At 39.1% G+C, this 288,358-nt stretch overlaps 1 long non-coding RNA gene and 1 other non-coding gene across 6 annotated transcripts; one reads left to right on the forward strand and one right to left on the reverse strand.

Moving 5' to 3' along the window:
* The first annotated feature begins 44,128 nt into the window (after positions 1-44,128).
* Positions 44,129-232,046, forward strand: LOC148133198 (uncharacterized). Of its 5 annotated transcripts, none has more exons than XR_015746578.1 (6): positions 44,129-44,208; positions 56,007-56,136; positions 103,387-103,448; positions 103,534-103,593; positions 142,113-142,218; positions 231,907-232,046. It is a non-coding gene; the product is annotated as an uncharacterized LOC148133198 (long non-coding RNA). The 5 variants fall into 5 exon arrangements; XR_015746575.1 differs by lacking the exon at positions 231,907-232,046 and adding an exon at positions 150,573-150,730 and having other exon boundaries at positions 142,113-142,222; XR_015746574.1 differs by lacking the exon at positions 231,907-232,046 and adding an exon at positions 150,573-150,730.
* On the reverse strand, positions 93,148-93,266 carry LOC148133199 (5S ribosomal RNA). Its single transcript, XR_015747013.1, has one exon. It is a non-coding gene; the product is annotated as a 5S ribosomal RNA (ribosomal RNA).
* Positions 232,047-288,358: the final 56,312 nt, after the last annotated feature.

The raw sequence follows: 288,358 nt of genomic DNA on the forward strand, positions 1-288,358 counted from the left end.
TGTTACATCAGACATATCAAGGGCCATGAAGAAAGATAGGTGACTCAAGGATAAGAATTGACTTTTTCTGAAAGGTGTGTGTGTGTGTGTGTGTGTGTGTGTGTGTGTGTGTTACAAGGATACCTTTATATGTAGAAGTAAAGAAACAACTTAAAAAAAACTATGCTAAATAAAATTTTACACACCTAAGAAAGACTAATCATGCTTTTTTTTTTAAAAAAAAAGAGCAAGGATGATGTTTCTTAAAAACTTACATATCCCTCTTCTGAAATATCAGGAGACAATGCCAACAAGTGAGAATGAAATGAGATGATGATAGGAGAAAACAAATAAGATTTTATTGGCTAACCAAATTCAAACAGATTGGCATTTGTTTATTTGTTTTCAGTCAGTGTGGTCCTAAGATCTCACTTTTCAAGGTCAAAGACAAAGTACCAACCTCAGAAATTGAAATCCAATCCTATCCTCCTTCTGGGAGAAATCTGACATTATGCATTTAAAATCCCCCTGCAGCCTCCCTTATTTCTTTCCAACATCAGAAAACATCGATGTTAGAAAGGCCTAAAGGCAGAAATGGTGGGAATAGGCCATTGCTGGATTCTGCCATAGTCTCCAGTTCATTAAAATGTAGTCTAGTTTTTCAACTAGACTAAAAATACATTTTTAAATGTATTTCCTCTCATCGTTTGTACTAGGAAGGATTTTTCTTAACAACAATCACCAGCCAAAATATCACGAAGCATACACAATGTGACCCCTCCTAAGGGGTACATACAATAACATACAATACCTAACATACAATACATGGGAGGGCTAATGCTGCTGGCATGTGAGCTGGATAGCTGCTGCATGAATACAAAACTGACTAAGATGTTTTAGGAACTGGCCATCTGCCTTGTTTACCAAAGAGATCAATGAAAGGATTGCATTGAATGCACTGAGTCAATCAATACATTCAAAATGAGATGCATTAAAAGACATATCATCTTTAAAGGGAACCAGGTAAAAGTAACCACTATTTTCAAGAAATAAAGAACACAACATCTCCCTCTCTCCCTCCCTCTCTCTCTAGCTATCATCTCTCTCTCTCTCATCTAATAATCTAATCTAATCTAATCTAATCCAGTATTCTGACAATGATTTATAGGAAGCATCCTCAGCTCTGATATGAGCATTACATCCTGCAACTGTCCCACCAGAATGAGCATTTTCCTTTTTGGGGAGAGGGGGGTTGGTGGAGAAAGTGATTATGGATGTTTCAATTTAAAGCTGGAAGCACTCTGAAAACCTGTCAATCTGGTTTGACTAGAAGCTATAATGGAACAGACGAACACAATACACAAGCCTTATGATGGCAGATGAAATTCTGCCGAAACGTCATACAACTTTAAAAGCACAACTATAATGACGTGGGCAAATACCCAAACAAAGCTGAATACCATACATATAAATACCCGCGAAAACTTAAGAAAACAAACATACACACACACACACACACACACACACACACATGCACACACTGTTGGCAATGAATGCTCTTCAGTGCTGCCTCCAGGTTTTTAGACAAAAAAATGTCTATAATGTGGGGAGGTGATAATTCTGCCAATAGCAGCGTATTAGAGCTGATGGAGGAATTGCAATTCCCAAATACAGTTCTGAGTGACACTGGTGCAATGGAAAGGCATGGTTGAACAAGTCCCTGCAGGTTTTTTAAAGCAAGGTTTTCAGGACTGAGAATGAGTGGATGGCCCAAGGTCACTACTGTAGCTCAAGGTCAACCAGCTGGCTTTGTGCCTAAGGTAGGACTAGAATTCACAAGCTTCCTGATTTCTAACCTAATGCTTTACCATTGCACCAAACTGTCTCTCAGTTGGAAAGGTAGTCTGGCCTAGAAGGCCTTAAAACCAGGGGTGGGATTCTACCAGTTCGCACCTATTCACTAGAACTGGTTGTTAACATTCTAAGCAGTTCAGAGAACCAGTTGTTAGAAGAAATTACTGGCCTAATCCTGTAAGGAAGGCAGGAAGGAAACATTCTGGTGTTGCTTACAGAAACTGCCTCTCCATTAACCCTTATTACATTATTGGCAGGACTAGACTTCCTGTCTCAGGAAATTCTCTGGAGTTTTTTCCCCCTCCTTTGCTGGTACTTTGCTTGTGTGGAGTAACCATTTAAAGTTACAATGGCACTGAAAAAAGTGACTTATGACCATTTTTCACACTTACGACTGTTGTAGCATCCCCACAGTCATGAGAGGCCAGGCGAGGAGATGCGTGCCTCGATGTGAGTGATATTGAGCTGGCCACACCCAGCCAATAATATGACCACCAAGCTATATCCACCCAGTCACATGACCATCAAGCCATGCCCGCCACCTAAGTCACGCCCACAGAACCGGTTGTTACAAAATTGAATCCTACCCCTGCTTAAAACCTATGTTAAATATTCCCCTCACAAATACGTGCTAGTTGTTTCCGGCTCTAGGGGGAGGTGCTCATTTCTGCTACAAAGCTGAAGAGCCAGCACTGTCCAAAGACATCTCCATGATCATGTGGCCAGCATGACTAAATGCTGAAGGCACATGGAACGCTGTTACCTTCCCACCAAAGTGGTCCCTATTTTTCTACTTGCATTTTTAACATGCTTTCGAACTGCTAGGTTGGCAGAAGCTGGGACAAATAACGGGAGCTCACTCTGTTACCCAGCGCTAGGGATTCAAACTGCCGAACTGCCAACCTTTCTGATCGACAACCTCAGTGTCTTAGCCACTGAGCCACCACGTCCCATATAGCATTATACAAACTCAAATAGACCATATACTATAGCTGCACCAGCTAGTCTGAGCAGAAGATTGGAACTGCGTGAGAGAAAAGAGGTTTCCTTGTTCTCCCAGCCATCCAGTATAAAAACCTCTTAGAATCTTGATCTGTAAGGATCAGAATTGCATGTGGAGCTGATAGGATTGCAATGGTTTCCCACTTTGCCTGCCAGTGTGTGGAGGGCTGAGTACCTGAGATATACTGGAGGGCATGGGCCTCCAACAACATCCCACTTATTCCTGCCATGTCTTGATAGGAGCTGCAGCTCTCTTACATTCATTCCTAGATTTTATCTGGCATAAATCAAATGTTGGAAGTTTCTATTTGTCTGGAACTTCAAACCCAGGATTTTGTGTGTGAATGGAATCTGCAGCAGTGATTAACATAACCTTCATTTATTTTGGGGTGGAAAAAATATTTTCAGATCGTAAAACCCTCCTTAAATATGTGAGGAAAAACAAATCCATGAATTAGATAACTTAATCCTTGCACAGACACACATTATCTCCCAAATATTCAGAATTTGGACATAATTTTAAAAGTCTCTATTGTATCCATTAAACCTATTAACGCTTGATGGGGGGGAAGCATTATATTTTATTGTGCTAATGTATCCCCCCCCCCACAAATGCCTGGAACAAAGCAAGAATGTGTTGCATGATACAAGGGTTCCCTTTTCAATAAAGCAGCATGACTAGGACTTTTGTCTGTGTTTGTTGCAATCATCATGGTCAGGGCTAGGGGGCATCCAGATTCACATCTGCTGTAGCTGGAAATCAGTTCACATCCTGCCTCACACAATCTCCTCCTCCTCCTCCTCCTCCTCCTCCTCCTCCTCCTCCTCCTCCTCGCATTCTGCTATAGATCTAAGCAAGTACAGCAAACGGTGATGACAGCAACAGTGTCTGTGCTACTCAAGGGTCCCTCAGGAAATACTGACTACTGATGAAGGACTTCGGTCAATGGATTAATTTCTCAGGTAGCTGGCCAAGAGTGCTGACATTCCCTAAGATCAAATGCATTGTTATAATAAAAAGTAGATAACCTCAACGACAATTCAAAACAAACAAACAATTGGGTTATGATTTTGTTTCTTATTTTCTCCTATCACTGTTCCTCTACCCTTTTAGAAGCATGTTTCTCAAAGTTTCTGCAATCATGGATCACTAAATAAACAATTGGAAAAATGTTAGGAGGCGTGCATAAGCGCACCAACGTGCCCACCGTCCCTGTCCTATTGTTTCTTATATATATATTTCGTATATGTATTTATATATATTTCGTATATGTATGTATTATATATATATTTCGTATATGTATCCATGTATTCATAACTATGTTTTTACTTATACCTATTATCTTGTAAGCAATTGACAAATAAAAATAAATAAATAAAATAAAGTAAGGACCATCCAGTTTCAAACAAATGCTCCAATCCCTAAGTTTCTATCTTTAAATAAATGCATGTGAGTTCACATTTTTTGGCAAATAAGATAATGACTAGGGTTGCATCTGTGTATGGCTTCCTCTCCCCTCGATTTTGAAAAGGCCTTTTAAAACTAATTTTTGTACAAAATTTTAAAATCCCAAATTAAGTGCTTATTTACCACTTCAATCATTTTATATACCCCATGCTATAAGAACAAGCTCTCTTAGCACAAACCTGATGATCGAGATGTTTGCCAGTAGAAATCTCTCGAGTATCAAGGGCAAGTAGTCCTTCAGCCTAATTAAAAAAAATGTTTCTTAGGTACTTGTCATTGTATTTCTTATTCACTCATTTCATTTGGAGTTGCTTGAGCAAGATCCCGGTGCTACTTAGCACAGCACATGTAGTCTTCCTATTAATTACTTGCACTTGAGCTGGTTCACTGTGACCAGTCTTTTGAATTTATTTTCCCCATTGCTACCTGCATTATCGTTAGTGTGCTTCAGTGAAACAATTTTGAGTTACCGCTATGAATTAGCTTTTAGTGTGCAAGGGTGTGGTGGAGCTGAGGAGGGAATGAGCTAAGCCCTGTGAACATGGGAAGACGGAGACCAGTGTCTGCAGGCCACACTTTGAAATCCATCACCTTGGAACAGAAGATGGAAAAATATGGCCACAATATCCATGTAAGATCTGCTTATCACTTTCCTCTTTGCCAGGGAAAGTTTCTGAGAGTAAAATCATGGGTAAAATTAAACTGTGTATATCTAAGTTGCTTTATTCCACAACAAATCATTTGTCAGCCCAATACTACGCAGCCAAATATTGTATGTATATCATGCATATATCACGCATATAATTTGCTGCCTCTCTGTAACACTTTGGGGCCTCCAACGTGGCCCGCACCAAGTGCCAAAGCCATCATTCACCAAATATTCTTCCTCTGTTCTAATTTTGCTGGTTCCTTATTACTTATTGCTAGGTTGGGAGGGAGTATGTTTTCTTCTTGACCTAGTATAGAAGTTTAGTGTTCTGACTGATTTGAATGGTTGTGGGGCTTCCACAGAGAGAAAGGGGTCAAGCTATTTTCTAAAGCACCTGTAGGCCAGATAAGTAATAATAATGGATGGAAATTGAACAAGAAGAGATTTAACCTGCAAATAAGGAGAAGCTTTCTGACAGTGAGAACAATCAACCAATGGAACAGCTTGCCCTCGGAAGTTGTGGGAGCGCCATCGCTTGAGACTTTCAAGAAAAGATTGGACTGCCATTTGTCAGAAATGGTGTAGGGTCTCCCGCTTGGGCGGGGTGGTGGTGGACTAGATGACCTACAAGGTCCCTTCCAACTCTGATTATCTATTATCTGTTTTCTGTTATCTGAATGCCTAGGAGACAGCAAATGAATTTGAAAGAGATGGAGAAGTAACAGAGAGGTCCCGCAAATTTCAAATTTCTCTTTTATCTGGCATCTTTGTAGATCTGGTGCTTAGATCTCCAGTTTATGGGTTCCCCAACCAATTTCCCACTGGTCTCCTGTGCTTTAGATAGAAGTCAAGCCTAAAGGTAGAGCCTAGGGCTGTCTCAATGCAAAACAAGTGGCCTTTGCTATTGACTTTGTCTCCTCTCTGAAAATGCATGCAGTATATCTAAGGACTAGCAAATGATAGGTGGCTGTTTTCAGACAGGAGTTAAATATGAACACTCCTGCATCTGAATCCAGCTTTCAAGTCAAGACAATCTGGAAGAGTCTCTCCAGTCTTTTATAAACCAGTCCCATTCTTCTGGTAAACTTTGGATATTTTTCCATGTGATTAGAACTGCCATATGGTGTCCACAGTTTCTTGGGCACCATATAAATTTAATAAATAACAAATAAAAGGGGAAGGGAAATAACTCATTCTATTTTAATGCATTCAAATATGTAAAAGGTGACCTGGGAGGAGTTTAAATTTAATAAATAAATTAATAAATACTTCTCCCTTTTTGGATCAACCAATAGCTGTGTAGCATAGAGTTAAATTAGTAACTGAGAAGGTCAAAATAAACAATGAATATCCAAGAACACATTAGAAAACACTGGCATCATGCAGTGAAAACACCAAGGGACATAAAAAACACAAAACCTACTACAAAAATAAAGCAGTGCAAAAATGTGAAAGCATTCTAAACAGGTTTTTTTTTTAAAAAAAAATCATAATCTTGGTGCTGAAAGAGTCAGGATGTAGATGTTGAGCAAGAGTTGTACAATGGAAAAAAAGCTGTCTTCACCACATTTGATACTTACCCAAAAAAAGAAGAGATATATATATATAAAATAAGGGTTTTAAGTTTCAGGAAGGTAAAAATGGGAATAAGCGCATCTTCGGGTCACCTTCAGATCACACTGGGCTTTAGACTTTAAAGTCAATTCATGGGACTGAATCCAGAAATGGATTGGTAGTCAGTGCAAATGTCAACAACTTGACACAGTGGTTGCATTATAATTGGTGTGATCCAGGAAAACACGGGGCTGTGATTCACAGCTTGCCAAACAACAACTCTCCTCCTTTTGACTATAATACCAGGAAATACATTGTATGTAACTGTGTGGGCTGCTGAGTTGATCTTCATGGGTCACAGGCTCCAATGTGATGAAGTGATTAGCATGATATATTAAGACTGAAGAAAAAGCAAGTTTGACTTTGCACTAAGCCATAAAAATAATAATTTGATTTATTTATTTAACAATTTATATAGCCACCCATCTAACCAGTGGAATTCTGGGTGGCACACAGAGATAAAAACATGATACCATTTAAGAGAAAAACAAATATTTTATCTTAGAGGGAACTTATGTGCAAAAAAAAATCCGTGCGGTAACTTCCCCATTAGATTGTTAGAAGGAAGATATACCTATAACAGGTAAATTATGCTTACAAGATATGTAGGCCTGGCCAGTTACACTGATTAAAATCTCAACATGACATTGTTCAGTCAGTCACGTACAAAAACACAAAGGCTTTTATCTTCCAAGATACAACATACTCAATTTGGTTTGCTCTAATCTTGGCTAGTGTGTATTTTAACATAAAGGGTGGATCCAGCCTGTTAGTTTATTGTTAGACCTAGCATGGAACCAGAAAATTCTGTAACTAGGTTATATTTATTGTGCCAACAGACTTGACCTTGTTCAGGCCAACCATCCCATCTCTTAGACAATTAATTCACTTATATTGTATCAATCGATCACCCCAGGTGATTAGATCAGCCATAGAGGTTAATAGTCTTCCCAGCTGTTAGAAAGGAGGCTGGGAGACTATAATTTTTCCCCAGCATCCTATTCTCTCCCACGTCCCAGTTTCCTATACCCTCCCACCTACCGGGGGAGGGGGGGATGTAAACAATATATAGCAAGGGTCTTCAAACTTGGCAAGTTTAAGACTTGTCATCTTCAACTCCTAGAATTCCTGAGCTAATATGATTGGAGGAGGAATTCTGGGAGTTGAAGTCCACAAGTCTTAAAGCTGTCAAGTTTGAAGATCCCTGATCTATAGTAATCTGATAAGAAAGCTACAGCTACAGGCATGATGGGTGGGACAGAATACATATCCATATTTATTACATTATCATCCCACTTCTATTATTGGTCAGTTCCAGGGTCCGTACATGACAAATCTTCCTGCCTCCTATTTTCCTCCATACCAACAAGCCCTGAGGTGGGTTGGGCTGAAAGAAAGTGACTGGCCCCAAATTGCCCAGCCAGCTAGTTCTCTCCTAAGGGAGAACTAGAACTCTCAGATTCCTGATTTCTAGCCCATCATAATCATCAGTAGCCTAAACTGACTGGCTTTTTCTGCCCCACTGTTTTTTTTTTTTACTGCCCACAAAGACATATGTGTGGCCGCTCTAGGATTTCATCTCGCTCCTGGACCTTGAAAGAGACTATTTATTTGTCAACAAGTCATTTGCACAGCACAGGAGGAATTAATTTAATTCACAAACAAGCTCATGGCTGTTTGGACTAAGTCTATTTAATTCTGGGTTAATTAGCTTGCCCTTTTTTAGAAATGCAAGATGTACTTACAGTACTGTGTTTCCCGTTTCCTCCCCCAACCCATTTCAGTGTGTTGTGTGAACAGGACCATAGAGTGGGGAAATTGTCCTCTTCATCCTCCTCCTCATCTCACTTTTTCATTTGAAACTGCTCCCTTTGTCACCCGAAAAAGAAATGCAGCTTGGTTTTCAGCTGGAAGGTAGGGAGGGGAACGGAAGAAAGGGGTTGTTGTCTCCATCTGCTGAAGCCACAGAAATCGGCCTCTTGCTTATCATTTATTCTCCAAAAGGTGAGAGAACACAAACTGGGATTGAAACTGGCTAGGAAAAAGGGAAAGGACTAGCACCTGAAGAGCAGACAACAGCTGCATCTCATAAAAACAAGTGAAAACCGCTGTCAGCAAACAGCAAAGGATATTGATTTTTTTTAAAGGAAGTATAAATCCAGCTTGGTCTTCTCAAAAGACAAAGACAGATGCTTTAACTTCATGAGTTCTCCAAACACTGTGTAAATAATTTCTTTTACCATGCTTGGGACTTAGTAAGGCCATTGCTAGGAAGCGGCTCGATCTTCCTTCCAGGTCTAAAAGAGGGTGTGAAAAGAAACTAGAGAAACAGAGAAAGTAGGTGAATGGGCCTTTTAAGGCACCTCTAGGAAATGAATGGAGTATTCCTGGATAGATTCTTCTTTATTGTTTAATTCTGTCCATATGCATTGAAGTTTACAGAAACATATAGTCTGGTTTTGCTATAAGCTTTTTTTTTAAACAAATGTATTTATATTTGCCTCCCCAGATTGCAGCACCTAGCTGCCCTTGGGTAATTTAGGAAGTTAATCAGGGTCAACCCTGGTAAATATTTGAAAGGGGATTCACCTGGAAATCTCAGTTGAAACCATCCTATTAGAAGGTGACAACAAACAACTTCCCTATTATGCAAAGCAACTGCATGAATGCATGGATGTAAGTCACCAGGAAGGGGGAGGGCATGATGGCTCTATGGTTAAAGACACTGAGCTTATCAACTGGAAAGCTGACAGCTTGAGTTCGAGAGCCAAGCACTGCATGATGGGGTGAGCTCCCATTACTTGCCCCAGGTCCTGCCCACCTAACAATTTGAAGGCAAGCCGATGAAAGTAGATAAATAGGTACCACTTTGGTGGGAAGCAGAGGTGGTATTCAGCAGGTTCTGACCAGTTCTGGAGAACTGGTAGTGGAAATTTTGAGTAGTTCAGAGAACTGGCAAATACCACCTCTGACTGGCTCTGCCCCCATCTATTCCCTGCCTTCCGAGTCCCACCTGATAGGCTGGGTCTTCTTTTGTTGCCCTGCACAGGAGAACAGAGCTGGAAAGCAGGTTAGTGGGGTGGGGAGGGAATGGAGATTTTGCAATATCCTTCCCCTGCCACACCACCAAGCCATGCCATGCCCACCAAGCCATGCCCACAGAACCGGTAGTAAAAATTTTTGAATCCCACTACTGGTGGGAAATTTACAATGTTCTGTGCACCTAACCATGGAGGTGTCTTTGGACAATGCTGGCTCCCTCAGCTAAGAAACAGAGATGAGCACCACCCCCTAGAATTGGATGTGACTAGACAGGGGGAGTATTTATCTTTACCTTTAAGTCACCGGGAGCCAAGCCCAGCTTGAAGACAACTTGACTTTTCATTTTTACTATTTTTTTTATATGGCATGCTTTTTGATTTATCTCCATGTGGCCCATCACAACCCACTATTTGAATACTTCAAAATTGCAGCAAGTAAGCAGATGCTTCTGTTCCACTCTCAATAGCGTTTTAGAAGTGGAGGGAGACAAGAAAATGAGTGGAGGAAAGAGAGAAACCTGAGAGATGAGCGTGTCTTTCCTTGACTTTGGGCTTTGTTTCATTTGACGATGAGAACTAAATCACCAGAAAAGAAAGATCTCTTCAGGTCAGTCTGCTCTCCAGGAAGCCAGAACAGGTCATTCTTTCTTTATGAGTTGGTGTGTGGAAAGAAGAAACATTGGAGAGTTATGTTGCAGAATGCTTGGATTTGTCTACTCACACAGTGTTTTCTTGCTGAAAACTGACAGAAATAAATATGCTGCCTCTCATGACAAGGTCCCAGCATTAAGAGGAGAGCCAAAAATCTTTCCAGGCATTCAAAAATGAATGTAAGGAAAGAGGTAGCCCTACTCTCCCCCTCCCCCCCCCATTTCTCATATTACGTCCTCCAAAGGTTACAGTGCCCCACATTTATAGCTTGTGTATGACAAGCAACATCTGCTGTTAAGTATGCCCTCTTCTATACATTTAAGAAATGGTGCCAAAGCACTAATCTTGCATGTATGCGACCCGGCCTTCTTACACAGAGCTGTCCAAACTGCAAAACTGAACGGCTGCCCCAAATTGTATTGATGCAGGAGGCACATCAGCTGAGTCAATGTACAATATTCACACTCCTGTTTTATTTTCAACACTTGGAAAGGATAGGATCTTGAACTGCTGGAAACTTCGAGGTAGCTTAGCTGCGGTAGGACTCGTTAAAAACCAACAAAAACCAACCGTTTGCTGCCTGTTCCACTCCACCTAATGGCAGGACCAGCCTACGTCAACCCTTCAAGGTTATTCAAGCTCCACAAGAAGACCCAGAACTAAGCTTTATTGAAATAGGCTACATTAACAGAAGCTTGCAAGTCTGATCGTGTCCCGCACACCAACCCCCTATTTTATTCCCCATTGAATCAGACTGAATCTCTTCCTAATATTGCCTTCTTTTTGAGGATTCAAAGAATGCTTCTGCCCTTTTTTGTTTTTGCAACAGCTCTGGATGTTTTCTCTTTCTTGCCCATCCATTCTTTCCTCCTGATTCTCACCCATCCTTTGGCTTGTACATCTTTTCTTACAGATAGTCCTCGACTTACAAGCATTCATTTAGTGACTGTTTGAAGTTACAATGACACTGAAAAAAGTGACTCACAACCATTTTTTCACACATACGACTGTTGCAGTATCCCCATGGTCACATGATCAAAATTCGGGCACTTGGCAACTGGCATCTATTTATGATGTGTCCAGAGGTGGGTATTCAGCAGGTTCTGACCAGTTCTGGAGAACTGGTAGTGGAAATTTTGAGCAGTTTGGAGAACTGGCAAATACTACCTCTGACTGGAGATTTTACAGTATCCTTCCCCTGCCATGCCCACCAAACCACGCCCACAGAACTGGTAGTTAATTTTTTTTTGAATTCCACCACTGGATGTGTCCTGCGATCATGGGATCATCATTTGTAACCTTCCCAGCCAACTTCCAACAAGCAAAGTCAATGGAAGAAGAAGATTTGCTTAATGATCGCATGATTCATTTAACACAACTGCAATGATTAGCTTAACAACTGTGGCAAAGGGTCATAAAACAGGACAAAACTCATTTAACAACTGCCTCACTTAGCAACAGACATTTTTGACTCAAGTTTGGTTGTAAGTTAAGGACTACCTATATTTGGAATACTGTTTAAATTTCCTAAGTGCTCTCATAATTATGATATGGTGCTATTCATCACACTTGTCATCGATCTGGACTGACATGAGACATAATGTAAGAGGCCACTCCTTGATATCCCTTATGATCTTTCTATCACCCTACATTTTTATTCCTATCTCCATTTTCTTTCTCTTAATATTCCTTACTGTACACTTATTTTATTAAAGTGCCTTGCTCTCCATTGGAGAAACATCAGAAGGTTGAACTTTATACTGGATTTTCCCCCTCAAAAATAAATGAAGGAATTGACTACTGCATGGTTTTTTGAACAATCTAAAACTTCCATTTTTTTCCTTTTAACAACCCTGTAATCCTGTCATGCCCCTGTTAGAACCTGACTCCGAGGGAGAGGAGAAACAGCTGACAGGGAATGGGAGTGTGGCTCCGGAGGGAAGGGCACAGGCTGGCTGGGCATTCAGAGGAAGACCCAGGCCCATCCACTCTTCATCCTAGGGAACGCAGGGAGGAGCGGATAAAGGAGAAACATGAATGGCATGGTCTATGGGGGAGGAAAGGGCCTTGATCCCCTTCATGGGCTGCAGCTGTGAGGACTGTTTAAAAGGACAAACTGTGCATAGCCCAGTGCTGGAAGCAAAGCGTGAAAATATTTCTAGTCTGTCAGTTCTTATCTGCGTTCTGGCATCCTCCCCAGTGTGTGTATTTCAATATCTGTGGATGTCTTCAAGCCCTTGTCCTGCCTTGTCTCATTAATTGCTTCAGTGTGGTTTGTGTTGTTTTTCTTTTCTATTTATAATTTATATGTATTTTGAGCGAAGTTCTTCCTTTTCACAACTGTTTGTGGGGGAGTTTTTTCTCCAATCAATGATAATTGGACCTTTAAAGCCATGTTGAAGGAATTAAAGGGACTTCACCTGTTTTGTGTGGCTTTGTTGCTTTTGTGTCCTGTTAAGTTTGGAGAGTAATGGAGACCAGACATCTGACCAGTGACTTCAACTCTTTATTAACAGTAAATAGAACAGAACAGAGCAAGGCTATGGGCAGCAGTAACCCTTTTATAGGGTTGGCTGCTATCCTATTAACCAATAATAAGTGCATAAGGTCCAAACCAATAACCAATAGGAAGTGTCCTAAGTTTGGCCAATCAGGGGCTTTTATGAACCAATCCTTGTTTGCTGTTCAAGGACCAATCAAATGTGCAGGCTTCCAAAACCTACTTTGCATTTGGGCTTATTTACTTTATTCATTCACAACACCCCTCCCCTTGGGTTCCGTTTGAGGGGAGCTGTAACAAAATCTTCAAGATAGACAGGCCGTTTGGTCTGTCTGGATGATTTCGTGGCTCCACCGGGCTTGTTCTCAAGTCCGGTTCGGTGGAGCATTTGGATGATCTTTATTAAGTTCCGTTTCGCTGCACGGTGATTCCGTGCTGCTTCCGTTGTTGTTGTCTCTGCCAATCAGTGTTTCTTCGAGGTTTCGCAGTTCGGTTTCCCGTGTTCAAGTCCCATGGCAAAGTCAACTCCTCCCGCTTCAATCCCGGTACTTCGCTGGGCCGTAGGTTTTCCGTTGGCCTGCTATCCGTCGTATCAAGTCAATTTCCTCGATATTTCCTCCCCTCAGTTGGTGAACCCGGGAGTCATGGGCGCTGGGTAGTAATCTCGAACGGAGTTGGTCTATGTGGCGTTTCCACACCCTCCCATCGTCTGTTAGGAGGCGGTAAGATTTAGGCCCAGTGAGGTGGGTAACGGTTGCGGGTATCCATAAAGGGTCGCCGGAGAAGTTTTTGGCAAAGATTAAATTGCCTACCTTAAATTCCCGGCATTTGCTGCTGGAGCCGAAAGGCTTTTCGGGTGCGTATGCGGGGGAGGAGCCGTCGAGGTGCGATCGTAGTTTCCGCCCCATAAGAAGTTCGGGGGCGTTTTGTTGGTAACGCTGTGGGGCGTGATGTGCTGCAGCAATAAAATCCGATTGATTTTCTCATCGATGTTTCCGAATTCCATTTTGTGGAGGGGCTTTTTACAAACTGTACCATGCGCTCTGCACGCCCGTTCGCCGCAGGGTGCGCGGGCGAGGTCAGTGCATGGCGGATGCCCCGGTCAGCAAGATATTGTTCAAATGGTAATGCTGTGAACTGTGGGCCGTTATCCGAGACAAGGACGCCTTGAAAACCATGTGTGGCAAATAGCCTGTTTAATTTGTTGATAACTGAGTCCGTTGTAGTTGTGCTCATTCGATGAATCTCGAGCCAATTCGAACAGGCATCGACTGTAATAAGGAAAGTGTGCCCTTTGTAGGCCCCGCAAAGTCAATATGGATACGGGACCATGGTCCTCTCGGAGTTTCCCATTCGGTTGGGCTTGCTTTAGGTGGGGCGTTGCTGACGTCTTGGCAACGTTGACAAGTAGCGACCCAGGCCTCGATTCGCTTGTCGATTCCCGGCCACCCAGGGAATGGAGCAGGTGTTGCACTACCGGCACTGGATACGCATTTTGCTGAAGTGCGTGGTTTAGGGTGGCCCGATAGTCTCCGCAAATTCTCAGTGACCCATCAGGCTTGATAGGTGTCACTATTGGGGTTCCCATCGGGCGTGGTCGGTGGGTTCCAGCATGCCCTGTTCTATTAGCTTATCGAGTTGTTCATCGATTTTAGGTTTCAGGGCGAACGGCACCCGACGCGGCTTAAGGCGGATGGGTGCTACCTCGGGGTTCAAGTTAAATGAGATCGGGTCCCCTTGTACTTGCCTAGTCCGTTAGCAAAACGTCTTGGAATTCTTGCACGAGGGCTTCCTCCCAATCGTTGCTCTCGGCACGGTGGACTCCGGCTACAGTGATTCCAAGCGGTCTGAACCATTGAAGGCCTAAAAGACTAGGCTGGTCACGGTCCACGACAGTCAGTGGTAGTGCGATGGTGTGGTCCTTGAAAGAGACCTGGAATCGGCGGGACCCGACAACGGGAATTCGGTTACCCTGGTAATCTTTGAGGATAACCCTTTGAGGGTTTAGGTCTTGGAGGCGAATCGTCGGAATGAGCTGTTGAAGCGTCTTCCAGGACACCATCGAGAGGGATGATCCTGAGTCCACCTCCATTACACAAGGTTTGTTTTCTATAGCGACCTCTACTCAGATTTTCCCGGCATCAAGGGATGTAGCGTGGCCTATGGTAATTGTTTGGTGGGTCTCTTCCCACCTGGTTTCTTCACGCCTGGTGGAAGTGGTGGGCGGTTTGTTTCTGTAGGAGTGGCTTCTCCATTGGTGATTCAGTTTGTCTCGGGGTGTGCCGAAGAATCCTGAAGACTGGTATTCGGCCTGTCGGGTTTTGGAGTTTTGTTTGCTTCTGCAAACCTTTGCGATGTGACCTCTTTTCCATAAAACGCGGCAGAGTGCGTCGAGGAATTTGCAGCTGGATCGGGGTGATTCGCCCACATCCTGCACAAGGTCGAGATGAGGGTTGTGTGAACTGGTCTCGTTCCGTTCGAGTCGGTTGACCTCTTCCTCATCGCTTTCTGATGGGGATTCTAGGTCTTCGTGGTGAGTCGAGTTAGAAATATAGCTCTTTTTTTGCTGGTTGTAGCGTCTTTCAAATTGTTGGTCTCCAGAAACATCTGGAACCTATCCATGTCGACTCCCAGTCTTCGGTTTCTGGGTTGAATGGAGCGGGTGGTACGGCACCGCTGGCCATGTTGCCGTTGATGGTGCGTGTTCGACCACGTGCTCTGTGTGTTGCTCTGTAGATCAGTCAGCTCTTCGGTCTCCGTATCCCATCCTCGTCGCCAGTGTTAAGTTTGGAGAGTAATGGAGACCAGACATCTGACCAGTGACTTCAACTCTTTATTAACAGTAAATAGAACAGAACAGAGCAAGGCTATGGGCAGCAGTAACCCTTTTATAGGGTTGGCTGCTATCCTATTAACCAATAATAAGTGCATAAGGTCCAAACCAATAACCAATAGGAAGTGTCCTAAGTTTGGCCAATCAGGGGCTTTTATGAACCAATCCTTGTTTGCTGTTCAAGGACCAATCAAATGTGCAGGCTTCCAAAACCTACTTTGCATTTGGGCTTATTTACTTTATTCATTCACAACATGTCCCACCCTGGGTTATCACAAATCCCTTGCATTGGGGTGGAGTTGGGGCAACTGAAGGGCTTCACCTCTAGGTCACCATGCTGCTTACAATCTAAAACTTCCATGAAACTTGTATTTTAATCAATTAATTAAAAGATGCTTCTTTTTCCAATCAGTTGTGAAGCACTGGCTTGGTACAGAGACTTCAGTCTCAGGTCAGCCCTTTTATGCACAACCTTCTTCCACCAAAGCGTTTTCTGTATGGCTGGGAATTCTGGGATGCGTAGGTCCAAATAAAGTTCTAGGAAGCATCACTTTAAGGAAGGTTGATCACAACTTTACACAATTAGCCTGGATTGAGTTGGCAGTGGAGCAATAGGCAGCTACAAGAGGCATAGAAAACATTAACTTGTAAAACATTTTGAGACATACTGATGGCATAGCTGAGATGTGCAACCTGATACTTTGCATATTTACTTAGAAGTAAATCCCAATATTTGACAACACATTGTCTCCGTTGTGTGGGCAAAGATTCACAGCTACAGGGTGCTTCCAGATGGTGCTATCCATCAAAAGATGTTGTGAAGGTTTTCTGCCTTCCCCTCGTAACATATTTTTCTCATGGAAAATGATGAGAAAATACGGTAGGCTCCCAAGTAGAAAACCATGCTACCTGAATCATACATGCATTCATAAAAAAGCTGCCATTGTAGCAAGATGACAGCACAACAAATCAGTGCCTGGAAATACCCTGAAAGGAAATTCAGATTTCCATACCGATCCCCCTAGTGAAAAGTCCAGTCACCAAATACATCTTGTATCAAAGGAAACAGCTCATTTATTTAGGAATTGCTTGCTGAATCAGGGGTTCAGTGGGGAAATATTGGGAAACGAACATAGTTTTGCCTGCTAACTTTTCTCCTGGAGTCCTTGTTCATGGCGCCTGGAGCCTCATATCTTTACATACTGTGCACCTCGTGGTAAGAGGGAGCTGCAAGCATGGCCCTCTCTTGCTTGTCTTCATAAAGGTCAGTTAGTGGATGAGTCTTTTTTCTTTCTTTCAAGGCATTTGGTCCCATGAGTTTTAACGCTGACTCCCTTGAAAATGGAAGTCAGGAAATAGATTCATACATCCTACTAGACAAAATGCTGCTTGTTTGGTTCCGATCGAGTTAGCATGGGATTTGAACCTAGCCCTTGTGGTTTGTAAGCCATAGTTTACAAATTAGCACATAGTACAAACCCAGACAGTTGTGGATTATTTCATAAATCATGGCTGAACAAACAAAGACTTAGCGCAATGTGCAGAATAAGACAATATGCCCCATTTCCTATCAAACTGTCATGGCCAGCGTATGTCCCCTATTCCCATGGCAGTAATGTGAGCCAGCAATTTGGAAGATCCACAAGGTGCTTGCAGATTTACAGAATGAAGAGGACCTGTGTGGTCATATGGTAAGTTCAAAGGTCCTTGATTCTGTTGGGCTTCTGAGGTTTGGGATTGGCTTGGCTTCGTGGAATCATAACAGCCTTCGAGACACTAGGCAGAGAGCCAGATGCCTGTAATGTCAACCTGTCATAAAACTGTTTATAGCTACAATCTTTCTTTACTGTAAACCTGCCATGAAGGCTCAGCAATTTGGCAGGGTAACAAGTGTAGAGGCAGATGTGAAACATCTGGAGCTGCATGCAAGAGCATAATGTATATGTCTGGTGTTCTGCACTTGCTGAGGAATTTGGGGAGCTGACTTCTGGATGGACACATATACAAGTAAATGGAGAGAGATGACGATGGAAACAGAGAAAAGGCCTGGATTAAAGGAAATCTGAGCAGAGATGGCATTTAGAGTTTAGGTCAGAGGTGAACAACTCCCCCAGTGTTTTTATTACTATTATTATTATTATTATTATTATTATTATTATTATTATTATTATTATTATTATTATTATTATTTTGCAGCCAGCAGAAATGGTGAATTCATAAATGAAATTCTGGGCACAGCTGCCATGGAATGGACACATGGCTTGTTACATAGAAGAAGAAGAAGGAGAAGGAGAAGGAGAAGGAGAAGGAGGAGGAGGAGGAGGAGGAGGAGGAGAAGGAGAAGAAGAAGAAGAAGAAGAAGAAGAAGAAGAAGAAGAAGAAGAAGAAGAAGAAGAAGAAGAAGAAGAAGAAGAAGAAGAAGAAGAAGAAGAACTTTATTGTCATTGTACAAGTACAATGAAACTGTGGATGCACCCCAGCAACTGTTTGCAATACAATAAAACAAATGCACTTAAAGATGAAAATAATAAAAATAGAGTACCCGCATCTCCATTTGCAATTAGAGAGTACAATATCTACGAATAGAGAGAAATATAAGGAAACTTATAAGGAAATATAAGGAAAGGAAAAGAAAAGACATATTAACAACTGGCCTATTTAACAACTCTCTTATACTGCTATAAATGACTAAAACAAGGTAGAGACAGCTTGCAGAGCGTCTGGGTCACATGAGCAGAAGGAGGAAGGAGGGGGCTTTAAAGTGGAGTAGCTGGCATCATTCCAAGCAATTGCCCATCTGCAGCTTCCAAAGCTATGGTTGATGGGGGAGTGTTTTCTGCATCCCCCACCCACTCTGCAGCCCTGGGTATGATCCAGCCTGTTTTCCAACCTGATCTTTCTTTAGCTAGCTTCTCCCTGCAACACCAAGTTTGGTCCTGTTCTATTCTGTTTTCAGAGACTTATCCTGCTGACAGACAAAGAGCTGAGCGCCTTTACATAATTTCTTTCTAACATTCCATGAGATTGGAAAAAACTGCTAAAAAGTACCTAGGGTAGTCATTTTTATTTAGGATGCACTTCTAAACCTAAGTGTTGCACAGTACCAGAAAGCCAGTGTCTGTAATAAAGCAATATAATAGTGTCAGTACTATAGCACCTTTCCTAAAGCACACCAACACAACCACAGTATAAAGTGATATGGAATAACAACGAAAGAAGCTACCATGCCCCCCTGATATCCTATTGCTGCTCTGCCTGCTGTAGACTTGGAGATTATTATTATTTTTTAAAAAAACATGCTGAACCAACTCTTGACTGCAAAATGATTAGCTACTGTTGGTTTATTGGAATATTGAAGGAAAGGCAAATGAAATTGCTGATATCCAGTGGCGGGAAAAGAAGAGGGAGTATCCTAACCAGGTATTACCCCTCAAACATTTTTTTAAATTAAGTTATCAAGTGTTATAAAATACAAAATACAAAAGTAAATAAAAGAGCAATGAGGAAGAAGGGAAAGGGGAAAGAGAAGTGAGGAAAGGTAGGGAAAAGAAAAATTGACTTCCAACTCTCTCTCTGCAGTAAAATAAGGCATTGGCATCAAATCACAGCTTCTTGTTTTTCCATAATAATATGAACAAGTCATTTCTATAAAGATCTATCAATCTAATCTATAAAACCTAAAGTCAAAATTATATTCTTTTCCACATGAAATTCAGAAGCGGGTTCCATGTGGAAACAAAAATACCTATGTTATTTTCTTTAATCAGAGTGGTCGGTTTTGCCATTTCAGCCAACTTGATCAACTTCTGCAACCACTGTTCTGTGGTAGGTATCAAAATGTCTGTCCATTTTTGCGCATACAAAAGTCTTGCTGCTGTCAACATGTATAGTAACAAAGTTCCAGGTATTACCAATGTTCTCTGAATGTCTTTTTTCCATCCTTATCACCCATCCCCTCCCACTTGTGACTGTATGACTATAACTTTGTCGCTTGTATCCTTACGATTTATATTGACTGTTTCCTAGTATGATTTGATTGCTTATTGTACCCTATGACTATCATTAAGTGTTGTACTTTATGATTCTTGACTCTTGATGAATGTATCTTTTCTTTTATGTACACTGAGAGCATTTGCACCAAGACAAATTCCTTGTGTGTCCAATCACACTTGGCCAATAAAGAATTCTATTCTATTCTGCTAAAGTGAAACCTTTCCTCTTTTTCAGGTTTATGGTGTCTCTCCAGCCTACTATGTCTCCTGTAGGATGTACCGAGGTGGGAAAGACAGGACTACATTAAAATACAGTCACCAATGGAGTTGAACTGTTTAGCATTAAAGGTAGCCTTTGCTTACCAACCACTTATTCAGTGGCTGTTTAGAGTTACAACAGTGGCGGACGAGGAGACTTACAGCAGGTCCTCAAAGGTGTGCATCCCCACAGCCACACGATCACAATTCGAGCACTTGGCAATGGGCATGCAGCTATGTAATCACCATTTGCAACCTTCCTTAGTGGCTTAGTGACAGAATTCCCATTCTTAATTATGGTCATTAACTGAGGACCATCTGGCTTGTGCTTTTGCAATAATGCTGCCAGCAAACCATATCCTGTGGAAAGTGCAGGCCAGCTACTAAAAATATGTATTGCATTCCAAATGAAAGAGAATAGAAGTCACGGACTGAAAAATTCTAAGAAAGATACAAGGAAGAAAAAAAGCAATCCATGCTAAGCAGAGGGCCAGTGTACCATTAAATGTATAACAGTCTCTCTAGTTCCAAAACACTCAGCACATATCAAAGAACTGAGGTCTCAACCCCTGCTACCCACATTACATAGTCCTATATGTAAAAACATATTCCTAAGATTTTTGAATTCTGAAGTTGTAATTTCTTGGGTGAACTAATAATTGCTAACACTGAAAGAATCAACAAAGGAGAATATTTGTAGCTCAGGTTTGACATGAGGGGTCCTTGGTGCTCTCTGAGCTTGCTTGTTTTCTTGCAGATGTTTCATTACTCAAACTAGTGTAGGTAACATCATCAGTGCTAGTAAGGAGTGGTGTTTGCTATCAGTTTATATTCTGGTGTCTTGCCTGTCTGTATGGGTGGGGGCGGTCTTAGAGATTCTTTAGTTGGGCTGTTTACTAATAATGGTTCTTTAGCAATTTCTTGATTGGGGTATTGCTTACTTGATTGTTGGTCTGAAGTTAACAGACAGGCAAGACATCAGAATATAAACTGATGTTATCTAGTTAGGGTAATGAAACGTTTGCAAGAAAACAAGCAAGCTCAGAGAGCACCAAGGATCCCTCACAGAAAGAATCAGATCAGAACAGAACATGTAGAATCAACAGTAATGTGTAGGCAAAATCTCTATGCAAAAGCAACCTCTTTCTATATGTTTGTATAAGAAAGTCCTGCAACTGTGACTTTCTTTCTTTTTTTCTTTCTTTCTTTCTTTCTTTCTTTCTTTCTTTCTTTCTTTCTTTCTTTCTTTCTTTCTTTCTTTCTTTCTTTCTTTCTTTCTTTCTTTCTTTCTTTCTTTCTTTCTTTCTTTCTTAAGCGACTGCAGGGTAATTTTGCTACCAGGAGCAGCAGTCACAAAGCTTTAGAAAAGTGGATGTGTTGGAACGTGCCTCACAGCAGACTATTTACTAGCTGTGCTTAAATCTCAGTTTTCCTCCAGGGGCTCATTGGTTTCCCTCGACTATATATTATCCTTACAACCCTGGAAGGTAAGTTAACCCCAGAGATAGTGGCTGCCCCAAAGTCACCAGGTGAGTTTCACATCTGAGGGGAGGGGAGAATTTAAATACGGTTCTTTCCGGCTTTAGTTCAACACTCCAACCACTACATCACACTGGACAATTTTCTGCTGGTGTGCTTTGCATTAACTGCAGGGGAAACAGCTTGCCATGTAATGAAGTTATAATGTCCAGATGCTGAAAAGAATGGAAAGGAAGGGGAAGGGGGGCATCAGTATGACAGAAGAGGGAGCCTCCAAGGTGCACCGAAAATGTGTACTTTATTAGGCTCCGTAGATTTGGAGTACAGAATTTTTGTCCAGGATACCACATTTTATAGTCTTACAATGACTTTGCAACTAAGGGTGCCTTGACAAGGAATCTTCCTTCAAACCACTCATTTTCAGTGCCCCCCCCACCTTGGGGACCTTTGTTGCAGATGCAACACACCTGTAAAACCATCCCTGCAGAAGAGGGAAGTTAGGCTAATGTAACTAATGTCTACTATTGACCTCACCCCTTTCCTTGTCTACTATTGACCTCACCCCTTTCCTAAGAGGTCTGTAGGGGGCGTGCATAAGCGCACCATCGTGCCTACCGTCCCTGTCCTATTGTTTCTCTTATTCTTCTTTTATTTTTCTTATATGTACCCATTTCATGTATTCACAACTATGTATACACTTATACTTATTATCTTGTAAACAATTGGCAAATCAAATAAATAAATAAATAAAATAAATAAACTTACAGTACAGGAGAATGCTGCTACTTAGATAAACAAAAACAAGACACCAGCTCTTTTCTACATAAGGGAGTCTTATGGGCAGGATTGGCAAAAATTGAACCTGTGGCATTACTAAAGGTATAGGGGTGTTTTCTTGTATGTCTGGTTATTGATTTATTTTTATTTGTTGGCTCTCCTTAAGTAATCCACTTGCCTTTTTGTTCTATATTAACATACTCCAAACCCTGAATCCTGATTGGTCCACACGGACCGCAACCTGATTGGACAACTAAACGGCCGTGATTGGCGTGCTAAGAATCAACTGCGATTGGCCGAGCCGATCGCGGGAGATTCAAAGCCCTGTCATTGGCCGCCGAGCCGCGAGCAATCCCTATATGAAGGGTTCGCCGCGGATCGCAGGTCCTATACAGAACTGTATACTGAATAAAGAGCTGAATGATCACTTTTGGTCTCGCGTCTCTGTGGGGACCGATCTACCCGATCTAACACTTTTAATCAGGCTTAATGAAAAGGCTAAGTAGATTTGTTTTAAATATAAGCCCAGCAGTTGACTATTAGATGGCCTTTGGCTAAATGTAAAGTATATCCTTTTTCAGATTTCTTGCATCTTTGATGGCAGTTATATCTTTATTGTATGATGAGACATCAGCTGCCACATTCCCATTTATAACAAATGATTTTTTTTAAAAAAAGGAAGGGGGAACTAGCCAACAATGAGAAGTACAATATCAGCCCATTCATACAACTAGTTCACCCCAAATGATAGATTCAATGCATGCTACAGCTGAACAAATACACAAAAAGCCTCTATAATCTTGTGTCCCAAAAGATTGCCAAAAAGGCTTGCTTTCTGAGGCTTTGTGTCCCTCTGAAAAAGAAAGTTCTGTTTGATATTTATTCTCGGGCTACTTGAGAATCTTTTTCCATTTTTCTTGGTGGTGTGATTCTCTCATGTCCATTTTAAAACCAGTCTGCAGCAGAGGTGGTATTCAGCAGGTTCTGACCAGTTCTAGAGAACCGGTAGTGGAAATTTTGAGTAGTTTGGAGAACTGGCAAATACCACCTCTCATTGGCCCTGCCCTCATCTATTCTCTGCCTCCCGAGTTCCAGCTGATCGGCTGGGTCTTCTTTAGTTGCCCTGCACAGGAGAACGGAGGTTAGTGGGGTGGGGAGGGAATGGGATTTTGCACCAACCTTCCTCCAGGAGTGGGGAGGGAATGAAGAGTTTACAGTATCTTTCCCCTGCCACGCCCACCAGGCCATGCCATCAAGCCATGCCCACCAAGCCATGCCCACAGAACCGGTAGTAAAAAAATTTGAATTCCATCACTGGTCTGCAGCTTCCTTGGCTGTTTCCCTTTTCCAAACCTTGGGTTTTCACTGGAGTGGGGGAAGCCAGAGAGGCAGCAGAGGACATGATTGTATAATGATAATGCAATGAAAAGCAGAACGATCACATGTCCCCATGGCCCTTTTGTTGCTAAATTAGTACAGAGACATTCCATTCTACCCATGAGAGCCTCACCAAAGTTCCCTTTTCTTCTAAAAGAAAATTCAAAATTATTTTTCATGACATTGAATGGAAATTGAAAGAAAAAAAAAGGACACAATTTTTCTGCAGAACATTAATTCCTGCACTCGGATTGCTGCTTTTTGATACGTGATGAGATGATGTGATGTGTTCAAAAGAAGACCAAGCTAAGACTGAGCTAACTAAAAAATGGAGATGCAAAATCCAATCTGGCTCAGTCACTGGGATCAGAGGTTTAATCTTCTGAATTTTCAGACTCATACTGGAGCCAATCCTCAGGGAATTTCTCTACCGGAATGTGTGTTTTGGGATATTCTATGCTTCATATTTATGTGGTGCCTTCCTATTGATTGATTGGTATGTTGATGGCCAGCAATTGGCTGTTGTTTTCTTGTGCTGCCATTCCTTGGCTTATGCAATCATTTTGTTAGAGTCACATGCCATGGTTGCATTGTACTGAAAGCTTCATATATGAGATGTGATTCAGCCTTGACAGTATAACATTGAGGTTGGCAAACTCAGGGTGGGGTTAAGGAGAGGGGAAAGAAAGACTTTCTGTGCCTGGGGGGAGAAAGAACAATATAAGATGTTTGTCACAATGGATTAGTAATGAAGAAAAATTTATGTGCTGAAACTGGTATCATGCCTTTGCTTTATGATACATCATGCACATAGAGATCATGGCATAAGACTCTCCCAAATTAATGAAATATGTTGAATCCGTTGAATGCTTCCATGGTGTGCACTTCATATTTTGGGATCACTGTCATAGTTGCACTTCTTTTTGGCATTCTTCCCCCCCCCCCAAAGGATTGGTGACACAATACAATGAGTCCCATCAAAATGAAAAACACATGAGGAATTAAGAAAAGAATGTAGGTGTATTTCTTCCCGCCAGAGGATAGATTAACAAGATTAAGGTGATGGAACCAAGGATGAATTCTTTCTGATGTTAAAAACAAACTACTACATATAATATGGCAGAGTTTAAGAGACAAGGGACAGGGTTGCCACTAATTGAACAGAAGACAATTTTGTCCTACACCTCAAACCCAGAAATTTCCTTCAGGGTTTCTTTTCCTGGCATAGAGTTAAGGTTTTACCAGATAGAACATTATTAAGACCAGACAGTGTGAACAATGACATGATGTATTTATTTTAATGAAAAGCATGAACAGAAATGGGGTAATCCGGACCAGGACTGCAACATTAACTCTTTGGCCTGTTCACAGTTCTCCTATAAACTGGCATATTTCACACTTGTGATGCTAGGGCTATGCCTCTATCCACCCACATACAAAGTCAAATGAGGATGCTTGAAAAAAATGACATAGACTTTGTTCATAATTTTCGAAGAGTAGCCACTATCAGGAAAGTAACAAACAGTGAATTTTTGGAATGTTTCATTTTACCCCCTTTGATTTCATTGTTTACTATCTACCTGCCTCTTAGCCATGTATATAATTATGCTCCTATTTTGGGGTGGTAATTCTGCATCTGATGAAATGACAAAATGTGTTCATTGTTAACAGAAATGTTTGTTTGGTTTTATGTAAGAGGGGACATATCCTAATGCCAAGGCTCCCATTCTCTTTTCTTGGTATATTGCATGCAGTGATAATACTGTATATACCAGCCAGTAGTGGGATTCAATTTTTTTTAGTACCGGTTATGTGGGCGTGGCTTGGTGGACGTAGCAGGGGAAGGATACTGTAAAATCTCCAGTCAGAGGTGGTATTTGCTGGTTCTCTGAATGTTTCAAAATTTCCACTACTGGTTCTCCAGAACTGGTCAGAACCTGCTGAATATCACCTCTGATACCAGCATATTAAAGTGGAGAATGGTGCTGTTGCTGAGATAGCACTGTTGTCTCAGAAGCTGCATGTCTTCCTTCTTCACAGGATAAGTCAGAAACAAAGAAATTGGGCTTTTCTTTCTTTCTTTCTTTCTTTCTTTCTTTCTTTCTTTCTTTCTTTCTTTCTTTCTTTCTTCTTCTTCTTCTTCTTCTTCTTCTTCTTCTTCTTCTTCTTCTTCTTCTTCTTCTTCTCCTCCTCCTCCTCCTCCTCCTCCTCCTCCTCCTCCTCCTCCTCCTCCTCCTCCTCCTCCTCCTCCTCCTCCTCCTCCTCCTCCTCCTCCTCCTCCTCCTCCTCCTCCTCCTCCTCCTCCTTCTCCTTCTCCCCCCTCCCCCTCCAAAGATAATACTACCTTGACAAATTTCTCTGACTATGTGGCATTATGAGTTCACTATAGTTATTATGACATCCCTGAATGGGATTGTACACTACACAAAAAAGAAGACCTTTTTAAAAAGATACCAAAGCAGAGCATCTTGCATTAAAAAACAGACATACAAAGTAAAAAATTATACAGGGAAGACAGTTTTATCTCCCCAAAGATCAGGTTTTACCTTAAATTGTACTTTGAGAATTTGGTATAGAGCTGATAAATATTTGCAACACCGGTAGTATAGTTTCACTTGTAAAAATGTTCAAAGAAAAACCAGGTCTTGCATAAGAATTGTTGCTCCTAAATCTTTTATCTTAGGTGATTGAGTGGTGAACCTGTGAAGTGGTTTTGATCTTCCTGGGGACTGATGCAAGAGCAGCAAAAAATAAAAATAAAAATGGAATAACCAGATTCCACCCTTTGATGATGACTTTAACTATATTCCAAAGTAGTACTATAGGGAAGGAGAAAGGAGTGCAAATGGGAATGGATACTGGAGTCCCAGTGTATGATTACTTGAATATGAGCCAGCAGTGTATGGCAGTAGCCAAAAAAAGCTAATACAATTCAGAAATCATGGGCACTTTATCACTGGAGGTTTTAAAGAAGAAACTGGACAGCCACTTGTCTGAAATGGTATAGGGTCTCCTGCTTGAGCAGGGGGCTGGACTAGAAGACCTCCAAGGTCCCTTCCAGCTCTATTCTATTCTATTCTATTCTATTCTTCTATTCTATTCTACTCTACTCTACTCTACTCTACTCTACTCTACTCTACTCTACTCTACTCTACTCTATTCTATTCTATTCTATTCTATTCTATTCTATTCTATTCTATTCTATTCTATTCTATTCTGATGGAAGATATTAATAAGCCAACCACTCTCTTTAGTACAGGAATCCAAATTAAAGCAACTCTAGTAATTTGCCAGCCAGAATTTGCTTGTGTAAATCCAAGAAAGAGGAGCCGATGACATCTTTTAACAACTGGCTCTAATAATGAATTGGTCTTACTGTTAAGAAACTTTTTTAAACGTTTAATTAGAATGTCCCTTCTTGTGCTTTTAGTCTCTGAACTGGAGTCTAGAGTGATAGAGAACAAGTCTTGATATCCTTTCGAGAATTTCAAGAGTGCTGTTATAGCTTCCCTGATTTCTGTCCCCAAGGTTAAATATACCCAGCTCCTACAATCTCTCTTCATAGTTTCTGGTCTCCTCTGTGTTCTTATTACTCTTCTCTAAATCTGTTCCAGTTTGTTTAAATCTGTCATTAAAATGTGATGTATGGAATTGGACACAATATCCTAGATAAGCTTGACTAATGCAGAATAAAGTGGACTGCTTACATTCTGTGATTTGAAAACTGTATTTCTGTTGATGCAGGCTCCAACCAAATCTATCTTTTTTGCATCCATATCACAATATCACCTGATGTTCAGTTTGTAAATAACCATTCTTCCAAGATTGTTTTCACAAATGCTATTGTTTAGAATTCTGCATTTATTTTTAAAATGTCATTACAGAATGTTTTTCTCAATCTTTTCCCCCCTTAATTCTAATAAGATCATTTTGGATTATTTCTGACTTTTAATATTGACCAGTTTTCAGCCAATTTGTTGTTATACATATTTGATAAGCATCCCTTCCACCTCCTGAGTTATTGGCAATCTTGAACAATCCGTATTAGTACATCTGTTGTTTCCAGGGCTATTTAGAGATGAGGGAGGGAAAATCCCTCATCTTGTGCAATATCAACAGCCTCATTCAGAATGGCTGCTCTTGCCACAGCACACATAACTATTAAATCACCAGAGGGGAAAGTCATGCATTCATTGAATCCAGATCTCCAGCACATATAATTTGCTACATATCCAATTTGCTCTGTAATTCATCATTTGATTCAGTTGGACTATCATTGCGTGTGTATGTGAATGTGAAGTAAGCTCTGGGTAAGAATGTGGTTTTGATGGAGAGCTTAATAGATGAGGTTGTTCAAAACCATTAGACAAAAGGCCTGAGTCAACACAGAGACATGAATACCTTAAGGTATGCTAACAAAAAAAAAGGCCACTTGATTTTCCAGTGACTTGTTTTAGCCTGCTCTTGTATGCTGTTCCCTTTTCACTGATTTTGGAATTGCTTTTAATCACATATTTATTATATGGATATGTTTTAGCAAAGTTATATGTTGGGCAGTATATCTACAGAAAAGTGGATGAGAAATGGTTGAATGAGTTAGCATGGCAAAAATAATTCAGCCTTGTAGGTTTGCTTTCTTTTATAGGGTAGGATGGGTTAGTTAGTGTACTTATAATCTTGCAGCATAGGAGTTGCATTATTGCACAATTTGAAGATAAGAAATCCTCTTTTCTTGGCCAGACTGACCTGTCCATTTTGCTTAGCTTTCCTTTTGCAGGGATTTAGAACAGGTGGAAAATCTCTCCCACTGACTTTTAAAACTAGAGTCAGCAATGATGGAGCTTGAGCCATTCTTCCATGCAACCAGTCCTTTTTTCTGTGAGATTCCCCTCTGGAGCCAAATGATACGTTTGGGAGAGCCAAAACATCTCATATCAACGTATAATAAAAACGAGCTGTGCAAAACTGCTGTGAACTGCCCTGGAAGGCGAGATGACCTCTATGCCTCATTAGTTTTAACTATTATAGTGCATACCCATGTGAAAGAAACTTTTACCTAAAGACATGGAATTTTGAGGGTTTTTTAAAATCTACTTTTCACCACCACTTTCCCATTTGAGAGATGAAAATGACATCCCCAAAAGCAAAAGTAACTTCTCCAGCACCCCTCCCCTCCCTTCTCAGTGAGCGTTTTGGTTCACAGAGTTCAAGACATCAGCTCACTCCTCAGAGTTAAGGCAGTTTCAGATAAGTTCATTGCCATCTGCTCGGCTCCATAGAGTGGCTTTAAATATTTCTAATGATATGGGGTGCCAGACTCACTGGAGCCAGTTTTTCCAGAAAAATCTTGTTGCATACAGGCTGCATGAACTATATAATTTGCTACTAGCCTTTTAAAATCTGAAGTCAATATCTATAAAGGCAGTGGTGGCGTGGGGAGGGGTAGGGAGAAACCCCCTTTGGAGTCAGGGTGATATGATCACATTCCCTCTGCAAGGAACAGATTTCCAAAGAACGAGAAAAGGGGAAATAGCACTGATGTTCAGAATGACCCTGGCTTCCGATCTCTGGATCATTTTATGGCAGTTGGATGGCTTTTAAAGTGGGTATATTTATGTGGGTTTCATTTATGCTGCTTTTTTCCCTCCTCCTGGATACTTAGACTTCTTTTTTTAAAAAAATCAGGAAAATAGTCAGGCAGTTGCAAAACCAGTGCTATGTTGGCTCCAAAAGTGTGCTGGATCCATACAGTCCTAGAAGAACCACAGAAATTGACTTGAAACCATGACTCTTGGGGAAATGCATGGCATCGTTCCAGAGTGTTGTCCTTCTAGATTATAGCACTTGAAATAGCCACCTTAACACAGTATGGCTCATGTGCCAAAGAAAAGGTTCCTGACTTACATTCAAAGTAAAGCAAAAGGCAGACTTTTTGTTTTAAATAGCCACATACTAAGACAGGCTTTTCTTGTAACTGGGGCAGGAAAGATTTGAATGAAACATGGGCTCGGTCTTTCCATTAAATACTGCTTTACAGTTTCTTAGACGTGCTCTTCCTTTGTGAAGGAGGCTTCTATTTATCCCTTCTTAAGGTGCTTTGGAATTTCTGTCAGCTTTTCTTGTGTATTTTCAAGCTTGTCGGAGACAACAATGAGCACAACTGTTGCTGGTTTTTATTATACATTTTCTCCTCATTCTGAAGCTTCTTTGACTTTCCACAATTCCTTCTGAAAATGTCCCATGGGGGAATTTTCTTATGGTTTTTTTTTAGCATTTAATTAGTGTGGGCAGCCAGTAAGGCTTCAAATCATTAGAGTGATGGATATATAATGGGAGATGCTTCACATACCTACTTCATAATATATGTTCTGTGCTGAAATTTCAATCAAATCCAATTTTCTTTGGAAAAAAAAGTCAAAAGCATTACAAATCCAGGGTAGTTGTTATCCCCATCGTACACGTGTCTGGAGGAAGCGAGACCGATGAGATGGCCAACATCGCACCGCCCGCACCCTTTAACCCAGCTACTGAGGATTGGGAATCGTACACCGACTGATTCCTGATGTTCCTCAAAGTAGCAATCTAAAGGATGCAACCGGGCAGAAGAAAAGAGCGGTTTCCTCACCGCACTGCGGCCCGCAGTGTTTAAAATGGCGAAGGCCCTCGCGAAACCAGAGGACATGAAAACAATGGACTGGGCGATCTCGAGCCAATGCTCCGGAACCACTATGCCTCCGGCGTGCCCACCCTTATCTGGTGGCACGACTTCTACAAGCGAGACCAGCGGCGGGCGAGAGCATCGGCGATTTTGTGGCGATCTGCAGAATCTCGGGCGTGTGTGGCTTCACGGACATGGACGAGCACTCGAGACCCGTCGTCCTGGGACTCAGGGACCCAGTCCTCCAGAGCGATTGATGGCAAAAGCGACATCGCCCTCGCCCGACGTCCTCGCACCCAGCACCCGGCGACCCCCTCAGCATGAGACTCTGCCGATCTACCCAACGTCAGACGTGCCGGGAACTAAAAGAAAGCGTCGGTGGCGGGTATTGCTTGGGTAGAGGGGTGAAAGGAGGCGAAAACTTCAGAACTTCGAACCGCAAACAGAACTGTCATTAGGTTGTTTACTTTGGGGGCGGGTTGTTTTCGGAAGATCGAAGGTTTGGAATTTGGCGGCCCCAGCTTGCAAGCTGGCCGAAGTTGCAGCTGGTGGCCGGGATGCGTCGAGGCCTGGGTGCGGCGTGCACATCCGAAACCAGACCGCCCTCGCCCCCCACCTGAGGACGGTGCCTTGGCGCCCAAAGAAAAAGCGCTGCTTTCTTTTGGACGAGCGATCTGAGATCTAATAGAGCTGAACCAAGTCCTGGCTCGGTCTCTTCTTGGCTTATGATAGCCTTATTTTACATGCTTTCAAGCATCTGCAGAAGAAGATCTAAGAATCAGGAGATTTCTATGTGACTAGTGAGTATATACCACAAAGCCAACAATGAGGATTTGCAAAGATGGGGACTAAGTACAGGCACTGATACAGCTCTGGTTTTGAGCAAATAAGAACCTAAAATGATTTGCGATGAATAAAATTGCTTCAGCTTCACTCATAGAACACTTTTGCAGATGATGTGTACAGTTGGTTTAAAATTTAAAATGTATTTTTTTTGGGGGGTGGTGGTGGTTCCAGTCATGCATGTATAGCCAAGCATTTCCCAAATCAAACTACTGTTCCAAACTACTGAATTCAATGAATAAATCAACAATATGAACTGACAGTAAATTTGAACTGCACACCACTATTTTTTCAAGGTTCCTACGGCAACAAGAACTGAAATGGTAGTCTGCCCTATGTCTTTATATGCATTTCTCAGGCTTTCCTGTTGAAGAGGGGATAGCAAATGCAGAGGAATCAGGGCTGATGTATATTTCAAAATGCTTGAATGATGCTATCGACATATATGTTTTCAGAGCTTTGTCCTATTCTGCTCATGATCTTTTAAGATCTTGGTGATTCCCCGATCTTCAGTGCAAATAACAGTTTAAAAGGAGAGAAGGAAGTCTGCCTTTTTGATAAAGATACCAGAGACTTAAGAGTTAAAAACCTGTGGATTACAACTCCAGTTCTCCTGTGCATATGCCGTTACATCATTTCTCATTCCAACCTGGAAATGACCTCTAATCAAAACAACTTTAGTTTATTTCTTTCTATTATGAGCAAGGCAAATCTTTATTTTGAACTGGTTAATTATGAGTTTTGTCAACATGGCTAGTCCAAATACAGATTTACATTTATCTCAATATGGTATATAGCAGGTCCCTTATATTTGTTCCTTTCTTGCTGAATTAGGTGAGTCTTTATCACAAGCAGATAACAAAAACATTATTAAAAAAAATAATTTGGACTGCTTTCTTCAAACTGCAAAGCCATCTAATTCCATTACTGGGGCTTTCTAGAAAAAAGAAAAGCCAAAACAAAAAAATAAAGAGCTCTTGCTCCCTTATTCATTATATCAATGAAGTCTTTAGCAAAGTATCCCTTTCAGACTTCTCTGTTATCAGTCTCATATAAAGAAAATATTTATAAAATGTTCTATCGCTGGCACCTCCCAGCAGCAAGACTTGCTAGGACGTTCCCTAATATGTCACTCAAATGTTGGAAATGCAACTTTAGCCAGGGAACGTATTTTCACATGTGATGGACATGTCCTAAAGCCCAAAAGTACTGGTCTAAGATACAGACATGGTTAGAAGAGATGACAAAACTAAAGATTAAATTCAATCCAGAGACTTTTCTACTTGGAATGACAGAACCGACATGGAGCAAAAAACACCAGCATCTGATATCACATATCATTACAGCAGCAAGGAAAATTTTTGCTCAAAACTGGAAATCAACAATGACACCCACAGACCTGGCAATAACGAATAAAATCCACCAATGTGCAGAAATGATTCATGTTATTAAAAAATAAGGAGGAGGGGGAGTTTTTTACAACTTGGAATATATGGTACAAATAGTTGTATTAAAAGGAAGTAAAGATGTTTAGTGAAACCGATTAAACAAACAACAAAGGAAAATGGAAATAAGGATAAATATATATATAGCTATGTACATATGTAAAGTAATTTAATTAAATAAATATTGTATTATAATTGTAATAATAACCAAAAAAAACGTAAGGATCTAGGAAACAAATTATAGATTTACTTGTAACAAATGACTTTAATTGACACTTAGAAATGTACACTGCTATGAAAACATTCAAAAAATGTGACATGTTTCTTTTTTAAAAAAAATATATTCTTTTTTTGAAACTTTCAATAAACATATTAAAAAAAAAGACTGTTTCCCAAAAGAAGACAACATGACTGCTTCCTTCACTGACAAGCTGAAGCAAACTGCTTCTGTTCACCTGCTCTGACACCCAACTTCCTCACTGCATGCCGCCTTCAACACCCATTGCACGTACCTACACTGAAAACAGCTGCACACCTAGGGATACAAGCACATATACAAATTCCTGTAGAGGCATGTGGACAATCTCTCCCAAATGTCATATGCAACATATATTTGTGTTTTTTGATTTGGATATCACTTCTGGATTTTGTGCTTGTGATGAGAAAAAAAAACTTTGGTTTTGCTGATTAGAGTTGTTGTTATAGAAATGGCTAGTTATATAGTAATGTGTAAAAGTACAAAGTTGAGGTTTTAATGTTGTTATTGTGTACTGTGCTAAAAAGAATCGGAAGTCAATGCCTTTTTCTTTCTTCCCTTGTCCCTCATATTTTCTTTCCCCCTTTCTCCCCCTCCTTAATTTCCTATTTTTATATTTCTTTGTGTTTTATACATCAATAAAACAATAAAAGTTGTAGAGTCTACAGCCGCGATGGCAAACCTATGGCACGTTTGCCACAAGTGGCACGCAGAGCCCTTCGTGCTGGCATGTGAGCTGCAGGCAAACTTACCTCACTTTTTTTTGGTTGGTTTGAGGCCTTTTTCGGCCTCCCAGAGGCTTGGAAAAAGCTTCTGCAAATCTTCTCAGGCCAAATTATAGGCCCGTTTCGTCACTTCCTGTAATACCAGAAGTGACGAAACGAGCCTATAATTCGGCCCGAGAAGCCTTGCAGAAGCTTTTTCCAAGCCTCTGGGAGGCTGAAAAAGGCCTCAAACCAGCCAAAAAGTCAGCTGTGAGGTGCAGTGCAGGTAAGGGAGTGGGGGTGGGGATTGCGAGAGCATGCGCAGGGGGCGTGGGGAGGGGGGGGGCATGCATTTCATTCTGGGTTCTGGCATGTGAGTACGGGCGTGCTGCAGTGGTGGGATTCAATTTTTTTTACTACCGGTTCTGTGGCTTGGTGGGCGTGGCAGGGGAAGGATACTGTAAAATCTGCAGTCAGAGGTGGTATTTGCTGGTTCTCTGAACTACTCAAAATTTCTGCTACCGGTTCTCCAGAACCGGTCAGAACCTGCTGAATACCACATCTGGCGTGCTGGCATGCTCGCAGTTTTTGGCACAGGAGCCCAAAAAGTTTAGTCACCACTGGTCTACAGCCTTCTCCTGTGACATAGATCTGCATGTGCATTCACCTAGAACATAGAGGCACAATGATTTTGAGCCACTTTCCTGGGAAAAAGTGATAACCTGTAAGATTTATTCTTTTTCTTCCAGGTGGCAGATGAAAAGAAACTGGCATCAGGGCTGCCTGCAGACTTGTCTCTGGAGGGGAAAGTGCATTTGGTGAAGTTTCCCTTTGGCAACCCCTTGGCAGCCAGTAAAATGATCTGCGTGTAGAGGTCTGGCAAGCATAGAGCAGTATTGCCCAGCCAGCTTTTCTTATATTTTTACATTGCCACAGTGCGGGTGGACACATGGGCTTTAGTTGTAAAGACACCCATTGCCTCTCAGACAACCACAGGGGATCTTTACTAGAACTGCATTTCAAGGAACTTTATCCTGATTCTTCTCCAAGTTTTTCCTCCAGCATTTTTCTCCAATGCTCCAAGTTACAACCTGCAAAAAAAGTGCTTTAAATCTATGAAATCATTCCAAGAATTTGAATTTATTTTCAGAAAGATAATCAGGAAATAATTTTGCCATGATAAGATCCTGGCCTCTTTTACACATAAATGGGTGGAAAAAAGTTGATGGTGAATGGTTCAAATGAAATAAATTCCTCTCCACTGCCCTAACTGAGCTGAGGCAGCTCCTATTTTCAAAACTCAGTTCCAGTCATCATGCTATGTGATATAACTTAATATTTAGCTGGGGCAGCAGCCTTGTTTGGGCCATTTGTAAGCTAATTTTGCAGAGTGGGAATATAAATACTTTAGCTAGAGCAACACCAAAATTAGAACAAGCTACCTAAGACTTATATCCTCTGTCACTGTTGCTGGTGTAGGCTGTCTATTTGTTAATAATATTGATGTTGGCATGAACAGAGAAGACGCCCTTGTTGAAAAAAAAATGATGTGGCTGGAGTTTTGCACCTGGGACGAGAAGATGTCGTCACAGTTAGATAACCTTGTGCTTTCAAAACCCAGCCTTCTGAAAGCCAACTAAACACATCCTCTGGGCAATTTAAATGTTCCTGGAAAGTTCTCCCAATAACAATCACATCATCGAGATAAACCCAACATGTGGCCTGCTGAATATCTGCCAAAATCAAAGCCATTAGTCTTTGAAAAGTGCAGGGGGAATAGCAGAGACTGAAAGGCGTCATGCTGAACTGGCGGAATGAGATGAGGAATCTTCGGACAATGCTTTGGATGCTGTTCCGGTTTTCCAGAAAGCCAACAAATATGTTGGAGGTAAAATAGCTGTTTGGCTATAGAGGAGAGCTTGTTAGGTCTGTTAGCAGAGGCTAAGATTTTTTGATATGTGCCAAGGCTGTAAGGAAATGGCTCCTGCATTGAGGATCTGTATGTATTTGCCCTGCTTTTTGCAAGGCATTGTTTAATAGTCCCCCTCTCTGATATATATCTATATCTACATCTCTCTCTCTATCTGTCTATCGCAACCCCTTTAAAATAAGACCTACCCAAAATAAGCCCTAGCCTGAATTTTTAGCATGCTCCTAATATAAGCCCTATCCCCAAAACAAGTTCTAGTTAAGGTCATCAGTGGTGTGTGTGGCCAGCTCCGGAGGCAGCAAGAATGCGGGAACTGATGGTGTCTGGCACAAGCTACAGCCTGTGTAGCACAGGAGAGTTGATTACCTATCCACAGCAGGCAGAGGCAGAGACAGAGGCAAGGGGAGGCACGTGATCTGGACGCAATGTGTGGGATGCAGGAAAGCCGAAAGTTGGTGGGCCAGACCAAGCGGGCTGCCATGAGGGGGGGGGGCTTGTCTTCACATGGCAGCACTGGCAGCAGATAGAGGCAGAGATGCAGGGGGGAAGGCATGTGATCTCAATGTGCCATGTGGGCTGCGGGAAAGCCAAGAGACATAAAGACGAGCCTTGTATGCCCACTCACCCACTCACTCTGTCCCACCATCTCTCGGCTTGCCTGCTCTGTTGCAGCTGCAAGCAAGCAGAAGAATTGGGCTGGATGGGGCTGCTGGAGTCACTGCCATGAGGCGAGGCAGATCTCAGGACGTGGATGGCCTGGCTGCTACTGGAGTCTGGTAAAAGTAATTATCATAGCAAAAACCACTGCCTGTTTTGCATCCCCATTCCACGCTTTCCCAAATGAGAATTTATCATGAATTTAAATTTTCAGTGAAGCTATTAATCTTATTCCACTTTCTCACATGTAGGAAAGTATTAGATGGAAAAGGCATGTCTTATGATTTTAGATGGGAATGTCTGGAGTACCCATGGTGGCTGTTAGATGATGCAACCCAAACTCAGGAAGGAGAGCAGTACAGCTGCCTGATCTTGCTTCCTTCTTTAAACATTACTTTTCAAAGGAATCTTCAGCACAAACAGAGGCTGTCAATCATGTGAGTGACTCATGCATGACCAAACAAATCTTGCCCACTATATCCCAGGGCTGGGCGTTTTTCCTCAGTCCAAGTTTTGTAGCTAGAATTCCAAGCATTGATTGGCTATGATAAGCACCGCCTCTCCTTTCCTATGAGGCAAATAGATGGGCTGTAAGGAAGCAACTCATTGCTAGCAGAGCAGGAGGCCTATTTTCTGGTTATAGCTGGAGAAGAACAAGAGGCACCTGAGTTTCTCCTCAATTTCAATCTCTGGCTTGTTTGTTTGTTGATTTATTTAATAAGACCAATACCTCACATCTCCAATATTTTTAAAACAAACCCAGATCAGATTTTATGCCTTGTCTGCCAGATTTTATGGTTGAAATATGGAGACCATTTTCCTAATGTTAAATCCACCATGTTACAGTTCCTCACCTGGTATTATTGAAATTAATATCACAAGAGAGAAGTAGATATTAAGTTGCATCAAGTTTCATTTTAGACACAAGTGAGGAATAATATATTGTCAAGTAATTTTCCCCCTTCTTTTTATTATATAAATGTGAGATGGAAAGGTAATGCAATTCCCATATTGTTAGGTGATAAACCTAGCAATGGTTTTCTGTGAAACCAAGCAAATGCAGCCTATCTATTTTGTGAGTCTATTTGAGGAACAGGTTTGGTGCTGAAATGAATTCTTCACAATCTTATCGGTGTATCACAGAACCGCATTACTTCCTTCTACCAAACTTGGAATATGTTTTCCCTGAAGTAAGATATAAATGTGGAGAAGGACTGTGGTGCTTACTTAGGGGTAAGAGATACTTTGCACATAATTAGGACCAGAACTGGGAATCAGTAGAGAACAATCTTTTTATGGAAATTGATCTTGAACTATCGCATCATTAATTCAAACCCAAGGCGGCAGAGATGATTTCAGCAATACCCTTTGGGTTTACTGTTCTTCCTACTTTCCTCTCACAATAGCTCAAACTTAATTTATACCCAATTGGGTATAATTGGGCTTTTAAACACCTGATTACACAAAGCTGAGTCAAGTTGGATGACCTGTAAGGCATTGGGTTGAGGTTATTCAACAGCATATGAAAGTAGCACACAGTTCCCTTGGACTTCAGCTACATTTCAACCCCACACAAGTTATTAAAAAAGACACTGGGAGGGTCCTAACCTTTTAAGGGGGAGATTGCAGTCATGAAAGGTTACATAATGGAAGACATAACCCAATAAAAGTCCTCTCTTGTCATCTTGCCTTTTTGTAGCAATAATTTGAACGCTTTCACTTTTTTTTTTGCAGTAGATCCCGGAAACAATCACGCACACACGTACACACACCAAAAGACCCAAATATAGATACACACCTGACAGTTCTCTGAAATAACTTACCTGATAAAAATCTCTTTCTGCCGCCAGTTTGTCAGGCTTTCAAACTCTATGGAATGTTGGCAGAACTAAAAATGGATGACATGTCATTTCTCCCAGCAGGCTCCCTCTTTCCCTCCCTCCCTTCCACATCATTTCTAACACCTGCCAATGCAAGGAAGCTGGTTTAGGAGAAAATTAAGCACTCCTCTTTGCCAGTCACTGACAGAGCCATGATTAAACATGGGCAAGGAAATTTTTGACAGCAGCCTCAAAACTGGTTCCAACGCAGATTGCATATGGTTGTTTCAGGTTTCAAGGCAAGAGAGGGACATTCTGTTCAGTACACCCGAGGCTTGATCTGGGTGGGGAGCTCTCATCATACCTTGAGAGAGTTTCACATCTTAAATGTATTTATTTTTTTGCAGTTTTGTCTTTATCAGCAAGGACACCACTGTATCTTTAGATACCCATTCAGTTTAACGTTCAGCTCCTCCATCTATTGTGGTCCTCAAATTCAACAAGATTTAAATTTAAGTTTTTCATTTCTTTCACAAGATTATTAAAGTAATGAATGTGTGTTAAAATTACATTAAAACTAAATTCACTAAACTAAGCTTAAATTTATCTGGAGATGTAACACTGAGGAAAGCTAGTTCCATAAACCAATAGATAGATGCTTATTCCTTTCCTGCATTTTCCCTCTTTTCTTACATTAAAATGGCTCCCAGTGCAGAAATGCATAGATTGCTGTTCTCATATTCTGCAAAGTTATGACAGATTTATGATATGACTTTGCAGATTATTATAGGAGAAAATAGTGAATGTCTAGCATGATGCCATATAACATTAGAAAATTATATATCAAGAAATAGACATAAATGCATGACAGTAGTGTGTACATATTCTTCACAGGCATCAACTCCATTGCTACGAAGGTTGTATAATGAACTCTTAATTATCTTTTTATATCAAACAAGCCAAAGTACTATTCTGTTACTTGTTGGCCCTTTTGGTGAAATTTTTGAAGGATCTACTGTCTAGCACCCAGTAGTTCAATTATGTCTGAAATTGATATTTTCTGCATTGGCTTTGAGTTAGCCTATATGTTTTGTATAAATGTGAGAGAAACACAAACAACTGCCTCAAGAAAAAAGGTAATTCTACAACTGAGAATGGGGCATGACTAATGAATGGTGAATGATAGGTCTGATGAAATTGATTAGAAGAAACCAGATGGAATCTGAGCCCAGGAAATTGCAACTTTTCTCCTGTCCTATGATCATTACTCTAGCAATGTTAATGCTACAAAGTCTATCATGACTTTGGATGAGAAGACACTGAAGCTCTTCATAGATATATTAAAAGGCTGTCCTCCTGTCCTTGAGTCAGCACAAATCATGTTGGCATGAGTTGCACTGTCCCAATAGCTGAACCCTATTTTTTTCAGTAACTAGACCAGCAAGCAATGGTATCCATGATGGTGCTATGTTTGCATGAATAATGTCACAGAATTATCTGATATATCCAGATAGGATCAGAAAGTCCACATATGTGGATAGCTATAGGTAGTCTTTGATTTACAACCATGATTGGGCCCAGACTTTGGGTCATAAATCAGGGGAGTTGTTAAGTGTGTCACCATATAATCTGACTCAATTTTATGACCATCTTTATGATAGTCATAAAGGGAATCACCATGGCTAAGTGAACCATGTGTTTGTTGAATTCAGCATATCCAATGGGCTATCAAAAATTGTGGCCATGTGACTATGGGATGCTGCCCTGGTCATAAATGTAAGTTGGTTGCTACACACTTGAAATGCAGTGGCACAACAAGCTGCAAAGCATCCTTTCCAAGGCTGTTGCATTGTTAATTTGTCATTAAGCAGCGAGTTGTTAAGAGAGGACTACTTGTATTGTCAGCTAGATGAATCAGGCATACAATTTGGAACCAAACAAATTAATCTCAAACAGATAAATAAATCTGCAGAGAATCTGGCAGAGATGAATTCATCAGAATGACCTTAAGATGAGAATCATAGTGAATATGAAGCTCTTAATTTGGCAACTTAATTTGTTTCTTATCTTTGGAACTTCAGAGTTTTCCATCTCTGCTACTCATATCCTAATGGAAGCATAGTTCATATAATACACAAGATAGCCAATGGTTTAGTTGACTGGATAATCATCAACCAAATGAGTGGAAGTGAGGAGCACTTGCGGGAAGCTGTTGAGATATGGATTGGGAGTTTTGCCAATCTATGCACCATGGAGTCCTTGGTGTTCTCTGGGCTTGGTTGTTTGTGTGAACTCCATAATTCAACCCTTACCTACAGATATCCTCTCTCATTGGAATCTAGCCACCGTCACACATTCTTTGCTTCTTCTTCCTATACAATCTGGATTGTTGTAGCGGTTGGAGGTATAAGGCTTCATTTTGTTTCAATGCATTTCTAAGTGACTCAGTATGTGGCTTTGCCAGAAAACGCCTGTGGCATGATGAGATGTTGCAAATAAGCCCTTTCAAGTGTGTGAGTTATTCACATTCTTCCTTCTTTTAAAAACCCAGGAGAGAATATCCACAATTCATTCCAGCAGCCAAGAATTATGGCTTAGGCCTTTCACACTTAAAGTATGTGCCTGCTTCCTTAATCTAGATTAATATTACATAATATGCCCCCTCCAAAGGCTATGCTAAATGAGAAGTTTTTAAAATGTTCCCAATTTGTTTTATCTTCATGTAATGTGTCAGCTGATCATGATCACATTTCAAATATCTGCTCTGAAAGGAAGACACTTAGGGTATTCTATATGGGTAATAACACCAGGGAAGTTGGAAGGCCGTAATCCTTTCACCCTTCATTTTTCTATCTGATTTGTCATTCTTTTTAGCACCATATTAAAACATCAGCATGATATCAATGGGGCAGCTTCCAGAGAATATTTAACAGTTAATTATGTTGTACTTGAACATACCATAATTTGATATGGTTGGTTCTACTACATTTTTGTAAATGTGAAACAGAAACAGAAGAAGAGGAAAATATAATATATCTATATAAGCATTTCCTACCCCGTTGCCCTCCAGATGTGATAATTCTCCAACTTTCCAACTTCCCATGCTAGTCAGTCTTGGCCATGCTGACTAGCAATTCTAAAAGTTCCCCTCCCAATACATCTCATGACTCAGATTTTAGGAGTCTATGAAACAATACTTGAGCCATAAAGTGAACTGTATACGGTAGACCAGGGCAGGGGTGGGCTGCTGGGGGTTCGAAGGGGTTTGGGAGAGCCCCTAGCTAAGATTATGTGCAGTTTGAAGAACCCCAAATCCCACTCCTGGCTGGCCCTGCCCACCCCACCCCACCCCTCCAAGGAGTCCCCATGTGGCTCATTTTGGATGCAGGTAAGTGCAGGGCGCACGCAGAGGCTCCGGGAGGGCAAAAATGGGTCTCCCAGAAGTTCAGGAAGACTGGAAATGGGCCTGTTTCTGGCTTCCAGACAACCTCTGGAGCTTGGGGAGGCTGTTTCTGCCCTCCCGGAGGCTCAAGGAAAGCCTCTGGAACCCGGGGAGAACAAAAATGCTCCCCCCCCCCCCATGGTGCAGGAGGCTGACTAGGCCATGCCCACCATGGCCACGCCCACCCAGCAACTGGGCAGAGAACCCTTTGCTAAAATTTTTGAAACTCACCCCTGAACCAGGAGTGTCAAACTTGCAGCCCATGGGTTGGATGTGTCATGTGCTGGCCATGCCCACCTCTATTTTAGCAAAGGGAAAAAAGTCATAATACATCACGTGATGTCACCGGGACGATGCGAGTTTGACACTCCTGCATTTTAACAGACAGGGTGAGCTGGAAAGGAAGGATCAGGGCCAGTGGTGGGATTCAAATAATTTAACAACCAGTTTTCTGCTCTAATGATTTCTTCCAACAACCAGTTCACCAAACTGCTCAGAAAGTTAACAACCGGTTCTTCCGAAGTGATTCGAACTGGCTGAATCCCACCACTGATCAGGGCAATTATATTATCTCTACTACTGGTTTTTGGATATCCTGTTTTTAGTCTGTATTAACTTGAGGAACAAATTTCCAATTCTTTGAATAGCAGTTTCTATTACTGTACATATTTTAAACGTGTAGTTTTCTTTCTTAAAGTAAGCATCTTTGTTTTATACCGTGGATCTATTGTCATACTGAAATTATTGCTGCTTTGTTTATATTTGAATATCACAAGAGGAAATTAGTGCATGAAGTCTTATGCTGTAAACGGTTTGTTTTTAATCCCATCCAACTTGGAGTGTATGAGAAACCCATAGTTCCAAGCCCACAAAAACCAAATTCCATTATTAAGATTATTTATAGATGTACTGTATATCTCAACATGCTTATAAACATTTCCAATGATTTAAACATTTTATTAGGTTATAAGATAAAATACAAAATACAAAAGTAAATAGGAAGACACAGTGGTGGGAAATGGGGAAAGAAAGGTGAGGAGGGACTGGGGAAAAGAAAAGAAGAAATGTTGACTTCTGACTCCCTCTGTTGCAGTAAAATAAAGCATCGACATCAAACCACATAACCATAACATAAACTAGCCATTTCTATAAAAATATATAACTCTAATCAGTAAAACCCAAAGTCAAGGTTTCATTTTTTTCCACTTCAAGCACAAAGTTCAGAAGCACTCTCCATGTGGAAATGAAGGTACTTATATACTTTTCTTTAACCAAAAGTCGTTTTAGCCATTTCTGCCAACTCCATCAGCTTCTGTATCCATTCGTCCATAGTGGGAATCAAAATGTCCTTCCATTTTTGTTCATACAACAGTCTTGTTTCTGTCAGCATATATAAGATCAAAGTTCCAATTTTTTTCTCCAAGCCTTTTTCCATTAAAATGCTTATAAACATTTAAATAGCAACAATTTCACATACTGTATAGGAAATATATTCCCCCCAAGGCCAGACTTTCACCTCCATCAAGCACTCTACTGACACTTCAGGTACCACTCAGAAATATCTCAGCAGCTTGATGGAGGTGAAAGTCTGGCCTTGGTGGGATTATATTTCCTATATACAGTATGTTAAATTGTTGGTATTTAAGGTAGATTTGATCTGTCTGCCCAATGATTGGAAAGACTCTATTGCCAGATAAATGAAAGCAAACTACAGACAGTGTTAGAAGATGTAAAACTGTATGTCAGTTTGATCTCATTCTTTTTCCAGATTTCCTGTAACCTTGACATGAAAATAAGTTCTGTAGAAATCTTTCTTCCTCCCTTTGTTCATCCCTCCCTCCCTCCCTCCCTTCCTTCCGACACAAGAAATTGGCACATAATGTTTTCAAATTATGTAGTCAATATCTCTGACTGACTGAGACCACGCATATTTATTTGGATATCCATAACATTTACTTTCACATAAATGCTGCCACGGATCAAATTATTAAAGTAGATCACAATATTTGGAATGTAGATGCATCCATCCAACTGGCGAAGGCCTGAGATAACTTTCCAGGCATTCCCAAAGCTCCTCCCCTCTTCCGCTCTTATGGCGTCTATAGACTTATGGATTTTTACATGGCTCATTAAGAATATGTTAGCTTTTGGAAACCTATTGTGATGATTGGGGAGAATGTTGGCTTTTCAGCAGGAGAATCAAATGGAAAATAAGGGTGTATTACAATTTTACAAGTCTCTTGGAAATTTCATCTAAAAAGATCAAGGGAAGCTGAAATTGCTTTTTTTTTTCTTACGGAAAAGGCTAAAACCATTTCAGTTTTCTCTTACTTTAGAAGAAAAACAAAATAAACTCAAGATGGACACAGGGTAAAGGTAACTGGAAGTATCAGCAGCATGACAAGTTAGGGAGCAATAAAATGATTTGGTGCATGCTAGTCTAAAATTCATTGTCATTTTATAGGTGTATTGCCACCTATATGGATCCACACTTGCCACTTATATCTGTGTAACACAAACCCATGCTCCTAACAGCTTGTTTACAAATACAGAAAGCACAGGTGCCAGACCAAGGATGTATATGGCTTTTCTATCCAATTACTTTTTCTTCTAATAGGATAATGATTGGGTAGGAAAAACAAATGCAGGGCTAGCCCCATAGAACCTCTAACTTTGCTTCGAATAGCAGTGGTTTTATAGGCATCCTTAAAGGACCATCAGAGATCTACTCAAGTATCTTGTATATTTCAATGCATGCCAGGGTATTCTTTAGTCAGGCATTGTGCATTTTCCAAGAATGATGCTCCAACTTCCCCTTTGACATTTAAAGGGACCTTGAGTTGAACTTCTCAAATTGCATTGCACAACTGTTTGGAGCAATGAGATGCCAATAGCTAGTCCTGGACAGATCAGTTCCCACTCAGTTGGTAATGGAATTCACACACTAGTATTGTAGCCCTGTAGGATCAAATCATGGAGGTAAGTATCAATATTTTCAGTGTTTTTAAAGAAAGGGGGAAAGAATGGATAATGATAACCACCTATGACTTTGTATTCAGATTTCTGAAGTGCAAATTTTGGTTAACAAAAGCAACAGATTCTTGGCAAATAACTGGATGAAAAAATATAAGAGGACTATTCTATCTTGCTACCCAGTTTATTGTTCTTGAAATCTAATTTATGGGTTACATGAACCTTTGGATCAGTGTGTCCAACCTTGGCAACTTTAAGACATACCTGGCTGAGGAATTCTGGGAATTGAAGTCCACCAATCTTAAAGTTGCCAAGGTTAGACAGCCTTGCATTAAATGTAATCCAAAGTTCCTTATGTTACAAAGTTATCTTCTTTCTAGAGAATTTCACCACTCAAACAGAAATAATGTGTAAGTGGCCTTTTTCTCAGTGGAACTGAGACTATAACTCAGCTTTCCTAACATTATCCAGATATATGGTCACTGGTTACCAACATCCCAATCATTATGTTGCCCAGGCTTATACCTTTCTGATTTAACATATCTCGAAGGCACCAACCTGGGGAGAGCTGTTGTAATATATTTCTTTCAAGCCTCTGTTTTGTGAACCAGGGACATGACTCTTGGGTAGCCACCTAGAAAGAACCAAGGGTGTGGAGGAAAAGAAAGAGCAATGCTTGTTCAATAGAAAATAACTCAAAATAAAAGAAAAACAAGGAGATGGAATGTAAAGAGAGCTGACTGAATAGGCTCAAACTGACATCATGGATTCCTTTGTTCCAATGCTTTGTTCCCAATGGATACATTAATTACAAAGACTTTACTCCACTGGTGTTATGTCCTAATTAAAATTAGGCTGTGTATGTCATTGTTTCTGAGAGTCTTTGGCCTCATGGCTGGAATAAAGCTCCAAATGTTTGCAATACAATGGAAAGAAGTGAGGTGGTCAGATTTTGGCAGGCAAGAAAAGAGAAAGAGGGAGGGAAAAAGGGACATTGTAACCTGCTGAGAGTTTGGAGCTCAGTTTTGGGATATATAAAAATCCTCCAGCCAGTATGTTGTCAACATAGACAATTCATGGTATGTGACAACTGATGCTTAACTCAGTCAAGCTCCATATTTATTTGTTTCGGGAAAGGAGAGTAGAAGGTTCTGTTTTTTTTTTTTTATGCTTTCCTGATTTTGGCTCATCAGTTTTTATATTCTCCTTCTCATTGCTGTCTATGGCACCTGTCTCTGTAATAAATTAAGTGTCCAACCGCCTTTAATGAATCCTAGGGGAAGGAGCTGGAAAGTTATTGCAGGATGACATGTCCTTTTGACAACAGATATGCCAGGAAACACACACTCATTCAAATCTGTTAGTGTTATGATAGGAGGTGATCCATGTCTCAGCCAGTGGGTTTTAAAATATTTGCATTTAACAAACACAGACACACTTAATAGGTGGGGATGATTAACTCTGACATCACAGGAGCAAGTTGCTAAAATATGTGCTTGGATGAATTGGAGGGAAAAGATTACTTTACATTTCTGTGAATTTTTCTCTGGGTGCTACCTTAAGAGGAGTTTCGTTAGCTATTGTTCTAACGGAACAAGGAGTCACTCAACCAGACTTCAGTGGTGCCCTTTGGGACCAATCCCATGCTGTGGTTGCGCCATGCCATTTTACAAAATGAAAATCTTTTGGTAAATAAATACTGGGTGTAGGTTTTGACCATAGAATATCCTCTTTTGCAGAACCCTGCAAACCCCAAACCACATTTCATGTTTCTGTTTTTGAAAGGTGGAACTTCCCAGGAGTTTTGGGGCGTGAGGCACAAAGAAGCTGGGAAGAGAAGAGATAAAAGGAACATATAGTTCGGCTCGGTCTTCATGGTTTTGCATGGAAACAATTCCTGCACGTTTGCAACTTTTTTGTTCTCAGAAAGCCACACTTTGCCTGTTTCTATTAATCCTGGTAATTCTGAGAAATGTGTGCAGTTCGTTCCAATCTTGCCCATAATGACAAAATGGCTGAAAGCAAGACGAGATGTTTCCCTCCCCCCTCTTCTTTTGTAACCTTTCTCTCTTTTTACTGGACCCATTCTCAGTGTGGTTTAAACTTTACACTCGCTTCCCTGTTGTTCTGGAGTGTTTGCATGAACTCCATGAACCTCATCACGTGTGCTGGTATTTATGTTGACACAGGCAGCTTTGCAAGCCTTCTGTTTGTCTTGCCACCACATCTATATGGTTTGGCAGGAGCCCACAGCTTGGTTTCGACTGCTTATAAATCAGCCTCCCCCCGCCACTCCCCATCCCCATGCATACACTTTAGCACCAAACTTTTTTTTTTTTAATGTATCCAAGGCTGGGCTTCTTTCCCTGCCATGGCTCAAATGGACCTGCATTTGCAGTTTTGCTGGGAGTCTGTTCTGCAGGTAGTTGGCTTAGTAAATTGCTCCCCCCACCCCAAATAATCTCCCAGTTCTGCATCTTCCAACATGCTCCTTGTTATTTCAGTTAGGGAACAATTCTTCATCTCTGCCATGCCCTATTTTTCTGGGGTCAGGTTACTGTGGTTTCATGCACAGTCCTTTGCTCTTTTTTAGATACATTGGGACCTGGTATATACTTTCCCCCATTGACTGTGTGCAATACTTTCTGCATTATCTGAAAGCACCACAAATCCTTTTTAAAGCCTCTAGCATTTGATTCTTTTGACTGAGGAACAGCAAAAGGTGAATTTTGCATAACAGTCTGTGGATCTGAGGAAAATAGTTGTTTCCACCCAGAGGCATCTGAGGAAGTTGTTGTGAATCAATAAAAGTTACTAACATAAATGCAAATCAGGGTTTGGAAACCTGCACACCTGATTGGCCCTTATACAACAACTAGGGATTGGTCCATAAGTAGTCCCTGATTGGCCACTATTTGGACACTTCTCATTGGTTATAAGTTTGAACTTATGGCACATGTCATTGGTTAATAAGGTAGCAGATAACCCTATAAAAGGGTTGCTGTTGCCCATAACCTTGCTCTGTTCTGTTCTATTTACGATTATTAAAGAGTTGAAGTCACTGGTCAGATGTCTGGTCTCCATTATTTCCCAAACTTAACACTGGCGACGAGGGTGGGATACGGAGACCGAAGAGCTGACTGAGTTACAGAGCAACCAACAGAGCACGTGGTCGAACACGCACCATCAACGGCAACATGGCCAGCGGTGCCGTACCACCCGCTCCATTCAACCCAGAAACCGAAGACTGGGAGGCATACATGGACCGGTTCCAGATGTTTCTGGAGACCAACAATTTGAAAGATGCAACAACCAGCAAAAAAAGAGCTATCTTTCTAACTCACTGCGGGCCTACCGTGTTTAAAATGGCAAAATCACTTGCCAAGCCAGCAGAGGTAAAAGAGATGGACTGGGACGTCCTCGAGCCCTTACTCTACGGGCTCACTATGCGCCCACCGTGCCAACCTTAGTCAGAAGACACGAATATTACCAGAGGGACCAACGGAAGGCGAAAGCCTTGCCAATTACATCGCGGACCTCCGCAACCTTGGAGGCCTCTGCGGATTCGCCGACTTAGAAGAAGCCCTCCGGGACCGCCTGGTTCTGGGCCTAGAAGACGGCACGATCCAGAGCAAAATTATGGCTAAGGGGACATCAGCCTCAACGATGCCCTTAAAGAAGCCTCGGCAGCGGAGGCGACCAAGAAGTCGGCAGCCCGAATGCGCCGCACCAACGCACCGCTACGTAAACTCGCCAAAGATACCTCGCCTCGCTCAGAGAGACACCCGGTATCGACTCACCACGAAGACCTAGAATCCCCATCAGAAAGCGATGAGGAAGAGGTCAACCGACTCCGAGGAACGAGACCAGTTCACACAACCCTCATTCCGACCGTGTGCAGGATGTGGGCGAATCACCCACGATCCAACTGCAAATTCCTCGACGCACTCTGCCGAAATTGCGGAGACGAGGTCACATCGCAAAGGTTTGCAGAAGCAAACAAAACTCCAAACCCGACAGGCGAATGCCAATCTTCAGGATTCTTCAGCACACACGAAAAACTGAACCACCAATGGGGAAACCACTCCTACAGAAACAAGCCGTCCACCACTTCCATCAGGCGTGAAGAAACCAGGCGGAAGAGACCCACCAAACAATCACCATTGGCCACGCTACATCCCTTGATGCCGGGAAAATCCGGTAAAAGGTCGCCATCGAAAACAAACCTTGCGTGATGGAGGTAGACTCGGGATCTTCCTCTCGATGGTGTCGTGAAACGCTCCAACAGCTCATTCCAACGATTCGCCGCCAAGACCTTAACCCTCAAAGGGTTATACTCAAAGACTATCAGAACAACCGAATTCCCGTCGTCGGGTCCCGCAGATTCAGATCTCTTTCAAGGACCGTACCGTCGCTCTGCCACTGACTGTCATGGACGCGACAGGCCTAGTCTTTTAGGCCTTCAATGGTTCAGGCCGCTCGGAATTACTGTGGCCGGAGTCCACCGAGCGAGAGCAATGATTGGGAGGAAGCACTGTGCAAGAATTCCAAGACGTTTTGCGAACAGACTAGGCAAGTACAAGGGGACCCCGATCTCGTTTAACTTGAACCCTGAGATAGCACCCATCCGCCTTAAGCCACGTCGGGTGCCATTCGCCTTGAAGCCTAAAATCGACGAACAACTCGATAAGCTAATAGCGCAGGGCGTGCTGGAACCCACCGACCACGCCCGCTGGGAGACCCCTATAGTAACGCCTATCAAGCCTGATGGGTCACTGAGAATTTGCGGAGACTACCAGGCCACCTTAAACCATGCACTACAGCAAAGTGCATATCCAGTGCCGGTAGTGCAACACTTGCTCCATTCCCTGGGTGGCGGAAAGTTTTCGCTAAACTAGATCTAGCCCAGGCGTATCAGCAATTGCCTGTAGATCCTACCACGGCAGAAGCGCAAAACTATCGTAGCATAGGGCGCATTTAAATGCAACCGGCTCCAGTTCGGGGTAAGCGTTGCCCCGGAATCTTTCAGAGTTTAATGGAAAGGTTGTTACAAGGGATCAGAGGGGTCGTACCATATTTCGACGATGTACTCATCGCCGCCCAACAAAGACATCCTAGAAAAGCGACTCAGAGAGGTTTTGAAGATTCCAAAACGCAGGCCTCAGAGTTAAAAAGATAAATGCCAGTTATGTACCGAAAAAGTAGAATTTTTGGGATACCTCCTGGACAGCCAAGGAATCCATCCCACCGAAGACAAAGTAAGGGCGATTAAAAGGCCCCCACTCCAAGGAACAAGGCAGACCTACAGGCGTTCCTTGGACTTATCAATTTCTATAATGTCTTTTTACCCCACAAAGCAACGGTAGCAGAACCATTGCATAGACTATTAGACAAAAAAGCAACGTGGGTTTGGGGACAACGGGAACAATGTGCTTTCCAACAAGTAAAGAAATTGCTAACTTCTGATTCTGTACTTATGCAGTACAACGAGACTCTTCCGCTCACTATCACGTGTGACGCATCACCTTTTGGGGTTGGGGCAATTCTGGCCCACGTATTACCAAATGGAGCGGAAGCCCCATCGCATTTTTTTGAACCCTAGCTAAAGCTGAAAGAAATTATAGTCAGCTGGACAAGGAAGCTTTAGCTATTGTGGCTGCAGTTAAAAGATTCCATGAATATGTTTATGGCGTGCGTTTGCGATAATTACTGATCATAAACCGCTACTGGGGATCATTGCGGGTAATAAACCAACCCCGTATATATTGTCCCCAGAATGACCCGTTGGTCTGAATTCTTGGCGGCCTACAACTACACCTTGCAACATCGCCGGGAAATCAATTCTCCACGCTGATGCATTGAGCAGAACACCGCTCCCAGACTCTGTTGTAGATCCAGCCCCAACCATCTCAACACTACAGATCGAAGCTCTACATGCGCCACCATTGACGGCTAGAGACATTGCCTTTGAAACGAAACGCGACCCAGTTCTGCAACACATCCTGCGCTGGGTTGAACGGGGGTGGCCGACGGACCAAATAGCACCGGAATGGGCGCCTTTCAAAGCCCGCCAAACCGAACTGTTTTCCCAAAAGGCTGTATCTTGTGGGGCGATCGAGTCGTAATCCCTGGCAAATTGCAACAAACTGTTTTGGCGGTATTGCATGAGGGACATCCGGGTATCGTGCGGATGAAAGCACTCGCACGCAGCTACGCTTGGTGGCTGGGAATCGACAAAAGAATCGAGGCCTGGGTCGCTACTTGTCAACGTTGCCAGGACGTCAGCAACGCCCACCTAAAGCAAGCCCAACCGAATGGGAAACTCCGAGGGGACCTTGGTCCCGTATTCATATTGACTTTGTGGGGCCTACTAAAGGACACACTTTCCTTATTACTGTCGACGCCTATTCAAACTGGCTCAGATTCATCGAATGAATACAACTACAACGGACTCAGTCATCAATAAATTAAACAGACTATTTGCCACACACGGGTTTCCGGACGTGTTGGTCTCGGACAACGCCCACAGTTTACTGCATTACCCTTTGAACAATTTCTTGCTGATCGAGGCATCCGCCATGCGCTAACCTCGCCCGCGCACCCTGCGGCGAATGGACGTGCAGAACACATGGTACAATTTGTAAAAAGACCCTTCACAAAATGGAATTTGGCAACATCGACGAGAAAATCAATCGAATTCTCTTGTTGCAGCACATCACACCCACAGCGTGACCAACAAAACGCCCGCTGAACTTCTTATGGGGCGAAACTACGATCGCACCTTGATGGCTCCACCCGCATTCGCACCGGAAAAGCCCTTCGGCTCCAGCAGCAAATGCCGGGAATTTGAGGTAGGCGATTTAATCTTTGCCAAAAACTTTTCCGCGACCCGTTATGGATACCGCAACCGTTACCCACCTTACCGGGCCTAGATCTTACCGCCTGCTAACGGACGATGGGAGGGTGTGAAACGCCACATAGACCAACTCCGATCGAGATTACCACCCAGCACCCATGACTCCCGGGTTCACCAACTCAAGGGGAGGAAATATCGAGAAATTGACTTTGATATGACAAATAGCGGGCCAACGGAAACCCTACGGCCCAGCGGAACACCGAACTTGAAGCGGGAGGAGTTGAATTTTCAGGGAACTTTAATACGGGGAAACCGAACTGCAAAACCCGAAGAAACACGGAGTAGCAGAGACAACCACAGTGGAAGTAGCACGGAATCACCGTGCAGCGGAACTGAATTTAATAAAGATCACCCAAACGCTCCACCGAACCGGACCTTAGACCAAAACCGGTGGAGCCACGGAAATCATCCAGACAGACCAAACGGCCTGTCTATCTTGAGGATTTTATTACAGCTCCCCTCAAACGGAACCCAAGGGGAGGGTGTTGTGAATCAATAAAAGTTACTAACATAAATGCAAATCAGGGTTTGGAAACCTGCACACCTGATTGGCCCTTATACAACAACTAGGGATTGGTCCATAAGTAGTCCCTGATTGGCCACTATTTGGACACTTCTCATTGGTTATAAGTTTGAACTTATGGCACATGTCATTGGTTAATAAGGTAGCAGATAACCCTATAAAAGGGTTGCTGTTGCCCATAACCTTGCTCTGTTCTGTTCTATTTACGATTATTAAAGAGTTGAAGTCACTGGTCAGATGTCTGGTCTCCATTATTTCCCAAACTTAACAGAAGTAGTCAAGCAAATCCAGCATTGGGAGGATCATAGATGGAGCATTGCATTGCAAGACATATTATCTTTGAACATGGAAATGACATCGATGCATGTACAAAGGAGGCGGAGTTTGCAATATCACGCTCCATCTGCCATCATGCTGATTGTGATCTCTCTCTATTTGTGGCCCATAGAAGCCACTGGGTACTACCTGTAGGCCAGAGGTGGTATTCAGCCAGTTCTGACAGGTTCTGAAGTACTGGTAGTGGAAATTTTGAATAGTTCAGAGAACCAGTAAATACCACCTCTGACTGGCCCCTGCCCCCATCTATTCGCTGCCTCCCAAGTCTCAGCAGATCAGCTGGGTCTTCTTTTGTTGCCCTGCAAAGGAAAACGCAGCTGGAAATCAGGTTAGTGGGATGGCGAGGGAATGGGGATTTTACAGTATCCTTCCCCTGGAGTGGGGTGGAAACAGGGATTTTACAGTATCCTTCCGCTGCCACGCCCACCAAGCCATGCCCACCAAGCCACGCCCACCAAGCCACACCACACCCACCAAGCTATACCACGCCCACCAAGCCACGCCCACAGAACCGGTAGTTAAAAAAATTGAAAACCACCACTGCTGTAGTCTAGGGCTGTCAAATTCCCGGACCACGGACCGGATATGTTATGCACTGGCCATGCCCACACCCGGTTTAGCAAAGGGGAAAAAAGTTCCGTTACATCACATGTTGCTGCCGTGATGATATGAGTTTGACACCCATGCTCTAGCCCTTTCGCCTTTATACTTTATGCACACCTGGACTGACTTATAATGGCAAAATGTTCTTTGGTTAAACATTTCAAATTACAAACAGCATCTCTGTGTCTCTGGAGGAGCTTGGTGCTGGCATCAGAATGATGAAAGCATCACACCACAAATGCCACCACTTTTTGACATCCCATTGCACGTACAAACGAGGTGGCCCCTTTTCTCAGGATGCATTCATGATTGTATCTTCCTTTCCCCCTTTACAGTCACCACTGTCTTTGCCCCCTTTCCCAGTGCTATAAATGCATTTGTGTGACTGCAGCATTTTATTGCTTGCATAACAATGGCTGCCATTAAACCTCATTCTCGTTTCATCCTTTCTCTGTGATATAGTTTACTGAGAACAGACTAGACACCAGATCTGTTGAACTGAGCGCCTTTTGTCTAATGTGCAGTGGAATCTTACAGAACTTCTCTCAGCTGAAGACATTTTGTCCATTTGTCAAGTAAATGATAAATTTATGTTAATTTGGGTCAACAGAACTTTCTTTCTCCTTAATACAATTAGAGGTTGCTGTAGAATTAAAACAGATGCCATTGAAGACCCAAGTGCAATTCATTACTCTTATCTATCTTCTTTCTGGCCTATTTTTATACTGGCTGATATGACTCACTACTTTTGGAATGCATTGTAGCAGGTTTTCTCTCTCCTTTTCTTGGGACAATCAGTTTGCAAATTACCATAATCTTTTGCATTTCTCTCCCCCCCCACCTCCCCTCACCAGCAAACACATTTTTGTCTACATCTTGCTCTTCTGGGCCATGCAGATTACACCTTTCCTTCCTCTTCCATTTTCTGCTGCATGTATCACAGTTTGTTAACGTCTAAGCAATTAATTCAAAATAAAAACGAATAGCAAATATTAGCTGTTCAAATAAACCTGCAATATTCTTTATATGAGTTACATGAAGATTTAGACTTTCTCCCCTTCTCTTCCAGATGGTTATTGAATAGCTTTTGAAAATACCCATCTTAAAGCCTGGATATTTTCTCATAGAAGTCTGAGAGGTTTTTTTCAAAAGCCTTTGGCTCAGATTTACATTCTTTAAAATACACAATAGCAGAGTCACCACCAAGCAAATCACCTCAGCTCTTCTACCATTTGCAATGTCCCTGGCTCTTTTCTTCTATGGGTTTCTCCTATCCAGCATGAAGGCAATTCCCTGAAACTTTAGGAACACTAAATGATCAGAGGGAGAATTCTGGTCCTTCCTGCTGCTCCATGAGTGAATATTCCCTGATTCCATTTTTGAAACTTGTCTGCTTTCATTTCTATTGTTTCCTTGAGCTGCTCAGTAGACTCACAATTTCTCTATTCCACAACAAAATTCATTGCACACATACTACAGCTATTGTAGCCCATAATTATATAGGTCATTGACATGTTCTCTCTCTCTGTGTTAATGTTTCTGAGAGCGAGAATTTAATGAGAGCAAGGATTAGTGAAGCAGATTTTATAACAATAAAATCTTCCAATTAGGATTCAGGCCTGGTTATGGGACAGAAATGGCATTGGTCATACATGTTGATGATCTTTGGCAAGAGAGTGATGGGGATAGTGTATCCATCCTCACTCTTCTTGACTTCTTAGTGGCCTTCAACAATGTATGCAGGACCATGGTATCCTTTTGGGCTGGCTATGAGGGCTGTGGCTGGTGGCTTAGTCTCAGGCTGGTTCACCTCCTTTCTCCAAGACTAATTCCAACTGGTGTTAATAGGGAGTAAGAGGTTCAGCTTGGCTACTATCTTGTGCCATGCTATAGGGTTCAGTATTCTCTCCACACCTCACTCCTTTTTAAATTCAAGGTGAGGCCCCTGGGTGAGATCATCTGTCACCATGGGTTGAGGTATCAGCAGTATGCTGATGATAGTCAGCTTTACATCTCCATCCCTGGTGATCCAAGTGATGCTGTGGCTGCCCTTTTGCAGTACCTGGAGGTTGGGAAAGGGGAGGGGCTGGATAAGAACAGCAGGCTTTGACTGAACCCTGACGAGACCGAATGGCTTTGGGTAGATGGGCCACCGAGATTTGAGACTTTGTTATCTTTAATTCTGGATGGAGTTGCACTACCTCATATGGATCCAGTTAACAATTTGGGGGTTCCCGGGGGGGGGGGAGGTTCCCTGAACTCAAAGAGCAGGTGGGTCTAGTGGCTAGGAAAGCCTTTGTGCAGTTTTGGGTTGTGTGCCAATTGTGGCCATTCCTGGATTGGGAGTCTCTGTGTTCAGTCATTCAGGCCCAAGTCATCTCACGACTGAACTACTACATGGGGCTACCCTTGAAGAACATTCAGATGCTACAGCTGTTGCAAAGCACAGCAGCACAGGCAGTTCCTGCGGTCTCAAGAATGGCTCATGTAACACCACTGGTCCACGAGCTGCATGGGTTGCTGGGCTGCTTCCGGGTACATTTCAAGGTGATGGTCATCATTTTTAAAGCCCTTCATGGCATAGGTTCAGTTTACTTGAGGGATTGTCTAATTCCATTGGGATTGGGCTGACCCACCTGTGCTGGTAAAAGAGGCATGTTGCCAGCCTCATCAGCCCAATTATTCCAGCTGGTGGGATCCAGAAGGGACTTCTCTGCCTTTGCTCCTGCCCTGTGGAACATCTTGCCCTTCAGTGTGAGATCAGCCCTGACCCTCCTAATTTTTCTGGAAGAGACTAAAATCCTGGTTCTGCCAGTTAGCTTGGGGCTCTAATGGGGGGAGTATCACAGTGGAAGTGATTGATCCATTAACAACGTATCCCACCTCTCCCCCATCCTGCTTCCCTCTCCCATCTTTTAACTGGGCCATGAATTTCTGGATTTTATACTAACTTGTTTATGCTCTTAGTTTACATAGTTTTTATTTTTAAATTATTGTAAGCCACCCAGAGTTACCTTGAGGTAAGATGGGCGGCCTATAAAATGTTATAAATAAATAAATAATAGAAAGGGGATTTGTTCACAGGAAATCCATTACAGAGAAAAACAAAGCTTGACACCTAACTGACCACATCCTACTAGAAAGAGAATCACAGCATGTTATGCAAGGTTGCCTGTGAAGAAAGGCAAATGTAAGTGATTTCAAAGTAGCAATCTTGTAAAAAAGGAGGCAGACAGAGTAACAGACAAAACAGGGTTACAGAATATATAATTAATGTTCTATGCACACCCTGATATTCCCTTATGGTCAGTGGGTCCAGAGATGCTGAAGAATCCATGTCATTGAATTCATATCTCCCAAAGAACGAAGATCAAGTAGAATAACCATGTAAAGGTCTGATTATAACTCAATATGATTTTCCATTAGTGCGAACAGTACGTGGCAATAACAAATTGTACAGATGAATTTATGTAGCTGTCAAGAAACTGCTAAGACGTGACAAACTTTCTCTCTGGAACCAAAATGATGAAAGATTGCAAAGCAAACATTGTAAGAGGTAAGTTTTCCATTTTAATGTCTGTTTTTACTACATACTTCATTAGGCAGTTGTATTCCATGCTGATTCCACTCACTTGAAGTTCAAGATTTGAAAGCTTTGGAAAGAAAAAAAATAAAGCGTTGTGCATTTGTTTGACCTTGCTCCCCAGTGAGCCTGAAATATTCCCAAGAGGGAGAATTACCCATCTTCACAGGTTCCATAAAGCTTCCTTCTGATTCTTAGAAACTCGGGCCAAGTGTGTGTCTTCATGCATTTCTGCTGGTGCATTTATATGATTATTACTCACATTCACTTTTTTTAAAAAAGAAAAAACAATACTTTTCTCATTTTGCTGGGGGGAAAAAAAAAGCAGAAACACATTTCATAAAGCCAGTGAAGCAAAGTATCAACCAATCTGAAGTCAGAGTACAGTACCTATAAAATGATTGCAATGAAGAAGTTTATAGATGTTTGATAAGAATTGACAGAAGTGGTGGGGATTTTCAATAGGATGAGAACTGAGAGGTTAGTCCCCCCTCCCTTTTTTTCCTGCCATGGTAGAGAAGTTGTGAACTCAGAGACTGAAGAATGACTAAACTCTCCTCCTGTCAAATTCCTAGGAAGGGTGGGAGACGTTTTTGCTGCTGTTACCTGCTTTCTCATTTCCTTCAGCTATCTGACTTCATGATGTCTTGAAGCCACTTGACTGTTCTCACAGGGGGTGCCAGAGAAGGATTTGGTGAACCACAAAAAAGCAAACTGGTAAAGGTCAAATAAATCATGAGAATGCAGGATAAAGTTTTGCTTACTTTTTTGGAGGCTATATTTGGAGGGAAATAGGATCTGCTTATGTGAATGCACATCTATTAAATGTCTGGGAACTTTTTGATGGCTCTCAAATAAAAACTTGGAGAGGAAAGAAATACCAGTGTTGGAATGAGCCAGCAAGTATACAGTTTAGCATATTAGGAAAAGGAATTTTGAAGGAGCTTATGCAGGAATTTCCAACCCTTCTCTTGCCATCTATATCTTCAGGCCTATTCAGTATTATTCACGATTGATTTCTGACATTCCCTGAGGAGCTGGTGCCTTCCCAGTTTATCATCACAGCAACTTTGGAAGGTAGATCAGACTGGGAGATGGTTCTGCATCTGTGGAAATCCAGCAAGCTCCGTGGCTGACTGAGGATCTGAATTCAACATTATCCAGGCTTGCTGTGTTATTCTAATAGAATGAGACTCCTTGTGCTGTAGAGAAAGTGATTTTCTGGTGTGTCCTTCAGGAGAGATTGAGAGAATAGGATACCTTGGGGAAAAATAACTGGAGAGCTCTCTTCAAAAATCATATGAATCTGTTCATTATCATCCCTAAATATAGACCATACAGTAGATTGGGTTTAAATTACAAGAAGGCAAATTCCAGTTGAATATTAGTAAAAACTTTCTTACAGCAAAGCAATTTGATATTGGAACTGGTTACCCATTGTAGAGCAGTGATATGCTTCCTATTGCTAGACACGTTCAACAGAAGCTGGATGGTCATCTTTTGGGAGTGATTTAATTTGGATTTATCCACTGAGCAGATTAATGGACTTAGTAGCCTGCATAGCTCATGCCATGGCATTTATTGCTTTTACAAATATGCATATTAAGTGGCATAAAGGAAGGGAAGTTGAGAGGAAAAAGTTTGTTTTCCTCTTTAAATCATAAACAGCATACTCTAAATTTCTAGGTGTTGTATGAAAGAAAACACTGTCACAGTCTTGAAATTATAGCTGCACTAAGGTTTTTTTCTTTTGGATTTTAACATCATTCTCATGAAATCTATTAGAAAAGAAGTTGTTTCTGATCTTTCACTGTGTAAGTATCAGTTTCATCATATAGTGAAGTCTGCAGCAAGTTTCTTTGGTTGAATAATCTTTGATTCAATCTGGAAAAAAAAAGGATAATGGAATCATGGAAGGGCCATTGGAGATCTTCTAGTCCAATCTCCCCACCCAGGACAGGAATCTTCAGAAGTTCCCAAACAGCTGTTCAACCTTTGCTCAGTAATGAAGTGCCCACAACTTTGAGAGAGAGGCTGTTCCACTGGTTAACAACCCTTAAGTTAGAAAATTCCTCCTTATTTTGAATTTGGATTTTCTTTTGGAAAACTTCCATTGATTTGTTCATGTCCTACTCTTAGGAGCTATGATGAATAAATCCATCTCTTCTTCTCTGTGACAGCCTTTAAGGGTTAGAAGAATGCTATCATGTCTTTCCTTAGTTTTCTCTTATTTATGCTAAATGTCTCCACTTCCTTTAACAGTTCTTTTTTGGTGTTAAAACCCCCCCTCCTTTTCCCTCCCCCTCTTTTTTCCCCCCCCCACCCCCCCTTTTTTTTCTGTGTCCAGAACTAGACATAGTATTCCAGATGTGGTCAAACCAGCAGAGCACAGAGAGGAACTATCAGTTCCCATGCTATTCCACTGTTGACAGCTCACAATTTCATTAATTCTTTTGGCAGCTGAGCATCCTGCTAGCTTATGCTTGATCTGTGGTCTAGCAGAACACCCAGAACCTTCTCACATGTAGTACTGCTGAGCCAGATACCACCTATCTGGTACTCAAGTTTCTGGGTTGTTGTTTTTTTAAAAAAAACCTCTACATTTCTTGCCATTGAACTGCTGGCAAGTTTGTTGAATGGGGCCCAATATTTGTCAATCAAATTCCTTTTGAACCTTGAGCCTCTTTTCTAATACCTCAGAAAATCATCCCTGCTCAAAGTATTCTTTTTGTTTGGTGTCTCAGTAATTGACAGGCTCCACAGACCTGTTGAATGGTCCCCTTTTTCAGTGATTCATTCTTACCTCACTCTAATCTTCCACCTCTAGCCTTGCCATTTCTCAAGTCAGCCATTTCTCTCTTGCCTCTCCCCATTTTACCACAGAGTTTCAGCATCCAGTTTCTGGAGGTTGAACCTTGAATTTTTGTTTTCCAACACTCTTCCAGCTGCCCTAGCAACATATAATCTGGGTTAAAGGGATTAGGAAAAAGTACAGAAAAAAAAGATGCTGAGACTCTAGAAAGGATGAAGAGAAGAGCAACAAAGATGATTACGGGGCTGGAGGTTAAAACATGTGAAGAATAGTTCCAGGACTTTGGTATGCCTAGTCTAATGAAGAGAAGGAGTAGGGTGACCAGCAGTCATCCCCTATTTGAGAGGCTGTCACAAGGAAGAAGGGGACAACCTATTCTCCAAAGCACCTGTGGGTAGGACAAGAAGTAATGGATGGAAGCTTATCAAGGAGAGATCCAACTTAGCTCTGAGGAGACATTTCCTGACAATGAGAACAATTACCTTGTTTAATAGCTTGCCTCGTCTAGAAGTTATGAGTGCTCCATCACTGGAGATTTTAAAGAAAAGATTGGACCAAAGATTGTCCAGAATGGCATAGGGTCTTCTGCTAGAGCAGGGAATTGGACTAGAAGACCTCCTTACAATTCTGTTATTCTGTATTCTATTATGTATATTTGTGCCCAAATTGCCATTTCCCATCACATTATCTTTACAATTTACAGGGGCTTTTAAATGCAATAGAGGAATAGTGGCAAGCAGTCTGGAGAGCCTTAATGCTTTTGTTTATTTTACTTTTTTCTAACCATCAACATTGCCTCACATAGCTTACCATCATCACCACTTCTCAGCATTTTTTTTTTTCCTTCTGAGCCACCAGACAAATGCACATAAATACGTTGAGGGATTGGGAAGGGAGAAGATTTCCTGAGATTAAGACAATGCTTTATTTCTGCTATGGGAAAAAATGCATAAAATGCAGAGATGCTAGAATCCTCAAAGAAGAGATGAAGAGTAGAAAGCCAGGGATTTGGATTGGGCAGAGGAATTTGTGGGCAAGGGGGAAGAACAATTTGAATCTATTTATAGCTTGAGACCTCTTCCCCAACCAATTAAGTGGCCATGCATTTGCTTATAGTGAAATGTCCTCAGTCATATTGTGTGATTTCCTTAGAAGAAGAAACTATTGAATTCCAGAACTGGTGAGTCTGAAAGGTAGATTTGGTGTGTGTGTGTGTGTGAGAGAGATATATAAGAGAGAGGATTTTTGTTCGTGCAAGATTGGTGGCATTTCAGAGGGCATGGCAGGGATTATTTTATGCATTTTGCACTCTTTTTCTGGTTACCTGGAAGCTGCACGTGGATCAGCTCATAATGTTTCTTGTGCGTTCCTTGACTTTCAGAATCAGGAGAAGGGAAAACTATCACAGGCAAATTTCACATTGTTTTATGGAGTAAAAATACTCTTGGTACACTGCCTTTAGAAATGCATACAGCTTTGTATAACTTTGGTTGCATAACAGAAAAAATAAATAGGGATTATGAATGATGGTAGGAGTACTAGTGCATAACAATTTTTAATGTTCCCCCAGGATTTCAAACTGTGAAGAATAGTTATTATACATTATATTTGAAATCTTCACTACTGTCTAATTACGTAGTCCAACTGATGCAGAAAGGCTGTGTTCCCTGAAACTTTTCTGGTCCTGGAATAATATATTTCTGGAGATATATAGAAATTTATAAAAATAAGGAATAAACAATGCAGATAAATTATTAACTGGGAAGGAGGAAGGTTAAAAAAAAACAAAGTTGAAGCTTGGGTTGAGTAAGCAAGAGACAACAAGTAGACAAAATAAGGAAATAAACCTTAGTTAGCCAACAGCTGACAATAAAGAATAGACAAAGTCATTAACCTGAAGTTAATGTGGTATTCTGCTTGGGGCAAGTTGAATTATTGTTAAAAATAGAAGTAAAAACAAACCAACCAACAAAGAAAAATAGAATCATCTGAAAAACCCAGCTGGCTGCTATATCTTCAGAAAAAAGCTATCCATGTGGCTATAAGTGTGAAGGAGGGGAAAAGAAAGAGAGAAAGGGTTTCTTTTGATATAAGAGATGATAATAAATTCACCAAATGTATATTGGTGTATAGTTTTGTGGTGCTATTCCAGGAGGGGTGTTGGTGTTGGCCATTGGACCTCGGAGATACACTTTTCCCAGGGGGGGTTCCACAATTTTGGCCACTAAGGTAATTGCTGCAATAAAAACATTACCCATTTATCTAACATACATATAGAAATAACCTCAAAGAAATAATGAAGTATATTTCCTGTTTCTGATCGATTTTTTTCCAACATACTAACCCATTTACTCTTTTCACAAAATAAAAATAAATGATGAATCATTTTTTAAAGAGACACACACACACAAAAATCACCAAATGTAACTCTAGTTTTAATACTGCTAAAATGTTGGCTGTTCCCATTATTATTGGGTGTATAATCAATCAATCTAGTAAGCAAATCAATTTCCCCCCAAAATGGCATATAGATAAATTAAACATCGAAAACTTCACCACTGAGTCCAGTAAAATTATGCTTAGTGTAAAAATACAATGCAGAAAGGTTTCTTTTCTTTTCTTCTATTCTGTTTCATCCAGTGAAGGTTGGTAGAACTTTTAAAACATAAAAAGGATTTCTTCATAGTTTCCTTGGTTATACTCTGGAATTGTCCATTACAAAAGACAGGAAGCAATTGGATGACTTTTAACAAGACCAGACAAATTCATGAAGGGTGTGGCTATCCATAGTGGTGGTTATTTTCTATCTCTGATGTCTAAGGGGAAATCTTCAAATGCATATTTCTAGGAAGCGCGAGAGTGCTGTTGCCTGTTTGTGGGCTTCCTACAAACATTTGATGGAAAATACACTGCTGGCCTAATTTGCACACTTCTTATGTTTTACACCTGTTCTATAAAACCACTGAAGTTTGCAAGTCAGAGGCCTTGCAATCTATCAGAGTGAGGAGTCCCACAGGGTCCAAATACTTTGCACGCCCAAGTTTTGTGCATGAGTTTCCATGTGTCACTTGCTCATGGTCCACACAGTTGAAAACTTATTAAATGCCTGAGGGCTGGAAGGACACAAAGAAAACATATACACTACTCAAGATTTCACCTAAATGTCTAATAGAATTTGAATGGAAAGATGCACATATGCATTAAAGAGAGTGGCTAAAAATCACTATTGGGCCAGTGATGTTAATCAATCCTGAAATTGGAAAGCATTGAATGTGTTTGGAAATGGGTACAACTTATAGCTTGGTTGGTTTACTACAATCATCTTGATTATGCATGGATATTTTACACAAATGAGGTCCCTGCGATAGGATATTTATTTAGTAAGCAAACCCAATTTGTTTGCCACTGTGTGCTTCAGGATTCTTGGAGGGCACTGCTGATAGCAAGTATTGAATGTTGTTAATATGGCAGGAATTTAGATGCCAGGGAAAGGGGAAGGCTCCTACCTCTCCTACATATGATATCCAGTAGGGAATGAGAGAAGTGACTTGGGATAATTTGGAATGGTGCATAGGAGGCAGAATTAAGCTATCCATACCTGGAAATTGGTAGCTTCCTTGTCAAGTAACAAATTTTATTAACAGACATAAACTTTCATGAAAAGGTGCTACTGGACTCCTCATTTTCTGCCACTGAAGACACTACCTTCTATGCTATCGATATCTGTGATATATGTTTCCCTGCCCTTCTGTAATTATTCCATTTTTCATCCCTGCTCTAGGCTGATTTCTCAATATTGGCCAAAAAAAATTTATTAGCATTTTGGAATGGGACAAACTGTTGGACCATTTCTAGGAAGCATGATTCTGTTACTGCCTCTTTGTGGGCTTCCTACAAATGTCTGATGGGAAATAGACTCCTGGCCTAGGTAGGCTGTAATGTCCAGATATCTTACAATCTGTTCTGCAAACAGCTGAAACTGTTAGTCTACCAGGGCACAAGTTCATTGATGTCTGCAGCAAGCTATCATGACATTACAATTATAATACATTCATTGTGATGCATGTCATAATGTAAATGCCTTGATGATATTCTTGCTTCCTGACATCTGGCCCAAACACATAAGTCCCAACACTGGCAGAATGATGTCACCATATTCATTTTTTTCCCATTTGTCCCCACAGCCATGATTCACTGAAGTTCTGCAAGTAGAACATTATGCCACATTTTTCTCTCTATACATACTTTTGTGAGATTTTAACATCTTTGTTGAAAACTTACAAGACTGTTGTGTTGCCATTTGAAATCTCGTGAGATGCTCACCATTTTTCATATGTGCTTATTTTATTTTCTCCTTTATATAATTGCGGAATCCCACGGTTGTAGGATCTCATTAACTGTAGGGGTTCCATCAGGGGCAGGATTCTCCTAGTGTAACAACCGGTTCTCTAATCTCACGGTTCACGCGTGCACAGCTGTCACAATTACTTACCTTCAATGTTACTTTGGGGAAGTAACGCAGCTGAGGCGCGGCAATCTGCCCTGCCGCGTGAATCAGCTGAGCAGATATAGGTGAGTACAGTGCAGGGCAGGCAGTTCATCGGATCGAACCAGTTCAGAGCCAGCTGATCATCACAGCTAGGGGTTCACCCAGACTAGAGGTGGTATTCAGCAGGTTCTGACCAGTTCTGGAGAACCGGTAGCGGAAATTTTGAGTAGTTCGGAGAACCAGCAAATACCACCTCTGACTGGAGATTTTGCAGTATCCTTCCCCTGCCACGCCCACCAAGCCACGCCCACAAAACCAATAGTAAAAGAATTTGAATCCCACCACTGGCCTGAACTAGTCCAAACCAGGAGAGTCCCACCTCCTGGGTTCCATGGACCATAATGCCTACTGGTGTTACTGTATATTACTACCCCACAACTTAAATTGAGATCCACAAAAAATCTTTTGAATGACAATGTATTCAAAGACATTTAGGAATGAATGTTATAGGGGAAAAATGATAATAAAGAATTGGAAACCAAAGGGAACTACCTAACCAGTGTGGGATTTACATGCAAATTAGTAACAACAGGGAGAAAATCATGAGAACAACTGTCTTAAGCTTCAGACCTTCTGCCCTCCAAGTCTGCCTTCCACTTGGGAGCTGCACAAAATCTGAAGCAGATCTTTCCTCCATATCACATGCCAAGGACTGGATAGGTCCATTAAAGATAAATGTTTCGGTTATTTTGACTGGCTCATACTAAATATCCATTACTGAAAAGCTTCATATCCCATTACAGATTCCCAGAATCATTTTGTCACCCTGCGTCACTGCAAGTTATTTTTTTAAACATCAACTGTACTAATAGCTATAGTCTGTATTTTGGTACACCAGCTGCTAAATGTTAGTGCTGCTTGTATTGCATTCTCATTGTCTTATAACCTTATTAACTAAGCAACCAGGTTGATGTGGCTGCAGGGAACCCAGCACTGGGAGACCTCTATAACATTCCATAGAGGAAAAACATCTCCAGAATCCCATTCTACTCTTTATGACTTCTCTCCCCAGCAGTGCCACCCCACCCTCAGGACCTGGCTGTATCCCCAGACCACAGCAGGGTTGGCAGCTGCTTGGCAGCTTGAGAGGTGAATCCAATCCGGCATGGCTTTGATAGCCTTCTGTCTACGTCTACATTATTTCCCAAACACATAGCAGAGTCCAGAATCTCAGGCTGTTGCAATGCAGTGGAAATGTTGTCCTGTCTGGGAAATGCTAACGTTAAATGGAGACCAGAATTCAATCATTTCAATGTCCAGAAAATAATTCTTTTAAAGAAGATTTATTTCACTATGTTGGGCATGAGATACTCTTCTCTAACCTGTTATCTTCCATATGTATTGGACTGGGGAAGTTGCAATTTTACACATTGGGAAAACAGGAATTGGAGAAGCTGATATACATCTTGTAAAGTGAGGCGGGCTACATTGTTGGCAAGAGCTTCCTGTAACAGTCCAAAGAGCTAAGGTCTACAATGCTGTGGAACACTAGTAGTCTGTGAAACAAAGCTTGAGAACTAATGCTCTACAACATGAACATTTGTGTTTTATATAAACAATCGACTCAATGATTAACTTAGCTTTAGGCAAGTCCATGCTCCACACAAATGTGAAATAATGAAGCAAGGACATGTCCAGGGTGCATAGCTATGATGCAAACAAATCACCTGGCTATGTGTCCAATGCATCATTTAGTCATGTGTTAATTAAGTGGCTTCAGATAACCCACTCTTCTCTAGGCTTTTGGCTGTTACACAGAAAGATACACATGCACACATATACCCACACCCACACATTATAGGGCTAGTCAAACAATGGAGACAAGTGAGCTGAGTATTTTACATGTCTCACCTAAGATGTTTGTGAAAAGATTAATGCAATTTTTAAAAAATAGGAAACCTTCAAACCCCAAAAGTTACAATCCGAGTAGAGAATCTGTTCTGACCAAGACTTATTGAGACACTAACAAACACACGTTAGTCCCCAAAACCTTTTTTCTTTATTTCAACGGCTGTGAATTTTATTCATTCACAGCCCATAATGAGTCTCAGTTTGTAAATAGTCCCATGGAAGTCTTCCAAAATTCTTCAGGATAAGTCTGATAAGCACGCACCTTTATCTTCCTTGAAATGATGCCAACGACTAAATTTTCAATTAGTTATACAAGGTCAAAACAGAGCACAAATTTAACACAGAGCTTCAGATTTCAAACTGACCAGTATGAACAAAGTTACTTCCTGTAAAATGTCCTTTTGCTCCTCCTTTATGTCTTATGGGAGGGCCAATCACCTCCCAGCCTTACTCCCGAGCTGACCCTTTTGTCTTAACTGTTCTTGCCTTCTGGCAGCTCTGCGCATGCACATGCTGGGAACAGGCTACCCTTGTTTCTCTGCCTCGCTGCTGTCAGATTCTCGAGGCTCTATAGTCAGCACATAACTCCCAGATGGCCCTGGCCCCATCTCTGTATAAGAAGCAGGACCCTCGTCTGAGTCCTTCTGGACTGGCCCATGTTCCTCCCCACTGTCCGACTCTGCTGCTGTCTTTGTAGGCTGCTGGTGGACCACAACAGAATCATGGTATTCTTGAAGTTGTTTTCCCCTGTCATTAGAGAAACTAATTTGGAAAGAGCAGAAAGTCTACAGAGTTGCAAGGACTTTACATGTTTGCCTTGGAACATGTGATAACTCTTAACTTTAGGTATCCCTTCCTTCCTTCCTTCCTTCCTTCCTCACCCAGTCATAAGTGCACGGATTGGTTGTAATCCACTTTTTTCAGTGTCACTGTAACTTCAAATGGTTGCTAAATGAATAAGTTGAGAACTGCCTGTATACGTTAAGTTGGAGATGTTTCAATTGTAAACCCTGAAAGCTGGTTGGAACTTCTGCCTTCCTAGTGGCAGAAATTACAGATTCTGGGGAAAGATAACTGGGAGTTGCTATTCCATCTCATTCTGCCTTAGAGAGCCTTCAGAGACATCTATGTGGTAGCTTTTGGATAAGATGGTCCTGCATACAACTTCTTTGGTTAACCTGTGTGTGTTGTAACTAAGAAGACAAGTGTAGACTTTCCACTTGGTATAATCCAGAAATACAGCTTTTTATTGTTAAACTAAACCCCATATCAAACAATTTATATGATAGAGTTATCTGAAGTACTTCAAATGTATTTTTCAGGCCATGTCTTCCAAAGCCTTATGCAACCAAGAACATGGTAAAGTACAAGATGAAATAACCACGGTAGCAAGCTTGCAGAGTGTGCTGCATAGTTGCTTTGATTGCATGTGAACCGATTACAAATTTGGCTGATGGTCATTAAAATGGTATTCCACCCCCCCGCGCTGCCAAATTCATTTTGAACATTGGAAAATGGTATATTCAGAATATTTTGGTCCATGCATTTTTTATAATTGGGTTTAAGTATTAATATTTCAATTGGAATGTGAATGGATATTTTTGCACGTGAATGTCATATCTGTTGTTTTACCTCATGTACCAACTTAGCTGACTATAATGTTTGTAGGCTCTGAAATAGGATATCAAATTCCCAAAGAGCTATGTCTACATGAATTGTGTACATGAATCAAATCTTCATATACATTATATACAGGGAAGTGGATAGCTCCTGGCATGAAAGACCTAATATGACGCTTTATTTATGATTCAGTGAAGGATCATCACCATGGGGGCATAGTGCAAACAACACATGTAAAATGTCCCAAGTGCTCTAATTTTATCTGGTGAAAAGAAGCAAAGGACTTGAAGTGCTTCTGCTAGTGAGCCATTATTTGTTTATTTATTTTTGTTTATTTATTTTATTCATTTATTTTTGTCAATTACTTACAAGATAATAGGCATAAGTAAAAACATAGTTATGGATATATGGATACATATAAGAAAAATAAAAAAAATAAAAGAAACAATAGGACAGGGATGTTAGGCGCTTTGGTGCGCTTATGCACGCCCCCTACAGACCTCTTGGGAAAGGGGTGAGGTCAATAGTAGACAGTCTAAGGTTAAAGTTTTTGGGGTTTGAGGAAGAAACCACAGAGTCAGGTAGAGTATTCCAGACATTGACCACTCTGTTGCTGAAGTCATATTTCCTGCAATCAAGTTTGGTGCGGTTAACCTGGAGTTTGTATCTATTGTTTGCTCTTGTCTTGTTATGGTTGAAGCTGAAGTATTCATTGACAGGTAAGACATTGCAATGTATGATTTTATATACTATACTTAGATCGGACCGAAGGCAGAGAAGTTCTAGTTTTCTAGGTCTAGAATTTTGAGTCTGGTGGCATAAGGTATTCTGCAACGAGTAGAGGAGTGGAGAACTCTCCTTGTGAAATATTTCTGGACTTTCTCAACTGTGTTAATATCAGATATGTAATGTGGGTTCCAGAAGCTGTATTGGAGTATTGGTCTAGCAAATGTTTTGTACAATCTAGTTATTAGTGTAATATTACCAGAGAAAAAGCTCCATAAGTTTAGGTTAACAACTCTTAACACCTTTTTGGCCATGTAGTTACAGTGGGCTCTAGCACTTAGATAATTAGAGATGAATACTCCAAGATCCTTGACAGAGTTTGGATCATCAACAAGGTCTTGACTATTCAGTCTGTATTTTATTTTCTGATTTTTTTTTGCCAATATGTAGGACAGAACATTTATTTGTTGATATTTGAAGTTGCCATTTGTTTGTCCATTCTGATACGAAGTCAAGGTCTTTTTGAAGGGTAGCAGTATTGTCTGTGGTGTTGAATAGCTTTACATCATCAGTGAAGAGAACACAGTTGCTCTTGATATGATCACAGAGGTCATTTATGTAGAGTATGAAAAGAGTTGGTCCTAGAACACTGCCTTGGGGGACACCACTATTGACTGGTACAGAATTTGATAGGACGCTCCCAATTTTGACCATTTGTTGTCTGTTTCACAGGAATGCTTCTATCCAAGTTATGCAGGTGTCCAGAGATACTGTAAGATTTTAGTTTTAGGAGTAGTTTGTCGTGTACCACTGAATCAAAGGCTTTACAGAAGTCTATGTAGATTGTGTCTATTACTTTGCCCTGATCAAGTTGTGTAGTCCATATGTTTTTGCAGTGTAAGAGTTGCAGATTACATAATAGTTTTTTCCTGAAACCAAATTGTTTATTAGAGAGTAGGTTGTTTGTTTCTAAGTGGAGGATGATGGATTGGTTAATATTTGATTCCATGACTTTACAGGTGATGCAGCATCAAGAGATTGGTCTGTAATTTTCAACTAGGCTGGGGTCTCCCTTTTTGAAGATGGGGATGACCGTGGCTTGTGACCATAGTTTTGGCAAGGAGCTGGTCCTGAAAGATTTTTCAAAGATTATGCTTAGAGGTTCGGCTATGGCAGTGGATAGCTTTTTTAAGAAGTATGCATATATTTTGTCCGGTCCAATAGATAGAGATGGTTTTAGATTGTGCAATGCCTTTTCAACATTGTCTTCTGTAAAATCAATATGTATTAGATCATTGTAGTTGTCTGTGGTTCGACTAGGAAATACTGGGCATGATCCATTGCTGTTTACAAATACTGAGCCAAAGAATGTGTCAAAGAGGTTGGCCTTAATAGTGTCGTAGTTGTAGTCTTTACCATTAGGTCCTTTCATGGGTGGGATGGGCCTTGAGTCTTTTAGTTTGTTGTTTACAAAATTGTAGAAAACACAGGTGGAATTGGTGCGTAGAAGGTTTTCTTCTTGTTTAATGTGATAATTGGTGCATTCAGTCTTTATCTGGTGGCATAAATTTTTGTATCGGCTTTTGAAGTTGGCAACGTGACCAGATTTGTTTTTCCACCAAAGTGATTTCTTTTTGGATTGAAGCTTCCTTATTGTTTTAGGTAATTTGTTTTTTCTGGTTTTGGGAGTTGTTAATGGTACATATAGTTTGATGTCTCTTTTGACTTCAAGTAAAAATATGTTGTAATGGTATTCTACAGTATTGCATCCAGAGAATAGAAATTGCCAATCAAGGGATGAGAGATCGTTCTCTATAAGATCATAGTTACCTTTTTTGAAGTTATAATTGGGGATTCCATTGTTGTGATGATTTTTGTGTGGATGTATGTTGAGACAAAAGTCAATCATGTTGTGGTCACTGTTGGAAAAGGGTTCTTTAATTTGTATTCCATAAATTGAATTCAAACTATTGCAGGAGATGAGATCGAGGCAGTTGTTAGTCTAGTGTTCTTGGTTACTAGTTGTTCTAGTCCCAGATTTGTTACTGCATTGTAGAAGGTTGCATGTGTGGGTTCAGTTGTACATTCATTAAGGGTCCAGTTAATATGAGGTAAATTGAAGTCACCAAGAAAGATAAAAGCGTGTGGGCAGGATGCTGCCCATGTTAGTAGTGTGTTTAGCTTGTTTGCATGTTCGATTACTATTTAAAGTAGACAACTTTAAGCTAAAAGCCCAAATATGTTCACCTGGCATCAATCAAATTTCTATATTCATCCTGGGCAAAAAATATATCCTGTTTTATGCTTCCCCAAACTATTCTTAAAACCAGTTTCCTCAAAGGAAAGGTTGGAAGTATTTTTTCCCAGAAAGGGTTGGGATGAAGCTCCTTAAAGTATGCTATCAGGACTCTTTTTAACTGAATAACAGGGTTGGGAGGAACCTTGGAGCTCTTATTGTCTAACTCCCTGCTCAAGCAGGAGACCCTATACTATTCCAGACAACTGTCTTTTTTTTTAATTTAAAAAACCCCTCTGGTGATGGAGAACTCACAACTTCTGAAGGCAAGCCATTCCACTGGTTAATTGTTCTCACTGATAGGATATTTCTCCTTGATTAGTGTTCATCCATTGTTTCTTGTCTTGTTTTTCTAGGGCTTTGGAAAATAGGTTGATCCCCTGCTCTTTGTAGGAACACTGTTGGAACACTGCTGGTCATGTCACCCCAAGTCCTTCTTTTCACTGGACTGGACCAACTCAATTCCTGCAACTGTTCTCCATATGTTTTAGCCTCCAGCTCCCAATCATCTTTTTGCTTCTTTGGTCTTCTCAAGCTTGCATGCCCACAAGTGGCTAAGTACTGCAATCCTTTGCTGGCATTTTCATCTAGTTTCAGATTTCCAGCCAATAGCATCTGGTGTATCACATTATCCCAGTGGATGTACTTGCCAAACAATAGGAAACCAAAAGAGCCAACTCTGCTGTTTCATTTAATGTGCTCACAGGGTGAGAGGAATAAGAAGAAGAGAGGATGGGTGATCAGAAAGTAGTGAAAATAAATGCTGCCCACTTTACTGGGAGAAAGATACAATCCCAACAATATTTGATTGGGAACTTAAACTTGGAGAATATGCAGCAATGGCAAAACTAATATTCACAGAAGTTTAACCAGATTTAAGCAAACATGATCCCCATTCATACAATGCATCATGCAGTATCGGCATGCATTATCACAGGCTGGCTTCTAAGAGGACCCAAATGTCTACTAAATCAGCAGATGTATAAAAACATGGAAATTAGAATGCTGACATCCTAAATTGTATTCAATATTGATAGACTACTTCTTCACTGCTTTATATCCAATAGTCTATCCAAACAATACAGTGTCAATCTTCAATTCATACCATCATTGTATTAAAAAACACAATACATTAAGGTTTACAAAAACATAATAATAAAAAGGGGGGAATCAAGTGTTCACCATTTTTATTTGGCATTCAGAGCAGAAAGTTTCTTATATATGTCCCCAGTAAACTTGAAATCCAACAGAAAGCATAGCATCAACTTAGTCTGTTTGGCTGAGAATAGTTCAAAATAGGTTATTATGGGGTTCCTTTTTTTATAACCATGTAAGTAGTCCCTTCTCCATTCCCAGCTGGTACAGTTTTCATGCAAGGGATGATAGAAACCATCAAATCTGTTGTTATTTTTTGATATGATAGCATTTAAATCCCATTCCCAACCTTGAAACATATAGTAAACAGCTTTGGACCATGAAAAAAGGATCTATAGAGACCAATTTGGTCATATCCCTCACCTGCCTGTTGCCTTTTAAATTGTTCTTGCTCAAAGGATTTATACTGAGAGGAAGTGGTGATATTTGGGAGCCCAATTCTGGGTGCCCAAAGGAACAAAGATATGGTTTAGTGTAATAGTTAAGGCATCAGAATAGAGTCTAAGAGACTAAATTCTAGTCCTCACCTTTGGCATGAAGCCTGCTGGATATTTTATTTATTTATTTATTTATTTGATTTGCCAATTGTTTACAAGATAATAAGTATAAGTGTATACATAGTTGTGAATACATGAAATGGGTACATATAAGAAAAATAAAAGAAGAATAAGAGAAACAATAGGACAGGGACGGTAGGCACGTTGGTGCGCTTATGCACGCCCCCTACAGACCTCTTAGGAAAGGGGTGAGGTCAATAGTAGACAGTCTAAGGTTAAAGTTTTTGGGGTTTGGGGAAGAAACTACAGAGTCGGGTAGAGTATTCCAGACATTGACCACTCTATTGCTGAAGTCGTATTTCCTGCAATCAAGTTTGGTGCGGTTAACTTTGAGTTTGTATCTATTGTGTGCTCTTGTGTTGTTATGGTTGAAGCTGAAGTATTCATTGACAGGTAGGACATTGCAATGTATGATTTTATATACCATGCTTAAATCAGACCAAAGATGGCGTAATTCAAGGTTTTCTAGTTCTAGAATTTCAAGTCTGGTGGCATAAGGTATTCTACAACGAGTAGAGGAGTGGAGAACTCTTCTTGTGAAATATTTCTGGACTTTCTCAATTGTGCTAATATCAGATATGTAATGTGGGTTCCAGACTGATGAACTGTATTCGAATATTGGTCTAGCAAATGTTTTGTATGCTCTGGTTAGTAGTGTGATATTACCAGAGAAAAAGCTACGTAGGATTAGGTTAACTACTCTTAATGCCTTTTTGGCTATGTAGTTGCAGTGGGCTCTAGCACTTAGATAATTAGAGATGAATACTCCAAGATCCTTGACAGAGTTTGGATCATCAACAAGGTCTTGACTATTCAGTCTGTATTTTATTTTCTGATTTTTTTTTGCCAATATGTAAGACAGAGCATTTATTTGTTGAGATTTGAAGTTGCCATTTGTTTGACCATTCTGATACATAGTCAAGATCCATTGCTGTTTACAAATACTGAGCTGAAGAATGTGTTAAAGATGTTGGCTTTAGTGGTGTCGTCGTTGCAGTCTTTACCATCAGGTCCTATCAAGGGTGGGATAGACCTTGAGTCTTTTAGTTTGTTGTTTACAAAATTGTAAAAAGCACGTGTGGAATTGGTGCTTAGAAGGTTTTCCTCTTGTTTAATGTGATAATTGATGCATTCGGTCTTTATCTGGTGGCATAAATTTTTGTATCGGCTTTTGAAATTGGCAACGTGACCAGATTTGTTTTTCCGCCAGAGTTATCTCTTTTTGGATTGAAGTTTCCTTATTGTTATGGGTAATCTGCTTTTTTGTTTTGTTTTGGGAGTTGTTGTTGGTACATATAGTTTGATGACTCTTTTGACTTCAAGTAAAAATATGTTGTAATGGTCTTCAACAGTATTGCATCCAGTGAATAGAGATTGCCAATCAAGGGATGAGAGATCGTTGTCTATAAGATCATAGTTGCCTTTTTGAAGTTACAATTGGGGATTACATCATTGTGGTGATTTTTGTGTGGGCGTATGTTGAGACAAAAGTCAATCATATTGTGGTCACTGCTGGAAAAGGGTTCTTTAGTTTGTATTCCGTAAATTAAATTCAAACTATTGCAGAAGATGAGATCGAGGCAGTTGTTTAGTCTAGTGTTGTTGGTTACTAGTTGTTCCAGTCCCAGATTTGTCATAGCATTGTAGAAGGTTGTGTGTATGATTTCAGTTGTACATTCATTTAGGGTCCAGTCAATATGAGGTAGATTGAAGTCACCAAGAAAGATAAAAGGGTATGGGCAGGATGCAGCCCATGTTAGTAATGTATTTAGCTTGTTTACATGTTCGATGTCATAATCAGGTGCTCTGTAACATAGTAAGAATCGAATTGTGATATTTAAGGATAGTTCACAGATGATGGCCTCAGGAAGAGCAAGCTCCTGGGTAACTTGGATATTTTTTAGATGTAAGGATTTTTTATAGAAGATAGCAACACCACCTCCCCTACGAATTTCACGATCTGATCGGTAAACATGATAGTCCCTTACTGTGGTAATGGAGTCAGGGAGAGATGCATTGAGCCATGTTTCACAGACAAATATAATGTCGAATTTAGCCATACTTAGTAGGAGGAAAAATTCAGGTATTTTATTCACGAGGCTTCTTACATTGAGTAGTTTGCATTTAAGGCCAGTAGTAGTTGGAATTGAGGTAGTTAGGGGCGTGCATGCCTAGTCTTGGGTGATGGTGGATCGGTTGAGGTAATCTTGGGCCAGGCACTTTATTTCAATCTTAAGAAAGAGGTAATGGCAAGCCATTTTTGAAAAACTTTGCCAAAAATACCACAGGGCCCTGTCTAGGAAGTTTCTGGGAATTGGACAATGGAATGGGAGGAAAGTCAAGTACAAATAAAAGGTGTAGTTCTTTTATTGTAGTCCTCAGTGGAGCTATGTCTACATGGAAGGAAGCTTGGGTATCTCAAGGTTCTATCTAAGGCCGATACTCTTCAACATCTTCATAAATGGTGTGAAGGGATAGAAGGGGAACTCATCAAATTTGCAGACAATACCAAGCTGGTGGGAATTGCCAACACTTTGAAAGGTAGAATCAAAATTCAGAAGGAGCTTGACAGACTTCAGCCTTGGGCTCTATCCAGCAAGATGCAGTCCAGTGTTGAGAAAAGTAAGGTCCTGCACTTAGGCAGAAAAAAACCAAAGGCATAGTACAAAATAAGTGGTACCTGGATCAACAGTAGTAACCATGAGAGGGATCTAAGTGTTTTGGTAGAACACCACTTAAGTATGAGTCAGCAGTGTGCTGAAGGTGCCAAAAATGCTAACACTGTTCTAAACTGCATCAACAGAGGGATAGCATCAAGATCATAGGAAGTGATCTATAGTGTTCTGGTGAAATCGTACTTGGAATACTGCATGTAGTTCTGGTCATCATGATTCAAAAAAATGCTGAGACCCTAGAGAGAGTATAGAGAAAAGCAACAAAGATGATAAATAGTCTTGAGGCTAAATCATATGCTGAATGGCTAAGGGAACTAGATATGTTTAACTCAGGCTTAGGGGAAATATAATAGCAGTCTTTTATATTTGAAGTTCTGTCACAGGGAAGAAGCATTGATTTATTCTCCATAGTACTTGAGGGCAGGATAAGGAACAAGGGGTAGAAGCTCATCAGAGAGCAATTCAACCTGGAAATAAGGAGGAATTTCCTGACAGCAAGAACAATTGATCAGTGGAACAGCCTGCCACCTGGAGTTGTGAGTGCTTCATCACTGGAAGTTTTCAAGAAAAGATTGGGATGGTATAAGAATTCATGTCTTGGGCAGTGGGTTGGACTAGAAGACCTCCAAGGTCCCTTTCAGTCCTATGATTTTATGATTCTATGGTTTTCAAAAATATTTGTGAACCAACTTTCTTGTAAAAATTCCAGGGACCTTTCCAAGAGGAAGTTTCTACAAAACTTAGTGGCAATAAATGGATGGGTGGAGCAGGTTAACATTTATAATAAACAGAAATGATAACTGAATCATGACCACATTGTGCATGATCTTCAGTATCATGGCCTGTATTATCTTTTAGTTGTTGATTGGTTTGCACATCCTAAGTTGAGTGGAAATAGCAACCCCTGGTTATCAGGATGCAATATGATGTTGGATTTGTTTGTTTTTTCAGGAATTCCCATTGGCCATTCAGAAAGCAACCAACCCAATAAATAAGAAGGCATCTAGCAAACAAGACTTCTTGTCAGGTGTGATGTTCTGTGGTAAAGTGTCAGTTTCCAAAGAAGGAGGGAACACATTCCCAGGAGGGGGAAGGGCAAGACAAAAGACAGCACAGTCTAGAACTGAATCATGGGAAGAGGAAGAGATTTAGAATATCCATTCCCTAGCCTAGAATCCCCCAGGCTATGTTTATTAAGGTGAGAGTAACCTAGGGTTTAGTCTGGCAAAATTCTGTCAGTTGGATCTAAGCAAATAAAGAATTGAACTTTAGCTGGATTTTTCTATGTCATTCTTGGGCTGGTCCTGACACATCAATCTTCATTTGAGAGATCTGCTTTCAGGCCCAGTAGTGTCTTGTGTCAGGCTTGGAGTCTGAAGTATTTGTTTCTTGTTCTATTGCCATCGGATCTCTAGAGCTTTCCTCCATTCTGCTGTAATGAATAAGGGCAGAAGAAAACAGACTGCTCCATGAGCTTGAGAGAGATTGATCACCATTTACATCACACAACTGATCAGTGCCAGGACAGACTGAAGAGAAATTAAGTAAAGGTTTCTCAAGCCAAATTACATTTGTAAACCAAAATAAAGAGCAGGGGAGATCAGGTAACCCTGTTCCAAGCACTGCCTTATTAGACAGGCACACATAGGAAAGCAGGAAACAAAAACAGCTCACAGCAGAACGTGTAAGAAAAAAAAGCTCGCTTCTTCCTACATCACACAAACAATTTGCATACTGGTGATATGGGCCAGGAGAGAGAGGGTTTTGCCCTCATTGAAAGTGCCTTTCATGGTAAAAGATGGACAGCTACATTTAAATAGTACAACACACCTAGACCATACACCTGTGTTCTCCAACCCAGGATCTTCTGCTCTGGGGCACTTACAACCTTGCAACATTCATAACAATCATAGGAATTACAGTCCAGTGAAGCCCACAATGATCATACTTGGGCTGCAAAACTTCCAACAGGCATTGAATGGCAGCAAAGAGACTCAAATAATAAACTCTGCTGCTACCTGTTGGTCATCTTGATTTTTGCAACTTAGTTGCAGTAACCCTAATATAATCTAGTTGGAAGGGAATAGCTTGGAGAAGAGTGTGGAAAATGATGCTCAGGTTATTTCTCTGTCTGGCAATCAGCCTTGAAAATCTGAGAATCAGAAATGACTTGAGGTTCCATACAGTTGAAACAATTGTTTCCAGGAACCTAGGCCAATCTTAGCCTCCTGCAACACATTATTTATGTAAGGGGGTGGTGGGTAGAAAATGATGTGGAATTGCATCTGCAGCTTTGCTTAGACAACATGTCACTTTTTCCAGTAATAGATTCAATGTCCATAAATTTGCACTGATACCTGAGGTGGCGAAAAGGCTTTGAATAGATGTCTCCATGTGAAGACTTCCTGGATCCCTGAGCAAACTATGGAGAAGACTATGACACATTTAAATGCTTTTTTTCTAGGAAATGGGTGCTCTGATTCAAACACTTCACCTGACAAAACAAAAATTGAAATAAAAACAAAGCATATATTTAATTTTGTATAATAGCTGCTGAACCACTGCCTTCCTTTTGGCTCAAAAGTCTTTCAACTCTTCCATCACGTAACAGGTTAACTAAAGAATGGAGATTGGACTCAAATATGATGAGAAAGGCCTAATTTTAAATATCTAGGATACCCGAGATTGTCAGTTTGCATTTCCATTAATTTTAGAGTTATCTCATCTGAAATGCATCCTGCCCTATTTTTCTGCATCAGTTTGCAATTTTAAGCTGTCATATACATTTTCTTGATGTAGAATCATTATTTATAATCACTTTTTTTGCGTGCAGCTTTTAACTGTATGGATCTCTCATCCCCTCTGCTTTCTTATTCTGACAATTTCCTTGCAAAGTTCCAAGAAGTGCAAATATTGTCTTCCAATTTTGCATTCTTTTCGTTCATTGTTTCCTTTGAGCACAATTGGGCTCCTTTGAGAAATTCAGCTTTTAATTTAATAAGGAATTGCCACGAACTCCTTTCCCCACTTTAAAATTCTTGCCAATCTCTGTAATCCCCTCCTTTCCGGCATGATTATGAAAGAGGGTAGAGTGGACATCATTAAAATTAAAGTAAGATAAGGCACTTGCACTCACTTTTTGTGGGATCCTTCAGCACAGAAATTTACACTGTTGGGTTTTTGTACACCACGGAGGGGATTAAGATCACCCAAAGTTCCCCCTCCCTTGAGTTTCATTTTAGCCCCATTCCCCTTCATTAAAGTAAATATGATTACAATTCAGGGATTAGGTTTCTTTTTTCTTTTTGCAAAAATACATGTGGGAAAAACCACATACTAATTCCCATATTCATCAAGTCCTCAAGTCCAAGATGCATCACCATTCCTACTACTGATGAACACCTCCTCCCCGCAACCCTCCCCTTCCTGGTTATCCATTAAAAAGAGAGCCATATACTAGTTTGATCTGTGGATAGAACATACCCAGTGACTCATAATCATCCAAAGGAAGTTATCTCAGGATTCTGTACATCCCTAACAGCTGAACAAGCAGGGATACTGTGAAGCCACTGCAATTGGCACATGGGAGAGCATTTTAAGATGCATTCACCAGATGAAGTGTTTTCCTTCTGGGAGGAGGAACGAAGAGAGCTGCTTGTTTTCTGGCAGGAGACACAGAAGAAACAGCCACTGAACAGGGCTCCTGCCCTCCACCCATCAAGAGAGATGTCAACACTGGTTATCTAAGCAGCACATTCTTTTCTACAACAGCAGAGAAAGCAATGGATTGTCTTCTTAAAAAAGCGACTTGGAGGCCACAAAAGATGCATTGTTTCCAAATGAATTGATTGAGGGAGGAGCTGGGTGGTTTAGAGGTAGGGGGCTGAATTTATGCCATCATTTTGTCTAATTACTCCTGATGTTTTCAGTGTTGTCATGTTGCTTACTACAAAGGCAACTGCCAGCTTATGTCCCTGAAAGCAGACTAAACTGTTATGCTTACAAGGCCATGAGGTTTGGCTTTGTTTTGTCCTTGTTCACCCGCCTGCTTGTCTTTGTGTCTTCCAAAGTACACACAACAAATGATTCCACAAGGTTCTCAAACAGCTCCAGACTGGCAATATGGCTTTTCTTCACACAGGCAATCTAGAAGCTTGGAGTTTTGAGGTAGGATGCTTAATTGGACAGGCACATATGCAGAAATGCAAAATCTTTGCTGAAAACAATCCACACCTGAAATAATTTCTGCCTGACTCATAGATTTCCATATGCAAAAATTCCACTTTTAAATAGGTAACAAAGATCTACTTGTTAATTGTGATTCTGCTAAAAGGTCCAGAAAATAATGTAAAAAAAATTTATGTGGGGCTCATGAAACAGAGTACTTAAGTCCCTCTTTGGCTTCAAATCTATGCAAAGCTCTAGAGAATGCATCTAATGTACAATGTTGTACCAAGACCTCACAACTGAGAGGTTGAGCTATTAGTGCAGTAATTCTGCCAGATAGACTCCGCTACTGAAATATGCTTTTCAGAATTGATTTGCTAGTGCAGAAAAATGGATGAAAGTTCAAAGCCGGGAAAGGACATGAATAGGGTGGAACAACCTAGAAAAAAAGCTTTTATAAGCCTTATACAGCTCCAGATCATGGCCATACCAATGCTGATAGCATAGTTTCCTAGTATCTTGCTCTTGATGCAATACACTCTTTGTTTGGAGAAAGGAACATAGCTCCAACCACTGATGAAGAGTCTACCCATATTGCCAAGGTAGTGCAAAGGACAAGGTATAATTCAGATCCCAATCATATACACTTTTCCGATGGATTTCTGGAGGGAGGGCAACCAATAACACACAGGTGATAACATCAGTACAGAAATGACATGACATGTAATTGCATAGGATGGGATTACATCATCACATCATTTATATAAAACTGTCATGTTGCATGGATCATCATTTTGACATCATAATTTCTTACAGATCCATGTGATCAAGAAGGTAATTCTAATAATAGACATGCCCATGTCCCTTGTGCTAGGAAAACTCAGAACTAGAGATTCTGATGAAGGAAAAAAGGAAAAAAAGAGCACTTTGCACATGCACCCAATCTTTACAATATCTCTAGGGATTTGAGCCCATTGCTCACACCAGGGATAGTAGAGAAATTTGATAAATTTGCCTTTAAATGCAACATCTAATTTCATTTCTGTACCACACAACTGAAACTTAATTAATGTTGGAAATTCACGGCTCTTCACATTTTTCAGCGTAGTTCATTAAAAAATATACTTTATGGAAAATCTTGTATAAAAGTGCACTTTTTCAAGAACATAATCTTATGTTAGAGAAAACTGTTTTCAGAAACCATATACAGTGAAACCTTGGGTCACGAACACTTCTGTTCGTGACCAAATCGGGCGACAACCAGAATTTTTGCTTCTGTTTTGCTTCTAGTTGCAAACAGATCTTCAGGTGGCAACCAAGCAAACCCGAAAATCACCATGGTGATTTTCCCTGCTGTGGCAATTTCCCCTTTGGTGCCATTTTTTGTTTGTTTTTTTGGTCTGCACATGTGCAGATGGTCGTGCTTCCGGTCATGACCAAATTGGGTTGCAACCATAGTCGTGGAACGGATTACAGTCGTGACCCAAAGTTCCACTGTATACCATATTAAATTGCAAAGGAAAATGCAGAAACATTCACAACAATGTATATTTGTTAGTGAAAATTTAATAAAAAGAGACTGACAACTTGGTACTTGCAAAAATGAGAAATAAAATTTTTTGCACCATGACTCAATTTCCCCCACTTAAAAGCACCCAACACTAAATAACTGGCCATGATGGAGGGCAAGGAGAGGGCAATCTTACTACAACGGATGTGCATTTTTGTGTTCTATCATTTTTGTGGGTTTTTAAAAGTAGCCATTAAAAATGGTAAATACCCTTTTGAATTGAGCCCAGTTTCTGATGACTAAGAGAAGACATCCCTGTTTTAATTATTGGACATGATACAGAAATGATTGATCATTATTACTTCCTGGGATGAGTTTTGACATTCTAATCTAGTCTAATCCCTGGGATTAACTGGTGATCTTCTATCAAAGTACTTATCAGATCTCCATAACATTTTAAGATCAGCCAAGGCTAGCTTGGTACTACCATTTGTAAAGGATTCCATCAACACCAGGCTAGAAAGTGGGAGACCATGGGTTCCAGTCAGTGGTGGGATTCAATTTTTTTTACTACTGTTTCTGTGGGTGTGGCTTGGTGGGCGTGGCAGGGGAAGGAGACTGTAAAATCTCCAGTCAGAGGTGGTATTTGCTGGTCCTCTGAACTGGTCAGAACCTGCTGAATACAACCTCTGGTTCTAGTCCCAATTAAGCCATGAAAAGACAGCAGGGTTGGCACTTTCCCTGAGGCCAAAGCACCTCACAGGGTTGTTACTGTGAGAAAAATAGCAGGAGGAAAGTGTGTTTACCATCTTGAGTTTTTTGTAAAAAGGCACAATACAAATAGATAAATATAAAATAAACAGAAAGACACGTTTTCCCATCCTATTTGTAATTTAAATTTTCCCACAGAAGTGCACGGTTGTGATTCATTATTACTTAACAGAAGAGAAGAGATAATGCCCAGAGGGATTTGAATCAACCATTCTGTGAGAACTGGGGAAATTTATTTATTTATTTTATTTGTTTTGTTTTGTTTGTCAAGCATGTATGAGAAAACAAGTATAAGTATGAAAATAACATATAAACATATAAATACAAACAGGTGTAAGTATATACATAATAAATGAGTATGAATAAATGGATAAATGGGAACAGTAGGACGGTAGGACAGTAGGCACGCTGGTGCACTTATGCATGTCCCCTTACAGACCTCTTAGGAATGGAGTGAGGTCCACGGTAGACAATTTAAAGTTAAAATTTTGTGGGGTTTGAGGATGTAACAACAGAGTTGGGTAGTGAGTTCCAGGCATTGACCACTCTGTTGCTGAAGTTGTATTTTGTTTGAAGAGCTGGGGCCCCATCTGATTCTTGGTATTCCTGCTGTCTTCAGGACATTTCAAGGAAAGAGTTGCCTATCTATCTTGAATTCCTAGTCAGTCATTTGACTTCTGAGCATTATTCCTGCTTCTCTTTCTATTTAGACCGGGCTAGCAAAGTTCCCAATGATCTTGTTGGTATTTCTTGCTTTGGTCCTCCTGCATCTGGCTTTATCTTCTTTGGAAAGCAGGTTTTGGAAATTATCCTGACATAAAGGCAGGATCACCTCCAAGTGTATTTTCAATAAATGATTATTCTGTCTAGATTGAATTTCAGTTTGATTTCTTAAAGCAGGGGCAGGCAAATGTTTGACAGCTAAATACCATTCTTTGGTGGGAAATGGGGAGGGGGGCTGCAGGGGAAGAAGAAGGATGGTGACATCATATAATGGCCTTCAAATGGGCAACTCAAAGTTTTTCTTTCCTAATTCTTTAAGCAATTTTTCAGGTTTCCCCTCTCCCCTCTGCTTTCTGCTGTTTTAGGTGCACTAACTCTATAGGAGACACAACTTATTTATTTAAATTTTCCACTGGGAAAGGGCAAGAAATCAACCACCAATTTTCCATGATTTTATGCCTTGTTTCAACAGTGCAGTACAATCACAAATACGTAAGTTACATGTGAGCTTTGTGTTATCTATCAGCATTTTTAAAAAATAAAAGATTGACCATGAGAATCATAATTTGAAATTCAGTTATGCAATAAACCCAATCTAGTTTACAAGATATTCTTTAAATATAGATCAATAAATGCTAGATAGATGATAGACAGACAGACAGAGATAGAAACAGTGGCAGATAGAATAGAGATAGGCAGATTGATAGACAGTAGAGATAGATGATAGATTAGATAAATAGATGGATGATAGATAGATAGATAGATAGATAGATAGATAGATAGATAGATAGATAGATAGATAGATAGATAGATGATAGATAGTGTGTGTGTGTGTGTGTGTGTGTGTGTGTGTGTGTGTGTGTGTGGTGTATGGAACACATTAAAATTGTAAAATATCTGCTTATATTTATGCAGAGAGATCAACAGAGGGAAGATGGCATCGCAAAAGCCAAAATGTGCAATTCAAGCCCCTCCTCCTATTCATGTAGAGGTTCCAGCAGGTCTTACACAAATATGAACCTACAGTGAGCAAATGGGGCTGTTTGATTACTACTAATGTTTGCATTGATACACAGCAGGACAGAGTCAGCATATTGCCCCCAACAATCTGGGCCCTCATTTTACCAACCTCGGAAGGATGGAAGGCTGAGTCAATCTTGAGCAAGTCAGGATCAAACCACTGTCAGTTAGCAGTTAGTTAGCCTGCAATACCACAAGGATGTGCGAAGCTGCTCAATCCATATCTATAAAACAATATAACTAAAGAGCAGATTGCATACTGAAAAACAGAAATGTATGCATGATTTATTTTTTTAGGCAAGGTGGGCAGCATATAAATTTAATTAATAAATACATAAACATGTATTTAACTATTTTAAAAGGAAATGCCCTTTATATTGAAAAAAATTCATCTTGTAAAATAGCTATGGTATCTCATTCATTTGCGGAATTTCATGGCAATGAAAAGCCGGTAAAAACAGAAACACACAAAGATCCTGCAAGAATGAGAGTAATGAGGTGAAGTCTGTGTCTTTGGTTCTATGTGTTTATGTATGCGTTTATCACACACAGACATATGCAAAGAGACATGGTTAGAAAAATAAAACAGCAGAAGCAACCATTTCAGGAAAGCCATAATATTTAGATGAACTGATTAAATCTTAATAGAGGCAACTGCTGTGACATATTGAAATATGCCAGTAAATTCAACAGTATTTAAGTACAGATAGGATGTAAAAGCAAGGAAACTCTCTTATCACCAGGTGCTTACAATGATTTCAGATGGTGAGGAAGTTGGAGAAAGGCCTTGGATTATAGCAGCAAACAGAAATTGGACAGGGTTGTACAGTATGCAGATTTAAGCCAAGGAGTCTAATGTGGCTGCGAAAAATGCAATTTTAGGCTGCATCAAGAGAATTACGTTTCCAAACCATGGGAAGTAATTGCTCATCTTTGGTCAGACCTCACTTGCCTTGAATATGTACCCAATTCTGGACACTGTACTTTAAAATGACTGACTGAAGTATTTTGGACTGTGAATGTCAGGGGCCTGGAAACTCTGTTTTATGAAGAGAGATTGTTGGTAAGAGATATTTTTAGTCTTGAGAAAAAAAGTGACTGAGCAGGAATAGGATAACACCAAATACCTCAAGGAGAACTCAGAAGATAATAACCGGTTTACTCTCAGCCTACAATGCAGGAATTAGAATAATGAGGTTAAGTTATAGGAAACCAGATGCTGGTTGGAAGCTTGAAGAAACTTCCTACTAGCAGTAAGAGAATTTAACAGTGGAAACAATTATTGGAAAAGTGAATAAATGCAAAAAAAAAAGTGGATAGCCATCTGTCTCAGGCTTTAATAAGCATTTTTACAACAAACAGGTGTGTGTGGTGGTGGTGGTGATGGCCTAGTTATTTCAAAGTACGATTCTACCAGCCCAGGGATTGATTGATTTATTATTTAAATTTATATAGCCATCTTGCCTTTATATGGCTTACAAACAATTAAACCAAATATATATTTAAAAAACACCAATAAAAAAGAGCAATTATATATCCACGCCAGAGGTGGTGTTCAGCAGGTTCTGACCAGTTCTAGAGTACCGGTAGTGGAAATTTTGAGTAGTTCGGAGAACCGGCAAATACCACCTCTGACTGAAGATTTTACAGTATCCTTCCCCTGCCACGCCCACTAAGCCATGCCCACAGAACCAGTAGTAAAAAATTTTGAAGCCCACTACTGATCCACACACAGACAGACAGATAGATATAGATTAGATAGATAAATAGATAGATAGATATAGATGTAGATGCGGATGTAGATATAGATAGATATAGATATGCTATTGAGGTAATAAACCTAGCTAAGGAATTACATCTAACAATAACTAACACAGCTATTGTGCTGACTCTACCTCATTCATTAATCCCCATACCCATTTGCAAAACATACTGTTAGGGTTCTTCGAAAGGCCAATAGAAACATTTTCTTTCCCTTAATTACTTTTTTTGGCATATAACTTCTTATTCCTGATTTGATCAGAGCAAATAATTTGAAGTTCTTGGTGCACTCTGAGCTTGGTTATTTGTCTGAAGATGTTTCTTTATCCAACTAGGTGATGGCACCTAGTCAGATAATAAACATCATTGATGGTGTTATCTAACTGGGTAATGAAATGTCTGCAAACCAAGCTCAGAGAGCACCAAGGATTCCACAATTCAATCCTGAACTACACATATTATCTTCTATTGCAGATAAGTTATCCTGAGAGATATCTGAATGTATATTTATACATAAAACATGTCTATATTATTTGACCAATTCCACTGTCAGAGTTAGCCAGCTGGCTTTCAGGCCTAAAGCAGGATTAGAAATCACAGTCTCCTTGTATCGAACCTGGTGCCTTAACTACTACACCAAAGTTTACTCTCATTCTATTAAATTCTATTATGTTATTAATTGTTTTATTAATTTCTATTAAATTATCTCATTCTGTTAAAATTCTATTAAAGCCACCTTTCATCTTTTCAGCAAATAGTAAAGGTATCCCATTGCTAGCTAATATTTCATTTGAAATGATAAATATAAGGCTGTGGGACCAGGGGTGGGATTCAACTCGTGTTACTGTCGGTTTGCTGACTACGTTTTGCGCGCTCATGCAAAAAACCTTAAGCTGTGCTGCCCGGACAGCTGACAAGCACTGTGTGAGGGGGCGCAACGTTTGAAAATCCTCTTCTTTCCTGCTTTTTCAACTTCAGCTGTGCAGCACAAGGCAGCTGAGGTTGAAAAAGCAGGAAATAAAGGACAGGTAAGAGCCCAGGTGGGTGGGTGGGCCAAACAGCAGCAAACACAGAACTGGTTCGGTGTCTGCTGCTCTTCAGAGCTACCAGTTCTATAGAGCTGGGCAGAACCAGTAACATCCCACCCCTGTGTGGGACTCGTTTTACATCACAACCTTTTAAGTCACAGTCATTTTGCTAAGTAAGTTGGCAGGGTGGAGTTGTTCGTTAATGAGTTTTGGTCCAGTGCATATGGCTGTGAGAGTGAAAGTGAAGCATCAATTGTGTTTGGAGCCTGAGTGTATTTCTTCCAGTGGTGGTATTCTACCACTTTGGCCCGATTCGGCTCAACCAGTCGCTCCGAAGATCATCTGTGAGTGAACCAGTTTACTCTGACAATCAGCTGCTCGGTCCACCCGCCTGCCCACCCCGGCTCTATACTGACCTTTATTTCCTGGTTTTGAAGCTCAGCGGCTTCGCATGGCACAGCGGATTGTCACGCGTCAGCTGTTGAACACACAGGGAGAGTGCAGGATTGCAGGAGAAGGTCAGTATCAAATCCTCTACATGCGTGCAAAGCGCACGTGCGTGCTCAAAGTGCGCCCATCAAGCCCCGCCCACAGAACCGATGGTTAAAAAAAAGTTGAATTCCACCACTGATTTCTTCCATTTTTCCTAAAGATAAGTTGGAAGTCATTTTTGCTCCATGAAAGAGAATCTGGAAGTTTCAGCTGGTGCAGAATGCAGATGTTCAGGCAATTCTTGGAGGCCCTAAGGTGGCCTCTATTACACCTCTGTTTCGCATGTTGCACTGACTGAGGGTTTGCTTCTGGATCCAAGTCAAGGTGTTGGTTATCACATCTTGAAACCCCTTCATGGCATGAGTTCAGGCTATCTGAGGAACTGGCTCATTCCAATGGGACTAACCTGCCATGCTGGCAGAAGGGGTATGCTGCGGGCCCCATCTGTCAAGGAATTTTGAGTGGCGGGATCCAAAAGAAGAGTCTTTTCTTCAGTGGCTCCCCCACCAAGAATATTGTACCCCTCTAGGTGAGTTTTGGACCCACCCTTCTGGCATTCTGAAAAATCTTGAAGACATGGCTTTGCCAACTAACCTGGACTGCTAGTGGGGGTGTGATTTGGGAGGTGGCTAATGGGGTAGATAATACACCACCTCCTCCCTGTACACATTTTGTTCCCTCCCTCTTTATGCATGTAAGTTTTATTTTAACTGAATTTTAAATTTAAGATCCCTATTTATTTATTTTTAATGTTTTACAATGCATTTGAATTGTAAGTCTGCAGGCAGCCTGGAGCTGCCACTGGTGAGATGAGCGGCAAACAAGTTTAATAAATGAATAAAATAAGTGTGGATCTGTTAAAAACTAAGGACGGGAGGTGTCTGAAAGGAAGGAAGTTAGAGGAAGGGAGCAAATGACAAAAAATAGCTGCACCTTTTTGTAACTGCATTGTGATTTCTCACACAGCTATGAAAAGGTGAAGCTTGTGCTGCAGCAGCACAATGCGGCTTTCACCATTTTGTCAAAAGTGCTGTATTCTGCAGGTGCCTTTTGTCACAAATAATCTCCAAGCCAGAAACCTATGGAGATTCTCCATTTATATGGCTGCTCTGAAGAGTCTAATTAAGGAATTAATTGAATTTACAGCTCATGTATGTAACTCTGGGCATGTATTATTATAAAACAACAATATAGAACAATTAAACATGTAAAATAATTTAAAATAGTTTCAAGCACAGATAGAAATAAAACTATGAGATTGTGGACCAGCATACTACAGTTTAGACACCTCTAGGGATTTGCTATTTCTCTGGGATCCCACAAACTTGTTGAAAGTACCAGGTTTTGAGACACTACCTGAATACAAATAGGGTTAGAGTTTATTCTGAGTCAAGCTACATGTTGTGATTCCTATGCAGTATTCTTTTTACTCACAGTGCAAATAAAAAGATAACTCTGATGTGAAGATCCCCTGATATTTGCCATAATAAATTCATCCACAACTTCTGCTTCATTGAAGTCTAAAATATTTGGTTAATTATGCAATTACTGAAAGTTCATTTTTCACCAAGATTATTAATCATTGTACAGGGGATATTTTATTTGTTTGTTTTTATTTGTTTAGTAAATTTATATGCTGCCCATCTCACTGTCTGAGGGGACTTAATTTCACAAACAAGTTCATAAACCAAGAGAATGGATGACCGCTCATGCTACAGAGCTGTGCTATCTCTCTCAACACAACAAATGTGAGTTGTTCTTAGAAAAGATGCTGAGATACCATCCAGCTGGTGGGGTTTGGCAAAGCCAGAGTTGCAATGATTTAAGAAATGGCTCCACCAAGTGAAATTACATGATTGCAAATCACAACTATCCAGGGGGCAGTGACTAATGTAAATGTCATCTACTGTATTTCAAGCAGATTAAAAATTCTGGGAAAACAATCAGAAGAATATAGGAAATACATTCGTTGATCACAAATTCTGCAGATGGATCCAATCCATGCTTAGGGTGCAGACAGTTGCATCCATGCTCTGGATGAATATTTAAGGATGTGGAATGTAGGTTTCATAAAAAAAACAACAGACACTTGAGTGAATTTAATGTGACAATTTATAAGAATGAAGTCAAACAATTGTTCCAAGGGGTCACACCATTTAATTATAATGTAATTTAATGGAATGCAGTTGTTCACAGGGTGATGAAGGCCAGCATATTTAGAATGCCAGTGGCAAAATATCTTAGGATGATAGTGTCAGACTGTACAAGTGTTCATGCAGGACCGTTTATTAGCTGCATGAACATGGAAGGTGCTCCTTGCAGTCCAAATGGTAACAGTCGGAATTGTAAACATCCCGGCGGGTAATTGAAAGCTGTTTTCCACGCATCCCTCTCCTTACATCTGACTTGGTACTATGTTTCACATATGTCCATTTTTGTAAAGATTTCCCCCTTGACTAAGTGGGCTAGTATGTCCTTCATGCTATAGTAAGCTAATATTGCTCTGCAATATTCTGCCAGCATTGAAACCTAATGGTAGCATGAGCAGAGGTTATAAATGCATTCTAAACAAGACACCAAGCATTCATACTCAGTGTCTATAACAAGTCAGTTGTTTGGTGTTCTTACTAGAGAATGTATTTGCAAAAGCCAAAGAGTGCCAACAATTCGCTATTGATGTTGCTGTAACAGATTTCAAAACAATTGTCACCCAATATAAAATCTTATGAGATAAAGTTCTCCACTCTGGAACTTCAATGACTCTTGGAACATTGCTGGAATCTCTATTTTTTAGAAGCAGAAATATTTTGATTATGTTGTGATTATGACATCAATAGAATCTGTACCTGAATTCAGGAACTTCTGGATTATTTTGAAATATGTAACATCTATGTGAAAAGAGATGTGTGCAGTTAGAAGTTCTAATGTTTTGAAGCTACCATACCGATATTTCAGTTGTTCATTCAAACCAAGGAAACAATCCATTATTCATTCTTCCCCAAACAAAGCAGAGGGTTAAAACGGTCATTAAAAAGTTAGTTTCCCCTGTCCAGTCATGACTGACTCTAGGGAGCAGTGCTCATGACTGTTTCCTTACTGAGGGAGACAATGTTATCCAAAGATGCTTCTGTGATCATGCGGCTACCACGACCATATGCTGAGCCTCACAGAACACTCTTCCCTTTTTCACTGAAATGGTACCCATTGATCTATGCATTTACATACTTTCAAACTGCTAGGTTGGCAGGAGTTGGGGCAAGTAATGGGAGTTCATCCCATCATGTAGCACTTGGGTCTCAAACTGTTAACTTTCTGGATGACAGCTCAGTGACTTAACTGCTAGATCACTGCAACCCCCTCCCCCTTATTCTAATTGTCATAGAGCTCCTGAATTTTATGGTGTTTTCCTTCCATAAAAGGCAATTATGGATGAGCAACTTCAAAGCAAAATAGATCCATGGCAAATAACTCATCAACACAAAGATGATTTCCAGAATATCAGTAAAATATTATCTTCAGATTGTCTGCTTGAATATTACAAAGAAAAGAAACCACTACTCCACTGATTCTTATTGGTGTTACACTTGTGCTTCACAGACTACCTGATAGTACAGAGATTCCTATTATTTATTCTAGGATAGTTCTTCAGGTGAAGAAACTATCTACAATGGCAACAAACTTATTTTATCATAGAAGTCAAGGCATCTCACAACCTTCTCTACAATAATCTCTTTGTAATTCATTCTGAGCACAAATCTTTTAAAGGAAAATACTTGTAGCTCAGGGTTGAAATGAGGGGTCTTTGGTGCTCTCTGAGCTTGCTTGTTTTCTTGCAGATGTTTCATTACCCTAACTAGGTAATATCTAGCACTGATGATGTTACCTAGAGTAATGAAATGTCTCTATCTTCTCTAACATCAAGTCTACTTTCACAGTGTCATTTTGTATGCAGCCCTGGGTTATTTGGCTTACTGTTTATGATTATACATTTGTTGATAAGCCAGGAAGAGCAATATCTATCATCTGGTAGTCTATCATGTCAAACTCTAGATTTCACTGTGCTGTTGGAACCTTTGATCTTGGAGGCTCTACAGAATGCAGTTTTTCAAGATAATCAGTTGCAAGGCTGACCAAATTCTCAATCTAGTTTGTGTTTTAAAATGAGCATGGAAGAGTTGGCCAGCTAAGGAGTTGCCAGAAGAATGTAAGCTATTTGAAAACCATCCACATGAGACGGTTGCCCATAAAGAATACCTTCAATGGAGAAATCGTGTTGTTATTCCAGAAGTGGGGTTATGAAACCATTTTAGTACATTCTTGAACCTGAAACCTTTGGCTAGAAGTTGTATCTAGTAGTCTGGAACTAATTTGGACACTCAACCAACTACATGCCAAGCTACTTAATGTAGATACCCAGGGCATCTACTTTCCTCTTGGAAGTGACCAAGAAGTCTTGATTTATAATTCATATTGACTCTGTGGGACTATTTCAAAGAAGGAATTATTCTAATTGTGATAGACTCTTACACTAAATAAGTGTAGATAGCTTTATAACTAGCTCAAACATCTCCTGTAATGATCATAGCACTATAGTATTGAATTGCCATTTTTTTTAGATCTATACTCATGTCATGTGAATTAATGTAATATGTAGTCAGAATGTTTAAGCTGTCACAATTCTATTTCTTCATCCCCACGGACTTGGCAAAACCAAACTAATGATACAAGCAATCAAGGATGCCCTGAAGTAAATTGTTGTGGAAGCCAATATATCTTGCTAAGCTTCTCCTTGCATACAACTAATCTATAGAATGAAAAACAGCTATTGTATCATAATTATTCTTTCCCCATACCATTTGCCCACTGATGGGCCTCCTCCTTTGCCCTTTCATTATTATGTTGAATAAACATCTTTGTTTCCATTGGAAATCTTGAAAAAAAATATTTGGATAAGGTATGGGCATAATGTGGCATAACCAAATGCCAGCTCAGCTCTCCATGGACTAAGAAAACACTGCCCTCCACTTAGCCCCAGCAATTTCTATAGAAGAAACAGGTAGCTTTTCTTTAGGCATATTTGGGAACTGGTATAAAGCAGTAGAGTACGGAGTATGGAGTGTTTGTTATTGTAAACAGTTACTCATGTGTTTGCTAGGATATTTCATTTCTTTTCTCATTTGGTTTGGTTTTCCCCTCTCAGTAATCTTCCAGCCTGGGATAAACTTGGTTCTCTTGTGGCTGTTTTCGAAATTTTCCCTTGGGATTTCAGCTCCCAAATCAATCTTGCCCATCAAACCTCTGGTCCTCCCCTTCCTTGTGTGTGGATGGCTCTCTTTAGTTGCATAAGAGCAAAACTTCAGAAAGCAACGGGATGAAGTCTGCACCAATAACTTATTGGCTTTTGGTGCTGGGTCTCTGTGACATTCATATGTACCAGCCAGTTTACTGGTGTGCAGTTTGTGAATCACACAGCAATCACTAGCCACAAACTGTAACCAACGGAAGAATGTTCTGCAGAAGCGTGCAATACTGCCTTCCCAAAATTACAAGCTATCCAGTTCCCTTACACGTAAATAAACAGGAACTTTGTTCTGTCAAAGCCCCTCTTCTTTCCAAGGGCTTGTTAAGCCATGAATTGGCTGCCCATCCTATCATCTTCAAGATTGTCCTGTGCCCTGGAACATTGGGGATAGAAGCGCTAAAGTTTCACTTTGCAATGACTTTGTTTACAAAAACATATTTAAAAAATGTGTCATCCTGTTCACCAACATCTTTAAAATGGACTTGGGATACCACTGTGTCAGCTAGAAAGCTCCAGCCCCAAGACTTTTAAAGCTTCTCAGAAATGAGATTTTGAGATTTTGTGGCAAGGTGAATGGAAACCAGTAAAGGTAATTATGATTAGCTAGTGGTTTACCATGGAAGTTAAGAATAAAAATACACTTAAAAAAAATCCCCTGTGTATTCTTTTCTTTCTTTTTCCTTTTTTTTTTTTTTTTTGCTAGTAAGCCCCTTTGACTCAGGATTGATGTTGGCATTAGAAGGCCATTGTGTGGTTAGCGATAAGTGGAATGAATTTTGTGAACTAGACAAGCTGGCATGAAGGAGAAGGCATGGAGCAGAGGAGAGCTAGACTCCAGCATATCCAGGCAGATGTGCCTAGAGGAAAGTTTTGTTAAAGAGATGTGGCCTATTTGGAAAAACCCTAAAACCCTGAAGGTCTCTAACTCTAACCCTATAATTGGTGCACAATCTACTAAAACATTTTGGATATATGGGCCTACAGTTTCTGTTTGGAGCCCTTTAGTGAAAAGGAACATCTTCCTCCAAGAAGCAGATTCCTCCACTAACATTTATTAGTTCTTATTATAAAGACATTTCTTTTACTGCTTAACTTAAATCTACTTCTCTAAATCTACTTCTCCAAATCTAATTTTGATCTATTGGTTCTGGTCTGGGCCTCAGGAATGATAAAGAATATGTCTACTCAGGGGTGGGATTCAATTTTTTTAACAACCGGTTCTATGGGCATGGCTAAGTTGGTGGGCATGGCTTGGTGGTTATGTTATTGGCTGGGTGTGGCCAAGTCACATCGAGGCATGCATCTCCTCGCCTGGCCTCTCATGACTGTGGGGATGCTGCAACAGTCGTAAGTGTGAAAAACAGTCATAAGTCACTTTTTTCAGTGCCATTGTAACTTTGAATGGTCACTCCACACAAGCAAAGTACTAGCAAAGGAAGGGAAAAAAACTCCAGAGATGTTCCTGAGACAGGAAGTCTAGTCCTGCCAAGAATGAAATAAGGGTTAACGGAGGCAGTTTCTGTAAGCAACACCAGAATGTTTCCTTCCTGCCTTCCTTACAGGATTAGGCCAATAATTTCTTCTAACAACCGGTTCTCCGAACTGCTTAGAATGTTAACAACCGTTTCTAGCGAATAGGTGCGAACTGGTAGAATCCCACCCTTGTGTCTACTCCTTTTTCCTTGTAACAATCCTTTTGATATGGAAAGATTGCTATCATATCTTTTCCCAGACTAAATACACCTACTTCATTTAACTGTTCTTTATAGGTGTTGGTTTCTAGCCCAGCGAATATTTATTTATTTTTTATTTATTTATTTATTTGATTTGCCAATTGTTTACAAGATAATAAGTATAAGAGTATACATAGTTGTGAATACATGAAATGGGTACATATATGAAAAATAAAAGAATAAGAGAAACAATAGGACAGGGACGGTAGGCACGTTGGTGCGCTTATGCACGCCCCCTAATACAGCACCCGGTATTCCCAGGCGGTCTCCCATCCAAGTACTAACCAGGCCTGACCCTGCTTAGCTTCCGAGATCAGACGAGATCGGGCGTGTTCAGGGTAGTATGGCCGTAGACATTTGGTAACCCTTATTTGAATTTGCTCTTCTTCTTAAGTTCTAGACCAGAAGTGGATATATTTTTCCAAGGGGGAGGGTTGTCTGACCACAAACAAATTAAGAGTCAGACAATAACTTCCTGGGATTTGGACCTGGAATTTTTGTATTGTATCCCAAAAGTAATATGTGCCTTTTTAGCAACTGCATCATACTAACTATGATAAAATTGGGAAATTATTTATTTACTGGATTCTTATCATGCCTTTATTACTTTATAAGTGACTCAAGGTTGTGAACATGCATAACACTCCTGTCTCCTTCCCCACCCACAACACAACTTTGTGACATGGGCTGGGGAGAGGGAGGGAGGGAGGGAGAGAGAGAGAGAGAGAGAGAGAGAGAGAGAGAGACTAGCCTAAAGTCACCTGGCTGGCTAAATGTGCATTCAGAAATAACATTATAATGCTATTTACTATTGCATTACAATCTGATCGTAATTTATACTTCCCCCTTTTTCCTAAAACTCACCTACAACCATTTTTATGAGTGGTGATGATGGTATCTATTCCTGAAAGGAACTGGAAACAGTCACTAGTTCTTTTTCAGGCACCAGAAAGGGCTCCTTAATTTCCAAAGTGTAAGCAGGCAACCTTAGTTGAGAGATGGGCCTCTAGCTAAATCAGTTCCCTTCTATAAATGTTGTTGACAAACTGGAGGGAGTTTTGACAAAAGTAACCAAGGACTTGTGTTTATGGATGGAAGAAGAAGATTGATTTATGACATTTGGCTCAGCAGACATTAAGGCAGTAGGAGAGCTTTGGAAATCTTCCAGAAAAGTGACAGGAGGAATTACCACAAAGTGGGAGGAATTCTCACTATCTGAATTTTTCCCAAAATTGAATATAGTTTGAATGAGCATATATCTATCATAATTAACTAATAAAAACGGACACAGTTACAGCCATCTGATAGCCAACGCAGCTGGTTCAACTTTAGGTTTTCAAAAGATGATGAAGTCACAGCAGATGGCAACACCTGGCTGACCCTGACTGATCTTGAAAAAATTGAAAAGTGTTGGACTTAGTTAAAACTTAGATGCAAGAGAAGGACACTGAGAAACCCTAGAGGACGAGGAGATGGAAATCACATGCCAGGGGAAGCAGGAAAACTCATGATGTTTCCAGGAAAAATATATGGACATGTCCACAGGTGTGGAATTTGATTTAAAGGAGTGAATAGCAATGACAACAGCAATCTTAATAGTACGTACTTATTGGTATAAGCATATTGATTCAGTTATACCTATGACTATGGATCATTACATGGCCAGGGTAAAATTTTGCTTATTTTCAAACATGCCAAACATTCTTCCTTATCAAGTGTTATAAATGAAAATGATCAAGGACTTGCTTTAAAAAAAAAATTTACTAAAGGATTTTGCAATCATTTTAAAAAATGACAGAAACAGAAGAAGAAATAGAAAAAAAAACATGATAAAAGAAAAAGTGAAGAATAACAAAAAAGAAAGAAAAAGAAAGATGATAAAGAAGCAGCTTCCAATCTTTGCAGCAGTTACAAACATAGCAATTACCATTTCCATCCTCTCATATTACCATAATTCCTTTCTTCCCATAAACAAACCTTTTTAATCACTAAATCTCCACATTAGTAATTTGTTTTTTTAGAAAGATGTATAAAGGGTTTCTAGTTTTTATCAAAGTAATTGTAGTTCCTTTCTGGATCGAACAAGTCAACTGAACCATTTCTGCACAAACTCAGCCATCTTCACAATCTATTGTTCCATTTTTGGAAACAATCAGTGTCTTATTTTAAGGCTGGCATCTCATACAGACTGGATAGACTGTTTCTTCTTCTGCTGAAAAAAAGTCAAAAACTAAGCCAATGGTTGGCAAATTTGTTTATGAATTCTTTCTCTCGCTTCTTCTAATATAAAATAAATGTTTGTGCTGGGCCATAAAATCTCTTTAAACAAACACAGAGAGTAGTTTGTAGCCATGCTTCTTGAAAGGAGACATACTAGATGCATGCTGCTAAACTTCTAATGAACTTTCTATAAAATCAAGATGGGTGCACTGCTTATCAACTCTGATCTAATACTTTTTTGATTTGCATGTCCATGTCTGTTAGTTTCTGACAAAGCCTGTTTTATTTTGCAGATTTGGAGGTGCAAACAGTACATTACATTATGTTATTCATAATGTCACTGGAGGTTTGAATGAGCATCTAAGAGATTTATTAAGCCACTTAGTACTGAGGGAAGCATTCGGTTCAGACAAATACAGAGGTTAGTCTTTATTTGTCAGATTGCTTCCTGCTTGAACAGTAATAAACTATCCCTCAGTTTATATTGTGAAATTCCTAGGCTAACAACCTTTCAAGCTACACTATTAGCAATATAAACTACCATATGCATCCATGTTTTGACCTTGTTCAGGGTTGTGGTTGGCACTGCCTAGCTAATGATGTTACCTAGTTTGGGTAATGGAACATATGCAAACAAACAACAAAGCTCAGAGAATATCAAGGACCCATCATTTCAACCATGAGCTACAATAGAATCAAGATCACTTTATCAATAGAATCAAGATCACTTGAAGTGTTAGCACCACTTTATACTGCCTTGGTAAAACCACACTTGAAATATTGCATCCAGTTTTGGTCACTACGATACAAAAAAGATGTTGAGACTCAAGAAAGAGTGCAGGGAAGAGCAACAAAGATGATTAGGTGGCTGGAGGCTAAAACATAGGATGAACAGTTGCAGGAACTGGTTATGTCTAGTCTAATGAAGAGAAGGAGTAAGGATAACATATAGCAGTCATCCAAGTCATGGTGGCACAGTGGTTAGAATGAGGTACTGCAGGTTACTTCTGCTGACTGCTGGCTTCCAGAAGTTTGGAAGTTCAAATCTTACTGGCTCAAGGTTGACTCAGTCTTCCATCCTTCTGAGGTGGGTAAAATAAGGACCCAGATTGTTGGGGGCAATATGCTGACTCTGTAAACCCCTTAGAGAAGACTGTAAAGCACTATGAAGTGGTATAGAAGTCTAAGTGCTATTGCTATTTGTGAGGCTACCATAGACAAAGCACCTGAGAATCAGACAAGAAGTAATGCATGGAAACTGATCATGGAGAGATCCAATCTAGATATTTCCTTCACTTATCTGAATCACTTGCAGAAGCCGAAAGATGCTTCTATGCAAGTACTGCCTATGTGTATAAACCTCTTCCACCTCTCATTTATGAAATGTACATGCTGGATGCTGAAGAAAATCATGGCAAAACAATGTGATAGCTTCTGATTGCTTTTAGAAGGAGAGGGATACATGGTTTTTCCAAACAGCAATGCTCAAACCTTTATTGAACTGAATCACCCCTCCAAAGATTAACATTTTTCTTTTAGAAAATATGTTTACCAGTATTGAATACAAACTATTTATAGTCTACATTGCAACCCACAAACAGTTTCCTTACACCTTTGATAAAAACTGAAAAATATTACAAGAAGGTTGCAATACTACCCATGCTTATTATAAGTTCCCATCATTAGATTCAATGGGACCAAGTTCCACAGAACTATATTTAAATCAGAACTATAACATTAGTATATGTATATATCTCTCTTTCAGGTGTCTTAATTCACTGGAAATTTATTGTGCTTTTCCTGTTCGTTAGAAGCAGTGGTGGGATTAGAATAACTTAACAACCAGTTCTCTGGCTGGTTGGCGTGGCCTTTTGGTCATGTGACAGGGTGGGTAATGTCACTCATTGCACCCAGCCCTGCCTCCAGGCCACTCGCCTCAAAGACAGAGATAGGATTCAGCCAGTTGGGGCTAATTCCACCACTAGCTGGCCCCACCCCTGCCCATTTTTTTGGCCTGTTATTCAGCCATTTTCAGGACATTTTTGAGCCATTTTTGGCCTGGAAAACATCCTGGAAATGGCCCAAAACCGGCCCCAAAATGGCCTGGAAATCAGGTTGGAAAATGAGCAGGGGTGGGGCCAGCCAGTGGTGGGATTTTCTGGTTCCCCGAACTGCACAGAATCTTAACAACCAGTTCACCAAAACTGGTGCAAACCGGCAGCAGCCCACCTCTGGTTAGAAGAGAACTGAAAGTATCCCTTCTTGTTTTGTTATAAGCAAATGAATCATATGGTGGCAAAAAAAATCAGGAGTCTGATAGCATCTTTTTCAATTAATAAATTATATTAAAAGACAGAAGCTTTCACGAGATGGATCTGATTGGATTACATGTTGTGAAAGCTTATGTCTTTTAATAAAATATGTATCCAGAAAGGTCTTCCTTTTAATGTTTTCCTTCTAGTTTTATTACGTATGTGATATCTGAATTTTAACATCTCTGTTTGGTGCAGTACAATACAGAACGTGACATATTTTTAATTGGTAGCACACAATGTGTAACAAGCCCTATCCTCACCCCCTTTTTTTATAACATTGAATTCTAGGCCAGTCTAAACAAAATGAGCAGAGAACATGATATTATCTCAATGGCCATAAAACGCCCTTCTGGGCTGAAGAAATGATGGCTGTCTACTTTCTGTGCTCAAGGTCAATATCAACCAGGAAAGAGAGGCAGGTTTGGCCAGTTGTGTATAGCTGATTTTGACCTGGAGAGTGTATTCAAAGTTTTGGCTGCTTCTATCATCAAGGGGGTTTGGAAACACATGCATTGGATTACCTTTATCCCTTTGAGGGGAGTGGCACCATTCTGTGTACTCCATAGGCTATCTCTGGGTGGGCCCACCATACCCACTTGCTACCAGCACTCCTTGCATTGTGAGTGCAAGAAGCTCCCTCACAACTGATTGCTCCCTTCCACTTCACCCTGTACCCTCTCTTGGAACCCTTCCTCCTATTGTGTCAGGTGAGAAAAATCAGGATGACACATTAAGTTCCAGCTCAGAAGATAAGAATTAATGGAATTCAAGGTGGGGTGGACTGGACTTGAATTGCTTATGGCAGCAGTCCTCAACCTTTCTGATTTTGTGGACTGGTGGTGGCAGCTGTGGTAGTGGGGATGGGGGGGAGAGGGGATAGTTCTGTGTGAGCAGTGAATGAGTGCGTGCATGTGTGCAGCTTGGTTTGCATGTGTGGTGGGCGCACGCACCTGCCACTTGCACAAATGGAGCTTTGTATGTGAGTTTGTCCATTACTCACATAAGTGGAGCTACGCCCACTGTTTGCACAGACAGCTCCGAACAGGCTACAGACTGGTACTGGGCCGCTGTCTGGGGGTTGGGGACCCCTGGCTTATGAGAATAAAACAATGCTAGACTGATCCCTATCTTGATGCCACCCCTGGATCTGCCTTTTCTTCATCTACAACTGAGTCATCAGAGGTATGGAGGAGAAGCATGGAACACTCACTGTTCTTTCCAAGTCATGTTTATCTGTTTCTCACCAGTTGGGTTATTTCTGAACAGAGGTACGGGATATTTTTGAAAATGTGCTAAACCTGTCTTGAGAAATAGTCAGCTGGCAGCTGCAGGTGTGGCAGCTGTGCAAGGATGGAGCAGGAGGGTGCATTAGTAACATCCCATCTCATTTCATCCGGAAACTATCTTCTGCAAGGTTGACCTGGCAGTCAGGTCAGGATATTAGAGGATGTAGGATGAGCACTTTCTCAGAGGAAACCTAGGTCTGTTTTCAGACATTGCCAAACTGGTTGAATGCTCAGAGCTCCTTCATTTCTGCAAGACAGAGACTTGACATGAGTTCAGACCACCACTCAAGGCTTCCCCCACTCCCATTCTGCTTTTTCTGCTATCAGGGGAACAAGCCAGGGCTATTCATTAGTGCCATTCTTGGAGAAACAGAAATCAGGTATCAGGGTAGCCAGTTTTATACTGGCTGAAGGACTCATAAATTGCATTTTAACATACCCATAGCTCCAATTATTCTAAAGGATAGAAAGTTTGATCCTGGTTTTTTTTTTTCATTTCTATGAAGAAAGGAGAGATTCCTTATCAAAGTAATAATAACAAAAAAAATAATCCCAGGGATCAGAATATTGATTTTCTTTTTGCTCCTCTCTGCTTTGAGATAGCCCAACATGGGAACAGAAAACCTTTACTTGGCAGTAGGAGGAAAGAAGATGTGCATGAAAAGACTTGGCATTCATCAAGCATTCAAGCACTTGGCTAAGGTTGAGTTGCTGTGCATTTTCTGTGTCGGGGCTTAGAAAGTGTTGTGATTTAAAGGAATAACATGGGGCACGTATGCCTATAAATGGAAGCTGGGCTCGAAACGAGTCAGGCTGGCCTCTGCCAATGCAAACAAGAGGAAAGCAGCTGGTCTCAGAGCAACGGGAACCTAGCAAAATCCAAGTCTGTTGAATCATAGTTTTACGTTAGTTTTTAACTTCATTTGAAAGCTACATAAACACAGGCTTTGTATTAATAACAAAGTCAGCTCGGAAGTATGAAGACCTTCTGGGAAGCTCATCCTTCTGGACAGAATTAAAGGGAAGGAATGACTGTTAGTGGCCCTTTGTAAAATTTTAAATGTCTGGGAACAGTTGCAGCATGAAACTGTAACAAGGCATCAGCAGGAATTAATAGTGTTGCTTCTAAGTAGAATTTAGAGCAGCGCTCTGTGCATTCGTATTCAGAAATAAAACTCATTTTATGTGATAGAAATTATTTTCTGGAGATGTATGTATGGTTTTCATCTTGGAAGCATTACTAGGGCTTTTTAAATACATAAGTGAACCAGTAAAAAAACTTGAGCTGAAATGGATTGAGTCTATTTAATTCTCAGCCAAAGATAAGAATTCGTATTAAATCAATATCCATGCATCTTGTGAGATAAGCTATGATCATTCTGGATCTTCTGTAATGTCCCAATCCAAGTTTGTTGGGAGGAATTAGGGGGAGAGGATGGAAGTTACTCCAGTTCAACATCAGAAAACATTCCAAGCCATGGTTGCCTTTTTCTATCTGAGAAAAAAATAAAAATTAGAACAATTATCCCTCTCTATCCCAAATACCTACACATATTAATTGGACATTGGTTTGGTAGACATATATTCCAACACTGCTGTTTCTCAAAGATTTTATGTCTGTGAAAGAGATGCCTAGCTTTCTACATTATTTTCCACCTTTTCTTATACCTCCTCCTGTTTTTCTAATCATTTCTTCCAAATTTCTCATGATGGTATTTTGAGCTTACTTTTCATTGGCACTGGTCATGTGTACCCCTGCTAGGATTCTTGTCTGTTACAATACAGATCTTTCCATTTCTCCGCAACCTCTCTGGCTGCTTCCACTTCCCCATCTGAGAACTGCCAAGTTATGTTTTCCTTGGAATTTAATGGAAGTAGGGAAGCTGAGAAGGTTATTCTGATTCCCAGGGATACAACTTTTTATTGACAAGCCGGACATTTACAAAGACCTTTTGTCAAAAGGACTTATTGTTAAAGCGAATTCTCATTTGGATATGAACTTATGGGGGAAAATGTGGGGCATTTTTCTGTGGTACTAACCTATCTCTGAATCCCTTGTTGTGTAGCTTAGGCCTTTCTGCCCAGGTTTCAAAGGCTTGGTGGAGAAACTACTCTCGGATCAAGGGTTATAAGCAGAAGCAATGTATTCTAAGCAAAGCACTTCAGCTTGTGTAAATGAAGCATTGCAGTTTTCTGATTGCTCGATATTTGCATTTTCCTATTGGGTGCTTGGACAGATTATATTTCTGTTTGCTTGATTTGTATAATATTTATATCAAGAGAGATGTTGCAACCCTATTCAATCAGCATTTGGGCCAACCCAAAGAAATAATGAAGTGTATGAGAATATTATGTTCTGACTAGAGCTAGGGCTTTTTTCTTGGTGCGGTTTGATACTTTATATGAAATGTATTATTTTGAATCAGTGAATTGATATAATTAAAAAATACTTCCTGTTCTGCTGCTTGATTTCAGTTATTTTCCTCTTCCTGAGATACTGATGTGGATTAGTTTTTGAAAACAACTTTCCCTGATATCAACTAATCAGTCTGCAGTTTCTTTCAACCAATCAGAACATATTGACATAAAGCTATGTAATCAGTTTGACTTATAATGACATAACTAGAGCAAACAAACTGAGAGAGCAAACAAAGATCTTTCATTACCTCATTTTTAAGACTCATCTTATCCAGGTAATTGGGGTGATGCTCCATACTTTGTTTTGGTGCAGTGAAACCATTAAGGATCAATAGCCCAATCTTAGAATTAGACTAACTTTATTGTCACTTTGACTGTACAGTAATCGGTACACATTAAAATGAAATTTCATTGCATACAGGTCTCAAAGGGTCACCATGGTAGAGGTACACCGAGAAATACTAATTGCATTAGAAAATATGTGTAGAAGCACTTCAGTTCACTCAATGTACCAAGCCATAACTAGTTTGAGCTTAACTTAGCATGTAGTATGAACCAAACCAACTCTGGCTGATTCAGTAAACATGGTTAAACTGGCTTAGCACAATCTATGAATTAGATTTTTAAAACTAGACAACTACCTGCTGTTAGCTTGGGGTTATCTAATAGACCTTGATTTGCCTTACCCATGGGATATTTCAACCTCACCCTGATATTGATTTTCATGGAAAAAATGCTGAAAAGTTTGGGAGGTTTCATTTTATGAGAGATGTGTATGAAAATGCTCATCAGATGTTCTCAGGATTTGGCTTAGCATGAGTCCTGGCAAACATGACTTCCAGCTAATTAAATTAATCAATATTCTGATCCCTGGGATTATTCTGAGTCTCTCAACAAACACAACAGTTTGCAAAATTCTGACTAATGCATCTCAAGTGTATGATTTGATTTCTACTTGAGGCTTTTGGAGTGCTAGCCATTGGTTTCTCTTATTAAGTTACAGCTCACTGCACTGGATATTTTCCCAAGAGCAAGAAGAAAGGACACTGTGGTTATGATGTTATTGTAACCTGAATTTGGGGTTGGGAACAAATCTTCTACAAAGCAACTTTTTTCATCTTCTGTTTCAGCCAGCACTGATCAGATAGCCAAGGACACTGTTTTTATACAGCAATTGTTAGTGCCATGGTCTCTTCAGAAACAAGCAATGCTGTCTTTGTAGGAGCCGCCTACAATGCTTTTAGATGTCTGTTTCCAGAAAGGGAGATTTAGCCATCTCTTTTTCTAAAAAGTATATTTCCTATCCTCTAGAAAAGTCTGTGAACTAAACTGATAGTTTGTTTTTGGTGAATCTGCTCCTCATTTGAATTCATTTCACATCAGAACTCTTACTAATACAGGGTGTGATTTTGATCTATAATATCTGGATTGGATTCTTGGGAACTCCAAACTAAGATAGTGGGGAAAGTGGGAATTAAGTTCTTGTTACTTTCTAGAGCATTTTGATTTCTTCCCGTCTTGGGCCCAGCAAGTATGGCCAGTGGCAAGGGCTAGTAAAAATTGTAACCCCAAATACATGAAGGTACCAAGGCCTATTCTATCCCTGGCTTAAACTGATGACCCAGCAACTAGTTCTGGACTTGCTTAACTTTATAGCATGCACAACCTCTTGATCTGTAAAGTTAGCTCACATTTTATCTTCAAGCAGGGCAAGGAAAGTTAATGCAAGGAATATTAATTAGCTCCAGATTATCCAGTCTGCCCTAGGGCTGTGTGGAAACTTAAATCCGAGTCTCCTGGGCCCAGCCCAACCCTTCAAGGTCATTAGTTGGCAAGTAAAGGAAGTAAAGACACAAGAATCTCTCCTGTGTGAAATGTGTGGCCTCCAAACCCGCTGGGGGAGGGCAAGAAATTCAAGATAGCACTCTGACTGCATAATTGAAGCCTGGCTTCCTTTTTATGTGCATCACACATTAAAAAGGGGTCAAAGCTTTGATTATGTGGTTGTAGCCACCATCTTGACTTTTTTTTTGAACTTCCTGGGTCACAGCAGAAATCATTTTCATATATTGGGCAAGATTTGAACTGTCTATTTCCAATATACCCTAGCCTTAAAAATTGTGTTCCCAGAAAGAAATTATGCCACCAAAGTCCCAAACTCTGAATCCAGAAACATTTCCTCTCCTTTCCCTCTTTCAAACCCTTTTCTCTCGGCCTCATCTTTTTTCTCTCCAAGGAACCAAGCCGTGTCTCTGCTGTTGCTTTTTTCACTGGACAAGTTCTCAACTGTGAAAACAGGTAATTTCCATAATTCTGCAAATATTTGTTTCTGTGTTGTTGAAGTGCACTTATCTATCTCTTATTTCCATGACTTCGGTGGCAGATATCTTACAGGAATTAACAACTGAAGAGTTTAGGAGCATGGAAGGAAATAATACAAAAAGTAAGTGTAAAAATATAAAAAAAAAATATTGTTCTGAATCAGGCTATGTATATCTCAAACTGGGCAAGGCACCAGCAAGGACTTGGGCAGATACTCCACAAGTTGCTTCTTGAATTTGAGATGACCTTGTTTGAACTCAAAGCATGGAAAAAACAATATGAGCCAGTTTGTTCTAGAGATTAAGACACCAGGCTAGAAACTTGGAGACAGTGAGTTCTAGTCCTGCCTTAGGTATGAAAGGTAGCTGGGTGACTTTGGGGCAATCATTATCTCTCAACCCATGGTTGTTGGTGGGGAAAATAGAAGGAGGAAGGAATATTAGGTATGTTCACTGCCTTGAGTTATTTATAAAAATAAAAAGGGATAACAACTAAATAATTAAATAAATAAGTGCTGCACCACTAAACTATGAGCCCAGCCCCATTTTTTTTTTTTAAAAAAAATACACTATGCATCTATTAGGTTGAATAGGGTTAGTAGAAATGTCCATGTACATCCTATTGTTAATTCAGATCTTCAGTTTTCTGATTACCAGTTTTAATTCTGAGATCACCTCTGTATCAAGAAAAAATCCAGGATTGTCCCTACATAGCTCAGGGAGTTAATTTCAGCAGGAAAAAAGACAAAACATGAAAAAGGAGTGAACATAGATATTCTATAGATGGCTATTGAATGTGGGCCTCTCATGAGGAGGACCATATCCTGTTTCTTACCCAGAAGCTAAGGAGCAACTCCAAAAGAATGTGAAAAAAGGGTGCTTGGACTTCTATCTGTAATTCCATATTCTATATCAAACAGATGATATGCAGTATTTTTTAATGAATAATTTTTTATTAAAAAAAAGATTTTACAAATATATTTTTAAAAAAAACTACAGAAGCATAGAAGAAGAAATAGAAAAAAGATGACAAACATAAGAGAAAAGGTGAAGAATAATAAAAAAGTAAGAAAAAGATTATAAAGAAGCCAAGTCCAATCTTCTCTGTGACAGTTACAAGCATAGAAATTACCAACTTCACCCTCCCAAATTGCATATTACAGTTTCTTTCTTCCAATAAACGCATCTTTTTAATCAATATTACTTCCAAATCAGTGATTCGTTTTTATCCAATTTCAGCAAACAGTCTCTAAAGGGTTTCCCATTTTTAATAAAAGTAATTGCCAATTGAGCCATTTCTGCAGAATCTTCCCAATCCATTTCTTCATTAATGATGCCTTCCATCTTTGTGCATGTTAATAGCCTTGCTGCAGTTGTCCATGACCTTGTGGTATTTTCTAACAAACTAGAGAAGAAAAGGTTCAGTGAAGATGCCATGCATGATAAAATAGAATGGGAAATGGCTCTGTTCTGTACGGTCATTACCATTCTTGTAGAACCGCACAGCGATTGGCCAAGACGCACGGCGAGCTGATTGGCCGAGCGAGCCGCACTGATTGGCCCGCCGCTAATCCCCCGCGATTGGTGGAAACTAATCGCGGGAGATTCAAAGCGGTGCCATTGGCCGCGGCCGCCGCGGCCAGAGAATAAAAGCCGCTGCTTTTCCCTTTGGAACCCGAGCCGATCTTGGGACTAATAAATGAGCTGAACTGAGTCACTGGTTCCCGAGTCTCCTTCCTTGCGCCGGACACAACAGGCTCAAGGAAGTAAAATCTAAAAGAAAGATGCAAGATGGAAAGAGGGGCCTTTGGTGCTCTCTGAGCTTGCTTGTTTTCTTTTAGATGTTTCATTACCCAAACTAGGTAACATCATCAGTGGTAGTAAAGAGTGGAGTTTGCTCTCATTTTATATTCTAGTGTCTTGTCCTGTCAGTATTGCTGGGGGGATGGTCTTAGAGGTTCTTTGGTTGGACTGTTTGCTGTTGACTTCTTTGATTGGGGTATTGTTTACTTGGTTGTTGGTCTGATGTTTATCTTGGAGTAAATCTATACTAATCTGGGGGCTGATTGATGGTGGAGAGGTGCTTGAGTTTTTTTGTTCCTTTTTTGGCTAGTTGAAGATGAAAATACTATCTTTAAAAATCCCTGCAAAGGACTACTGAATGTCATGTTTTTATGGAACAGTTGTAATGCCAGATTGCTGTGGATTTTCAAGGTAGCCTTGCAAGTGATGTTGCCAAATTTCCTTGGAAAAGAATGGGTGGAGGGTGCTTCTCCAGCTCCTGTCTGCAGAGAGGTGGTTGAAAAAAGTCCAGATGGTGGCTACAGTCAGACCCTTCCTTTTCCCCCCTCACATACAGTGTAACACATATAAAACAGGATATGGTTTTGATGGTATGGTTGTGGCTGTCAACTTTACTTTTTTGGATTCCCCAACCTTTGCTCTCATCTCATTATTATGGTTATAGTTACATTAGTTAATATTGCATTAATAATAATAGTATTAAACATTAATATTTTATTCTATGATACAGTGATACTTCTCATTGGAAAATCAATGAAACAGAGTGTTAGTACTAAGGATTTCAAATTTCATTTTTTTCCCCTCATAAATTCTACTATGGACTTATAATAAAGTCGGAAAATATAGAAAATGGAACATATCATCAATCCTTTGTGACAATGCCAATGTGTGAATTTTGGTTGAGTTTTTTAAAAAAATGAAAATAGCAGATTTTGTACAGATTTTTGACCACAAATCAAGTTTGGAGGTTTGATTGCTAAGTGATGTGATCATTAAGTGAGTCATCACACGACTCATCCCAATGTTACAACCATTTTCACTGAAGTTGTTAAGCAAATCACTGTTGTCGTCACACCACTCATGTACGTGTTAAGTGAATCCAGCTTCCCCAATTGACTTTGCTTGTTGGAATCCAGCTGGGAAGGCTTTAAATCATGCTCCCATAACCACAAGACAGTGCAACTGTTGTGAATGCTAGCTGGTTGCCAAGTGCAATCATGTGACCCTGGGGGTGGTGTGACAGTCATCACTTTGAGAATGGGTTGTAAGTTAACTTTTTCTGAAGCTGTCGTAACTTCGAAGCATTGTTAAATGAACAGTTGTAAGTCAAGCACTACCCATATTCACATTTCCTTTTTGCCAACTGCATCTTTCTTTTTGATACACACCAACTTAAAAAACGAACAAACCTGTACTTGGGATTCATCTCAGAGTTAAACATGAATGCCTCCTAGCTTAATTTCATCTCAGCAGAAAGAAAGTAAACAATGAGAACAAATGTGAATTGCATCTCTTCCTCTCTGTAGTGCAAAGAGAGCTTAGACAGGGTTGCATCACTTTCCCAGAAGGGCAGTGATAAAACTCCTACAAAAACCTATTGCTTCTGATGAAGCTTCCTGCTTTAATGAAGAGTAAGCAGAAAAGGCTTTTATTTTGCATTACAAAGGACACTTGTTTTAGTAGAGCACATTTCCTGGACATAAGTCTTATTGACCACAATGAGGCTTCCTTCTTCTGAGTCAACAAGTTGTGTAATGCTACACTGCAGATGTTTTCACGTGATGAGATTTTTCTCTGTTTAACCAAACTGACAACTTTTAAAAAGGGATACACAGTAGGGTAAGTTAGTTTTCATCATAGAAACATCGATGGCCCTGTTAATGATTATACTGGGTGTGTTTTAAACAAATATATATGCGCCAGTCTATATATAAAACAAATCTAATGTTTTTATTTCTGCTTTTCTGTATATATATTTATTGATGGGCAATGGTTTGATTTTTTTCTTTCTTTTCAAAGCAAAAAAACCTCCTGCACATTCATAAGCTTTCATCAGACGTTGTTTCTCCTTTAGAAAACTTCCTGGTTTTGATTAGGTTGCCACAATGGGGGTTGACTGATACATTCTCACACCTGAAGCCAAGGTAATTGGCTAAGAAACTTTAATCATAAACTTAAGAATTGAAAAAAAATGAAATAAAAAAGCTAAATAAGATTGTTGATTTATAAAGATAAGTAGATTGTGGGTCCAGATAAAATTGGAATATTTAAACTTTTGCAATCAAATATTGGAATTAGCTATAAAGAACAAACAGCTACTCATGGGAAATAGATTCTGTTTTGGTTTTTACAAGACAAACTGAAGTCAGGCAATATCATGATTTCAGAAAATGGATTCTAAACACGACTACATTTTTAGGGAGAGGAAAAATTTACATGCCGGTAGGATATTTCAAAATGTTATAACAATGAAAATATTAAAAGTGACTTGAGTAATGGAATATGGAATCAGAAAATAGTAGCAACGATGTCAATAATGATGTCTACTTCTATGAACAGATTATCCCCAAAATATGTTATTGAAGAAATGACAGATATAGGAAAAATTTTACATGATAAGTAGTGATGGTATTGGAAGTGGATCTATAACTAAAAGGCCAAGAGAATGACTTAGAAAGGGAATTCACTGAATTTAGAAAAGAAACAGGCTAATTTTTTTTAATTTAAAAGGGAAATGCAAATAACAAAATGAGAGTGCGCTAATAACTATTTCCTACTGGAATTACAAAAAGAGGCTTGTTAAAGCCTTAAAGAACTTTGAGATGGGACAAAGAAGAAATGAAGGGAAATCAAATCCTATGACAATATTTGAATGAACTAAAGATTAAGACTCTTCGAAGTAAAAGGAAGGAATAGAAAGTTTATTTGATCAAGGTTAAAACAATATATGCTGTTACTTCTGGCAACTCTTTATGGACTTTCTGCTGACACCAGGATGGAAAAAATAATGATGTTTTATCGATTTGTTTATAGATAACAAATGGGTTAGGGAATGAAGACATAAGCGTATGTAATCTTAGATGGGGTGAAGTATTGTTAAATTGGTTTATATTCTTGCACCTTTCACTCTTTTGATTTTCTTTCTCTAAGTTTAGTTTGAATCAGATTTTATTTTATAGTCAAGTTTCATACATACATATACACATTCACACATATATGCACACATACACATATCTATATAAAATCACATATGTCCCCCTTCTCTAACAAATAAAACAAAAGACTATGTATTTACTTCATGATTCAAACTAATTTCACCTCTGAACTGCTTGCTTTGACATGAAGCTATTTTTTTGCTCCAACAGAAGTTAGTAACAACACAATAATATTATAAGAAGATGAAGACTGTCCAATTTTGGAGAAAAGAAGTAACCCTTTGTTGCTAATCCCCTTTATGTTTTGGTAATGTATATATTTAGTGGCTGACTTTTTAAGAAAAATACTTCTAATTGTAATTGTATTATATGTAATTGAGCCCAAGAGCCGTGATGGCGCAGTGGTTAGAATGCTATATTGCAGGCTAATTCTGCAGATGGCCACTGCCAGCAGTTTGGCAATTAGATTCTCACTGGCTCAAGGTTGATTCAGCCTTCCATCCTTCCAAGGAAACCACTTAGAGAGGGCATAAAACACTCTGAAGCGTTATATAAGTCTAAGTGATATTGCTATTGCTATTGGCAGGCATTGCTGCCCCTTCAGTAGCAATACTTCCTCTCAAAGTTCACTGATTGACAGGATGAGGAACATTAGTAGAAAAGGAGCATTTACAAATTTGTGGAAAAGGATCCATTCCACTTACCCCAGCTCTTAGAGTTGGAAAGGCTGGCAAGCATGGGAATGCAGCAGCAGGAGAACAAAAGGGTATGACAATAAGGGCAAAATCCTTGTGTGTCCGATCACACTTGACCAATATTTCTATTGTATTCTGTTGTGTTCTATTCCATTCCATTCTATATGGGGACAAAGGGCCAATCTCTGTGGAAGACACAACTCTACCTTCTGAGTGGAAAAAACTAATCATTCCCTCTGATTGTAAGGGAGCTTCCAAGCACTAGAAGCCCCTTCTCATTCTACCAATCCTAGCATTTTAGAGAGAAATGCTTTCAACAACTGATACATGATATTTGTCTTTCTGCAGTGTGTGTTTTTTTAATCAGGGCAGCCTGATCTGCCTGAATATGGGACAGAGCATGCTGCTTCCATTTTAGCCTTTCAGCCCCAATCCAGCAGCCTTCGCAGGCAGTCGCTTTCGTGACAAATTGTTTTTATGTTAAATTTATATTTACTGACAAAGAAATAAAGGGCAGCGTTATGTAGTATAGACTCACTTAGGAAATATCCTGATCAGTTATTGAATGCTTTATAGGCATTCTGTTTCCTTTTTATGGCCAGGAACCTGGACCAGTCAGCTTAGATCTCTGAAATCAGGGCAATTATCTCTCTCAACTGAGTGCCCAAAGAAGCGTTGCTTGCAATCTAACCTCAGTTGGGGTGGGTGTATGGGTGAATTAGATTCCCACGATAGAGGGGAATAGTTCAGCTCTCTTCTCTGCCCATCCTGATTCATTCCCATCCGCATCTATCTATGTTTTTTTTTTAATGATGTAAAATACCACACCTGGCCCTAGAATTGTTTTGTAGAGATTCTCTTTGTTGTGGCAATCTGTTCTCCCAGCTTTCTGGAAAGAACCGTGGGACATTTCCAAATGGCAAGACTTTAAAAAATTCTTTGATTGTGGTGGATAATCAGAAGTATAATATAACTCTTCTGAAATGTTCCCATGTTGTAATCAATTAGTTGACAGTTTGGAGATGAGCACACAATAATCTCTTGCTTTTCCTACACTTGCAACATATTGGATACTTTTAGCCAACATTTGGTACACTCCCACTCTTTGCAATCCTTAATAGAGTTACGTTTTATAATCTTCCAAGGTTTACAATTCTGATAAACCCTTCAAGGATAAATCTGTGCTGCCCACTGATTGTTACTTCCTGCTTTATTTTCGCAGGCTGCATTCCACTGTCATCCCATTTATTTTCCCTGAGATTTTCTCACTGTAACGAGAATGCAATCCAAATTCAAGTGTGAGAAAACTCCTTAGTCTTTCAAGGCTAAGCTGAACTCCTGTCTTGTTTTGACTCTAGATTTCCTTTGGAAGTTAAAACAATATCCTTTGTCCACAGGCTGAACACATCCTCCTTTGCTTTCTTGTCATATCAAATAGAAACACTGGGCCACTTCTCTTAAAGCTGAAATTTGGGATAGGAAGGAGTAACCTGTCACCTTCCTCAACCTGAATTTCATCTGCCACCATCCTTTATTGGCTGTAAACATTATTTGGGGAATCATAAGTTCCCAACCTGCAACTTATGGACTTACTCTGAATTTAGCTTTCAGGTAGGACTGGGCTGTGAATTCATTTGTCTTGCATTTCATTGCAGCCACTTAAGAATTGTTCAAAGAATTCACTCCATTCCTGTTTATATTAAAATATTGGTAGGCTACTGATTTGAAAGGACAGTGCCTCAAGCTTTCTTTTGGGTTGGGGAAAGAGGGAGGCAGAAGAGATTAGCAATGTATACTGTGCCCCACTTATGAAAAACAATTTCCACTAAATTTAATAGGAATGTCAAGTAAACACATTAAAAAACCCTAGAAAAATAAACCAGAAAAACAAAATGTTGGAAAGGAATGTTTCTGTGAAATGTTTTCTTCTCAGGCTATGGCATAAAGAAGCCTCCAGGAACACTGCAACAACACAAAAACAGAAGCACTTTTGGCTAGCTACAGGGAATAATTTGAAGCTGGTATTTCTGTGAAGGGAGGTGTTACAAAGTACTGTTTGAAAGGGTACCCAGATTTCTGCACCTGCTGTATTCACTGTTTTGTTGTGTTGATTGGGTAAACAATTGCACAGAAATAATAAGTAGGCATAGACATTCACAGAAAGATGACATGTTAAACCATGAAGAGATTGTTTCAGACTCTGTTCACTTAGGGAGTCATTGTAACAGAAACTTTGACCAGGCATGTCTAAACCCCTGTCTTCAACTGGAGCAAAATGGAATCTCTGTTTATAAAGGCAGGACTATTTTTTCCTCAACTTTGTGCTCTGCTTTTTGAGAATTCAGCATCACCTGGATTTTTATCTCATGTACAACCCATTTCTCTGTCATAGCCTGATCCTAGATGACAATCTTGGGGCTGAGGAACAATTAACAACAACAAAAAAAGTTTTTGGTTTGTTATAGAACTCAGATGTCAAGAGAGAAATCCCTTGTATTTCTATTTTGATGTGAATTTGCTTAATTATCTTTTCTTTAAAACCGTCCACACAATTTTCAACACAATTTCTAAGTCAAAACAAGTGAAGTATACTAGAAATCTATGGGCCTGAAATGGAAGGCACATTCATATTCTAGTTGAGATCTGAACAAACCATCATGTTTCAGAAGTTCAGAAACCATCATGTTTTAGAACTTCTGAAGTTGTTTGAATTGGCTCTAGCTCAGTGGGAAAAAAATCAGGAAAGTTTTGGTTTTCCAGGTTTCTGATGAAATAAAATTCAGATGGCATCCTGAGTGAACTGAGTGGGGCAAGATTGGTGGGCACTGCTCCTTTCTCCTGCACTCTTCTTGACATCTTTTCCCAGGATATATTGGAATCCACTGGAGTTCAGCAGCCAACAAATTTCAATAATAATAACTTTGTTATTATTATTATTAAATATATTTGTTATTAAATAATGATATTCTCCTCGCCTGCCTGTCCCCCCACTATCTGATCCTGCTACCACTCCTTCCCTCCCTCTCTTAGCTCCTGCCACTTATGTACTGGTGTCTGCTTCTGTCCCTTATTGCAATACTCTATTGTACTGTTTTGGCAACTTTGGCAACTTCATGGTATGTGGACTTCAACTCCTAGAATGCGGATTGGGGAATTCTGCGAGTTGAAGGCCACACTTCTTGAAGTAACGATACTTTGAGAAATGCTTATCTATTTGTATGGAACCAGGTACTGACCTGATAGATCCCACACCAATCTTCCAAGCACCTTCCCTTCTTCCCTTCCTTCCTTCCTGGTCCTCACCTCAGCCTTTACCACCACATTTTTTTTCCCCAAATTCCCCCCAGCTTGTCTCCATTGCTGCCTGGAACGACTATGTTTTTCTTGGTATCTAGAACAAAACACATCTCAACACATCTGCACGCATTTCTGTGCATGAAATGGTAACAGTAGTAGTCATGGCACTATTAAAATAAAGTCCAACGGAAGGAGTTTCTTCAAAATATATTTCATGGGACTTGGGCTTTTTCAAAGCACAACATGGGCTCTTAAAGTGACTTCATCCTGAGTGTTTTGTTAATCCAAGCTCTGTGATTGGGTAGTTGTTTCCTGGCTTGTAAATAGTTGGGTTTTTTTCCCCCCAAACCTTTTTCCAGCCTTTCTAGTAACAATGGAAGGAGGCAGACTGGGTTGCTTGGTTGAGCTTTGGCAGGTATGTGCATTGTGTCTTGTTCCTGTATTATTCATTTATGCAATGAAAAAGAACCAAAAGACAAAACACCATGCCATTTTGAATTTTCAAGGTTGGAACACAAACAACTTGAAATGTTTGAGAGAGAGATTTCTATTTTATGCACCCCTAATCCCTAGCACTAATAGGAATATATATTAAGGAAAATATGCAAAAATTGAGAAACTTTGTAAACTCCACTGTAGGTTAGGGAAAATACATTAAAAAGATATTACCTTAAGTGCAAAGCACATACATTAAGGAAAATATATATGTATAAATCAATATGTTAGAAAAAGGTTGGTGTGTGTGTGTGTGTGTGTGTGTGTGTTTGGGTGTACACTCCCCCCCCAAAATAAGACCCACCTGGAAAATAAACCCTAGCATGATTTTTCTGGATGCTCATAATATAATCCCTATTCAAAAAATAAGTCCTAGTTAAGATCACCAGCCAGACAGACACATTTTAGTACCATATTTTCCCCAGAATAAGATCTAATTGGAAAATGAGCCCTAATATGTCTTTTGGAGCAAAAATTAATATAAGATATTAATATATATTATTTTGGGGGAAACACAGGTATGTGTGTATATGTGTGTGTGTGTGTGTGTGTGTGTGTGTGTGTATTCCACAATATATTTGAGAACAGCAAACTAAAATATGCACAATATTTGTTTTTTTTAAAAAATAGATTACAACAATATTTTGTGCCCTTTTAAAACAAAAACAAATCCCAAATGAAAAAAAAAACACCTGAGTGAAGCCAACTTCAAGGATCCCACCATTTTCAAGCATATGTCTTCCATGCTTACATTCCATTTTGTATCCACAGGTCTCAAAGCTTTTATGAATCAAAAGCATAAAAACCAATAGTTACACATGAATTTCAACCCCTGTTACATATTCACATTACTTTTCTCTCCTCTAAGAGTCACATTTCTTAATGCTTTATTTTCATGCTGAGATAAGCAGAATGAACTCCTGTCAGAAAATTCTGATGTTGGAATCACTGGGATTTGTGACATCTGGCCAGCAGCACGCTAGCAGGATAGCCTGAAGGCATCTTTCTTTCCTTTCTGACAATTGTTTTAAATATAGTTCTTTTTCTGCCATTGCAAATAGTGCTATGATCTAATTATTCTGCGGGCTTTAAGGTGGGAACCTGGGGATGTATGCTGAATTTATGGGCTTTTTCAGGCTGCCCCTTCCATACCCCTACCTTTTCTGTTTTTAATGTCTCCAGAGCTGGAAAGATTTAAGCTTCCACAAAGACAGACAAGCAAATCTGGTGTTGGATTGTTCTTTTCTGAGGATGGTATTTTTCTTCCCTGCAGCTTGGAGGGGGAAAATCTGACTAACCCTACAATCCTGAAACTCTCTTCTTGAGTGTCTTTGTATTTAACATGCAAGTAGCCTTTAAATGCAAGTAATCTTCTTCTGATAATTAAAAGTAAGTCCAGAGTAGTCCAAAGTCTCAACTTTAGAAGATATATTTTTTCTTAACACATCAACAAAGAGGAGGAATTAAATTTAATGTCTGGAGTGATTCTTCTAAATATCTCTCCTCTACATACACAAAGCATCCCAGTCTATGATATTCTTATCTGAGAAGATACATGTTCAATGAAAGATTCATTTATGATCCAGCACACTGGACTTGCTCATTAGACAGTTAGTGGACTCTTCAATAGACACAGGTAGTGCTTTTCTTGAAAATATGTAAATGCCCAGAAATACACATTTTATAGTTTACTCACTTCCAGTTAAAGGAATAACATTATAGCTTCTCATTTCCTCAAATACATGCAATGCCATTGGAAATCAACTCATTTGTTCAGCCAAATTTAATGTCCTTGACTGAACAAACACTTCATTGGCTTCATCGTCTAAAATAGTAGCCATAAAAGTCTTGGCAAGGGGTCTCTCTCTCTCTCTCTCTCTCTCTCTCTCTCTCTCTCACACACACACACACACACACACACACACTCACTGCCTCTCTGCCCCCTCCCTCACACATACTGTGTTTGTCTGTATCACACTTTGTAAACTCTTATGGAATGAAGTTTCTAAAATTAGAAACTGCAGGAGAATGTCATTTCATTGTAGGAGGAAAAGAGCAGAAAGCAAGGGACTGCAACTTAATGGCAGGACTTTTTTCAATGTCAGAATTGTCAACTGAAGTTAATGGCCCAAGACAGAGCTTTGTGTGTTATACTCCTGAGAAAAGAACAGGTTTTTTTTTTGTTTTTTTTTTACATTCTGGAGTATTCAGAATGCAACATGTTGGGAAACCAAAACTAACTTGTGTTGAAAAGGCAAACAAAGTTTGAGTTTGTTAGGATGTGGATGGGAGACCAACTGGAAATCCAGGCTAAATTGATAAATTGAAAAAAAAATGTAGGAAATCACGTCCATGTTGCTGCCATGAAAAGCACATGTACCACTTTACAAAGTGACAGAAGCTGAGTTCAAATTAAAGATTTTATTGTCCTTGTGGATTTTTAAGTTTTTAAAAAGTAAGGGGTAAACCTCTAGGCTACCCACAAAGTAATATTATAATGTTTTAAATAGTCCCATTTGGAGCAGGTTGGGAACAGGTGAGTCCAGATCAATGAAATTTGCAAAACATTAATTCCATCTGAATATAGAAAAGGGAACATATTCAAAAAGAGACTGACCCTCTGGATAAAATATTGGTATTTTTAAGTATTTTTCTGGGAACCACTGAGTAGAAAATTGGCTGCATTTCAGCAGCAGGAAAGAAATGTTAACATTCTGAATCACTGTGAAACACAGAGACAGAGACGAAAAAATGCTATTCCATTCGTTAATCTTCAAATTCTGTGTTCTCTCATAATGAGGTTCTTTAAATCATTTCTCTGTTTCTTCTCTTCATCTTATGCAATGTATTAATCTGGTATGGTGAGGTAGGCATCCTGTGCTCTCCATCTGGTTTGGGGTTTTACTTTCCACAACCCAGTGTTGGTCTTATTGGCTTGGGGTGATGGAAAATGTAGCAATAGCAATAGCAGTTAGACTTATACACTCCTTCATAGTGATTTACACCCTCCTCTGTTTACAGAGTCAGCATATCACCCCCAACAATCTGGGTCTTCATTTTACCGACCTCGGAAAGATGGAAGGTTGAGTCAATCTTAAGGCGATCAGGATCAAACTCCTGGCAGTCGGCAAAATTTGCCTGCAATAGTCCATTGTGACCACTGTGCCACTGCAGATATAGGCCCCAGTTACCCCTCCTTCCTCTGAAGTACCAAGATTTTGGGGTTGGTGGGTTTTAGAACAACCTTTGTACTTTTGTAATGTTTTAAAACGATTTTCTTTGTTCAATTTTACGTCAGGGCCAGCCCAACCACAAGGGGAAAAGGCTTTGTCCAACTTAGTTTCAGATTTTTGAGAAGAGTGACAAATGCTGGTTGTACCCAGGGCCATCATTAAGACAGGCACTGGAGAAGCTAACAGTGGCACCGATCCAGCAAAGATTATATTTGCAGAAACTAACTCCAGCGTTTTCTCATTTGACAACTGAAAGCCTAGCTTAGTATCTTTGTGCATTGCCATCCCCACTGCATTCTTCACTGCCTCGGCAGGAAACCCTTGAAATATCAAAATCTCTGAATATGCATATGTGCACACACGCTCCTTCCTTCTCCCGCCATACTTAGGTTGCAACCATGACTCTTTCAGAGATTCCACCAACAGATAAGTTGTTGTTGATGCAGACAAGGCAATTGCTGGCTGGTTGAATCATCTCGGTCACAGAGTCTGTGTATGAGATAAGGCAGAAATAATTCCACAGGAAGAGGTGATAGCCAGCATCCTGGAGCCCTGCAACAGAAACATTGACATTTATGAACTCAGGCATTCATAAACAAAAAAGCTTGCAACTTTGGCAAAGAGAGAAAGAGGAAGAAAGAAGGAAGAACAATTGTGGCCTCTCTGGCAATCTTATATCAGATACTGGAATCTTAAGGAATCTCATTAAATCAACGATTCTCTCAATTCTCTGCATCCTTATGCTGGGTTTTTAAATTCCACTTGGAATCAACACCAAGCCATCAAAGTAAATTGATAGTTCTTGTGCTTAACCTTTTAGTCCATGCATTCTGTCACTATTTTATAATATAATCCCACACTGGGGAATGCACCCGTGGCATGAATGGAGCTTAGCAATCACCATTTTGACCTGGACACCATTTTCTCATCAGAAGTTTTGTGCCTTTGAGAAATTAAATACCTTTACTGTATATAATAATTTTCCATCAATTTGAAGGCTCCCTGCCTTCCCACATTTCAGTTTAAATCCCAAAGGAAGACATGATACAGAAAATCTTTCCATGGAGTTTCTTAAATTGGGAAATGAGATTGTCCAGGAATTCTGCAGAATCAGATATGTATGCAACAAAAGCAACAAAATGTCACGTGGTTAAACAAAACCCAAAATCAGCCCCCCAAATCAACCTCCTGTTTAAATATTATTGCTTTGAGTGGAGTTGAAAAGGGGAGGGGGGACTTTTGTTTTGTTTTTAGCCTTCCTGAATCTTAAAGTTGACTCCAGCAGGGAATTAAAAGCCTTAAAAATGTTTGCACTACATTAAACTAGGTCAAAGGAAAGATTATGCATCTTCTTGGATTTTCAGTAACAACAAAGAAATTGATTCATGGATGTGAACTGGCCACTGTTCAAATAACTCTAATATGTTCATAGAATCTAAGTTCCTTTTTTCCCTCTATAAACAATAGAAAAAATAAAATTAATATTAGATAAAAGATATGGCAGTATTTTTTTTCTGAAAGATTTTTCAGAAAAAGATGTTTAAGAGTGACCAATTCTGAAATAGATTTCCAAACAAAAATCCAAAAAAAACTTTACAGAAAGGATGGCTGGGACGTGCAATTTGCAGCTCACCCATGTACAGACTCTTAATCAAGGATCATTCTGGGTGTATCTGTTTGTGACTTTTGCAAAATCTATTTCCAATTTTTTTAACACTATGAAGTCTAAGTAGGAATCTAGAAAGCAATACCAACATTAGACTGCAGTCAACAGTAGAAGCTTCATGCATACCCAACTGAAAAATAGTTAACTTTAAAGTCCTTGGCTCGATAGAAGTAAATAGATTTGTATTATTTCTGTACTTCTGCATCAGATCTATCTCAGCTTGAACCTCTAAGCAAGAACAGTCCTTAACTCCATTCATTGTAAGGTCTGGCCTATATTCTTCCATGAAGCCCTGGGTGTGGAAATATTTCAACTCTTTTGTCTCTCCATTGAACTTCACTTTCAAATCCAGTGGTCATTGATCACCTCATCTTCTGGGATGGCAAGGGCCAGTTGCACTGCAGGGGCCGATGGTGCTGGAGTTGGTGATGCAGCAGCTTGCCTCGGTCTTCATTCAGGAACTTTGTCCTGTTGTTCTGGGAGTTTGTGAGCTATAAGTTTCCCAAATCTTTCTCTGATGAAATTGACCACTTGGTCAATTGCTGCAGCCTGGGCTTCCTTTTTGGGCCATCCCAGATTGGGTCTTCTATCCTATCCTATCCTATCCTATCCTATCCTATCCTATCCTATCCTATCCTATCCTATCCTATTCTATCCTATCCTGTCATGCCTAAACTATATATCCTCCTCTTATAATCACTTGCACATCATATTACTATTATTCTGGGTCCGCATATATAATAAAGATTCAATTTGATCCAGTAGTACAACAATGCCAATAAGCGCAAATTTTTTTACTACCGGTTCTGGCTTGGTGGGTGTGACGTGGCTTGGTGGGAGTGGCTTGGTGGGCGTGGCAGGGGAAGGTTACTGCAAAATCTCCATTCCAACCCCATTCCAGGGGAAGGATACTGTAAAATCTTCATTCCCTCCCCATTCCAGGGGAAGGATATTGTAAAATCTTCATTCCCTCCCCACTCCTGGGGGAAGGTTACTGCAAAATCCCATTCCCTCCCCACCCCACTAACTTGCTTTCCAGCTCCATTCTCCTGTGCAGGGCAACAAAAGAAGACCCAGCCAATCAGCTGGGACTCGGGAGGCGGAGAATAGATGGGGGCGGGGCCAGTCAGAGCTGGTATTTGCCGGTTCTCCGAACTACTCAAAATTTCCACTACTGGTTCTCCAGAACTGCCCAGAACCTGCTGAATACCACCTCTGTATTAGACTCTAGCAAATAAATACAATTTCACACAAAGAGCCTAGCAACTTATTTGGACTAAAATGTTTATTATTAATATTTGATCTGCCAGATCAATTTCTAATACTGCTTCAGTTTCATGGCCAGTCACATGGCCATGGCCACTTAGACGCTCACACCTAGCCATGCCCAGAGAACTGGTAGTAAACATATTTGCATCCCACCCCTGCTTCCAGTCACAAAAGGTCATTCTGGAATGTAAAACTGTGAATTACTACATGGTATCTGAAATTACCTTCCTCAAAGTAGACTCTTCTTTTATAGATTATATTAAAAATAAAACCTGCATTTTTGTAAATAAAAAAGGCTGGGGAAGGTTCTACAAAAGCCTTAAACTTTGGGGGGTGAGTTGAATTCATGGATCCACTATTTTCATTGCTTCAAGAGAAAAGAGACTTGGAGATTTTAATCTCATACAGCTGGAAAAGCTGTTAAAGACTAATTTTTGCTTTATGCTAGAAATCCCACAGTTGAATTACACCACATGCTTTTAGCAAGTTAAGTTAAATTGGAACTACTATCTGAATAGTCTTTGAAATGTATGATTCAAAAATATTGGGAATCAGGAAAGCTATCTGCAACTTATTGACTGAATGGTTCAAACAAACAAAAACAGGAAATCCAAGGAAGTGTCTAGAGTTATGCTAGCAATGGTTAGTTATACTTAGAAATAAGTATACTTATTAATTATGAAATCTTATATTTTATACACTGTTATACAAACTGGAGATGTTTTGTAACTGAACAACAAATCATTAATTTGGGAGAAAATACTGAAATTAACAGTATCTGTCAATGAGATTTAAAAAATCCAGACATAAGCATTGTTATTAAAAGAAATTACAGATAAAATTCACACTGTGAAATTGCAGAAAGCATTATGTAGAATCTTTATAGACTTATTGATTTATAAGAAATGGTCTAATTTTCTATAGTTCCTCCACTGTTTTATGGAACTTTTTTTTACAGAAATATTAAAGCCTGAGAAAGATGCTACTAGATGTGCAAATGACAGGCTTATATCTTTGTTTACCGTGGATACCAGACGATTAACTGCAGCATTATCCAGGAGGTTTACAGAATGTAACAACATCCATAACTTACCTCAGCTTGGTTTAAAAAAAATAGACATGCATCTGAAAATAATGAATACTGCAATTGACATTTTAAACATCATTCTGGATAAATTAGAGCCAGCTGATATAATCTCATTAGACCCTGAAAGAGCTTTTGATGTTCCAGACTTAATTTGTGATGTATGTTGTAAGAAATATGGGATTTCGCCATCTTTTGTTTATTGGATTACAAGTTGTTATTTTTACCCTATGGCCAATGTCATTATGAATCCATTCTCAATCCATTAAGTCATATTCTAGCAGTCATCGGGGATGCTGTCTGTCTTTTTCATCTTGTTCTTGACTTTTTAGCCTCTCACATTGGATAATTCCAAGATATTAATGGGTGTGGTAGCAGCTAATACTGAAAATAAATTGTTTTTATATGCTGATAATATTATAGCTATTTTAGATAATAATTATTCAATATTGATTATTTAATATCGTTATCAAAGTATGTTGAAGTTGTGCCACAATATAATTTGGTTGGAATTTAATTCAATTGCAGTTGGAAAAAGTCTAATTTGCTACCTTTTCAATATGTGATGACTACTATGAAACAAAATATTAAAAAGTTATTATATGTATGTAGTTTCTTACCAAGCATATCTAAATTATATTAAAGTAACCCAAATATCTTTACAATCCCCAAGGCATGTCACAATTTTTGAGCACCCCTAATGTTTGGAAATAGAAAGTTGAAAAATTTGACCCACCCTATGTGCAAGAAATGGGGATTTTCAGTCTCTATAAAATATGTACCTGGGTTTATATGTTCTTAAAATATATCACAACATGTTGAATAAATATTTTTAAATCTGTAGTTATGATTTTGGTTGCTACACCTCAATGATTAAAACCTCCACTAAATGAGACTTCCGGTGGCATTTCCATCATGAACGGATCAAAGTCCGTGATCATGCGCAGCTTCGATCCATGCTCTCCGCATTGGAGGGCTCCAAAAGAAGTTGGAACCACCCTGTAGAGGTGGTGAAGAAAGGGGAGACCACCTGTCAGGTTGAGGGGAGCCGCATCTCCTCTCCTTGATCAGGTAAACTCCCTCCAAAAACAGGCTGTAGCGGTGGTCAGAAATGGCCACCCTGAAGATGGAAGGCTATTCGGGAAATAAGATGCTGGAGCAGTGAAGAAGTGGGCAGTGTGGAGACCAGGCAAGCTAGCTGACATATGGACATTAAGGTACCCCAGAATTAAACTAAAAAGAAATTTTAAGAAAGATTACAACAGCGGCGACCAGAGAAATCGGAGAGAAAAATTGGATATAAAGGAAAATGGCTTTGAACTTTGAAATAGCTAAATTGAAGGAGGAACTCAGAAAATAGAAGAAAAATTTGTTTAAATTGGATAAATATGTTTTTGGCACTAGATAGGCACAATTAAGGGCTGAACTTGAAGGTGTCAAAAAGGGAAAAATTGATAATTGGATCTATTGAACTATTCAAATTTAAAAGCCTTAAATTGGAAAAGAAGGTGAAAAGAAAGGGTGGAACTTGGACATAACAGAGAGTGCCACCTAATGGTAAAGGAAAATTTTAGTGACTTTTTAAAAAGTGTCTGGTTCTTTTAAACTTGGCAATTGATACAAAGTTGATACAAAATAAAAGAAAATTTGTTACACTAACATTGAAACCCTGAAAAGCAAAAACATAGAATATTAAGACAAAAGAAAAAAATGTGAAGAAATTACCTTGGGTTTGTTTGGAGATTTTGGCACAAATTAAAACTTATGGATATTGGATTATTTGATGGTTTTGGAAAAACTCAAAGGGGAATTAATAGAAGCTGATCGTTGGAAATAAACATCAAAGATGCTGCTTGAATTAAATTACTGGATAACTGGACTTAAATAGTAAAGAAAGGGATAAAGAAAATATGGAAGAAGTATTTAAAAATGGCAGATCTTTTCTTAGAACTAAAAATAGAATTAAGAAACATTAAAAATGCTACATGAAAGAAATGAATTGTGCTGTATTACCTTACAATTATTAGAAATGGTGATTCTGGAGAAAGGAGAACAACAAGGAGTGCCAGAAGAGGAAGAGCCGATTAAAGAAGAAGCCAGCTTCAACGAACAAATGGAGCAACGGACATTAAAACGAAGGGAAAAAAGAATGGGAATTAAAACTTGGAGGTTTGAGGAGGCAATTAAAAAGGCAAATGTCTTGAAAGCCAAACAAAGAAAAAGGAAATAGCAGAAAAGGGAACTAAAGAAGAAAGTTTTAAAGAGGGAGCGGGATAAAAATTGGAAGAGGAAAAGGAAGGAAAAAAAGAAAGAAAAAAAAAGGTAATAAGAGAAAGAACCAAAAAATAAGGAGATATGGAAACCGAACAAAAACAATAAGAAATTGTTTAGTCAGGAGACATAGAGACAATGGGTAGATAAAGATTAAAGAAAAGGGATTCTGCAAGGTAATGTGTTGTAATTTATAAGAAAGTAGTTTTTAAAATATGAATGAGGCTGATATATTTTCTTTTTTCTTTAATTGTTTTTTCTTTTTTTTAAGGATTATTGTTAATTTATATATAGATATAACTGAAATAAATATGAAGCTATGATAAGAAGATGAATTATATTTTATAAAACAAAGAATACAATTGAAATGAATTATGAGGATCTTAGTGAAAAGACTAATATCAGTCTCTATAACTAATTGAATAGATCAATATAGTTGAAGTAATAAATGATTTCAAAAGTAATTGAGGGGAAAGAATACCATGCGGAATCTTGTTTAAAATACATATATGCATATGTGACATATAGTAGTTAGATTATTGTTATTAAACTAGAATGTGATAATTATATTGTGATTATATTATGATAAACTTTGATTATGGATCAAAGCAGAATAAATTGAGGGATGTCTAAAATAAAAGGGTGGTACACTCTAGTTGGTAATTAAAGGGGGAAATTTTTGGGAATTATTTGATTTAAGATGGAATTTACTGAATAATGAAATAAAAGTATGTGCTATATAACTTGTGAGTAATGGTTAAAAAAAAGGATAGCACAAAAGATTGTAACCAACTGACACATTGTATGTATATAATTGAAAGATGGTTTTATGTTTTTATGTTTTGTTTGTATGTTTGTTGTAAAAAATAAAAACTTTGTTTTTTTAAAAAAAGAAATAAAAGTATGTGATAAAATTGCAAATGTGACAGATAAAAGTATAAAGGTATAATGAATTTAGAATTAGAAATTGAAATGGATATAATAAGTGTATAGAAAATAAGAATAATGGAGAAAACTTATTGGAAAATGGAAGTAATGAATTGAATGTGAAAGATAAATATATATTAAGGTCATGTTTGTATTGAAGTGTAAAAACCTGGAACTATGTTGTTCACTGAAAGAGATGTTTTTAAAATATAAAAATAAAAAAAATATTGGAAAAAAAAACCTCCACTAAATCTTGGGTATGTTTAATGCAATTAAAATTAATATTACATTAATATTACATACATACAATGTATGTTTTTAGAAGAATTTCAAAATTAATCCCTGTTATTTACCTTACAAAGACAAATTACAGATAACCCTAAGTTGTTGGTAAGCAGAAAATCATGTGACTACAATGAACTTGTGATGTCACTTCTCATTTGGTCATTAAGTGATTCACTGTGGTCATTAAGTAAAACATAACATGACTATGAATTATGGTTTATTTTAACTCCATTGATTCTGCCTGTTGCAAGCTGGTTGGAAAGTATATATGCAAAGGTGATTACTTGACTGTAGTTACTAATGCTACTAAGATTTTCCTAAAGGCGTTATATATTGGGGATATTCTTCCAGGGTACAGAGCAACCACGGAAAATTCTTCCCACATCTTATAAATTGACAAGATTTTAAAGAAGAAAGCTGGAATTTGCCCTCCCTCTGGGAGCATGTGGGAGGCAGAACTTGTTGTCCTGTGCCATGTATGCCTTTAAAGGTGATAATCAATAGAGAGGCCTATTGGAAACTGGTGCAATTGCTGAAGAGCAGTGTTAAATGGGCATAGTGAGATGTACCCATAACTCCCCACACTGCTCATTCAGGACTGATTGAAGTTTCCAGATGATCTCCAAGATCAGCCCCATGTAGAGCATGTTGCAACAGTCCAATTGAGAGGTGACTAAGGTGTAAGTGACCAGGAGCAAATTTTATTATGTTATTTAGGGTGCCAGTGTATAACCCCGTGATAGCGAACCTATGGCACACATACTGGAAGTGGCATGCAGAGCCACTTCTGCCAACACGGGAGAGGTTGCCTGGAAGAGCCCCACTGTGCATGTGCGCATGCCCCCACCAGCCAGCTGATTGTCAGGTATCTGCCACGCATGCGTGGGGGAAGATGCACACATGGGAGATGCGTGCACATGCACAGAGGCATGTACCGTGTGTGTGTGGGGGGGCGCATGCACAGGGGGTCGGGGGAGTCGCACACGCATTGCGACATGGGTGCAGGCACACACGCACACTTTTGGCACGCAACGTGGAAAAGATTAGCCATCACTGGTATAACCCTTTCTGAAACTTTCACAAGTTTTAGGGTCCAAGTACAGTCAAATAGGAATTTTTGTTTCCAATCTTTGACCATTTGAAAATTAAGCAGCTAAGAATAGAATAAAATAACAGAGTTGTATGGGACCTTGGAGGTCTTCTAGTCCAACCCCCTGCTTAGGCAGGAAACCCTACACCACTTCAGACAAATGGTTATCCAACATCTTTTTAAAAATCTTCCAGTGTTGGAGCATTCACAACTTCTGGAGGCAAGTTGTGCCAGAAGTTGTTGATTAATTGTTCTAACTGTCAGGAATCAAATAAGGAATTGATGGTGTAGAATAATCCAAATGTATAGATGGGGATAAGTAGGGAAAAGATGTTCTACTGGATTGTCTGGCGAACCATGAGATAAACTCCTTAAATTGGTTGATTTTTTTTTTAATGGTTGAGAGATTATGTTCTCAACATGATTCCCCATAACATCTGCTGGTCACATATGCAGTTGAAACACATACTGACAAAACAGTATGTCTCAGACATTTAGCAGCTTGAGAGCTACCTGGAATCTTAAGAAATGAAGTGCTTGAAATGAAATGAACAATTTTATATTGAATTAAAACACAGCATGAAAGTTTGCATTGATTACAGTGTAAAACAAAAAATTGGAATATGAAAAAGCAACAGATTCAGATTTTTTTAAAATGTAAAACATACTTAATTTAAAATGAAAGTAATCCATCAGAAATAGACCTTTCAAAGAACGTTTTAAAAAGTTGAACACTAGATTTTTATGCTGGCATTGTAAGAAATTTGAGGGTGATAACTCATTTGATTTGGTCTTATTGAAACAGAGCTTTGTTTTGGTTTCAGATCATAGTAAATCTTAATAAAGTTTAGTAAAATATATAATAAAGACATAAATGTGAAGTTAAATGTGTGTTCTGAAAATATAGAATTGGTCATTTTATGAAGATTATGGCTCTACTGAGTTTGGGATTCAGCAAAACGTTACTAATCCTCTTGATATGAAGGAAAGAATTCAGGATATAAACTCATATTTGAATTTGTTATGACTGTTATTTATTTTGGGAAAGTCTGTTATTCATGTATGTCTTTTGTATTTTTTCATGTTGTAATATTTCCATTCTTTCCTATAAGATATGTTAAGAAATAAATATTAATAGTTTCTTTAAAAATAAAGCATTTTATCATTTTTAACAAGTATTTTTTATTTTAAGAATGAAAAGATGAAAAAAAAATATTGCTTGATTTAATGACAAGTGATGGACTGAATTAATTCCATGTTGACAGTAATTGGATTTTTTCATTCTTTTTTTCCTGTTTTCAATTTAATAACTATAATGTATGAAGGTTTGTTTTTTTAATTGTATACTTACCACTGCATTTGTTGTTGTTGTTGTTTGTATATCATTATTTTAAAAACAGTATTAAAAGTAGCAAAGGATATCTTGAGAAAAGGATATCTACTAGTCTGGTGGCTTGCCGTGGTGGAGCAGTGGTTAGAATGTAGTATTGCAGGGCTAACTCTGCCCATTCACCAGGAATTTCAAGGTTAACTCAATGTTAACTCAGCCTTCCTTCCTTCCAAGGTCAGTAAAATGAGGACCCACATTGTTGGGGGAAACATGCTGCACCTGTAAACCACTTAGAAAGGGCTGTAAAGCACTATGAAGTAGCATATAAGTATAAGTGCTATTGCTATTACTTAGGTAACCTTTATTTCCTATTGCTGAGTCAGGGGTTGATGTATAAGGATCTTCTAAAACCACCCCATTATACTACCAAACTGTAGTTCTCTGCCAGCTAACCAAACAGGGTTACACATCTTCTTCTAGGGCCATGATGGCGAACCTATGGCACGCATGCCACAGGTGGCACGCAGAGCCATTTATGCCAGCACACGAGCTGCAGGCAAACTTACCTTACTGGGCATGCGTGTGCTTCACAGCTGATTTTCGGCCGGTTTGAGGCCTTTTTTGGCCTCCCAAAGGCTTGAGAAAGGCTTCTGCAGGCTTTGCAGGCTGAAAACTAGCCCCGTTTCATCACTTCCTGTTTTTCCAAAAATACTGGAAGTGATGAAACAGGGCTGGTTTTCGGCCTGCAAAGCCTGCAGAAGCCTTCCTCAAGCCTTTGGGAGGCCGAAAAAGGCCACAAACCAGCCCAAAATCAGCTGTGAGTTGCAGTGCAGGTAAGGGGGAGGCATGGGTGGGTGGGGATTATGCGTGCATACGTAGGGGGCGTGGGGGCTGTGCATTGCCTTCTGGGTGCTGGCACGCAAGTGCGAGCATGTGAGCGCACAATTTTTGGCACAGGAGCCCCAAAAGTTTGGCCACCACTGTTCTAGGGCATAAGGGGTGCCAGCTTGCTGCAAACAGGTTTCTGGTTTATTGAGATTCTGCAAACCATGACCAGTTAAGTCTATAAAGTAGGGGGGAAAGATAAAGGAATCCTTGCAGATTTTATTCCACTAGTTGTTACTGACTATAGGGAATAGTGCTCATCTCTATTTCCAGGGCCACTGAGCCACCACTATCCAAAGACATTTCTGTAGTCATTTAGCCAGCATGATGTCATAGAGTGCTGTTATTTTTCCACCAAAGTGGTACCTATTTATCTACTTTCTCTTTCCTATTCTTTCTTTTCATTTTCTTAAACATTCTATTTGGCAATTTGTTCTACACAAATTAACACTTGCGCTTGTCACAGTAATAATCGACTAACCCCGAAAGCAAAACCTGCTCTACCATTTTACAAAGTAATCCTGGAGCTAACTAATAACTTAGTATTAAACCTTCTTCATAACTTAGTATTAAACCTTCTTCAAACGAAGAGTTTTAATCTTAAAATAATTAAAAAGAATGCATCAATAGTTGTGTGCTGATCTTCAAGTTACACTGATTGGATATTTATGCATTATACCTTCCTGAGAAACTCCATGTTCATGTTCCAGTAACTCAAGATAATTCATTTTCCTACTAAAGAGAGAACCTACTTTTTCTACCAAGAGTAAACAATTGCATTTCACATAAAAGAGTAAACAATATGCATTTCACATAAAATACTGTCTTCTGTAGTTCTTCTTTGATTCAGAACAAATGATAAATTTAGACAGAGCCTTTCATAGGCAAAAATCACACTTTAGAATGATTTTCCAAGGAAGGCTCATCTTGTGCCAGTATTTATGTGTAGTATTTCTGGTGCCACACGATAATTTATATTTTCATTCTTTGCATTGTATGTTGTGAGGAGGAGGTAAATAGTTTAATGTTAAAAGGACTGTATAGTACACCTTATCAGTGGTTCTTCTCAATTTTGTGGGGAAGAATTCCAAGCCAAGATAGACTCCTGGTGCATAATTTATTCAGTGATCCAAGGAGACCTTTTGTGAGAAAGACTCCCTTTGTGTTCCTGAGGTCCAGAGGTTGAAATCATTTTCATAGTTATCCACTGCTGCTAACTCTGAAGGTCAAACTGAGCAACAGCTATGCCTAATGTTGTTTTGGAAATATTGTTTTCTAAGCTTTGGATACATTCAGTATACTATTTCTGAGAATTAAAGCGGGATTTTGTTTGTTTTGCAAAGTGACAAATGAGAAACTATTTTTTCTCTTGAACTAATCAGATATGGCAGTCATTTTGGAACTTGCTAATTTTTATTTCTTTGAAAAATATTTAAAATCTCCCGCAGTTCAGTGGATCATGGGGTACATGCCAGGAAAACAAACTGCAAACATAATATTTAAAAGACAAAACCACTTAAACACCAGAATATGAATTAAGACCAAACTATGTTTACTAAGATTCTCAAACTTGGTGAATAGCTAGTTTTTCCCCCCATCTAGAACTGAAATATTGGAGCCAGTCTCGTTTCTATTCTTGTAACTTGGGGTGCTGTTCAACAAAGTAGTTTAATTATTTGGATATGGCCCTAAGGGCAGGGGTGGGATTCAAATTTGTTAACAAGTGGTTCTGTGGGCATGGCTTAAATGGTGGGTGTGGCTTGGTGGTCATGTGACTGGCTGGGCATGGCCAACTCAACATCACTCACATTGAGGCATGCATCTCCTTGCCTGGCCTCTTGTGACTGTGGGGATGCTGCAACAGTCATAAGTGTGAAAAATGGTCATAAGTCACTTTTTTCAGTGCCATTGTAACTTTGAATGGTCACTCCACACAAGCAAAGTACCAGCAAAGGAGGGGGGAAAAACTCCAGAGATGTTCCTGAGATAGGAAGTCGAGTCCTGGCAAGAATGTAATAAGGGTTAATGGAGAGGCAGTTTCTGTAAGCAACACCAGAATGCTTCCTTCCTGCCTTCCTTACAGGATTAGGCCAGTAATTTCTTCTAACAACCGGTTCTCCGAACTGCTTAGAATGTTAACAACCGGTTCTAGTGAATAGGTGTGAACTGGTAGAATCCCACCCCTGCCTAAGGGACAAAGTAATTCCTAGACTTTATTTCAGTTTCCATTTTGTTTGTTAGTAATTGTTAGTTATGTCTAGGAAGAGGCCCAATGAAGCTTGTCTTGGATCTCATAAACTTTTCGCATCCCCTTCTATTACATGTTTGCTGAACCATTCCAAAGAAGAATGTGGTTATGGAAGCACCAGACCACACAAGATTTAAAACCATGTCTTTGAACCACTAGGGGATTGAGTCTCTGCAGACACTTCTGGTTGTGTATCTACTTTATTGCAATTATCTACAGCTGCATATGCTGATCAATTTATGAGTTTGGCCAGCTAACAGGATGGAGCTTCATATATAGATCTGATGGCTGTAGATCTTGGTTACTTGGAGTGTTGGAAAGAAGTTAGGGAAAGACACCACTTTGTCAGGAAATCTTGCTCAAAGACTTTACTGTTTTTCATGATGCCATCTTACAGGAAATAAGAACTTGTTTATTTCAGCCAAACATGACATTTTTCTTTTCCATTTCTCACTACTCTTTTGGAGTTCCTTGGGACTCCATCTAGGTTTGGATTCAACTCTTCAGAAATTTGTTAGGCAATTGTCTCATTTGGAGTAATTTCTTTAGAAGGCCCTATCCCTAAGTATTAAACTCAATTTGTATATATTATTTTTGTAATAAATCCACAGCTGGTATTGTGTTGGAATTGAACACACTATGGATGATTAAAAACAGGCACTGAACACATTCAGGAAATAACCTGAAACTATAGTTTTCAAATACATTTTTAAAATAATACATGAAGCTAATGGCATAGAAACAATCTATTTCTTAACACTGAGTAATTACAATGGGCAAGTTGCATGCTAACAAAGAAATCTTCAACTCTTAACAGTCTAAGGAAAATTGAATCATTCAAATCATTGAAAGAAAGATAAAGAATTAGGTCAGAGAAAGGCAAAGGAAATGGGATTTAAGATTAAGGCCTCTTGTTGCAGCAAATAAAACCAATAGTTAAAAGATGTTAACACCTGAACCTGAGACTATGTCACCTCTGCTACTTCCCCAAACCTGTTTAGATATAAATATAATCAAGATGGGCAAGGGCAAAGATATAAACTGTCCCTCTGTTTGATTGAATGGCTATTACATGTGAGCAACCTGAAGAAGAAGAATGGATCATGAGAAAACAAGAAGGGAATTGAGAAAAGATTTCCATGCTCCATGCAAGCCCTACTATCCCAAATTCTGTGGATGTGGACAAAGTAAACTTTGTTGGTAGTGTTTTTCCCCTTAAAGAATAGAAGAGCTCTTATGGAAGAGTTGTCCCAACCCTCTGTTTCTCAGGATAGCTGAGCAAAAACCCAGCCTTTCCATTCTAAGAAGAATATTGTTAGTACAAGAGGCAAGAGCTACTTTGAACATTTCAAGGTCTGACTGATGGCTGTGCTTTTTTTTTTTTTTTGCCATAAGAGGATGTTTACCACATCAGTTTTATGTGAGGAAGCTTTAATTTGAATAGAGCCTGGCTGTATTCACCTTAAATATTTTCCGTATGACTATTCTGGCAAAACCACACGCTGTTTCCCTCACAGTACTGTCATTCGGCTTAATTCTTCTGTGGCACTATACATGCAGAATTTTAAATCCGGAGTGGGAGAAACACTTTCTGTTACTTTCTCACAGTGCCCAACACAACTGTCACCTCTCATTGTCCATTGCTATAGAAATACTCCCCTCACCCCCCAACATTCGTCACGTTCTATAATTCTTCCACTATAAAAATCTGACTGGAGAAATCTACAATAAACAACTCATTCATATTACAAGCTAAGGGGTAGTACCAGAATGAAACCTCCTGCAATGACAGAGACTCTAACACCTTCCCTCTTAGCATACTGTTCTTGTTGCAGCCCAAAACAATCCAGAGACTCTCCTTCAATGTTGTCTGATCAGTCTGATAGTTTTCCTGTTTTTCTATCATTTCACTAGATGCTAGATTGCATCACACCAGTCATTTTTTAAAAATTATTCATCTACTTCGTTCTTCTTCACCTTCCCTTTGAAAACGAATTCTCTTTCGACCTCTCTCCCATGCAGATAGCTCACCATCAATCTCAAAATCACACACAATATGTTCATCCAGAAAAGTAATTTCTCCAGTATATAAACTCTCAGATGACATAATTCAGGAGGATCTTCTAGATATGCCAGAAAACCTTGTGTGACAAGTGAGCCAAACTATGGGACCTTCAACCTGGGCAAAGAGAAAGTAATATCCTGCACTGTACTGTATACAGTCAACTATAAGCACATATCATACGTCCAAAGAGATATGGCTCATAAATCATCTCAAGGAATGAAAGGAACCAAAATCTGATCCACAATCTAGTATGCTGATCCAACCAAATACGTGCATCACAAGATGTGCAAGTTGAGATATGGCCAATCCCTTGGTCTTTTCTACTACAGAAAACCTACAGCAACAGCAGTACATGAATGCTAAGATTATGCAGCATTTTAAGAAGCTTGAGAAAGTTTAACTTGTCAGTGACTCACAAAATCATTTCAGGACTCCAATCCAGTCACATCAATATCAAATCCCTGCATGTTCATGGAAGATAGTGGAGGAAGAAATACAATATACAGGCCAGGAGGATTGAGGACTCAGTTTTTAAGCAGCAAATAATCCAATTGCCTTGAGCAAGAAACATGAAAAATAAACTCCGTGTAACTGTAGAGAGCTTTAATGGAGATCATTTTGCGTGCTGCCAGAACCTCAGCATTATTAATATGCTCTATTTCCCTTCTGGCCAAGGGACCTATGGCTGATCACACTGTAGTTGCAGTGGTGGTTGTTATTCAAAATTGAAGTATAATTCCAAAAATCTAGGGAGATTTCTAAAGGATCTATTGGTTTTAGACTAGTGATTAAGGCACCAGGCTAGAAACTAGGACATTGTGAGTTCTAGTTTTGCTTTAGGCATGAGAGCCAGCTAGTCATTCTCTGTCAGCCCAACCCACCTCACAGGTTGTTCTGGGGAAAATTGGAAGGAAAGGAGTATTAAATCTGTTTGCTATCTTGAGTTATTTATAAAAAATAATAAAAGAGGAAAAATAAATAATTATATTAAAAAGCCAGTCTGGCATAGTATGCTTGTGAGAAATCCATCCTGCTTCCTGTTTAAGTGAAAGTAGGTACTCATTCATTTCACAGAACTTGTGCCAGTTAAAAATATAATGTTTTTCTGTTTTGTATTTCATACACTGTAATTAAAAAGGTGACAATACAAAATCCTAAGGACTAAAAATGAACATTTAACAGCAGAATGGTTTTCAAGTTGCTAATTTTACTTGATTTTGCATGTCAAATCTGCAACATTAAAGGAAGTTACTATTAAATTACAGAGACACCTCCTCCTCCAATGTAATTGACAGGCTACCATATATTGGAGATTCGTAGTGTAAGCATATATCTAAAATTATCTAAATAATTTAACTTGGTTTGTTTGCCTACCCACAAGAATCTCAAGAGTATATTCTTGCTCTTAGGGAAAACAATTCAAAAGCCGTTTCTTTTCCACGAATCAGAAGAAGTATGTATAACGAAAAAGTGCAGGTAAAAAAAAAATCAACAGACCACTATTTCTGAAAGCATCCTAATGCCTGTTAAAAGCATCAGGCTGTCAGAAGGATTAAGAGCTTTCTCCTCTTTATTGCAACAGCACAGATCAACCCTTAACAGGGCGTATATAGGATGGTTTCTATTTTATTTGGGCTCTGAATAAAATTGAGATTACACAAACTCAGATTGTGTGAGTTCAGAAGGTTGCTCCTTTGCAAATGAACTATTGACCCAATGGAAGATATTATTTCACAAATTGTTCAGTTGCTCTCTCACAGCAGGTTAAGCAGTGAGACATGCTTTATCTTCTCTGTTACAGTGTTACTTTTGGTCATAGTCCACAAAAAAGAGAGGAAAGTGTGCCATATCAGCAGGCTGGCATTTTGAATGCAGCCCAAAATTCTGCTGGAATGGAATGTTTGTTATCTTAATGTGAAGACATTGGTACATTTATGAAACCAAAATGGTTTCTAGTGTCTTCCTTCTAAAATATTTTATTTAATTTTATTTGGCTATTTATTTATATCTACTACTGTGTGCCTTCACCTTAAAATGATGACCAGAAAAGAAGGGCTCCTGTCTGGAATCATACCACATTAGCAAAGCAGCCCAAGACAAGGCAGATAAACCCATGATAATAAAAATATTGTTATAAGATTATAGTATTAGTGGAGCTAGAATGAGAGTGTTTTAATGGCCCTACAGGATGGACAAATATTGACTTTGGAAATGCCAGAATAATAGTCAGTAAGATAAATGCAACAATAGAATATAATAAATTGTTAATGATTGACAAATGGGCTCTTGTTTTCATAATTTGTCATCTTATGCTTTACACTTGACTCATGCTGCTCCTCCTATCAAATGATATGGCTAGCTTGGATTCCAAAATGTATGCAGTCTTTCGATATTATCTTTTTATTTTCTCTCTCTAAGAACTTTATAAATTGGCATTCATTTTTAGAAAGATTGAAAAAGCAGCAGATAGCTCATTAGGTGTCATAAATAGATGGGGCCTTTTCCTTGAATAATAGTGCATTTGATCTCTTGGTTGCCTAGAGCCATGTGCTTTCAAATCTGAATGTTTAGAACAAATTTCCTCACCCAGATGTCTTCCTAATGAGCAGGGTAGCCATTCCCCAAATGTAGAGCCATCATTGGTTGAAAATTTTAGGAGTTGAAGTCCAACACATTTGGAAGTTGCCAGATTTGGGCAGGATATTTTTGTTTTTTTTGTTTTTTTTAAAGCAGCTGGTATTAGTTGAGTAATAATCATGTTTTATTTTTTTAAATCTTTATAATTGAATTTGTGGGTTTGTTTTGCAAATGAGAAAGCTCTGTGCTTGCTAGGAAACAGATTCCAATGTGTGTGGGCTCATCTGGATGGTGTATGATTTGCACAAAATGTAATGAAATTCATGCAGAAAATATCAACTGGAGTCACCTTGTATAGGACTAAATTTGTATCGGCTCTTCTCATGAAATTTTATAAAGTATTCAACCACAACCCGCAAGGCAATTATGAAGCATGGTGGTGAAGCAATTCATTGTTCATTGAATTAAAACAAAAACAATCAAATGACTTGGTGACTGAGTATAAAATTCCAGAATGACTTCAAAATAGCTTCTCCATACTTATTCTCTTGAAGTTGGCTTTTTTGGTATATAGTTTAGAAAAGTGAATTTACATAGAATGTATTTTAAAATATACAATTAATTAACTTGGAACCTCGTATAGTGCAAAATGAGGCACCAGACTCCAATATTAAATTCCAAGAATGACTCCTGTCCAATATGGGCCATCTGGTAAGAACATCTCAAGAAGGCTACTAAGAATTCTTTATCACCACCATCACCAAAAGTAGCAACAGATCATGGAACATGGGTGAAAAAGTAGGCTTTTTCTGTTGTCTCTTTCACCATTTGGATCTCCCTACCACCAGACATTTTCATAGTCCCAATTCTTATAGTATTTCAGAACACCACTAAAACAGCCTTATTTCATCTATGCTAACTTTAGTTGACCGCTAGAGGCATCCATTCTGTGGGATGTATTTAGGGTTCATATACTGGTTTTCATGTGTGTATGTGTGTATCTGCTATAAGTTGCTTAGGTCTTCTAATTAGGTGGAGTTATCAAAGCTATAAATAAACATATGAAGTGCCAGGTGTGGCCATAAGCCTCCAAATGCTAGGGGTCTTGTTGAAAAGATGTCACTGGACAAATTAAAAACAAAACAACAAAATACATTTGAGCTATAACTGGAGGGCAGATGTCAAGACAATGTCAATGTTTCTAAAACCATTGACTTGATTCCAATGTAAACATCTAGCTAGGTCTGGGTGCCTTTCTCTTATCCTACATGTAGAAACTAACTCAATTGGCAGCTGAACCTTTCTCTGACATGGCATGGTGACAGGACAGCTTTTTTCCCACTGCAATTTAGCAGTGGTGGGATTCAATTTTTTTTTACTACCAGTTCTGTGGGCGCATGGCTTGGTGGGCATGGCAGGGGAAGGATGCTGTAAAATCTTCAGTCAGAGATGGTATTTGCTGGTTGTCCAAACTACTCAAAATTTCTGCTACCGGTTCTCCAGAACTGGTCAGAACCTGCTAAATACCGCCTCTGCAATTAAGGGCAACTAAGTGCTAATTCAAGAGACTGAATATATGGACAAGACTTGTAATCCTTTCCAAGCACTTAACACCTTCACAGGCTCAGCTGCTTCAACTGACTTAGAGAAGGGCCTTTGGCAATTCTAGGGGAGAAATCTGAAGCGAGAAGGTGAGCCATACAATTAGGAATGAGTCTAAGATGAAGACCTAGAATCACCCTCAAGGACCTTACTTAAAAGCAAAGGTTCTTAGAAATTCCTGTACAAACGTTGGCAGCTATCACAAATGTAATTTGCAGCATCAATCAGAACCTATACAAAATCAATTACTCAGTAATTGTTTAAATAAATGTCTAGATGTGAGAGGCTGTGGGAAAAATGGTTTTAAAGAAATCCCACTTTAATTAACGCCAAGAACATTGGAACTTATTTTACAGTTTTCAAGCTTCTGTTTTTACCCTAGACTAACAATAATATCTTCCTGAAATCTGATTCCTGCTTCCTTGGTTTTTCAGATGCATGGGAAATTTTGACACTATTTTAAGATACTGTGAGTTTAAGACTCCTCTTTACAACTCACTGCTTTCACAACCTACATATCAAATCATGGTACAAAGCTGATTCCTTTTAAAAAGCTGTAACTTCACACCAAGATTTGGCTTTATCAAATTCCACTCTAGTAAATCAGCTGGAGATATATTACAATTCCCTGCCAGTTTTAGTAGAGTTTTCATCTATGGGCTAAAAAAATCTGAAAGGCTAGATTACAGTAATGAGTTAATTATTTTCTATTTGCTTCCATCTGATTTTTGCAGCTCATGGTTTGAGAGTTGTAATTTTTATTTATATACACTATTCAATTTTTGCACCATGAAAATATATTGGGTCCTACAACTTCAAATCAACAAATCAATACTATGTTATTTATTAGTGTTGGAACTCATAAATACAATGACAACTCCTAAACCTTTGTAGGAGAATAAAATCCAATTAATTACAAATATGTATCGTGAAGAATTTTGCATTAAGCTGTATGAGTGCAGGATCTTTTTTATTTATGCGCTTATATATTCCACAGCCATCAGCAAGATGGATTTCTTTGTGATAAGAATGATAAGAAAGAAAAAAAAAACGCTGGCTGCATTGGCTTGTAGAGGTCATCTTGATAACGTGGCCAACATGAGGAAGTAGTAAAGTTAGCTCTCCCAGATAAAAATAGGACTGAACTCCTTATCCTCACATATTGCTGATGTCTTTCCTTTTCCTCTGATGTAATCTAGTCAATATTGCATGAACTGTCTAAAAATAAAATTTCTATTTATCTAAAATCAAGTGTGATGCTCATGGTCCCTTAGCAACCTGGGGAGAGGTTGCCAGAAACTCAAATTAACAACTCTGCTTCAATGGAATAGGTGCTTCATGCTGTAAACAACTCTGCAAAGGAAAATGTAATTAATTAGTTGAACTGTGTGAAGCTCCAAATGAATAATTTGATTCAAAGTTCAGGCTAAACATTGCAAATGATTCAATATCCTGAATCACATCCTTTCAAATTTTGTAGAGAATGTAGGTGATGTAGGTACTTTGTTAGATTTTTAAGCAAAGTTTCAACATCCTTTCCGTATATAGACAAACTAGCTCAATACCCATGCTTCTCTACGAAACTATGTGGTCGGGCTTAGCTTTGGGGAGGAAAATAAGGGAGGGGGGAATCTGTCTCTGCCTACCAGCATCCACCAGTATTCATCTGGCTAGCATCCTGTCAGTGTGTGAGAGAGTTGAGGGCTGTTTGGAAACTGAAACAGTATTTGCTGTGTGAGCAAGAAGGAGACAGCAAGGAGCCTGGGCATGGCTTAGCTCAACTGTTCTGTACTAAAGCCATTTGGTACTGTGAAACTAAAGCTGAAACTGAAACTCCTCTCTTCTGCTTGTGTTTTGCATTTGGAACAGATTTCTTTTCAGGTGGGGAGAGGGAGTAGAACTACTTAGCATCAGAGCGTGTTAATAATAATATACAAAATATTAATGCTCTGATGGTCATTTTGAAAAATCCTTTCTTAGTGAGCACATAGAAGCCAAGAGGAACATATCTGCCAGATTTCAAGTTTGTAGGCTTTGCGGTTCTGGAGATTTTGTGATGATCAAGCCGAGAAATGCTGGTCTGATGCAAGGCAAAGACGCAGGCAGAAACATGAAATACAACGTAAAAGGAAATGTCAAATCAGGGACTGAGAAAAGAGACTGACACGCCCCTCAGGGAATATAAGGGGGCGTGTTAGCTCTGAATCCCTGTTCAGGTCAACTTGTTTATTTGAGTTAGCAGTTTGGACAAATTATCTGTGTGGGTTCGCCTCTGATTTATGGTTCTGCTGTTATCGGACTTGGCAGGCAGCTTCTGGAAAACTGCCAAGGACGGATTCAGCCAAAGGAAGTTAACTCTGTCGTTCCTGTTCCTGTCTGTTTGTGTATTTTCCTTTGGAAATTTAGACTCTCACCTTGTGGCTACAGGTGAGACAGAACATTTTTGACCCGAACCGCAACACCATCTTCTGACCAAGATGGATAACCAACAGCAGCAGCAGCAGATTAATCAACTTCTGCATGATAACCAGGTTTTCCAGCAACAAGTCACCCAACTGGTTAACCAACTTACGTTGCTGCAAGCTCCTGCTGCTCCTCCTGCCCCTCCACGTAGGAAATGCCCGGTAGCTGTGCCGGATAAATTCTCTGGACAGCCTGAAATGTTCCTGGCTTTCATAGGGCAGTGTCAATTATTTATGTCTCTGCGGCCAGAAGATTTCCCTGATGACCGGGCTTGGGTGGGGTTTGTTATCAGTCTTTTGTCAGGTTCGGCTGCTAGGTGGGCCACTCCTTTATTGGTGCAAAATAGTCCCTTACTAACTGACTATCAGGGCTTTTGGCACCATCTACGCTCGATGTATGAGGACCCCGTAAAAGCTCAGACCGCTGCCAGACGCTTAAAGGAACTTTGCCAGGGAAAACACCCCTTGCAGGAGTTCATTTCAGAGTTTCGTCTGCTCTGTATGGACTCTGTGTGGAATGAGGCAGCTCAAATGGACGCTTTCCAAGATGGTCTGGCAGAGGATATACAAGACGAGTTGGTGCATGTGGAGCCGGCCCTGACCCTTGATGCTCTGGTGGTGCAATGTTTGCGTATTGACACCCGGCTTCAACGGCTCAAGACTAGACACCCAGTTCCGGAGCAGCAATTCACTCCAAGACCGTAGCATCCTGTACAATCAGCACCACAGGTCTCCCACAGTGCTGTGGCCAGGGCCAAGGAGCCGATGGAGTTGGGTGCGGTCTGACCTCGTTTGACGGCCCAAGAACGTACTCGGAGACTTCAAGGAGGCTTATGCCTGTATTGTGGGGGGCCTGGGCATTTTGCGAATTCCTGTCCCGGTAAACGGTGGGGGGTGCGCAAGCCAGTGCCCGAATCTAACCTTGTACAGTTGGGAAACGGGGCAGGCCCGACCTCGGGGAAACCCTAGGTCGGGCACGTCTTAACCAATTGCCCGAAGTAGAGGAGGTGAACTCTGGTCCCCCTCGACATTTACTTTTAGACACGCGGGTCTTCTTGCAGTCCTGGTCGGAGGGGATTCCTGCAATTGCATTGGTGGATTTGGGAGCTACGACCAATTTTATGGACCGGGCTTTTGCAACACATTTTGACATTCCCTTGGTTGCGGTGGAGCCTCCCATTAAGGTGGAAACGATTGATGGGTGGAACTGCGGGCTGGGCCTATTTGTTTTGCTACTCAGCCGTTACGCCTGGTCATTGGGGACCATGAGGAGGCGATTAGTTTTTACATCACATCGGACCTCCATCTCCCCTTGGTTCTCAGAATGGCCTGGCTACGGTTACACGATCCTCGGGTGGCATGGGCGCAGAACGCCGTTTCATTCCCAAGTCTCCAGTGTGTGGACCATCTAAGACACACCTGTGCTGGCCAGGACATCGCCGCCCCCGCCGTCTCCGTGCCTCCTGAACTATCTGACTTCTCCGATGTTTTTAGCGAGAAGGAGGCGGATCGGTTACCCCCGCATTGACCCTATGACTGTCCCGTGGACCTTCTGCCCGATGTCCCACTACCCAAAGGTCGCTTGTATTCTATGTCTCAGCCCGAATTGGCCGCTCTTCGTGATTTTTTGGAAAAGAACTTGGCCCGGGGCTTTATCCAGCCGTCGTCGTCTCCTCTTTCTGCTCCCGTCCTTTTCGTTAAAAAGAAGACGGGAGATTTGTGTTTGTGTTGTGACTACCGCCGGTTGAATGCCATTATGGTGAGGAATAGTTATCCCTTGCCACTCATTCCAGAGTTGATGGAGCGGTTGCGGGAGGCCACTATTTTCACCAAGCTCGATCTTCGAGGGGCCTACAACCTAGTGCGGATGCGCAAGGGGGACGAATGGAAGAAGGCATTTGGTACCCATTATGGCCACTTTGAATACACCGTAATGCCATTTGGGTTGACCAATGCCCCCGTGGTTTTCCAGCATTTGATGAACGATATATTACGGGACATGCTTGATCGGTTCGTGGTGGTGTACCTGAACGACATTTTGATTTATTCGAGGTCCAGAGAAAGCCACCTTCACCAAGTTCGCCAGGTATTACAATGTCTTCGGGAGCATAAACTCTATGCGAAGCTGGAGAAATGCCTCTTTTTCCAGACTTCCATAGAGTTCTTGGGGCATATCATCTCTCACGAAGGAATTGCCATGGACCCGCGGAAAGTAGAGGCTTTGTGTAATTGGGAACCCCCTCGTCGAGTGAAAGACATGCAACGTCTCTTGGGGTTCGCAAATTATTACAGGTCCTTCATCCCGGGTTTTGCCAAGTTGACGGATCCCATCACCCAGCTCCTTCGCAAGAAGGTCCCGTTCCAGTGGGGGGCCCCGCAGCAACAGGCCTTTGAAGCCATCAAGAAGGCCTTCGTTGCAAAACCGATCTTGAGCCATCCTGATCCCCATCGTCCGTTTGTGGTAGAGACGGATGCATCCAACGTGGCTATTGGGGTGGTGTTGTTACAAGCCCCAGCGGATGGCGCACCTCTTTTTCCATGTGCATACTATTCACGGAAACTTACTACTTCCGAGCGCAACTATACAATCTGGGAAAAAGAGTTGCTGGCCATCAAGGCTGCGTTTGAGACCTGGCGACATCACCTTGAGGGGGCTTGGCACAAGGTGGAGGTTCGGACGGATCATCGTAATCTGGAGCACTTGACCACTGCTAGGAAGTTGAACCAACGACAGATCCGGTGTTTTTTGCCAGGTTCAACTTTTCGGTCACTTACATTCCCAGTGGTCAAAATCGGAGAGCTGATGCCCTGTCCCGTAAACCTGAGTATCTTTGTCCCGAGGACTCTCTTCCTCCATGTACGGTGCTGCCACCGGAATCTTTGGCCGTTATCCAGGAACCGGTGGATTTGAGGGCTTGGGTACGAGAGGCGCAGCGCTTAGACGCTTGGTCGCAGCAGAGAATGGGGGAAATTGGACCTGACTCCCCATGGACTCTGGAGGAGGGCTTACTATGACATCGGGGCTGATTGTACGTGCCCACCAGGACACTTAGAGCCCTCACATGACTCAATGTCATGACAACCCAGCTGCTGGCCATTTTGGGTTCTTTAAAACCCTTCATCTGGTTACATGGACTTTTTGGTGGCCTCGAGTCCGGCATGATGTCTTCGCCTACGTCGCCTCCTGTGTACCATGCCGGCAAGTGAAAGCCACGTCGGGTGCGCCTCCTGGTCTCCTTCAACCACTGCCGACTCCAGACCGACCATGGGGGCAATCTCCATGGACTTTTTAACACACTTGCCCTCTTCGTCGGATTATACGATGGTACTCGTGGTGGTTGATATGATAACCAAGATGGCCCACTTTATCCCCTGTCGGAAGTTACCATCGGCTCGTACTACTGCCCAGTTATTTCTGCAACATGTATTCCGTTTGCATGGCCTACCGGACAGGGTAGTTTTGGATCGCGGTGTCCAGTTTAGCGCTCAATTCTGGAAGAGTCTCATGACTGCATTACAGGCACAGGTGTGTTTGGCGTCGGCGCACCATCCGGAAACCGATGGCGGGACTGAGAAAGTAATTGGCATCCTCGCCCAATATCTAAGATGTTTTGTCAACCATCGACAGAACGATTGGGTGACCTACCTCCCTTTGGCGGAGTTTGCCTTTAACAATTCCCAGCACACCTCCACTCACATGACGCCTTTTTATGCACAGAGGGGGATGGATCTGGTTGCGAAGGGTTCATGGGACATGCAGGTGTTCGTTTTCCCAACCTCTAATATGAACGTTGTTTGATAAGTCAGAGGAAACGTAACTTATTTTAAGTAATAGATGCTTCCCCTTACTATGACAAAGAATTGCCATTTAAAATATTTTATTCCATTCCACATTACAGTAATACTTTGGCTCTCGAGGAAAGAAGCAAGGGCTTATACTCCTTACCAATTAAAATAGCAACCTTCACTAATCTACAGATTATGTCTACCATTCGACACAGAGTATCTGGAACTTTGTCTCATTATATATGGTAGAGCACATTCTGAGACTGGGCTGTAGACTGCAGTCAAAGCCAATCAGTCCTGTGACACATGAACAGTGGGCTTGTGCTGCGTCATGCACGGTGATGACAGAAAGCGAAGCTGCACTGGCCTCGGAATAATCCTACACTCTTATGTGATTTTTGTTTTTCTCTCTGCAGAGCTTTAGCTCAAGATTTATTTTGAAGGAACCTTGGAGATTTTCCAGTCTGGTTTTCCTGCTTTGACCAGCAGATTGAACTATAGATGGCCTACAGATTCCCTCTGGTCTGTGAGTCATGCATATTGGTTGAGTATTTTCAACTATACCATATAATTTCATTTATATAAACTGCTTTCCCACCTTTTCTCTGTGTTCCGCATTGTCTTCACAACAGCCTCTTGAAGCCAATTGCACTGATAAGGTGTCTTCAGACTTTCTGCAGACTATGAGAGACAGAGACGCATAGAAATGTGACAGGGCTGAGCATGATGGATCCACTCAGTGGTGGGATTCAAATTTTTTCAATTACCAATTCTGTGGGCGTGGCTTGGTGGGCGTGGCAGGGGAAGGATACTCTAAAATCTTCAGTCTGAGGTGGTATTTGCTGGTTCTCCGAACTACTCAAAATTTCCACTACTGGTTCTCCAGAACTGGTCAGAACCTACTGAATACCACCTCTGGACCCACTCTCTGTGTTTGACCTCCCACCCTTCTTATAATTCCAACCTCCATTATTACTGAAGGTAATATTTGTAAAGCCCAATTCCAGTACCAATGGCACCAGAAGACAGTCCAAACCCTTTGTAATCTATATCTTTACCCACTGACTCTTTTAAATATGCTATACCATTCAAAATCTAAGCCTTCACAGACCTCCATCTTGTCTTCGCACCATTAGAAACACACATACAGACTCACCTTTCTGACAATGTCCAACCAGAAGTCTTTGGGAGTAGGAACAGGTATTGAGTGGCATTATATCCAAGTAAATAAATGTATGTATGTATGTATGTATGTATGTATGTATGTATGTATGTATGTATGTATGTAATTAATTGTCTGCCCATCTTACTACAGCTTAGCAGCTTACAATATTAAAAAGATAAAACTAAATAAATAAAATACTATAAAAGATCCAATTACTCAGCCCTAACTAAAAGATGGAGAGGGAGTAGGATGAGTGGGGTGGGGAAAGTAGGATTTGTTTTTAATCTATCAACTACCCCCAGTGTGAAACCCCTCATTTGGAGCCCCAAGCTCTTGTGGAAGGTCAGGTGGGTTGGAGCCAACCTCACTCTGGGGGAAAGAGGTTGGAAAGGATAGGCACAATGACAGAGAAGGCCCTTCACCTGGACCCAAACAGCTGGAATACGCTGGCCGATGGGGTCCACAGCATGCCTTCTCTGCCAGCAAAGGTGGGATGAACCAATCCAAGTGGGATGAGAGAGTCCCTCAAGTTTTGAATGTTTAACGTTAATAACCCCTGACAGATCTGTCCTCTCTCAACTTATCCAGTTGCTGTTTAAAACTATCCAGGCCAGAGTGATATTCACTTAAATAGACCATTATGTCTGTTTAATTTAATTAACCTATAGTGCAACACAGTTCATAATTCAAAACATGTGCAGTATATTTTCCTGCTTCATGGCCATCCTTTTATTCCTCGTCCCAAATGAAAATGCCACAAAAAAAATGAGGGTGGGGATGAACAGTAGAATGCCAGTGAGTCTGCTCCCTTGCTAGCCAGGTGGATGGACCATTTCCCTTTCCTTTTCTGATCCACTGAAGCTCCTAAGAGTAGCTGTGAGGACCCTCACTCAGCCACAAGAAAAGCACAGCAGCATTGAGGAGGAGTGAGCACAATGGTGGAGAAATGCCCTTATTGCTTTGAATGCTCTGGTGGGATCTGTATTCCCTCAAAATGGGCATTCCTTCAAATTTAATTGCAGGCAGTACATATCCTAACTTCCCTCAATTTTACAAGAAAAATCCCCTTCTGTCTTGTTCTATCAGTATTATATACAAGGAACTGATCAGATTTGGCCTGAATTATGCAGGCTTAATTGTTGACTTAATTTCTTACAAAAGAAGAGAAAAAGGCAATAGCAATACATGAGATTGCAATCACATTGCCTTGCAATGTTCTTGTCAACACAAATGAATTAAGGCATTCAAAAATATGGTGGGATGAATGATGGGACTTATGGATGATTTGAAATATCTCTGTCTCTCCTTAATATTTGTGAAAAGAAGAGAGAGATAAAAGGAAAGGATATATGTATGTATGTATGTATGTGTATGTGTATGTGTATGTGTATGTGTATGTGTATGTGTATGTGTATGTGTATGTGTATGTATATGTATATATAAAAATGGCTGTGAAAGTCTGACTCACAGATGAACACAATACAGAAGACTGATGATGGCAGATGAGATTCTGCCGAAACGTTGCTACAACTTTAAAAGCACAACCATAATGATGTGGGAAAATACCTGAACAAAGCTGAATACCATCTATATATATAACAAATGAGTGCCTAACATGAAGAATGACACCAGACCCACACCCATGAGGGCCACACAAGATGCTACCACCACACTTCCATGTAGAAAGGAGACTCACACCCACACAGATGATGAGACACGACCACGGACCAGAAGCCGTACCGCAGCTACATCACTATCCGCTTCAAACCCCTCTGACCCACCGTACATGAAGTGAACGGACGCCCACCATGAAGGTGTGGCACGACCACAAACACAAAGCCAAACAACAGGATCACAGCTCACCAGCTCAAATCTCCCAGCAGCTAAGACGAACCTGAGCACAACCAAGCCCCCACCTGAACAGAACACACCCCCAGCCAATCAGAACACAACCAACCCCCCAACCAATCAAAACACAGCCAAACCCCCAACCAATGAGAACACACCCCCACCCAATCAGAACACAGCCAAGCCCCCACCCAATCAAGTCACACCCCCACTAGCAGTTAAAAGGAAGAAGCAGCTGCAAGCTCACATTACTCCGAGAAGCACAAAGCCGAAGACACAAGCCTGAAGATGACGAATGAGATTTCGTCGAAACGTCACCAGGATACTTCCAGTTTTATGTGGGAGAAAACCCGAATAACCAAAGATCCACATACAAATACCCACATACAAATACCGCCGCCTCCCTCTCCGACTGCAAAACTCGTGTGCTTCGCCAAACGCTCCAAGCGAGGCGAGCTCTTTCATACATAGAGAGAGGGTGGGGGGGAAAGACGCCGGCGTGCTCCGAGAGGCTGGCTCTTTTCTCTAGCCGAGGCTGACAGGAAGTGCCTCCAGGGCCGTGGCAGAGCCGTGCAGGCTGGGCAGAGCCGGGAAAGCAAGCCGCGGGTGTTTCCTGGTTCTGCCCAGCCCGCACGGCTCTGCCACGGCCCTGGCAGGATAAGCGGAGGGCCTGGCGGGGAGGCACTCGATGCCTTGGTGACATTTTGGGTGCCTCCGCCGCCTCCTCGCCCATCGCAGGTGGCGGTGGCGGCGGCAAGCAGCGACACTTTGCTGAGGGAAAAAGAAGACAGCGCAGCCACCTTGCTTGCTTTCTCACCTGCCCGCCCCAGACGGCCTCAGGAGCGGCGGCAGTGGCAGCAGGCACGCACACTCCTGCCAGCGAAGGGAGGAGAGGCGAGGAAAGAGAAGGGAGTGCGGCAGCAGCGGCTGTCACAGTATCGTCTCATAGCGGGGCAAGGCTGGCAAGTTGAGGTGGCTGCACAGGAGAGTGTCGCTGCCGACCCTGTCGTGAGGATAAAGGAGCGGGATAGAGATTCAGTCAGATGTCAGCCTCGGCTAGAGAAAAGAGCCAGCCTCTCGGAGCACGCCGGCATCTTTCCCTCTTTCTCTATGTATGAAAGAGCTCGCCTCGCTTGGAGCGTTTGGCGAAGCACACGAGTTTCGCAGTCGGAGAGGGAGGCGGCGGCGAAAAGGACGCGGCGGCAACGGCAGGATGCTGCCAGTCAGGACCTTGCATTGAAGCAGCCCGGGGGGCACGTAGCCACCTCCCTCCAGCCCACCTTGAGGATTTGCCTTTTGTTGTTGGTATACTTGGCTTCAGGCGCTCCTGTCGCCGCCTTCCCTTTGCCTTCGAAGGTAAAGTGAATTATTTTAAAAACCTACGCTCATCCCGCCAGGGCTGCGGCAGAGCCGTGTGGGCTGGGCAGAACCAGGAAACACCCGCGGCTCGCTTTCCCGGCTCTGCCCAGCTCGCACGGCTCCGGCGTGGCCCTGATGGGATGAGCGGAGGTTTTTAAAATAATTCGCTTTACCTTTGAAGGCAAAGGGAAGGCAGCCACAGGAGCGCCTGAAGCCAAGTGTCTCCTCAAGGCTCCAGTTGCAGGGAGGAGCCCTGACTGGCTGCACGTGGCTGCGCCAAATGCCGCGGTGTTGCTGTAACGCCACGGCAGCAAGGGAGAAGGGAAAGCAACGGTGGCGGAAGGTCTCCCGATATGAAGTGCTCCACCAACGCAGGCAGCACCATATCCGGGCATGCAACAAAGTACTTCCTAACGGCATGCCCCCCCACCATTCCCCCCCCATTTCGCATGTTTAAAAAGGGCCTTAATTTGGGGGGAGGGGCTTAATTTGATTTTATGCCAATAAATCATGCTGGGGCTTCCTATTGGTGGAGGCCGTATTGTTGGAGAAACACGGTATATATATGAATATCATTTTTAAAGTCCAGTATTAAAATTTGTACAGTGTATAATAATACAGTGCAGTTTTTCCATTTTGTCAGACCCAGTTCATGACTGAGAATGAATTCATGCATTTGAAATAATAAATCTGGTATGGTGGTTTTCAATTATTATTGTATATAGGTTTGTGTTTTGTACACATCTTTATTCAAAAAACCTATAACTCTCCATATAAAATAGCTTCCAAATTATGGTTATATTTCCCATCACTTTCACATCCTTCAAGTATTTCACTATCCCTAAAACCCTATCAACCTATAATTATGGATATTAAAGCAAATGCAAATACTCTGAGCTGAAAATCAACAATTCTCCCTATAATTTCTTGTGGTTCAAATATTAAAGTGTTTTGAATTTCTTCCAACAGAACACTTAAGCTGTTTCAAGTTTTGTTCCATTGGAAGACAATCTAGTTGAAATATTCTGCAAAATTTTGTGTGGCCTGCTTTGGTTTGTTGTTTGTTTGTTTGTTTCATTCATACCTCTAGTGCCAAAGCATGTGTGTGAAGAGCTTGCATTGCACGGTCATCTCTCCAGTGGTCTAACAAACTCCCTGGCTTTCCCTGCCTTCATCATTGACAGATACTCCATTCAGGCAGATATTCTCCTTGTGATTATATCCTCTGTGAAATGTGCAGGTTAGATGATTTTGTCTGCAGATCACAGCCACTCATATAGACACACAAAAGATAGGATGCTTGTACCTCCAAAGTGGGCTAAATTATTTCTGAAGACCCTTGTTAACTGCCCTGTTGAGCTGTCTTCACTTTTGTAGAACTAGAGCTTGAGATGATCATTATGACATAGCACTTCAGAAGGATAGTCACTTAGATGTCATAATGGCTGTGCTGTGGACACAAGGAAATTTCAAGACAAGTTAGAGGCAGATTGATACCACCAACTAAGCCAGCTATCTGACTCCACCTGGAGCAGAAATCTACCACACCTATGTAAGATTAAAAACATGTCAAGATTCCGCCGATATCATAGACATCGCAGCAACAAATGTGGCAAACGTAAAGGGAAAGCACGTGGGAAAAAGAAAGGCCGGAAAAAAAGAAATGGACCCCGACACACAAAAAAAGGAGGTGATGATTTAACAATAATGTTACACTCCCTGAACGTATAGGGTATCCTTCTAGAAAGCAAAACACATGGAAATGAATGGTGTTAAAGGCTAAACAATCCCTTGCAATATAGCAGGTATTTTTTAACCTAGAAATAATCTCTATGAATAAATAGGCATAGATGCAAATGCATGCAATGTGTGCTAATTGTGGCCTTCATAGAATTCCTGACTTTTAGGACAGTTAATGCATAATTCAGCCATAGAATGCAGTAGTTAAAAATTCCACTGTTCTTTTCAGAATGATCCTTTAGAATGTTTCATTCTATGAGGTAGTCATAGATCTCCTCTGGATACTGATGTTATCACATGAATTATTGCATCCATTAGAAGAAGAACCAGCAAGCAGGAAGACATACTGACAATTGTATTATTATTTTCAAAGCCTTTGGAATCTTCTGACAAATTAAGGATGGATGAAGCTTAAACTATTGCACACTCTTTATATCAGAGAAAAAAGAGAGTGAGAGAGCATAGATGCAGTCTGGTTATGAATTATGGAAGCTGAAATCTATACATTTGGAGGGCGTCCAGGTTGGAGAAAGCTGGATTAGGCAGATAGATGGCAGGAAGCAAGGAAAGGAATATTGTGTGTGCTACACATGTGTGAATAGATGGATGGTTGATGAAGAAAGAGAAAGATGGGGAGAGGGAGAGAGAAAAAGAGACTGAACAAGAGAAAGAAGTGTTCCTTGCTAAGAATATAAAATAAAATCCTCACAGATTTCAGTGAAACAAAATGGATTGATCTATTCAATTGTCTCATTGTGGCATAGATAGGCTAGGATTATGAATTACAGAATTCATAATCACTCTCATCAAAATTTCATACTAATAAATACATACTAGAAAATGTGTCTACATTTCTGTTGTCCAAGGAGTTGCCTGCCAAACTATGGATGCATAGAAAAACTTTTAAACCACAATGAACATAGGTGTTTTGCTTTTAAAAAAAGAAATCACATGAAATCAAAATATAAATGAAAATCTCTAGTGCTATCTGGACTGAATTAAGGCTGAACCACAAATACTTAGTTTTCACCCACTTCACTCTTTGTTCCCATCATCTTTTGAAGATTTGCCCTGGATTTATCCTTGAATCACTAGTTAGTAAATTTCAACCATTTTTTCATAAAATAATGCAGCTTTACACTTGTGTGTTTTTATATGAACAAAGTAGAGTATTCTGAACTATTCATATTGCCTCATTGTGTTAATTTCATGAAAGCAAAGAATAGATGCTGCTGTTTCATATTCACAACCATTTTACTGGATAAGTTTGGCTGCACATATATCTGTTGTCTTGAAATTGAATTATGCTTTTCCCCCCACATTGGTGCATGTTTACTTTGATTTGAGCCAAATGCACTTATCATGTATTTGTTCTAGTAAATAACAAATACATCTGTGCTATATAGTATAAGAGTTGCAATTGTACTTTATTTTCAACTTGGCTAGATTGAGAAGTGCTATATATTAGAGACAAAGCTGCTGCGGATGGATGTAGAAACAGAAGCTGTAACAGTGATTGAGATGCTTCTGGATTCTAGAACTTTTTTGGGGGATAAGCAGCATTCCCAAATTATTGGCTGCTATTTTGGAATCCAGCACTGGAACCAAACAGAAAATGGAAGCAGTTTTAAATTGCTATTAAACATTCAAAACAAAAACCTGTTGCTAAGCAAAAGTTTTTAAAAACTTTTGCAATAGAGATTAAATGCCATGAGTTACATAAGAAAAATATTAAAGGTAAATGATCTGTTAAAATCATGATGTGATACATTTTGGACTACCAGATGTGAGCTTGCAAAGATTGGGACAAGCATGAGGTAGCAGCTAAGGGAAGGATAAAAGTATCTCTGGGGCTGTTGAGTACTTGTCTTGATTTTTACAGCACAACTCTAGTAGTTCTACTAAACCTCTTTGACACTTTAATCTAGCTTTGGTTTAGACTCTCAGAATTTAATTCTGAGACTAATTCTGTTCTGCCCTGGGAAGGCAGCTGTGGGTCACTTCATTCTGCAGAAACTTTGCCCCTTATTTTAGTCATCTTCATTCTTCTCATAGCTAGAACAAGATGTTGGTGGCAGAATTTACTTTCAGACTTGGAAGTATCTACAGTGAAACTAAAATAGCTCATTTGCCATGTTTCCTATTTGGTCTACCTGGTAAGGCTGGCAGTATCTGAGCAGGGGATCAAAAATGTCAAGATGGAAGTATCACTTCTTTTATGTGCAAGCTTTGATGATCTTTATCTGGACCTTGTTGACCCCACCCTATGAAGGCTTCTGCTTCCTAATTATCCTAAGTTCCTCCCATCTTGATACCGTATCTCTGTTGAGGTCTTCCTGTCGTTTGAAGATTGGCTAGCTGTAGGAGAGGTTTTTATAATATTTAATTATACTTTTGCTGTTTGTAGCAATTCATTTAACTCCCTTGATTTCTAGGCCCCCTCAGTTTATTATGGGTCCAATAAACTTTGTATGTATAATGAATCTAATTTATTTGATAGGGGAATGTGTATTTTTGTTTCTTGATGGGATATTCTATAAATAACTAATAGCAAGGAAAAAGAGGAAGACAAAGCAGGCAGGCAAGATGTATAATGGGAGTCCGAAATTTCAGACATTTCATTATATAGGAAGATAGAATAGTTTCCTTCCTTCCTTTTCCTCCCTCCCTCCCTCCCTCTCCTTCCTTCCTTTCTTTTTCTCCATAAAATTAGGTGAGGAAGATTATTAATGTACCAATATAATTCATTTTCCTCTCCTTCAAGGTCATCACCACTATAGGAGGTGTATACTATATTAATCTGGAACTGTGAAGACCTGGTGAGAAGAAATTATTGCATGATCTGAACTGGCAACTTTCTCCAGACATAACATCGACATTAAAAAAAAAAAAAAATCAGGAAATGATGTGGATCATTTCCAAATAAAGCCTCCTTGAAATGTTTGTGTTGTCTGTGCTATCTTTTTATTATAACCTTCCACATTTTCTTAATATTATCTTCCATACTTACTATATTCCTGTCTCCCATACTGGATTATATTGTAACAGTGTTAGTATCCCCTAACCCTTCCGGAGTAGAGGGAGGCAGAGATAATATTGGTAAAGGAGTGCAAGACCATTAGCAGATAAAAGGGATCTGGGAATGTAGTAAGTATAAGAAATAGATTTAAAATAACTCTGCTTTGATTCCAGACTTTCAAAACTAATACCAGTCCTTCAAGGTAGGCTCGATGAGGATTACTGAAATTACTTTATTGTTTTAGCATATGATAATAGACCTCTGAAAGCTCAACAGAATCAAGGTGCAATATTTTCAGTCTAGTATGTTTACTATGTTCTCAGGCTGAGATTTCATTTATATCCCCTTTATATGCTAATGATCTTGCATTCCTTCACCATTATTTCTGCTCCCTCTATACCCTCCACCAGGGGTGGGATTCTACCAGTTCGCACCTATTCACTAGAACCAGTTGTTGACATTCTAAGCAGTTCGGAGAACCAGTTGTTAGAAGAAATTACTGGCCTAATCCTGTAAGGAAGGCAGGAAGGAACATTCTGGTGTTGTTTACAGAAACTGCCTCTCCATTAACCCTTATTGCATTCTTGGCAGAACTAGACTTCCTGTCTCAGGAACTTCTCTGGAGTTTTTTCCCCCCTCCTTTGCTGGTACTGTGCTTGTGTGGAGTGATCATTCAAAGTTACAATGGCACTGAAAAATTGACTTATGACCATTTTTCACACTTACGACTGTTGCAGCATCCCCACAGTCATGAGAGGCCAGGCGAGGAGATGCATGCCTCGATGTGAGTGATATTTAGTTGGCCACACCCAGCCAATAACATGACCACCAAGTCATGTCCACCCAGTCACATGACCACCAAGCCATGCCCACCACCTAAGCCAAGCCCACAGAACCGGTTGTTAAAAATGTTGAATCCCACCCCTGCCCTCCACCTGAATTTTGTTATGCAGTTACTTTATTTAAATTCAAGTTAATAATCCTGGATTATTTCTCAGATCTCCCCTTTGAAGCCAGAGAGAAGCTCCTTCAATTGCGGGAAATATTTAATCTACCAATCCTTGCAGACTCAACCACAGCCTTTTCTTCTTGGATTTTTGAATTCTAACATCAGGAAGAGAAAAAGGAGATGGGGGAACAATCACTGGACTTGCATGGATAGACTGACAAATACTGAAGATTCACAGGATCCAATTTTCCCATATTATTCTACTGTGTTAGCAGGGTTAGAGGAGATGAACTTATATACTTATATACTCCTCAATATGAGCTAAAACCAGAACAAGAGAAAATAAAGGCAAGAGAAGATACCTTCTCTGTTGTATATAGAGATTTGCATACTTGTAATGCTACATTCCGATTGGACAATCACTACCGCCTAGCGATTGGTGGTTAACAACAGTTTATGATTGGCCACCCCAACGGTGGGAGGTTTGAAATAATGCCATTGGTTGCGAGCCGCAAGCAGCCGCTATAAAAGAGGCTGCCGCAGCTCGAGTTTAGTTGAAGTTACTGACAGTTAAATAAAAGAGCTGAACTCAACTCCGGTCTTGAGTCTATATTGTTCTGGCGATAGAACATTCTCCTTCTTCATTTCCATCCAAACAACAGGAGGCTGGATATGATGGGACCCTAAAGGGGGATTAAATCTGATAAGGGAGTTAGGATTGTTCTGCTACAAACTGATCATTTAAGTTCAGACAATGACAAAATTATTCCATAGACGGACATAAGTAAAGCTTCCTAATTGACTTCTGGTCAGTATTAGCAGAATGGTTTTTAGGAGACACTAGAATTTATTACCACCTGTGTATTACTGTCTAAACTGGGATACTGTTGTGTTTGATGTATTAATATATACTATTTGCATTCATGTAAAGTTTATTGGATATGTGATGGAATCATATTGTGATTAATTAGTTATAATAGAATGACACTGAAAATAATGAGTTTACCAGCAATTATGTTCCTGCTATTCACATTGAAGATGGGAATTATGACTGGCTGGCTTTGGTAACCCTGGGAAGTTAAGGCTACGGGTTCTTTTTCAGAAATTATCTGGAAGTAGGCTAGTATGGTTTATATGAATTTATGACTTTAGCAAGATCCCTAGTTTTCATCTTAGATGTTTACTGTTCAAAGGTTGCAAATTAAGACTGTTTTTCATTAACCAGACTGGTGAAGAATGATACAATGATTTTGTTAATGTTATCGACCTATTTTACATAATATTTTAGTGAGCCAGCTAAGCAATTTTATAAACTATATATCAAAACAAAACAGACCAGTAAGAACATCAGCTTGTATTTTGTGCCACCATTCTTAAGAATTGCCAGCAAGGGTTGGGGGAACTAAGGAACAGTGTAAGGAACTATTCCCAACCAGCTTGACATAATGATACGTGTGTGTCAGGATTAGAATTGATTCAGGAAGCCTTTCCACAATTCCTAAAGGATATTGGGTACACGAAGAAAGAGCTAGCTTTACTCTGGCTTCAATCAATTTTATTAAAATAAAACATTTCTATTTTAAGTTATAGGCCATCTTGAGAGTTGAGTTAGTATTGAAAGGCTCTAAACAAAATCATAACCTCATTAGACTTTCCTTATTTTAAAGCAAGCTAAACAAGGATACTTCTATAATATTATTAATATTATATTAAGAATATTATATTATTATATAACAATATTATATTATATTAATAATATTATTAGGATCTTGTTGCAGATCTTATGATGATAAAACTCTGCCTCTAGATAACTCAATGCCATATGTTCTATGGTTGAAGTACTACTGATTTTTTAGTCACAACCCATGTTAAATAAATTGCATATCCTGTCCTAATTGGAACATTTCCTAGTTTTATTGCTCTGAGTACCTCCTTAAATAGGGAACAAATAGTAGCTTTCCCATAATTTCCTCAGCACAATGGTGAGGTTGTTTGGACAACACTTTCAAAATTTCTTTCATCTTTGTCAGAGTGTTGTCTTTATCAATGCTTTTTATCTTCTGCTTATTCACTTTGGTAGCCTGATTTTAAAGGACTTATCTATATGTGGATCTTCCCAAAAGAGAACCATGTTCAATTTCATTATTATAATTAACCCTAACCCTCCTCCAATCCCATTCAATTTCTGAAAAGGCTGATTTTATCTGTATAGAACCATTTTTTCACAATCTGCTGCTTCTTTGCTTTAAAAATGGATAAAGCAAATACAATGTTCTTAGTCTTAAAATAACTATCCTAGTAATTGGATGGTGAAGGATATATAAGACTTAAAATGTGACACATGTCACATATCACAGCTATATTACAAGATGGGTTAATGTTAATATTTGATAATATAAATGTAGAGTATACATTGCTCACAATTTTTTCTTTTGCTCTTCATTTGATTAATTATACAGGCACTCCTCAATTTATGACTGCAATTGAGCCCAAAATTTCTGTTATTAAGCGAGACAATGCCCATTTTACAACCTTTCTTGCCAGTTGTTAAGTGAATTGCTGCATTTGTTAAGTTAGTCACAGTTACTAACAGACAGGAAGTAGCAGGTGAAGCTAGGCAGAATCACATCTGATACCTGTACAATTAACACAAGCCCCCCCCCCCCAAGGCTGTGTGCTTTCTCCACTTCTCTTCTCCCTATATACCAATGACTGCATCTCAAATGATCCATCTGTTAAAATACTGATGTTTGCAGAAGATACAACAGTGCTTGGTCTCATTCGAGACAACGATGAATCTGCATACAGACAGGAGATTGTACAACTTGTAACCAAAACAATCTGGAACTGAACACACTCAAAACCGTAGAAATGGTGGTAGACTTTAGAAGAAACCCTCCTATTCTACCATCTCTTACAATACTAGACAACACAATATCAACAGTAGAGACCTTCAAATTTCTAGGTTCTATCATATCACAAGACCTAAAATGGACACCTAACATCAAAGAATGTTCTTTCTGCGCCAACTCAGAAAGCTCAAAATGTCCAAGGAGCTGCTGATACAGTTCTACAGAGGAATTACTGAGTCTGTCATCTACACCTCTACAACTGTCTGGTTTGGTTCTGCAACCCAGCAGGACAGACACAGACTTCAGAGAGTAATTAGGACTGCAGAAAAAACAATTATTACCAGCCTGCCTTCAATTAAGGACCTGTATACTGCATGAATCAAAAAGAGGGCTGTGAAAATATTTACAGACCCCTCACATCCTGGACATAAACTGTATCAACTCCTACCCTCAAAACGACACTATAGAGCATTGCACACCAGAACAACTAGACACAAGAACAGATGCCAACTATTTACAAACTCTGCACTACTATTACTATTAATCTTCCCATTACTCCCATCCCCTCCCACTTGTGACTGTACGACTGTAACTTTGTCGCTTGTATCTTTACGATTTATATGGACTGTTTCCTAGTATGATTTGATTGCTTATTGTACCCTATGACTATTATTAAATGTTGTACCTTATGATTCTCGACTCTTGATGAATGTATCTTTTCTTTTATGTACACTGAGAGCATTTACACCAAGACAAATTCCTTGTGTTTCCAATCACACTTGGCCAATAAAATAATTCTATTCTATTCTATTCTATTCTATTCTATTCTATTCTATTCTGTTCTGTTCTGTTCTGTTCTGTTCTGTTCTGTTCTGTTCTGTTCTGTTCTGTTCTGTGAATATGAAATACCCATTGACTTTGTTTGTCAGAAAGTCACAATGACCATGGGATTCCGTAAACATTATAAATATGAGCCAAGAGTCCAAATTTTGATCATGTGACCATGGGGAAGCTGTAACATTCATAAGTATGAAAAATGGTCATAAGTCACTTTTTCAGTGCCATTGTAACTGAATGATCACTAAATGAACTACTGTAAGCCAAGGACTATCTGTTTCCTAGTCCGTAAAAATAAGAAAAAACACTTAGCATTACCCTAGTGATTGAAGCAGCAAGTCTAGTGGTTAAGATATCAGGCAAGTCCTGTTTTAGCCATGAAAGCTGGGTGACCTTGGGCCAGTCCCTCAACCCATCTCGCAGGGTGGTGGTTGTGGGGAAAATAAGAGGAGAAAGTTGTGTTGGATATGTTCATGACCTTGAGTTATCTGTAAAAATATTAAAAACAGCATATACAAAAATAAATAATATATTTGTTTTTCAATGTTTATTTTATATCTTTATTTATACAGTACTAACTACATACTGCAGAACTGCTCCCCAAATAGCTATCAAGATTGTAAAATAAATTCCAGGACTAGCAATGTGGATATATGTCTATGCATGAAATAGCATATGACATAGTATAATATTTTCTTAGTGAATATTACTATGGGATGTGAAATCAGATGCTGATTTCATATCAGCATCAAACATCATTTGAAATATGAAAGTTCTAAAGCTATGACTTTATACACCACCAAAAGGAACTATGTATACATAGTCACACTAAAGACCAAGATCTTTGCTATTAAAGAAACAGCATTCCTTAATTTCCATCAGGTAAAAAAGAGTATATTAACAAATATGCCAGTCTGTATACTGCTTAGAGAGGGCTGTGAAGCACTATGAAGTGGTATTTAAGTCTAAGTGCTATTGCTAATACCAATTAATCGTGAAAGTTTTTGATAGTGAACCATTCAAGCTTTTATGAAAATATTTTCAATACTTAATTCTCATTCTTTCTTCCTTCTCATCTAAACTGAAATGTAACTTTTGCTGCACAACAGTGGTGGTGCTAATGCCAGTAGTTTTTTTTATTTAGTATGTGCTTATAAGTCAGAACTGTCCAAGTAAATAAAAACATGCAATATAAACCAATATCACAATAAGGCAATATAATAATGTAAGGCATTTCATTCATGCAGAAAGTATAATTTTGTAGGAAGTTCCACAAAAAGAAGTGTTTTAAAGGGCTTTTTAAACTTTGGGAGATACTCAAGGGGGAATCATTGGCAGAGAGGAAGAACTTAATGGGAAAAGGCCCTAACATGAAAAAATCCCCTAATTAACTTTGATGACATAATTCAGCCAAGTACACAGGAACTTGACTATAATTGAATTATTCAAATCATTAGCTGTTCCTGTACACATAGCCAAGAATTGAATCTGATAACATTCTCAAACACCCAACCAATTGGGTGTTTGTTAACAATTAACAAAATGCAGTGGTATCAAAGCTGTATAGTAAGCATCCCCTAATTTCAAACTTGTTCCTTCCTGGAAGTAATTGAAACTGATCAATATTTGCATATTCATTCTTACCTGCATTCTCACAATGATTTCTTCCAGAACTCTATACTTATGGGGTTTTCCTGACCAAAATGACTGCATTTTGGCTTACATTTAGACCAACACTTATTATGTCAATTATTGAATCTACAGGTTCTATATAACAGGAGTGGGACAGTTCACAGGAAACAGAACACTTTGGTAACTACCTGACTATCCCCAGATCAAAAATATCCGTTTCTGACTTCAACTTTTCCTTTTATAGAAAATAATGGGCAAAATAAGTGTGTTGCATCTTCATAAAGCTGAAATTAGTTATTTTGCCTTTTAATTCTAATTCCCAACCTGAAAATGGACCTTGCCCACATCTTGATGACACTTGTACTAGATGCATACACTCTGAACTTTGAAGACCAGAAGCATTTTTGGCAAGCTTCTCAGTTGCATGATACTCTACCAACCCTTCCTGTACAGTACAGTGTCTCTAAACAGCTCCTCCCCATCTCAACACAGCTGCATTGTCATAGTCATCTTCCAAAGAGTGAATCTTATCAGACTCAATAGAACATACTTTATAAATGTATATGACTTAGATTGCATTGCATTGTAATAGCAAGCCTGCTTTTGCTAGATTTGAAGAAACATAATACTTCTCAACAGATGGATTTTGCCGGTATGGCTGCCTTCATAGAAGCTTCCCCAGACAAATCAAATGTACAATTAATTATTTTGTGTTATTCTTTTCTCTCTCTACCTCCTTACCAAGCATAGGGTATAGATCCATTCCCCCTCCAATTTCTTCTCTTCACTTCATCACCCCCTTGAATATTTCTCCAGGTCTTTTCCTGTTTGTCAGATTTCTGGAATCAGGTTTACAAAATGTTTCCTTTCATAACTTCCCTCTCAGATGAGTCCCGGTGGATCAGTTCTCTGAAATGTTCCGTTAACTTCCTGTCGTGAAGTTCAACAAGTGATTTTGTAGATGAGAGTTTGATTCCCTTGGTGCAAACTGCCAAACCATTTTTAGTAGGAAAAACAAAATAAAAAAACCTAAATCAGGAAATAAGTTTTCTAATTGCAGCACCATTTCCTTAAGGCAGCTGACCCTGGCACTGGATTCATAGCATTTTCTGGTTGCTACTTAATTCCCCCCCCCAAGTTATTATCATTGAATAAATATAGAATTTCTTGCATTAGTTGAATTTTTATTTCAACTAAAACGAACTCTCCTTGTTCTATTGAACATTACTTACTTTATTTCTGGAAGTGAATAAAACCAGTAGTTTTTGCAGAAGAATTTTCATTATCTTTGGTACTTGTATACATAGCAGCTGAAAACCCTTCAGTACTAAGCTTTTAAACATTAAAAAAATTAAATTTAGTAGAAAAATTGAAAGATAACCATGTTAGTTTGGAAGAATCCTGTAGTAGCTTAAGTAACTAGTTTTTACTGCACAGAGTTTTTGTGGATAACAGATTCCACATCCAAAATAATCCTATATCTTTTAGAATGGGATGGGATAGGGATAGGATGGGATGGAGTAGAATAGAGTAGAGTAGAGTAGAGTATAGAGTAGAGTAGAGTAGAGTAGAGTAGAGTAGAGTAGAATAGAATAGAATAGAATAGAATAGAATAGAATAGAATAGAATAGAATAGAATAGAATAGAATAGAATAGAATAGAATAGAATAGAATATTTTACTGGCCAAGTGTGACTGGACACACAAAGAATTTGTCTCCGGTGCATAAACTCTCAGGGGACACACAAACAACGTAGTAATATAATCATAAGATACCAATATGAGAAGATAGTAGAAGGTCTCTCTTTCACCAATTTTACCACTGTGCAAGTAAAATGATCAGCTCTCAGACCCTATTCTGTAAATCTGATGCAATCCATAAAATCACAAATTGTACCTTTGCAAGGGCTCACAGCAAAATGTCACTGTGTTTGGAGCAACACTCATTGCCTGAAACAAGGATCTGTTGTTTGAAGGAATGCTCAGGAGAAAGCCAGATCTTAGTGCAATGATAAACCACCACCCCAAATATGGCATCTTTTGATTATGAGAGGTCCTATATAATCTGCCAAAATATCTTAAGCCAATCTGGAAGTACCCTTAATCAACACAGTCGATAGGGAGGGATGCTGGGAATTAGAGGACAGGTTTTCCATTCCAATTTATAGTCCATTTTAATCATATTAGATTACTCTAGTCTAGATTGAAAGTTTTTCCTACTCTATAATGAAGCTATGTTGTGCATATGCTTAGTTTAACTCCGAAGTTCATTTGTTGCCCATGCAATCATCTTTGCTAAAGTGTTTCATATCACACAGGAAACAAGTAGATTCTACAATAAATTTGATATCTATTTCTTTAATAAGGTTGCATATTTTAAAGGATGATATTATTTCAATTTTTAAAAATGCCCCTTGTTCTAAAAAGAAATTACCAGGCTGCACTAGAGAAAATTAGATTAGAATAAATTAACAGCATAGTAAGAGACAAATATTTTGTATGCAGAAAATCTGCTTGTATTCTTCTCATATTCCATTGGAAGGTTCCAATAATAAGTAAAAGAAAAAAACCTCAGTGTGACAATATGAAAAGCTCTTCTCAGACAGACTAAAGTAGACCAGCATTTCTAAATGTGTGATCTGAGCACTCTTGGGGGGTCCCCCAAGACCCTCTCAGGAGTCCATGATATCAAAATTATTTGCCAGATATTAAATATATTTGCCAGAATCTAAAATAGTTTCACTATTTATTTATTTAAAAATAAAACATGTTTATTTGTTAATAGCTAATCGGCTCAATATTTTTATTTGTATATGATTCAGCAATATTCTATGAATGGGTCAGTTTTAATTTTAATATAGTAAATATTAATAAAAATAACCCATGCAAATAAAACCACTTTTGGGATCCTCCATAATTTTTAAAAGTGGAAAGGAATCCTGAAAGCAAAACAAAATTAAGAAATATTGAGGTAGACAATGCCAGTTTTCTGGTTTATCATATACTAGGTTCATATGTTCAGTCATAGAAGGGGTATAGCTTGATTTTTGACCTCAACAAAATTATTTCTGGGAAATTGAAAAACTAAAATATCGTGATAGTCTAACTTGTGGAATCTAGCATATGGCAAGACAGAGGAAATGTGGACTCTCTAAGTCCATTATCATGAATGTTACAAGAATAGCCAAAGACAGAACTTCAGAACAGAATTAGTGATTTGGAATAAGAACCAACTTCACTGGTATGAGTAAAATCACAGGAGCCTAAAATATGAATCAAGAGCTGCATTCTTGTGGCTGACAGAAAGAATGATTCCTAATGAATCTGGGAGGTTCATTTCTACTGTTTTAAATGCAAAGAATGCTATAAGCTTTTCCCCATGGTATGAAGTAAACTTGCTGTCCTCCAAGGGAATGTATGAAATGGCAGAATGAAAGCTATTGAATGTTACATGTGGGTAACATGGCCTCACAGCTGGGGATTGTTTCCATGGTCTTAGGCAAGCAATGCAGATCTTACTGTCAAACAATACTATAGCATATATTCCTCTTTCTTGGAAAAAAACACATTTCATTGTGTTCCCAGTAACAACTGTGCAACACAGCTGAGGGTACATAATTAGGATTGGAGAGGGTGCATCAAACGACCTTATCATGGAGAAATTTCCCTCTTGGTAGCCTTTGTATAATTTTATGAAAATGACTAGAGTGAACAAAAAGTGACCAACTTGTTTCAAGCAAGTCACCCCTTCATTTTGTTTTCCACTTGTAAGTCACTCTTCTACTTTGCTCAGTCAGCTTTAACATCTATTTTCTTGGCTCATTTATCTTCTCATTACAAATATGCCTGAAAAGAAAAGGGTGAAAAAGGCCATAAATGAAGAAAAAAAACATGCCTTGCTTACTAAGCAAAACCTAACTTTTCAGTTAAGTTATTAATAGTTAGAGAAGCTTAAAAAGCATAGACAATTAAGCATATAATTGTATGCAATTTTTATAGTTTCCAAACAAAACTTTTGGTGGTAGAAGGTATATTCCAGAATAAAAAGAAAAGTAAGATTGTGACACAGTTGTATCATTGACAGAGAATGAGCATCCTTTAAGCTGTGTAATATTAGTCTCAAAATCTTTTAAGTGTAAAATTCAAGAGATTAGCTACTGAACAATTAACTGCCTTAAGGCTATAATGGCTCAGAGAAACATTTACATCCAGAGTGAGTATTTATTTACAGCAAACTCAGTAAACTGTCAATTAAAAGCCTGTTTTCAATTACAGCAACTAATACTGAAATACAGTGACACAACAATTGGGAAATTACAAAAATAGAGGCCAATTAAAATAGAAGATTAACAGGCCAAATGGAATGCTTGGGCAAATGGAAATTCTCTGCATTTTCCAGAAGGTGGTTAATAGAGAAATGAGATGAGTCTCCCTTGAGGGGAGTTTCCAAGCCACCTCACAACTATTAAAAAGTCCCTCTTTCAAACTCCAATTGGACACATTTCTAAAACTTACAGGAAAAAGCTTCCCATGCATGGGAGTGACCCTATATTGGAAAGAGGAAGCTGTGGGGAAATTGTATAAATACTAAGACTAATCTACATTATACAATTAAAGTGAGTTTTAATTTAAAAGCTGGGGAACTGCTAATTTGCAAAGATGCTGAAAGTTTTGTGAGGTATCTGTTTAAACCACCTTTTCCAGAACTCTTCTGAAAAAGCCATCACAGCTACCTCAGCTTTACACTTGTTTATGTTTGAACTGTATGTTTTTATTATGTCTGAAGCCCAACTATCAGCTCACCTTATGGTTTGCAAAGATTGCTTTTAAGACCATCCTCCTACTAAATATGGCTAAATTCGACATTATATTTGTCTGTGAAACATGGCTCAATGCATCTCTCCTGACTCCATTACCACAGTAAGAGACTATCATGTTTACCGATCAGATCGTGAAATTCGTAGGAGGTGGTGTTGCTATCTTCTATAAAAAGTCCTTACATCTAAAAATATCCAAGTTACCCAGGAGCTTGCTCTTCCTGAGACCATCATCTGTGAACTATCCTTAAATATCACAATTCGATTCTTACTATGTTACAGAGCACCTGATTATGACATCGAACATGTAAACAAGCTAAATACATTACTAACATGGGCTGCATCCTGCCCATACCCTTTTATCTTTCTTGGCGATTTCAATCTACCTCATATTGACTGGACCCTAAATGATTGTACAACTGAAATCATACACACAACCTTCTACAATGCTATTACAAATCTGGGACTGGAACAACTAGTAACCAACAACACTAGACTAAACAACTGCCTCGATCTCATCTTCTGCAATAGTTTGAATTTAATTTACGGAATACAAACTAAAGAACCCTTTTCCAGCAGTGACCACAATATGATTGACTTTTGTCTCAACATACGCCCACACAAAAATCACCACAATGATGTAATCCCCAATTGTAACTTCAAAAAGGCAACTATGATCTTATAGACAATGATCTCTCATCCCTTGATTGGCAATCTCTATTCACTGGATGCAATACTGTTGAAGACCATTACAACATATTTTTACTTGAAGTCAAAAGAGTCATCAAACTATATGTACCAACAACAACTCCCAAAACAAAACAAAAAGCAGATTACCCATAACAATAAGGAAACTTCAATCCAAAAGAGATCACTCTGGCGGAAAAACAAATCTGGTCACGTTGCCAATTTCAAAAGCCGATACAAAAATTTATGCCACCAGATAAAGACCGAATGCATCAATTATCACATTAAACAAGAGGAAAACCTTCTAAGCACCAATTCCACCCGTGCTTTTTACAATTTTGTAAACAACAAACTAAAAGACTCAAGGTCTATCCCACCCTTGATAGGACCTGATGGTAAAGACTGCAACGACGACACCATTAAAGCCAACATCTTTAACACATTCTTCAGCTCAGTATTTGTAAACAGCAATGGATCATGCCCAGTATTTCCTAGCCGTACCACAGATAACAACAATGATCTAATACATATCGATTTTACAGAAGACAACGTTGAAAAAGCACTACGCAATCTAAAACCATCTCTATCTATTGGACCAGATGGAATATGTGCCTACTTTAAAAAAGCTATCCACTGCCATAGCCAAACCTCTAAGCATAATCTTTGAAAAATCTTTCAGGACCAGCTCCTTGCCTAACCTATGGTCACAAGCCACGGTCATCCCCATCTTCAAAAAGGAGACCCCAGCCTAGTTGAAAATTACAGACTAATCTCCTTATGCTGCGTCACCTGTAAAGTCATGGAATCAATTATTAACCAATCCATCATCCTCCACTTAGAGACAAACAACCTACTCTCCAATAAACAATTTGGTTTCAGAAAAACTATCCTGTAATCTGCAACTCTTACACTGCAAAAACATATGGACGACACAACTCGACCAGGGCAAAGCAATAGACGCAATCTACATAGACTTCTGTAAAGCCTTTGATTCAGTGGTACACGACAAACTACTCCTAAAAATAAAATCCTATGGTATCTCTGGACAACTGAATAACTGGATAGAAGCATTCCTGGCAAACAGACAACAAATGGTCAAAATTGGGAGCGTCCTATCAAATTCTGTACCTGTCAATAGTGGTGTCCCCCAAGGCAGTGTTCTAGGACCAACTCTCTTCATACTCTACATAAATGACCTCTGTGATCATATTAAGAGCAATTGCGTTTCTTTTCGCTGATGATGTAAAGCTGTTCAATACCACAGACAATACTGCTACCCTACAAAAAGATCTTGACTATGTATCAGAATGGTCAAACAAATGGCAACTTCAAATCTCAACAAATAAATGCTCTGTCTTACATATTGGCAAAAAAAATCAGAAAATAAAATACAAGCTGAATAGTCAAGATCTTGTTGATGACCCAAGCTCTGTAAAGGACCTTGGAATACTCACCTCTAATGATCTAAGTGCTAGAGCCCACTGCAACTACATAGCCAAAAAGGCATTAAGAGTTGTTAACCTAATCCTACATTGCTTTTTCTCTGGTAATATCTCACTACTAACCAGAGCATACAAAACATTTGCTAGACCAATACTCGAATACAGTTCATCAGTCTGGAACCCACATTACGTATCTGATATTAGCACAATTGAGAAAGTCCAGAAATATTTCACAAGAAGAGTTCTCCACTCCTCTACTCGTTGTAGAATACCTTATGCCACCAGACTTGAAATTCTAGAACTAGAAAACCTTGAATTACGCTGTCTTCGGTCTGATTTAAGCATGGTATATAAAATCATACATTGCAATGTCCTACCTGTCAATGAATACTTCAGCTTCAACCATAACAACACAAGAGCACACAATAGATACAAACTCAAAGTTAACCGCACCAAACTTGATTGCAGGAAATACAACTTCAGCAATAGAGTGGTCAATGTCTGGAATACTCTACCCGACTCTGTAGTTTCTTCCCCAAACCCCAAAAACTTTAACCTTAGACTGTCTACTATTGACCTCACCCCTTTCCTAAGAGGTCTGTAGGGGCGTGCATAAAGCGCACCAACGTGCCTACCGTCCCTGTCCTATTGTTTCTCTTATTCTTCTTTTATTTTTCTTATATGTACCCATTTCACAACTATGTATACACTTATACTTATTATCTTGTAAACAATTGGCAAATCAAATAAATAAATAAATAAATAGAATCTGTAATGGTAAGCTGAAGACATTTCCAAGGCAGCATGTGGAACATGGCAGTCTGGAAAGTCTAATAGCAAAAATGCTTGCAAATCTGGGATAGGCTGACCTGTAGTTCTGGTTTTCTGAAATGCCAGAGTGGATCAGAAAATAAACCCATAATAATTAGGGCACTGGACTTTGAAAAGTGATCAAGGGAATCCAGTAATGGTCTCCAGCAGGTAATCGTACTTTCACACCCACCAACCCATCCTGCATTTCTATAAAATCGTAGGTTTTGTTAATTCCTGAAAATAACAGTAAAATTATCTGCATCTAAAAACCTCAATGTTTTAAAATACCACTGACAAAGCTTCTCCAGCCATAGAGCTTCAGTCCCCCCTTTTTTGGTTTACAGACTCTTCCTTTTTGCCTTTAATTTGAATTACAAAGTTTTCAGTGTTTAGTTTTTATAGTGGGATGCACTATGCCAAAAAGAGAAATGCCAGATCTAAATATACTCTCTTCTAATATCCAATTCGATTCATTTCCTGCTATTCCTTTTGTTTCTAATTTCCTTCACTGTATTCATATTCTGATTCAGAAAAATATTTCCATGCATTTTCAGAGTGTATGAAAAGTTTTATTCTGTGATAAATCTTTTGGAATCTGACATAATACATGAACTGAATAGTGAGAAAGATACTCAACACATCACTAAGAAGTCTGCACTGAGAACTTGTATCAGATTGCATACTTTTTTTTAAAAAAAACACCTTCTGACAATGGCTAATATGAAAATGTAGCAGTATGAAAGGTGGTTATTATGGAAGAATGGAGAAATCTATATTATCCACACAAAAAAGTGAATGATTATTGAACTAGATTCTGCTGAACTCTTGAAAATGTGCAGAAGGCTAGGAAATTGCTATCTGTAATTTTCCCCTTATATTTCCTGTCTGGTATACAGATGATTATTATGATCATTACCACAGTAATGTTATATATTTTGGAAATTTTTTCAACCAATAAATGACAACCAAATTATCCCATAAGAGTGAAAAATAGGCTGTTAATTTTATTCCTGTCAATTCTTGTCACATGTCTCTAGTATCTTAAACCACTTACAATAACTTTCAGTGATGCATATTTTTACCCTCAAGCTTTTCCTGAACTGCTATATGTTTATGCAGAAAACAGGCAGGCTAAACTGTTTATAATTCTACTTCTTCCTTCCTTCTGCTGCCGAACTAAATCTGCTGCTATATTTTTATAGTCTACAGAGAAGTATAAATTCCATGGAATAAAATGTAATGGAGAACTATCCTAACCTCTCCAATGTAGTTAATTGTAGTGATATTTTCTGCTATTGCCAAAGAACTGGTTATGGTATAACCAAACCTGTTTTGCATTTGCTGGAGACATGTGCCTTCAGATATTATAGTCCACCAACTTTTGCACTCCCCAAGTGTTCAGATGCAAGTCCTGACAAAACCTGCATTTTAAAAATATCATTACCGTTTACTTGATGAGAAAGAAATCAGGTTGCCACTCCAGCATCTTGAAAAAAAATCCCATAATGTTCTGGGAAGAATATTCAGCTTACCTTTGGAGGGACAATGAAAATACATTTATGTACTGCAGGAAGGCATTATTATATTGCTGAACGTTCAAGATTTACAATTAGTTGGAATTTAAGGAAACCATGGGGATCTTTTTTCCCCCCAACTTTTTATCTACGTCTTGCAATCAACACAAAAATGCCAGTTGAGAATTGGACAAAGATTGTCCAGTTCTAGCATCATTTTTCAAATTTACTGTGCAGGCCTATGAGGGATTATAAACACGTTGAGATTTTCTGCCTCTGCTTAGACACCCTTAATGATGATAATAAATCATTGCATTTGACTTTTAAGCAGTTCTTTCTCTGCTTATAACTTAGTGTGGAAAGCCAGAATAATCCTAGAGGCATAAAGGAAACACTTAACTCGAAGAACCTGCTGTACTGAAATCTGATTAGTCAAATGTTTTCTTTATGATATAATTCAGAGTTGAGGAGGCTTTTCAGGGCCCAAAGCTTCTGCTCTGGCCTCTAATCCCCCAGAATCTGTGAAACTATCAAACCTCAAAATGTTGATAATTTCAGTCCAAGATCTTTTCAGTGATTTATGCCTGAGAATATAGAAGTTATTATTTGGGACATATTCTAATTTTGAAATATTTTGAATTCTTGTTTTGATTTCTCTTGCTTCCCTGTCTGATTATATAGGTTGTCTTTGACTTACAACCATTCATTTAGTGACCATTTGAAGTTACAATGGCACTGGAAAAAAGTGACTATATGACTGTTTTTCACATGTATGACTGTTGCAGCATCCCCATCAGTGGTGAGATTCAATTTTTTTGTTACTACCGGTTCTGTGGCCATGACTTAGTGAGCGTGGCAGGGGAAGGATACTGTAAAATCTCCAGTCAGGGGTAGTATTTGCCAGTTCTCTGAACTACTCAAAATTTCCACTACTGGTTCTCCAGAACTGGTCAGAACCTGCTGAATACTACCTCTGATCCCCATGGTCACATGATCAAAGTTCGGACACTTGGCAACTGGTGCTTGTATGTTTATGATGGTTGCCCTGTCCTGGAGTCACATGATCACCATTTGTAACCTTTTCAGTCAGCTTCCAATACAGAAAATCAATGGGTGAATCCAGAATCGCACAACGACCAAATGATTTACTTAAGAACTGCAGTGATTCACTTAATAATTCACAAAAAGGTTGTAGAATGGGGAAAAAGTCCCTTAAAAACTTCCTTGCTTAGCAACAGAAATTTTGGGCTCAGTTGTGGTCATCAGTCAAGGGCTACCTGTACTTCTACCAACTATTACAACTTTTAGAGCTGTTCCAACATATTTTATAGCCAAAGAGGTAAATAGCAAGATGGAGCGGTTTCCTTTTATGTACAGATGCCAACTAGATGAAAAGCTAGTCAGTTAAGATTACTACATTGCCACACATTAGATCAGTCAGAGAATCTGAGTTCTATGTACAGTTCTGCACTCCAGGAGTCATTGGAAATTTGTAGGGTGCAAACTAAATTAAATAAATGACCAGTTAAGAATGCCTTGAAGGATGGGAAATATTTGACAGGAAGTACCATAATTTGTTACAAAATCTCTGATCTGAGATGATTATCGCACCATCATCCTTGATGCTAGCACCATTTTTACTCTTCCCTTGGATGTTGGAACATCTGCTTTTTCCATATTAGTGCTATCCAAATGGAATGGATTACAGTTCCCATTGTTGCAAGCTAACAGCGCCCAATTTGTAGTATCACATTTCAGTAAGAAACAGAGTAAAGAATGATGTCCTAACCAAAAATTTACAAAGATTATCTCTAATATCAGCACTTTTGGAAAAAAAATCCTTCTTTCATATTTAAAATTTTTCTTCATTTTAAAATGTTATCAAGTTTAGGTAGTCCTCAGTTTAGGATCATAATTAAGACTGGAACTTCCATTGCTAAGTGATGAAATAGTCAAGTAAGTCATGCCTGATTTTTATGACCTTTTTTTGCTGTGGTCATTAAGTAAATCACTGAAGTCATGAAGCAAATTTGGCTTCTCCCATTGACTTTACTTGCTGGAAACCTCCTTGGGAAGTCATGAATGGTGATCATGTGACCCTGGGATATTGCAACTGTCATACATTCATGCTGGTTGCTAAGTGCCAAATTTTGATCATGTGACCATGGTAATGCTGTGAAAGTTGTAAGTGTGAGGACCTGTTGTAAGTCACTTTTTTCAGCACAATCATAACTTTAGCACTGTCATTAGAAGAACGGTAGTAAGTCAAAACCTACCTGTGTATGTTTGTTTAAAATTCTATAACATACATCACGAAACATGAAACTCTGTGTTTCTTTTTTGTATCCAAGATTGAAATATAAATTCAGATGTAAATTCAGATTTGCAGGAGCAGATCATTTTATTTATCCTGGCAATTTATTATTTAAATGTTATTTAATAAAATCTGGATCAAAAACATCATACTGCATTATAAGATTCATAAACTTACTAGAGTAAACTACAATTTAATTGAGAGATAAATATTTTCTAACATATTAAAGGGACTGCAGAAATACAGGTAAAAGCCTTCTAAAATCATATGCTAGATCAGTGGTCCTTAACCTGGGCGATATCGCCCTCCAGGGGGCGATTTTGTTTTTCAGGGGGGTGATGGAACGAAAAGTGGCAACGCGGGGACAAAGGAATGGAAGGGGGCGCGATATGGGGGCAATGGAGCAAGACGTTTTGGGGACACTTTTGAGACTTTTTTCGTACAGTGAACTGCTGTATATCTGTCGTACAAAAACATCAGATCGCTCGCTATTAGTGGATTGAACTGTGTTTTAAAATGTTCCTCCAGCTAGCTTCAGTACAGAATGGCGTACATATGTGAATACACATCGCTCATCTTCATGCATGTTGCGCAGCAGCCTCTATCACTCTACCCATACAGTGGTGCGCCATTGGCCAGAATGGGCAGTGATAGAGGGGTGAGCGATTCTTTCGAAACATTGCATGCTGAGTGGCTGTCCCCTGTGATGTCAACATAACTGTTGAAACTAGGTTTATCAACATCCACGTGTGTTTTATAGTGTTCCAGTGCAGTCGAAAATTTAATTTGCAGTTAGTGCCTTTCATTTTGAAGACCTCTCAACATGGCCGAGAAGAGGAAGTGTTGCCAATATTCGATGGAATACCTAAAATTGGGATTCATTCCATCTCCTTCCAACGTACAGCTTCTGTTTTGTCTTTGTGAGAAAACATTTTCAAATGAAGCAATGAAGCCTTCCCGACTGAAAGACCATTTGGTAAGAATTCATTCGGATAAAGCTGACAAACCGGTATCATTTTTCCAATCCTTAAAGGCCAAGTTTGAGGGTCACAGCACTGATGAGAAGTTATTTGGAAAATCGTCACTCAACACCGACAAGGGGCTCATTTGTTCCTATGAAGTAACTTTGTTGATAGCAAAATGTGGCAAACCTCACACTATCGGAGAAACACTGATTTTACCAGCAGTGAAACAGATTGTTCCCATCATGTTGGGGCCCAGTGCAAGCACTGTCACGCAATTGATTCCTTTGAGCAATGACACTGTATCAAAAAGAATTGATGAAATGGCTGCTGATGTGGAAGAAAGGCTTATTGACACCTTGAAAAGAACAGAATTCATGATGCAGATTGATGAGTCAATGATTCGTGAAAATGAAGCCTTGTTATTGGCTTATGTCCGTTTCATCAACGGAAATGAAGAGATCGGGGAAGAACTGTTATTTGCTCAAAATTTAGCAACCGACACAAAAGGTTCTTTGATATTTAAAAAGGTTGAGGAGTTTTTTAATGAGAAAAACATACCTTTGACAAACGTCGTGGCATGTGCAACCGATGGAGCTGCATCCATGGTTGGATGATATCGCGGATTTCAAGCTCATCTAAAATCAGTTGTACTTGGAGTTATGACTGTCCATTGCGTCGTTCATAGACAGCACCTTGTCTCAAAAAATTTGACTGGCCATTTGCACGAGTCTATACATTACGTCATTAACGCTGTGAATAAAATTAAGTCAATGCCTTGAACAACTGACTTTTTCACAATCTTTGTGAAGAAAATGATGAGGAGTTTGAACGTCTCCTTTTGCACACCAAAGTAAGGTGGCTTTCAAAAGGAAAGTGCGGCAATTCCATGAACTTTTTGACACAGTTGTTGAATTTCTTGAATCCATTGATCCAAGTCTAAGCAGTTCTCTTAAACTTCAACGTCTGGATGTAGCTTATCTCACTGATGTTTTTGACAAGCTGAATGAAGTGAACGTAAAGCTGCAAGGAGATAAAATCAATTTTCTTAAGACCAAAGGAGTAATCTGCTCATTTATTTCCAAATTGGACCTCCTTGCAAGCAATATGAGTCACCAGGAGCTGTATCAGTTCCCAAGCCTTGGTAATGAATGTCAACTCCAAGCAGAAGATTTGGATGTTTTTTGCTGCCACTTGAAGCAACTAAAAGAAGATATGGAAAACAGATTCTATGATCTGATAAATCTGGAAGTGCCCACTTGGGTGCTAAATCCTTTCACAGCAGACTTTGCACAACCTCATCCCAAACTGCAAGAGCCACTGACAGATCTGAAACATGACTGTGAAGCCCAATCACATTTTCAGAGTTACGGCTACAAAGCTTTTTGGGTGAAAATGAGGAATACTTACCCAATATTGTGGGAGGAAATTAAGTCGTTTCTTTTAGCCTTTCCTTCCACTTACTTAGTGGAGAGGGGCTTCAGCGCCGTCCAACAGATCCTTTCTAAGTCAAGGAACATGTTGAAGATCACTGAGCACGGCGATTTAAGAATGAGATTAACAAAAATTGGCATCAGCTCACCAAGCACAAAGCAGCCATTGATGTTCTTTTTTTGCTTTTTGTGTACATACATTTTCTTCGTTAATAATTGTCTCAGCTCTTATTGTTGTATTTGTTTGCATTGGATTTCACATTCCAGTTTGAGTTTTTGGCTTCGTTTTCAAATTCTTGTTGTGCTCTGTAAAACATTTTGTGTGTCTCTTTGTATTGTACTTTTTTAGGGTGCACTCCAGTTCGATATTATATTTTGGTTTCTCAGTTTTATGGTTTCAATTTTTGTTGTTGTTGTGCTCTTTGTGTAAACTTTTTGTGTAGATATATATATTTTTCTTCAGTTTAGGCATTAAATTTGTCACTCTGATTTTTGTTGCTTTCCTTCTATAAAAATTCTTTGTGCCTTTTTAACTCTTTTTACAGTGTGCATGAATATATATTTTCCTCGAATCTTAATTTAGTTTCAGAGTTTTCGTCTTGAAATTCTTAGTTCCTGCATTACGGTTTGTTCTTATGCCCTTTTTATATTTCTTTTTGCGCCTTAAAATTCACTTGTAATTAAATCATTAAATGTTACTGCTTTTTCCGGGCATTTCATTTTCTTGCAATTGAATTTTGTTTTCAGTGGTCATTGCATTTAAGTGTCTTGAATAAATAAGATAATAATGAAATACATGTATCACGAAGTTTGGGAGTAAAGTGATGGGTGGCATCAGAATTTTTCACACAGTTGAGATATGGGAAAAAGACTGGAAATAAATTATTTGCATCGATATGTCCTGATGACTATTTTAAAGAAAACAAAAAATGTATTTGCATAAATTGAAGAATTATTTCCCTGTGTTGTGATTGACAGGTTATGTTGGGGGAGTGGGGCGATGATAACTTCCTCAATGGCTCAAGGGAGCGATTCTTTCAAAAAGGTTAAGAACCACTGTGCTAGATGGTTTGGGAGAACACGTATCAGATGTAGTGCATTACGTATTTACTTAGTTATATAGGAGTAAGTTCAGTCATATTTACTTCCAAGTAAATATGTACATTAAAGTACTGCTTTATTGTCACAATTTAGACATGAAATAGGATGTCATGAAAAATAACTGTAAAATACTGAGTTATGATTTATTATTGGAACTTGTTCTATTTGGTTTTTCCTAGTGACAAACATTCTAAAGAATACGTTAAGATAAAGATGAATTGTTAACCTATCAAGGAAAAGCCATGTTGTCAGAAATATCTTTAGGGAGGAACTGTAAATCATGGAAAATATTTTGTATTGAGTAAATGAGATGACTTGATTATACCTCAAGAAGGATTTTCATATAGTACTGTGGGGATGTGACTCTCCTTGTGGAGGTCAGCATGTAATGCAGTGTTCCTTAAAGAGGCCCTTTGTCTTAAAGTCTTGATGGGAGTTCTAATATCCAGAAGAAAATGCACACACACAGCTCATGAGTAAAAGCTTCTTCTGTTTATGGCATTTTCTAGTTGAGTTCTACGAAGTGGGAGTTGAGCTGTGATCCTTCACAAAGGAACTGTAAATGAGTGCTCTGCTTGGAGCATCAACTTTAGTACCATGTTAGGGAACTTCATCTGATGTGTTTCCTTTTTTTAAAAAAATGTGAATTCACCAACAAAAATAATGGTCAGGAAAAGAGAACGAAATTTCACTAAAACCAAATTAAAAGTTTACTTTTAATTTTTTTAAATTAATTTTGATCGTGTAAGCTTTTACTTCAGATATATTTTGTTCAGAGATTCTCTCACTTCTTAGCTTTTGATTCTAGCACCTACTGTTTCTTGAGGAGGCTCAAAAAATGGAATTTATTTTTTATGTATTCATCTGGTGCCTTCCTCCTTAAATCCAGAGTGTGGGATAAGAAAAAGATTTAAAAAGATCATTTTATTGGCAAATAACAACCAATATTAATCATCAACAATGGAAATTATCAATGATCAACAATGAAAAACAAAATCTCTACCACCAATTCCTGTGGCCTGTGGGTAGTCCCTTCCTTTGAGATTTGGATGAAAAGCACACTCTATCTTTCAAAATCAACCTAATTAAAAATAAGAAAATGGACAATATAAAACTTCCTTTTAACTTTACGAAAGTCATATTTTAAAATACCTCTTGGTAAAGAAGACAAAAATGAGACAGTGTTACATAGGATTCAAAATGATGGATTGTTTGGATGGATCCTAGCACTGGATTCTTAACTACCCTCCGCCGTGCAAGCTGTAGGATTGTTGTGGTAAAAATAGGAACAGAAAGCTCTCTGTAGACCACCCTGAGATCCTGAATGGATTGCACAATGTAAATGTAATAAACAGATACAGTAATCAACACACAGAACAGCTATAAAAAGATATCTGGTCCAAAGGATCTCTTACACAGAGGTAACCATGAAAATATAAGATCCCGAGCAGATCTTAAGATAATCAAGTTCTGGAAGACACTTAAGGAACTCCACCAGTTTCCCACACTGATCATCCTAAACTGGCATAAAGACAGTGGATTCCAGAGCAGAGGTGGTATTCAGAAGGTTCTGACCAGTTCTGGAGAACTGGTCGTGGAAATTTTGAGTAGTTCAGAGAACCGGCAAATACCACCTCTGACTGGAGATTTTACAGTGTCCTTCCCCTGCCACGCCCACCAAGCCACGCCCACAGAACCGGTAGTAAATTTTTTTGAATCCTATCACTGTTCCAGAGTCCATAAAACAAATACATCAAAAGGTAACTTTAGCACAATGATGACATTTTATTCAACACTATGTCTATTCAAGTGACAATTTCATGAATCATAAATTAGCGATTAAGATAAAGCATTGGTAGGCGTATTTGATTAACCTATCTCCTGCCCTCCCCCAAAATACTTGCAATCATCAAACTGGTGGTTATACCACCACATATTTGAAATATTTATTGCTGTTTCCTGTAGTGAAAGTTCAGATTTTTTAAAAATGTTTTTAATTTTGTTAATGTTTAAAAATGATATTAGATATTTATTGTTTTGGTTTTGTTATATGCCACCCGGAGTCCCTTGCATGCGAACTGGGCAGCTATATAAATTAGACAAATAAATAAAATTTGATCAAAGAGAAACCATAACCCTGGTTACATAAATATTTACTTTTGTTTAGATTTTTTCTATGAAATATATACTGCTTAAAAAGATACCAAACAACCATTAAATTTGCAGAATGCCTGTCTATAGAAAGATTGTGCTTGCTTACTCCCAACCTGATTTTGCAGTTTATTTTCATGCAAAATTTAATTGAATGATGATCATTTGAATGTAAAGGGTTTACCCTCCAATAATAATTAAAATTAAAAATTAAAAAACCAGACATTAAGATCATAATTAGAATGGTAATAAAATCAATAATTTTAATGGAATGACTGCCTGGTTCAGTTGGATTTACAAAGTATTTAAAATTCATCTGAAACTCAATCACAGGAGATTAGATCAGATAATCTCAGGTTTACATTATCAAGTTTTTCTTGTCTCAGTTTCCCTTTGCCTTTGATTTGGGTCTTCCCTTCAAGTTGTATAATTCCGTGGGTCCCAAATTTCATGCGCCACCAGCTCTTAGGAGCTTATTCTCATCACAGCAGAAGCTACTTCCAAGAGGCAAGGCCTCACAAAACATCAAATAAATATGGAGCCACAGCACTAAGTCAGAATGTGGAGCTTGTGTGTTTGCTTTTGCAAACAAAAGACATTTGAACAGCTGCTGGATGGAGCCTATCTTGGCTTCTGTAAACACAGAGGGCCAGGGAAGAAAAAAAATTCTTTCTTTTCTACAGTAGGACAATTAGGCACAAAAAAATATCTGAAGGGTGCTAACCAGCAGAATAAATAACAAAAACTCCTCAGCCCATGTTTGAAAACTGTAACCATTCCAAGGACAACAATGTAGAATTCGAAAGCTCAACAATAAGTGTTAGAGTGAATTCATCTAAGTATACCTTTACACAGAGCCAACCATGAGGGCTTGTGTATCACTGCCGTTGACTGCACTGTGGAGATAAAAGAAAGTAATAAATAAGCGTTCCTAAAATAAAATCAGATTAAAAAGAATATTTAATAGGAGAATCCAAAGAAAGACTAAAGTACAGAAACTTGGAGTTCCTGATCATGCAAAGTATGCAACTGTATTTATCATGTTAGTTAAGAGCCGTGATGGTGCAGTGGTTAGAATCAGGGGTGGGCTTCAAAAATTTTAGCAACTGGTTCTAAGCCCAGTTGCTGGGTAGGTATGGCCATGGTGGGCGTGGCCTAGTTGGCCTCCTGCACCAGGGCACTGGGGGGAGGGGCGTTTTTGCCCTTCCCGGGCTCCAGAAACTTTCCTCAAGCCTCTGGGAGGGCAAAAACAGCCTCCCCCCAGTTCTACAGGCCCTCCTGAGGCCAGAAACGGGCCCATTTTCAGCCTTCAAGAGCCTCTGGGAGACCCATTTTCCCCCCCCACCCCGAGCCTCTGCGCGGGCCCTGCACTTGCCTCACATCCAAAACAGGCTGCATGGAGACTCCTGGGAGGGGTGGGATGGGGTGGGGTGGGTGAGCGGGGCCAGCCAGGGGTGGGATTTGGCGGTTCTCCAAACTGGCCATAACATTACCTCCTGAACTCGGGAGAACCTGTAGCAGCCTATCCCTGGTTAGAATGCAGTATTGCAGGCTAATTCTGCTGATGGCTGATTCTCAGCAGTTTGGCAGTTCGATTCTCACTGGCTGAAGGTTGACTCAGCTTTCCATCCTTCCGAGGTTGGTAAAATGAGGACCCAGATTGTTGGGGGCAATAGGCTGACTCTGTAAACAGCTTAAAGAGAGCTGTAATGCACTTTGAAGTGGTATATAAGTCTGCTACTGCTATTGCTAGTTACAAGTTTGATATTGAGCTTCACTATGAATATAGACTAATTAACAAACCTTTTCCTAATCAGCATCCTAGAAAAAAATAGCCTGAATATGACCAGGCCTCTTGGAACAAATAAAGGACAACCTTAAAAAAAAGGGGGGGGGGAATCTAGAAGAAGTTCATAAAGATACATTTCCCTCCCTCAGGATAAAAAAAATATTTTTTTATGTTTTACAAAAGAAAAATCAAGAGTAAGCTTAAGAAAAATGTTATAAACATTCATATTCTAATACAAGTGTATAAAGTATTGTATATACAAGCAAATAGAATATATATGTTTATTTTAAAAAGACAATTCAGTTTCCATATTTTTCACATGAATGTGAAAAAGTGTATATTAAATGATACCATTGCCCCAAACAATGAGCTGGGCAGAATATAAATTTTCAGGATCCAATCTGAGTTGGTCACTGGGACCAGAGGTTTAATCTTCCATTCTGATGAGAGAGAATTTAACAGAACATAACAAAATAACAGAGTTGGAAGGGACCTTGGAGGTCTTCTAGTCCAACCCCTTGCACAATCATGAGACCCTATACCGTTTCAGACAAATGGCTGTCCAGTCTCTTTTTAAAATCCCCCAGTGATGGAGCACCCACAACTTCTGAAGGCAAGCTGTTCCACTGGTTTATTGTTCTCACCGTTAGAAAATTTCTCCTTAGTTTCTAGGTTGCTTTCCTCCTCGTTTAGTTTTCATACATTGCTTCTTGTTTTTCCTTCTGATGTTTCGAAAATAGGTTGATCCCCTCAAATATTGGAACATTACTATCATGTCTCCCCTGGTCCTTCTTTTCACTAGACTAGAAAAATTAAATTCCGGCAACTATTCTTCATATGCTTTAGCCTCCAGCCCCCAGCCATCTTTTTGTTCCCTTAATCTTCTTGAGCTTACATGTCCACAAGTGGCAAAATACTATGGCAGCCTGAGTTCTCTGAGGATGGATACAGCACGAGTCTGAAAGCTCAGAATACCAATCTGTCAGAGTATATTCATGAACTGGAATAGAGCATGGTAACAAGGTCAACCAATGAATAGGCATAGCAACTAAATCAGCCAATGAGAACAGTTTGGAAACTGAAACTAGAAGTATCCTAGGCAGGAAACTGAAACTAAAAGTAACCTTCTATGTTAAACTTTGCAACTCTGCAGCTATGTGAAGCTCTGAGTCCATCAATTGAAGATGGAACTAACTTGCTTGCTGAAGACTGGAGCTCTGCTCTGAACTTGCAACATGTTTCTGTTTGAGTTTGCTCCATGTTGGAGAAATCTACAACTGGTTTGTAAAATCTACTTATGTTTATAAAGATGTTAAATGAAGCATCAGCCATCTGTGTTTATTTTTCTGGTGCTGAATTATCGCTGCAAAACTCTCAATATAATCCTCTGGTCCCAGTGACCAACCCAGATTGGACCTTGCAACATTATCCCGGAACATGTATATTTGCCTTTATTTGATATATAAATTTAATAATAAATAAGTACATTACAAAATGAGTTATGAAAAATAAATCTAAAGAACAGCTGTTGAAACAAAGGACATTTTTTTTATAATGAAGAACATATGATTGCTGTACTCTAAAGACATATTTAATGGACATTTTATTAAGAAAGCCATACTGTATGCCCAAGGGTGGGATTCAAATTGGTTTGCCACCAGTTCGGTGGGCATGGCTTGGTGGGCGTGTTTGGATAAGGGAAACACCTCTAATCCCACTTTAGGGGATTTAGCACTTGGATTGTCAGGAGGTTATTAAGAAGAGATTGGACAAGTATTTGTCTGAAATGATGTAGGGCTGTGATGGCGAACCTGTGGCATGAGTGCCAGAGGTGGCACACAGAACCCTCTCTCTGGGCATGCAAGCCGTCACCTCAGCTCATTTAGGTTGCGCATGTGTCGGTGCCTCCCACTGACTAGCTGGTCTTCAGGTCTCTGTTGTGCATGCACAGGGACAGGGTGCATGCGTGGAGATGTACTTGCTTGTGCTGGGGGGTGGGGCACCTATGTGTGGGACACACATACATGTGCAGAGATGCATACGCATTGCATTTTGACAATGCACGCACGTTTTGGGCACTTGGTGCGGAAATGGTTAGCTATCATTGGTATAGGGTCTCCTGCTTGAGCAGTGGGTTGGACTAGAAGACCTCCAAGGTCCCTTCCAACTCTGTTATATTGTCCCAAGCCAAGAATGACATGTGGTGATTCTTTCAAGCTTTGTTCTTTATTATTTCCATACCTATAGACAGAAACTTATCAGACTGAGGACTCTGCTATTTGCATTTACAATATACTAAGTGAACAATAAGGGAGGGATTGCCTTCACCCTCATTCTCTCCAGAGGTGGTATTCAGCAGGTTCTGACCAGTTCTGGAGAATCGGTAGCGGAAATTTTGAGTAGTTCAGAGAACCGGCAAATACCACCTCTGACTGGAGATTTTACAGCCTCCTTCCCTTGCCACGCCCACCAAGCCACGCCCACAGAACTGGTAATAAAAAACATTTGAATTCCATCACTGGTTCTCTCATATGTAACATCTGGACTGAGTTGCCTCTTACTACTCTGGAATGCACCCTCTCTTTCCTGGGGAGCCACCTCCTTCATACATCACAGGTATAGTTAAGGACATTGTAGAGAAGAGCAGCTGGCCCTTCAAATCACAACCCAGTCTTAAGTGCCCAGAGGGAGGGACTTGACCCCTGAAAGCCAATAAAGAAAAAGAAGGGAATTCTGTCATGTTCGGGGTAGGAAGAATTTTGGGGTGTTTGGTGAGGAAGTTGGCTGGAATCCTGGATTTGGGGGAGAATCTCAGAGAAGGTATGAAATTGCTTGTATAGTTTAGTTAGAATATGGCTCTAATGATACAGTGTGTGGGGGGGGGAAGCTGCGTTGTCTCCCCTGGATTATGGAGATAGCTATGTTGAAGATAGACATGAATATGAAGGCCAAATAAATAGAATGAGATGCCAAATTGCAGGAAAAAAAAACAAAATCTTCAACACAAACATGTTGTGCATGGTTAAAAAACAAAACAGAACTGTGTAGAAAAAGGTGTGTGTGTGTGTGTGTGTGTATGTATGTATGTATGTATGTATGTATGTGTGTGTGTGATTCAGTAGACCAGTCTCTGCAGTTTTCCTGGTAATATTTTGCAAGTGCTTTGGCTGAGATAGAGTGATTGGCCCAAGATCACCCCTCTGGCAGGACTATAACTCCCAATCTCCAGTTTCTAGCCTGATGACTTAACCACTATATCAAACTAGCTTAACAACAACAACAACAACAACAACAACACAGGAAAAAAGCTGGGGAGGATGATAAATTCCTTAATTACCAACCAGAAGCTTGGTAAGGGTAGGCTGAAGCAAGTTCTGAAGCAAGCTTAGAGTTCTATCAAACCCAACCCAACCTCAATTAAACAAACCCTCCAAAAAGTAAGCAATTCTACATCATGAAAATCCCATCGATGTGCCTGCCCTTACAACTGCTTGCTATCCCTTCCTGGGTTGGTTTGCCACACTGCACAATCAAAAGCACCTTATCTCAGGTTGGAATCTTGGCATCTGCAGGGTTTTTTCTTGGCTATACTATGCACAGGTATAGTATGGGTGGTACCTGGCTCAACAATAGTAACTGTGAGAGGCATCTTGGAGTCCTAGTGGACAATCACTTAAATACGAGTCAAAAGTGTGCTGCAGCTGTCAAAAAAGCCAACACAGTTCTAGGCTGCATTAACAGAGGGATAGAATCAAAATCATGTTAATACCACTTTATAATGCCTTGGTAAGAATACCCTTGGCATACTACATCCAGTTTTGGTTGCCACGATGTAACAAAGCTGTTGAGAGTCTAGAAAGAGTGCAGAGAAGAGCAACAAAGTTGATTAGGGGACTGGAGGCTAAAAGAATGGTTGCTGGAATTTGGTATGTCTAGTTTAATGAAAAGAAGGACGAGAGTGACATGTTAGTAGTATTCCAATATTTCAGAGGTTGCCACAAAGAAGAGGGAATCTGGCTATTTTCCAAAGCACCTGAGGGCAGGATAAGAAGCAATGGGTGGAAACTAATCAAGGAGAGAAGCAACTTAGAACTAAGAAGAAATTTCCTGACAGAGCAATTCATCAGTGGAACAATTTGCCTCCAGAGGTTGTGAATGCTCCAACACTGGTCGTTTTTAAGAAGAGATTGGACAACCATTTTTCTGGAATGGCACAGGGTTTCCTGCCTGATCAGGGGTTGGACTAAAAGACCTCCACAGTCCCTTCCTCTCTGTTGTTCTGTTCTGTTCTGCTTAGGGAAGAAGCAGCCTGTTTACTGGAACTGATCTGCCCTTGGCTCCTGCCACCACCTCCTGGCTCATTCAGGAAGCTGGTGGGAGAATTTGGGAAAGTGGGAAAATGGATGTTTCTCTTTTCCTTTCTTTTCTTTTTGTTAGTATCCCCTGCCATCCCTATTTGTTATGGGGCTTTTGTTTTATATCAGACAACAGTAACTGACCTCGTTTCTCACTCCCATCTCCACCCCCAGCTCAGGCCTGCTGTGAGGGCTGGAGTGGTGGGGTGTCATCTTTCCCAGAAGCGTTGCCAAGATGATTCCAAGAAGTTGCTGGTGCAACTTTGCAACCGAATCTCCTGGGAATGGTTCTCATTAAATATTATCCTCTCCCATATCCTTGACCTATTCAGAATCCTCTTTTTTCTTCTTCTTTTTAACATGATCAAAAAGTGTTTTCAGGAGGGCAGTCATAACAGGATTTGTAATTTGTGTTGTTGGCAAACTCATCAGAGAGAAGAATTCAAACTCCTCCTGCTTATTTCTTTATCGGTGTGAGTTTTTCCCTACACGTTCCCATGCCTTGCAATGCCGCAGTGTCTGAAACAAAAATTTGCCACCTTCTTAACAAGTCATTGAACTTGAGATTCATGCATTGATATTCTAGACTCAGAGCTAGCTTGGCAGGCTCTGACCGGGCCTTTCTTTTCTCCATATGTGCTGAGGAAACTTATTTAGATTAGCTGCTGGCCTTTTTCCCTTGTATTCTTTTATGCTTAAGGCCTCCCGATTGCTTTTATATATTGTTTCACATCCGTAAATCTGTGGCTGTGTTTGCTTAATAGCAGCGACAGATTTTGGCTTGAATTAAAACGCCATCTTAGTCACTTCAGTTCTGGTATTTGAGCCATGTTGTAGTTCCCAGGGTTTCAAACTGCTTAGATTTGTAACTATTCAAACAACATGTTTCTTTTATTTTGAGTACATCTATTTACCTCAATCAATAGGTGTTCCAGACATCTTTATAAAAGACCTGCATGTATAAAAGACTATGCAACTTGCGTCCAACCAATCCAAAGTTAGTTTATTAACCATCTATTGTGATGTATCAGTTGCTTGATGCTGCTTTCATTTTCATTGTCCCAGGGAGGGAGAAGAATGGAGAGATTGTCACAGCTATACAGGACTGAAAAGCTATACTCACTTTTGTGGCTCCCAATTTATGGAGGCTTGCTTTTGAGGAATGCTACTTGATAATTCTTCCAGAAAAGGAACTTAGTTTGTCTCTGTGCAACAGCAGAGAAAATACACATCCCCAGCATTAACTTCTTACACACAGATTCTATGACATTCATGGAACTATTAAAGGCCATTTTAAAAGATGGACAACATTAAGGTTTATTGGTTCCTAAGCCACCATCAGTAAAATATTGCTTTGTGTATTAAGACAGAATAAAAATCGATAGACAAATAACTTCCCCCAGGTGCTTCTCAACATGCTTTAAAAAAAGCCCTGTGTACAACATGTCTAGGTTTGTCAAGTGTCTAGTATCTTAAAGCCTGAACTGAAAAACAGAGTTATAAAGTTATAAAAACAGAGGTATAAAGGGATAATCAGGAAAAGTAAATCCTCTAATTAAATGAGAGTGGATTTTCTTCAATTTGCCTGTAATAATTTAGAAAAATTCAATGATGACAAATTAAAAAACTCTTTATTGCTTTTCAAATGCTTTAAAATGACATCGTAACTCAACAACAATTGCAACATCAATCTTTAGATCAGGACCACATTTAAAAATAATATTACTCTTTCATCCCACCCTTATTATTATTTTTTTAAATAAAGTTTTATTTGGGTTTTCACACACAAGTAAAACATCTTTTTTGAAAATAGCATGGTCCGGGGTTGAACTTCTTTATACAGACACAAAACTCAATTTCATGCTCCTTTTTGTATTCTATTCCATATCTTATACTATTTTATATTTTCTACATAGTTTTTCCCCTCTTTTAATTTTCTCAATTTTATTTTGATTATCTCATCTCAATTCAAATCATTATATTTATACTTTTGTCTGTTCTGTTTCAATTTCATATTATCTTTTCTCATTAAACAAATTTTCTTCTGTAGTTACTAATTGGAGTATGACACCTTTATATCTTTTAATTACATCCATTCAACTCTTATTTAAACTTCAATATATACCTTAAGTTTATGACCTTCAATATAATACATAATACATAACTTCCAATCGAATTCTGCTTGGCACATTCTTATAATACACACTATATTCTTTTTTTTTAAAAAAAAAATTGTAAATATATGTAATTATAAACCCTCATTCCATTCCAGTTCAGTTCTATCATTAAAACCATAACATCTTTAACACTTCTTTTCAATTAAATATCATACTTCCTTAAAAACATATATAATCTCCATAATTAATTTTCCCTTATTTCTCTTCACATATGTTTTATAAATCATTAAATATACCTTTTGTTGCATTTATTTATTGACAAGCATTCCACTGAATTACGATAGCTATTTTATCAGACATTTTAATCATACATTGTTTCATATTTTCTAAAATTATTTCTGCTTCTAATATAACCATACTATCTTATGTACCTTTGCAGAATCCCTTTTTCCATTAAGTTTTCACCCATTATCTCTAAATAGGCCCTGTTTCTCTATATTTTGCTTCTGCCCTTTATAACTTCTTTTCCTTTCTTTCTTCCCTCTCATCTTCTCTCTCCCCTTTTTACCCCCTTGTCTCTCTACCGTGTTTCTCCAACAATACGGCCTCCACCAATAGGAAGCCCCACCATGTTTTATTGGCATAAAATCAAATTAAGCCCCTCCCCAAATTAAGCCCCATATTAAACATGCGAAATGGGGGAGACGGAGGGCTTGCCGTTAGTAAGTACTTTTGTTGCATGCCCGGATATGGTGCTGCCTGCGTTGGTGGGGCACTTCATATCGGGAGACCTTCCACCGTTGCTTCTCCCTTCTCCCTTGCTGCCCCTTCTCCCTTGCTGCCGCGGCGTTTGGCGCAGCCATGTGCAGCCAGTCAGGGCTCCTCCCTGCAACCGGGCCCTGAGGAGACACTTGGCTTCAGGCGCTCCCGTCTTCCCTTTGCTTTCAAGGTAAAGCGAATTATTTTACAAAGCCTCCCCTGCCCGAGAGGGCAGCCCAACCAACCGTTCGCCGCCTGGCCGAGGTGGAAGAGCCTTCAGGGGTCGGGAGGCGAGAGGCGGTAGCCCCCATGGAGTGCCGGCAGAGGCTCTTCTGCATTTCCCTCTTCTGTTGCTTTCTGATTTTATACTTATTTTTCACTCTTTTTTTTTTTTGGAGTTGTTTTTCCCAATCTTAAACTTTCCATTCTCTTTCTCCCCTTTCCTTCCCCTCCCCCCCATCTAAGATTACTTGTTCATTAAAGATGGCTTCTTCTTTGTCGCAATCTTCTTGTTCTGCAGGCATTTCTTGTTGTTTCTCATAATTCCAAATCTCCATTTCTAAAAACTGAAATACGAAGCCAAAAGAACCTCTCCCTTCTTGTGTATCTTCTTTGTACTTTTTAAGTTCCATTTTCAGTTCTTCTAAAAGTGGAGCCATTTTAAAAAGTTTTAAACAACCACCCGATTGATTTTAGTCATTCAAAACAATAACCAAGAATCCAGAAATCAGCAAGTAATCCAGATTGTCCCGAGTTATATCTTCTTATTTCTTTTTCGACTTTCTCTTCCTGGGGTTTTTGTTGCGATATTTCAGTTAGAATGTATCTTTTGGAAGTCTTGTTGAGATTTTGCTGTAAGTTCTTTTTTAATTCCAGGCAGTCTCCTCCCTTCCAGATCCTGCCCTTTTATTCTTCCTCTCTGCTTTCCTGTTTTCAAAAGCTTTTAATTATCCAGAAATCTTTATTATCCCTTTGACTTTTTATTTTCATCATTAAATGCCTATTGATGTCAAAGTGGATTTTTTTCCAATTTTTTGCTTAAGTCTCTTACCTGTCAGTATAGGAAAAGGAGAAAACCAAATCTTTTTCCCTTTCTCTCTCCTTCGCAGGTTAAAAATCTTCTTAGGGAACAATGTTATTGTTTTTTAACAGTTTCAATTCCAGGGTTCCTTATCTGTTGCTTTTGTGCTGTTTGACCCGGTCAACCAAAACTTTCTCTTCTTATCTTCCTCCTGCACATTCTTTTCTGGTCGAGTTCTTCTTTGTTGTGGCCATTTCTGACCACCGCCACAACCGCCTTCAGGAAAGGGAGTAATGGCCAGCTGGGGAGGAGAGATGCGGCTCTCCTCAACCCTGCTGGCAGTCTCCCCCCTCTTCACCACCTCTACGGGGTGGCTTAGCCCCGAAACCAGCCAGCTTGGGGCGCTCCAGTGGCGAGCACGGATTGAAGCCTCGCAGAGATGAGGTTTCGGTCTGTCACTGAAGAAGCTCAAACCGGAAGTCCATCCCACCCTTATTATTTTTGTTTATAAATAACTCAAGGCAGTAAACATACTTAATACTCTTTCCTCAATTTTCCTCCCACAACAACAACCTTGTGAGGTGGGTTGGAACTGAAAGAGTGTGACTGGCCCAAAATCACCCAGACAGTTTTTCATGCCTATGATGAACTCACAGTTTCCTTGTTTCTAGCCTGGTGCTTTAACTACTAATGTGTGGGATACAGGTAGTCCTTTACAGTTCATTTAGTGACCATTCAAAGTTACAATGGCACTGAAAAATGTGACTTATGACCATTTTTCACAGTTACAATATTTGTGGCATCCCCATGATCATGTGATCAAAATTCAGATGCTTGGCCACTGTTTCATACTTATGACCCTTGCTGTGTCCCAGGGTCATATGATCCCCCTTTTTTGTGAATTTTTCACAAGCAAAGTCAATGGGGAAGCCAGATTCACTTAAAAATGGGGTTGCTAACTTATCAGCTGCAGTGATTCACTTAACAACTGTGGTAAGAAAGGTTGTAAAAGGGGGCAAAACTCACTTAGCAAATGTTTCACTTAACTTCAGACAATTTGGGCTCAATTGTGATTGTAAGTGGAGGACTGCCTATATTTCAACTCCATGGTTGAATAATGGCTGATATTCTGGGAATAATATATTTGGAAAGTTCAAGGTTGGGAAAAGTTGGTGTTGATTAATAAATCACTTTTTTTGCACAAACATGCTTAATCAGGTGAATTAAAGACCTATAGTCAAATATGCAAACATATATAAGCATCACCTGGATATATTTCTGGAGAAAATGAATCTCCATAATGGGTTTCAGTAAGTGTTACCAGTGCTAGTTTATGAGTTAGGAAACCTGGGCAGGGCACACGATCCCATAATATTTTGTACTTCTTCTAAACTCCAGGCAGGTGGAAGGAAATCGCCATCTTCTTTTGAGTAAATACAGTAAAGATATAATATAGTTTGATGTTATTTATATTTGAAAAGCCCTCTGAAGTTTACCAACCTTAGGTTGCTTTTGAAATTGGTCCTGGACATAGGTCCAGAATGTGGCTGAATTCTGATAACAGCCCAAATAGATTGCAGAAAATAGCAACTTGCTGTCAGCTTTAAAATTCAGCTGTCACATTTCATGGAAGGTGGGGGGTGGAGGAGTTGAAAAGTTCAAGGTTATTCTGTATGTTGTATTAAAAAATTCCAGTTGCAGTTAATTGGTTCTTGTGATTTATGAAGTGTAGAAGTGGGAGGAGAGAAGGGAGGAGAGAAGGTGGATTCTGTGTAATGCACAAAAATAATTTCACTTTGGGAAATTGCCTTTGACATGCCAGATCTGTTTTTAAATAAATCAATTGGAGAGAAAATGTCTCGGACTGATTGATATCATGGATACTTTCTGGATGCCTTACATTTATTTCCCAAAGTCCACTTTTATTTTTGAAGGGGCTTGGCTGATACCCCAGAGTTCTTTTCCCAGAGATGGAGAAAGATCAACAATCAGCCAAAGTTGGAGATATACAGGGGGGAGAGTATGGGGAACCTCCCTCCGGAACATTAATTGAATCTGCAAGCTCTTGTTTGGAGGAGATGATGGATGCTTTCATAATGACAGTAGAGGAAAGAAGTTTGGGAGCTATACCAAAGCGTTTCAACTCAAGAAATTGTTATAACCCAGAGGTACCCAGCTGTTTGAAGAGAAATCTTTCTCAAGCCCCAGGCATATTGCTATTCCGTCTGATTGGAGGGAGGAGACTATACAGATGCCAGTTGGAGGAAGCCAGAAAGACGCATCAACTGACAGAGGTATGTTGCAGCCTCCGAGGCAATCCCCTCATTTTCCAGAGGGAATTTTGCCCCCCGCAGAGAGTATCCTTCCAGGATGGGGATTTTATCCAGGCCAGGAGTGGATTCAATGCCAATGGCAGCCAGCACCAACACAGCCCTGGTCTGAAGGGGGGTTGCCCAGACAACAGACAGCAGCCACTTCCCCTCCACCCGACCAGGGAACCAGGCCACACCCATCTTCCTCCTGGCAACCATACATGCAGCCCCAACTGGCAGTGAGGCCACAGGGACCCCTATTCCAGAGACGCACCACCCAGCCAGGATACAGGGGGCCTACCCAGCCTATGTACACCACCAGGCCAGTTCCTTTAATTCCAGTACAACATGCAGGGGCCTGGCCTGTGCCACCTCTGCAATCATGACCCAGGCCAGACCAAATACCCTTTAAGGCCATATTCGATGGCTGCCATGAACATTTCAATTACTTCCTCACTCAAATCAGATCCCATATAGAACAATTTGGAGATCAATACACCACAGAGCACGATTTGGTTATGGCCATAACAAATGGGATGAATGAAGGGGATGCTTCAGATTGGGTGGCCCAACTACACAATGAACAAGCCCCCGAATTATGCGATATAAATGGATTTATTCAATTATTAAGACTCAGATTTGAAAATCCAGACAGGGTAGCATAGAATGAAGAGAAAATGGAAATGAGGCAAGGCAATTGACTCTTGTCAGAATTTATTTGGGACTTTAGAAGGGTCGCAAGCCACCTCATGGATTGGCTTGAAAGAATGATTTTACACTATTTTAAAATGTCATTGATCCAGAAGTAAAGAAGGCCTGTGAAATTAAGGGAATCCCAGAGACCTTACAATCATGGTATGTCGCATCCCTCAGCTTAGATCACAGATCACCTCTCCATCGAGCCATTGATTGTGCCATAGAATTAGAGCCTGGGGTGAAATTACCAAAACCAAAGATGTATTCCATGACACCTGCTGAAATGACTGAATTAAGGGAATACATCGATAGCAATTTGGAACGAGATTTTATTCAGCCTGCCAAATCAAGACTAGCTGCCCCCATGTTGTTCAAGGAGAAGAAAGATGGCGGGTTGATATTGTGTGTTGACTTTAGAGGTGTGAACACCGTATGCATCAAAAACATGTACCCTCTCCCCCTTATGAAGGACTTATTGAACCACCTGTCGAAGGGCAAGATATTCATCAAGCTAGATCTCAGGGAAGCTTACTACCGGAGATGAGTGGAAAGCTGCTTTTAACTGCCCTCTGGGTAGCTTCCAATTCAAAGTCATGCCTTTCGGACTTCAGGGAGCTCCTGCAGTGTTTATGCAGCTCATCAATGAGTTGCTACACCCGCACCTTTACCAGGGGGTCCTCGTGTACCTGGGTGACAACCTTATCTTCAGTGAAACCATGGAAGAACATATTCAATTGGTCTGACAATTTCTAGAAAAACTTCTAGCCGCCAAATTATATGTGAAACTCTCAAAATGCGAATTCCACAAAGAGTCGTTGGACTACTTAGGCTACTGAATATCCAACCTGCGGATTGAAATGGACCCCAGAAAGGTGAAAGCAGTGCTGGACTGGCAACCCCCCAGAACCCGAAAACAACTTCAAAGTTTCTTGGGGTTTGCCAACTTCTATAGATAATTCATTCCATCCTTTGCTGAAGTTGCCCTCCCGTTGACGGAGCTATTAAAAACGGGCCCGTCGCCCACCAAACTGAAGCCAAGTCAACCCCTGGCTTGGACTATGGACTGTCAGAAAGCTTTCAAGGCCTTAAAATGCCTCTTCGCAGCTGAGCCCATCCTCCAGCATCCAGACATGACCAAGCCTTTTATTGTCCAAACGGATGCAAGTGATGTAGCGGTGGCAGCTGTTTTGCTGCAAAAGGACTCTCAAGACTGACTGATGCCTTGCACTTATGTGTCCAAAAAGCTGACAGACACAGAGCGAAGGTGGGCAGTCTGGGAGAAAGAAGCATTCACAGTACGATGGGCTTTGTTGACTTGGAGGCATTTTCTAGAAGGAGCACCAGAGACCTTTGAGGTATGGACTGATCATAAGAACCTTGAGGCTCTAAAGACCCCTAGGAGATTATCACCCAAACAAGTCCACTGGGCCCAATATTTCAAGTGATTCAACTTTAACATTAAATATATCCCTGGAGGGAAAAATGTACTGGTGGACGCTCTGTCCAGAAAACCTCAGTTTGACAGCCACCGAGAGAAAATTGTACAAGCCTTAATGTCAGAAGCTCAATTGGCAGGCCAAGTGACCACTTGAGCCCAAGCCAACCGCAACCCCAAATGCCTAGAACAGGGGTGGGCAAACTTTTTGGCTCGGGGGCCGCATTGACTTTTAAAATTTGACAGACGGGCCGGGTCAGCACAAGATTTTTGGGAATCGCCCCCACCCTTCCCCCTTCTCCTCCTTCCCCTCCCTTCAGAGCCCCCATGAGTCAGGAGTTGCTACCGCCGGCGCGGCTCCGCGCGGCTCCAGTCCCGCGTTGCCTTGGGAAGGGAAAGGCAAAAAGGAAGAGCCGTGGCGGTGCTTTGCAACGGCAGCAGCGGCATCGGAGGCTCAGGCTCAACGGCTCCTGGTTTTGCCTTTTCCTTCCCAAGGCAACGCGGGACTGGAGCTGCGCTGGTGGTAGCAACTCCTGACAGCCCCAGCCAGACACATGAGCGGAGCCCAGGCGGAACTGCCTGTTGCTGCTGCCGGAGCACCGCCGGTCGCTCCTCCAAGCAGCCCGCCCGCGGGCTTCCCTCCGCCGCGCGGCTCGGGGCCAGGCGCGAGCGCCCGTGAGTTAAAAGGAAGCCGAAAGTTGCTGGGAAGTTGCTCGGGTTTCTGGGGCTTCCAGACTTAAACTTTGCACAGGCAAAGTTTGCAGGCGGGCGTCTTCCTGCCGAGCAGCGGGAAGGGTTCCGCCCGGTGGGTGGGCGGGCTGCTTGGAGGAGGCAACCCGGCGGTGCTCCGGGTTTCCTCCGCCGCGGCTCGGGCCAGGCGCGACGCGCCGCGAGGAAAAAGGAAGCCGCAAGTTGCTGGGAAGTTGCTCGGGTGCTGGGAGCAGGCTTTTAAAGTGCCGCCCGAGCAGGACCGCCGAGCCGGGAACGGGCACCAAGGCAGGGCAAGGCTCCACCAGCAGCGGCCTAGCTTTAGGTGGCTCCAAGCAGCCCGCCCGCCCGCCGGGCGGAACCCTTCCCGCTCCTCGGCCGGAAGACGCTCCCGCCTGCAAACTTTGCCTTTGCAAAGTTTAAGCCTGGAAGCCCGGAAAAAAGGGGGATCGTCGGGACTCACCTTCGGAGAGGTCGCACTCGAAGGTGATTTCGAACTCCCAGCCGAGGCCTTTGCAAAGTTCTTCTTTTCTTTCCTACCCCGAGAGTGCTCCGCACTGTTTTGCAGCTTTGGGGGCCACACGGCGCAGGGCAATACGCCACGCCCAGCGATTTTTTTTCAGGGGCGGGCCGGATTGGACAGACCAACGGGCTGGGTGGCCCACGGGCCGTAGTTTGCCCACCCCTGGCCTAGAAGATAAGCTGACTGCAGAATTGAAAACGGCCCTATTGACCGATCCTTGGTTCCTGGACCATCAAACCAAGTTGACAATGAATGATGGACTAGCTTGGAAAGGGACTAAGCTTTATGTACCCACAATCTTAAGACTACTGGTATTAAAGCGTAGCTGGGAGGCCACTTCAGATTCCTAAAAACCCTACATTTACTGAGAAGACAGTTCTGATGGCCAAAAATGAAACCTGATATCAAGGGCTATGTAAAAAGTTGCTCAATTTGTGCCACAATGAAACACAGAACTGGAAAAACCCTTGGCCTCCTGCAACAAGTTGCTGAACCAACTCAACCTTGGGAAGAGATGGCAATGGACTTTATTGTTGAATTACCTAAGAGTGAAGGGAATATGATCATTTGGACTATAATTGACTTATTCTCTAAACAGGCCCATTTTATAGCCTGCAAAGGACTTCCATCTGCAAAAAAACTTGCAAAGCTGTTCATGAAACATACCTATAGACTACATGGAGTACCTCATAGAATAATATCAGACAGAGGAGTACAATTTACCGCAAAATTTTGGAGGGAATTTCTGAAATCCATTGGTTCCTCTCAAGGGTTATCCTCAGCTTTTCATTCTGCTTGTAAGGAAGCAGCAGAGGGGGCTAACACCATGACTGAACAATATATTAGATGCTATGTAAATTATCAACAAGAAAATTGGGCTGAGTTATTACCTTTTGCAGAGGTTGCTTACAATAATGCAGTATATAGCAGCACGGGATTGACTCCATTCCAAATCAATACTGGAATGGATTTTGTCCCAATGCCAGAGTTACCTAGACAGCCTCCCTCATCCATGTCCCTAACAGAATGGATGAACTCATTAAAGAAAGGATGGGAAGATACAAAAAAAGCTTTGACCAAAGCTGCAAAAAATTATAAAAAACAGGCGTATAAACATAGATCCCTTCAACAAAGTATATTTGTCGACCTAGTATCTTAGGTTGAAACTGCCCAGTAAGAAGCTGGGTCCAAAATTTTTGGGTCCATTCCCAATTTCAAAGATAATCAATCCGGTCACTGTCCAATTAAGTCTTCCTCGAATATTGGGGAAAATTCATCCAGTATTCCATTGTAGTTTACTAAAACCAGCTACTACATCAATGATAAGACCACCGCCAATCACTCCCCCAAAACCGTTAATGGTACAGGGGGGAAACACATTATGAAATTCAAAAAATTCTCGATTCTAGATTACACCGTGGCCGATTGCAATATTTGGTCTTATGGAAAGGATACCCTCTCTCAGATGCTAGTTGGGTAAAGAGTTGGGATGTTCATGCTGATCAATTGGTTAACCAATTCCATAAGGATTTTCCCCATAAACCGAAGGGTCCTCATGGAGGGGGGAGAGGGGGTTAAGGTCAATGTGTTAACCCCTGTATCTGTTTTTTTTCTTTTCTTTTAGGAGGAGGAGTTTTCAAGGAGGGAGGCTTGTCAGCTTAAAAATTCAGCTGTCACATTTCATGGAAGGGGGGTGGAGGAGTTGAAAAGTTCAAGGTTATTCTGTATGTTGTATTAAGAAATTCCAGTTGCAGTTAATTGGTTTTCATGATTTATGAAGTGTAGAAGTGGGAGGAGAGAAGGGAGGAGAGAAGGTGGATTCTGTGTAACGCAGGAAAATAATTTCACTTTGGGAAATTGCCTTTGACATGCCAGATCTGTTTCTAAATAAATCAATTGGAGAGAAAACGTCTTGGAGTGATTGATGGATACTTTCTGGATGCTTTACACTTGCATTGTAGAATTAGCTCAGCTGGAAAATATTGCATTAGAAGCATCTTAAGGTAGTATGACTGTTGTCAAAGAATAAACAGGCATTTATGTAACAGCTTTAGTGGATGAAACCTGTACTTTGATTACTCAACACTGTCAAAGGAAATTTCAATAATAACAGAACTGGAGATATGGCTATATTCGGCCATTTTATTTGGCTCTAGCTTATTATGATGTGGGGCGAATTCAGCTGCTGCAGTTTGTAAATCTTGGCTTAATATGTTATATGGGCCATGTGACTGTTACGTTTTCAGTAATGCCTAATTAAACAAACCGTAGCTTAGCACAAATTATAAATTCTGTAGGAGAGATGGTTCCTAGGTGAGACAGGTGGCATATAAGTCTAATAAATAAAATAAATAAATAAAAAATAACATAATAATTGTGGGATGGGCTATAAACATTGACAGCTTTCTCCAAATTGCTATACTTCAGAACAGTTAGACAAGGAAACTGAATTTCCAGCCATGTGAAAAAGCTGATGTAAAGTTATACTTCTACTAAACAGGAAATATTGAGTGTTGAAGTATAAAGTCATGGCTTGCAAAATGAATTCCGATCTATTGCTTATAGCTTGACAATTTTTCAACTTTAAACATTTTAGATCCCAACTTAGAATTATTCTGTAATAAAAATATATCCTGGCATGATGTAAATAAATGATCACGTTTTATCTGCTGCCATTTAATGAAGTCTTGTACTGGTAGTCTTCGATTTACAACAGTTCATTTAGTGACTGTTCTAAGTTACAATGGCACTGAAAAAAGGGACTTATGACCATTTTCACATGACCATTGCAGCATCCCCATGATCATGTGATCAAAATTCAGATGCTTGGCAACTGACTCATATTTATGACCATTGCACTCTCCCAGGGTCATGCGATCCCCTTTTGCGACCTTCTCACAAGCAAAGTCAATAGGGAAGCCAGATTCACTTAATAAGAAAAAACAATTACTACCAACCTGCCTTTCATCGAGGACCTGTATACTGCACAAATCAAAAAGAGGGCTGTGAAAATATTTACAGACCCCTCACTTCCGGGACATAAACTGTTTCAACTCCTACTTTCAAAACGATGCCATAGAACAACTAGACACAAAGAACAGTTTTTTTCCCAAACGCCATCACTCTGCTAAACAAATAATTCCCTCAACACTGTCCAACTATTTACAAAGTCTGCACTGTGTGCAGTGTGCTTCCCTGCACGCTGCACTCGCGCGCCTGTAAATCGTCATCAGCACGCTGCGTACAGAGAAGCAGCCTTTCAAAAAGCACTCTTTTCCTGCTTTTTATACTGCAGCTGTGCCTTGCACGGTAGCTGAAGTTGAAAAAGCAGGAAATAAAGTTCAGGTAACAGCCCGGGCGGGCGGGTGGGCAAAAACATCAGCAGACATAGAAATGGTTCTATGTCTGCTGCTCTTCAGAGCTACCAGTTCTACAGAGGTGGACAGAGCCGGTAGAAACCCACCCTTGCTTGTATCCTTTTCATTGACTGTTTCCTAGTTTGATTTGATTGCTTATTGTACGCTATGACTATTATTAAGTGTTGTACCTGATGATTCTTGATGAATGTATCTTTCTTTTATGTATGCTGAGAGCATTTGCACCAAGACAAATTCCTTGTGTGTCCAACCACACTTGGCCAATAAATAATTCTATTCTATTCTATTCTATTCTATTCTATTCTATTCTATTCTATTCTATTCTATTACCGTGTTGCTAACTTAACAACTGCAGTGATTCACTTAACAACTGTGGCAAGAAAGATCATAAAAGGGGACAAAACTCACTTAACAAATTTTTCACTTAACAACAGATATTTTGGGCTCAATTGTGGTTGTAAGTTGAAGACTACCTCTAGTTATGCTATTATGCATGCATTTTTGTTACTGCAACTTGTATGTTTTGCTTCTTTGTCATAGACACATATCAGAATATTAATCTGTAATGGTGATAATAATTACTTTAAGGTTGCCTGATTAATGTCAGATTCTATCCTTCTTGAAATGTTCTGCATTGCAAGTCAGTACATTAAAAAAGGAAGGCATACATTTATTTACACACATACAAATACATGAGAACTTTTCCTTGTCTTCGTGGAAAACTCAGTGAATATTAAGGTAAAGCATAATATTGGACTTTTTCATCTCTTGCTATCCAGCTCTCCAGCCATGCCCTATGATAAAGTTGTAATGTATTTTTTCTAATATTTGGTTTTGGAGAATCAGTATATAGTTCTTACTACTTACTCAGATCCCAGACCAATACCATTCCCTGTAGCCCCTTTAAGTGCTTTTTTTTTTCTTTTTGAAAAAATTTATTTGGGTTTTCACAACAAAAAACATAATACAAATAAAACATCTTTTTTTGAAAATAGCATGGTCCCGGGTTATCACTTCTTCATACAGACACAAACTCAATTTCATGCTCATTTTTGTGTTCTATTCCATATCTTATTACTGTTTTACATTTTCTACATAGTTTTTCCCCTCTTTTAATTTTCTCAACTTTATTTTGATTATCTCATCTCAATTCAAATCATTATATTTATACTTTTGTCTGTCCTGTTTCAATTTCATATTATCTTTTCTCATTAAACAAATTTTCCCCTGTAGTTACTAATTGGAGTATGACACCTTTATATCTTTTAATTTTATCCATTCAACTCTTATTTAAGCTTCAATGTATACCTTTAAGATTATAACATTCAATATAATACATAACTTCCAATCGAATTCTGCTTGGTACATTCTTAAAATACACACTATATTCTTAAAAAAAGATTATATATATGTAAATAAAGCACTCATTCCATTCCAATTCAATTCTGTCATTAATATTCATTAAAATCTTAACATCGTTAACATTTCTTTTCAATTAAATATCATACTTTCTTGGGAACACTTATAAACTTTCCATAATTAATTCTCCCCCCACCCATATTTCTCTTCACTTATATTTTATAAATCATTAATAATAATTAAAATGTTCCCATCCTTTCCTAATTTAATTCTCTCATTCACTTTATTTCATTTATTTATTAACAAACATTCCACTATATTACAATAAATATTTTATCCATCGTTTTAATCATATTTTCTAAAATTATTTCTATTTGTAATATAACAATACTATCTTATGTACCTTTGCAGAATCCCTTTTATAATTAAGTTTTCACCTATTATCTCTAAACAGGCTTATGCTTTCAATTCATATATCTTTTCCCTGTTTCTCTATATCTTGTTTCTGTCCTTTATAACTTCTTTTCCTTTCCTTCTTCCCCCTCTTCTTCTCCCTCCCCTTTTTACCCTCTTGTCTCTCTACTTCTAATTCTCTCTTCTGTAATCCCCTCTTCTGTTGCTTTCTAATATTATACTTATTTTTCAAACTATTCTTCTTTTTTTGGGTTGTTTTTTCAAATCTTAAACTTTTCATTCTCTTTCCCCCCTTTCCTTTTCCCCCCCACATAAAATTACTTGATCATTAAAGATGGCTTCTTCTTTGTCCCAATCTTCTTGTTCTGCAAGTGTTTCTTGTTGTTTCTCATAGTTCCAGATCTCCATTTCTAAGAGTTGAAATACGAAGCCAAAAGAACCCTTCCCTTCTTGTGCATTTTCTTTCTGTTTTTTAAGTTCCATTTTCCACTGAAAGTGGTGCCATTTTAAACACTTTTAAACAACCACCCGATTGATTTTAGTCATTTAAATGCAATAACCAAAAATCCAAAGATCACCAAATAATCCAAAGCTGTTTCTTCTTGCTTCTTTTTTCCACTTTCTCTTCCTGGGGTTCTATTATTTTGTTGCCAAGTTTCAGTTAAAATGTATCTTTTAGGAATCTTGTTGAGGTTTCACTGTAAATTCCTTTTAGTTCCAGGCAGTCTCCTCCATTTTTCCAGATCCTGCCCTTTTATTCTTTTTCTCTCCTTTTCTGCTTTTAAAAGCTTTTAAGTATCCAGAAATCTTTATTATCCCTTTGACATTTTATTTTCAGCTTAAATGCCTATTGATATCAAAGTGGAATTTTTTTCAATTTCTTGCTTTTAAGTCTCTTAGCTGTCAGTATAGGGAAGGGAAGAAAAAAAACCCAAATCCTTTTCCTTCCCTCTCTCCTTGGCTGCTTCAAAATCTTCTTTGGGAACAATGTTATTTTTTTTATAGTTTAAATTCCAGGGTACCTTACATTATTGCTTTTGCAGTTTGACCCAGTCAACCAAAACTTTCTCTTCTTATCTTCCTCCTGCACATTCTTTTCCGGTCGAGTTCTTCTTTGAGGTGGCCATTTCTGACCACCGCTGCAACCACCTTCGGGAAAGGGAGTAATGGCCAGCTGAGGAGGAGAGATGCGGCTCTCCTCAACCCTGCTAGCACTCTCCCCCCTCTTCACCACCTCTACGGGGTGGCTTAGCCCCAAAACCAGCTGGCTCGGGGCACTCCAGCGGTGAGCACGGATTGAAACCACGCACGATCGTGGTTCAGTCTGTCAGCGAAGGAACTCAAACCGGAAGTCTCCCCCTTTAAATGCTTTTTATCTTGGGAATTCACAAAGTTGTTTTGCAAAACCAGAAAGCATTGTAAATATGTCTTGTAAATATTTAAGTTACGTGATTTAGTTTCTTTTTTCTTGTTTAGCTATCCTGAAAAAAATTAACAGGGTATCTAATTGCACTATTTCACAATGTTGGGGAATTTAATTATCATTCTTTATTAGTCTGTTTTTCAGCAATTAAAAGATAAACCACAGGTTCCAAGTAAAGACACTGTGGTAGAAATGATTTGAATGGTGCCTCTGATCTACATTTTCTCAATGGAAGGGAGTATTTAATTTGATATTTTGAACATCCTCTCTGACTTTGAAAGGAAAATAATAAGAATAGATTGGCATGGATCAGAGCTTTCAGCAAAACAATGTTGGTAGAGAAATTGAGAAATGCTAACAAGCTTGCACAACCTGACTTGACTAGAATCGAAAGGGTAGCAAGACCCATTTGTGCACTTGAATAAATTGCAAGGGTAGCAATTTATGAGACTTGAAATTAAAAAAAAAGGTTGCTCTCTTGTTTCAGGCTAATAAGGTGAGAATTAAGGCACAGTAAAATTGTGGGGAAGGATACTAGATCATGTTCTAGAAGTGACTATATTTTCTTTTCAGAACCATTGCTAAAACTAGAGTTTGCATTTCTATCTTCTAAAGTTTGATCAGGATAAGTACTGTAAGAGTGGCCATGGTTGAGGAGAGTGGAATCCTCTCTGGTCTTACTTTTTTATAAATTATTTCTGAGCCCATGCAGGGGTGGGATTCAAATTTTTTAACAACCGTTTCTGTGGGTGTGTCTTAGTTGGTGGCATGGATTTGGTGGTCATGTGACTGGGTGGATGTGTCTTGGTGGTCATGTTATTGGCTGGGCATGGCCAACTCAATATCACTCACATTGAGGCATGCATCTCCTCACCTGGCCACTTATGACTGTGGGAATGCTGCAACAGTCCTAAGTGTGAAAAATGGTCTTAAGTCACTTTTTTCAGTGCCATTGTAACTTTGAATGGTCACTGCACACAAGCAAAGTACCAGCAAAGGAGGGAAAAAAACCTAGAGAAGTTCCTGAGACAGGAAGTCTAGTCCTGCCAAGAATATAATAAGGGTTAACAGAGAAGCAGTTTCTGTAAGGAACACCAGAATGTTTCCTTCCTGCCTTCCTTACAGGATTAGGCCAGTAATTTCTTCTAACAACTGGTTCTCCAAACTGCTTAGAATGTTAACAACCGGTTCTAGCGAATAGGTGCGAACTGGTAGAATCCCACCCCTGAGCCCATGGGTTGCTAATCAGTTGGGAGAAGGAATTGTCACATTATAATGTCTGAAAACTGGTCCCCAGAGAGAATGTGGTGTATGTGTAACGGCTATAAGTTTCTTTGGCAGGTTATCATTGAGGTTTTAACAGAACATAATTAATTTATGGTCTAATTAACAGTCCCACATCCCAGGGGACTTCCGGTTTGTAGGGCTTCGGCGACACACAGAAATCCGCGATCGTGCGCAGTTTCTGTCTGGGCTTGTCGCTGGAGCGCCCCGAGCCGGCTGGTTTCGGGGCTAAGCCACCCCGTAGAGGTGGTGAAGAGGGGGGAGACCACCAGCAGGGTTGAGGAGAGCCGCATCTCTCCTCCTCAGCTGGCCATTACTCCCTTTCCCGAAGGCGGTTGCAGCGGTGGTCAGAAATGGCCACCACAAAGCAGAACTCGACCGGAAAAGAATGTGCAGGAGGAAGATAAGAAGTGAAAGTTTTGGCTGACTGGGTTAAATTGTAAAAGCAACAACTAAGGTACCCTGGAATTTAAACTTACAAAAAATAACACCGCTCCCAAAGAAGAGTCAGAAGCAGCGAAGGAAAGTGAAAAGGGAAAGGTTTGGCTTTTTTCCCCTTCTCTATACTGACAACTAAGAGACTTAAATAAGAAATTGGAAAAATCCGCTTTGACATCAATAGGCAATTAAGCTGAAAATAAAACAAAATGCCAACGGGATAATAAAGATTTCTGGATATTAAAAATTTTCTTTTTCATAAGCAGGAAGGGAGAGAAAAAGAATAAGGGCAGGATCTGGAAGAGGGAGGAGACTGCCTGGAATTAAAAAGAATCTACAGTAAAACTTCAACAAGACTTCTAAAAGATACATTTTAACTGAAACTTTGCAACTAAATAGTAACCCCAGGAAGAGAAAGTGAAAAAAAAGAGCAAAAAAGAAACAGCTTGCATGCATTTGGATTATTTGGTGATCTTTGGATTCTTGGTTATTATATTTGAATGACTAAAATCAATCGGGTGGTTGTTTAAAAATTTATACAATGGCACCACTTCTGGATGAATTTAAAATGGAACTTAAAAAGTACAAAGAAGATGCACAAGAAGGGAAGGGTTCTTTTGGCTTCATTTTTCAATTCTTAGAAATGGAGATTTGGAACTATGAGAAACAACAAGAAAAGACTGCAAAACAAGAAGACTGGGACAAAGAAGAAGCCATCTTTAATGAACACGCAATTTTATGTGGGGAAGAAAAAGGAAAGGGGGGGAAAGAGAATGGAGAATTTAAGACTTAAAAAAACAACCAAAGAAAAGAAAAATAATTCGAAAAATAAGTATAATACTGGAAAGCAACAGAAAAGGGGAATACAGAAGAGAGAAATAGAGGTAGAGAGACAAGGGATTAAAAAGGGGAGAGAGAAGAAGAGAGGGAAGAAGGAAAGGAAAAGAAGTTACAAAGGACCGGAGCAAGATATAGAGAAACAGGACCTATTTAGAGATAATGGGTGAAAATCTAACTGAAAAAGGGATTCTGTAAAGGTACATAAGATTGTATTGTTATATTAGTAATAGAAATAACTTTAGAAAATTGGAAAAAACATATGATTAAAATGGGGGATAAAATAGTTAGTGTAATTTAGTGAAATGTTTGTGAATAAAATAAGTGAAATAAAATAAATGAGAAAATTGAATTAGGAAGGAACGGGAACATTTTAATTAGTTAATGTTTTATAAAATATAAGTGAAAGGGGGGGAGGAATTAACTATGGAAAGCTTATAATTGTTCCCATAGAAGTATGATATTTAATTGAAAAGTAATGTTAAAGATGTTAAGACTTTAATGAATATTAATATTAATGATAAAATTGAATTGGAATGGAATGTTGTTTTAATTATATACATTTATATATTTTTTTCTTTTTTTAAGAATACAGTGTGTATTTTAAGAATGTACCAAGCAGAATCCGAATGGAAGTTATGTATTATATTGAATGTTACAACTTTAGGGAAAAGATATAAAGGCGTCATACTCCAATCAGTAACTACAGGAGAAATTTTGTTTAATGAGAAAAGATAATAGATAATTGAAACAGGACAGACAAAAAATATAAATACAATGATTTGAATTGAGATGAGATAATTAAAATAAAATTGAGAAAATTAAAAGAGGGGAGAAGCTATGCAGAAAATGTAAAATAGTAATAAGATATGGAATAGAATATAAAAATGAGCATGAACCTTAATTTGTGTCTGTACGAAGAAATGTAACCTGGGATTACGCTACTTTCAAAAAAGATGTTTTATTTGTTTTTGTTTTTTCTCTTTGTGAAAACTCAAATAAAATTTACAAAAACAACAACACAGTCCTTCATCCCATTTTTGATGGGTATTGGGCCTGTGGTATGCTGTAGTCCATAAATCTTGAGGATGGGTCTGTAGAATCTTTAAATAACGCAAAAGACAGAAAGTGTAGAGAGTAGGTATCTCTAGAGTAGGGTTTACATGTATTACCCTTTACTTATTCCATTTGGTCCTTAAAGGAGCATAACAAGAGTCGTACTGATTTATGTTCCTGGAACAATTCTTTAGCTCCCTTTGAAGATTTGAAAGATCTGAATTTAGCCTTAAGTATCCTGGGGTCAGTATGATTCACTGGCACAACATTAACACAATTATTAGGAAGACATAATGTCCTGATTTGACCTCTCTCTCTCACACTTCTCCCTGCAGGGAGACCAGCCAGGACAATGTCAAGTCATAAACTCTGTAAGCACAACTTGCTTCATGCCTGTGGCTGAGTAGCATTGTAAAAGGATCCAGTTACCAAGCAACCAGGGTCAGAATGTCACTAGGTCAAATGTAAACGAAACCTTAGGATCTTGTCTAGGTCTATTAATGTATTGTCAGCCAACAGTGCTGGGGTGACCATTTCAGGCACAAGAGTAATTAGGCAAGCAAGTATGGGTGACTACCCACTCAGAACAAAATCTTGCCCATTTTTTTTTTTACAATGGTAGCGTTATAAAAGAATCTGGTTACTAAGCATCCAAGGTCAGAGTGTCAATGGGTCAAATGTAAATGAAATGTTAGGATCTTGGTTAGGTCTATTAATATATGGCTATCCAACTGTGCTGGGTGCCCCTTTCGGGCATTTGAGGAATTAGATAGGCAAATATGCATACCTTCTGATTCAGAAAAAAAACATTGTGCATTTTGGGGAGCACCTGGTTGGTAGAGGTCCTTTTGCTTGCCTCAGATGCTGACTTGAAATTTAAGAATGGCTCAGTATCATAGAATTGAATAACTATTTTTTAAAAATCTTTTTCATCCTACCTTGATTATTTTTTATAATAACTCAAGTAAGTGAACTTACTTAATACTCCTTCGTCAGCCTATTTTCCCTACAGCAACAATCCTGTGAAGTTTGGCTGAGAGAAAATGAGTGCCGAAAGTCATCCAGCTAGCTTTCATGCCTAATATTGGACTAGAACTCACAGTCTCCTGGTTTCTAGCCTACTGCCTTAACCACAAGACCAAACTGCCTCTGGTTTGCTATGACAAATGCTACAGTAAGGTCATGTTTTGTGAAGATACTGTTTGGTATACCTTGCCTCCATTTTAAGTAGTCAGGATGATTTCTTGAGTGATTGCCAGCTTTCTAACGAAAGCATTAAGTTCATAATCCTATAAATATGTATATGACATAAGACCCATTGAGAACTTTAGATCTTATGAGTTTAGTGGGGTCTACTCCATGTAAGATTGAGGTCAGGGGTGTATCTCTGAAAGGATCAAATCACTCTCCCAGAAGCTACTATGGTTGTCAGTTGGGAGTCAAGGAGTCAATATGATACAGTGGAAAGAAATATCTCAATTTGTGCATAGGAAGTAGTATCACAAATCAAGATTGTAGGAAACATCTTCTTTCTCTGGCTGTTGTACAAAGTTTCCTCAAGTACCAAGGGATGGACACATTTATTAGTTTCACTTCTTCCCACATGTGTTCTTTTTTTCCAGATCCCAAATTCTTTCAGTTCCAGAAGCAATCTGATAATTTCTCATTCTCCGAATCTGATTTTTACCTTAAATTCTTTCTGACTTGTTTATGAAGACGTTTGCAAATTTAATAAGTTCCATTAGAAAAATGAACCTAATTCTCACATATTTTTTTCTTTAGTTTTTCCTCATTTGCTCCAGTTAAATGTCCAAGTTAGGGTGTTCTGGGAGCTTTTTGTTTCTTTCTTTCTTTTTTTCAATTGCTTGCATGACAGTTTTGGAGACAGGAGTTGCTTTGAAACAGATGTTTTCTGACTGCAGAAACAGTGGGGATGTATCCATATTTAATTCAGTATGAAATCCTGATCATGGCATTGTCTGATTCTCAGGAGACCCAACTTGTGCCAAAACCAGGACTGCATCTTTGTTCAGTAACTACTTTTTTCCAGATGTTCACAAATCTGTGGAAGAATACATTGGAAATAAAACTTCCAAGAAACATCTTTGCCCCCTTAATGAAGTTCATTGAGTTCTTCTATATGGTAAGCCATATAGCATTTTCCTATTCACAAGTTATGGAGTTCAAGCTTTTATTAAAGCAATGAGATCTTAACACATCAGAGGATTAATTTCTCCTGATCCCCCCCCCCAAAAGCTTTTTATCAACATTCTCATTTTCTGTCATTTTTAGATCATTAGGTTTGATGCAGGATTTTATTTATTTATTGTGTGTTTGTTTGTTTGTTTGATTTATTTATTTATTTATTTATTTATTTATTTATTTATTTATTTATTTATTTATTTATTTATTTATTATTTATTTATTTATTTATTTATTTATTTCCTGCCTTTATTATTTTTACAAATCACTCAGCAGTGAAATGTATTCAACACACCTTCCTCCTCCTATTTTCCCCGCAATCCCAACTTTGCGAGGTGAGTTGGGCTGAAAGAGAGTGACTAGCCCAAAGTCAATCAGTGTATGACATGAATAGTTCAGCCACCCGAGATTGAGCAATAACAGGTCTGTGATGCCCTTAGATGTCCGGGGCTGCACGCGCGCTACACTGAATAGCTTATGGAAAGTCATTAAGATGACTGCAGCATGAATACCCTTGTTGCAGTTCCTTTTTTTGCTATGTTCCTTTTTTTATATATATATTCGCAAAAGGGTACTGCACAAAAACATAAAAGCCCTATTTGGGGAGAGAGGTATACATTTTATTAGCATTTAGAGAATCCTATAGATCAATAGAACTTCAATTTTATGCAATCCTAAGCACGTTTACTTAAATAGAACTGTTACTGAAATTAGCATTATTTCTAAGAGGACATCTGCTTAGAACTGGGTTGTCAGCATGAAATACAGTCTGATAAACTCAAAGTAATTCCAAGTCACTTTTTCCTCTTTGAATAAATAGTTCATTTATTCAAGATTATAAATATTATTCTGCCTTAAAGAAGGACTTGGTATGTGTGCTATGTGTAAATGCAATGCAGAGAAGAAAATACATTCTTAGTTGCTGGACACCATTTTCTATAAAAAAATACCAGCAAAAAAATTATTTAAAGATTTCTCACAGAGCCTGTTCTCTTAAAGAAGCCAAGAAGATTAGTCCTGTGTATGCTCCATTATTTGGAATTTTTATCTTCTCCTGGCTCTGCTTTCCAAGTAATTTTGAAGGCCAGCATTTTTTCAGTTTGGGGTCTATCTGCAGAACTTTGACTCCTAGAACAACTACATAGCCATGTAGACAATTCTTAGATTTTTCCTTGAAAGATTACAAAAAAAATCAATGTCTTCTTGGCAATAGTAAGAAAGTAATTTGCCATGTGCTTTTTCTGGGGTGTTTTTTTCCCAAATTCCTCACTAGTTCGCCAGTTCTGGGGTGTGATGATGACTTTTTATGCAAGTATGAAAACCCAGGTCTGATTTAACTTAGTTTCTCTAAAGAGGAGTAATTCGTGTGCTCGAGTTTTTCTAATAACCTTGTATCTAATGGTGTAAGTTTCAAGCCCATGATGAAAAGCAACCAAAATAATCAAAGATGGCTTTTTAATGCTATTTCTCAGGATAATGTTTGAAAATATGACCCAGTTGTTTAATTTTATTTCTGTCCTAGACATTTGATCGAAGGAACTTAAAACTCTTTAAAAAATATTTCTTAAAAAAGGATTTCTCCTCAATAACCCTTCCTTCAGTTTGCCAGCCCAGTCATATATTCTAGCTAGCTTACAATATTATCATCACAAAATCATAAACATATCTCATACTTGTTTAAAACATAATATATGAAAATACACACACACAAAAACCCCTCTACAAAAATACACACACAAAAAAGCCCTCATACAAAATCATCACCATCTTTCAGAGTACCAGAAAAGAAGCTCGCCTTAACCAGTGGTGGGATTCAAATTTTTTTTACTAACGGTTCTGTGGGCGTGGCTTGGTGGGCATGGCAGGGGAAGGATACTGTAAAATCTCCAGTCAGAGGTAGTATTTGCCGGTTCTCCGAACTACTCAAAATTTTCACTACTGGTTCTTCAGAACTGGCCAGAACCTGCTGAATACCACCTCTGGCCTTAACCCTCCCCCCTCTTTTTAAAAAAGGAAATGGGGGTGGAGTGGAAGCTACTCCATATGACAAAGGTAGGCATTGGAAAGGTTGGCTTCCAAGTCCCCAGTCCTATAACTTCCCAAGAAGAGGAAATCAAAAACATGAACTCCTGAGTTGAATGCAGATAACAAGTAAAGCATGTACAGTAACTGTTTCTTCTTTTATTAGCCACAACTGAAATAATATTGAAGCAAAGTACATTTGCATCCAGAGTTCCTCAGCGTCATCTCTACATTCATTATAGATGAAGTTCACAAACTGCCATTAATACTCTCTTTTATGCACCCTTAGTTGTGTTGCTTTTACAGTTGTTTTTAATCAGCACACTCAGCTTCTATGGGCTGCAAAGTGTGCCAAAATAAAATATCTGAAACTCTGCCCTAGAAAGAGAAAAATTAGTCAGGCACTGAAAGGCGCCTGCTATTATCTTGCTTCATTTTTATCTATCCTGATTCCGTTGCCCCCTTTATTTACTTTAGTGTAATCTTTCTTAATTTGTCCAAGAGTAAAAGCCACAGTATGACAGTTGCAATTATACATTATTTTGGCCACCAGAAGTCTACAATTCTTCTCCAAGCTTAATTAAAAAATGTGTGATGGTATTGAGGACAATTTTGGGAGAATATTGTAGTCTCTGCCTCTTTGCTATCATTTTTGTGCTCCCAAAATCTCTAAAACAATTTCAAGATGACCCATGGTTGTCCTCTTTGCCACCAAACTCTGAAGATGGAGCAAAGACCATTAAGCTATCTCATGTCTTTTGCACTTGATGGTGCAAGTCCTGGAGTTGAAAAAGAAGAGGAGAGGACATAAAATAAATTGGTAGCATCATTTCTTTATTCCACTCGCCAATGTCTTCTGTCTTGTGATATAGTTGCTACTGAAATATTATTGTGGCCATATTGGCCAATCACATTTTTAAAGACAACCCAAGCAGTTAGCAAAGGGATAAGCATACAGTGCCAATTAAATAATAAATCCAATGTGATTTAATGGTTTATTGCTGGGCTGTAATAAATTCAAAGCAATTCACTATTTTGATCAATCTGCAATCCTAGGACCTGCAATCCTTGTACACATTTGATATTTTCACATTATTATTATTATTATTATTATTATTATTATTATTATTATTATTATTATTATTATTATTATTATCATCATCTTTATTATTATCATCATCATTATTATTTCTTTTACTCATTAAACATGGAATTCAGTCCATTGAACATTTGAAAATGTATCACAAATATATTATTATTTTTGTTACTGTTACTGTTGCTGTTACTATTGTTATTTTTTTTTAAAACAAGTTTTATTAGTTTTCAAAACACACAAATCATTATCCATTACATGTTTAAACCTTTTTCCATTATAAATTTAACAAGTCAGATAAACTATAATTCTGTTTTAAACCATTTCCATATAAACATACAAAAAACCTCTTGTCCAATTTCTCTTTACTTCTCTTTACTCTTATTCAATTTCATTATTATTATTTCATCTATTTCTTTCTGACTTAGTTACCATTATTCTCATTCTATATTTCTGCAAGGTTTTATTAATTCTCCCCCCAAAAAAAAAACATATACACACAACACATAAAACATAAAAAAAAATCTTTTTGGAAAGTAACTTGGACCCAGGTATCTCTCTCTTCATGGACTTCATGCTCATCTTACATATCATAACTTATTTTATTTACCATTCTAAGTTTTCTATATTAACTTCTCCACATATTTCACTCTTCTTAATTCTATCTTAATTAATCATCTTAATTTGAGTCATTATATTTGTATCTTTTGTCTATTCTTTATTGTCCCTTTGTCTCGTTCCTTATAAAAAAAAAAGAAGTTTCTCCTGAAATCACTAATCAGAGTATGATGCCTTTCTATCTCCCCCCCTAAATTAATCAAATTAACCTTTAAAATAACGCCCAATACCCAATCCGATTTTGCTTGGTACATTCTATCTAAATAGTACATCCAAAGTAATTAAATATATAGTTAAACAATAAATCTAAATATTAAAAACAAATACTATAGTAGAAATTGTATAATAACATCAATACCATAATCTTATTAAACTCTTTAATTAAAACTCAATATTCTAAACCTCCCATCATATTATTAAATTTTAAAACCAATCATTATTAAACATTTCAACATTTTAATCTCTTATCAACTCTTAAACCATTTAAGTTTTCTATTTCTAATACAATACTACAATATCATCTTATGTACCTTGCAAAATCTTTTTGAAAAAATTATATTTTATCCTTTATCCCTAAAAAAAATTCCTTTTTTCACATTTAATTTCAAAACTTTGTAGCTTTTCTCCACCTTTTCCCTTTCTTTCTTCTCCCAGCAAACCTTTCTACCCCGCCTTCTTCCAGCCTCTGCCCCACTGGCTTCCCTTCTCTGTCGTGTTCCTTTTCCCTTTTGTTTACTATCATTATATTGATTTTGCACCTTATTTTTCCCTTTCTTAAGTATTTTTTTAAATCTTAAGTCCTTTATTTCTCTTCCTTTCACTCTTCCTTCTTTCTTGGTCGAGTTCTGAAATTTATTAAAAATGGCTTCCTCTCCTTCTTCTTCTTCTGCTGTCTTCATCTGTTGTAATGTTTGTTGATAGTTAATAAGCGCCATTTCTAAAAAAAGGAAGGCTTCTTTCAGACCAGATTTACCATTTTTTTTTGCTTGTTCATAATCTTTTCTCAGTTCCTCAATAGAAAGAGACATTATAAATCTTTTCTTTTCCCCTTCTTTCTTCTTACAACAACCAGAATATTCCAAAGAAAAAATAAAACAGTCCCAAAGTTATCAATCAGTCCAAACCAAGGCAGAGTTCTCACTTTCTCCTCCTGGGGTAGTATCAATCAAAGAAAAAGAAAGTCCAAATCTATTTCTTAAAATCTTATTGCAATATATTTTAGTCTTCAAATCCTTAAGGCATCTCCTCCAACAGAGTCTTAGCATACAAATTTTTTTTTTTTAGTCCTCTCTCTTCCCACTCATCGCTTAAAACCAGTTTTCACCTAAAAGAAATAGGTTTCTTAATATCCACTTATTTATTCCGTAGGAAAAGAGAGTAAGCTTTCCTTTCAGCACCATCAAACTGCCACTTTTTTCCTCTTCTAGAAGGTATCATTCAGAAAATCATACTTTTCAGGAATTTTGTTAAATATGTCTTAGAGTCCTAGGAACCAAGAAAAACTTTCTCCTTTGAAAAACTTTCTCCACTTCCTCCTGCGCATTCTTACCCGGCTGCCAGCTTCTTTGTGGCGGCCATTACGGACCGCCGCTGCACCATCCTGGGAAAAGGGGTTCTGCCGGCCGGGGGGGGTCTGCAACACCCCAAACCCCTCTCCGGATCCCCTACCTTCAGCTGCCCCTGCAGGGCAGCCTAGCTCCGTACCCGTCCGGATCGGAGCCCCAAAAACGGCTAGCACGGCAGGGATCGCGCAGCTTCGCAAATCCCTGCCGCTCGCGAAGCCGACAAACCGGAAGTTCGCTGTTACTATTGTTATTATACACAAAAAATGACAGTGTACACAGCAAATGACATAACTATGCTGGGTTTTGTATCACAAATCCCTAGTCGAACACTTCCCAAGCGTTTAGGACTGTGTGATGTATTATGCAAGCAGATCCCAGTAAGGTGGCCTTCTGCAGCTGACCAATGGTGATTTTGTCAGCACCAATTGTTCTTAAGTGCTTGCCTAGGTCTTTAGGCACAGCACCGAGTATGCCGAGTACCACTGGAACCACCTGCACTGGTTTATGCCAGAGTCTCTGCAGTTCGATTCTCAAGTCCTGATATCTGGTGATTTTTTCAGGTTGTTTCTCATCGATTCTGCTGTCACCAGGTATGGCAATGTCGATGATCCACATTTTTTTGTTCTCCACAATCATGATATCCAGGGTATTGTGTTCCAAAACTTTGTCAGTCTGTATTCAGAAGTCCCATAGTTGTTGTTGTTGTTGTTGTTGTTGTTGTTGTTGTTGTTGTTATTATTATTATTATTATTATTATTCACAGTCAGCCAGATGTTCAGATTGGGTTTGGCATTTTTGTCTACCTATCAAGTCCTTACCAAGGACCTTGAATAGGCAAAGCTGGATGTTTGATAGTGTTACAGATATCGTCATAGGATGGAAGCTATTCCAAGTAAAGTTGCCTTCTGCAATTGGATGATGATGGTGATGATGGTGGTGGTGATGGTGATGATGATGAAAGTTTCATTCCTCGCAGTGGTCATGAGCTTGGTCTTTTTGATGTTGAGGAAGAGTTTCTCGCTTTAATCCTTTTGATCAAATGTTTCAGGCTTTCTTTGGTTTCTGAGAGGAGAATTGTATGATCAGCTTATCAAAGATTATTAATGTTCCTTTCTCCAAACTTTACTCCAATTTTTGATTCTTCAAATTCCAGTTTTCTCATGATCACTTTGGCATACAGATTGAATAAGAAAAGTGAAATAATGCAATCTTGTCACACTCCTTTTTCTATGTGGTGTTTGTATAGTGGCTTCCTGATTTGTATATAGTGACTGCACCAACAAGACCATATGTTAAGTTGGTACAGATCTTTGTGGGATCTCCACAATTATCAACACAATTGAAGGCTTTATTGTAGTCAATAAGCAGATGTAGACATTCTTTTGATATTCTTGGGACCTTTCCACGATCCAGCATTGATCTGCTATGTGGTTGTGATTACTACGATCCCTTCAGAAGCCAACTTGAACATCTGGTAACTCCCTTTTGATGGTCAGCACCAGGTGTTGTATGATCTTAAGGAAAATCTTGCTAGTATGAGGATTCAGGGCAATTCTGTGGTAATTGGAGCAATCCTTTTTTGACAATGGAACGAACCCTCACCATTTACAATCTCGGGGCCATGTGTTTGTTCCCCAAACTTTCTGGCAAAAGACTGTGATGGTTGTGTGTGGTACACTATAGTCCTTAGCAACTCTTTAGGGATGGTATTAGCACTTGGGGCATTGTTTGGCAGTTGGCTCATTACCCACATGACTTCTTCCTGAAGGATGACTGGTTCTATTTCTCTTTCCCTTTCCAGATCATCCTTGGAAGGCTGGACCTCTTTATTATGGGCAAAACAGTCATTATGTAAATTCTTGCCATCTGTTCTTGATACCTTGTTGGTCAGACACTTCTTTCCCTTGCTTATTTAATTATGCTTTCATGAGCAATAAGTATTCAAGTATTCAAATCATTTTGACTTGCACAAATACATTCCTGGTGTGGCCTTTCATGCAGTCCTCTTCTGGCTGCTTGTAATGCTAGTTCCAGTAAATTGTCTTTCATTGTTGCTCTTTGAAAGTTCTTGGTTCCTCTCACTTACCACTGCTTTGGCTCTTTTTCTTCATTTGGCTGTTCTGGTGGTTTCATCTGAGAGTCACTTGCATTTTTTCTCTGGCTTCTTGTATGGTATATGTTTGACTGCTATTTCAATGATGGTCAGTTGAATTTCTTGCCACAGTTCACTGGAAATCTTCGCAGCAGTGTCCAGCAGTTCAAGCTTATTTTTCACCTTAACTGCATACGTGGAAGGGTTTTGGGTGATGTCAAACTTCTTTGTCAGTGTTGCCTTTTTGATGCTGCATAATTTGGCTCTGATCTTAGCCACCAACAATTTATGATCTGAATTGTGATTGACATTTCAATCTGTCTTGAGATGTATAGAGATCTACAGTTGAAAGCCTCACTGACATCATGAAAACAATGTGCAAATTTTGTACTTTATGGGGTCCTTGATGCTCTCTGAATTTGGTTGTTTTCTTGCAGATGCTTCATTACCAAACCTGGGTAACATCATCAGTGTGAGAAGGGGGTGCTTATGCTCTTTTTAATATACTAGTGGCTTGCCATGTCAATGTTGGCAGGAGTGTTCTTGTGTACTTTGTGCCAAATACATCATGTGACTTGGAAATTCCATGATGTATACTTTGTTTTGATGGTTGTTTTTAGTCCAGATTGCTTTGTTTCATGTTGCTTATATTTTTAATTGTTTAGTATTATATTTTGTAAGCTCACTTTCACATCTAACTGACATTAGTGCTGTTCTGAGAGGACATACTGTGTTGGATTGTAGGAATGGCATCTTGCACATAGGAGAATCTTAGCCATGAACATTCTTCTAAATCCAGGGAGAGTTTCATCCCTTCAATCCATATGTAATGGTTATCTACAGCTTGGTCTCCAACTTTTCACAGATGATAGTATTAATACTCTTATAATACACACGTGAAATGGATACATGTAAGAAAAATAAAAAGAAACAATAGGACAGGGACGGTAGGCACGTTGGTGCACTTATGCATGCCCCCTACAGACCTCTTAGGAAAGGGGTGAGGTCAATAGTAGACAGTCTAAGGTTAAAGTTTTTGGCGTTTGGGGAAGAAACCACAGAGTCAGGTAGAGTATTCCAGACATTGACCACTCTGTTGCTGAAGTCGTATTTCCTGCAATCAATTTTGGTGCGGTTTACCTTGAGTTTGTATCTATTGTGTGCTCTTGTATTGTTATGGTTGAAGCTGAAGTATTCATTGACTGGTAGGACGTTGCAATGTATGATTTTATATACTATACTTAGATCGGACTGAATGTGGCATAGTTCTAGGTTTTCTAGATCTAGAATTTCAAGTCTGGTGGCATAAGATATTCTGCAACGAGTAGAGGAGTGGAGAACTCTTCTTGTGAAATATTTCTGGACTTTCTCAACTGTATTAATATCAGATACATAATACGGGTTTCAGACTGATGAGCTGTATTCAAGTATTGGTCTAGCAAATGTTTTGTATGCTCTAGTTAATAGTGTGATATTACTAGAGAAAAGGCTATGTAGGTTAGCAACTCTTAATGCCTTTTTGGCTATTTAGTTACAGTTGGCTCTAGCACTTAGATCATTAGAGATGAGTACTCCAAGGTCCTTGACAGAGTTTAGATCATCAACAAGGTCTTGACTATTCAGCTTATATTTTATTTTCTGATTTTTTTTGCCAATATGTAAGACAGAGCATTTATTTGTTGAGATTTGAAGTTGCCATTTGTTTGCCATCTAGTAACACTTGAAAGAAATCATAGACTCACACTCTTCCATTAAGAATTTCATTGAAAAAAAATGAAAGCAAATCTTTCAAATGAATGAAAGCTGGTAGAAAAGTGCAGTGACTTAGATGCATATTTTATTTAAAAGGCAGATAGCAGACATTGCATGAATAAATGTGAAATGGCACAAGGAAGGAAAGCTGCAGAATCAGGTTTAATTCCTAGAAATCTCAGAGGAAGTCACTTCACATTTATTCCTGCAACATCTGTTATCTGCATGCCAAATCTAGTATAGTTTCCCTAACCCATCATCTTCAAAATGTAATGGTTCTTTTTTTAAAAAAAAAAAAAAACAAGTTTTATTGGTTTTTAAAGACAAACAAAAACAAACAAAACATAAAAACATCCAACTTTCTTTCATAAATGTACAAGCAGTGTGTCGGTTGGTTTACAAATTTTTTGTGCATCCATTTCATAGTCTCAATTACAGTTACATTGCATAATAATTCATATTATCAATCAAAAATTGATTACCCTAGTATCACTATTAAACAATCATTTGACTATAATTTTATTCATTCATACTTTGCGAGATGACTATAATTTACTTAGTTTATTTTATAACAATTCATATAATCCTCCCAAATCTATCCTAAAAACATTCTATAGATATGATAACAAAAAAAGAAATACATCTTTATATATTCATTATTTTCTAAAATTCTAGATATTCTATTATTGTATTTTATTATCTAAATGTAATGGTTCTTGAAGACCTATAGAACTAAGTGAGCATTTCTGCTTTAGGTCCACTGATAGAAGGCATTTTATCCATGAAAGTAGAATGCTGAATTCCAGCATTGAATGTGTGTAACAACTAAACCACAAAGAATATAGATATCAAAATTTGAATTCAATACAGATAAAGCAAGAGGAACATTTAAATAGGTTCAGCCCATTGTTGTGCTTTGTGTTTGTCCTGATTCAGGGTAGGTATATTTTTAAAGTTCAGCTATGCTCATTCCCCGTTTCTAAAATTTTAATTTCCAACAATTGCATTTGAGATAATAGAATAGAATAGAATAGAACTGGAAGGGACCTTGGAGGTCTTCTAGTCCAGCCTCCTGCTCAAGAGGAGAACCTATACTATTTCAGATAAGTGACTGTCTAGTCTCTTCTTGAAAACCTCCAGTGAAACCCAGTTTCTCAATAGATGTATTGCAAAGTGGGTTAGATATCACATTTGATCTTTGGGTAGTATGCCAGCAGCCACGTTCAAAGCAATGCTGGAATTGAGACAAAAATGACATTTGAGCTCAGTTATATTTAAAGTGGTTTACAATCAAATATAGCTAATGTGATTATTGTTCTTCAGTCTTGAATTTAATAACTTTTCATTCTGTCATATTAACAATTATAATTGGATAACAACTTTGTTATCCAATTATAATTCTGGAGGCTGTATCCAGGGTTATACCTACCCTAAATCAGGACAAACACAAAGCACAACAATGGGCTGAAACTATTTAAATGTTCCTCTTGCTTTATCTGTATTGAATTCAAATTTGGATATCTATTTGTATTCTGGAGGCTGTATCCAGGGTTTTCCAGGGCCATAAAGCATCTGTGGGGGTTCAGATTGTGCCTCTTTGATGAATTATGAGACATTGTCAGGTGTGTTCATTTTATTTCGCTGGAACTGTTATGCACTGATTGACCTGAAATATAGATCATTGTGAGGGAGTAGAGAGAGAACTTGGAAAGAAAGAGAACATTAGAAAGAGCCAAGATTGAACAGTGGAATTAAAGGGAGTAAAAGGATGCTGGGAGTTAAGATTTCAGGACCATTTATAGATGAATAATAGCTGCCTTTCTGTCACACTTGTTTAAGGCATATAGAATGGAAGCAAAAACAGTTATATTTCTTAACTTTGGACTAAATTAAAGCGGCTCCCAAACATATTGCTTTTGAATCAACAGGTACACTTGCTGCTTGGGAACACTCAATGCAACTCCTGGCCCTTCTGTATTGTTCTGTTAGATAGTTGTGTGGTTTTTTTTTTGGTTCTTGAATGCATTCATGATTTCAACTCAGCTAATACAAAGGATGGAATCCTTTTCCCCTTGAGCTATCTGCAAAGGAGGAACTTTAGTTCATGTGGACATTTGTGTGGCTGACACTCTGGAATGAAGGATAAGTTTGTTTTCTGTGACTGCTCAACTGTGGCTTGTAATTTCATTATGGTATAAAGGATGCAAGCATACACACAATTTAGTAACCACATTTCTCTTTCTGTAGGACATCCACTTACAAAGTGTATTGCTATTACTTTTTCTTCCAGAAAGTCATTTTTCTGGTAGTTGTGGTGCCTCAGTTATGGCCTACTGTTCAGGCCTATGACCTGGTCAAGGCATATTATTGCACGCAATTGGATTCCTCTCACTTTTTGAAGAGAACAGTGATTGTGATTAAATACATAAAGGTGATTCTTTAAAATCTATTTCAGAAATGTTTAATATCCTGGATTTTACTAATGCTTGATGGGAAGCACTTTGGAGTAGAAAATATACATTCACCAAAGAGGAAACTTCTGAATTTATCTAAAGAGCTTTTGAGTAATAATGTTTATTCTACTGTTCTGCTTCTATCTTTCACTTAACCAAATGTTTCCACCCCAATTTCCAAGAAAACAAAAGGTTTGAATCCTAAAGGGAAAACTTTTTGATGTGTGAAACAAAAGAATACAACCTAAGGACCTAGGGTTAGATGTAACCCCTTAGAGCTCCTCCAAAAATTCCGAGAAAACAATGATTTTTGGTTTAATATACATGGTAGAAAGGGGGAAATATAATGTACATGAAAGGTAACTATACCACTAGTAATGCCATTTAAATTAAATCAAATCAATTTATACTGAATGCTATTTGGTGTATATACCACCAGAATTATAGTCAATATAAATTAAAACCTCCACAATAAAACACCATATTAATTTGAACCCTGATAATAAATAACTTAATCAAATGAGTCCAAATGCCCAAAGGAAAAGTTTGTTTTAAACCTCTTTCCAGTTACTGAACCAAAGTGGGGATTAACTGAATCCCAAATTAGAGATTATTCCACAAACCTGGCACTACCACAAACATTGGTACAAGAACAAATCTTTATTATAGTCCTGGACCAGTACAAATAAGACTATAAAAGCAATAACAACAAATACGATGGAATTCATTTGCCCATCAGGTCAAAGTTAAAATGCACAAAAAATGTGCATAAGCGCACCAACGTGCCTACCGTCCCTGTCCTATTGTTTCTCTTATTCTTCTTTTATTTTTCTTATATGTACCCATTTCATGTATTCACAACTATGCATACACTTATACTTATTATCTTGTAAACAATTGGCAAATCAAATAAATAAATAAAATAAATAAAATAAATAAATATCCAACTGTGAGATAAAATACAAGTAATAATAAGAGTTCTTGATCTTTTGGCTGAGGTCAAATGTAGTGTCTGCTCTTAATCAGGCACTACCAGTGAGAAGTAGTGCCTGCAATTCTCTATTCATTCCAGTTTCAATCTGTTTTGCTTTCTTGTATAAATGGGAGAACACCAGCAGTTTCTTCTGCAATGGTCTTATTGGGTGAGTTGACTCTGGTTAGAAAAGAGGAAATACCTAAGCTATACAGGACTTGCTAATCCCAAACCATCACTTTGAATTACTTTCAGAATTCCATAGGCAGCTGAATACAAGATGCACAGATGTAACACAGTCATGGCAATAAATGCCAGATGATGTTCAAACTGTTGCACTTTCCACCCACTGTAGGTTCCAAGTAGTCTTTGAAGATGGCCCTATGTTGGATGCACATGGAATAATGTGTGTCCAAATAAGTAGGGCTGAGGGTGGGAATCCCAGGAGATCCTCCTGTTCTAGCTAGGGCTGTAACTGGCATGATGGCTAGAGCGTGCAAAGGATTGATCAGCTATAGCTATGGGTAGCTATGATTCCAGGATGATACTTGAGCACAGCAGCAAGGACATGCTTCTTTAGCGAAGGTCCTTCCTTCATGGGAAACACTACTGGGGCTGACCATGAGAAACAAATATCAACTCCTTCCTTGGATTCAGTTTCTGTTCGAAAAAACCAAGAGATCTAAGAGCCTCCAGAAATCAGGGCCAGATGGTGACAACATCCCTGGCTTGGGCTGGAGTAACAACACAAAGTTGGATACTGTTCATATATTTCTTAAACTGGGCATTAAATCAATGGATGACATGCACTGGTGGCTTCATATAGATCAAGAGTCTTCAAACTTGGCAAGTTTAAGACTTGTGGACTTCAACTCCCAGAAGTCCTGAGCTAACATGACTGGAGGAAGAATTCTGGGAGTTGAAGTCCACAAGTCTTAAAGCTATCAAGTTTGAAGACCTCTGAATAGATGTTGAAAAGCCGAGGGGAGAGGAAGGAACTTTGCAGCCCCAGATTAGAATGGCTACTAGGAAATTTGTCCTTTCCCAGTGGAACTGTTAACTAAGGAAGGAATGGAACTCCTGTAGAAGTTGTCCAGAAGGATAATGTAGTATCGGTCCTGACTTTTTGCACATAGTGGAATAAAAAGGCATAAAGAGGTCTAATACAGCCAGAAAATATGCATTGCTCCCATGTAGATCTCAACAAAGGTAATCATTCAGCATGACCAATGATGCTTCAGTCCCATGCACAGGTTTCAATCCTTTCATGGTTTTTATTGTTTTATGACCCAGGTTTGTAAACTGCCTAGAGATGTGCATTGTGCCGGTATACAAATAATGGAAATAAATAATTAAACTAAAACCAATATAATTTCCTCTTAAAACTACTTTTGGAGGGCTTTTAACCTGGCAACTTTAGACACTACCCTGCAGATCATGTTCCAGTTCAAACTCCGTCAGGAATTGCATCTAAACACCCAGAAAAGGAATATCAGTTTTTTGATTCCACATCCAACTATAGACAATGGGGAGAGACTGTGCACTGATAGCATAGGTGGAGACTGTTTATTGTAAAATAGATTTTTAAAGCTTGTTTAAATGTATTTCATATATTTGAAGTATAATCTCTAGTGAAAATCAAAGGATTGGTTTTATACAAATATGCAATTGTTGCTCAGAGAAGCATGGTAGTAAGAACAGTCATCTAAAATATTCTTGCACACTTTGAAACCACACTGTTTCCAGAAGCAACCTAAAATTTGTGGAAATTGAATAAAAGTTTTCAATTCCTCTCCCTCTCGTACCCTGTCCCCCTGTCCAATTTTCTGGAGATGTAAAAGAATAATAGGAAAAACATGGAACAGTGTTGCATCTATAGAAGCTTTACAAAATACAAACTTTTGGAAGGAACCATTTCCCAATCTGTGTCATTCCAGATGTTCTGGTCTATAGGTACAATCATGATGAGAAGTCATTGGCAAGGCAGCAACTTGGGGGAACAAGGCAAAACATCATTTCCCCAATCTTTCATTATTAATATAATTGTTTGCTTCTGTTTAGGTTTATCATTCAATTTATTCTGCTGAGCTAAAAATAAATCTGCCTTCATGTCACATAATTAATGCCAACTGTGATTGGCCTGGCAGCCTCACAGCTCAAATCCCGCCTCTATTATATTTTTATTAGTACAGCATAATTTCTAAGACATCAAAGGATGGTCCTCTCATCACCTTACTCTTTATAACTTTGGGAGAATGTTCATACAATGTACAGAGCAAAGGCTTAAATTTTATCACTTTGCCTTTAGTAAAAATAAAATAGTCAGCGCTCAGCCTTTGCTGGGAAGTAATAGGGCTTTGTAGACTTCCCTTTGGAATGAAACCAAGTCATCTTTCCAATTAACTAACTGCATTCTTAAGATAGACAGGTTAAGTCATTCCTCCTCCCATGGCCCATATGAAAAGACTATAGGTCACTTGCATTTCTGCGTAACTGAATTCAAACTATGAGTCTCCTGCCCCCTGCAGTGCATCTGGTCCTTTTGTCACTATCTTTTAGATGCTATGAAAAATTGCTCTAATTTCTCGTGACTTTTCAACTGGGATAGCCAACCTATTCTTCTCCAGATGTTTAGGGCTATAATTCACACAATCTTTTGTCATTCATCATGCAGCGTAGTTTATCTTGTTCAATAGCTTCCATCTAAGAGCCCAAGTTCTTTTGATATATTCTTTATGTTTGCTCGTTTCCCTTCTTTTAAAAATAGTCCAACTGGCAGCTATATTATAATTGTTAGTGCTATTTTCCATTTTTTACTTTCTGCAATTAAGTCAAAATTAATATTTTTTGTTTTGCTTGATTAGTACTGCAAACCACCTCAAAATGAAGGCGGGATTAAAGTCCTATATAGAAACAGACTAGGAATAGTTTCTACAAAAGCTACAGATTTTCTTTCTGCCTTCTTAGCAGACCAGCATCCTGGGACTTTGAATTCTTTTTTTCACTCAAATACTTTAGCTGAGGATTGATATTCCTGTACATTACATACCTGATCCTGGCTTTCGAGTCACTACTGGGAATATGTTGCAGACTTCTTCATTGCCTGTCCTCATCATGCAGTTTTTATTAATTTTTGTATACAACACTTACTAATAAATATTCCTCCTCTGCAAGATAAAAAAAAGCATCTATGAAAACTAGCCCAACCTTCTGCTCAGTGCAGGAATTCATTTAATCTTCTCCATCCAGTCACCATTTCAAATTGTCCTATGAGTCTATCACTGTGGAAGGCAGATTATTTCTCTAAACATCTCTCCACACCCTTCTTCCTCTTCCATCATTTCTCCCTTAGTCTTCTTTGTTGCAAGCTAAACACATCCAGCTTCTCTTCCTGTTCCTATTGGGTCTTGATTTCCAGATCAACTAGCAATGTCATGCAATGAAGACTAATATGGACCCTCAGATAGCAGAACAACAGAGTTGGAAGGGATCTTGGAAATCTTCTAGCCTGATCCAGTTAGCAGAAAACTATCATTTCAGACAAATGGTTGTTGAATATCTTTTTAAGAATTTCCATTGCTGAAGCACCCACAATTTCTGGAGGCAACTCATTCTGCTGATTAATTGTTCTAACTAGTAGGAAATTTCTCCTTAGTTCTAGATTGCTTCCTCCTTTTTTCCCCTGAAAACAATTTTATTGATTTTCGTTTTTTGTCATTTTTTCCAACCACATGCGAATTTTAGTCCAATATTTTTAGCATCCTCACAAGTCCACCACATATGGTAATATGAGCCAGGTATCTGATGACATTTCCAGCATTTTTCAGATTTGTTCTTGAACATTCTTGCTATTCTTGTCGGGGAAAGTGCCACCTGTAAAAACATCTTATACAAATTTTCCTTATATGCTGTTGACATTGTCATTTTATAATTTTGAAACCACAATTTTTGCCATTTCTCTAAATCAATCCCATATCCAAAATTCTTCCCCCATACAATCATAGTTTCTTTAACTTGTTCTTCTTCTAATTTAATTCCCAGTAAATAACCATATAATTTTTTAATCACCTTCTCATCAGTACCCATCAAAATCTTATCTAGATCAGTCTGTTTATCATAGAATCCTCTGTTTTAGAATCTTCATCATACCTATAGATTGCTTCCTCCTTGATTAATTTCTGTCCATTGCTTCTTGTCCTGCCTTCAGATGCTATGGAGAATAGATTGATCCCCTCTTCCTTGTGGCAGCCTGTCTAATACTGGAACATTATCATATCAACCCTAATCATTCTTTTCATTAAACTAGACATACCCAATTCCTGCAACTGTTCATGTTTTAGCCTCCAGTCCTCTAATCATCTTTGTTGATCTTCTTTGCATTATTTCTAGAGTCTCCACATCTTTTTTATATCATGGTGACTAAAACTGGATGCAATATTCCAAGTGTGATCTTACCAAAGTGTTATTAACACTTCACATGCTCTTTTTTTTAAGAATAGAATTCTTTATTGGCCAAGTAGGAACAGCATCATCTGTCGATCTATTTGCTCAGCATGCAAACTCCATGGGATCTAACAGTGGATCGTGATGGTTTTCAGGTGGGACAGCACTAGCCTTTCAAAGATTTTCATAACTACAGATATTAGAGTAACTGGCCTGTAGTCATTCAATTCCTTGATGGAGGGCTTCTTTGGCACTGGGATGACAGTAGAGTATATAGAAGCAAGAAGGAACATAACACATCACTAGTGATTTATTGAAGATTCGGGTGAAGATGGGGGCCAATTGGTCAGCACAGACTTTTAAGCAAGAAGGAGTTATCTTGTCTGGCCCTGGTACTTTTCCTGGCTTTTGTCTGTGAAATAGATCTTGCACTTCTTTTTCTGTGATCACCAGAGGTTGTGAACCCAATGGATTGGGGTCAGTTGTAGGTGGCTTGGCTGTTGTTGGTGTGCTTAAGATGGGGTTGTGGAGATAGGTGGCTGTAGTTTCCTTTCAAACCTGCAGTAAAACACATTCAGGTGATCTGCTAGTTGTTGATTTCCTTCTGCCTGGGAAGGAGGTTTGCTGTAGCCAATGATGTTTTTAAGAGTTTTCCACATGTTTGCTGGTTCATTTGTTGAGAACTGATTCCTTAACTTTTCAGAGTAGTTTCTTGCTGCTGCTCTGATCTCTCTTGTTAATATGTTTCTGGCCTGATTGTATAGTATTCTGTCACCTTTTTTGTAGGCTTCCTCTTTGGAATGATGTAGCTGCTTAAGTTTAGTTGTGAACCAAGGTTTATTGTTACTATATATTTTCAGGTTCCTTACTGATACACATAAGTCTTTGCAGAAGCTGACATATGATGTTACAATATCTGTGAACTCATCAAGGTCTGCAGAGGGTATCTTCAAAAAAAATTCCAATCAGTGCAATCAAGGCAAGCCTGAGCTTCAGCTTTGCCTCATCAGACTAAGTCCTCACTGATTTAATGGTTGGTTTCATGGTTTTAAGTCTTTGTCTCTAGGCAGGTACAAGGTGAATCATGCAGTGATCAGAGTGTCCCACAGCTGCTTGTGGTAAAGACCTATAAGCTCTTGATTCTATCTCTTTGTTAATGCAGCCTAGAACTGGGTTGGCTTTTTTGGCAGTTACAGCACACTGCTATGCTGTACATATTTAAGTAAGTGTCCACTAGGACTCCAAGATCCCCTTGCAGTTACTACTGTTGAACCAGGTACTATCTATTTTATACTTATGCATTTTCTTGCCTAAATGTAGAATCTTACTTTTCTCACTATTGAATTGTATTTTGTTAGTTAGCACCCAATGTTCAAGTCTGTCAAGATCCTTCTGTATCTTGAGCCTATCTTCTGGAGCATTAGCTATTCCCGCCAGGTTGGTGTCATCTGCAAATTTGATCCCCTTTGATCCTCTCTTCTAAATCAGAGGTGTCCAACTCAATTTCATTGAGGGCCTCATCAAGGCTGTGATTGATCTCAGGGGATGTGTGGCCAAGTGGGTGGGCGTGGCCAGCTTGATGCCACTCCCCAAACTGTTGACATGTTTCCTCTTCACATTGGGTGGACTGGGTCGAAACTACATTGGCCTGATCTTTCCTCTTCTCATTGGGTAGACTGGGTTGAACCTACGCTGGTCTGATCTTTCCTCTTTGCACTGGGTAGACTTGGCTGAAGCTATACTGGCCTGATCATTCCTCTTCACATTGGGTTGCCTAGGATGGCCCTGCAGACCGGATCTGACCATATTGCAGGCCAGATCTAACCACTTTACAGGCCAAATCCAACCTCATTGCAGGCCAGATTCGACCAAATTGCAGGTTGAATCTAGCCCATGGGCCTTGACTTTGATACCCTGGTCTAAATCATTGATGAAGATATTGAAGATTACTGGACCTAAGATTACTGGACCTAATACCTGGCCTTGGGTACCCCACTGCATACTTCCCTCACATAGATGCAGCTCCTTTAAGAACTACAAGTTGAGTGCAGTTGTTTAGTCAGAATCCATCTGGTAGAGACGCTGTCTATCCCATATTTTTCTATCTTATCAAATAGTAGGTTGTGGTATACTTTAAAGAAGTAGGAAAAAGGAAGAGCCAAAAGAGCAAACTATTACAGGTAGTCCTTGACTTATGACCGCAATTGGGAACTTCCGCCACTGAGCAATATAATTGTTAAGTACATTATAGTCAATTTTACTTTTTTTTTTTTTGCTGTGGTCATTAACCAAATCACAATTTTTTAAACGAATTTGGCTTCCTGCATTAATTTTGTTTGTCAGAAGCCCCTGGGAACATTGCAAATGGTGATCACCTGACCCCAGGATTCTGCAATCATCATAAATACATGTCAGTAGCCTAGCAACCAAATTTTGATCACGACTATGGGGAACTGCAGTGATCATATGTGTAAACATCTGTCATTAGTCACTTTTACCTCAGCACTGTAACTTTAAACAAATGGTCATAAGCTGAGGACAACCTATAGGTTTTCCTTTTATTTCGGTAATCTTTTTGCCAAAATTGCTGGAATGGGGCTCTATGCTACCTACTGAAAGGATGGGAAATCTAGATATTTATAGATTATTGGTTGGAGATAAATAAAGCTCAAACCTCTTGGACCAAAAGATAAACAGTAAGGTAGGCCTGCCATTGAGATACCTGTCATTTTTTTCCCTCAGAGGACAGAAAGTTTTCAGCCTTTTCTGACGTTATGTATGCCTAATGTCTGGTTTAGTTCTTAACTTTTCCTTCTCTGCTGTCCACCCAATTCCCTACACCTTAGTAATTTTTTATTTGCATACTTAAAGTGATTCAGGCTTGCTTTCTCTAAAGTCACATTGCAAAATATTTTCTGATTATGACATAAGATTTCTGGAAATGATGGGGGGGTGGAATATCTGTACAGAGGACTATAGATTTATGGGATAGGAAATGGTGTTGCATAAGTTATTTGGCTCCTTTCCATTTGTGGATCCATAACAAACAAATGTATTTGTTTAACTTGCTCACTAAGATAGGAGCATGCAGTTGTGGCTATGAATTGCTAGACTCAGACATCAGCAGAAGCAGGCATCCTTGTGTTGGAGACAATCTAATAACTAGTCTCTCAGACAAAAGAGGATGGTATGGAAGCATGATCAGCCTTTTTCAGAACCTGGAGCTTGGCCTCCAGCATGCCTTTACATTAAAGTTTGTATTTGCTCTATCTGTAGAATAAACATCTGCAAAGGATAACATTTGGGGGGAAACCATATTCTTAATGTTAGCAGGCCCTCTTGCATTTGGAAGATACTGTTATACAAACCTTGCATTATGTTCTTGGTCATCAAGTGACTATAGTCTGGTTAGAGGCTATCTGTATGATTATAGCTAGACATGTGTAGAGTACATAAATAGTTATGTCTAAATGAATAATAATGCTATGGCCTAAAAAGGGCTTGAACCTTGCAATAAAGTGAGAATTTACTCAAAATCTTTCAAGCATCAAGTACTTTTTAATTACAATACCACCACCACCACCACCATCATCATCACAACAATGGAGGTACATATCTGATATTTACTCTCCTTTTTTTAAAAAAGTTTGAAGATATCATATTAAATTCACTGCTTTCATGTCCCGCAACTCGGGCAACAAACCCCTTTGGAAGATCCTCGGCATTTTTAGAGCCGAATGTTTTCATTAGAAATTTCCTATTACAAACAACCGACAAACTGAATTTAAGAAACTTCTTTGCATAATCATAAGTAGTTTTTGGTCCCTATTTTCACTAAAGCTAATACCCATTTGCAACAACAACAACAACAAAATGATCCCTTCAAATAATTCCACAAATAATATCTCCTTACTCATCAAAGACACCATGGAACGTGAACAGAAATGTACAAATGCCATCTTATTTGGTCTCGAAGACACCAACGAATCAGACAACATCACCAAAGTTCGTGATATCATAAGCAACTCAAATACAACAAACATCTCTCCTGAAGATATCATTAAAATAACCAGAGATGGCCCTGGGTGCAAATACTGTAAAGTGACGGCTCTGTGGCCCCAAGATTTTCTAGAGTTGTATGCAAAAATGAGTCCAGCAAACGCACATTCATTCATACAATAAATGCCATTGCAAAAACCAATCCCAACCACAAAAAACTTCGCTTAAGACCAGACTTATCCATACTGCAAAGAATCCGCTTCTGTGAACTCTGTGCAGAATTCAAAAACCATCTAGACAATTGTGAAAACTTTCACAATTTTCACTGAAAAGGACCTATACATTGACTACAGAACTGATTGCATCAAAAGAAAGTCACACAACCCACAGTTCCACTTCCAACCCCACCCCATCCAATCCAACATCACTCAAAACTAGGCACGCACACCCCTAACTACCTCTATTCCAACCACAACTGGCCTTAAATGCAAGCTACTCAATGCAAGAAGCCTTGTAAATAAAATACCTGAATTTCTCCTCTTACTAAATATGGCTAAATTCAACATCATATTTGTCTGTGAAACATGGCTCAATGCATCTCTCCCTGACTCCATTACCACAGTAAGAGACTATCATGTTTACCGATCAGATCGCAAAATCCGTAGAGGAGGTGGTGTTGCTATCTTCTATAAAAAGTCCCTACATTTAAAAAACATCCAAGTTACCCAGGAGCTTGCTATTCCTGAGACCATCATCTGTGAACTGTCCTTAAATATCACATTTCAGTTCTTACTATGTTACAGAGCCCCTGATTATGACATTGAACATGCAAACAAGCTAAATATACTACTAACATGGGCAGCATCCTGCCAACATGCTTTTATCTTTCTTGGTGACTTCAATCTACCTCATATTAACTGGACCGTTAACGAATGTACAACTGAACCCACACATGCAACCTTCTACAATGCAGTAACAAATCTGGGACTAGAACAACTAGTAACCAACAACACTAGACTTAACAACTGCCTCGATCTCATCTTCTGCAATAGTTTGAATTCAATTTATGGAATACAAATTAAAGAACCCTTTTGGGGGAGTTCTGGTTTGTCAGGCTTCGGTGGCGGCAGGAATTCGCGTTCCTGCACGATCCCTGCCGCGCTCGCTGCTGGAGTGCCTCCGATCCAATTGGATCTGGAGGCTATAGTTATCCTGTAGGGATAACTGAAGACCGGGGAGATCCGGACAGGGGTCTTTGGACATCGCAATCCCCTTCCTCAGCCGGCTAAACTCCCTTTTCCAAAGGTGGTGGAGCGGCGGTCAGCAATGGCCGCCACAAAGAACCTCTCAGCTGGACAAGTTTTGTGCATGAGGAAGTGGAGAAAGTGAAAGTCTTTGGCTGAACCGGGACAATAAGTAACATCTGAACACCCTGGAAATTTAGCTTTTTAAAGGATACATTGTTCCCAAGAAGATTGAAAAAGCTGCGGATGAAAGTGAAAAGGGAAAGTTTTTTCTGCTTCACTCTCCTTCCCTACGGAGATAGCAATGGAAATCAGAAACACCCACTTTGGCAACAGAAGGTAACTAATTTTGAAAATTAAAGCCAAGGGGACATCAAAGATTTCTGAACAATGATATTTTAAAATCTTTTTTTTTTTTTTTTGCTATAAGTGGGAAGGGAGAGGCAAATGATTTATATTAAAATTCTGCTGGAGGAGACTGCTTGGAGTTTATAAGATCAGAGATTAAACTGTAATAAGACTTCTAAGAAATTATTTTGGAATTGTGTAATTGAACTCTACCCCAGGAAGAGAAAGTATTAAAAGAAGAAAGTGCTAAATGAAACAGTTTGTGTTGATTTGAATTGCTTGATGACTTTGGAACTTTTGCAAACTATTTTTTGAAAGTCTAAAAACACTTGGATTGTTTAAAAAAATAAAAATAAAACAATGGCATTATCCGTGGAAGAATTGAAAATGGAATTTAAAAAGCTAAAAGAAGAGGAACAAGAAGGCAAGGGCTTTTTTGGATCTGTTTTCCACTTCTTAGAAATGGCGATTTCTACCTATCAGGAAATATAGCAATCAGAAAGCTGGGATGAAGGAGAAGCCATCTTTAATGGACAAACTATTTTAGTTGATGAAGAAAACGGAAAAGGGGGAAAGAAAATGGAGAATTCAAGATCTAAAAAAACAACCAAGAAGGGAAAAATAAGGTGAAAAATCGATATAATGTCAGAAAGCAACAGAAAAGAGAAATACAACAGAGAGGGGAGACTAAAAGGGTGGAGATTGAGAGATGGGAGGGGGGGGGGTAAAAAGGTTAGATTTGATAAGAAAGGAAGGGAAAAGGGAAAAAGAAGTTATAAAGGCTTAAAACAAGATGCTAAAAAACAGGGTTGTTTTTAGAGATAAAGGGTAAAATACGACTTAAAGAGATTCTGCAAAAGTACACAAGATTGTATTTGTATTTGAAATAGAGTTAGAAAACTGGAATATTATATGTGTTAATAGAATATTGTAGGGAATGTGTAAAATATCTAAGATTTAATATTACCTAATATCTATGTGTAAAATACCTAAGATTTAATAATAGAGTTTAACTAATTAATTTGTTATGGGACATTGTTTTTACTATAAGCCTATTGTGTTTTTTATTTTATTTTAAAATGTTATTTAGAATGTACTAAGCAGAATCAGAATGGAAATTATGTAGTATTTTAAGTGTTAAATTGGGGAAAAGATAGAAAGGCATCATGCTTCAACCACTGATTACAGGCAAAAATTTATATTAAAGAGAAAAGATAAATAGACAATTGAAAAAGAACGGACAAAAGATACAAGTATAATGATTTAAATTGAGATGAAGTAAATAAAATAGAATTAAGAGAGTGAAAAGAGGGGAGAAGACATATAGAAAGTATAGAATGTTAAATAAGATTGAAATAGTATATAAGGTGAGCATGAATTTGATTAATGTCTGCACAAAAAGAGGTAACCCGGGGCTAAGCCGCTTTCTAAAAAGAAGTTTTATGTTTTCATGTTACGTGTTTTGTTTGTTTATGTTTGCTTATTGAGAATTAAGATTGTTGGATGAGAACATATGAAATTGTAAATAAGATAGATGAAAGTATAAGTTTAATGAATAAAATTGAATAGAAGTAAAGGGGAAAATAGTGAGAAATTGGAAAAAGAGTAATAAGATATGAAGTTGAATATATAAGATGCATATTAAATTGTGTTTGTATGGAAATGGGATAATTTGGAACTATGCTGTACTTAAACAAGATGTTTTATTTGTTTTCTTAAAAGATGTTCTATGTTCTTACATTTTATATTTTGTTGGTTTGTGTATTGTTTTTGAAAATTAATAAAATTTGTTCTAAAAAAAATATTAAAGAACTCTTTTCCAACAGTGACCACAACATGACTGACTTTTGTCTCAACATACGTCCACACAAAAATAATCACAATGACATAATCCCCAATTATAACTTCAAAAAAGGCAACTATGATCTTATAGAGAATGATCTCTCATCCCTTGATTGGCAATTTCTATTCTCTGGATGCAATACTGTAGAAGACGATTACAACATATTTTTACTTGAAGTCAAAAGAGTCATCAAACTATATGTACCAATAACAACTCCCAAAACCAGAAAAAATAAATTACCCATAACAATAAGGAAGCTTCAATTCAAAAAGAAATCACTTTGGCAGAAAAACAAATTTGGTCACGTTGCCAACTTCAAAAGCCGATACAAAAATTTATGCCACCAGATAAAAACTGAATGCACCAATTATCACATTAAACAAGAAGAAAACCTTCTACGCACCAATTCCACCTGTGCTTTCTACAATTTTGTAAACAACAAACTAAAAGACTCAAGGTCCATCCCACCCCTGATAGGACCTAATGGTAAAGACTGCAATGACGACACCATTAAAGCCAACATCTTTAACACATTCTTTGGCTCAGTATTTGTAAATAGCAATGGATCATGCTCGGTATTTCCTAGTCGAACCACAGACAACTACAATGATCTAATACATATTGATTTTACAGAAGAAAATGTTGAAAAAGCACTACGCAATCTAAAACCATCTCTATCTATTGGATCGGATGGAATATGTGCCTACTTCTTAAAAAAGCTATCCACTGGCATAGCAGAACCTCTAAGCATAATCTTTGAAAAATCTTTCAGGACCAGCTCCTTGCCAAAAACTATGGTCACAAGCCACGGTCATCCCCGTCTTCCAAAAGGGAGACCCCAACTTAGTTGAAAATTACAGACCAATCTCTTTATGCTGCATCACCTGTAAAGTCATGGAATCAATTATTAACCAATCCCTCATCCTCCACTTAGAAACAAACAACCTACTGTCTAATAAACAATTTAGTTTCAGGAAAAAACTACCATGTAATCTGCAACTCTTACACTGCAAAAACATATGAACTACACAACTTGATCAGAGCAAAGCAATAGACACAATCTACATAGACTTCTGTAAAGCCTTTGATTCAGTGGTACATGACAAACTACTCCTAAAACTAAAATCTTACTGTATCTCTGGACACCTGCATAACTGGATAAAAGCATTCCTGTCAAACAGACAAAAAATGGCCAAAATTGGGAGGGTCCTATCAAATTCTGTACCTGTCAACAGTGGTGTCCCCTAAGGCAGTGTTCTAGGACCAACTCTTTTCATACTCTACATAAATGACCTCTGTGATCATATCAAGAGCAACTGTGTTCTCTTTGCTGATGATGTAAAGCTATTCAACATCACAGACAATACTGCTACCCTTCAAAAAGACCTTGACTATGTATCAGAATGGACAAACAAATGGCAACTTCAAATATCAACAAATAAATGATCTGTCTTACATATTGGCAAAAAAAATTCAGAAAATAAGATACACGCTGAATAGTCAAGACCTTGTTGATGATCTAAACTCTGTCAAGGACCTTGGAGTACTCATCTCAAATGATCTAAGTGCAAGAGCCCTCTGTAACTACATAGCCAAAAAGGCATTAAGAGTTGTAAACCTAATCCTGCATAGCTTTTTCTCTGGTAATATCAGTCTACTAACTAGAGCATACAGAACATTTTCTAGACCAATACTTGAATACAGCTCATCAGTCTGGAACCTGCATTATGTATCTGATATTAATACAGTCCATACTTTAACCTTAGACTGTCTACTATTGACCTCACCCCTTTCCTAAGAGGTCTGTAGGGGGCATGCATAAGCGCACCAACGTGCCTACCGTCCTTGTCCTCTTGTTTCTTTTATTTTTTTATGTTTCTTTTATGTATCCATGTATTCATAACTATGTTTTACTTATACCTATTATCTTGTAAACAATTGACAAAAATAAATAAATAAATAAAAAATATATGTATATGTATGTGGGAGGGAAGATCTGTCTGTCTGTCTCTCTCTCTGTGTGTCTCTCTGTGTCTCTCTTTCTGTGTCTGTCTATCTATCTATCTATCTATCTATCTATCTATCTATCTATCTATCTATCTATCTATCTTATCAACAAAATATTTCATATCCTTGAGCTCCATACTTCTCCTTTTACTGGAAATTAAGAGCAATAATTACGATGACCCAATCAGCAAAAAAGAGGGGAAAACAAACGCCACTGAGATGTGCCTGGTTTAATTATTATTTGAAGAGTGATTTCTGGCTCTTACGGGCTGCTGATCATTGGAAAGAGAGTAATCTCCCTTGCTCCAAAGAGAAGATGTGAATTTCAGTGTGCCACTGGAATTTGATTTCTTACTGAGCATGACAATGGTTATATTTATCTTTTGACACATGTGGAAGGACACATATGTCTTTAGAAGAGCTCACATCCTTAGAGAAAAATCTTGGTTGTTTGGCCAGCAATCAGCACTGGTAATTTTTCTGTTATGTTGGACAAGGGCTGTGTGCACAGAATATTCTGCATTCAGTGCGCAGGAAATGGATGACAGCTTTGCAGAGGGAGTTGCACTGGCCAAGGAACTCCATGTCAGCCTTGAGAAATCAATATTACCCAAAGGGAAGATGATTGTAGTCTCTCTGGGTTAGGTATATTTTAATCTGTGGACAAAGGTAGTTAATTTCAATAGCACATTTAGCCTCTAAATTATTCTTTCTTACAATTTTTGAAAAATAGAAACAAAAACATGTATGTAGACTAAACACAATCCATACGGTTTAGATTTAACTTAGGTTTAACCATTTCTCCTTGCTTTGAAAATAGCCTACTTAAAGCATTGATGATGGCCACTCTGGGCTTCTTTGGAGGACTGATGTTGTAAACTTTATCTGCCGGTCTTGGTTACATAAGAATGGACAGCAACTCAGAAAGAGACTAGTTTCCTCCCAGAGGTATAGAATTTCCATGCTCAGGCTAGGAGAACCGGTTGTTAAAAAAACTGAATCCCACCCCTGCAAGCCTCCTCGGAAAATATGTGGTGTACCATCACCAAACTCTTGAACTATATATTGAATTGGATATATTTTAGCCCACTGCAACTACATAGCCAAAAAGGCATTAAGAGTTGTTAACCTAATCCTACGTAGCTTTTTCTCTGGTAATATCACACTACTAACCAGAGCATACAAAACATTTGCTAGACCAATACTCGAATACAGTTCATCAGTCTGGAACCCTCATTACGTATCTGATATTAGCACAATTGAGAAAGTCCAGAAATATTTCACAAGAAGAGTTCTCCACTCTTCTACTCGTTGTAGAATACTTTATGCCACCAGACTTGAAATTCTAGAACTAGAAAACCTTGAATTACGCCGTCTTCGGTCTGACTTAAGCATGGTATATAAAATCATACATTGCAATGTCCTACCTGTCAATGAATACTTCAGCTTCAACCATAACAACACAAGAGCACACAATAGATACAAACTCAAAGTAAACCGCACCAAACTTGATTGCAGGAAATACGACTTCAGCAATAGAGTGGTCAATGTCTGGAATACTCTACCCGACTCTGTAGTCTCTTCCCCAAACCCCAAAAACTTTAACCTTAGACTGTCTACCATTGACCTCACCCCTTTCCTAAGAGGTCTGTAGGGGGCGTGCATAAGCGCACCAACGTGCCTACCATCCCTGTCCTATTGTTTCTCTATTCTTTTATTTTTCTTATATATACCCATTTCATGTATTCACAACTATGTATACACTTATACTTATTATCTTGGAAACAATTGACAAATCAAATAAATAAAATAAAATAAATAAATAAAATTGGAGGCATCTGAAAGCTGTGAAATACTGCATAGGTAAGCATGACTTCTAGAATACGTTTCAGAAGGCTTGTAGCACAGAAGAAAGAGCAACAAAGACTACCCTTGTATTTGAATGGCATGCTGAGGTTATGCTTTGATGAACAGGTAAGACTAGGACAAAAATGTGAAGGGACCAGAGCAAAAATTATATTAATTTTAACGAAAAATAATTAAATATAGTTATTATAGCCACGCCCACAGAACCAGTAGTAAAAAAAATTGAATCCCACTACTGGTTGAGGTGGTTGATTGAACTGATTCTGCTCTGATTAAACTGTTTGACGAAGCTTTAAGACAGTGTGACCTGAAGCACCTTTGTGTTGTGGCCCCGATTCCCGAGCCTATGCTGTCAGAGGAAGAGGACCTGGAAGATGAGGAGGAGGAACTGGGAATGCCTTCCTCCCCAGGACCTTCCTCTCTGGCAATGACTTACTCCCCAGGACCTTCCTCCCTGATAATGCCTCAGGTTCCATCAGACAACCGAGAGGAACAGCCTGAGATTAATCAGGAGGAAGGCATATCGGAGCAGCCCCTGATAGGGAGTAAAGAGGAAGAATGTTGGCTCGATCCTAAGCAGCGTCATAGGGAGAAACGTGAGCAGCAATGTAGGAGGCGTGGGAGGGTCAGAGAGTGAGCTGAGTCATTGAGCCACACCCCACAGGGGATAAAAGTGGGTGTGTTTTCTCCTGAAACTTTGTATGGGACAAAGTTTAACCTTACTTGAGATTTTCTTCGTGAATGACTATTTTTGTGGACTGCCTTGTGATTTTCTGTGAGTAAAACTTTATCAGTTCAGACTTGGCAGGCAGGACATGTGGGAATGCCAAGAATATTATCAGTTCCAAAGAATTAACTCTGTGAAGTCCGAGCCAGCTAGCCTGCCTGCGTTGGTGTGAGTTTGTACTCTTTCATATTTTGGGAAAGAGGAAAGGTGAGACAGAACACCTTTGTAGCCTCTATGGTCTAATAGAGCTCATTGAAATGAATCATATCTACGTCATACACCTCTCTGAAATGTTGCATGTTCCTACATCAGAATTATTTGCTGTACTTCTCTCCCAGCTATTAAAAAGTGTTCAGTTTGGAACAAGTGGTGGAATATTCTGTGCTTTCTCAAAAAGTGACTGGACTTTCTGGTTTTTCTTTGCAGACGTTTCACTTCTCATCCAAGAACCTTCTTCAGCTCTGAAGTGGTCTACAACTTTTCTGGAAGTCCGTTCATACTCCTGCACCATTCGAAGGGTGTTCACCACAAAGTCCATAGTTAAATATCTACGGAGATTCTCAGTCATCCAGGTCATGGTTGTCCCAAAGACGCTTTTTCAAGAAGCAACTGGACTTTTTGGCTTTCCTTTGTAGACATTTCACATCTCATCCAAGAAGCTTCTTCAGCTCTTCTTCTTGGATGAGAAGCAAAATAACTTCAAGGGAAAACAAAGAAAGCCCAGTTGCCTCTTGAGAAAGCACTTTTGGGATGACCATGACTTGGATGACTGAGAATCTCCATAGACATTCTGTGCTGACTTTGAGGCTGTTGTAGATTCAATTCTGGCTTGAGCCAAGGGACTTATTTTGCAACTAGAAGATCCATGTTCCTTTTCTGTCATGTCTCCTTTGGGCCTTTCCAATATCAGTCTTTCCAATTTAAAAGGGGGAAAATGACTTGGGAAGATTTTCCAAAATGGGAATTCTCTCTCTAACTTCAGAGAGCAATAAAATCTAAAATATCTGTGGCCTCTTGGACATCCTCCTAAGAATCATCGAAGATGTTTAAATATATGATATATTTACCTAACGTAGATGACATGTCTTTAATATTTGCTTACAAGGGGGACAAATATTGTTCTTCCCCTTTTATGGCTTAGAGTCTCTGGTGCCATGCTGTTTCTTCTTAATCTCCAAGACAAGAATAGAAGAGCCATGCTGTGTCATAACATGATGTAGTGCCAGTGTAGCGTTTGGTTATTATAGTGATCAATCAGCCCTCAGTGGAAAATTAACAGGTGGTAGAACATAAATACAATACCACCACCAACATATCTTCCCTCAAAATTGGTTTAGGGCAGACTACAACCACAATTACTGGAGATGGTATGTGGACTTAATGAATAGCCATCAATAACTCTAGAATTTATCTAACTCGCCTTTTAAAGCTGTCCAAATAAATGCCTATCAGCAGTATTTCTTGTGATAGCAGATATAATAGATTAACAATATGACGTATTGTTACTTCTTTTGTCTTTCCTGAATCTACCATTTAGTGTAATGCTTATTTGCAATCTCTTGCAAGGCTATATAATAATTTAAAATACGTTTCTGCAAATTCAGTAGTTCATGTATATTTTTTCTTCAGGGAGAACTTTCAATCCACCATTTGTGGTAGGGATAGTGGAGGGATGTGAAATCACAGCAATATTGGAAATATATAAATATAAATAAGTACCGGTAATAAATATAAACAAATATAAGTAAGTGTATCTAAGCATAGATGTAATGTTCCTGCCCTGAGCAGTGGATTGGACTAGAAGCAACCCTTCTAGCCCTATGTTCTATGCCAGTGGTGGCTAACCTTTTTGGGCTTCTGTGCCAATAATTGCGCACGCGCTTGCCTGCTCGTCCTCTCATGCCATCACCCAGAAGGCAATGTGTGTGCCCTCCATGCCTCCTGTGCATGCACATGCAACCAGTGCTGATGCTTCTGTGCATGCGCACACGACCCCCCCCCCACATGCACCACATGCTTCTGTGTGTGCGTGAATGTCTCCTGCACACCGCCGTGTCCCTGTGCATGTGTGCCAGATACCTGACAATCAGCTGGCAGGCGGGCGGTGCACACGCATGCACAGTAGAACTTTTCTGGGTGAGTGCTTGAGTGCTGGCAGTAATGGCTCTGCGTGCCACTTCTGGCATGCGTGCCATAGGTTCGCCACCACGGATCTATGTGATTAAGATTTTTTTTTTCTCCTAAGCAGTCTAATTTCATTTCATCTCTTATATGGTAATTTTAATTTTCTTACTGTGCATTGTAATGTGATTGAATAGGAAAAAAGAGAGGCAGAAAGTTAACTTAATCAGATATACAGGAAAACAGAATGGGGATTTTTGTTTTGGTCTCTGCTATCTGGCATAAAAGATAGATAAATAAACTAGTTTGGTCTAGTGGTGAAGGCACCTGGCTAAAAATCCAGGAAACTCTGAGTTCTAGTCTCACCATAAGCATGAAAGCCAGCTGGGTGACTGCCCAACTCACCTCACAGGGTTGTTGTTGTGGGGCAAATAGGAGATGGGAGTAGTATCAGATATGTTCACCACCTTGAGTTATTTATAAAAGATAATAATAAAGGCAAACTCTTAAATAAACAGAATTAAATTACATCTTTGCAGAAAGAGTTCCTTGATCTGAAATGAATTTTTGAGAAAATAATTTAACTCAGACCAACAGTCTCAAACTGTCATGGAAAGGTACAACAGGGACATTTATATCATGCTATGTCTATCTTAAGTTTGGATCTGGGGGTATACAGATAGTCCTCAACTTACAGCAGTTCATTTAGTGACCATTCAAAGCTACAACGGCACTGAAAAAATGGACTTACGGCCATTTTTTTCACACTTTTTCACATAGCATTCCCATGGCCATGGGATCAAAATTCAGAAGCTTAGCAACTGATTCACATTTACGACGGTTGCAGTGTCCCGGAGTCCTGTGATTCCTTTTTGCAACCTTCTGACAAGCAAAGTCAATGAGGAAGCTAGATTCACAAAACAACCATGTCACTAGCTTAACAACTGCAGTGATTCACTTAACAATTTTGGCAAGAAAGGCCGTAAAATATGACAAAATTCACTTAAATGTCTCACTTAGCAACAGAGATTTTGGTTTCCATTGTGGTCGTATGTTAAGGACTACCATTTGACCAGTTCGGCTCAGTTCTGGTGAGCCGGTAGCAGTGATGAGCAGTGGAGACCGACCCGGTTCTCTCCACTGCTCTGCTGTTGGGGCCACCCACCCGCCCGGTCTCCCATACTCACCTTTATCTGCTGAACTTGAAGCACAGCTGCCTTGCATGGCACAGAATAGCGCTGCGCAGCAGCTGCTGAAGTGACCGGTTTTGTGCAGGCTTGCAGGAGGCGAGTTAGAACACCTCTGTGCCTGCACAAAGTGTATGTTTGGCGCACGTACACAAAGTGTGTGCACACGCGCAAAGTGTGCCCACCAAGCCACGCCCACCAAACCGGTGGCAAAAATATTTGAATCCCACCACTGAGGACTACCTGTATTCAGTGGTTTATTGGTTGTTGTTTTTTTTTTTTTGCATTAATCCTGATTTGTTTCTTTCTGTCTGGCTTACTATGTTTTGAAATAAAATAGTCTGTACGGGGATTGCTTTTGTGTTCATATTCCCACTGTATGAGGCTAATAAACAAAACCCCTGGGCTGTTTGGTGAGCTAAATGGAAAGGGGGGGAGGGAGATAGATAGATAGAAAGAGAGTGTTCTGTTTGCATAAGTGAAATTCACATCAGAATAAAAGCCACGTCTCAGAAATAAAATATTATGTTGCTCAGCCCTAAATGCTTATGAACTCCTACTTTGATACGTAGCATTTTGCTATTCCTGTCCTTGGCTTATTTTCTATCAGATTGACTGAGATACTCCTTAAAGTAGCCAACTGCAAAATCACTTAGGACCTTTCAGCTTAAAAACCCTTCAGTGTACTTTGCACCTGGATGCTAACAGCATATATTAGATTATATTGGTTGTTAAGTGCTGGCAATCTTCCTTGGAATCTCTGTCCTTTTGTCCTTTTAGAAGCACTTCAACCTCCCCCTTCTCTCCCCCCATCATTCCAGATGGTCATGAAAAAGCCATTAAGCAAAACAGGACGAGATGTATACAGCTGCAGGGCTACCCTTCAAATTCAGCAGCATTCTGAGAATGTTCAGTCAATTCTAACATTCCAAATTGTTTTTTTGTAACCACCCCTTCAGTGGATCTGCATCAAGAAACTTTTCCTCCTATGGTTAATCCATCTAATTGGATGGAATCCTTGATGGATGACCATGTTCCACTTCTGTCAGATGACTTTGAGTGGTTTTTATTTTTAATATATCTGATCTAGGCTACCTTTTAAGATATAGTTAGTGCCCAATATAAATTACTGCTGTTATCATTTTAGCCTCTGGTATTACAAGCCAGACTGTTTCTCATGAAGGTCTAATGGACTCATCCTGTTATATGGTAATTGTATGCGTGTGGAGATAAGAAATTTGGGTGTGGTTTGATACTATTGAAAAAAAATTAGCACCCACCCCTCCTAGAAGAATGAAATATGTTAGGAAATATTAAAAAGGCAGAATATTATATTTCCCTGGATGAGAAAATGAGAAACAGGTTTTTAAAGACAAAGACCAGCTCTCTGCCCCCAGCAGATATTTGGTGCATGTTAAGATTGGGCCAGCCTATCTGCAAAACAAAAGACCTCCTTTCCAAGCTGATGGGATTAAGACATGATCCCCCAGGACATAATAGGATTAGCCCTCTACCCATCTAGCAACAGAACGCACCACATGGCACCTGATGGTATTACATCACCCAGCATAGTTCAACCAAACTTATCTCAGACAAACTCCTAGGATGTGCACGTGACCCTACAGCAATCAATAGGATATGTGCTCTTGCACAGGAACAGGAAGCTGTAGGGCAAGGCCCAAGAGAGGGTATAAATATATATATATTTGTTTTCTTATGTTTTCACGGGTATTTATGTGTATGGTATTTAGGTTTCTTTGGGTATTTTCCCACGTCTTAATATTTGTGCTTTTATTATAGCTCTAATAAAAGCACAAATATTAAGACGTGGGAAAATACCTGAAGAAACCTAAATACCAATATTTATATATATCCATGTGGTGAGCTACCCAGAATCGCACATGCTTGGTGGTTCTGCTTCACCATTAAATCATCCTTCCAAGCAGCCTTCATGTTTCCAGTATCTTTCGCCCCACTTGGAACTGAAACCAGATGGACATTTCTTCCAACACTATCTAAAGAGGATTCATGGTTGTAACAGGATAAATAATCAAATAATGAATACGTACACATGAATTGAGGATGCTTGAATGAAATTCAACATGTCTTTTTTATTTAAAAGGTGTGATTCCTTTAACTTTTCTTTTATCTCAGGATCTTTCTAAATAGCAAAGTAAAGCATAGCTCTTTAGTGGGTTGTTGGATGATTACGTGTTTTAAAAATTATTGTTTTTTCAAAAACAATCCTCTCGCAATTCAGTGATTTAATATATAGGTATTTTTATTCATCTGGATGAAAAATTAGACAACAGATATTGCACAATCTGTCACATTTATAACTTTGCCTATTTATTCTTTATGTAATTTCGCATAATCTTGTTGTTGTCCAAAGTTTTTGTTTCTGTTTTGTTTCTGGTCATAATAATAATAATAATAATAAAACTTCATCTAGACGATGCTTAGTTTTTATATATATATAATAAGACCAGTTCATTCCTCGGGCTTTTAAATTGGCAGTCTCAAGTCCATGCCGTCAAGTGGAACATATGAGCTTGGGAACAAGTTAAAGTTCCCAGGACCTGGGCTGGCAGAGTCTGTGTGTGTCACTGAGAAGTTGCTTTCAGACTGACAAGAGGAAAGAGATAGTTGGGCAACTTCTTGGGCTTGGGAGATGCATGGCATCTTCTTAGCATGAACTCCCTGAGGACTAATTTGTCTGCTCTCCCTGTCAAGAAGATAGCGTGAGAGGATGACTCCATGAAGGAAGGAGGGCAGAGAAATGGGACAGCAGAGAACTCACTGGAGATGTCAAAACATTGTGCCAGATGGCGTGCAAGAAAAAACATACAGCTTTTGGAATAACTCTTTCCATTCCGCTTCTGTACCAGATTTCCATTATTTCTGGATATTTTCAACTTTTATTGTCAGGTGAAACAACTAAAGCAGATAAGAATGAAAAAAAAAAAAAAAAGACAGCATTTCACACCTATTGGGTATGTCAGCTTCATCAGCCCCTGGCTACATAGAACTTCTCGTTCCTTATCTTTCAGCTTTAATTTTAAAATAATATTTTAAAAATGCTGCCAATTCGTGTTAGTCAACTTTTCGTGCATTTAAAGGAAGGAATTGCAAATTGGGAGTTTCTGCATATTTGTTTATGTAAGTATGTATGCTTGGCCATCACAGACCTTGCCCACGGTCTTTTTAAAAAGTGCAATTCCTCTACCCCTTCTTTGGTATTTTTCTGGATGCAAATGAAATGTCCAACCGTAAATTTAAAAAGTATAACCTAAACAACATAACAACCCAATATACATAATCAGTGAGCAAGATAAAATTATAAACAAATATCAAAATCCAACATCAACATAACCACCTCACAAGTTTTTTGTGTATTCTGACCACATGCTTGGGGTCATAGCTATGTCTTCAAAATATTATAAAAGTCTGATTTCCATGGGAATAGTATTCCAAAAAGCAGGTACCATGACAGTGGTGGGATTCAAAAAATTTTACTACAGGTTCTGTGGGCATGGCTTGGACAAGTGATCTCTCAAATAACCCAGTCCCATGACAAAAGGTTTTTATAGGAATCTGCCAAAACTTTGAATAGAAACCAGAAGCATATTGACAATTAATGCAGCTCACAGAGCAGAGATATAACATACACTGATCAAGGAGTGCCCATAAACTGCCTTTGCTACTGCATTTTGAATCAGCTTCAAGCTTCTTTCAAGATCAATCCTGTCATGCCCTTGTTAGAATCAGACTCTGAGGGAGAGGAGAAACAGATGACAGGGAGTGGAGGTGTGGCTCCGGAAGTTGTGGAGGAAGCTGGGGAAGGGCAGAGGCTGGCTGGGTAGTCAGAGGAAGAACCAGGCCCATCCCTTCTTCATCCTAGGACACACAGGGAGGAACAGAGAAGGAAACAACTTGGCTTATGAGAGAGGAAACGGCCATGATCCCCCTCATTGGTTGCAGCTGGAGAGAATAGTATATAAGAGAGACGGTTAAAACACAGTATTGCCAGAAGCAAAGCATGTTTTATTTTGGGCAGAAGTTATCTTGGTTGGTGTCCTTCCAACAGACTGTGCCTTGTTATCTCCTTGAAGTTGGTAATTACTTATCCTGGTCCATTGTTGGAACTTCCTTCATTGTAGTTTGTTTTGTTTTTTTATTTTACCTCTATCTGCTCATTAAGTTCGGTCTATATTGCTTTCTTTTGAAGACTATTTTTGAATAAGTTTTATCTCCAACTGAGAATTATTGAACAGTGGGGCCAAGTTGGAGGCATTAAAGGACATTCATTTACACTTTGGATTTTGTTACATTTGCGTTATACTCTGGGTCATCACAAATCCCATGTAACATTCACTGCAGTTGTCCAATTGGATTACTAATCAAGAGGTGGCTTACGTGGTAAGACGCTGGGCCTGCACACTGCTGAGGTCAGCAACTTGGTAGTTTGATTCCCATGAATGAATAAACCACGCAGGGTCAAAAAAGGAGCCTCCTAGAATGCCTACCGGCATTCAGGCATCCCATGGGTAAAGATAACACTGCCTGAAAACATTCATTTCACAGAAGCAGCGAGCCACTTTGGTGATCTCTGGCTAACGCTTGCCATACACTAAATAAATACTAAGCAAGAATGATTATGAGCACATTCTCCCAAGCAAAGAATGGATGTAATTGGTGTCTCCTTTGAAACTATGCAAAAGCTCCTCCAACCAGACTGATCATTCCCTGTACAGGAACCTGGAGTCCAGAATGACCTCCAAATTGCAAATTAGGTCTATTTGGGATAATACAGCCTCATCTAGAATTAAAGATGGAATGTCCCTTAACCTGGAGACCCTAGATGCCAGTACCATTCAGACTTGCTAGGTTGAGATGAACCTATTCTTTCCCCCACCCAACCCCCCATAGCATAGAACTTCCACTTGGGTGGCCAAGGGTGGAGATACAAAGCTGGGCATCATACTGCATACTAATGATACCTCACCTTGTGCTATCAGATGACCTCACCCACTCATGTATATGTTAAATAGAAATGGAGAGACTGCCAAGCCCTGGAGAACCCTGTGAAGCAAAGACCATGGACTAGGTGTTTCTAGTCTCCTCCTCCTCAGCACTGAGTACAGTTGGCCTGGAATCAAGAGAACCAGTGCAATATTACTCTGCCCTCTCCAACCCCCAAAGCTCGTCCAGCAGGAGACCACTAGTACTAAAGTCACTGAAAAATCAAGAAGAGCAAGAATGAACTCATGACCTCACTCCACATCTGCCAGAGATCATCTACATGTGTAATTTGTGCCCAGGTCTGAATGCCAACTAAAAGCCCAGGTCTGAATGCCAACTGAAAGAGGCTCAGATAAGCTCCAGGGTTCTCTGGCACTGCCAAACAGCCACCTTCTCTACAATCTTTGTGGACATAAATTTGATCTAGCGATGGTTTCTTAGTCACAAATCTTGAGCCATTAATTTTGAGCCAGGTGAACTACTGCCTCTTGGTGGAATGACCCACTCTCTCAAGGAACAATTCATCAGTGCCAAAAATTAAGAACCCAACCACATATCCCTTCCCAGGAGTTCTTAGCCAATAAGAAGGGACTGGATCTAATATACAGGTGTCTACTCAGGTAGTCACAAGAATTCTGACCAGCAATATGAAACTACACCTACACTGAAATTGAAATCCCCCAGACTGAGCTTTAATCATTTTCATCAGAACTGCTTGAAGGCTAGAGCCCAACCTGGAATCTAAGCAACTGTTTCTATGACAGATACCTAGCATAATCCTCACAGCAACCTTGTAAGTAAACCACTGACCCGTATTTTCCAGGACAACCAGGGATACATAAAAGTAGAAAAATGCCAATGTTTTGCTGCCGTTACTGCCATCAGGTAAGCCTTAATAGTGACTTGAACTCATGCTTAGTTGAGTTCACTCCTTGTCACCCTCCAGTGGCATTCTAGGCATCTCTTTATATGGTTCCTCACGTAAACAGAATAAAGAAGCCCTTAAATATGTGGGCACACAAAAGCATTTAAGTTGCATATGAAACATACTTTTTTGGGGGGGAAGAAAGGTACAAATTTGTGGGAAGGGGGGGTTCCTTCCTCCCCCTGCTGCTTGAATGTTATTGTCAAACTGCATTATTTTCATGATGTGATCCCATTCAATTAGCTTGGGAATTGCAACATGAAAGAAAGTAGAGTGATAGGTAATGATGTAGGCCCAAGACTTTCTCAAGTATGTATTTTGACCATCTGCTTTCGGTGGTATCTCCAACACAATACTTGTTACATGTAATGGACCACAACTTCCCTTTTACTTGTCAGTTTAATTGGTTTTGGGGTTTAATGAAAGGAAGGCTGTCAAAGCACCAGGTTGAAATTGTTTTAGGGCCCAGTGGGCAGAAAGCAAGAATAGATTCTTATTCTGTATGGAGTGGGTCATTATCCTGAGGCTAGGGTTGGAGGCTGCAAAGGATAAAGCTGTTTTTCATCTGTTTGTTTTAACCACATTTGTGGATGGTGAGTCAAAATTTGCCCCTGCAGATTGATGTGATACAGTGATGAGAAATAGTATTATTGAATTCAGGTCACAATTTCTGTGTTTTTCTGTGGCAACCAGCAAAAGGTATAGGATGAGTTTAGAAGTCATCCAAGCTTCCAAGGACAATCACTCTCCCACAACTTGTGAAATTATGAAAAATATCCCATAGCAATTTCTCTTAGTTTTCCCTTGCTAAGGAAGCCACTGGATACATTCCATTTAATTCCAGCTTCATTTCTTTTTGGTACCACCATCCCAGTTATTAAAGCACATGGCTGAGCAATTGGATTTCCTCCAGGCATAGGAATGCTTTTGCATGGCTCACTGAAAGTCAACATTAAAACCCATTGGTTATACTTGGGATAACCCACATCTTCCTTTCCAAACTTAATTTGGTTTCTTTCTGAAATATCAGACCCAATGTCCTGTGGCATTCCTTCAGAACATCTAGTTCTAAGGAAAAGGGTTTGGAGATTTTTTCTTTCCATCTTGCTGAGCTGCTCTTCTAAGGTCAGATGTTTGTAGACAAATGGTAGCCTAATATATATGTTAAAACAAATCCCAGAAGTGCTGGGTTTTGGCACCCGTAATTCAAACCAATGTCCACTTAACTCTTGCTAGTTGTTGTAGGTCATCTTTTGCCAGCAAAAAAGTCTTTACTCTCTTTGTCAAAACTGCAAGTACAATTTAGTCTCAGGCTGCTTGGAATAGCTGAAGCCTTTCTTGAAAGCTGGTGTCATTGATGATCAATTTGTTCTTAATAATAAGTGCACCTCAAAAGAAATGCCAGAAGGTTTAGTTTCTAAATAATATACACAATGGTTGGTGGGGATTCCAGAACATATGATGATAAAGAACCAGATGTAAAGCAGTTTGTCAGAAACTGGGTTACATTTGTTCTTGTGGTTTCAGCAATAATACTAAGATGTGCAGAATTCAGTCTGCTTGACCTACTAATTACTCTTTGGTGTTTTCAAGCAGACGTGTATCTTGCTGTGTCTGTCTCTCAACCTTTCCCCCCCACCCTTTTATAGCTGCTCTGTTGGCATTCAATATGTTTGAGACTTTTTCCCTACTCTTGGAAAATCTTGTCTCTAAATTAAGAAACAAAAACAAAACAAACACACCATCTTGTTCTCAGCAAGCATACCCTGAGATTATATTTGCTTAAACGCAACTGTTCTACTATTACTCAAATCAAATAAATTTTTGTGGTAGTCATTTACTGGCACAAAGCAAATCCAACAGGAGGCTTAATGATGAAACTAAAAGCGTTAAAAAAAAAAGGTGGCAGGCAGAAAAACAGTAATTTTTAGAGAAGTTTAAAGATAACTTACCAAAACCAATAGGTTTATGGTTGAAACTGAGATAACGGTGGCAGGGATAAGTATACAACAGAAATGTTTCAAGAAAAGAAAAAGTGTCACTTAAAATATGAGTGATTTTGGCTAATAAAAGGGTCAGTTCAGTGGTGGTATGCTACTGGTTCGGCTCGGTTCTACAGAGCTGGTAGTAAAAAAAGCCTTCGACAATTAGCTGAGAGCAGGAAGAAGAGAAAAGCGCAGGATCGGTCTTCTCACCCACCCCCTGCACTTTTCTCTTCTTTCTCCTCTCAGCTGATTGGATCTGCAGGCCTCAGCTGGTGTGGGGAAAGCTGTGTATTAGGTGCATGCGCATTAGGTCCGCATGTTAGGTGTGCACACGTGATCACCAAACTGGTCGTGAAACAGGTAGGTTCAGTTACTCCTAAACCTAGTGCTAGCAGCAAACCATATATAGCAGGCCATAATGAAGCTGGTCTAACTGCTTTCAGGTATTATATGCCTCATTTTGAACGTAGCCAAAAAGAACCTGCTATCTAATAGCAGGAATTATGCATATTATAGAGTGCTATATCCTGTAATATTATGCAGAAGCAGAGTAGTTAGGGTTCTGCAGAGTACCTTGAAACATGGGCAATACTCATATTTATCTTACAGCAGTGCTGAAGGAAAGGCATTGCATTGGCCTACACTGACAGCCTTTCTCTGGCCTATAACATCACATCTAACTGCATGAAATACACAGCTAGTGCTACATTATACCTCAAAATATTAGCTATGAAAAACTGGGGCCCAGGTGTCAAACTCGATCGTGTGATGTGATGTATCGCGACATATCACAATGTATTTTGCCTTTGCGGATCCCAGGGTAGGTGTGGCCTGCATGTGATGCATCTTGGCCCGTGGGCCGCCAATTTGACACCCCTGAGCTAGGAGGGTATCAATTTGGTGTTCCAGCACCAAGAGCCTCGGTGGCACAGTGGTTAGAGTGCTGTACTGCAGGCCACTTCTGCTGACTACTGGCTGCCTGCAATTTGGCAGTTCAAATCACACCAAGCTCAAGGTTGACTCAGCTTTCCATCCTTCTGAGGTGGGTAAAATGAGGACCCAGATTGTTGGGGGCAGTATGCTGACTCTGTAAAACTGCTTAGAGAGGGCTGTGGGGTGGGTGAGAAGACCAATCTTGCGCTTTTCTCTTTTTCCTGCTCTCAGTATATAAATCTAAGTGCTATTGCTATCATTTTGTTGTTTGAAGCTCACTTGGAGTAAGTACAAATGGGAAGGTCCTAGAAGTGAGAGCTTTGCTTGCTTCCACATAGTATGAAACCCATCCTCTAAAGCTAATGCTAAATCTGTAGGAAGGCATGTCAGTCTCGACCAATAAACTAATCTATGTTCTGGCCTTCATTTCTGCCATGCCTACCTCCATGAAAAAGTTGCATTTGAGACAGAGCAGGGAGAAGTGGGGGATGGAGGTTAAGAATATTGCTCCTAGAAATTCTGACCGCACAAGTTCCAGTAGTGAAAATATGGGAGATGGTCCCAGCCATGCACTATAATAAATATATTTGAAGCCAGGGATGGGATTCAAATTTTTTAACAACCAGTTCTTTGGGTGTGGTTTAGTTGGGCGTGGCTTGGTGGTCATGTTATTGGCTGGGCATGGCCAACTCAATATCACTCACATTGAGGCACGCTTCTCCTCGCCTGGCCTCTCATGACTGTGGGGATGCTGCAACAGTCGTAAGTGTGAAAAATGGTCATAAGTTACTTTTTTCAGTGCCATTATAACTTTGAATGATCACTCCACACAAGCAAAGTACCAGCAAAGGAGGGAAAAAAACTCCAGGAAAGTTCCAGAGACAGGAATTCTAGTCCTGCCAAGAATATAATAAGGGTTAACGGAGAGGCAGTTTCTGTAAGCAACACCACAATGTTTCCTTCCTGTCTTGCTTACAGGATTAGGCCAGTAATTTCTTCTCACAACTGGTTCTCCGAACTGCTTAGAATGTTAACAACCGGTTCTAGCGAATAGGTGCGAACTGGTAGAATCCCACCCCTGTTTGAAGCCTGGCTTCAAATACCTGCAGGTAAATGTTGCCTTCTTCTTCTTTAAGGTGATAGAATCTTAAGGCAACTGAAACCGATTGTCTCTCATTAAATACTTTTGAATGACACTGCTACCCTGTGCTGTTTTATTGCGATTAGCCTAAAATGCTACTGTATTGCTGTTGTTCAGATTGTATGATACAGAAAAGAACAACCAGAATGGTGGCTTTTAACAGCACTTTCTTTACCCGAGATTACAATTGTCTGATATATACTAATGAAGCAGAAGTCTCCCAAGTTCAGAGAAATACAGGAGAATAGATTCTACTTGGGAACACAGCAGGGGTGGGATTCTACCAATTCGTACCTATTCGCTAGAACCGGTTGTTAACACTCTAAGCAGTTCGAAGAACCGGTTGTTAGAAGAAATTACTGGCCTAATCCTGTAAGGAAGGCAGGAAGGAAACATTCTGGTGTTGCTTACAGAAACTGCCTCTCTGTTAACCCTTATTATATTATTGGAAGGACTAGACTTCCTGTCTCAGGAACTTCTCTGGAGTTTTTCCCGCCCCACCTTTGCTGGTACTTTGCTTGTGTGAGTGACCATTCAAAGTTACAATGGCACTGAAAAAAGTGACTGATAACCATTTTTCACACTTACGACTGTTGCAGCATCCCCAGAGTCATGAGAGGCCAGGCGAGGAGATGTGTGCCTCGATGTGAGTGATATTGAGTTGGCCACACCCAGCTAATAACATGACCACCAAGCCATGTCCACCCGGTCACATGACACCCGGTCACATGACCACCACCTAAGTCATGCCCACAGAACCGATTGTTAAAAAGTTTGAATCCCACCCTGGAACACAGAGCATTATCAGCAAGACTAACTGGTCTATCTAAGATGCTAAACTGATAAGCAGAGAAAACAGAAAGAATGAAAAGAAGAGGAAGAACACAAAACAGGCAGGAGAAGAAGACTAAGAAGAAAAGCTGGAGAGGAGGAGGAGGAGGAGGAGGAGGAGGAGGAGGAGGAGGAGGAGGAGGAGGAAGAGGAGGAGGAGGAGGAGGAGGAGGAGGAGGAGGAGGAGATTAAGAATTAAAAATTAAATAAAAAAAAATTAAACATTTTTTTCTTAATCTGATGCTATCCAAATTGGAGAAAGCTAATATGTTTGAAACATAAAAATGGATTTAACAAGAAAAGTCTATCCAAATGTTACGAATAGTTATCCTTCATTCCTGTGATAAATCTCAAGAATGCTTTGATATCTTTTGGGGAACCCAACAACAGTAATTAACCAATTGATTTGATAAAGATACTGTAAATAAATCTTTTCATTATTGAATATAGTGCACCACTGGTGCACTTGGTGCACCATTGTTATTTCAGGAAGGTTTCACAAACCTATGGGCTTCTAAGTAAATCTAGGTAAATGCTTCAAATGATGTGTAAAATTTATTCCTGTTCAGATTCATTTAAATCTATTCCATCACTACATCTTCAAAGGGATATAAATGTTCTTCACTGTGCCCTACAACCTTGAAGCGTCGATAGCCAGCATTCATTTGAAATGGTTAATAATGGAGCTGGCATTTGAACTGGCAGCCACCCAAGAAGCTAGAACACTCTGCCTATTCTGCAGGTTTCATAAAATAACATGAAACAAATGGGCTAATCCATTCAAAAAGAAAGTTACACCTGGTTCTCATAGAATACTGAAAGCTGGGACTCACCAATTAAAAGCAATGACTTGCTGCCTGGCTTAGAAATATCTATTCATCTTCTAGCTTGCATAATTTTTTTTTTGCAAGGGCTTAAAAAAAGTTTGTGCTACAAGTCCAACAGTTTCCCACCTGCAAAATGACATACTGTTTGTCAGCTTATCGTGACTGATCTCTTTTCAGCATGCAAAGTAGATTAACTCTTCTGATTCCATTTATCTGGTTAGCAGACTTTTCAAGTTAATTAAATGAGTAGAATACCTTTCATTAGCAGAGGAATTTAGAAATTCCAGAGAAATGATAGAAGTCTTGAACAGATCTGGGAATAAGTGAAGATATCCAGATATAACATGGATTACTTAAGTTGACCAATTAAAGTGGAAGTGTAAATTTGGTCCTAGATGGCATTCCATTCTGAAAGACTCAAATTTGTAGCTTGAGAAGTTTCTGAGATTCATAATTTATCTGGAGCAGTGTTGTTATTTGATAGTCATGGCTGCTTTTTAACAACTCTGGTGATTAGTATATTGTTCTTCTTGACTTTTATTCTGCAGTATTCATGAAAAAATAACTAGAAAGGTTGAGTTGGTACATATATTTTCGCTGATGATGTGAAGCTATTCAACACCACCGATAATACTGCTACCATTCAAAAAGACCTCGACTATATGTCAAAAATGGTCAAACAAATGGCAACTTCAAATCTCAACAAATAAATGCTCTGTCTTACATATTGGCATAAAAATAATAATCAGGAAATAAAATACAAGCTGAATAGTCAAGATCTTGTTGATGATCTAAACTTTGTCAAGGACCTTGGAGTACTCATCTCAAATGATCTAAGTGCTAGAGCCCACTGTAACTACATAGCCAAAAAGGCATTAAGAGTTGTAAACTTAATCCTGCATAGCTTTTTCTCTGGTAATATCATTCTACTAACTAGAGCATACAAAATATTTGCTAGACCAATACTTGAATACAGCTCATCAGTCTGGAATCCGCATTACACATCTGATATCAATACATTTGAGAAAGTCCAGAAATATTTCACAAGAAGGGTTCTCCACTCCTCTACTCGTTGCAGAATACTTTATGCCACCAGACTCGAAATTCTAGACCTAGAAAACCTAGAACTATGCCGCCTTCAGTCTGATCTAAGTATAGTATATAAAATCATACACTGCAATGTCCTACCTGTCAATGAATACTTCAGCTTCAGCCATAACAACACAAGAGCAAACAATAGATACAAACTCAAGGTGAATTGCACCAAAATTGATTGCAGGAAATACGACTTCAGCAACAGAGTGGTCAATGTCTGGAATACTCTACCTGACTCTCTAGTTTCTTCCCCAAACCCCAAAAACTTTAACCTTAAACTGTCTACTATTGACCTCACCCCTTTCCTAAGAGGTCTGTAGGGGCGTGCATAAGTGCACCAACATGGCTACCGTCCCTGTCCTATTGTTTCTTTTTTTTCTTATTCGTATCCATTTCATATATTCATAACCATGTTTACACTTATACCTGTTATTTAATAATTACTTGACAAAATAAAATTTAAAAAAGTAGGAATCAGTAAGTCTGATAACGTACTTTCATGTTTGTAACAGAATTGGGTAACAATGCATCTCTAAACCCAATTTGAAGTTAAACTTCAGGAATGCAAGTGAATCATCCCATCTGCCTGTGCAACTTTCCTCAAAGAAGGTACATTGCCTGCTTAATAATGGCACCACAATTATGGAATTCCTATCGAGCCAAATTTCTCAGTGATATCAATACAAGCCCTTCAATGGATCTTAAAATCCTTTCCATTCTGGAGGGAGAGAGAGAGGGAGGGAGAGGGAGAGGGAGAGGGAGAGAGAGAGAGAGATTGAACTGAGCAAAGACAAAAGATTTCCACACTGTCCCCCAATAGCACAATCAGCTACTCCAGTTTGGACAACTGTTAGCCAAAGGTAGTAGTTAACTTATCTAGCTTACTGTTATGAATTTCTGGATTCACTCAGTGAGATTTTCAGTGGGCTGGCAGTTTCATTGTTTGGAAACACTGATGCTTCTGGCCTGCATTGGCAACCAAACCTCCTCTGTGTTTGTTTCCTAGAAACCCGTCCCCCCATCTCCTATTATTCTTTGAACAGGGTGAATTTATGTTTCAAAACAAACATGTCAGTGGCTTTCCTTCCTAGAATAAAAGCCATGGTTATCATCTACCTACTTGGCAATCCTACTGTAAAAAAAAAAAAAGGCCTGTGCATTTCCCAGTCTGTTTTTCTCACTGCATAGTTTGCTACAATCCATTCTTATTTATCTCGCCCACTAATCATGGAGGGAAATAAGGCTTTCGGTGACCCATTTTCTTATTTTGCTTTATTTCTGCCAAAACTCAACATTGTATAGTTGCAAGGTACGATTCACATGTGTTTGGAGAGGAAAGAAAGTTGTTCAGATGCACGTTTAATGTTTCCACAGATGTGTGCTTGAAAGTTGACAAAGAGGGCAGCAGCCTGGATTTCATTGTCTCTCATAGAAGAAGTGCCAGCTCCTCCCAAACAAACAAAACCCCCAAAATCTTCCCTTATAGTTTTTCTTATCAACTTTCCTTTAGTGTATGAAAGATTTTTAAAAAACTATTTAAAATAAATAGAATTTTAGTGAAATTCTCATGGAGAGAACGTGGTGATGGTATACTGGTCTATTTAGAGAAAAAAAATGTTTTGTCTATGTGTGTGAGTGTTTGTGTGTGTGATCATCTTGACTTTCATGGCATAATTATCTTCTCCACTAATTGCATTTTCCTTAGCTGCATTCCCACCTTGCCATTCGGGCACACCTGAGGAAGTCTGGGCACCTAGGCAGGACTTTGAAATTGTGGAAAGGTAATAGCCAGCCATATAGCCCTTTTCATCATTTCTACCAGTAAATATGTCCAGAAATTTCAACCCCCCCAAATTCAACAAAATTCTCCTGAAAATGAGATAGAAAAGCAGACATTCTTTTGCAAGGAAAAGAAACATGTGAAAGGGAAATTTCATCACAGCAGTAATTGTTTCACAGAGACAGAAAAATGTCATCTATGCTGCAAGGAAGGAATGAGAAGTTGGTAAATTAATACTTGTTGCTTTTGCTCTTCCTTACTTTTTCTTACTCTACAGTTTGCTGTGGCTGACAGGATTAACAAACTGACGTTTGTGTGCAATTTGTGACATTGTCTGCTGACTCTAGATTTCTCTTTATTTCTAAGGTCTTGGAAATGGGAATTGTAAGTAGACACTTTTCCAAATTCTACTCTTCCAATGTGTTTTCTATAGTGACTTGAAATTACATCTCTGTGTGTGTGTGTCTTTACACACACACACACACACACACACACACACACACACACACACGATAATGGAAATAGAAAGGACTATTCATGCTGTTGAGCTTCTTGAAGGCATCTGTTTAGCCCTGATATGACACCAAATGTTGGACAAGATGGACTTTGGGCTTGATGAAATTGGACTATCTTGTGCTCTTCTTATGGTAGCAAAGTCACCAGTGAGGAAAAATAACAGGAGACTCATCCTTGGCTAATTTCTAAGTTTCTGTGAAGTTTGTCAGGAAAAAAAGCAAACATCTTTTGCTCTCTATGATCCAGAACCAAAATCTGTTCATACCTGAAGTCAAAATTTATGGCCCCCAATTTCAAGATTTTGACAAGACGAAACAGAAACTAAACAAATTAAACAACTAGCAGTGGTGCTCCTTTAATCTACTGCCTGAGGCAGCCTTCTTATCCTGTCTAATGGTAGGGCTGGCCCTGCTTGTCAGTCCCAATTTTCTTAGCTCAGGTTTAGTAATTCACTGAGTCATTGCCCAAGCAGTACCAACAACCATTGTGAAATTAAAGAAAAGCCCTGGTTTCAGAGAAGGGAAGGGAAGAGGATATTTTGCTAACGGCACCCTTAACATTGGCTTTGTGTAGTAGTTAAGGCAGCAGGCTAGAAACCAGGAAACTATGAGATCTAATTCTACCAAGTACACAAAGCCAACTGACTGACTTTGGGCCAGTCTCTGACTCTCAGCCCTAGGAAGGAGGCAATGGCAAACCACTTCTGAAATCTTGCCAAGAAAACTGCAGAGGCTAGTCCAGGTAATTGCCTGGAATCAAAAACTGACTTGAAGGTGCAACACAGCATTAATATTAATTCTGGTACTTGCATATAGTTCATTTGTTTTCAAGTTGTTTGTTATGTCAGAATCAGAATTCATTGTTTTTGAAATTAAAATCCAATTTGTAAATGGTGGAATTAAAGCCTATACTGTGTTTGCAGTAGCCTTGCTTAGAAAGAGATTAACAACAAAGAAGGAATCTTTCTTCCTGGATAAACTGACATTCATTTAAACGGAAGGTTTTGAATTGCTTGCACGTTTAGGTTCCTCATTTTCTTTTTGTGGTCTGCAGTTATAAGCAAAATGATTGTATAATGACTTCATAACCATAGGCTAGCTTATGAAAGAAAAAAAATAAAACCTTGCACGGACTCTAGAATTGGGATTAGTTTGGTAAGTTATGTTTCCTTACAAGAGAACATTAACAGTTGAAAACGTGCAGTAACTAATGGATGGAACTTGCAACAACAGGAGCAATTAACTGAAGGGCAGCAGTTAATGGCTCAAAACTTTCCATCGTTCTATCATAAGGAAGTATATTTCTAACACAAATCAGTGACAAATGGTTGTGGAGAGGGAAGCCAACTGAATGGCTCTACTTCAACATCAGCAGTTAATAGTGCCGACATAAACAGACACTTTGGTTGTGTTTATTTAATATATTTCACTGAGAGAAATTCCTGTGTTGAAATAGCAAGTTTCCAGCTTTAGCCAGAGACAATGTTAAATAAACAGCCACGTTTCAAGGGGAAATCTCTCCAAAAGAAAGTAATAAGTTTCAAAAGTGAAAGGTTAGATCTGTTTAATTTTTCTTTTGTTGCATGGAACTTTTTCAGTGAACATCTGGACTGAAGTGGCATATTTATGTGCAAATGACATCAGAGCATTCCCCATCTGACAGCAAGGAAGCAGTGGGCACTCGTAAGTGAAATTTGTAGGGATACTACAGAACCAGGATTTGTTGTTCCTACAAAACTTTCAATTCCGTTATACTGGCTGATCATCTGTGATATAAGACATAAAATTTGAGTTAAATTCAGACAGAACCAAGACGTTTTGTTATAGTTGTATGGCAAACAAAGTGTTTTGTGTTGGGTTATTGTACATATACATTGATGTGCGAAATATTATATTCCTTTTCAAAACTGCATGGCATGATATATTTAATATGGGGTAAAACTATAGGAGGAAAATAACTTTACTGCATTTGTAAGACATATTTAAAATTTGAATGCACTTTCACTTTTCTTTAAGGAGCATGCATAAGTGCACCATCGTGCCTCCCGTCCCTGTCCTATTGTCCCCATTTATATGTACCTATTTCCTGTATTCTTACTCATGTTTATACTTATACCTATTATCTTGTAAGCAATTGACAAATCAAAATAAATAAAAAATAAATTTTCTTTCTAATGAGTGTGAGCCTTAATCATTCTTATCATTCTTGCAGAAATATTCCTTTCCTTATGATTTTCTTCATTGGCACACAATAATTTGAACCTCACTTTTTCTATCTTCATGGAAATATACTTTGTGCCTGGGTTTATTTTCTATGTTCAAATATAATTTGATTTATAACCTGTATCATGTGTAAACCTTAGTCATCATAATATCACTTTTATAGATTTTCTCAAGGAGCTTAAGGTGTACTGGTTGGTTTTTCTTGTCCTTAATTCAACACTTGGGACTTCTCAGTTTTAGTCTAGTACTATATAGCTGCACTTCATCATGCCTGAAAACATGATTTAGGATTGCCAAGATAATAATTTGGGGAGAACCTCAATTTCCAGATTTATGTGTTAGGTAAAGATAGTCTAAAATGTAGTACATTGCACATTTGCTAAATGCTCCTTTATGACAGTTGTTGATAGGATGGCAGGACATACTGCCTTAGTACCAGATCTTTGAAGCCAGTTGGATGGAATGAGCAGACATAGGCCAGTTTTGGGTTTGAGAAATTAATCTATTGTTTCAAAGAAAAAAATCTGATTATTGGAATCAGAGCCGAACTTGGATGCTTTGCCCATAGCAGACCAAGGGATTCATCCATCTTCCTTTAAGAATTAATGGAGGTTTGGGATTTCAACATTTCAACAGATCTGGAGGCATTTACTAGAAGCAACATGTCCAGTACACTTTGACGTGTGATATGTTCTAACAAATGCCTGTGAATTGTACATTGGAATATTTTGGGGCACAAAATGCTGTTGCAGAAGAATCTCGTTCAATGTAAAGGATTGGGTGGAGAACTGAACTATCACAGAAATGGAGATGGATTAATGCAGTTGTGGAAAAATGTACAAGCATTCTGTTTGGCCAAAAGCGAGAAGAAAAGCTAATAGACTAAATCGTGGTTGCCAAGGTTCAAAAGACCTTGAATAGAAGTCATCAAGGGGTGACTGTTATGTAAAATACAGGCAGTGCAAGAGGTGATGGCAAGATGGGCCATGTTCTGTAATTCTGTAAACTTTTATTAAATAGCATTTGTATAGTGTATAAAGCATGGAGAGACAAAAGCATAATTAGGATGAAGAAGAAAGTGCAGTGCAATAGAGTTATTTGTCAGACAAGCCCCTAGTCAAAAGTGGCATTTCTACTGATCTTTAAAAGGATATTTTATCCGTCTCAGAAGACTGTAAACATCTGGATGTTTTTCTCCCTCTCTGCCCCTCTAAAAAGCATGGAAACATCAGGTTTTCATTCTCCTGTGTAATTTTCTTGTGGTGCTGAATGCCACTCTTTTGGCAAAGGAAGCTGGGGGCTGCAGAATATAGTCTGCATTCCAGGAGGAAGAAAACAGCTGCCCCCTTATTTGGCAGGCTCCAATGCATTTGTCCTGTAATCAGTTTGGTCTTTTCAAGCTCCCTTCAAGGGTGCTTGGGAAAAGTTAAACCTTTCCTGATAATTTTGCCCATGGCTCATAATGAGGTTGCGTGTCAGCCAATGGCAGCTCTTCCATGTCTATCATAACATTGTTGCCTCTGAATTATACTTGACTTTTGTAGGTCAGTCTTTCCTGTGGTCCCACCAAATATGTTGGTTGTGTGGTTAATATTAAAACAGTGAAAGCCAATATTAAAAAAACATTAAAAAGTACTTGGAAGCAGTGGATATGGTCATGGTTGCAAGGAACATCCAGCTTTCAGCAGAGTCATGAATGACTGGCTCCTATTACAAACATACAAATGAAGAATTAAATCCAAGAATGAAACAAAATTGTAAAACAAAGATCATCTATTGCTTGGCAATACACAGAATAAAAGTCAGGAACCTTCTAACTTAGTATATATTCAGAAGTACTGTGATGTTGCATTTGTGTTAAAATATAGTCCCTGTATATATTTTATACAAACACCCTATTGACTGATGAATATACAATGATCTTAAAGTGAATTTGGTGATTTTTTTATGTTCACTCTTAGTTTCTCTAAGTCATGGGTGGACATCCCAAGAACAACTCCAAGGTCACACATATCCCTCAAACTTTTTTTTAAAGCCTCCTTGGACCACAATTAACCAAGATTAATAGCATGGCTTTCTGCTCCTTTGAGGTAGGAAATCTAGAAAAACTAGCGTGAGCCCTAAAATAGCTCTGGAACTCAAAAAGTAGAAAGTCCTTTGCTTAAGTAGATCATTTGTCTGCTTGTTATCACCCTCAGCCTCCTCAAAATAATAGTGATTTCCATCAGCCATTGTTTTACACTGCTGTCCTGCATTAGAGAAAAAGGGGCCAGTTGCTTCATTTTTATCTTCTGATGTTTCTTGGTTCTAAACAACCAATATCTATTATGGTATGTGTTGCTTTAAAAAAATGAGTGAATGCTGCAAAGCCAAACACTTCACTACTTTCAGATGGAACCTCCTGTCTTATTCAGAAATGCAAGATAGAATCCAGACACCTGTTCTTCTTCTGGAGCATGGTAAATATTGGCAGATCTATTTCCAGGTGCTGCTAAAAACTAACCATTGGGAGAAGGAAACATAACAAACTACAGAAGAAGGTAGAATGAGATAGATCCGGTCAGCTGCTCTAAAGGGAATGCCTTTCCAAGACAAACCCATCCATAGCTCATAAGGTAGATATGCAGCCTACTAGGACTGCCAAGAGAAAGCTTGCCAATTCAGCCTATTCCAAGCAAGGTCCTGAGCTTGTGTACACAAACAAATACAAGGCTCAGAATCTGAAAGCAAAGCAAACACAAGGAAAGAGCTCAACATCCCCATATGCAACTCATTAAAGATCAGCAAGGAAGAGACGAACGGAACATTGAGGTTCAATCGTTGTGGTCCATTTCGGCTGCCAAGTCACGGTCTCTGGGCAAGGTATAAACTAAGCTCCACATTGCTGCTGCTGTGCTTCTTTTTAATTTTTTATTTAAAAGGCATCTTTTTGCACATTTTAGATGGTGTGAAAAAGATAAAATGTCTGCTACGGAAGCGGGAAAATTTCAGGAATCTCTCCCAGTCAGTCACACCAGGGAGGGCTAATTTAATATAAAATAGTTTGCATGACTCTGACCTAAGAAACATATTTGTGTGGAAAATCATTGTAATCTGTATATGGAGAATCATGGGTGAGTATACCTAGAACTGGACCACTTAATGAAGGTATGATAACTTTTTAGCTTAGAGGAACCCTGTATATATTTGCCATGAGCCTGGTATAGATATCTTTCCATCTCCATGTAGATTCACTGCACTTATACCCAACATTTTCATTTCCTACTAGGCCTCTGTGCCATCCAGCTACCAGTATACCTAATGGGACCTTGATATTTTGCATCACTGTTCTCCTCTATAGCCCTCTATCTTCTCCAGAAACAATTAAATGTGACTTTGGTAACTAAAAGTTTATCAGCCCTTTCTTTTAGAGGCTCTGGGCAAATCAAAAAGACCAGCCATGGCTGCACTTCGGTTCTTCAAGTCCTGGATTGGAAATTGTCATTGTTTCATCTGCTACTTGGTAAAACTAGAAGAGTAAGTAAAGGAAGAATGGGCAGCCAGGGGAAACAAGTGGGAAGTGAGATAGCAGAGAGGGAGTCCAGTAGAAGGATAACAGAAAGAATCAAGGCCCTGAGAGGAAACAACAAGGAGAAAGTAAAAGAGAGGACATGAGGATGGGGCCCTAGTAAACAAGAAAAAGAAGCCGAGTATCCACAAAATGTGGAAGATGTAAGGAGGCAAAGAGATCTCTCAATCCTAGTAGTAGCATTGTCCACTTTTCCTGAATCCAACTGTAGATGATTCCCTGCATTTGATGTTGGTTTTTCATCCACCCCACCATTTTTTTCTCAATATCTCAGCTTGCCAGATGGAGAGGAAGCTGGCTGTACAGCAATGGAATTTATGCAGAATGCTGATTCACTGACTTGTTCCTCGGCCAAGAAGAGATGTCCAGCTCTTTCTAACATTCCAAATAGAGACAGCAAGAACACTGGCTGACATCTTTTAACTGTTGTAGATGGTGACCAGTGTGTACATTTATTCTCAAGCAGTAATCCCCAGGATACCTAGTTTCCCCTTAGTTGAGAAGAAGCTGCAAAAGGCCCTTGTGTTCAGCATATACATTTTTGTGTTTATTATTGTGAACATAGCACTTTAGATTGTTATACATTCTGGAGAATGCTGAAATGGTTTATCCAAAGTTGTATATATAAAAATGAATCGGGACAGGACTCTTGCCATTAGAATTCCTGCTTAATAATGTAAAATTATTAAATGAAAATGGGGTGTGTATGTGTAAGTGTGTGTTGGGCTAGGGAAAGGACTGTGCATATGCTTTGCACAGACATTAAACCGAGCACTGATTACCTAAAGGGCCATCAGTGATAAGATTATGATTTCACCAGGACAGAATCAGCTGATGAGCCCAGATAGCTACTTTTTGTTCATTTTTCCTTTGCTTTCTGACCAGCTGTTAAAAGAAAAGAAAAATACAACTGATTCCCTCTGCTATTTTTAATCTTAATATTAACTTGGAGAAACATCTTTGGTAGTTGGTTCTGTCCATATGCTTCCCATCTGGACACATCTGTCTACTCTGAGCCTAGTTCTAAAGAAAGGGGAGGGGGATGGCAAAACTTTCAGTCAACATGAGCTGAAGTTAACAATTTGGGGGAAAGGGAAATGTTACAGTGGATAGGGCCACATCACAGTCAAGAATAGGTGCCAAATTTGCTGTTCTTTTTCTCCTGAATTTGATGGGAGGGGTTTTTAAATTGTGTTAAACTTTCTTTAGGATATACAGTATGTAGCTTAATTACATCTTCCACCTTGCCAGTTCCCAGAGACTCCTGGTGATGCAAACTAGATTTTTGGAGGTCTATATATGGCCCTGGGACCTCAAATTGATTGTTTATCCTTGCCTTAGTTTTGGAAGATCCAACTGCTTCTTAAAAATTGTCTACTTTTGCTCTCTTCTTTTGGTGCCTTCAAATCAGCCTTGATTCCTGAAATGTTTGCTTGGCAACATTTTTGGAGCATTTTGCCAATGGCTTCTTCATAGGGATAAGAGACAATGACTAGTCCAAGGTCATCCAGCCGATTTCCATGCCTAAGGTAGGACTAGAACTTGGGTCTCTTTTTTAACCTCCCTCCAGGGTTCAGCAATTTTCATGCCCAAATCCAAGTTATATGTGAGAGTTATTTCTGATAAGAAAACCAAAGATTTTTGAACAAGCACAACTAGCTTGCTACAAATATGTAAGAAATATGAGGCAAGATCTGCATGTTCTTCAGTGGGTCCTTGGTCCACCTTCTGATCCCTGTTGAGCAATACACTTTGAGCTGAGCAATATTCAAAGTGTTCCTCTGCTGGATGCAAGAGGGAAATGGCTTTGTGTGGCAGGAGTTAATGTACTTTATTAGACTGTCTGTTCACCTGGGGTCAACCTATCTCTCGATACTCAAATTCTCAGAAAGCAGCAGTTCCTTCCAAAGAAGATGTTGGCTTATCCAAGACATGCGATTCAAGGAAATGTTGTAACAGAGCCAAGGAAACCAAGGTTTTGTTTTGTTTAACTTTATTTTACTTAAACCTTAAGCATGCCTCTGCATGTGCATTTAACTGTATGGTATTGAGATTCAGATTACAAATTGCTATGCTATCAACTGCCAACAAAATCATAAAGAGTCCTAGATTGATGGAATGAGAAAAGATCACAAAACCTGTTATCATATTGACACTTGAAATCTACTTCACTCCAGTTTCACAGAAAGTAAAATAGACATGCTTCATTATTCTGTACAATTAACTGACGAATAATGTATTCAAAGTTTTTCTTCTATAATGTTTGAGAGAAGTTGAAACAGTATTTTGGCCTCCAGGGCACAGTGTGAATTCTCTTTGAAGGAAGGAGCATCACTGCACAATACTAGCCCCATTCCCAATCCCTAGAAGAGATCCAGGAGGGTACCATAATCGATACCAGGGGTGTTCAAACTTGGCAACTTTAAGACTTGTGAACTTCAACTTCCAGAATTCCCCAGACAGCATTCCTCAAAGCATGGCTGGCTAGGGAATTCTGGGAGTTGAAGTTAACAAATTTTAATGTGGCCAATGTGGGATATCCCTGATCTATGATATTGAATGCCATTGACAGATCAAACAGGACAGGAGATTTGCTCCATTCCTATCCTGTTTCTATCAATGCAGTCTCCGTGCTTCAGACAGAAATAAAAGCCAAGTGAAAAGGGATCCAAATAATCTGTTTCCTCCAGGGCCATCTGGTGTTATGCCACCACCTTCTTACTATCTTTTCCAAAAGAGGGAATGTTGGAATCTGGTCTATAATTATTCAGTAATGATGATTCCACCAATGACTTCTTGAGGAGCAGGCACAAAACTACCTACGTAAAGGCAGACAGAATGAGCCTCTACTCCATGTGTGTCAAACTCACAGTGTCATGTTGCCATCATGTGATGTATCATGACATTTTTTCCCTTCACAGGCCACCAGTTTGACACCTGTGCTACTCAAGGGTGAATTAGCCATTGATTGAATCTGGTAATTGATCACTTGCTCTGAGGACTTAATCAATCAGCAGAGAAATGGAATTAATGCACAGGTGACATCCCTAAGAATCTGTCCATTTCCTTGATATTCCTTGACATATACAGGCACAAACTCCTCCCAGATAATAGGGCCAGTTAACTGCCTAAGATTTGTTCAGTTAAGATTCTCTGAACAAATTGGAATGATTTTATGCAGGCTAATGCCCAGAATATTCCTCACAACAGTCCTTCAGGATTTCATTCTATCCCTCACTCTCATGAGAGACAAGGTTTCTTTAAAAAGGGTTGCTCAGCAACATACTGTGAACCAAACTAGGATGCAAACTTCCCTTATTGCCATTGTGTAGGCCAATATATGGGCTTGTTTATAATATAATATCTTGATTTTGTTCCTCTATTAATGCAATCCTAGGCTGCATTAGCAGAGGAATAGAATCAAGATCACATGAAGTGTTAGTACCACTTTACAAAACCTTAGCACAGCCACACTTGGAATACTGCATCCAATTTTAGTCAAATTAAGAAATAAAGTGATGGAGGATATGCAAATTTTCTTTAGCATTTCTTTAAAATGCTTTCAAACATTTTAACACTCTCAAGATATTTTACAACTGAGGTAGGCAACCTGATACCCTCCAGATGTTTTGGATTACAATTCCCATGATAGTTAAGATGGCTAGCCCAAGCAGTGGTGGGATTCGAATAATTTAACAACCGGTTCTCTGCCCTAATGATTTCTTCCAACAACCAGTTCACCAAACTGCTCAGAAAGTTAACAACCAGTTCTCTCGAACTGATGAGAACTGGCTGAATCCCATCACTGAATCCAAGACATTTCAGTGCAGGAGACAAGTTAAATCAATATTATTGTCCCACAGTGCAGATAGCAGATATGTGGCTTTAAATCAGTGTTTCTCAATCCCACTAACCTTTAAAATGTGTGAATTTCAATTCCCAGAATTCCCTAGGGATTTTGGCTGGCTAGGGAATTGCTAAACTGGAAAGTAAAAAAAAAATCTTGAAAGGAAGCAATGACTTCTATTTCATTTCAAAGAAACTACATAAGCAAGCCAATGCAATTACTCCAAGTCAAATTCAATTCAAGAGATACTTTATCTTAGTGCAGATTATTTTCCAAAGGAAATTCAGTTAATTAGTGTATGTGGTAAAATTTTAGCTTAAGATCCCAGCCTGCACTGGCAATCACCAAAATTTAACATTAGTAGGGTCTTTTGAGTTTAAACCTAAGATCCAACTGTGGTAATGGTTTTTCTAAAGTTAATACTTATACTGAAAAGATTTTTGCTGAAATCAGCTGACATATATTTTGCAGGATGCAAAATTTCCCATCTGTTTACTAAGAGTTTGTTGGGAGCAGAATATAGCAGATGAAGGATTTTGCACTTTTTCAGCTTTGGGTACAAATGTTGAAATTTGACAACCTATTGTTTGCTGTCAATGGGAAAATATCCCAGAAAACTGTGTGACATCATTATTTACCCTATTATTTTTCAAATCTTTTAAATTCTTCCTTGATTTTGCCATTGATTCTCATTATCTAAGTAAATTTCCAGATGGTGGTGACAACATACTTGATTTTCACCTGATTCACCTGATTCTTTTGAAACATTTAGAGCAGCACTGTTGTTAGCAAGTTTTAAAAGCATATCTTTCCTTATCCTCCTCATTGGGTTCATGACATTTTATTCATCCCATTGGCTCTATTAGATACTTCAAAGAAATTCACAAGACTTTCACTTTCTTTCATATGTGCTTCATTGGTTGCAGGTGAGATTTGTTGGTCTGCTGGATCTCCTGATTCAGTATTTCATCAACGTGATTGGTAGAGGTACTAAACTCTCAGAACATTATACTTCCATGACAGGATCCTTTACCAGAGGTGTCAAACTGATGGCCTGCAGGCCTGATGCATCACACACAGGCCACGCCTACCCCAGCTCCACAAAGGGAAAAAAATGGCAAACATCAGGTGACGGCAACGTGATGCCACAAGTTTGACACCTGTGCTTTAGCCCATGGGTCTATCAGTTGTGTGAAAAAGCCAACTACAGTTATTTAGCTCTTGTTGGCTTTTGTGAAGTGGTAGCTCATATGCACTGGCACATTTTTAAGCCTGCAGATTTCATACAGTTCTGCTGCTCAGAATAGTTGAGAGGTCTATCTTCCCTAAAGGGTTCTAATTCTCCTACATGCAAAACCCACTCCTATTGACCCTCCTGAATCAAGGATCAATTTTCTTCTTGGCTGCAGGCAGTCTTTGATTTATGATAGACTCTGCAAAACAAGGGGCTTATTTTTGTTTAAAGCAGAAATAAATTTATGTGTGTGTGTGTGTGTGTGTGTGTGTATGCATACGTATACGTATACATTCTCTCACTCTCTCTCTCACAAACAAACACATATACATACATACATACATACATACATACATACATACAGATAGATATAGATATATACATATACAATGTTTTTTATATGTACATATACAATGAATGCTCAATATATTGCAAGAGATATCATGTAGAGTTATTTTCATGGTATTAAAAATGTGCAATTTGAGCTTAACAGCAGAATCCCCAGTGTATTATTATTTGTAATTAAGAAAAGAAAAAGGGGACTTCCGGTTTGAGCTTCTTCAGTGACAGATCAAAACCTTGTTTCTGCGAGGCTTTGATCCGTGCTCACCGCAGGAGCGCCTCAAGATGGCTAGCTTCGGGGCTAAGCCACCCCGTAGGGGTGGTGAGAGGGGGGGGAGACTGCCTGCAGGGTTGAGGAGAGCCGCATCTCTCCTCCCCAGCTGGCCATTACTCCCTTTCCCAAAGGCGGTTGTAGCAGTGGTCAGAAATGGCCACCACAAAGAAGAACTCAACCGGAAAAGAATGTGCAGGAGGAAGATAAGAAGAGAAAGTTTTGGTTGACCAGGTCAAATGCAAAAGCAACAAATAAGGTACTGGAATTGAAACTATTAAAAAAAACAATAACATTGTTCCCTAAGAAGATTTTTAAACTGCGAAGGAGAGAGAAAAGGGAAAAGATTTGGTTCCCCCCCCTCCTTTTCCTATACTGACAGCTAAGAGACTTAAGCCAGAAATTGAAAAAAAATCCACTTTGACATTAATAGGCATTTAATGCTGAAAATAAAAAGTCAAAGGGATAATAAAGATTTCTGGATAATCAAAAGCTTTTGAAAACAGGAAAGGAGAGAAAAGGAATAAAAGGGAAGGATCTGGAAGGGAGGAGACTGCCTGGAATTAAAAAGAACTTACAGCAAAATGAACTTACAAGACTTCCAAAAGATACATTTTAACTGAAATATTGCAACAAAAACCCCAGGAAGAGAAAGTGGAAAAAGAAATAAGAAGAAATAATTTGGGACTATTTGGATTACTTGATGGTTTCTGGATTTTTGGTTATTGTATTTGAATGACTAAAATCAATCGGGTGGTTGTTTAAAACTATTTAAAATGGCTCCACTTTTAGAAGAACTGAAAATGGAACTTAAAAAGTACAAAGAAGATGCACAAGAAGGGACAGGTTCTTTTGGCTTCGTATTTCAGTTTTTAGAAATGGAGATTTGGAATTATAAGAAACAACAAGAAATGCCTGCAGAACAAGAAGATTGCGACAAAGAAGAAGCCATCTTTAATGAACAAGTAATCTTAGGTGGGGGGGGAAAGGAAAGGGGGGAAAGAGAATGGAAAATTTAAGATTGGGAAAAACAACTCCCCCCCAAAATAGAGTGAAAAATAAGTATAAATTCAGAAAGCAACAGAAGAGAGAAATGCAAAAGAGAGAATTAGAAGTAGAGAGACAAGGGGGTAAAAAGGGGAGGGAGAAGATGAGAGGGAAGAAAGAAAGGAAAAGAAGTTATAAAGGACAGAAACAGTATATAGAGAAACAGGGACTATTTAGAGATAATGGGTGAAAATTTAATGGAAAAGGGGATTCTGCAAAGGTACATAAGATAGTATTGTTATATTAGAAACAGAAATAATTTTAGAAAATATGAAACAATGTATGATTAAAATGTTTGATAAAATAGCTTTTGCAATTCAGTGGAATGCTTGTCAATAAATAAATGTAACAAAATGAATATTTAATGATTTACAAAACATGTGAAGAGAAATAAGGGAAAAATTAATTGTGGAGATTATATGTGTCTTTAAGGAAGTATGATATTTAATTGAAAAGAACTGTTAGAGATGTTAAGATTTTAATGATTATTAATGATAGAACTGAATTGGAATGGAATGAGGGTTTATAATTACATATATTTATAATCTTTTATTTAAAGAATATAGGGTGTATTATAAGAATGTACCAGCAGAATTTGATTGGAAGTTATGTATTATGTATTATATTGAAGGTCATAACCTTAAGGTATATATTGAAGTTTAAATAAGAGTTGAATGGATGTAATTAAAATATATAAAGGTGTTGTTCTCCAATTGGTAACTACAGGAGAAAATTTGTTTAATGAGAAAAAATAATATGAAATTGAAACAGAACAGACAAAAGTATAAATATAATTATTTGAATTGAGATGCGATAAAATAAAATTGAGAAAATTAAAAGAGGGGAAAAACTATATAGAAAATGTAAAATAGTATAAGATATGGAATAGAATACAAAAAGGAGCATGAAATTGAGTTTTGTGTCTGTATAAAGAAGTTCAACCCGGGACCATGCTATTTTCAAAAAAGATGTTTGCTTTTATTTTGTATGTGTGAAAACCCAAATAAAACTTGAAAAAGAAAAATATACAGACATGTGTAAATGGAGACTTATTTTTAATAGATTGGTTTTGCCTTTGGGATTTTGTAGGCTAAGATTTTGTAGGCTAAGGGTTGCACATTTTATGCGTGAATGAGAGAGTGTTTGGTAAAATGAACAACAATTAATTCAGGAGTCAAGTAATTATCAGAAGAAGTACACTGAAGGCACTGCACTATAGTTATGGAGCACAGTGACAGCTGAAGAACAAAAGAATCAGTATATTCAGATTGGTAATGACGGTGTAGTGGCATAAATAAACATTTATTTCAAATTAGATTTCAGATGCAATCTCTCTCTAAAGTAGGCAGTTGCATTATGTTACAGGGCTATGTATATGGTGTTTCAGATAAACCATCAGAGTTAAATTGATGTAATTTAACTCTGATGGTTATTCTGGAGGTAGGGAAAAACAGCCTTTAATTTAATGACCACACGTAACAGCCTTTTGGGCCACGGGATGTAAAAACACGTAGCCTACAGCATACTTGCGGGTGGAATTGGGGTAATTTATTTATTTATTTTATTTAAAAAACCCTGTTCTATACTTATTTTAGGGAGGTCATATTACCATTTTCATCTTTCCCTACTTAAAATGCCAGAAAGTTGCTGTTGTCATAGTCAGCAGGATTTGAGTAGGGTATAAGGACTAGAAAAAGGAATCTCGGGACCCTTTAAGATCCTGCGGAGAGAAAACAGGTCACTGACTTCTCTCCAGACATTCCTGGGAATGACAGTTTGCAGGATAGTGAGAATTTGTGTTAAAGATCCATTGCATGCCACCTACTGAAAAACATACAATTCCAAGGATTCCTCATATAGAGGGATGTTCATAATAAACACTCATACACATTCACACGCACAAACAGCTACACACACATAAACTAGACATACACAAGGACATGCATACTTATACACATACCTATGCACACATAGTTAATTACAGTCAATTGAGAAACACATTATATATGTATATGTATATATGTATATATGTATGTTTTCTGAGGTTCTCGCGGGTATTTGTATGTGGATCTTTGGTTATTCGGGTTTTCTCCCGCGTAAGATTGGAAGTATCTAGGCAACGTTTCGATGAAGTCTCATTCATCATCTTCAGGCTTCTGTCTTCAGCTCTGTGCTTCTCAGATATGTATATGTATATGTATATGTATATGTATATGTATATGTATATGTATATGTATACATATTTAAAAGCACAACTATAATGACGTGGGAAAATACCCGAACAAAGCTGAATACCATATATGTATATGTATATGTATACACACACACATTAGATATATACATAGATACATACAGGAGATAAGACAAATTCCTGTGTGTCCAATCACATTGGCCAATAAAAAATTCTATTCTATTCTATTCTATTCTATTCTATTCTGTTCTGTTCTGTTCTGTTCTGTTCTGTTCTATTCTACTCTATACACACAGTATACACAAAACACACACACACATACAGGTAGTCCTTGACTTTCAACCACAATGGGAGCCCACAATTTCTGTTTCTAAGTGGGACCTTTGCTTTTTCTCCCTCTCTGTGGCTGGATAGTGTAGTGGTTATAGCACTGCTTTTGAATGGGGGGGACATGATTTCAGTTGTTAAGCTTAGTGATGTCTGAGCTGGTGTGACTCTCCTAGTCCATGTCACTCTCATATTTGGGGTAGGCAAGTGAAGCATTAGGGGGTATTTGCCCAACGACCCCTACTCTTAAGGTAGGTATCAGCTAGGATTTGAAGCTTGGTTTTCTGCATTAAAGACAGCACTCTGACCACTATGTAATCCAACCACCACCACACACACACACACACACACACACACACACACACACACACACACAAAGTCATTTGAAAAAGAAAGTGCACCATCTTTGAGTTCTATGGTTTTACATATCAGGACATAGTAACAATCACCTGGTTCTTAGCACTTCTTAAAACTAGGTAAATACAACCTCCAATGAACAATAACACATGACCTATTACACCATGGTATCATTTATTTTCCAGAAGGAAGGCCAAAATGGAGAAGAAGCTATGTATGAAAAACTAAGTACACCCTTACAACCAAAGCTGGGATTTTGGTTGTTGAGCAAGGTGATCACATGAGCACCTCACTTAATGTATGGAACAACTTAAAACCATAATTCCCAGCTCAATTCTGGTTGTCAGTCAAGGACCACATCCCAAGCAACATTAGGGAACATCTGTATTCTTTATAGCTGCAGCTAGAAATTTGGGGTGCACGTTTTTTTTGCTATTTTATGTGCATCCATATTACATTCCTATCCATCAGACTAATACAATACAGAACTTATTAGCAAACTACTTCATTTCTTCCTTCCAGTTTTACTGTGAAGCAGTGTATTTTAACTATTAGAGTTTTTGCTTTTACTGGAGACAGAACAGTAATTCCTCTCAGTTAGAATAAGACCAATATTGCCATTTGAGTAGAAAAATCTACGCATGCCATTTGCCTCAATCTTATTTTTTTCTGAATTTCACTAATCGCAGTATGGAATCATGTATATAAATTAATCAATAAAAAGCTACAGATATATTAGAATTGCAATAAAAGTCAATATGTGTAATGCTCATGGAACAGAAAATTCACTGCTGTGATTTGAAAAAGGAACACCAGTAATTATAATGAAAGTCTTGGTGCTCTCTGAGATGGTTATTTGCTTTCATTACCTGACTAGGTAACATTACCAGTGCTAGTGAGTGTGAGGTTTGTTCCCTAATGTTGATTGGGATGTGATTTTCTCCATGGCACTTCCGTGATTAGAGTATCATTTTCTGTTTGATTGTTTGTCTGGTGTTAATCCCTGCTTATCTGGGTATGGATTCTGGTCTTTTTCTTTTTTATAGTATCTTTTGAATGGTGTGTAAATGTGGCTTATCTCTAAGTGTCTGTTGATTTCTGGCTTTACTGAATGCCAAGCTTCCAGCAGTTCTCTAGTGTTTTGGGATTTGGCTTGGTCTAGGATGCTCAGAGTTTCCCAGTTGAAATCTCATCCTCTCCAGCAACACTGGCAAGGCAAGTTACTATATATATAATAGGGAGCAAACCCCATAGTTACTAGCATTGATGAAGCTATCTAGTGGTAAAATGCCTGCAAGCGAACAACCAAGCTCAGAGAGCACCAAGGACCACACCATTCAAATCCCTGTTGCAAGCGATCCCAAAAAACCAAGCCTCAGAGACGCACCAAGGCGCCCTGGCTTCCTGGACCCCCCCGCCCCTTCACCCCGCCTCGCCGCTCCCCACCTCTTCCCACTGGCACTCTGCCCTGCCGCTACAGCCCGGGGATTTTGGGGGGGTTTCCGGGGGGGGGGGGGGGGGGGTTTGTGTTCTCTTTTTCTTTTTCCCCCCCCGCCCCCCCATATATTCTCTTCTATTGGAGTAATTATTATGATGAAAACCAGTGATTTTTCCAAGAATTGTTTGCCTGGAGCTTTAAGACATTACATTGAAAATATCTCAGTGCAATCTTCATTAGTCATTTAGACAGATAATGTCCCTCAGAAGTTTCCCTGGATCTCTGCATGAAATACATCATCTCAAGAGTGTTGCTGTCCAACGGCTAAACAATCTAGATATCCAGCCATAGGTTTAGTCAGTCCAGTAACTGCTCATACATAATTTAATTTTATTCATAATTTTATGATTATATGTACTCCGTGTTTTTAAAACAATTCACTGTTCTGGTGTTTTATATTTTGAGGCATATTTTATATACTGTTTCTGAAATTTTTTATCTGCTAATGCTACATTTGTTATGCCATAGAAATAATAAGTAAGACAGATACTTAAATACGTATCTTATTACTCTATGAGTCAACAAATGCAGCAAACTGATTGAAAGAGGAATGCAATGCAAGGAAATATGCATGGAATAAGAAGGATTGAGGAATCAATGACTCTCTAGATGTTGTTGGATCACAACTCTTATGATTCTATGAGCCTTCCTATATGGGACCATTAGTAATTTGAGTCAAGCAATTTCTGAAGAGCTTCAGATAATATAGAAAAAAAACTTTTTTATTCATTTCTGTCATATATACCGTAGTATGCATTTATTGCAACAGAGACAACAACTTGAAGGACATTTTTTCCCCAGTCCAAATGTTATCATTTTGTTCTTGGAGATCATGGTGGTGATCCTATTTTTATCAACAGCCACACGAAAAAGTGCTGTTGAGTTTTGTCCAAACCAGTCCCTTAGATTTTGAAGCCATGATGTCCTTCTTCTGCCTGGACCTCATTTGTCTTCAATCTTTCCTTAGAGGATTAAGTGAAGTATGCCATATTTTTCTGGGTATTGCATGTCCAAAATGTTTTAACTTTCATTTTTTTTATGGTTTTGATGATTTTCCTTGGCTTTCCCAGGTGGCTTATTACTTCCCCATTTCTAATTTTGTCAACCCAACTATACATAAGAACCACCTGTAAATCCACATTTCAAATGCTTCTAGTCTCTTCAAGTGGCTTTCTGTCAGAGACCAACTCTCCACTCCGTAGAGCAGGATAAAAAAGATGTAGCATCTGACAAACCTGATTTTCAATCTTAGGCTTATGTCGTGACTGCAGAAGACCTTTTTCATTTTGAAGAATATCTTCTGCAGCTTGTCAGATGCTTGTCAATTATCATCTATGTTAGTAAAAATCATATGTACAGTATCTATTATCAGTTCCTTAGCGCTTTAAGCTACATCAAAGGACTGTTATACTGCTGTAACAGTTATCACTCATTATTGGATTCTATCTTGACAGACTCACTGCCATTTCATCGAGCCCTGGATTATTGATGAGGAAGCAGAAGATTGATACTGAACTTGGAATTCCATAAGGAACTAGTGATGTGATCTGAAATGTATTGGGCCTCAAATAAGGAGAACATCTACAATGTTGAAACTTGTTTGTTGTTTGAAATGTCAGCAGATTGCATGTGTAGCATACATCCAATTCAGTACAAACTTGTTCTTCTTACGTGGGGCCTAAAACCACTTCCAGATGATGCAGGATTTCTGATGATCTTTAAAATAAGTTATAGGGATTGATATTCTTCCACTGATTTTTCTGAGCCTTCCACTCTCCAGTGGAACAGTCTAAAATATATATTTGGTTGCTCCCTATGGATTCTTTCTCTCATATATATATATATATATATATATATATATATATATATATATATATATATATATATATATATATATATATATATATATTATTATATCATTATCCATATATAAGATATATGCATATAAGATTCATATGCATATATCAACACACACATACACACACACATCACACAAATACACACACACACACAACAATATAAAACAAATATATATATATATATATATATATATATATATATATATATATATATATATATATATATATATGCATATATGCATATATATATATGCATATATATGCATATATATATGCATATATGCATACACACACACACACACACACACACACACACACACACACACACACACATATATATATATATATATATATATATATATAGTGTTCGGCTTGGTTCGGGTATTTTCCCACGTCATTGTAGTTCTTTTAAAGTTGTAGCAACGTTTCAGCAGAATCTCATCTGCCATCATCAGGCTTCTGTATTGTGTCCGTCTGTGAGTCAGACTTTTACAGTAGTTTCAGATTTGAATTTGGGGCAGCCTATTGCTGTGCCAGAATGGTTTTTTCTTCATCCTGATTGGTTGGGAGTCTTGGTCTGTGTTTATTGGTCTCGGAGTTTGCTGTGTTCTGCTTGATTGGTGTCTCTAATATCTTCTGTCTGTTTTTGGCTCTTTTTGTATCTTGATTGGCTGGCAGCATTGTGTTGCTTTAATGGAGGCCTTTAGTGCAGCTTGGCTTCGGGTAAATGGACGGCTATCATTAGTTAGGAAGCTGGGTTTCATCTGGGTGCCTGGTTGGGGTGTGTTTGAGCTGGAGGTATCAGGGGATCTGTTTGTGCCCAGGTGTTTGCCTGGCTTGTGGTGTGGAGATTTTTTGTTTGTGAGTGCAGGCTTCCAAATGATTGACAGCCTGGTGGAATCATCTCTTCTGTTCATGCTTTCTGGTCTTTTTCAATCTCTATGGCTTCTCTGATGATTCTGTGATTAGGGTTTTCTATAGTGGCCAGGGTTTTGGTGCCATTGAAGTTGATGCTATGACCTGTGGCTTCCATGTGTTGGACTAGTGAGGAAGTGTGTTCCAGATTCTCTGAGAAGCACAGAGCCGAAGAAGCAAGCCTGAAGATGATGAATGAGACTTCATCGAAACGTTGCCTAGATACTTTGAATCTTACGCGGAGAAAACCCGAATAACCAAAGATCCACATACAAATACCCAAAGAACCTCAGAAAACATATATATATATATATATATATATATATATATATATATATATATATATATATATATATATATATATATATATATATATATATATATATATATATATATATATATATATACATTATTTAAACTTCCTTGAGAAGTTCTTATTTCAGCTTTACATATGTTTTTTCTTAGAGGCCTCTTAAGAATATTCTCCTAAGTGTGAGGGAGTGTTTATTGTGTTATCATGTTGATTTATCTCTTCATTGTGTTATCATTCTTGGCACAGCATGACTTCATACACCTAAGCAATAGAAATCTCTTGGTACAGTTACAATTTAACCTCTCAAAGTCAATGCAGACTAGAAACTCCAGCTATTTCCACACACTGGAAGCAATTAGCTGAAGACCATAATGGAAAAATTCAAGACTCAGGGAGGATTCCACAGGGACAATAAAGGCCTTGCCTTCTAACCCTAAGTTAAATGTATCATTTTGATCCAATGTCTGTTAGTAATGAGTACCTGGATTTGAAGTTAAGATGCATTATATGTTTATGAATTAGAGGCACCTTGCCAAGAAATCTCAACGGAGCAACTAGCTCTGATGTTAGCTTTTCAGTAGACAGTTTGTGCAACAAAGCTAAGTGTGTAATACAGTCTGCAATCTAGTGAAACTGAATGATTAAGACTGAAAATAATTCAATTCCGTCGCATTAGCGTGTGAATAAATGAGTTATATCTAGACAACTGAAAAAAATAGCAGGCTTCCTTTTTTTCTTTTGACTAAATAATTGTCCACTTATTATAATTTCAAATATGTCCAGCTGCATTGGAAATATGAGGTCTTCACGTTGTCAGTTTCTACCACTTTCTTCTGTAATGGCCATAATTGTGACATGAACAGTGTATTAATGTATGTGAGACATCCAAATCTGAAATGTAGTGAAAATATCATTACCTTTTTTTTTCTTCTGTTGCATGGTGTCCAGTTCTTAAGACACTGGTTGGACAAGTCCTTGCAGTTTTCATGACAAGGTTTTTCAGAAGTGGTTTGTCATTGCTTCCTTCCTAGAGCTGAGAGAAAGTAACTAGCCAAAGGTCACCCAGCTGGTGGGACTGGAACTCATAATCTCCCAGTTTCTGGGTCTTGTACCTTATATTTTGATCAGACTGATCTTTGTCTAATCTAATCTTCTGTTTGATCAGTTCCAAACTATGCTGGACTTACTTTACTGTCACATGATTCATTTAACAATTCCCAAATCTGTGTACCTTTCTTTTTAAACTAACCTTTAGACATATAAATCATATTTGCTAGCATACACTATGATGAATCTCTTTTGAATACTGTTATGTTCATATATAAAAACTGTCCCATTTGATGGAAATCACACTTGTTCCAGGACCACTGTCACACATGGTAGCATGTGTATAAAGCAGCTTCCATGCTGGGTGGTTACAACTATAGCCATGAATGCTGGAATCAAACACAGTGATTCTAGGAATTGTGAACATGTTATTCCAGCATTCATGGCTATAGTTGCAACCATCCAATATGGAAGCTGTTTTATTCATATGCTTCCATGCGTGACAGTGGTCTTGGCACAAGTGTGATATTTTAAAATCCCATGAAAGACAGAGGAACTAATAGTTGCTATGATAATAGTTGTACTCATAAACAAAGCATACTCAGATAAACTTGGATATTCTTGGATAAGTATGCTGCACCTATCAAAAAACCCAATGTGGTTCTTGGCTGCATCAACCGAGGGATAGTATCAAGATCATATGAAGTGTTAGTACCACTTTATTCTGCATTGGTAAGACTACACTTGGAATATTACATCCAGTTTTGGTTGCCACGATATAAAAAAGATGTTGAGACTCTACAAAGATTCCAGAGAAGAGCAACAAAGATGATTAGGGAACTGGAGGCTAAAACATGAAGAAAGGATGCAGGAATTTGGTATGTCTAATTTATGAAAAGGACTAGGGGAGATATGATAGCAGTCTTCCGGTATTTGAGGGGCTATCACAAAGAAGAGTGAGTGGTTTGACCTATTCTCCAAAGCACCGAGGGCCAGACAAGAAGTAACAGATGGAAACTTATCAAGGAGAGATCCAACTTAGAATTAAGGAGAAATTTCCTGACTGTGAAAGCAATCAGTAGATCAGCTTGACTTCAGAAGTTTTGGGTACCCCATCACTGGAGGTTTTAAAGAAGAGATTGGATAGCTATTTGTCTGGAATGATATAAGGTCCCCTTCTTGATCAGAGGGTTGGATAGAAGATCTTTAAGGTTCCATCCAACTCCATTATTCCACTGTTGGGATGAAAGAAAAAAACCTAAGCTGAGGAAGCTATGTGCAAGCACTCTTTTGTATACAGCTTTAAGAATAATTTGCAATAGAATATAAGCAATGCAGAGACCATCACACAATGATTCTTAAAATCTCACTTCAGGGAACCAGGAGCATCATAGATTGTTATTGATGATACTGTATAGAGGTATTGGATTTCAATCCTAAAGATCTCAGCCAATGCTTTTAAAACTGGGGATACTTAAGAAAGGACTTTTGCAATTTCAGAATGCTGAATGAGAAATAACCTAGTTGAAAGATCTCCCCCTGGAAACATATTTTTCTTTAATAGGCAGGCTAGAATTAATTACAGCTAAAAGTACACTGTTTCGATTGGGACATCACAATTCCTAGAAGCAGTGTGTTTTATTCCAGCATTCATGAATCTAAGAAATGCATTCATTCGTGGTCCCCGGAGCATTGAAATCTTGTTCAAAGTTGAGGAGGTAACAAGAAAAATGCATTCCAACATTAGACATTTCTCTTTTGTTTTCTGCAACTCATGGTGATTTCAGAAAGGAATGAAGAACTGAACCGAGTTTGGAGCGTTTCAAAGATTTCATGCTGAAAACATTCACTCCAGCTTCGTTTCCTAAACTGGAACGTGCTACCAAGCCTGAGTTCAGCAGGAACGTTTCCCTAAGCCCCTGTAGAAGAAATTTATGTTTGTTCAAAGCAATGTTATAGGCCACAAATGTGTGCACTCCACATGTCTTTGTAATCACATAATGACTCATTTCCTTAATCTCTCATTTCCTATAGCCTCCTTACAAGCATCTCATAAAGTGAGCTCCATCACTGCTCTCCTGGCTAGAGTTGGGCAGAATTGCGCCAGCTCCTGCTTCTGGTTGGCTGGCTGAGATTTTTTTTTTCTCCCTGTAACCCCCCTCCCCGTGTTCCTTCCATTAGGCATTGTCTTCTGCTATAGTGACACCTACTGATGAAGTAAGAATGCATTAACTACAGGATCCCCTGGCACCAAATCTGGCCAGCATCTACTTTCTGACCTCAACCAAATGTTTCTGCTTTGGAGCAAATTAAGTTCACACCCCCACAGAACAGAGCTTCACACACTTTTGACATAAAGATGTTAGTGGCCAGCGAACAAGAAGAGAATGGCTTTGGTGTTAATTGGTTCAGGAAGTTCAAAAATCTTGCTTTACCTGTATCTCTACAGCTTGTCTGCAAACAAACCTTTGGATTGGCCTGTTAATTTAAAGATATGAATGCCTCATTGTACTGGGAACCTTTGTCTTAGAGCTGAGTATTATGAAAAAAAAAAAGAGAGTAAGAAATGTAGGATTCCTGCATTCTTATATCCCTCTACATCAATGTGATATTCCACCTGCTTTTCAGTTTTCAGCCCAGTGAAGTTTATTTTGCTCAGCTGATGACCTTGAAAATTTAGCCTTCAAGTTAAATATTTTTAAAAGGAATTACAGTGTTTTGTCTGTCAATGGCTGGAAACGAGTGAGACTCTACTGTGATAATAAGGCACATCGGAAGATATCAGCATTTACATGGAGAAAGGTCTGAAGAATTGCAGTCAGCCAGGCACTTGCTCAGTGACTTCTAAAATAATTCCCTGGGGTAATAAGGACTGTGAGTTTTGTCAGAAAGTGTTAAACTGAATTTTAGACCAAACAAGTTTCACAAAAACACAACCCCTTTGCAAGCTCAATCTCAACAATATGGTAGAATTTCACTCTGCAATGAAGCCCAGGTTTTAAAACAAGCCTTCGGTGCTATTTAATACATCAACACTCCATGTAAGATTTAGTAGATCAGGTTTTACAGGTTAGTATTAACTCCATCTCTAGGTTTGGTGGGGAGGGGGTAGCCACAAAATGCTCTTTAGTTAGTTATATCAGTCTCGGCAATTCAATAACTATTAATGCTATGTGTTTAAAGCCAACATTAAATTAAAGCCAGCATTAAATTACCCAGAGTACCCCAGAATGATACAATTTTGGTATTCTGCCTCTATAACATGCTCCTACAACATGCTGTTTCCTAGATACCATTAAGTCATTGCATTGACTTAATTCATGCCATTGAGTCCAGGGTCTTCTAACAGCACCCCTCAACTTATTGTTCCCCTTTTTATTTAATTTAAAATGTAATTTATCTAATTTGTTCAGTATACCACTGAACATAATTAAAATGTAAAGTGTTCCATAATGGAAATAAAGAACTAGAAAAAATTTTTTGTTGCAAAGTAACAGAACTGAATTAAACTATTGTTCTATAACATAACCAATTTGCTTTTTAACTGCTCTCCCAAGCATCAAGATTTGACACCCCCTCCCCCAGCTGACAGTTGTTTCTCTTCTAAATAGTTTTCTCAGCTGATCTTTCTCATTGCTTATTCACTCTGACTTCATCCACCGGTCCATCACAGTTTTCTGCTGTCAAATGTTCCTTCACAGTAATATTGGTTGTAGGGTGTGTGTGTGTGGGTGGGTGGACATATTAACTGGCTGCTCCTGGGTAAAATAGGGTTTGTTAAAGATCTGGGAATAGGGGAACAGTTCTTCTCGGGATTAATGCATGAATTTGCCCCTCTTTCTCTTTTTAATTACAGAGATAATTATGGATTCCATAGTCTAGTGCAGACTTTTGCATTCTAGCCATAAGAAGCTACCCATTGACCTTAATAAATGAGCACCAGACAGAGTTGGTATTTGGATCACTTAGACACAGTCTGCTTCCCTATAGTGACAGGCACTCTATTTTTATTTATGTTGTGCTAAATATAAATCTAGCTAGCAAGAGGATCCCAAGACATCTCTCTCTATCCTTGAGGTAGATGGTTAATAATAAGTTGCAAGTCTGGGACAACCTAAATCACAAGACCAGATACACAAAACAGGAATCTTTATCATCCTGTGATTCTGCTGAGCCATCTCTGACTATTGGTGACAACAGTCAGGATAGGAGCAATTATACATCTCTGGTGTGTGTGTGTGTGTGTGCATGTGTGCGCAAGAGTTTGGGTTTTTTGAAAGATCATGAAGACACAAGACCTGGCTTTTCCCTCAGAAACAGACCAGGATGTTAGGTGAGCCCAATATTGGTGTGGTTTATGTGATAGGTTTGGTGTGTCACTTATTGTATTATGATTATTGTAAGTCGGCCTTCATCCACAGTTTTTTGTTGATTGTTGTTAGCTGCCCCTAGTTTACGTGTAAGATGTGCAACCACATTCGTTTTCCAAACAAATGTTTATTTTATTTACTACTGAGAAATTGAAGCTTTTGGTCATCTCTTCTAAGGCTAAGCATACATTTACAATCAATGTTTAGTAGTTTTGGCCATCTCCCTAAAGGGATTTATGGTAATCAAACAGCCCTCTGGAAGCTGGGATTCTTGATGCAAAAATAATGTCCTTATCTTCTAATATTATAATGAGGAGGAGGAAGATGACTGGATTCTGTGAAAGGAAATAAAAAAGCAGGCCTAATTCTGAGGTAGAAATCTGGGGAAAATGGATGTGAGGTAAATTAGCAGCTTATTACAGATATAATTACACAGGAAACCTCCTGTACCTGGCACCATCCAGATCTACTGGGTAAATTTCCATTATCCCCAGCAACATGAGTAGAAATAACTTGTATGCTTTGTTCCTAAACAAGAGGAAAATCCCTGTCCTTTTTTGTTGGCTTTATATTGTTCTCTTTGCTGTTGTTTGATTCAGCAAGTATTTACTTTATCTGCTTTTATTCGGGCCTCAAAACTCTTGGATACTATCGAGGAGGGGTCAAATAAACTGTGTTAATTTATTAAAAATAAATAAACTCAGCAGCCCCGTAGAAAAAAGAGCACAATGTGTAGGACAGCAAAGTTAGCTTGGGTCAAGTTGACTCAGATGGCAGCATCACTACAGCACTGAATGATGAAATGTCATTTGCAAAACTTTCCCACAGCACACTGGCATAACATTGCAATGGTGGTTCTTGATCTAAGTTTGTTTTGGGTCACACAGAAGGCAATAAATGTAAGACACTGGTGATTCAGGAATGCAACAAATGATGCTATTTAAGTGTAAGAAACAGGGTTAGCTGGCTTAGTAAGATACACTACAGACCATTTATTCGTTTCTTACATTTTTGATTTAATCCACTAGTTTTTGCAAGAAGGTTAAAAATGAAATAGATTCATAGTCCACCCATTGGTCATGGCGGAAGGACATTGTTCCATCTCCTATTTCTATGATATGGTCTGATTTGATGTGGTAACCAAATAATGAAGCATGCCCAGATTAGGATGCAATCAGCAGTAGCCCAAGCCATTTATAATGTTAGCTCTTGGACAGCAAGGAACCCTAAGCAATTGCATAGCAAGAGCCAAAACTAGGAAGCTGGGAGTATAAAACCAGGCACCCCGAACCAGGAATGTTGCAGGCACAGTTTTCCAAAATCTCAGATTTCTTTAGTGTTGTATTCTGCCAAGTGGCCTATAAAGAAATAGCTGTTTTATAGGAATTGCATCAGTGGTGGGATTCAATTTTTTTTACTACTGGTTTTGTGGGCGTGGCTTGGTGGGTGTGACATGGCTTGTGGGTATGGCTTGGTGGGTGTGCCAGGGGAAAGATACTATAAAATCCCCATTCCCTCCTCACCCTACTAATCTGCTTTCCAGCTCCGTTCTCCTGTGCAAGGCAACAAAAGAAGACCCAGCCAATCATCTGGGACTTGGGAGGCAGAGAATAGATTTTTACTTCCCCTATTTTTCCTATTATTTGTTTTTGTATTTTTGCATTTTATATTATAAACTAATAAAAAGGACAATGTACAACAACAACAAAATGAAGTGGGAGGTTTTTTTCTTTTACAATGGATACAGAAAGTAGGAAAAGACTTTACTGGTGATGAGAAGTAGCACTACTAATATTCAGGACACCCAGTGGTGTGATTCAAAACATTTTACTTCTGATTCTGTGGGTGTGGCCTGGTGGGCGTGACTTGGTGGGCATGGCTTGGTGGGCATGGCAGGGGAAGGATACTGTAAAATCTCCATTTCCTCCTCACTCCTGGGGAAAGGTTACTGAAAAATCCCATTCCCTCCCCACCCCACTAACCTGCTTTCTAGCTCCCTCCTGTGCAGGGCAACAAAAGAAGACCCAGCTGGGACTCGGGAGGCAGAGAATAGATGGGGGAGGGGACAGTCAGAGGTGGCATTTGCCAGTTGTCTGAACTATTCAAAATTTCTGCTACCGGTTCACCAGAACTGGTCAGAACCAAATAAATAAATAAATAAATAAATAAAAAATAAAATAAAAACCTCCTCTGCATTGCATTAATTTAATAACAGCCCAAAAACAGAAATACGGGAGCACTATTTGATTCCTTTTTTACTATTGTAGTTTTGATTTATAAATCCATTTAGAATGTCAGTTATTCCTTTTTTATTTTAAATTTGTTCCTTCAGAGTTATTCAGATAATTGTTATAGAGAAGAGAGACAGGAGAGAAAAGAAGAATGACATTGTGATTTCTGACTAAAAATGGTATAGAAAAATTGGGCAGGAGCCAAATGTACCGTTACAAAATAAGAGACTACCTGGTCACCCAACTGAGAAGGAGTTGGGAACTTTAATGGTTTTAAAATTTGACAATGCATAAGATTGCCACTTTGGGAGAAGGATGCATTCCAGAAAATTCTGGAAGATTCTAGAAGCCTGCCAAGAGAGTTAATGCATAAATCACCCATTCTCTCACTCTCCTCAACCCTGCCATCTAAGTTAACATCTGATGCTATTTGATCCTTAGTTTTAGAGCTACTGTTTTCCATGATAAAACTTTGAGATTAGACATCTGATTGTGCCAGTATTTAATGAACATGGTCCGACATGGATTATCTTTTTCTCTTTCTTTGTTCTGAAGATATTAGCAAACTTGGTGATAACTGGGAGCCTGCTTTATCCCACTAATAGACAATATCCTTTATATTTCCTCCATACAGAACTTTTAGAGAACAGAATTTGTGCAACCCCCACCCACCCACACTTTTTAAAAAAACCCTCCAATTGTGCCTTATGCCTGCAAAAAATAGATATCGGTAGCTCTAAAAGGATATTTCAAATTCATTCCAACCACTCATTTTTAAGTTTTGAGGAGGCTTTGGAGAGCTTTAAAATTGTACACTAGCAATCTCAATTTATTTCCTGGTCTACTCCCTTGTAACACCCCAAGAGTTAAAAAAAATATTACTGAAAGGATGGGAGATGGGGAGGTAGTGCAGATTTCCCTTGAATAGTGAAAAGGCCCACTGGGTCCTTTCAGTAGTTGCAAATGTCACGTGAAATGTCCTTTCCTGCTAGGGACAACAGGCCCTTAAAACAGCCTCAGAAAACCAATAGAAATGAGAGACTATGCTTCATTGGTGGCCAATGAGAACTCATGCAGAAACAATGGCAAATAATGCACAAAACCTAATGACCTATTGGGGGAATGTGAGCTTGAAGTAAATCATACCTGCCAAAAGAAATCATAAATAAAAAGATATTTTTTGTTCAGATTTTTTTTTAAAAAAAATAATTTTCAACAAATTTGAATAAAATGGGAAGGAGTTGAATTTAACTAAAAAAAAAGTGAAAGAAAGCAAAACTGACTGATTTGCCAGCCTGGTCAGAATTCCCTGAAGGTCTTTGAAAAGCTATTTTTATGATGCTGAAGTGAGGTTTAACTTTTTTTTTCTTCTCAGGCTTTTTAGTAAGAACTGCATTTGTTGAATTTGGCCATTAAGTGAAGATTTTGGCAGCTTGTTTACAAGAACTTAAGTACACCCTGGAATTTCTTAGAAAAATCAAGTGGGAAGATTTTAATTTTTCAAAACAATGAAAAAGCAACATTGATAGATTTGACTACAAATAATGACTCACATATTTGCTAACAGTCCCTATTTGGTGAGACTACCCTGGCGTTTTTATAGCGTGTACATGGCTACACATTTAGGTCCAAATTATCCATCTCAGTTAGTTGAAATGTTTGCAGACTAAGTGAATCACACATAAGATCACCTCCTCTCTTCTGTTGAGGTCACTGCAAAATTTGGAAAATGCAATACAGTGTTAGACCTGGTAGGTTGTGTGTGCAAATCAGATGTCTTCTCTAGTAGATCACTGAGAAATGTATGAATATGAGGAAATTTATTATATGTTTATTGAATTAGAACAAGGCATATGAAAAATGTTTGAATTATGGAATGTTTTGCATAAAAGGGTTTGTTGCAGAATGCAATACAATAATAGTGATATGTGAGAGAAGTAAAACATGTATAAGAATACAGGAATGTATAATGTCCTCTTGGCTGTTTCACATGTAACAGATACATGCAGGAATACTTTAAGGTAATGATAGAGAAGTGTTGGCTGGGGAAGCAAACATTTGTGTTCTTTTGTATGCTGTGTTGTTGGCTAAGAATCTGACTGATTTGCAGAAGCTTTAGAAAGACAGTATGATGCAATCAGGTCTATGGAACTGAAATGTAATTTACCAAAGACCAAAACTTTTCTATTTCACAGGGAATTGTTGAACATTTAGAACAAGTAGATAGATTTGTGTACTTTGTTAGAATGTTTACTGAACAGGGAAATATGAATGCGAAAATGTTAAGATATGGAAATCCTGGAAGAAAAAAGTAAGTGGGCTGTATGTTGTGAAGAATGAACCTGTGTTGAAAGTAGTGAAAATGGTTGTATATAGGAGGTTATATATATGTGGGGGAAATAAGGTTGATTCAATATCTGTTGCATCATCATCTTTTATCCCCCCCCCCCCCATACTTTGCATAAGGCCACTTACCAACACGGAACTAGATAATGGTGGGTATGAAGATATGTCAATATTATCAGGAAAAAACACTGTTATAATTTGTACCACATGCATGTTAGCAAAGATAGTAAAGCTGACTTGCCAATTTCTCTTCTCTGACATAGTTCCAGCAAACAATAAATTCCTGAGATCTGGGAAGCAAAAACCAGATGGGATGGAATAAGCTAAAGTTGTTGAGTTATCTTTTTTTGCTCATGTTTATTTCTAGGAATTTTACACCACTCTGTTCCAATGGATTCTGTCTAATGTAGAGCATAAGGAGAAAATTAAAAGCCACAAAGGAAGCCACAATGTCACTATAGTGGCACCATCCAACAAGGCTAGCCTGAATTTAGTGTCCCCCAAATCTTCTACTAGACAGCATTATTGTCATTTCTCTGTGGAACTGGAGGCTTCCACTAAAAAAAAAGGTCTGGCATTGGAGTCCTTGGAGATGGAGCACCAAAGGAGGAGAAGTTTGACAGGCTCTTTCTCTGAATTCATTGGTTGAACAGATTTATTTTGGAATATGTTGACGGTCTTGAAGATATCCAAGCCATACAGGGCTTTAAAGGCACAGAAATAACCACTAAACTGCAGCCACAATTGGCAACTGGGCAGCTCCCAAGATGGAAGATGAGAAAATTTAGATGCATCTGGACAAACTGTGTGCTGAATTAGTTTAAATAATTTCTGAGTGCTCTTCAAGACAGCCCCATGAAGAAAAAAACTGCAATTATTCATGGCAAATTGCCTTTGTTCCCTTTCTTAGACTTAGAGTTATCTGGATTAATAGCAGAGTCTATGTCTTTTGTCCCAAAAGTGGCTTTGGTTTTTTAAATGCAGATGGATCGTTGAGTCTTGTCCTGATGGGTTTGTCCTCCTATATAGCCATGCATTTGTGAAGTGGTTGCTTTATTTCTCCAATGTACAGATCTGCACCTGTCTCACTGCATTGTATTGGGTATATCACATTGCTCAGTTTGTGTCTGGATGTTTAAATCTTTGGAGTGGACAAGTTTCTGCACCAGTGTATCTAGGGTTTAAGGTGTGCATGTATGCTGTGTTGGTTGAAAATCCTTCTGAGCTTTTCAGATATTCCTGCAATGTATGGAATGACAATGTTGCTTCCCTTATTGTTCTCTTCTTTGTCTATTAGACAAAGAAAATGGAAAGGATATGAATTTAACTAAAAGGGGGGTAAAGAAAGCAAAACTGACTGATTGCCAGCCTAGTCAAAATGCCCTGAAGGTCTTTTAAAAGTTATTTTTATGATGCTGAAGTGAGGTTTAACTTTTTTCCCCCTCTCAGGCTTTTTAGTAAGAACTGCATTTGTTGAATTTGGCCATTAAGTGAAGATTTTGGTAGCTTGTTTACAAGAACTTAAGCACACCCTGGAATTAGACAACAGACAAAGAAGAGAACAATAAACAAAGCAATGTTGTCATTCCATACGTTGCAGGAATATCTGAAAAGCTCAAGAGGATTTTTAACCAATACAACATATATGCACACTTTAAACCCATTAATACACTAAGGCAGAAACTTGTTAACCCCAAAGTTTAAACACCCAGACACAAACTGAGCAATGTGATATATGCAGTACAATGCAGTGAGACACGGGCAGATCTGTTCATAGGAGAAACAAAACAATGACTCCACAAATACATGATACAACACAGGAAAACAAACCCATCAGGACAACATTCAGCAGGCCATCTGCATTTGAAAGCAAAGCCACTTTTTTGAAAACAGCAAGGTCGACATTCTGGACAGAAAGGAAGGCTAGTTTGAAAGAGGGGCCAAAGAGGCCATCTAAAATTGAACACCAACTACCTCTACAATGCAGTCCTTTCAGCAGTCCTTTCAGCAGTTCCAATTTGCACTATTCAGGTGATTTTGAGAGCACAAATAAATCTCCAAGTGGCCTCAGCGACTCTCAGAAAAAGTGCTAACAATCAAATGACTGCAAGGAATACAAATCCTTCCATTCCCCACCATTCAATCAGAACTGAAGTAGTTTCTTGGAAAAGAAATGAAACATCTTAAAGAAAAACAAAGTCCAGTTGCCACTAGAAAAGGGCATCTTTGGGACAACGATGACCTGGATCACTGAGACTCTCCATAGATGTTTACTTCCTTTGTATTTTACTCAATATAATAGTTCTCCCAGCAAAGCTTATCATTGCAGGATGACATAACAAAATAACAGAATTGGAAAGGACCTTGGAAATCTTCTAGTCCAACCCGTTACTCAAGCAGGAAAACCCCTACCATTTTAGACAAATGGTTGTCCAATCTTTTCTTAAAACTATGAAGAAATTTGTTAGAGCCTGAAGTTAGTTTGGGTTATGAGAAAGGGATTGGATGAGAAAGTGACTGACCTACAATCACACAGTTGCTTCAGAGCCTAAGGAGTGTTGTTAAAAATGTCCATCTGGGTTCAGTTCCAAGTGGGAAGAAAGACACTGGAAACATGGAGACTGCTTGGAAAGATGGTTTAGTGGTGAAGAGGAACCACCAAGCATGTGCGATTCTGGGTAGATGACCACATGGATGGAGAGTTAGATATATTTATACCCTCTCTTGGGCTTTGCAAGAAATGTATCATATTGTTTGTCAGACTCCCAGGAGGCTACGTGGGGGTCCAGCTAAACTTGTAGGCTCTCTGTGTTCCAGGCTTGGTTGAATCTTGCTGGGTGATGATCTGATGAAGAGGGTTGTGTTCTGAAAGGGTGTTGGGCAATTCCTATTATGGCTTGATGGCTTTGTCCTGGTTTGGATCTTGAGTGAGGGCTAATCCTATCGTGTCCTGAGGGTGAAGGTCTTTTGTCTTGTAGATAGAATGGCCCTTTCTGGGGCTATTAACAAAAGTGGGGGCTGCTTTCCAAGAGCATGTTTCTCCTTTTCTCATCGGGGGTGGGGGGTATAATATTCTGCCTTTTTAATATTTCCTAGAATAATTCATCTAGGAGAGGGGTGGGTGCTAACTCTCTACAGGTGGAACAGAACCTGAGCCTCCCTTCTGCTAATCCAGCATCTTAACCACTCAAGTTCTTTTTGCCTTTACCCTTACCCATTTAGGGGGAAAAATGATGCTTCCAGCAACAGAGGAACATAATCCTCCATTAGTAAAATGGGAATCAAATACAGTAGACTAATCAGGAAGAAGCCCCCTAGAGGGGTAAAGAAAAATAAACGAAATTCTAGAAGCAACTGGAGGAAGCTGTTCTCCTTAAGTCTGGCTTTCCTTGGATTTTTATACAGCAAACCTTTGTTGTGGAAATATAGTTTGAAAAGTGTGACAGTTGTAGCTAGGAGAATATTAGATGCTTAGCAGTAGAATGATCAGGAAATGTCCCTGACAGAATTTTAAAAGATCTGTACTATTTGCTTTTCATATTCTTATTAGCCCTTTTTAAAATAATAATAATAATAATGCAACTTTTGCATAAGCAGAATTTGGAACTTGGCATTATTCTTGTGGAATTGTGCATGGTTTCTGCTTTGAACTTCAATGTTTGAATTACCTTGGGGAAAAAAATGGGGTGGAGAGGCTTGAGTTAGAATTGAAAGTCATTCTCTTCCTCGCCCAACTAACTTTCTTTGCCACAATAAAGCCTGAAAGTTTGCTCTCTTCTTCCAGCCTGCATGAAAGTGAAGGTTATGTGCTTGCTCAAGGTTGCTTTTTTAAATTGTAATTTATCCTCCTGCCTTCTCCATCCAATGCTTGCCCTTGATGCTATGAAAGAGGACTTCCAGGCTGGACAGCAATGGGCCAAACAGATGTAAGACTGCCAAATGTCCACACCCCATATACATGGGGAGTGTTTTCCCCCAGCCTCCCTGGCACTTGCCTTTCAATCAGGGTGTAGTTTTGAACAACGGCACACAAGATTCCTCGAGCGGTTCTTGAAGGGCTTGCTGCCAAGTACAAAATAATTTATTAAACAAACCAACCCCTCACATATGGAAGATCTTAATGCACTGAGATTTATGGAGGTGCTTGTGCACAAAGGCAAAGCGCCCAACGCATGTGGCTTTATGGGCTGCGGGCCTGGTCCTGCAGGAAGGCAGAGTGCCCTTGATCACTACTATTAATAGCTGGTTCTCTTACACACGTGCACCCCCCAAAAACAAAGGGGAGGGGGAACGGAGGAAAGTATGCCTGCACACCTTACCAATGTATATCAATATCTCATGGAAACAGTCATTTGCTGGCTTTTCCGGGTGTATTATTTTATGGTGTTTGCACAAAATACATCTGAAAATAGAATAACTTTCTTTCCAGGGTGGAATTGGTGAGCCAAGTCTGGTTTGCAAGGTGATTTCTCTTTGGGGACTAACTGGAAGATGTCATTGCTTAATTCCTTCCACTTTGAGAATAACTGGAGACCCAGGGGGTCAGTGGCACACTAAGGTCACAGTGTTTGAACTGGGAGTGGAGTTTTTAAGGATGGTTTGCCACCAATTGCCTTTTTAAATGTCATCTTATTGAATGTTTTAAAGAAAATGGTCTATTGTGGGTCTCTGTGATGATGATAGGAGGCTGTCAGGGCAGGGGTCCTCAATCTACAATTCACAGTCTGGCACCGGTCTGCACAAAGAAGCAAAGCCCCATCCATGCATGCACAGAATGCAGGCAGCGTGTGAAACCACACCCCCTCCAGTCTGCAGCAAAACCTCTCTCCATGGAACTGGTCCCTGGTTCCCAAAAGGTTGGGGGCCATTCTGTTAGGGCATGAGGAGGTTTAAGAATACTTTGGAATGCTCTGAAGATTAAAATTGTGATTTATGTAGCTCCTCCTAAGGTGGCTCAGTGATTAAGACAAGCTCAGCAGCTTGTCGATCAGAAAGGTCGGCAGTTCAGTGGTTCGAATCCCTAACGCTGTGTAATGGAGTGAGCTCCTGTTACTTGGTCCCAGCTTCTGCCAACCTAGCAGTTCGAATGCACATAAAAATGCAAGTAGAAAAATAGGGACTTTGGTGGGAAGGTAACAGTGCTCCATGTGCCTTTGGTCACATGCTGGTCACATGACCATGGAAACATCTTTGGACAGCACTGGCTCTTTGTCTATGTAACGGAGATGAGTACCGCCCCCTAGAGCCAGAAACGACAAGTGAGGGGAACCTTTACCTTTTATGTAGCTCCTCATTTGATAGTTTATATTTACAGATGCCCAAATTTTATATTTATGCCTGATCCCATTGATTGACTGCAGGGCAATTTCTGGTGTCAGTATCTGCTTTGCATATGGAGACACATTAGTGCTATTTTCTGTACATTATTTTCTTGAAGGGTCCATTTTGTTCTACTGCCTACAGAGCTGCTGGTGTACAGCCACATCCTCCTTAATCAAATTCTTCATCCTTCATTAAATGTCTAAAAGGGAGATATGCAAGGGTCATCTTCTCTTATGAATGCCTGCTTGCTTATTTTATTCAGAGAAACCTTTGATCTGGGCAACTTGTCTATGGGAAGCAGTTTGATCATTACACCAGCAGTGATACTATGGAACTTTGGCTCAAAGGGATTTATCACTTTTCCTTAAATAAATTAGGAAGACATTTCTGGGCATCAGACCTAGGAATAGAGGTAAAGACATCTGCTTTTATTCATTTTACTATTTAATATTTTTGCATCGTTTAATCCTAAACTTTGACTGTTTGTTGTATGGTGCTTATTGTAAGCTATTGTGATTACTGACTAAATAGCAGAGTAAACCTTTACTTGTTTTTTAAAAAATCCATTCCATTGTGTGGATGTTTGGAGGGTGCTAACTCTTACTCAAGCTATAGTATACTTTAGGATTCTTGTTCTTGTTCTTGTTTGAAGTAGTAACTATACAATCATAAGGTTGTGTATTAAATTTGGTCATGGATTTCCAAGGAGCAGCTCTGTTATGAGATTCTCCAAAGGTGTGGCCAGAATCTGTATTTTCCATTGAAGATTCATTTCTTTGTGGAATATGCATCCAAAAAGATGTGCATGTTTCTGAAACTTCTATATACAAAAGAAAATTGCCAGTTAGGCATGTCTTAGTCAGTTTTGACTCCTGGTGTTCATATCAAAACGTTCTAATTCTATTTGGAAAAAGAGAAATATAACATTGGAGAAATGTTGAAAAGTCTGCATTTCAAAGGGGTATGTGTGTGTTTGTGTGTGTATCATCTTTAAATTAGCATTGATTCCTCAGAACCTGCCTGGACCAGCCCCTGCAGCTTTCTTGGCAAGATTTTCGGAAGTGATTTGCTCTTGTCTTATTTCTAGGTCCAAGATCACCTAGAAGGTTTCATGGAATTTATACGTCTATGGAGATTCTCAGTTATGCAGTCATGATTGTACCAAAAGTGCTTTTTAAAGAGGCAACTGGAGTTCATTTTTCCTTGTTGGCATTTCGCTTCTCATTTAAAAATTGAAGAAGCTTCTTGGATGAGAAGCAAAATGTCTTCAAAGAAAAAGAAACTCCAGTTGCCTCTTGAAAAAAACACCTTTGGGACGTGGGATTTATAGCTTCCTAGTTTCTAGTCTGGTGCCTTAACAGTTACACTAAACTCCTTTACTCTCACTCTTTTTCTTTCTGTGAATGACATGAACCAACACCAGGAAAATTTGCATTAAAATGTTACCTTTAAAAAAGCACATTATAACTCACATAAATTAAAGATTATATGTACATATGATTTCACTGCATTTAAGAAGGCTGCAAATGAGAAAAATGTGATTTTTGCAAACCTTAATAACTACTGAAAAACTCAGATGAAAGATTGTTGTTCAACTAATATGTCAAATGATTTGGGTTTATATTCAACCATAAATCTTTGCATCAACGTTCAATCTACTTTCTTCTTGCTTTTCTTCAAAATATAAATTTTGATTTGGTTTTCATGTCTCTAATTTGCTACTGAGAATGTTTCTTTTATTTATTTATTTATTTATTTATTTATTTATTTATTTATTATTTGATTTGTCAATTGCTTACAAGATAATAGGTATAAGTATATACATAGTTATGAATACATGAAAAGGGTACATATAAGAAAAATAAAAGAAACAATAGGACAGGGACGGTAGGCACATTGGTGCGCTTATGCACACTCCCTACAGACCTCTTAGAAAAGGGGTGAGGTCAATAGTAGACAGTCTAAGGTTAAAGTTTTTGGGGTTTGGGGAAGAAACTACAGAGTCAGGTAGAGTATTCCAGACATTGACCACTCTGTTGCTGAAGTCGTATTTCCTGCAATCAAGTTTGGTGCGATTAACCTTGAGTTTGTATCTTTTGTTTGCTCTTGTGTTGTTATGGCTGAAGCTGAAGTATTCATTGACAGGTAGGACATTGCAATGTATGATTTTATATACCATACTTAGATCAGACCGAAGACGGCGTAATTCAAGGTTTTCTAGGTCTAGAATTTCAAGTCTGGTGGCATAAGGTATTCTACAATGAGTAGAGGAGTGGAGAACTCTTCTTGTGAAATATTTCTGCACTTCCTCAACTGTGCTAATATCAGATATGTAATGTGGGTTCCAGACTGATGAGCTGTATTCGAGTATTGGTCTAGCAAATGTTTTGTATGCTCTAGTTAGTAGTGTGATATTACCAGAGAAAAAACTATGTAGGATTAGGTTAACAACTCTTAATGCCTTTTTGGCTATGTAGTTACAGTGGGCTCTAGCACTTAGATCATTAGAGATGAGTATTCCAAGGTCCTTTACAGAGCTTGGATCATCAACAAGATCTTGACTATTCAGCTTCTATTTTATTTTCTGATTTTTTTTGCCAATATGTAAGACAGAGCATTTATTTGTTGAGATTTGAAGTTGCCATTTGTTTGACCATTCTGATATATAGTCAAGGTCTTTTTGAAGGGTAGCAGTATTGTTGGTGGTGTTGAATAGCTTTACATCATCAATGAAGAGAACGCAGTTGCTCTTGATACGATCACAGAGGTCATTTATGTAGAGTATGAAAAGAGTTGGTCCTAGAACACTGCCTTGGGGTACACCACTATTGACAGGTACAGAATTTGATAGGACACTCCCAATTTTGACCATTTGTTGTTTGTTTGACATAAATGCTTCTATCCAGTTGTGCAGTTGTCCAGAAATACCATAAGATTTTAGTTTTAGGAGTAGTTTGTCGTGTACCACTGAATCAAAGGCTTTACGGAAGTCTATGTAGATTGTGTCTATTGCTTTGCCCTGATCGAGTTGTGTAGTCCATATGTTTTTGCAGTGTAAGAGTTGCAGATTACAGGATAGTTTTTTCCTGAAACCAAATTGTTTATTGGAGAGTAGGTTGTTTGTCTCTAAGTGGAGCATAATGGATTGGTTAATAATTGATTCCATGATTTTACAGGTGATGCAGCATAAGGAGATTGGTCTGTAATT

The sequence above is a fragment of the Notechis scutatus genome, chromosome 1, assembly GCF_049901735.1.
Source record: "Notechis scutatus isolate UNSWTSFEM ecotype Mainland chromosome 1, rNotScu1.2, whole genome shotgun sequence".
Lineage (NCBI taxonomy): Eukaryota > Metazoa > Chordata > Lepidosauria > Squamata > Elapidae > Notechis > Notechis scutatus.